Source organism: Onychomys torridus, chromosome 15 (genome assembly GCF_903995425.1).
Source record: "Onychomys torridus chromosome 15, mOncTor1.1, whole genome shotgun sequence".
NCBI classification, from domain to species: domain Eukaryota; kingdom Metazoa; phylum Chordata; class Mammalia; order Rodentia; family Cricetidae; genus Onychomys; species Onychomys torridus.
In genome coordinates, this window is record NC_050457.1 from 1,256,429 (window position 1) to 1,499,267 (window position 242,839).

The window sequence follows — 242,839 nt, forward strand, 5'->3', positions numbered from 1 at the left end:
CAATACAAACATAGGAAAACTTTACAGCCATATACTGATCACTGAAAGGTCCAATTGCATGCTGTACTGAACACTGAAAGACACAATATATATGTGACCATGTATAATATGCTCTCTTTAGTAAAAATAAGTTATTGCTTGTGATACAGATATGCAGGTATGCATGTACACTTTTTTTTACGTTTTTAAAAATTAATGATTTTAAGGGGAGACGGTGTATTTTCGCTTTCAATTTTTTAACTGCCTATTTCCCTTTTTGCATTTACTTATACTAAAAGCAACACAATAAGAATTCCTCATATTTATGCTCAGAGGTGGAAGCTAAATGGATGACAGGTTTTCAAAAGTTCTCTGTAAACCTGCCTGAGACAAGCACTTGTAGAGCCTGCTGCTGTGGGGCTGAGGTGGATCATTTGAACCTAAGTGTTGGGCAGTACAGAGACCCTGCTTTAAAAAAAAAAAGGAAAAAAAAAAAAAAAAAGCCAGCGAGATGATTCATGAAGTAAAGGCGTTTGCAAGCCTGTCAACCAGAGTTCTAGCACCAGAACCCGTGTAATGATCAAAGAACTGAGTCCACAGAGCTTTTCTCTGGCCTCCACACAGGCAGGCTGCCGAGTTCATGTGCCCACTCACAAAGAATAATAAAAGACTTTTAAAAATTAATGATCCTTTGATGCAATAGCCTTGGCTAAGCTTTAGATATATCTAGGAATTAAAAAAAAATTTTTTTGTACCCAGTCTGCACTCCAGATCAATGAAGTAAAATCTTAAGGGAAGGGATCCAATATATTTCCACTTCCAAAATGATTCTGCTGAAAAACCCAAGGGTGAACATGTTAACTTGTATTTATCAAACTAACATAGTGTCCCAAAGGATGGGGAACCTGAAACTTGGGAGTCTTGTTCATTCACCCCAGTGTATTGCATAGATTTTTTTCTTTTAAGACAAAGCTTTGCTATGTTGTCCAGATTGGTCTCAAAATTGTGAGTTCAAGTGATTCTTTCAAATCACATCACCTACAGGTGTGTCACCATATTTGGGTTATAAATATTTTGAAAATAGGTCTCAATAAGTGAAACACAGAGATGCCCAGATGAATAGCTCAATATTAATTCCCCTAATATTATTCTATTCACTATATAATTTTAGAATGACCAGTAATATTTTACAGATCAACGTTCCTTCTGACCATTTGGTTTACTGACCAAACACAGGGTAATTCTCTAGTTTTGATGTATCACTTGTAAAGTCATAATAAAAATTTAAATCATTATCTACTGTCTTGATTTTAAAAAATATTTCTTATGTGTATTGTGTCTATATGTGCATTACATGCATGTTGGAGCCCTCAGAAGTCAGAAGAGGGCCTTGGAGCCACTGAAACTGAAATTACAAGTGGTTGTAAGCCACCATGTGTGTGCTTGAAACTGAACCTGAGTCTTCTGCAAGAGCAGTAAGTTCTAACAGGTTTACAATCTCTCCAGCATGTGTCCCAAATTGTGTTTTTGAAACATGGAGCACATTAACAGTGTCTAGCTTGTGTCACCAAATGGTTAAATTGGGGTTTCAGTTAGAAATTAACTTTTCATTTGCTTAGCATAATCTGATATTTAATTTTTTGTTTATTTTTTGTGTATGAGTATTTTGCCTACATGTAGGTCTGGGCACCACAAATGTGTCTGCTACATGAGGAGGCCAGAGGAAGACATTATCACTTGGGACTGTAGTTACAGACAGTTGTGAGCTGCCATGTGGGTACTGGGAATTGAACCCAGGTCCTCTAGAAGAGCAATGAGCACTCTTAACCACTGAGCTTCAGCCCATAATCTGACACTTTTTAAAGGAATAAATATTTTATACCCTTAATCTGTTTCCAACTCAACACTCCAGTAAACACATATACAAAATGAAAGAGAATTTTTTATTTTATCTTTCTCAAAGTAGTAATGTAGTCAGTCATTTGATATTAAATGCTTGGAAAGCTGTAATGGATGGTGAATAAATCACCTCTCTCTATTTCCCAGGTGCACAAACATGAATAAACAAAATCATGTATGCCTCATCATATCTATTAGGTTGGAGTCCTTAATTCTATGTAGAAGTCTTTACAGCTGAGTAGAATCACGCCTATTGCTCTAAGTGCTGCCTGTGACCATCTTGGGACATTTTCTACTTTTCTTCTCAGAAATGGCTTACTTTTCCCCATCACCAGATTTTGTTGTTGCTCTTCTCCAGTGTTTCAAACTTTAGTCTACTAGTGACACCCAGTGGCACTTATGAAATCAGAACACACTAGCTTCTCCTCTGTATTCTTGGCTCTCAGGGACAATTTCAATCATCTCTTCTGATCTTACAGGAGTCCAAGGCCTCTGTAATGAGTAGCAAGCTGCTTTTAAACAGATTGTCCAGGTACCACACTCTTCCCCTTACAGAATTTAAAATTAGCTCATTAGTATATGAGCTAATAGAGGCTGAATGCTACTAGTTTTCACTACTGGGAGGTTTGAAGAATAATCACCAATCTGGATTTCCTATATCATCAAAACAGAAAATATTGATCCTAGTGCTCTTGTTAGGCCACTGTGTGATGAGGGTGTGCATCTGCCTTAGTTTTCTATTCCATGAAGAACACCATGACCAAGGTAGATTCTAAAGGAAAGCATTTAATTTTTCTTACAGTTTCAGAGGGTTAGAGTCCATGATGGCAGAGAAAATGTGTGGTGGCAGGAGGTTGAGAGCTCACATCTTGGTCTGAGAGGACAGGAGAGAGAGAGGAGAGAGAGAGGGGAGAGAGAGAGAGAGAGAGAGAGAGAGAGAGAGAGAGAGAGAGAGAGACTGGATTTTTGAAGCCTCAGTCTCCCCACCCAGTGACACAGCTCCAACAAGGCCATACCTTCTAAACCTTCCCAAGTAGTTCCAAAAACTGGGGACCAAGTATTCAAGTATATGAGTCTATGGGGGCCATTCTCCTTCAGATCACCACAGCCCCCCCCTCTCTCTCTCTGTATGTTTATTGATTTGTTTTACTAGGGCTCAAACCCAAGGCTTCACATACACTAGGCAACTGATCCTGCTACCTTTAAGATGATTTTAGGCCATCCACATAGCTTTCTAAAGAGGCCTCCACCAACTTTCCTTAGGGACTCAACAACCCTCAACAGTGAGGGAAGTAGTCTAACTGCCTCTGTACCTTTGATTGACCTGTTACTCGGGGTCTGGACACAGACACAGGCTTATAGGTCTCTCTGCCAGTGCTCATTCTTCTGTTGCTGTAAAGTTTGCCCTTGCAAGTCAATGTCAGTGGAATGCGAGAGAGGGACAGGGGCACCAGGTAACACAATGCACTCAGAACACATCTGCAGCTCTGACGGGTGCAGACAGCTCCACTGTCTAAATATTAATTGACTTGGGCTGTTTGGAAACAGTCTTTCCCACTTTCTGTTCAGACCAAGTAGAATGAAGTTCTCTTTATTCTGATATAGATTCATTTCTTCAATAATCTTCATTTGGAGAGGGACTAGCATTAGAACTAAATCAGAACTAAAACCACTTTTTATTTATTTGTTTGTTTGTTAATTTTTGGTTCAATTTTTATTAATTAAATTTATTCATTTATTTTACATCTCCATCAAAGTTTCTTCTTTCTCCTTCCCCAATTCCCTCCCCCCACTTACCCCAACCTCCTCTGTTGTACAATATTATTTTAAAGTGTGTTACTTTTGTTTATGTTGCATTTCTTTAACTCTGTGAAGCTGTGTTACTGTGCTTGTCTAAAACACCTGATGGCCTAATAAAGAGCTGAACAGCCAATAGTGAGGCAGGAGAAAGAAATAGGTGGGGCTGGCAGGCAGAGCACTGGGAATGTCTTTCTGTACACTGTGAATGTGTTGCTTTGATTGACTGATGATAAATAAAATGCTGATTGGCCAGTATCCAGGCAGGAAGTATAGTATAGATGGGATAAACAGAGAGGAGAATTCTGGGAAGTGGAAGGCTGAGTCAGGAGATGCTGCTAGTGGCCGCTGCCAGGAGAAGTAAGATGTAAAGAACCGGTAAGCCATAAGCCACATGGCAACTTATAGATTAATAGAATTAATAGGGTTAATTTAAGATATAAGAGCTAGATAGCAAGAAGCCTGCCACAGCCATACAGTTTATAAGTAATATAAGTCTCTGTGTGTTTACTTGGGTCTGAGTGGCAGCAGGCCTCAGCAGGACTGGAGAGAATAAATAGAAGAAGAAATCTGGGGGAAAAAATAAAGAGCCAGAGAAGGAAGAGGATTCCAGGGTCAGCCACCGAGCTGCCCAGCCAGCCACAAAGTAAGAGTAAGAGTTACAGGGCTGGAGAGACAGCTCAGAGGTTAAGAGCACTGACTGCTCTTCTAGAGGTTGTGAGTTCAATTCCCAGCAACCAGATGGTGGCTCACAACCATCTGTAATGAGATCTGGCACCCTCTTCTGTATATATAATAAATAAATAAATCTTTTTTAAAAAGTAAGATTTACAGAAGTAAGAGAACTGGAAAAGCCCAGCAGCAAAAGGTAGATGGGTTAATTCAAGTTAAGGAAAGCTGGCAAGAAACAAGCCATGATGAGGTCAGGCATTTATAATTAAGAATAAGCCTTCATGTGATTTATTTGGGAGCTGGGTGGCTAGCTCACCCAAAAGAGCAAAAACAACCAACAACACTCCCCACCCAATCCACTCTTCTGTTACTGGCTTTTTTATTACTCTTTTGGGGGGCCCACCACCCAGCTCCCAAATAAGTCACACATAGAGAGACTTATTCTTAATTGTAAATTCTCAGCCTTCACTTGGCTTGTTTCTTGCCAGCTTTCCTTAACTTTAAATAGTCCACACACCCTTTACCTCTGGGCTTTTCCTGTCTTCTTACTTCTGTAAATCTTTCTCTTACTCCATGGCTAGCTGGGTAGCTGGGTGCCTGACCCCTGGAATCCTCCGCCTTCTCTGGCTCTTTATTTTTCCCCCCAGATTTCTTCTTCTATTTATTTTCTCTGCCTGCCAGCCCCACCTATTTCTCTCTCTTGTTTCACTATTGGCTGTTCAGCGCTTTCTTAGATCATCAAGTGTTTTAGACAGGCACAGTAGCACAGCTTCACAGAGTTAAAGAAATGCAACATAAATTTAAAAGTAACACAACTTAAAACAATATTCTCTGTTTCTGTTCAGAAAGGGACAGGACTCCCATGGGTGTCAACAAAGCATGGCCTATCAAACTGAGGTAGGACTAAGCTCCTCCCTTTGTATTGAGGCTGGGCTAGGCAACCCAGTGTAGGAATAGGACATGAGCCAAAGCTTTAGGGACAGGCCTGCTCCCACCACTAGGAGTCCCACATGATCAAGCTACACAACTGTCACACCCACGTAGGAGGTCTGTGTCGGTCCCATGTAGCCTCCCTAGCTTTGGTCCAGAGTCTGTAAGCTCCTATGAACCCAGATTAGTTGTTTCTGTGAGTTCCCTTGTTGACCTTGACCCCCTGTCTTGTACAATCCTTCCTCCTCTTCAGTAGGTTTTCTTGAGCTCAGCCCAGTGCTTGGCTGTGGATCTCTGCACCTGTTTTCATCAGTCACTGGATGAAGGTTCTATGATAACATTGGGGTAGTCACCAATCTGATTACAGGAGAAGGTTAGTTCAGGCATCCTCTCCACCATTGCTAGGGATCTTAGCTGGAGTCATCCTTGTGGATACCTGGGAGTTTTCCTGGCACCAGGTTTCTACCTGGCCCCCCAAATGCCCCTACCATCAAGATGTCTCTTCTACTACTCTTCACCCACATCCCTTCAACTCAATCTCTTGTGTTTCCATCTGTGTTGGCCCCCAGTCTACCCAGGTAATCTCTTATATTTCCCCTTCCAAGGGAAATCCATGCATCCCCAACCCCTTCTGGGCCCTTCTTGTTACCTAGCCTCCCAGGGACTGTGGACTTCAGCATGGTTATCCTTTACTTAACAGCTAATACCCACTTGTAAGTGAGTACATATCATGTTTGTCTTTCTGGGTCTGGGTTACCTCACTCAGGATAATTTTTTCTAGTGCCTTCCACTTGCTTGCAAATGTCATGATGTCATTGCTTTTAACAGCTGAGTAATATCTCATTTTATAAATGTACCACATTTTTTTATTCATTCTTCATTTGAGGGGCATCTAGGTTATTTCCAGGTTCTTGCTATTATGAATAGCACTGCTATGAACAGTTGAGCAAGTGTCCTAATGTAGTGATCAAAGCCATGTGACAATGCATAGATTAATGGAAATGAGCTGAATTAAGAGCTAGCTAGCAAGAAACATGAGTGAGCGATAGGCCATACAGTTTGTAATACATTCAAGCCTTTATATGTTTACTTGGGACTGAGCAGCTGTGGGACCAGGTGGGACACAGAGAAACTTCAAGCTACAGACCTGAGTCTCCAAGTAACTATGGATAACAAAGATCACATTCTTCTCCATTTCCAACCCATGGAATTCACCAATTTTCACCAGACTTTGGTGAAAAGTGAACTTTTGTTGTACTGAGGTACCAAAATAGTTTTCTCACTTCTGTGACCAAATGCCTGACAGAACAATGTGAGTGAGACAGGAGGGATCTCACAGCTCATGATCTCAGAAGGTTCAGTCAATGCTTGTTTAGTTGCCAGGGATATGGACACTCAGCCAGTGTAACAGAGGTTGTTCCTTACTCTTTGGCAGATGGGAACCGGAGAGGAGGGGCATTCAGGGAGGAGTGAGGATATAGCACACATCCCTAGTGATATGCTGCCCTCAGCACTTGTGGGTACACAAGGGATTTGTCCATTTTTTAGGTCCTACTCATCATGATTCCATGCTCTCTGGACTCACTATCAGAGACATTCTTGTAGGTAGGTATACTTTACTAATCTTGTAGATGTTTCTCAGTCTAATCATGTTGACTATGGAGTAACCACCAAGGGCACTGAAAATTTGGAGTTGTTTTTCATTGTAATTTGACATAGTTTAACTTGATATATCATAATTATATCCAGTTCCATTATGTTCAAAATTAAAATATTATTTTTCAGCACTGGCAAAGGTTTGCTAGCCCACTTCCAAAACATCAGCGTAGGGTCAAGTTAGCAAGCTGAGCTTTTTAGGGAGAGAGCCATGTCTGGGTCACCTGTGTGAAGAAGGGATAAACTAAGAAGAGGACCTAGGGCTCTACCATAAGCCTGGAGAAGGTCAATATTGTTACATATGGAGATGGAAGGGTCAAAAAAGTGCAAATTGATGGATTCCAATAAAAATGCTGAGTGCCACACCTCTAACAGGCTTCCTTTAGCAGGAACACTGCACACATTTCTGCACTTTTGTTGCTAGAGGAAGAATACAATCTGACCACCCATGAGAAAGCTCTTTTGGTCCCTGACATTATCCTCACAGATAAGGTCTTGCTGGTCTAGAACCACTAGGATCTTATGGTGCCATATTGATCTTTATGTTGTTGACTGTATTTTTGCACTGACATCTACCCATCTCTTTCTCCACTAGGTGCAAACGGTGTCTGTGTCTAAGGGAGCTTCTCTTGGTCTGATCCATACTCTTGGTCCAATGGGAGCTCTTGGTCTAATTGGGGCTCTTGGTCCAATCAGTGCTCATGGACTCTGTGTCTCAGGTAGCAGCTCTTAGTCCAATCAATGCTGGAGGGCTCTGCCTCAGGAAGCAGCTGCTGTCTCAGAGGGTGGGTTTGGGAGAGGTGGGGCTTGTGCGTTATAGGGTCTGGTGGTGGTGGTGGTGGGTGTTCCGACCTGTCTGCAGGAGACCTGCCTGCCGGCCTGAAACTAGGACTGCAGTGGGTGGTGGTGTCGGGGCACAGGGTTGAGCCCCTGGGCCCAAAGCCTAGAGGCTGGGGTGTTTGGCTATGAGGACAAAGACTCACCTCTTAGTTCTTTGGCGCTTGCAGGCTCTGTCTCCCAGGTAAAATTTACGACCTAACATTCAGCAATTAATCCACAACTCCTAATAGGACATGGAGAAAGATGGGGCTCACCAGGGATTCTGCACTGGATCTGTACCAAGCCTAGCTTAGCAAGTCCACACACAACTAAGTGGTCCCAGTAAAGGGCCTTAGATACAGGCTGTTACTTCTTGACCTTGAACAGCACCCAGAATGCCTGCCATCTCGAGTCTCAGCAAAGGGGGTTACAAAGACAGACCTTACACACTAGGCTCAATTTATAGAGACTGTCTTTCAGTACACTGGACTTTTAGACAGTAGTGGGTAAAGTGTGCTATTTGAGTCAGATCTGCAGTGGAACAGAGAACCCCATATTTGTTTGTGGTCAGCTGACATTGTTTCCCTGGGAAAATGGTCTGCCTTTCTGTTTGAATGTCCTGCCTATGTGTAATTGTGTGAGAAATGTGGCCACAGGTATGCATGGGCTTGTGTGTGCATTGTGACTCCTTTGGAGAGCCTTTGGGGCTGGATGGCCAGCAGAAGGGACAGAGGGCTCCTTTGGTTGAACTGGGACAGATTAAGAGTGCTCCTGCCCCATTGCTTCCTTGCTCTCTGGCCAGCAACACAGGCAGCAGGCAAGGAAGCTCACTGATGTGGTGCAGCAAGACATGGATGACAGCCATGGGGACTCAGCATGGCCAGGCACTGTGGCAGGCCATGGGCACTGTGGCCTAGATGTTGCAGGTTCAAGTCTGGCCTCTGCATGGGGAGCTGTAGAGTGGAGACTTTGTGGTGTGGCAGGAGCTGGCAGTGGGGTGCTAAGTAGCTCAGAGTGTACCTGACCCAGGTACGCTGTGGAACTCCAGGCTGATGGAGAACTGCCCCTCTGAGATCACAGCCCCAGAGAGGCTTTGCTAAGACATGGAGTCCCTTTCAGTCTGCTGCTCTCATGCACTTGAGAATCTGGGGTTGGCTGTGATCTTTTGTCCCCATGCTGTACTCTGTCTCCCATGCTGATGGGTAGGGCTCCCAAGACCTGCCCTGGGGCTGCCTGCTGAATGTGACCAAGGTTTGGCTCCAAGGGCAGAATGGAATATCACTGTATATGGTTGCTAAGCTGTAGAAGCTATGTTATAATGCTGTAGCCAGAGCTGCCTTCCAATAGATTCTTCACACCAGTACGGTGAAATTTAGAGTTATTCTTGTTACAGTATATGCATCTATTTCTGTTCTTGTTTAAAATATTGTAGCTTTACAATATATTCTAGACTACTGAGGAGAATCACAAGAAAGACTTTGGAAAGAATTTCTGTGTTTAAAAAATAAGAGAGAAAGCAGGAGACTAAAATGATAAAAAAAAAAAGTAAGAGAAATTTGTCTGAAGTAAATGATGAATCAAAGGAATGGACTGAGTGTACATGGAAGGTTGTAGAAGATCAGATGAGGATGTGAACTATGTTTGTTGTGGTTTTTTTATACCTGCAAATATTGAATTTAAAAATTAATTCTGGATGGTTTTCATTTTAAAAATAGCTGATGATTCTTCACTGCAAACTGTTTATGTTAATGTGTGTGTGTGTGTGTGTGTGTGTATGTGTGTGTGTGTATGGATATGTATGTGACTTGAATTTAACTCTATGTGTAAATGTAAGCTAGCTTTAACTGTATGTATGTGTATGTAACTGGGATTCAACTGTACAAATGTATGCAAGTAAAACATGTGTTAGAAAAACATGTTTTAAACAGCAACCATGTGGCTTTTCTCCATCTTGGCTGGTGACCTCATAGATAGCCAGGTGGCTGACAACCATCTTTTACTAAAGGTTATAAGGCTCTGTTCAAGTTAACAAATGCTAACTTGGAGATTTACATCTAAGTACATATGTCTTTGCCAAGTGTTCAACAGCAAGCTTCTATAGAACTTAAATAGATGGTTATTTGTGTTTAATAAATAAGGTATTTGATAAATATTAAAGCTGAACTTCAGTGCTTTTATACACAAGAATGTACCTTGCTTTAGCAGCTAAACTTTGTAATTTAAGAGCCACCCAGGTGATAGTCACCAGGAATTGAGATATTCATTTCTTGTAATGCAGCAAAGCAATGGCCTAGGCAAAGGGCTTGGAACAGCTTCTGACTCCCTTTGGGGGTTGAAAAACCTTTTTATAGGGGTAGCCTAGGACCACCTGTATGTCAGATGTTTGTGTTGATATTCATAAAAATGGCAAAACTGCAGTTATGAAATAGCATTGGGAAAGTTGAGAACCAGTGACTTGGAGAATGTTTCTCCTTACTCAAGGTCTATTCAGGCTTAAGAATGTTGTCTAGCCTCCTTGTCTTTGCTAAATTTGTTAAGCTTAAGCTATTTAGATAAACTGGGTCATATAAATATTTTATATTGATATTTTGTTTTGTTTTCTTTACTGAACCTATATTTGATACTATAAGAGCTTCAATTTAAAATCATTGTTTGTAAGCCTACTTATAGTAGATTGTTAGGGAACATAAGTAAATAGTCAATCATCTTATAAATAATCAAGTTCTTTAATTGTAGTTATGCTAAGTACTGATATAATTAATTACAGGGATAAGCTTTTACTCAGTCCCTTGCATATGTTTTCAGGGTTGAACTTAAAACAAGTAACGAGAAATGAAATATGTCTACTCAGATATACCTGGGCAGTCCTCATACTTCAGAGATCTGTAGAATATGGCATTTAAAATGTTGATCTAAAAGCTTATTATATCAAACAGACTCCCAGATCCTACCAGTGACCCAAGGTCTCCAAAGAAGACACAACAATGTCTCTGACTAGATTATGGCAATGCTGACCTAAGGGCAAGATGCCCTTAATGCAATGCCTGCCACCAGGACCCGGCTTAGGCTGTGGCCAAGCAGCAAACTGATTGCATCCCTTTTTCCCAGACAAAGTAAAGTAAGTTTTCTCCATGTGTTTTTTCCACAGGAAAAACTCTCCCTTATGGGCCTTGATGGTGGAAGAATATTGATGCTGTTCTGATACTTGTGCCTCCAATGCTATGGAAACCTGGGTATGGACTGGTCCCTGTCATTTATAGAATTGGAAACTGCTTAGTCTGCACTCAAATTTATCCTTCTCTGATCTCTGATAATACTGACAGCTAGGCTAGCTATAACTTTGTCAGCTTGGCAGCATCAGACAACCAGATCCTTCTGCAAGGTTATACCTAGCTTGTTAGCTCATTTTTAAGAAATTTTTTAAAGATATATAAAGGTCTGAGGATATAAAAGCTTATAAGCTTTGAGGATCTCAGAAAATGATTTAAAATATAAATGCAAGTAGTAAAGAGATAAATAAATGATTTATATTATGAGAAATGTTTTGGATTGCTTTCCCCTTCTATGACATAACAGTTCAGAGCTTAATATTTAAGAGTTCTGATAAGCTGGTAGAGCAATGACTACCAGTCACAGGCTCGACATTTTAGAATGATTTTGGTTGTCATCTAAATATAAATATATACCTGACTCTCTAGACAGAAGGAAAATGCACATGCTTTTAACCCAAACCTGTAGTTCTTGCTAGGACTCAAAGTATAAGTCTACTTCTGCTGTTTTACAGATACCCATCACCTGCTTTGTCTATGATGTGGATTTCAGTACAGATTGGTAATACTAATGTATCTAAAGCATTTATGTCATTTTGTAAGATAGTTTGTGTAGGCCTCAGAGGATTAAAATAGTCATAAAAGCTGGGTCTGCTTCACAGGGTTGGAAGGACTTCAGATAAGTACAGCTTAAATTTTCCCCACTTGTCTATTCTTAAGGATGGTATTTTTTCTTTCTTGGTCTTGAGACTCTTGCTCTTCTCAACTACTAACAGTATGAACCTAAAAAATTCCCAATAAGTTCATAAATTTTAGCTTCTCTTCCTAGTTTAAATTTGTCTCAACAGGTTTCCACTTGGCTGGCAGACACCTCCAAGCTTCAGTTGCTGACTCCACTGCTCTGGAGGACTATGAGCTCTGGACTTGCTAAAAGCTGACATGGATCAGCCTAACCAATGTGATTGTTCCCTGTCTCTACAGCTGGATCAGATAACCACATACTTCTTACCGATGCTCAATTGCCCAGCCTTTGACTAGCCTTTCAGCCTTTGACTAGCCTTTCAGCATTTTGGGGCCCTGACAATGGTGCCCCAATGTCAGCTTGAAGCAGTTCTGGAAGAGACTATGTCATCCCATATTCCCAGGCCAAAATAGGTTGAAATGCTGGGTCAAAAGGAAACTCCCTGGCATAGGGGTAAGATGGCCAACTATAATGCCCACTGGCATACCAGGAAAATAGGCTCAGAATTGTCAATAGATAAATTTATTAACTGAAATGGCTATGCAGTAAGATAAGATACTTGACCTCCTTTGTGCAGAGCCTAAGAGGTAGTACATAAGATTATAATATGATTGTATTCAAAAATCAGAACTACAGAGGTTAAGAATGGCAATACATGTAGGTATCACTGCCCTAGAAAAATCTGTTACCTAATGTTTCTTAGGTCCCAACACCCTTGAACCCCTATGATTGAGTCTTGCCACTGGTACTTGTGAAGGGGGGAATGTGGAGGGGCACCACACAGTTGCTCTGACAGGCTTAGAGGCCCAGACACAGTTTCTGGCAGGTAACACCTGGACCCAGGAAAAGCCATAAGCTGAGTCCCACCCAGTGGGGCCTGCATATAAGAAGAAATACCTGACATTCCAAACACTCCCTGTACCCCTAGACAAATGTCAGCCAATCAAGGTCCTGAATCCTGGAAATTCATTACTCCAACCTCTGCTAGGATAAAAACCCCACCCTGCCTGGGCTCTGGGCTCTCTGCTCCCACCACTGTGTCAGACAGAGAGAGCAAGCTCTGAGCTTGAAAATAAAGTCTCTTTGCTTTTCATACAGGAGTCAGTCTCCATGGTGGTCTTTTAGGGGTCCTCATGATTTGGGCATAAGAGTGATATTAATGTAACTCAAACTTTGGTTCCCTCCATGCCTGAGCCTTTCCAGGATATGTTGCCAGGTTTAGTTTGCATTTCCTAAAAACAAGGATTTTTCTATATCCATAAAATCAGGAGGTTAACAAGGATTCCTTCCTATCATCTGATCTTCGCACCCAGTTCAGAACCAAGACTATATCTAGTTGCTGTGTTTCCTTAGCTACCTTAATCTAAACCAATGGACCAGTCAGGCAGGGGCAGGTTTTAGGGCAGGGACCTTGAAAACAAGCACTTCTCTTCTTGTCCTTACTCAGAGGCTAGAGTTGTCCTTTGTTCTGTCTTGGCTGGAGGCTGTAGTTCGTAGTCTGGTTTTTGTCTTTTCTCTGCTTTCACACAGCTCCCTGGGAGCTGAATGTAAAGGTGACCAAAACTCCAGTCCAGATGCCCATCCTGGTGGACAGCCTTGCACCATCTCTTGATTTTCACAGTGGGAAAGAGTTATAGCTAATAGTGACATTATCAGTGTTTGGACCTTGTGCATTCAACCACCACCTTAATTTTCTCTCCTTTTGTTCATTGTCAGTCCTACTCAAAGGGTCTTGCTGCAGTCTAATTCCAAATATCTGAGTTTCCATGGGTCTCCTTCCAAGGCCTGCCATCAACCCTAAACCCATTTCCTAAATCTTTTCCATCTCAACACCAGATGAAAGTGTTGCAGGGATTAACAGTCTTGGAGGCCACTGAAGATGAACTCTGTCTCTCAGTTTTAGACTGTTTCCCTGGTAACACTAGAAAAGAAATATCACAACTGCTCCTCCACATTTAAAATACCTCATGAAAGGGAAGCAATATTAGGACTGTATTGAGGCCCATCAAGGGAAAACTATTTCCTCATGGTCAAAAAATAGATTCTGAGTTCTACCCCCAGGCCTGGGTAGAGCATTAGATTCTGATCTGCTCTGAAAATGAGAACATTACTTGAGAGTGAATCCAGCTGCAACTGCCCGTCCATCACCTGTCCAGAAAGACACAAATCTGATTCACCCGAGGACATGCTAAGGCAGTGGGAGGAATAATTATGTACTTAATTAGAATGTACTTTTATTTCCCCGAAGTCCCTCCCCTACAAACCTGCTCAGCTGGCTCCTGCCACACAGCAAGCACTGATAGATAAGCTTGCTGCTTCCCGAGTCCTGACTCAAAAAACAGTAGCTTTTTCTTTTCCCTTCTTCCCATCTCTTTTTCAGATACTGTCACAGCCTAAGCATGCTTTCCTCTGGGCTTCCTCACTCTTTGTCTGACTTGTTCTCACTTCTGCCATGCATCTCTCATCTTCATAGCTAAACATGTTGACTTTCTTGGACTCTTAACTCGAAGTTATGATTTTCTCTCTGCTGATAGGATCTAGGGTTTTTGTGCCCTGTTGTTTTTCTCCCAAATTCCAATAAAATGGCTCTTGAGCTTCTTTCTGGGTCCATTTAAAAATTCTTTTATTAGTAAAACTAGTAACCTAGATTTCATAGCAACACAAATTTCTCAGTATTTTCCTGACGTTTATGATTTGAGTGAGTTTTTCTACCTTCTCCTCCTCCTCCTCTTTTTGAAGTAAGAACTGGTCTGTGTGCCTCTGCCTCTTTAAGTACTGCCTAAAATACCTGATTGATCTAAAGCTGAATGCCCAACAGCAAGGGAAGAGGTCTAGGCCAGACTTCCAAGACTAAGTAGGAGGAGGAATTTAGGCTCTGGGAAGAAAGAAAAAGAGTTGCCAGGGGCTGGACAGACAGACATGGAGGAAGCAGGACATACAGAATAAAAGAAAGATAAAAAGCCCCAAGGAAAAACATAGATGAAGAGAAACAGGTTAAATTTAGTTGAAAGAGTGAGTGGGACAAGCCTAAGCTAAGGTCAAGCATTCATAATTAATAATAAGTCTCTGTGTCTTTATTTGGGAGCTGGTTGGTAGCCCAAAGAAAATCCCAACTACATAATAGTAATAGAATATTTTTTAAATGTGTGAAAGTAATAATTTAATTTCAAGAGATCAGATTCATTGTCTCTTTTCCTTTTGCCATTCAATTTGGGTTCAGCCTGAGGGGCAGTTGAATTTGAAATAAATGTAGTTCTTAGTTGGTAGGATATATTTGTATGGTTTATAGATTATAAGAACGTGCCTACTGTTTACTAAAATTGCTTGTCCTGTATGTCCACACCAAGGTGAAAGACAATGTTTTACCAACACAAGTAGGCTAGAGAGAGAGATTCGTGGTAAAGTGTTTATTGCCAAGCCTGATGACCTGAATTCTGTACCATCAACTGACATGGTGAAAGGGGAGAGTCAACTCCTAAAAGTTGTCCTCTGCCCTCCACAAGTTGTCCATGGCACACTATGTAAGTGCTTATGTATGCACATATGCTCAGACACACACAGACACCTTCCCTAGTAGATCAATATAAAATAGAGAATAATAAAAACGTTTCAAGATAGCTAGTCACTTTAAAAACACAGTATCATTTTAAGAGGTCAAAAGACTGTTTTGTACTGAGAACAGAGAACATTTGACTGTGGACTGAGTATAAAAGTTATTAGGAAAAATTCTTGCTAATTTCCTTAAGTGAGGTCATGCTTTCGGAGTTATGTAAGCATGTCTTAGCAGCTGTGTGCTTAGAGGCAGAGGCAAAGTGTAATAAGATGAGATCACGATGCTGCAAGTAAGCTTCAGTTTATCCTTGCCACTGACATGCACACAAAAGCAAACAGTAAATGCTAACAACTGTTGAAGTTCAGTAGTGACTATGTGGGTGTTCTTTTGTATTATCCTTGTGGTGTTTTTTTATATTTTATAAAGAAAAATTTAAAAGGAGCAAAGTATCTTTAACCTAATGTTCCAAATGTGTGACTATGAAACTCTTTCTTTCTCCTCATAATAACATCAGTACCACAGTATCTCTGCTGTAGAGTGTACTTGCATGGGATGGGGTTTTGGTATCAACATTTTAAATATATAATAATGGTAGGTACACAATAAAGGAAATGCTCAGTAAAAATAAAAAGTTGTTTTAGAAATTTTAAAATGCATTTTTAAAGCCCATGGAGGAAAAGCCAGTGGAATACAGTTAACACAGTGGTCAGAATAATAAAATTAGAAGCTTGTACAGTGAATGTCTAGTATTCATACTCAGATTCTTTATTCTAGTATTACCCCAAGAACAATGACATGAACAAACCCTCCTCCTAGATGGTTCAGGAAGGCCAAATATTCAGCATTGCTCCCACCTGTCCTTAAAAAAAGACTGCACATAACCCATATTTTGTCGTGTGTCCAAGGGAGAAAGATTGAGCCTGTGACTTTTGTTTGTCTTAAGTAAAATGAGACAATGGCTTTTCATTGGTGGCATTAGACTGGTAGTATGTTGTTGGAAAGATCTTAGTTTTCATGGGGATAGTGAAACATGATCTTAATTAGTCTTATCAATAAAAACCAGGAATCAGAAATTGGGATAAAAGTTGAAAGATATGAGAAGCAAATGAGCAGCCACAGTCATTTCTTATCTTTCCAAGTCCTCAGGCCAAATGGGGCCAAGATCTTGTCTCCACTTACCTTTATTCCTGTCTCCACCTCCTGGTTGTGCTGGAATTAAAGGCATGAGCCTCCCAAGTGCTAGGATCAAAGGCATGAGCTCCCAAGTGCTGGGATTAAAGGTTTGCACCTCAACTCCTGGCTCTCTGGTTAACTAGTAGCTAGCTTCACCCTCTGATCTCCAGGGAAGCTTTATTTGTCAGAATACAAACAAAATATCACACAACAGGACAGAGTCTCAGAATGAGGCAACCTAGAGAAAGGGAGAGCTGAGAGCTGAGAGATGGAAGAACAGTTTCTGGTGACATATTTTGTGCAACTGAATCTAGCTCCTCCCCAAACTGTTTGTGTTCTTGGACTTCCCAATTTCAAGTACTTTTAGCTTAATTCAACTTCAGAGGGTTTCTGTTGTTTATAATTAAACAATTCCTGAATGATTATAAGGAATATAATAGGAATGCTTCCTATATTTTTCCTAAAATATAACTTTTAAGTAGAATTTTAGCTGAGGGTACATGTGGTTTGGAAAAAAATATGGCCTCTAAAGAGAGTGGCGCTATTAGGAGATGTGGCCTTGTTGGAGAAAGTATGTCACTGTGGAGTGGGCTTTGAGGTCTCATATATGCTCAAGTCATGCCCAGTGAGACAGATCACTTCCTGTTGCCTGCCTATGAAGAAGTAGGACTCTCAACTATAGTACCATGTCAGCTTGCACAAGACTGTGTCACACTAGGATACTAATGACTAAACCTCTGAACTGTAAGCCACCCCAATTAAATATTTTTCCTTTATAAGAGTTGCTGTGGTCATGGTGTCTCTTCACAGCAATAGAAACCCTAACTAAGAAAGGGTGATAACATATTCAAACAGAAATGGGATACATGAAGCTCTGAGAGACACACTCAAATCATATTTAGACCACAGCAATTGTGTTAGCATTTCCTTACTGGGACATAGCTCCTTTACCTGAGGGTTGGTGTGGCAGTTTAAAGACAGTACAGCAGCCTTTCCGACACTCCTTCCACCAGAAGGAGGGATTTATGTTCTCTTGCTTTTCATGTCAGTAGGACATAGAAACAATGCTGCCTGATTTCTGAGTCAAAGTGACACAAAGCTGTCTACCTTGTTCTTAAGATGCTAACTTTGCTTGTCTGCTAAGAAGTCTGGCTCTCTTGAGGCTACATGGAGGACACGTGTGTACACTAGTCAATAGATCCTGATGAGCCCAGCTTTTGAATATCCTAGGTTCTATTCATACAAGGTAAGAAACTTTGAGGTGATTCCAGGCATTTCCATTTCTGTCTTCCAGGATGAAACTCCAGTATCAGGTGCACAGACAAGCTGTTCTGTGTATTTGGTCTGAACTTCAGCTCTACAGAATCCATGAACATAAATCAAACAATGGTTTGTTTATGCCACAAGGTTTGAGGTATTTTGTTACTTAGCAACAGCTTATGAGCATGTTGATTCTGAATAAGACCTGGGATCTGCTGTCAAGGGAGGAAAGCATGTGGGTACCATAGCCTGCTGCATCTGACATCTGCTCTTGTGCTGTGCATGAGTTTTTCTAACATTCTCAGATTTTAGATGGATAGAGGGTCTCTTCTGACATTAAATGACATCCTTTAGGGCAAATAGAACACATACCCTGTAGATATGATTTGGCTGCAGCCACACATCAAGCTCTAGATCACCCTTTAATCCCCTAAGGAGTATCATATTTTAACTTGGCATCCATCTAATTCACACCAGTATGTCCTAGAAACTCAGAGAGGCCCTGGAGCAAGAAACTGAGGAATGAACCATATCCTTTTCTAATTTAATACAACCTTAGGGTATTATGCAAAGGAGAAGCCTATCCGTTATCAGAAAAACCCACCAAATGCAGAGGTTTAAGGAAGGCAGATGTGCAATCTCACATGATCTTTTGCCTACATTGGGCTGCTTCTGTACCACAAAATTCCAAAAGATCCAGATTGCATTCATGATTCTTTTAAACCTGAATTTGTGAGGAGTAAAACCAAATCGCTGATTGTCTAATTAAAACAAGCTTTATGTTAGAGGTCCCCCAGGGACTGACCAGCTGGCTATCACTCTAAATCAGGATTTCAGAGAGCACCCATGGATGTGAGAAAGGCAAAGTTTTTGTTCCTCAGGGTTAAAGAGTTTCCAATTGGCATGCTTGGCAGGAAAAATAGGTGGGGTTACAGGAGCAGAACATAAGCATTGAAGTTAGTCATAATGACCTCCTGAAACAAAGACATGACTGCCATTTCTGGAACAGGAACTGCAGAATCATTTTAGTTAAGATTACAGGTGGGGCAGGGCCCAATCCTTTAGAAACAGAGGTTTAACCATAAACAAATTGTCTTTACTATAAGATGGCCTTTAAGCCTGAGATGGAGGCAGGCTGGTTCTTCAGTTTTTCCATCTGCATGGCTGGACTTGAGTCTCTGTCTCTGTATCTGTCACGGATTGAATTGTGGCCAATAGGAAAAAGAAAGCACATGGCAGAGCTCATGTCTGGAAGGCACACATGTCACTACTATCACACACTCCACAGCTGAGAAATGAGTCACTTGCTAGGAGCAAAGGGGCTGTGAAATGCCGTCTGGTTGGGCAGGCGTATATGAGAAGAGGAGATTTGGTAGACTAAGTGGCATACTCCTTCCAGCAAATGAGTTCTTTACTTGAATTTTTTAGAGGCTGAAATGATGAAAAATAATGATGGTCATATGTTGTTTGTCCAAAATGTATTTTTGCTCTTTAGATAGTATGTTAGATTTTTTGTTGTTATTGTTGTTTTGGTTTTGTTTACCTAACACCCTCCTCTTCAGCTTCTTCTTACTAGCATGTATGGTTGCAAATTAAGATTTGTATCTTAAAGCAAGCAAACAAATAAAACCCCACAAACTTCTAGTCTATTATATTTTCAGAGGATAACAACAGCAAATAGGCAAGCCTTGCTACTTAAAAGCTGTTTGCACATGGGTAATTAATCTTTCTCTAGTTCCATAAGTAGAGGTGATTATGGGATATGCCTTCCAGGCTGTTGTGGGGTTCATGTGAGTTTATGATTGTGAAATGCCAAGCATAATGCCTACTTCATGGAAACCATTTAATAAATTGTAGCTATTACAATAATATTAAGAACTAAAGTTTGGATACATTAGCATTTTCAAGTTTAGCCACTTCCCTAAAGGTGTAATTTCTAGCTGCATTTTAAATACTTATGTTGATACCTATAGATAAATGTAGCTCTCACCCTTCATTAAAGAAATGTCTAAAAAGACATTGTAACATACAAAGACCACCACAGAAAGTTACAGCTGGTGAAAATACAGAGAACAGCTGACTGTGGTTGCCCAGCCCCAAGTGATACATATACAACACAACCCCTACACCTAATGCTCAGGGAGCATGACAAAAGAGGGGGTAGAAAGACTGTAAGGGCTGAAGGACCAGGCCATTGTGTTGTCTATATAGTTCAGGGAGGTCACACTCAATATTCAACAATATTTTTGCCTAAACATGACCTGAGCATTGACAACACCAATTGATATCCGAATTGGGGAACTCTCACAAGGCTCCACTCCTGGATGAAGAGCTAAAGACAATAAATGACTGCTGAGAGAGAATCCATCTTACCAAGGGTGAGCTCCCAACTGGTTATCCAATACCAAGTGGTCAGCCCTGAAAACATGCATACAAGCAAGAATAATGGATTCGGTTTGTATTTATGCATTAATTTGTTTATATATGTAACAATCATTAAAGAAAAAGAGGCCACACATTTGAGGGTACTGGGCAGGGGAGGAAGAAGGGAATGATGTAAATACAGTATATATACAAGGGATTGTAAAAAACTCAAGTTTTTTGGAGCAAACAGTGATACATGAATGGGGTGAATCAAAGGGAAAGTAATCCAGAGATCCATCAAAGGTGCCTGAGGAAAAAGCTTTTATAGGGTGAATGTTGAAGCAGAAAAGAAAATCATTTCAATGGGAGAAGTCTGCAAACCCTGATGGAATATTGCTCATGACAACACACTTGTGATGGTTTAGATTTGAAGTGTCTGTTAGAGCTCCCAGAACGTGTATGTCCTTGTCAGACTGAGCAGGGTTCAGTCCTCTGTCTCTGAGGGCAGGGCAGGCAGGTAGAAGCACCTAGACCTTGTCCCTTGGGGTACAAACTAGATCAGCTTTTGCTGTTGTTGTCGTTTTGGTTTCATTAACCCAATCTCCATTGTCTTAATATATTGTCACTTGGCTGGCCTGGAACTCACTATGTAGACCAGACTGGCCCCACACTCAGAGATCCACCTGTTTGCGCCACCACCGCCTGGCTCCAAACACTACACATTGTGATGCAGGTTGCCTAGCAACCAAGTAAACTTCCCCCACCATACTAGAAAGCAGTGCAGCCATAGAATTGCTGATTATATGTGTATATAAACTAGAGACTTCAGAGATAGAAGAAAGAACAAAGATGGAAAGAACTAAGATAGAACGATGAGAGAACAGCAGAAAAGGGACAGAGAGGAGCTAAGTATGAGACCAGAAAAGAAGCTGTGTTTAGGGCTGGAGAGATGGCTCAGAGGTTAAGAGCACTGGCTGCTCTTCCTGAGGACCTGAGTTCAAGTCCCAGCAACCACATGGTGGTTCACAAACCATCTATAATGAGATCTGGTGCCCTCTTCTGGTGAGTGTATAAATAAATAAAAAATATGTTAAAAAAAAGAAAAGAAGCTGTGTATACAGAATTGACATAGAAGAGTAAAGTGAATGGACTAAAGAGCTCGGTGTGCTTAGATTCTTTTGATATCCCTCTAATTCAGTTCTTTGCCACTGGTAGTGTCTATTCTGGACCCCGGGAGAAGTCTCCACTGGCATGTACCTGTGGGGGAATTCATTACTATCTGTGGTGTTAACAAGTCTCTTAATAAAGTTTATACCGTGTGTGTGTGTGTGTGTGTGTGTGTGTGTGTGTGTGTGTGTGTGTAGCATCATATAATATATGTTGCACCATGTGTGTATTTATATCCTAACTCTGCCTTCCTCTCAAACCTCTCTTTTTCTGTCCCAGAGCTAAAATGATCTTCCTCCATGCCCATGCATTCAAGGCTGGGTCCACAATATAAAGAGGCGATTGGATTACAGGAGGTGACTGGGGCACTAATTCAATTACCCATCAATTACCTAATCCACTGGTGAGTTCAAATTGAACAAATAGGAAGTAGGTCTGGTTGGAGGAGGAAGGGTATAGGGACTGTGTCTTGAAGGGCTTTTCTTGTCCCTAACCACTACTTGTCTCTCTGTGTGGAAGTAGCTCTGCCCCATAATTCTCTGCTGCCATGATAACTCTGTTTTACCACAAGCCTTGAAGCAACAAAGACAAGTTACTGTGGTTTGTAACCTGTAAAACTATACAAAATAAATCTTTCTTAAATTGTTTTCTAAGGCATTTTATCACAGTGATGAAAAATGACTAACAGAATACCAGATACCTAGTTTTTCTCTTGTAATTGATTGAATGTAAGATATATTTTCTATTTGGTTCTCCATTAGGTTTCAGTTTGCTTAAGTAGGAATGTAAGAGATAAATCAGTCTAATGGATTCTCACTTCTTATTTTAACAATTTGATTATGGTTTGTGTTATTCATGGGATGAGTATACTATAAGACAATAGAATCAGGCTTAGCAAAATGATATTCAGAACTTCCCAGTTTGTGAACATTGAACTTCACCATATGGAAAAGTGAATGGTCTTACTTAGAACCCGAGTCTATCTTCTCAATGTGGGTTCTTTCACATTGGTGTGATATCTCACCAAACTGTGTGATAATGAGTTAAATATTCCAATTCAACAAGCTGCTAGAGACTAGAATCCAAGCCTGGGGTTTCTACTCCCTCCTTCGAGATGGCTTTGAACTGCTTCTGCACTTTCTCCCATTGAGGTATTTATTCAGTGAAACAAATCATTCCAATATTTAAGGCTTAAATTACCACCGTTTATGGTTTCTTACAGTTCTGAGTTTAGCTCAGCAGTTCTTTTGCTTTTTCCTTGGTTCCCATGGATGGACACATACAGCTGAAAGGTCAACTGGAGTCACCAAGTGACTGAGCCTCTGCTACTATGTAATATTTTCTTCTGGATTTCTTCATAGACTGGTGATATCAGGATAACTTTTCTAAAAGAGCAAGAAACCATGTACAAATGTTATCAATCATCTGGTTTGTGAAACATCTGCTCCTGTCTCCTTGGCTAAAACAGATCACATGACGAAGTCTCAGTGTGAGTTAAGATTATACAGAGTGAAGATGGGTATGGGAGTGATCCTTTATGAGTCATTACTATAATATTCTATTCCAGCAAGTTTATCATTGCCGTTTTTTATCTGGATTTGGAAAAGGATAGCATAATAAGTTTATACCCAAAAGGATAATTTTAATGGAATTATGTAGGAGACTTTCTTTGTACATGACCCATCTTAAATAATAGCAAACAACTAGCTAATAAATTAATAAAATTCCTGTGGTAGCTTGAATGTCATTGGCCCTCATAGTCTCATAGGGAGTGGCACTATTAGGAGGTGTGGCTTTTGTTGTAGTGGGTAGGGCCTTGTTGGAGGAAGTGTGTCACTGTGGGGGTGGGCTTTGAGGTTTTCTAGGCTCAGGATACTGTTCAGTGTTTTGGTCAACTTCCTGTTTCATGCAAGCTAAGATGTGGCCAGTGCCATGTCTGCCTGTACACTGTCATGCTCCCCACCAAGATGACCATGGACTGAACCTCTGAAAATGTAAGTGAGCTCCCCAAATTAAATGTTTTCCTTATAAGAGATGCCATGGTCATGGTGTCTCTTCACAGTAATAGGGACTCTAACAAAGACAATTCCAATGGAAACTGTTTGCAAATAATGTTCTCTGTTGTAGTTTGAATGAGAAATATCCCTTATAGACCTATGTAAACAGACATTACAAAAGTTGGTGGTGTTGCTTGGGAAGGTTATGGAACCTTTTGGAGGTAGTGCCTTGCTGAAGAAACTCCATTGTTAGGGCCAGGCTTTGAGGTGTTAGAGCTTGCCTCCACTTCCTTTTCTTCCTTCCTCTTTCCTGTGTATTGATGAAATGGGATCACTCTGCTTCCTGACATCTGGCTGACCTCAGCCTCAGAGGACATGCCTTCCTGATATGATGGACATGAGCCAATATAAGATGATTCTTAAGATGATTTTGTCAGAATATTCTATCATAGCAGCAGAAAACTAACTCATACTTCTTCTAATTTTAGTAACTATAGACTGATGTTTCTTAGCAAGGATTTACCTTGAAAATTACGGTTCTTCATTTAATTTATATTTTTTAAGTGCACAGGTCACAATTTTGATGTTGACAGATTTGCTCTACAGTCAAATGTAGTGTCCCATACAGCTCCTTTGTATACGTTATACATATACATTAAAGTGCACTAAGAATTTTGTTTCTTTAATAAAGTGCATAAACAGACTAAAAAGGAACTTCACTTTTCCTGTCAAGCTTTTCCTTCAGTTAGAGACTGTTTGCTATTACAAATAGTAGAAAGTTCAACTCAATGTAAGTCATACTGAAGTGTATTTAGTTAGTTACCAGGAATTCCAAGAGCCTGGTCCCTACAACATTTGACCCAACTGTTCATTGAGGTTGTTGAAGACTTTAGGTCTTCTCACCCCTCACTCTTGCTATTAGGGCAGTGGTGTCTTCAACTGGCCCTTAGGGTCACAAGCTCACTCATTTATCTTTAGGGAGTGTGAGAGAGTGTGTAACTCTATTATCTTCCCAGGAAAGATAAGAACTTCCTTCCTATATACATACATCCTCATTCCCCTATGATATTCTCTTACTCTCATTCACCTTAATTGGATCATTCCATGCTGAGTAAGACATGGTGGTAGAAGCAGTGGAATTATATAGAAGGGTTTGTTAATCAAGCCCAGTCTGGAAAAAGAAATAGGTCAATTGTGGGGTTCTCTCAGAACATGTGACTATTCCTAAGGGTTGTATCTATCCTAAAATGAATCTGGGAGATGTTAGGAAAGCTTATGAATATTAGAAAAGCAGTCCACCATGGCCATAGCGTCTTACTATGAAGTACATTAAGAGGCATTCTTTTTCCCTCTTGATGTCCCCAACATCTTTGCTTCAATTAATTTGTTATCCCTCAGCCAGTATAAGAAAACAAGAATCTAAAAAGAGAAACCCAGCTTCCTACATAGTCCAGCACTTTACTTACATAAATCCTAAGGAGAAAATCATATAACTAACATTTTATTGAGAAACCACAAATTCAAAAATATCCAGAAAGAGCTGAAATGATGGTGGTGGAGGCCCCGTGTTCTATCTCATAGCACTTAAAAAAGAAAAAGAAAAGCAAGCCACCTAAGCTCTCTTTGCTACTATATGGATGAAAATCAGACCTGGCTCTTTAGACTTTGAGTGCTGGAATCCTTTCACTCAATCACACTGCTCCAAGTTTGCTTACTTTTACCAGAGCATTGTTTTTAATGTGAAAGTTTCCTGTGATGCAGTGAGAACATTTTTAGGAACAAACTGCAAAAACATATTTTCTAACTTCTTCCATGCTTTGTAGGAAGTGACTTAGAAAAAAAATAATTAAAATCTTTTTTCCTTCACAAATAAACCAAGTTTTTCTATTTTTACATGAGAGTTATAGCTAATCACTGGCTGTGCACTTTCTTACACACCTGTTTGTTTTTTACATTTTGTTTCAAATGACATCATAGGTTTGTGTTTGCTTATTTCAGTTTTATGTTGCTGTGTGGTTGGTTTCTTTTTTTTCACAGAAACAGACTTCTTCACACTCTTCTAATAAAATCAAGGCTGTCATATTTCTTGTCTCTGGTGGTGATATGAAATCATCTATGTGCACAGAATCCCTTGGAGTCCTGCAGCTCAGGCCTATGTGCGATGGCTTGGTGGAAGTCTAACTGTGGTTAGAAAGGATGATTTTGCTTTATTTCAGGGGGTCAACTTGATTGTTGTAAACTCCAAATATGTGAATCTAGTTTTGTCTCTAGTCATCCTTTTTGGGTGACCTTAAGAAGAAGACAATTTCAAGGTCAACTCACTTAACTTACCTTTGCTGTATGATGTGAATAATGTGTCTTATTTTAGCAAGTGTCTAAACATGAAGAGCAAAGTCTCCTTGACTAGGTGTCTAAGTCAGTGTTTTATGGTTATGAAGAGAAACCATTATCATGGCAATTTTTATAAAGGAAATCATTTAATTGGAGATAGCTTACAGTTTCAGAGGTTTAGTCCATTGTCACCATGGCAGAGATCATGGTGGTGTGCAGGCAGACATGGTGCTGGAGAAGGAGCTGGGAGTGCTACTTCTGGATCCACAGGCAGCAGGAAGACAGAGAGACACAGGGACTGGCTCGGGTTTTTGAAACCCCAACATCCAACCCCAGTGACACACTTCCTCCAACAAGGCAATACACCTAATCCTTTCAAATAGTGCCACTCCTTGGTGACCAACTATTCCATGAGCCTGTGAAGGCCATTTTTATTCAAACCACCACACTAGGACATAACCAAATCTCTAGGTTTTCAAAAGAATTTGAGTTCCTGGGTCCAACACTGACAGATGGCCATGCTAGCAGGATGCCTCAATTCTATTAACCTAATAATGGTTCCAGGAAGAGTAATTGAGTTGCCTAGATCTACACTAAAATTTCAGATTTAGTTAAAAATAGAGGAAACTCCTTACTTATAAGTGTTTCTGTATGAATTTGTCTTCATTAAATCTTCTACAAAATTTAGGGAACAGTTTAACATAAGGATGTTGAATTAACATTTTTAATTGGTATTCTGTATTTCGACCTTAGTTGGAGAATTCTCAAAGTTTGTTCCTGGCAATCAGGTAAAAGTCCCTCTCAGAATAGTAAGAATCAACTTTTTTTTAAACACCTTTATGATTTATGTAAAGAGTTTAGTTTTGTCTTCCTATCAAAGATTTCTTCTTCTCTGCTATAGAAACTTTTTTTCATCCTCTGTCCCATGAAGTTCTTCTCCACTGTCATTTACCTCAGCCAAATAATGATACCTTCATTTCTCTGGCAATTACAGGTCTAGGTTTAGACACATTGGAAAGGTTTTGTGGAGAAAGAGTATCTTGGTGATCAGGGGCCAAGGAATGCCACAAATATATCATGCAAACAGACCTCACAAGAAATTTATTGGGGGAGGGGACATAAAATGGCTGCTTCTGAGCGAAGATGGGGACAGAACAGTTTGTGATGATGGGTTTCATAGGAGGGATGGAGCATACACATAGGGAAAATACAGCAGAAACATTGGTTCTGAGTCATTGATGGGGTGGGGGATGGGAGAACTCCAAGGAACCTGGTTCCAAAATGTGGGCAAAGGAGTTTTGGTGGTTCTTAGAATGCCTAACACACATGGTACAGTTCTAATGAACTGTATAGGTGAGTCTGCTAGGTGACTTCTAAGCAATAACCCTTATGAAAAGGGAAAAAAAAGAGAGTCAACAACAGCCAGAGAACATGCTTACATTTGAATATGATGACTGATAATGCAGCAAGCATTTAGGGACCTCAAAAGGACCTGGCCTGAATGCCATGTCTACTGTATAGGATTGCTGAATGGAAAGATAGAAAAGATGAGTTGTGATATTAGATTTCTTCAGAGAAATAAAACTCAAAATATAGAGAGAGGCTCTGTTATGAAATTTGGTTTTACAGTTATGGAGGCTGACAATCCCATAATATGTGTGTGAAAACATTTCAAGCAAATGCCTGAGAATCAGATGTGTTTATGGGAGGGCTCTAAGACAGGAACTCTTCTATCCCAAAGTAGAGGAAGATGTTATCTCAATTCAAGAAGAGATAGTAGTTTAATTTGTTCTTTCACTTCTTTTTCTTTACTCAAATATATCCTTAATAGACTGGATAATATCTACTAACATTGGTGAGGAAAGATTATTTTAACTCAGTCTACTATTTTGAAGCCAGAAGTTTCTCTAGTCCCACCCAGCCCTGAGGTCTGTTTCTCTGGTCTGTCCAGCCCCACAGTCCCACAGCTTCTTATAAAATAATCATTAAGTGGCTTATCTTAATTACCAATTGTATGGCCTGTGGTAGGCCTATGGCAATCTTCTTGCTAGTTAGCTCTTATAACTGAATCTATTTCTATCTCTTTTTTCTTCTCCCTGTCTCTGCTTGGATTTCCCACCTGCCTCTAAGCTGCCTTGCCAGAGGCCAAAACAGCTTTATTTATTAGCCAATGGCAGCACCACATATTCAAGGCATACAGAAAGACATACCACAGCACTTCCCCTTTTCTATCTAATGAAAATGGAAGGTTTTAACTTTAACATAGTAAAGTTATATATAACAATTAACAAGCAAGAATTACAGTTACAATATTTAGTCTATTTGTAATTGGCAAAATTAAAGAAAATATTTTATCTAGCCTATATTTGTGAGTCTAAGGTTTCATATTTAATTTATTTTTTATCATAACCAAGGAAAATTATAACCATTAAGTCTTCAACTACATCAAAGGCCGTAGAAGGATATAATATTACCTAAGTAAACAGGAAGTGCATTGCAAGCAACTTCTAAAATTCTGGAAATGACAGAGACATCTGGCTGCCTGGACAGTCACCTAAAGTTCTTCTGCAATGTTGGAGCATCCATCTTCAGCCTATAGGCATAGAGTTTTTCAGTTGCTTCTCCCTGTGTCCTGTAGAATGTCTGGCAGTCTCCTCTGTGAAGCAGGAACCTGAAGGACTATCTCACCTTGTTTTGGCAAAATTTAGTGGGCATTTTTCTATGGGTCCAGTCCATACAACCTTTTGTCAAGCAGTTCAGGCAGGAACAGTTTCTTGCCCAAATGGCTAACTTTTGACATTCCTAAGGAAAGCAAACTCCATATGGAGTGTCTTCAATGCCCATCATCTTCTTTGAAGTGAATCAGTGCTGCCAGGGGCAGACATGTCTCACTGTCCAGAAAGTCTAAGTTTTTAAAAACATTTTAAATGCCATATTCTGTAGGTCTTTGAAGTATTTGAAGATTACCTACCTAAGTGAAATATATCTATGTATACCTACAAAACTTAACTAACATGACTATAAGTTTGATTATCATAGATGACTAATTTTTAATCTGTATTTCTTAATTATACATTACAATTTCAAATGAGCTACACAAACATACTTTAAACAAGAGTAGAAATATACATACAGCATAACAAAATTAACTTTAAATTTGTATCAATAAACTAAAATCCTTAGCAATATAAAGCATTTTAAACAAGTTGTTGCTATTTAAAAGTAGATTTAATAATTTACCCTTTTATCCTATCATATCTATACTAATCCCTTTTCTTTTTTAGAAAGAGATTGTATTTATAATCAATCCCATCTAAATAAAAATAAACATAAACAATATTTTGGGAGTTTGGGTGTAGCTTCTCATATTACTTATTGCTGGTTGGAGGTGCTGGCAATCTTATGGGTATCCTGAGAAAATTAAGAATTATGGTCAAGTCCTGACTGGAATAGTCTGTGCCAGTTGCCTCGAAGCTGTTCTGGATGTTGGAACATCTAGAGAACTCTCAGGGGGTCTTCCTTGAGCAAACCATATTAGCCTGGAAGCAATCCAAAAGGTTCTCATCTTCAGTGGAAATAAAAGCAGAACCTCTTTTCCAAAGCAATGTGTCCTTAGACACAAATTTTGAAGTCATGATACCTTTAAAATATGTATATTGGCTCAACTCAGCAGCCTTTATAATCAAATATTTCTCTCCAGTTAAAAACCCTAAAGACAAAGACTTAATTTTTAAAAACTATCTATTTCTTCATTTAACTGTCTATCCTTTAACTCACTCTTCAAAGCCTACATACATTTTTACATACAATGTAAACCATTTAGAGGTTCATTCCATCTGAATTTATCTTTTGTGTATCTATAATCCTTTTCTGACCAGGAGAGATGTTAAACTGTTGAACTGCATGGCTAGGATGAAAAGCAGCAGCCTTGGCTACTGATCCTGCCCACTTTAGCTTCCCAATATAGTGGAGCTAGCCAGGAGAGTCACACTCATGTGTAGATGAACAGTCTTATTAAACAAGAAACACAGATCCAGTTGCAGAGTTAAAAGCCCAAGAGGTCAGAGCAGTAGCTGAGAGCTGAGACTTAAAACCTCCTTCTTACCCTTCGCTGCCACTGTCGCTCTTCCCCTCAGAAAGAGACCTACTTCCTGTGTGTCTGTCCTTTTTATTGACTTTCTGGTCTGTCTTCTCATTGGTTGTAAACCCAACCGCATGACCTCCGCATCACTGTGTGTCTATACAGACCTCCAGGGCGTCTATGGTTGGTATTGAGATTAAAGGCGTGTGTCGCCATGCTGGCTGTATCCTTGAACACACAGAAATCCACCTAGCTCTGCCTCCCAAGTGCTGGGATTAAAGGTGTACACCACCACTGCCCAGCTTCTGCTGTGGCTTGCTATTAGCTCTGACCCCCAGGCAACTTTATTTATTAACATACAAATAAAATCACTTCTCAGTACAAATAAAATATCACCATACTCATGATGTAGAAATGTCACAATGGCAGGTTCACAGCATGTGCAGAACCTATGAATCAACTTTGATTATCTAGGTAGCAAGAGGCCTGCCATAGACCATTCAGTTTATAAATAATATTAAGTCTCTGAATGATTATTTTATAATCAGATCAACCAATATTCCTCTCCCTTCAGATGAACTGCCCTACCTCCAGGTGAGTTTTGACTGCTGAGATTCTCCTAAGCCTCTGTGCTGTTTTGGGAAGGTTGTGGCTCTCTTTGGTAGAAGCCTAGATAACCAAAGTTGGTTCATGGGTTCTGCATGGAACTATTTGCTTCTTCATATGAATAAGTCACACTCCTGCTTCAAGCTCCTACTGTCATGGGCCAAACAAATGAGGGCCTTTGAGGTCCAGGCTCAAGATCATCGTCAGGGCCTAGGAAGGCTACAGCTCTAGCTGCCTTATCAGCTCAATTATTTCCCTCAGAGATAATGGAGTTGTTGATCTGGTGAGACTGGCAGTGAATAACTCATACAGTTGTGGGGAAATGGGAGGCTTTTAGCATGGCCATCATTTGACCTGAATTAGTTATGGACCCACCTTTTGTTGGTAGCCCATGCTCTTTCCAGATGGCAACGTGGGACAGGAGTACATGAAAAGCATATTTGGAGTCTGTGAACCATTTAAGGACTGTTCTTGTGCCAATTGGAAGGCATGGGTGAGAGCTATTAGTTTAGCCTGTTAGTTAGTGGTGTGGGCAGAGTTAATGAGCTGGAGGTCTTGAACCAGGCAATAGGTACCTTGGGGTTCTTAACTGCAAGTATAGGAGTGTTAAAAGGAGAATAGGAGAGACAAAGTAGTTTCTTTCTTAGGAGGTCGGAGATGATGCATTTAAGGCCTCCGAGGCTCTAGAGTGGGAGTGAGTCCTGGGCTTGGGTGATATACCAGGCAGGGCCCTGTAATTGGGCAATAATGGGGGAATGGTGACTAGGAACAGAGAGGTGTTGGGTGTCCTAGACTTAGGGGTCCATATGGGAGGCTGGTAAAGGAAATGGCATATTGGACCCAGTAGGGTGAGTGACTAGAAGGAGGAGGAGAGGGATTGTTAGTGAGTCTGTGGTCAAGTGAATGGGAGGAGCAAAAGAAATAGAAGAACCCACTTTGGCTAAAAGATCTCCCAGTAAGGGGATGAGACAAGTTGGAACCACTATAAATGAATGAGTGAGAGGATTATCCTTGAAAATGCAATTGAGTCGTGGAGTCCCCCTTATCCTGACAATAGGGAGATTAGAAGGAGAGGTGAGTCCCTAAAACTCCCTCAGTCTCGAGTAGGTAGCCCCAGTGTCCAGGAAGAAGGGGATGGTCCACCTTGATACTGTGATGACTACCTGGGTCTCCCTGTTAGAGATGACAGTGGTTGGGTCCAGGGAGCATGGGTCCCTTCAGTGGTCCATGGCTGTTGCACAGAAATATGAAGTAGGAATTCAGCTGACTATGACAAACCTAATACCTGGAAGAAGCCAAGTGCCTTTCTAGAGGATACAGCCAAGACTTAAGGAGTCTTGGTGATATTGGCTTTTGAACATTAGCTGTTTCCTGCTATGAATTTCATGTGTGCTATCATAGCTTTCCCATTGGATTCTAAGAACTTCTAACAGTGTGATTTATCACTCATTGGGCACAGTTTTTCCCTATACAATTAAGGTATTTGGATACTTCCCCCAACTGTGTGACAAGCCACACAGGCAAGACTTCTTACCAGGCTTTTGTCTCCCCTTTTTAGCATTATGTATGCCTTCATTGAACAACCCTTGGACTAATTTTTGCCTCTGGTAGTAACTCTTCTGGAACCCTGGGAAAAGACTATAAGGGGCTGGACTCCAATAGTGTTTGTTACATGGCCATGCCTGAAACTTTGGCTATAGGGTGGTCTGTGTCTGATGTCCCCATGCCACAAGGAGAACATGGGCAGTCAACAGCCCAGTGTTCCTCTTGGTGGCACCTTGGACATGGCCCAAGTAGCCTGTGGGGATTAGGGCAAGCCCAGGCCAAGCGACCCTCCTGGCCACATTTGAAGCAGGGCCCCAGTTGTCCTCAAGCCCCAGAGCGCAAGGGAGCCCAGCAGTTGCTGAATCTGGTTGGATGGCCTTGGCCATCATTTAGTATTTCTGCTTATGGGCTTTTTCATCTCTCCCATGTTACACCTTAAAGGTCAGTGCTAAGACGTCTGCCTGTGGGGTTAGGGGCTTCTCCCCAGTCACTGAAGCTTGGCCTTAATGTCAGGAAAGCTCTGGGAAAAGAAATAAGTCATAAGGAGTTGTCTGCCCTCTGGGTTTTTGGGGTCTAAATTGGTGTACTGTAAGAGGGATTTTGTGATGTATTCTAGGAAATGAGATGGATTTTCCTATTTGTCCTGGACGATTTCTTGGAGTTTTGCATAGTTAACTGGCTTAAGGGCAGTCTTAAAGAGACTGGCCAGTAGGCAGGTTATAAACTGATATCTAGCTAGAATGTTCTCTGGGGCATTATAGTCCCATGGTGGGGGGGTCTTGATTGGGGACTGCCTCACCCAGGCCAGGCCAGGTATGCTGCATTAGTTTGGTGCATTTCATCTGCATGTGCTCTAGCCTTCTCTCAAATTTGCCTGTGTTCCTCAGGAAGTAGGTTATTAGCTAGGAATATATATATTAAGACTATACAGTTGGGTGATATACTAGAATTCTTTAATGAAAGAGGTAGAGTTAGACTTATGAGACCCCAACTTTTTCTCTGAGAGAGTTCATTTAATGAGAAGCAGACATATAACTTAACCAGTCCATCCACCCTGGCAACCTCTTGCTGTATTGGGTTGGGTAGAGAGGGATGGATGGGGTCTCATAACAGAGCAAGAGTTAATAATATGGGGAGTGAAAGTGGGTGTCAGAGTCAGAGGGTGAGAATGGCCTATTACTGGAGAGGAGGAGGGGCTGGGGGAGCTGAAGGAAGAGCACTTCCATGTGCTCAGAAGAGTGGGCGGAGGGCTCCTCTACTTCAGACTGCATGGCTAGGAAGATGTGAGCGAGTGAACAGGAAGAACAAAAAGAAGGTTTGGAGCTAAGGTAAGAGGAGGCTTGAAGATAAGATACCTCCTTTCACTTACCCAACCATTGGCAGAAGTTGGAAAGGTTCCGTATAATGTTGAGATCTAAGCTGCTAGTAGGCAGCCATTTTGATTGGTTATCTAAGGGTATTTGGTCCAGATCTGACTGCAAAGGCAGATAAGTTTAGAAGCCCTTAAGTTGAGTACTAAGTGTAGAAGTTTGAGGTTTTCTAAAAGACATCCCAGAGGGGAGGTTGGACTTGTGGTATTAGGTGCAATTCTCATGAGTGAGGCAGAAAAACAAGATTCAAAGGCCTGGAATGTCCAGTGTCCCAGAAATTCAGGGAGGATAGGATTGAGAAGGCACAGGCTGCCCAGTGAATCCGCACACAAAGGGCAGGGGCCAAGGACTGAGCAGGCACAGGCTGCCCCACATGTTGTCACACAGGAGCAGGACTAGGAGGCTCTGGGCCCAGAGAGACATGTAGTTCTTTGGTATCAGAGTTTGCTGGCAGGGCTGAGAGGCAAGAAACCATAGTCAAGAGATGAAGCTTCACTCATGGGAAATGGCCAGGGATGATTGTCAGCGATGGGGATCAATCATGGCCTTGAAGGTCATGATTGGGGGTTCTCCCACCTCCAAGTACACCAGAGGGGTGCCAGATGTTCAGCAATCATTCCCATAGGTCTAGGGAAGCATTTACTGGGCGAAGGGGAACTCACCAAACATGTTGGTGTTGGATGGAGGGGCCCAGCTATCGGCTAATTGGAAAGATGAGGCTGTCATAGGTGGATTGGGTTCCAGGGTCCCTACATGCCTCAGACTGCTGGCAGCAGGAGGAACTGCCAGGAAAGCCTGCCGAGTCACATGGTACCAATAGCATAAAACAAAAATCATGTAGGAGGTTTATTGGAGGGGAGGAGTGAGAAAGGGCACAGAGGTCTGCTTCTGGGAGAAATGGCAGAGAGAAGGGGCAAGGTGGGAGGCAGGCATTAAACACCTTATTTATTTGTTTGTTTGTTTATTAATCCAGGCGTGACAGGACACCTGGGAAGTGAACCCAGGTCCTCTGGAACATCAGTCAGTGCTCTTAACTGCTGAACCATCTCTTTCCTTTCTAGGGCCTGCCTTTTATAAGGAGATGTAGAGCATGCACACAGGGACTACGTAGCAATGTAGTGACCATTGGATCCTGAGCTGACCAGTGTACTGGCCTGAGTACTGAGGAGCACATGTGCACAGGAGGTACTCTGATTGGCTGTAGCTGAGGACCCTGGAGGCAGGCCAGCATAACGCCTGAATGCTAAGGGAACCCCCTATTAAAACATGTGGAGCCTGGCGGTGGTGGCTCACGCCTTTAATCCCAGCACTTGGGAGGCAGAGCCAGGCAGATCTCTGTGAGTTCGAGGCTAGCCTGGGCTACCAAGTGAGTTCCAGGAAAGGCGCAAAGCTACACTTGAGAAAACAAAACAAAAACAAACAAACAAACAAAAACCATGTGGAATTGCAGCATAATTGTCAGATCGTCTTCTACATCTGCCCATTTTGTCTCTTTGAGGCAAAAATGTGTTGTTTATTTTAGTTTTTCCAATGCTTTAGCATATCTTTTAGCATAAAATAATTAATCAATATTTATTAATAAGCATAAAGGGATCAAGGAATTCCTTCAGAGGAAGCCAAATTCCAAGGAGCTTTTGGTGTTATTTGGGTTGTTATATATCAGCTGTCTTCTGTATGAAAATCATGTGTGCCTTCATTGCTTTCCCAATTGAATTTTTCCTAAGAATTGCTAACAGTGTGTACTGATCCCTATTAGTACATAAATGTTCAAGGTATTTGGAGAACAACTTCAGGAAAGATTTCCTTCCCTCAGGCCCATCTGTTTCTTCTCCTTTTAGAGCTGGAATCAGATATCTCCCTTAGCCACTTTCAAGGACTAACAGAAATAACACTCTAGACCACCACATCCTAGTCTCCAGATTTAAGGTAAATTTCACAAGGAGATACCACCTAGGTCAGGTAGACCTTAAATAGTAGCTTCGCACAATTTAGCTCAGATCCTCCTTTCTTACAGCCTTACTAACTTTATAGACCCCTAACTTCTTACCTAACCACTCCTAGGAATGTAGATTGAGCACATAAATCCCCTTTTTGATAGACTAACTGATACTAGCTCTCAGCTGACCTCCTCCCTTAACCACTCCATTTTCAGGGTTTAAAAGAAAGCCTGACAACCACTGCCTGAGGAACTCTCACCTGCCTTTATGACCTTGCAGGAATTCAGGCCTGCTGACCTGGCTGCAGGGGAGGACTGTGATTGTTTACTGTATGACTGTAAAGCTAGAGACTGAGCTAGTGCTCAATCTACATTCCTAGGAGTGGTTAGGTAAGAAGTTAGGGGTCTATAAAGTTAGTAAGGCTGTAAGAAAGGAGGGTCTGAGCTAAACTGTGCGAAGCTATTACTTAAGGTCCACCTGACCTAGGAATTATCTCCTTGTGGAATTTACCTTAAATCTGGAGACTAGCATGTGGAGTTAAAGCAAGTGGACTAAAGAGCTGAGATTCTATTTCCTGAAAATAGTCCTCGCTGTTCATAGTTCTCTCTCCTGGACCCCTGGGAAGTATGGTATTAAGGCTGGTCCTTCTAATATTATACAAGAGTCTTTATGTCTACTGTCCACTCTCACCCCTTGAGAATGATTTCCTCCACAGCTATCTCTCTGTCCACTGTTCAGCCTCACCTCTTGAGAGCGTTGCGGGTCTTGACGGTCTCTCGGGCCCTTACTCACCCCACCCTTTGTTTTCTTCCACAGTGGTCTCTCTGTCTACTGTCCACTTTCACATCTTGAGAACAATCCACTTTCCCTTGTAATAAACTCGGTCTTCTACCCTACACCACGGGTCTCACTGAACTCTTTTGCATGGATCACAATGACTAGGAGACTGAGGGAGGACAGAGCAAGATTATAGTAACATTCTCACTTCCAGCATTCTGTAAAGAGCACTAAGGCTCAGAGCAGGCTTGAGAAATTGCTAAAGGGTTAATTTGGCCAAACTGCCACATGCTTTTCATCACTGGCTGCCAGTGGAAAAGAGTTGAAGATTAAAAATCAAACATTCAGAGCCAAATTCACCCCAAGTTTAGGTAGAAGAATCCATATCCTCATATGAGACAATGGTTGTCTGGTTATCAGCAGGTGCCTACCCAGGTCACCAAGAAGGTGAAGACAGCTTTGGGGCATTAGTTAGTCCAGATTTGTCTTGGACAGATTTCTTTTGGTTATAGCAAGGGCCCTCTGAGGACAAAAGGGTAGAGGAGATAATGTTGAATCCATGACGAGCTGATGCAAGGACACATTTTTGCTAGGTGAAGCCCTTACTAGATTCTCACAAAAAAATACCTTAGGATGTTTGTTGGGTTGAGCCAGTGAGATGGATACACCTTGAATAGCGTCCCATACCTGTCACTTCTTGATAACTCTCAGCTGGGTAGGTTAGCCTCTTTGGGGGAAGATATGCTAACCTCCAGTCTCCAAATGTCCAAGTGGTACAAAGGAGGACAGACCCGAAACTATTCAGTTAGAGCCTACTGTAGGCTAAACTGGTGTATCCACTAAGAAAAAGAATTCTGGAGAAATGCAAGCCACACTAAATGAGGATTTCCTTTGTTTATCTTTTATATAACCAACTATATCTGACTCATGATAAGCTATGCAACAAATCTGCATTGAGTGCCTCTGTGTATCACATGTTATAGAAGTATGTAGATCTAGCCAGGCATAAAACAGAATCCTCAGGAATCATTACTTGTATAAATAAGCATTAAACAGTTACTTCCCCTCTGCCTCTTTCTGGCACATTTGCTATTGACAAGAAACCATGCTGTGTGAAAGCTGTCAGCCCTCAAGTGAAGGCGTTGCTGAGTACATGGGTAAAGTGCTTATAAATGCTTCGACTTCCTCCAGAAGCAAGGACAGTTAAGAGGATGAGGTCACGGATCAACTCTGTTCCCTGATTTAGTTCTCTACAACCCACATGAATAAGCTAGGCATTGTTTTGTTTTGTTTGAGACAGTGTAGTCCAGACTACTCTAGAACTCATGACATAGTCCATGTTGGCCTCAAATTAGACAATGCTCCTGCTGGAGAGTGCTAGGATTGCAGGCAGGGCCCCCACACCCGGCTGGGTTTGTTTTCAAATAGTTCTACCTACACAGGCAGTTGGAGAGGCCTGCTGTAGATCTCCATAACGCTTCAACAGTGAATTCCACTCTCTCACGTTATTCGTCACCTGAGTATTTTCCTTATCTAGTTTGCTCAAGACTTTGTCTTTAGAAGCTCAATGTGGACAGGTTTAGAAGCTGGTCCTGGGCACAATAGCTGTGTCCTATGGGATAAGGGTTGCCTTGGAAAGGCCTTCCCAAGGGAAAGCCTTATGCTCTTCTCCTGTAGTCAGTTTTTATTGATGTAGAAGTTAAGACTGGAAACAAAAGCCAGACCGATTTTCCTCCCCAAAAACACATTACCATGTTAAAAAAAAAACAAAAAACAAAAAACAAACAAACAAACAAAAACATTCAAGCTGCTCCGTGGGAAATGTTATTTTTCAAATATTCTGTTTCTGCAGTGGCAGCGTGATTAACTTTTCTACAGCATTGCTAGGAAGAGCATTGTGGGGATTTTCGTCTTGGAAGGAACAGCAGATTTGCTGCTCCCCAAAGATGCACTTGACTTAAGCACAATTCAAAATAACTAAAAACATAACACAGCAACGAATGAAAATTTGGCAATTTAGTTAAAATAAATGGTCTTATCTAGAACACAATGGGAGTATAAAAGAGAATTGCAAAAATAATAACTCTGGAACTTGGGTGGATTTTTACAACTTTCCAAGTTTGGTCTCCTCTAAATGGGCAATATGAAAGGAACTGGAGAGAAGAAAACAAAGGGGAAGTGAAAGATATGTCCTCATTAGAAAAAAATACGATAGCATGGAGAAAGCAGACACGGCTTCAGAGGTTCCAGGAAACAGTTATATCCTTTGTGATTTAGGCAGCCCCCTACTCCCTGCCTGGTGTTGCCTGGAGGGTGTGCCACAATGACAAACCTGTCTGTGCAGCAGCTCCTAGAAGGCACTTTCACAGGAGCAGGACAGAGGTCTGGGGCGCGGCGGGGGCGGGCGCAGGTAGCCCTTGTCCCGCTCCTCCCTCCGGGCGTGGTGATAATGGGGGTGGGGCCAGCGGTGGCGGTGCAGCGCCTGATGGTCCCCAGCCCCCTCGTTGATCTCGGCTTCTCCCTCCCGCTTGCAGCATACAACTCCCAGGCGCCTCGGTAGCCGCCGCCAGAACCCGCAGTCGCCCGCCTGGAAGAAGAGGTAGACGAAAGGGTTGAGGGCGCTGTTGGCCACCTCTACGACTTGCATCGCCACCACCAGGCCCTCTCCCTCCCAGGCGGGCCCCGACGACCAGGCGGCTGCCAAGCGGGCAGCGAAGTAGGGTAGCTCGCAGCCCACGAAGAGCAGTGCCAGAGACAGGCTCATTTTCAGGCTCTGCACTTTGGCGCGGGGCAGTGCACTGGGCAAGGGGGCTCGGGCCGGACTGGCTGACCAGGGTGCCCTAGCCACCGGAGCCTGAGACCCGCGCTGCCACCACACACACAACAGGTGGCAGCAAGAGACACCCATGATAGCGACCGGCGCCGCGAAGCCCACGGTAGCTTCATAGAGAGCGTAGATCTGCAGGTGCCAGCGCGGCAGGGGCGCGAAGATGCCCCCGCAGCGATGTTCCCCCGGCCAGGCGCTGGCGGCTGGAGGTGGAGGAGCGCCCCAGCGCACCACGAAGGTCGGCGGTAGTGCCAGCAGCAGCGCCAGCAGCCAGCCCAGGGCAGCCAGGGCGCGCGCGGGCAGCTGCGGGCGCTGAGGACGGCGCACCGCGAGCTGGCGCTCGAGGGCGATGAGCGCCACCAGGTGGGCGGAGGCGCCCCGCCCGGATGCCTGCAGTAGCTGCGAGAAGCGGCACGCCAGGTCGCCCAGAGCCGGACGCGGGTCGCCTAGCAGCTCCCAAACCAGCTGCGACAACGCCGTGCCACCGCACGCGTACAGGTCGGCCGCTGCCAGCTGCACCAGCAGGAAGTCCATCTTGCGACGCTTGGGACCAGGCCAGGGCCGGCTCCCGCCGCCGCACAGGCGGCACAGCACCGTGGTGTTGCCCGCCACCGCGGTCACCAGGATGATTCCCATGAAGACCAGGTGAATCGGGTGGCTGGATGGCCCTCGTGGCGGCGGCTGCGGTCTCGGGACAGAGGTCGCCTGCCCCGAAGTCAGGTTGAGACTCCAGCTCGGCAGGATGGATAAGGAGAGGTTGGGCGCGAGAGGCAGAGCCGAGCGGCTGAAGGGATCCTCCATCCTTAGTCCGGAGGAAGGAGAGGAACCGCTGAGGGCGGTACTTGCTTGAAATGCCAAAGTGGAGGCGAGGCGAGGTGGCACAGGCCGCACCGCCGGGTCTCTGTGACTTCCCAAAGTTAGTTGAAAAAAAGCACACGCATCCGAGGCGAGATGGATTCGGGTGGATTTGTTGGTTTTATAGGTTGTCCTCGTCATTTGTCACTCAAATGTGGGCTGTACATTCGAGGAACACACATGATCCCTATTCTCCACCTTCTCAACATTTCGCCCCCTCCTCCAATTCCAGCAAAGCTTCTTCTAATCCATGGCTCCGCCTCCCTACCCCCCCCCCCCCACCCCGCAGGATCGGTGGACCACAGGGCTCTGGAAACCTTGCCCTGTAACGTACAGCCAGACAGAAAGTTGTGTATGTGACCTCTGCAAAGACTAATATTAACCCAGAAGCAATACATAAGCTTCTGACTGAGATTGTGCGCCCCCCACCAAAAATGTCGTAACTGCTAACAGGAAAAAAATACAAATACTATTATTGATTAAAAAACAAACAAAAACATTTTGTACTGCCACTCTACTCTCACTAGTTAGAGAAACACAGGGACACAAGAAACTCGGCAGGGTTCCCCATTTCCCCCACTCCCTATCCTGCAGGGCACCAGCGCCGAGTGTACACTGGACATGCAGTCTACCACAGAGCTACACCCAGCTCCCAACAGCACTAGCTTCTTGAGCAGAGTCACCAGGTGACTCTGATAGGATCTTATCTTTCTTGCCTGCAGTGAGAATGGTTTAACTGGAGAGAACTAAGGGCCGTACTGTTGCCTGGCATTAGGAACAGCAGAGGTCTGCAGACGCTTTCCAATACTCTCCTTACTAGAAGCAGGCATAACAGCTGTTCTCCTCTAGGGATGTACAGCTCGTTTTGTTAGCCTGGAGGACTCTAACAGGTTTTTGTACAAATGGTGGTTCGTGTATTGAGTCCCCCTAGTATTTCCATTAGTGAGGGATGTGTCAATGTTCTCTTTCTCTTGATTCTGCTTTCCAGCAGATGGGAGGTTGCTAGGAGGGACTACGCCTCCGATAAGCCTAGAGAAAAGGTGACTAAGAAAAATGATACGGCGGCCAATTTTTAAAAAAGAAATCCAGCTCACAGGAAATGGCTTAGATTTAAAAGCTGCCACTTTTAGCCCTGCTTCACAAACACATTTCAGTTTTCCCACTGGAAGCATCCAGGCGGTGCTAAGATGCACATCAGGAACTTGTGAATCTGGGGCCAGCCTGGACTACGGAGTGAGTTCCAGGCCAGCAAGAGCTATGCAGTGAGATCGTGTCTCAATGAAGAAAAAAAAGAAAGAAAAGGGAGGGCTCAACATTATTCTAGTTCAGCTTAGAATTACTGTTGATTCCTCTCAGATTCTGACATTAGATAATTGTCTTGATTCTAAAGTTGTTTTTTAAAAAAAGTTTTGTGCTAATTCCATTTTGAATTAAATTGTCCTGAAAATTCAATAGTGACAGAATGGGTAAAGGTGTTTACCATCGAGCCTGGTGACCTGAGTTTCATCTTTGGGGACCTTTGTGGTCAAAGTAGAGAACTGACTCCACAGGTTGTCCTCTGATCTCCACATGCCTCACACACACACACTCACTCACTCACTCACTCACTCACTCACTCACTCATTGTTGTTGTTTTGGGGCTTTTTTGGGGGCCCACCACCAAGCTTCCAAATAAATCACACCTGGAGGCTCATTCTTAATTAGGAATGCCCGGCTTTAGCTTTACTTATCTTGTCTACCTTTTCCCTCTGGGCTTTTCCTGTTCTCTCACTTCTGTAAACCTTACTCTTACTCCTTGGCTTGCTGTGTAGCTGGGTTGCTGGGTTGCTGGGTGGCTGGCCCCTGAAGTTCTCCTCCTTCTCTGGCTCCTAAATCTCTCCTCCCAGATTTCTCCTTCAATATATACTCCCTGCCTGCCAGCCCTGCCTATGCTTTCTCCTTCCTTGCTATTGACTGACCATCAGGTGTTTTAGACAGGCACAGTAACACAGCTTCACAGAGTTCAACAAAGGTAACATAAATGAAAGTAACACACCTTAAAATAATATTCTACAACAGTTCATAAATAAAATAAAAATATTAAAGTTAGCCCTTTGTGAGGGCTAGAGAGATGGCTTGGTAGTTAAGAACATTGACTATCTACTCTTCCAGAGGACCCAAGTTCAATTCCTTGAACTATAATTCAGTTAATATATGGCAGCTTACAACTGTCTGTAACTCCAGTTCCAGGGGATCTAAGGCTGACTTCTTGTCCAAGGGCACCAGGGATACAAGCAAGCTTAACACTATATGCATAAAGTTATGCCTAATTATTATGATCCTGTGTTTAATATGCTTAAATCACTGTGGGAACTTGGTAAATTTTCTTCTGCTTTCTTTCTTTCTTTCTTTCTTTCTTTCTTTCTTTCTTTCTTTCTTTCTTTCTTTCTTTCTTTCTTTTTTGAGACAGGGTTTCCCTGCGTAGAGCTGACTGTCCTGGAACTACCTCTGTAGAGAAGGATGGCTTCAAAGTTGGAGATCTGCCTGAGTTTGCCTACTAAATACTGGGGTCAAAGGTGTGAACCACCACACACAGCTGCTTGGTAAATTTTTAATGCTGTCTTGGAGGGTCTGAGGAGAATGAGGTGAATTGCACTTACAGGGAGGAGCTTAAGTCTCTAAGCCATTGTGCTATTGTTTTCATGTAATTAGTATGCACACCTACATATGAGTTAGTAGATACTTTTTAGTTTTAACCAGGAGACAATGGGAGGTAGAGTCTATGTGCTTTTATTGAACCTTAATGTCATATTAAGATATTTTTGAGATCATATTAAGGTATATTTTCATTTGAATTTGTGAATATAAAATAGACATGTATTAAGTGGAATGTCTCAGAAATTTATAAATGATTAACAATATAAGCTAATATAAACCCACTGAACAAGTAAAATGAAGGAGAGGGCTATGAAGAATGCTTTCATATATAGTTTGAAAATGTATTTATTATGTAAAAACATTGTTTGCAGATAAGCCCTTTACTTGGAAAACACAAGGTATCAAATGAAAAGATGCTATAAGTCTGGGGAGTGCTCAGTGGGTCGAGAAGTGTTTCCTGTGAAAGCCTTACAATGGAGATCCATCCCTAGACTCCATGTAAAAGTGAGGACAGAACCTACCATACAATAATACTGTGCTCTGGCCTCCACACATGTCTACAAATCTTAGACCCACCTGCAAAAATAATAATAAATAACAATAAAATTAAAAAAGGAAAAGCTATAGCAAAGAGTAAAGGGGTTCAATACACAACAAAGAGTCTGCATAGACAAAAAAAGCATAATACAGAGGAAGGTCCACTGCAGTAGAAATCGCAACAGGCTCAGACCTCGGCACACCTGACTCCATGCTGGGAGTGCCTGCAGTACCACCTTCCAAGATGAAGACAAGGACCTAATCCATCAAAGTCTGCAGTTCTGGGAAAGCCTCTAAAGGTGACTAACCTTGTTCTTTGGTTTAGGTAGTTCTGCTTCTGGATGACTGTTTTTGTTAAGTGAAGAATGTCACCCTAGGGTGTGGTTTTTGTGTTTAAAAGCTCACCCTGTGAAAGGCCCCGGGCTACACTGGGATCCTGAATACCCCAGGAGTCACTGGCCAGCTAATAAAGATTTTCTATTGCCTTAAACCCATGTCTGAGCAGTCTTCTCTGGTGAATACCCCACAACAAACAGAATAAATAATGTAACAACTAGGAATAAATTCATGTCAGCTTCACATTGGGATCGCTGACCTTAGGGCTTTACAAACATAACAATGAGGCAGTGCTCAGGTGTCTTTGTGAATGGGTGGTATTTTCCCTTTTTTAGACAGGGTCTCATGTAGCCCAGGCTGGCCTCTATGCAAATATGTAAACAGAGAAAAAGTAGACTATGTTCTTCAGAATGACTGTCTTCAAGAACTTAATTCTTTCTAAATGAGGCTACAAATTTAACGGCTTCTTTTAAAAGGACCTCAGGCTCTCCAAGACACAGTCAGTATTAAGAATTTACTAGGTAGCTGGCTGGGCAGGGTGGTTCACGCCTTTGGTCCTAGCACTTGGGAGGCAGAGCAGGAAGATCTCTGAGATAGAGGCCAGCGGTCTACAGAGTGAGTTCCAGGACAGCCGGGGCTACACAGAGAAACCCTATGTTGAAACCGCATCCCCTCTTAAAAAAATATGAAAGAAAAGAAAAAAGGAAAAAAAAAAAAGAATTCTCCATTCTGATAACTAGAAAATAGTCCAAATTTGAACAGAAAAATTAAGCAAGAGTACCTGGGGCAGAAAGAGACTAGTCCAGTGAGGCACAGGGCACCAGATTAATAGGACAGTCTGGCAGGAAGGGAGCACTCAGAAAGGACACAGTTGTGAATGGGACCTTGATACAATCAAATCAGTGGATGAAAAGATAATGCATTCAACCTAAGATGTTAAATAATGAAGTGGAGAAGATATAGTTCACACAACAAAAGGTCAATAGTTCAGCAATTAAACAAAATTGAAGAAAACAGCATCACTAACAAACTAAAATTAGATCTTTAATATGCAATATATTCTTACACGGATCAAAGATCTAAGGGTTAAAAATAAGAGTGTTTATGAACATCAGAGAGAAGAGCATTCTAAATAGGACACAAGTCCCAAAAGCCAAAAAACAAAGACTCTTAAACATTTTAAAGAATATTTTAATTTAAAAAATCATAGTATTTATTTGGTACAAAGATTGGTAAATATGTTACAAGAAAGTACAAATTTCTTCATGTAAAAAAATTCCAGGTCAATATCAAAAGACAAACTACAACGAAAGTATTATTTCCAGTATTTTAAAAATGTTTATTATTTTTAAAATTTTATGTGCATGGATGCTTGGCCTGCATTTATGTCTAGGCACTACATGTGTGGCTGGTGCCCCTGAAGGCCAGAAGAGGACACTGGCTTCCCTGAACTGGAGTTACAGGCAGTTGTGAGGCACGGTGTGGACACCAGTATTTGAATCTGAGGCCTCTAGCCGAGTAGCAAGTGCTCTCACCATTGAGCCATCTCTCCAGCCCCCTTTTCTCCTTTTATTTTTTAAAAGGCTAATATCTAAAGCATGCATGCAATGGAAAAGCAGGTTAACAACTAATAAAGAAAATGGCCAATAACATACATAGGGAAAGTCATCCTGATGCAAATTCTAATGGCTGTTGGATCTATGAAAAAATGTCAGTACTCAGCTGGGAGGTGGTGGGTGGCACACGCCTTTAATTCCACCATTCGGGAGGCAGAGGCAGATGGAAGTCTGTGAGTTCGAGGCCAGCCTGGGCTACAGAGTGAGTTCCAGGACAGCCCAGGCTACACAGAGAAACCCTGTCTCGAAAAACCAAAAAAAAGGTCAGTAATAATACAGTAAATAAAGGTAAAATATGTGCTATTTATTGGGCTGAGATGTCAGGCATGCATTTCTGATGAGAATGCCAATTACTAGAACTTCTTTAGAAACAATGGGAAAATCTATGCAAATTCTATAGATTCTTGACCCAGCAATTTCATTTCTCAGTGTCTATTTTATTTGCCAATAAAAAAATAAGTAAGCCAGAGCACAATATGCAAAAAGAAATGGTGTATATTTATAATATACACTAATAGCATATTACCAATTGTATGCCTTCATGTTGTATGTAAAGAGTATATTCATTTCAGTGGTACAGTGTACAGCTTGTCTACAAAAGGATACAAACAGCGTGGTTGGTTGTAGTTGTCTTTTGGAGGGACTTGACTAGGAAAGGAAGGAGTTTTATGTTCTGCCTTTTGAAGCTTTACCTTTTGCACATTTTTTTTTTAAACAAAAGAAACAAAACCAGCTATCTCCAGAGTCTGTGTCCCATTTAATAGTTCTAACACATCAAATACATTAAAAAATTACATCAAAAACAATTAAGTTATGAAACATCATGATTCATAAGTAATGACCAACAGTTGTTAAAATATTCCATATTCTATATTATCCAAAGAAACAAACAAGAATGTGTGCTCCTCTCCTTTAAATACTTCTGTGATTAAACCGTCAGAGGTCTGCAACAATAAGGTCTTAGTAGTAACCAGTTTTGAAAATATGTAGTTCTGTAATCATTGGCACTTAAGATATAATATGTATTTTAAAAGAAAGTAAAATTAGCAATTACTAAGGCTGTTTCAGTTTAATACTTATCAACACATTCATATGTATCTTGACAAAGTTTTGTTGTAGTCTACAGCTATTGGAGAAGAGTGGGCTGTGAGCCACTGATGGATGGCCTTTTCATACTTCCATGGTTCTTTCTGCCAGTCCTGATGCCACCTAAGGTGAGCTATAACAGCTGAGTAATTCTGTCCTACGCTCTGTTTCCACATGATAAACTGCTCTCTATTGTACTGATGGACAGAAGCAGACACTTTGGGGTAGTTTACAATAGAACGAAGCTTCTGGTCCAAAGAAGAAGTAATTTCTGGAAATTCTGTAGCAATATTTGTTAGCTCATCTGGATCTGAGGAAAGATCTGAAAGAAAAGAAATGAAATAGTTATGTGCTAAAATTGTTTTTTAGAATATCATTGTGACAGATAATGTACAGGATTTATTTTCATTTTCCATTCTTAGTGTAAGATGTGCATTCACATGGCACACAGTGACCTTTCAATCAGCAGCACACCACATACTTAACCGTGTTCCCCTAACATTACATCCCATAATGACTCATAGCCATCTTAGGTCAATGATCATGAAGCAAGGAATGGCTATGGATAATACACTAAAAGCAAAGCACTTGTGTTAATGAATGAACAAATATCTTCCTGTCACCATCCTACCATTCTGTTATTTTCCTTATGTGTTCTTTGATGTCAGAAACAGTCCAATCTAATTAGTAAGCTGACTTAGAATTTTTCCTGTTTCCCATTTCTTGATTTTGACTCATAGGCATGCTTATAAATGCCCCAATTATAACCATCTCACACTTCTCAGCTGTAACAATTCCTCATACAATAAACCATGTTCATTTTTGACTAAATCCTTTTTTCTTTCAGCATCTTATTGCTGGGGGTTCTGAAAATTATACTAACCAGTACTGTCCATTTGAGCAAACAACTATAGAAATAAGCACTTTTCTCAATCAGTAATAATGAGAAATAATGGCAAATACTTCAGATCTACATATGTTCTTTTTACATGAGATGGGAAGGCAGAGGATGCATCTTAGAATACCACTTTTACTGGAAAAACAGCAAGTCAAGGACTTACGGGCATTGACTTCAGAGAGTAAGGAAAACTCTACATACAGGAAAAATTTCTATGGGTCTATGTGGGTTCCCTGGCCAGGAGACGCCTGAGGCACATGTAACTTTGCCAGTGGACCTCCTGAGGAAAGAATGGCCCATGAAACGCCAGAGAGTACTGCCATGGTTGGCGCACCTACTGGCCCTTCAGTCACGTTTGCCTTTTGCAGAATGTGTTGTAAAGTTGTTTCAACAAATGTAAAGATGTAAATGGATTTTCCTTAGTAATTCATTAATTGTACAGTACCCACTTAAAAACAGACACAATGTTCTGATGAGCTGAGGGGGAGGAGGAAGAAATCAGAAACCAGGAACAGATAGCATATGCAATATCTCTTTGATGGTGAACATAGAAGGGGGTGCCTCATCACAGAGCTGCTAAAATGAGCCCCTCATATTGTTGTACATGACTGCTTGATTACATGGCAATGGGCTTTCTTCTGATTTGGTTAGGTCTGCTGGGCCTGGTGTAGGAGCTCTGTAGATTTCATTCAACAATGTCTATGAAGGTACGGGAGTTGCTCTGTTGGAAGTCAGGAATTCCTGTTCTTAAACTTAAGGAAGTTGGTCCTTTGGCCCCTAAATAATTATTTCTAGTTAATAAATCTGACATTTGTAACTAGGATGGAAACTTATGAATAAATATTAACAATGGCCTTGACACCTATTTTATGTACAACATGGGATAAAAGATAAGAAAAGCTCTAGCTGGGCGGGGGTGGCGCACGCCTTCAATCCCAGCACTGTGGAGGCAGAGGCAGGCAGATCTCTGTGAGTTTGAGGCCAGCCTAGTCTATAAAGTGAGTTCCAGCCTGAGTTATTACACAGAAAACCCTGTCTCAAAAAACCAGGGGCTGGAGAGATGGCTCAGAGGTTAAGAGCACCGACTGCTCTTCCAGAGGTCCTGAGTTCAATTCCCAGTCAACCACATGGTGACTCACAACCATCTGTAATGAGATCTGACTCCCTCTTCTGTATACATAATAAATACATAAATCTTTAAAAAAAACAAATAATAATAATAATGATAATGAAAATAAATAGACTAGGGGAAGAAAAACTCAAAATTAAAACACGCTGTTTAAAAATGAATTCACAGAGAGTGATGCTAGAAGGCATTTTCACCGGGTGGAAGGAGCAGTGTGTGGGGTTTGTCCTTAGACCCACGCTGAACATTTAGTTTTATGACTTCCTAGTTCTGAGACCCTGCATAGCTGTCACACTTTCTGGGGCCCCATTTCCTTCTCAGTAAAGCGAAGAGAATGATATGCTTTCACAGGGCCATGAGGAACATTAAAGAATGGAAGAGGAATGGATAGACTCCCTAAGAGTGAGGCATTAATCATAGAATCGATGAAAATCAGGTGTGATGAGAAGGTGTTGACTGAAGATGAAGAAACATAACAAACATGGAAGATCTTACCAGGAAACAATGGTTGGAGGAGATCTGGATACAGTGTGCTGCCTCCAGCTTCAGGTGCCGATGTGTGAGGAGCTGCTCCTCTTTCATTAGTGAACACTGATAACTCACACCATCATATGCCCTTCACCATCAGCAGTCAATAGAGAGGACATGTGGATTTTATAAATAGAAACTAGATCTAAACCCTAAACCATGAGACTGGGGTGACCTATTGCAGCTTGTCCCAGTATGAGAAGCAATAGGTATTCATTTATTTTAAAAACAACTCTCGTGAGCACGTGATGTAGCTCAGCTCACTCCACTTAGAATGTAGCAAGAAGCTTACCAAACAGTTGGGGCTGCACGGAAGCACCATCAGAGTAGGCTATATACTTCCACTGGCCGGTTCGTAGCATATAGGTGGAGGCGTTCACATTGCATCCATGGAATTCACTTAGAATCCAAGGCGGACGGTGGATTTTGAATGTGTGCTCATTTGCAGATGCCTCTGATGACAGCCCCAACAAAGAGTATCCACTGAGGGTCTGAGGCAGAGCAATCTCAGCAATATCTTTGGAACAAAAGTAAAATGCTTTTTTACTAATTCATTGGAATTATCTCAAAACATCATCTCTATTTTCCCATCACCAAGGGTTGCAGACTAGATATATATGGATTCTGTAACCTCACTGCCTAGACTGAAGTGCTCATGCTGTGAACCATGTTACCTTGAGTGAGTTAGTAAGTTCTCTGACTATTCCTCATTTCTTTCCTTTAAAAAAATTTATTTATTTATTTTTATCTCATGTGCATTGGTGTTTTGCCTGCACATTTGTTTGTGTGAGGGTGTTGGAGTAATAGACAGTTGTGAGCTATCATGTGGGTGCTGGGAATTGAACTTGGGTCCTCTGGAAAAGCAGCCAGTGATCTTAACCACTGAGTTATCTCTCCAGCCCCATGTTTCCTCATTTCTGAGAGAAGTATAATAAGAAAACTTCTATCTCAAATGTTCATTTTTGGTAAAAACTAGCTAACTTACTTAAATTTGAGAACAGTGACTGGCACATAAGGGCCCTCCAATTACTTGGTATCATCAGTCCTTTGTTTTCTGAAGAGTGGTTTCTCAAGGTTTATCTTAGAGGATAATAATAAGGCCTGCACAAAGAGGGGTTAGTAGTAACAAAAGATTACAGAAGTTAAATACAATCAGGTAATTTATTGTAGGCAAAATTTTATTGTTGATGTGTCTTATGAACTCAAAAGTAGTACATGATACATCCTGTGCTCTGAAGTGACTTGATGATTATTTTTCACCTGTCAAATACTCAGAATAAGAACACATGAAATAAATCAGTTTTAAAAAGGATGCATTTCAAACATGGATCTTAAAGAGAATGTTAGTAAAAAACAAAATTGTACTGACATGAAACAGACATATTGATCAATGAAAATGAATTGAAGACCCAGATGTAAATCCACACATCTATGGGCACCTGATTTTTGGTAAAGAAGCCAGAAATATACAATAGAAAAAAGAAAGCCTCTTCAACAAATAGTGCTGGTTTAACTGGATGTCAGAAGATTGCAAATAGATCTGTATCTGTCACGTTGTACAAAACTCAAGTTCAAGTGGATCAAAGACCTCAACATAAAACCAGATAAACTGAACTTCATAAGAAGAAAAAATGGGGAATAGCCTTGAATGTATTGGCATAGGAGACAACTTCCTGAAGAACAGAACACCAACAGCACAGGCACTAAGATCAACAATTAGCAAATGGACCTCACTGGGCGTTGGTAGCACATTCCTTTAATCCCAGCACTTGGGAAGCAGAACCAGGTGGATCTCTGTGAGTTCAAGGCCACCCTGATCTACAAAGCGAGTTCCAGGATAGCTTGGACTGTTAACACAGAGAAACCTTGTCTTGAAAAATTAAACAACAACAACAAAAAACAAAAAACAAAACAAAACAACCAAATGGGACCTTATGAAACTGAAAAACTTCTGTAAGGCAAAGGACACCATCAAGAGTCAACAGGACAAAACAGCAGCCTACAGAATGGGAAAAGATTTTCACCAACTGCACATATGACATAGGACTGATCTCCAAAATATATAAAAAACTCAAGAAACTAGACATCAAAAAACAAAGTAATCCAATTAAAAGTGAGGTATGGATATAAACAGAAAGCTCTCAACAGGAGAATCTCAAATGGCAGAGAAACACCCACAGAAATGTTCAACATCCTTAGCCATCAGGGAAATGCAAATCCAAACAACTCTGAGATTCCATTTTACATCTGTGAGAATGGCTAAGATTAAAAACACAAGCAACAGTTCATGCTGGAGATGATGTGGAGCAATCCTCAATTGCTGGTGGGAGTGCAAACTTGTTCAGCCATTTTGAAATCAATATGGCAATTTCTCAGAAAACTGGGAATTGATCCCCTCAAGACCCAGTTATACCACTCCTAGGCATATACCCAAAGGATAACCAAATTTGCTCAACTATGTTCATAGCAGCTTTATTTATCATAGCCAGAAACTGGAAACCAACCTAGATGGCCCTCAACTGAAGAATGGATGAAGAAAAAATGGCACATTTACACAATGGAGTACTACTCAGCTTAAAAAACAAAAACAAAAACAAAAACAAAACCCCAAAAACCAAAAAAACAATGACATGGCCAGGCGGTGGTGGTGTATACCTTTAATCCCAGCACTTGGGAGGCAGAGGCAGGCAGATCTCTGTGAGTTTGAGGCCAGCCTGGTCTCCAGAGCCAGGGCTGTCTCAAAAACCAAAAACACAAACACAAACAAACAAACAAAACCCAGTGACATCATCAAATTTGCAGGCAAATGGATGGAACTACAAAAAATAATCCTGAGTGAGGTAACCCAGACCCAGGAAGACAAACATGGTATGTACTCACTCTTACGTAGATATTAGCTATAAAGTAAAGGATAATCATGGAAGTCAACTGGCTGTTAACGGCAACAGCCCATTGTATTAGCTCTTTCTCTAGGTCATTCTGCTCCTGGAGTAAGAAAGTGAAGTCATGCTTGGCAAATAGGCTGTCCTAGCAATGCTTTAAGTAAACCACAATACAAATCAATAAATCAGTATCTAATAACTGGTCTTTTCTACCTTATTCTATTTTAAGACAAAAGAAAGTCAGGAAAGAGGCTGGATGGGGAGGTCCATGCCTTGGCCATCATTAGTGAGCCCCAAGGGGAGAACAGAACCCTGAAGATGAATGGGAAGCAGCGAGCAACTGGCATACACTCATAATCAGCATCTTAATAACATCTAATTTAGAAATACAATTCAGAAGTTTCTTGCTTAATATCCCTACATATGTATAGAAAACCATGAATCTTTCTCTTCATGTTTATGAGTGGCCAGCAGTTGAATGAGGAATGGGTCTACTCATGTGCTCACTGTTTATCACTCAGCACACCAGGCCCTGTTGCAGTTGTAGGAAGGTGGTAGTGGAAAGCTGATTTGCTCTTCAGAGGTGTCCTACAGCTGGGGAAAGGCTGGTGTGTCAGATGGCAACACAGGAGCAAGGAAGCATAAAGCAGGTCTGTAGGCAGTGAGGGCAGGCATGTGCGGGGCAGGGTCTGTGTGCTTGTAGATGATGCAGTCAGAACGGCTCTCTGTTAAGGTGAGAGGCCAGGTAATGAGTCTTATGTAGAGCTGCAGACAAGTTCTCCTTGCTATCTCCTATGGAACACCATGTATAAAGTCCCTGAGTAAGGCACATGATTGGTTCCCAAGAGAGGGTTGGATGGAGCAAAAATGGGCATGACTTTACAAGATGTTGGGGAGAGGGAAGAGGTCCTGTGAAAGTACTTGGACTTGTGTTTGGGTGACACGGGAAACTGAGAAAAGTATTGATCAGAGTAACAATGTGAAGTAAATGGATAAACTCTCAGACCAAAGGGAGAGGACAGCTGGGAAGCCATGGTAGGAGCCTAAGAAGAGATTACAGGGACTTGAGTTTCCAGTCTACTTCTACTATTGCTAGAGTAGAAGTCTTTGTAAATTGAAGTTGAGAATAAAATCAATAGCCAGGCATTGTGGCACATGTATGCCTTTTATTCCCAGCACTCAGGAAGCAGAAGCAGGATGTAAAAAAACAAAAATATAACAACAAAAACAAAACAAAAAAATAAAAAAACCAAGAATAAAACTGATGTTAGTTACCTATACTACTTATTTTATTTCAGACAGGATCTTAACTATGTATCCTTGGCTGGCCTAGCACTTGCTACTTAGACCAGGCTAGCCACAAACTGACAAACTGCCTCTACCATGCCCCCAGTAAGTACTTTAAATATCCATTTTTTGGACCTCATAAAACTGCATTTTTCTTTCTCATTTATTTAACAATTTCCTTAAAAACCCTTGAGCCTAAATTGCTTTCTTTTTGGAAATACTTTTTAGTATTTTGATAAGCCAGTGACATGGTCTAGTAAGTAAAGGTACTGGCCTTGCAGGCCTGACAATCTTAGTCTGATTCCTGGGACCCACATAGTGGAAGGGAAGACTCAACTCCCACAAGTTCTTCTCTGACATCCACATGTATACTGTGGCACATGTGTGTCCACACACATCCACAGGCTCCCATGAAATAAATAAACATAATAAAAAATTAAAGAAAGTTCTTAAACTTAAAACCCATATTTCATACTGACTTGTCCAGCAAATCTGTCATCCAATTCTATTTTAAGTCAAGTCTCACCTCTTTTTGAAGTATAAGCAAAGACTGAAATGGTAGAATTCTTGGGGTGGAGAGATAGCTCAGTGGTTAATAGTACAGGGTGCTCTTCTAGAGGCCCTGGTTTGATTCCCAGCACCCACATGGTAGCTCATAGCTGTCTGTAACTCCAGTTCCAGGGCATCCAACACCTCTTTCTGGCCTCTGAGGTGCTTGTGCACCACAAGTATGCATGTAGAAAAGCATTCTAGAGAGTAACTTACAAAGAATAATTAGGCGATAATCAACTTTAATATGAAGAATTCCCAGGCATTAAAGACAGCAGTGTTCTGTCAGTATGAGGCAATGATAAAATGATTACATACTATACAGACCAGCAAGGATGAACAAATTACAAATATTCTTTGTACTTTATCATAAAGTGGCTTTTTTTTTTTTAAGCTGAGGATCGAACCCAGGGCCCTGCGCTTGCTAGGCAAGTGCTTTACCACTGAGCTAAATCCCCAACCCCATAAAGTAGCTTTTTGGAAAAAGGCATTTTTTTCAAAGTCTCATTAAAAAACTGTGAATTTAGACTTTTAAGTAAAAGCAACCACAGTATCTTAAGTCTGAACAAACTATTAATAGGAAGGTAGGTGCAAGTAAATAAAGAAACCACAGAGGCTTTTCCTGTTTGAGTCTTCTAGTGAAGTTTTTCTCACTCACCATGTTTTTTATGGTACCACTTAGGAGAAGAGGGAACCTGGATTAAAACTGAGTTCAGCCTCGTACTCTTCACATGCAATTAATTTATGGAACATGATTCAGCAACAGTTGAACCACCAAGGAAAGGACTAGATTATCATTTATAATTGAACCTCTTAATTAAAAGGAAATTTCATCTCAGAACACAGTAAATCTACGATTTAGGTTTTTAGGTCAGACATTTACCAGGTTTCTAATTCTTTAATAGTATCCACAGATACACATCTGTGTACATCTACCTGAAGGTAGGCAGGTTTCCAAGAAATAGGGTCACATTTGCCTTGAGAAAATTTGTGCCAGTTTTTATTCTAGTAGCAAATGGGAAGGCCTATTTCTAACAGAAGATTTTCCAATTCTTAGTAAACTATGTATGTGAAAGAATATGTACATTCTTATTTAAATAGTTTTTTGTTTGTTTGTTTATTTGTTTTTGAGACAGGGTCTCATTATGTACCTGACTGGTCAGCAACTTGCTATGTAGACCAGGCTGGCCTCAAATTCACAAAGATCCATTTATTTACTTATGCCTCTAAAAACAAAAACACATACATCTTGGCTGCTTGTACATCTTCTGTTGTGAAGTGGTTTATGGCTTTTGGCTCAGTTGTTAATAAGGCATCTCTATGTCTTCTGAACAGATTTGTAAGAGCTTTATGGATATTAAGCTTTCATTATTTATAAAAATATGATTAACTTAAGTAGCTGTCACGGTGTTGTTACAACATGGTTCATATCTGACCACTGGCTGACTTCTGATGAACGGACACTTTAGTGTGTAACTGAAAGGCCCATGCACAGACACTTTCCTGCATTCTCTTCCGCTATCTAAATATTATATGTATCAGCAGCATTTGCTCTTCCGGCAATGAAAAGAATCTCTTATGTAACACACTGTAAACTGTGCTAACCTTGGCACTGTTAATTTAATTTTTACTTGAGAATTGGAGAGAAAATTACTTTTGGCTTTATTCCTTTTACTATTTCTGGACAGGCTTAACAAACACAGAATTCTGTTAACATATATTTTTGCAGTGAAATCTAACTGAGAAGCAGTCTATGATCAAAAATTTCATGGATGATCAAAATAAAGATCTATGTCAACTTTTAGCTCTAGAATAAAGGACAAATTACAGAGAAGAACCTACAACTGCCAAGAACTTTAATCATTTCAGAACAAGGATGGATTTAAAGATTTTTCTGGAAAATTCTTATTTTCAAGTACCATAAACCATGTAGTGATAGTCAGGTATCTTGCTTGACGGAAAAATAAAAATCCCTGTATCTCAGCTAGCTTTAACAGATAAAAAATATCATAAAATTCATGATGACAATTTATTTGCCACTTACTTAAGACATTTAAAACTATCTGTGGATACATTATGACATATGCAAATCTAGAAATTATCCTTAACTATTATAATGTATAAAGTGGCAAGTAGGGATAACTATATTGTGTACACTAGCTTTTTGCCACTGTGATAAATACTTGAGGAAAAACCTTAAGAAAGTGAAGATTTCTTTCAGCTATGGTTTCAGAGCCTGTGGCCGGTGTGTTCCTCTTTTGTGGTCTGTGGTAAGATGTAACATCATGGCAGCAAGAGTACACAGTGGAGCAGAAGGAAGAGGGGCTGGAAGGGGCTGGGCACAACACAGTTTTCAAAGGTACTCCAGTCAGGCTCCATGTGTTACAGATTCCAGCACCTCCCGAAACAGTGCCATCAGCTACGGCCAAGCCTTCAACACTTGAGCATGTGAGGTACATTTCATATTCAAACTGCAACTGGTACATTAGAAAACAAATAAACAAATTAAACAAAACAATTAAACAACCCAATCAATAAATGCACTAGTGAGATGAAAAAAGTTCTCAAAAGATAAACTGTAAATTTGCAATAAACATATGCATGTTCAACCTCACTGGCCATCAGAGAAATGCCAATCAAACCACATTGAGATTCCATCCCACTCCAGTCAGAATGGCAGCCCTCAAGAAAACAGCACCACTGAGGAAGTAGACACAGCAGAGGGGACCTGTGTCACTGCTGGTGGGAACCTAAGTAAGTCAACCACTACAGAAATCAGTAAGGAGGTTCCTCAAAAACACTAAAAACAGACCTTCCATAATGACTTAGCTGTACAACTTGTATGACAACTTAAAACAAACAAGAAAAGAATATAAATAATGAGATGTGCAAAGTAGAGGAATATAGAGCAATATTTAACTAAAAACAAGGGGAACCTTGCATATTAACCAGCTAGTGTACAGTGACAATGTAGGAAGAGACTAGAACCCACAGTGGATGACTCCTCAAAGATAACGGACTGCTTATTTGTTAAGTCAAAAAGCCAAGATGCAAAATATCACTAACATTGAGAGAAACACAAAAAGAGCCCAATTTTCTATAATTTCTCCAGTGCTTTCTGCACACTCAGTACTCTCCTCAGGAAAGCAGAACAATGTCAAAGTCAGGCAAATATGATGCAAAGATGCTGTTCTCCGGGAATGGAAGTTCTACATGAGGCAAAAATTGTAAAGAAAAGCCAACATTACCATGTTTATAAAACTTTATGGATGCTAATAAAAGAGAAATGTAGAAATAGAGAGTCACACATATGTAGAAGCAGAGAATCACATACATGTAGAAGTAGAGAATTACATACATGTAGAAGTAGAGAATCATATACATGTAGAAGCAGAGAATCATACACATGTAGAAGTAGAGAATCACACACATGTAGAGAATCACAGACATGTAGAAGTAGAGAATCACATACATACTCAACAAAACAGAATGAAGGTAAAAAAAGGAGGAATAGGGAAATATGAGAAAGAAAATGCTCAACATAGAATACATATGTTCAGGAAAGATTTAAAAAACCACGAGAGAAAGTAACAGGGACCTGGGCATTGAGTGAGATGTGGTCATTCTGGCTACACATGGTTGTTGCTCTGCAGTAAGGGGAAATCAAGTGATGAGTGAGCAACCAGAGACTGAAGCTCTAAGGGCTAGGAAGATGTCCAAGCACAAATAACAACAGGGGTAACAAAGGAGAGAGCTCTGATTTAAGTCACCTCTGAGGACACTGAGCAGAAGGAGGAAAATAAGAACTTGTACTGCTTTGATTTTTAAGGAATGGTTTCACATTTTACCATTTCCAAAGCCGAGAAATAAGTTATCTTTAACCAACATGGATAAGTGAATGGCAGTTTTTGCAATTTGTGATGCCACAGAGCAGGATTATAGTTTTAAACAGTGACTTTAAATTACTTCACTAAATTAAAAACCTGAAGTTTCACCTTACTTCCTCTGAGTTTGAAGATGTCCTTAGTCTATTATCTTCAATGCAGCTTGCTACTGCAGTCCAAATGCTACTACTATGGACCTTTGGCTATCCCTGCAGGCTTTAAAAATCAGGCAATAAAGTAAACAGTGTACAACTAGGAAAAGTGTTCGAGGGGAAATATGTTCACATGATTAGACAGAGAATGAGAGTGGCCCACATTGGCTCATATGTTTGAACACTTGGCCCCCAGCTGGTGGAACTGTTTGGGAAGGATTAGGAGGTGTGGCCCTGGAGGCAGGCTTTGCGGTTTCAGAAGACTCATGTGATTCCCAGTGCTCTTTCTCTGCCTCAAGGCTGTGGATCAAGATGTGAGGTCTGAGCTGCTATGGCCACCATCATAGACTCTCACCCTCGGAAAACATGAGCCAACTAAATTCTTTCTTTTCATAGTAGCCTTGGCCTTGGTGCTTTGTCTCAGCAATAGAAAAGTAATTAATACACCCTGTAAAAAGTGGATAGAAGATTCTATAGTGGAAATACTTTCATTCTAGGGAGGTGGTGGTAGGTAGAGAGTTGAATGTTGTATGTAAATAAATAAAATAAAGTTATGCGCCCAAAAATCTAATGTGTCTTATTTTGGAGCCATATCCTGATTGACTAACATGAGTGAAGGTCACTGGAACCAACAAAACATCATCCTTGCTCTTCAGAGTACAAAGTTGACTTAGAGAGAGTCACTCAAGTTAGTGGAATTCTGAGTACTTGGCTTGTCGTCCCCCCTCCCCCAGCATTACAAATAAATATGTTCGTAAACAGTACTTACCAAGCATTGTAGGGTAAATATCCACAAGAGAAACGAAATTCGGCACTTGCAGGTTGGCCTTAATTCCTGGTCCCATCATCAAAAGTGGAACATGGGCACTAGCTTCATACATACTCATTTTATAAAACTGGCGGTGTTCCATGGCCATCTCTCCATGGTCTGAAGTGTATATAACAACTGTTTTCTGAAGAAGATCTAACTTGCGAAGAGCCAAAATAATTTCACCTACCATAAAAATCAAGATAGTTCTTTAGATTAGCTTTAGTTCACATTTGATTTTGCCACACCCAGAGTTTGTTGCAATACTTCTTACCAGCCAAGTAAAACCTAATATTCTCATGGGCTTCCTCTTCAGCTGACAGACTGAAGAGAGGAAGGGAGGCAGTATCTATTGGATCACATCTTCAGCTTCTGTCAGAGAACACCTGAGGCCAGAGGAGCTTTTCCCTCTCAGCACCTCAAATGGGGACAGACAAGTCTGGATGTCACTCTAGACATGACTCAGATGTTAATGAAGATTGCCATCACTACTGACCCAAGCATTCTGCACAATAACAGGGATTTAGAACAAACCAAACTTCCTTGCTATCTCTTCTCCTAGTCCCTCTTGCAATGGCCATATTATGCTCTTAAACACGGCTTATGGTAACTAAGGATGTGTTATGAGCACACAAAGAGACTTGGGAGTAACCAAGCAGTACTGTTCTAAGAAGCCTTGTCTCTGACTTGAAAGTTTCTCCCCACTGGAATTATGAGAATCACAATAACGCATAGTGCAGAGAAAGGGGAAATTGTCTTTATTTTGCTAGATCTTGAATTTGGGGGGCAAAGGTCTATATTAAATACACATATTTACAGGTCCAGTCAGGAGGTCCAATGCTCTACAGAATTAAGACCTCATGATCTTTCAATTAGACAAAAGGGATTGCTTACTACTTTTTCCCCTCACTGCTACTCTTTCTTCTTGGTAGTATCCCTTGCACACTCTGATGGATGCTTGTTTCTAGAAGATCTGATAACCTGGTCTTGCCATACTGCTCTCCATACACACCCCCTCAACTACCTGCTAAAGCTTTGCCTTCCAGCAGCCCTAGACTACAAAGTACACTCTGGAGAGTGTATCAGTTTATGGTTTCTTTTCCTCTGTGTTGAATGTCCTTTCTCTTACCCTTCTCTCATGCTTTCACCCTTCTTCCATGAGCCAACTCGAGCATAGCTGGTGATGCCTTCTCTGCTCTTCCACACACACTGACTCGCTCTGTTCCCCAAGCTCCCTATGGTCTGTTCACGGCTGCAGTAATACATTGTAAACCCTAGTGTTTATCTCCATGTTTGTCTGTAGACATACATGAGCCATAGCACTAGGGTGGAGACCCAAGGGAGCTGTGGGAGTCAGTTCTTTTCTTCTCCTGGGTGCATGACAAGCACTTCACCCACTGCTCCCTCCTGCTGATCCAACTGCTTTTGTTTGACAAGCCTTTAGTGATCAGGTGCTGTGTTGGCATTGTGTTGAATACTATCAAGAAATAACACCTCAGCTCTTCTTTGTGGGGCTCACATCTATGCGCTGGGGTGTAACCTCCTTTCTGTGTACTTCTTTAGTGTTCACATATGGAAGAGTGTATATTGTGTACGTAAAGTAGAAATCATAAAGTATATTTTGAAATATATTATCCATCTCTCTAAAAAAGAAATTACATGTTAATTTAAGACATTACAATTATTTGTATTTTCCGCCTCATCTGCCTAGGGTGTCCCTGATTTTGCTTTCTCCATGTTGGCTTTTTCTCAAATCTCAGTTTACACACTACTTCCTCAGGAGCGCTGTCCCCAGATACTCTGTTAGTATCCTAGTCTCACTGTTCTGTTTCCTCTAGCCATCTACTGCTTACGTCACAACACTACGTCTGTTCACATGCTCAGCATCTGCTCATTTTTTCTTTTCTGCTGAAGACATTCAAAAGTTGTCTGTCCCACCTGATGCAGCAGAGCACACAGTGTTTCACATTAGAAGACATAATCGCAAACTTTTAAAGCAACTGGAGAGTACAGATGAGTAAACATTTCCCAGTGTCAGGAAATACCAATTAAATACGCTCAGTGGTCATATGTTATGTCTAAACTAACACAGTCATAGTTATGGCTAAAGAAACATTTAAAATCTTACTGTCATGAGGGAGAACCTGGTGCCAGGTGTGGTGGTGTGTACTAATCCTTATACTTGAGAGACAACAGCAGAAAAATCAGGGATTCAAGGTCAGCCTAAGCTACATAGTGGATAAGATTAGTCTCAAACACACACACAAACACACACACACACACACACACACACACACACACACACAGATGTAACCGTCTTGTTAAATAAGAAACACAGAGCCAATTGCAGAGTTAAAAGTCAAGAGGTCAGAGCAATAGCTGAGAGCTGAAAACCTTACCCTTCCCTGCTGCTCTGTCCTTCCTCTCCTCCAGAGAGCTACTTCCTGTGTCCTGTCTTTTATATAGACTTTCTGTTCTGCCTTCTCATCAGTTGTAAACCCAGCCACATGACCTCCTCGTCACTGCCTGTATACACAGACCTCCAGGTCTTCTATGGTTGGTATTGAGATTAAAGGTGTGTGTCGACATACTGGCTGTATCCTTGAACACACAGAGATCCTGCCTAGCTCTGCCTCCCAAGTGCTGGCATTAAAGGCGTGCACCACCACTGCCCAGCTTCTGCTATGGTTTCTGCTATGGCAACTTTATTAATATACAAATAAAATCACATTTCAGTACAAATAAAATATCACTACACACACACACATACACACACACACAGACAGAGAGAGAGAGAGAGAGAGAGAGAGAGAGAGAGAGAGAGAGAGAGGACTTGGAAAGGGAGAACTTGGAAAGTCCTATTACTTTTTCATATATACACTGATTATATAAATAATGTGTCCACATGGCTTCTTTTTTATTTCTGCTGTATTCCACTTACTCAGTGAATACTTCTAATAGCACTGGCTGTTCGTCCTCCAAGTTTTTTTTTGTACATAGAAAGAGGTGCTGTCCACACTTGACCAGTGAAGTTATGTTCTGTCCCAAAATGTAGCAAGTGAGTGACATTATGTTGTGAAAATAACTTGTCATCAAAACAGCTGCTGATTTTTAAAAACAAGGTTTCTTAATGCAGGAAGTGGGAACAGCACTCCCGTGATCATGGGGAAAAAGCTGACAGTCATGGAGGCAGGCTTGTCTGAGCTGACTTTGAGCCTGAATGTCAGGAAACCCAGTGATTGTGGTCATAAGAGGAAGTGGATCTGAGCTGTGGGTAAGCCTTCCTCTAAAGGGTCTAGAGAGAATGAATTTGTTTATAGGTTTTACAAGTGTGGAAACAGCTATAAATGTTAACAAAGAAGTCCCTCTCTTAAAAAAAATTATTAGAGACATTAAAATGAGACATATGCAGTAAACCAATAAAATGATAGTAAATATTGGGTGTTAAATATTTACACTGAAGGTATTTTTCACACAGTGAATGTTTACCTTTAAACTAGTAAGGAGATTAGCTAAAAAATTAACAGATCTCATAAATTAGTGGTGTTAGGGTTGGCGTACAAAACAGAGAGCTCCACTCCCATATCGGGACACAAATGAAGCTTTATTTTTAGGCACGAGCTCGTGGGACACCAGCGCGAGGAGTAGCTGGTGACCCCGAGTTTAAGGCTCACAGGCCTTTTATGAGGCAGTTCTACCAGGGCAGGGGAGTGGGGTCACCCAGAGTGTAGACACCTCGACGCCAGATGTCTCCACGGTCTTTTCTCACAGTCTGGGTAGGTAAACGAATTCCAAGCTTATCTAGCAAGGGGTTATTTGGAAAGCATTCTTCTCAAGCAATTTATCTTGCAAACACAACCCCAGGGGTTAATTGGCAAGCATCCTGTTAGCACAGCATGGTGGGCTAACTTTTCTGATATGGGGCGTGGGGGCAGAGTGCAGTATTTCCCACTGAATCTGCAATTAGCAGAGCTAGTGGGGGGGGGCCTTGTTTCCCTTACAATGGCCTTTCAGTGGGACCATGTTTAATCTGTTTATATCATTCTCACAGGCCCGCCTGTCATTAAAAACTAATGACAACTCCCAGCAATCCTAGAGAAGTGTCTTTTCCTCTCTCTTCTCCTCCTCCCAGTCTCTGAGGTGTTCAGTTCTAAACCCAAGCCACAGGGATGCTCTGGCAGAGCAAGGTCACCAGGCTTGAATTCTTACAGGGTCATAAAGGCAGGTAAGACTTTTCCTCAGGCAGTGGCCAGCAGGCTTTCTTTTACAACCCAAATGAGTGCTAATGATCGGTTAGTCAAGAAGGGAATTTATATGCTCAATCTACATTCCTAGAAGTGGTTGGGTAAGAAATTAGGAGTCTATTAGTAAGACTGTAAGGAAGGAGGGTCTCACCCTAAATTGCACAAGAAATAAAGCTATCCTCCTGACCTATGAGACAAGTGTTTTGTTTGGCCTTGGATGCTTGATAGGTAATTTATATAAATACAGTTAGGAGTTCTTGGAAGCATGCGTAGCATTACAAGAAAATCATTGTAAGAACCAGCTAAAATATATACATATATATAAAAGCTAAAACATCACCAAGACTTCTTAAGGCATGGCTTGACCTTTGGAGAAGTCCTTGACCTTTCCAAGTAGTAGCTTTTGTGATAGTAGCTGAATTACATTACATTTTCCTGCAGCTTGCAGCATATTATTTAACATTTTACAGACAATAACTTCCTAATTATGATTTATAAATTAGTGTTAATGAAGTTCTTGTCCTTTTGGCTGTGATTCTTAGCCTTCAAGAGCTAAGCTGTCTCCAGCCTGAGTGTTGATGTTTCTAAGACACTCTGTACATGCCAACTGTTGATTTTTCTGTGGGAGAGGAGTACGGGGAAGGGACATGGACCTATGTTTACCATGAGCTGAGGCTAAGAAGCAGAACATGTTGGAACAATAGATTGAACTATGGATCCTCTGTAAGAGCAGCAAGTACTCTTAATCACTCTAGAAGACATTTTCATTTTACTTTATTTTTCTCTAATATATTACATCCCGGCTATAGTTTCTCCCCCAGAATACATTTTAAGATGTTTAAAATGATACTGTGAAGCAACATGAGTGCTACGCTGTTTTCACAACCCCTTTACCTACATCTGCCCTCCCTAAGACTGACATTTCCAGTGATCATAAGATTCACATTGGAGTTTTCTCATTTTAATGTACATATGAGTGATTTTATAGGAATAATTTAATCTACAACTCTTATCAGAAAGTGACTTTTTCTATCTTTACATAAGAATATTACTTGATAACTGATGATAAGCATATGTAAGAAATTCACATCTATTTGAAAAAAAGTTAGAGATTTTCTAATCTTAATTCCTCTATGTCTCCATCTATTTAACTCCTGATGACCATTCTCCTGAGACTCCAAAGTTGTGTGCAGAACACCAAACTGATTCCTCTACATCAGTATTTGGAATGTGAAACTTCTCATCTCTAGGAAGCTAAGCTGCCTTACAGTTACATGCCTGTCGTGTTCAGCCAAGTGTTTGTTTCAAGCAGAAAACAGCTTTCTATGACTTTTTATGTATGAAACAACCTGAGAACTTATGAATAATTAAAACAGAAAGGGCCTTTTATTGTGTTGTTAATACATTTTTATGAGTCAAGATCCTCAAAGTCCTAAGTCTGAAGGATCTAAGCAGCCGCTTTAAGAAATATCTGAGGATGCTCCCGCAAGCTTCAACCAGCACAGTCACAATTTGTTGGAAAAATATTATCCCTTTCTTCCTGTAATAGCTTATTAATTATACCACCTACCTAGCATGGCATCTGTCTCAGCACACATAGCATAATAAAATGCTCTAATGTTCTTAATTTCCATTTCGGTAAAGTTCCCTGTGCAGTTTTTTGTATAGGAAGAGTAATAGTCCACAGGGTGCATTTCTGACAAAGCTGACCACTTTGGGATTTTGATGGCATCATAGGCTACCTGAAAAGAAAGAAGGAAAAGCTTTACATTAGCAAAGTCATGGTATCCTTTCTTCCCACAAGTATCTGTGGCAAACTTCACAACGTTTCATATATAAAGTGATTAAAAAGAACATGGAAATTCTCCAAGCAGGAATGGGCCGAGTACACAGCAGGAGTGTTTCAGGTTTTGATAAGCTTTCTTTGAAGGGACATAAAGAGAACAGATTTGTCTCCCAGTGATAAATCCATGAGACACTTCACAAAAATGGATAATGAAAGAAAAATCAGAAAGATGAACATTCAGTAAAGAAATGTGCTAAGAATGAAGTGAATTCAAATCACACATATACAAAATAATAGAAGAAAAGGATGGTCTTGGAATGCTCATAGTGCTGCTATCTCAAAGAATTCAGAGTCATGGTCAGAGGAACTTACAGGTTGTACACTTAACATAACCAGGAAGACCAGTTTGAAGAAAAGGATTGAGATTCACATACAGAAACCTGTAAAAAATATTCACATTGAAGGAACTCTATATTGGAAGCCAAAAAGTAAAACTGTAGAAAGTTGATCCAAACAGAGAAAGAAATATGACAATTTACAAAGCCAAGAGAAGATGCTTGCTGTAGATCAGCTGCACAGGAGAAGGCAGGCATGGCTCACACTGCAGGTCAGGAGCTACACAGGGGAAGGCAGGTATGCTCATACACTGCAGGTCAGGAGCTGCACAGGGAGGGGAAGGCAGGCATGCTCACACTGCAGGTCAGGAGCTGCACAGGGAGGGGAAGGCAGGCATAGTTCACACTGTACTTCATACACGTTTTACAACACTGATCCCAAAAATTTCTGTGTTTTTAGCAAAGTGTACTAAATAATACATTTTCCTATCTCTATTGACAAACCAAAGCAAAATTTTAAATATTTTGGCAGATGGTTTTAGAATTTTTAGAAAAAAATAGCAATTTCTTCCTTTGTTAATTAAGATATTTTTTCAGTTTCATTCTGTATGGTTATTTTTACCATTCTGAACTGGGGATGTGAGGCCTGCCCACACTGCAAAGATAATGTCTTTCAGTTTCTTTTTATAGACATATCGTATGTAAATCTATACAGTTAACAAGTTCTAATATTTTATTTCCAAAGTATCATACTTTTAACAAACTCATTATGGTTTCAGTTTTAAAGTGTAAGTTCCCAATTTTTCTATAAAAATAATAAAAGTAAAACTGAGCTAACACCAGGTGGCTTTGCATGTGACATCAATGTCTACTTTTGAGCACACAGAGAATACTTACCTTTTCAAGCCAATAAAGAGATGTGTGGAATGTAGAAGAGCCAAAGCTTTCTCCTGAAGAAGGTGAAGGGTACGGGTGCGGCAAGTTCAATCCCAGATAAAGGACAAATGGTTGGGTGCAGTTGATGGCTTCCTGTCTCAGCCAATTGATCGCCTTGTCTGTATTCTGCCAGTCATTTTCCATCACCCTCCTTCTGTTCTTATCAGGGATAAGAGTAACCACAGGCCTGCCTTCTTGTCTGAGCAAGAATGCAACATCCCTGGTCCAGGCTTCCACACGATTACTGAGGGTGTAAGAACAGAAGTGTATCAGAAAACACACACATAGTCTTAGAAACTGGCTAAACAAATGCTGGAAAGCACCAAGGGGAACAGTTTTTTAAGACTTACTAATGTAAATGTTTACATAACTGTTTCACATTACATCTCAGTTAAAAAGTTGTTGAGTATTACAGATTTAAAAACTATGAAAAAGTCCTGCCCCTAGGACCCAGGCCCTGGGACCCAGCCAGTCCCCAGGAACCCCTACCCAACTTTGCCGTAGTTTCCAGCCAGCAGGGAAAACTCCTGTGGGAAGGACCTACCCCCTCAAATCCCCCATCAGACCCTGCAATCTACATGTCCTGCTCCAATACCTATTCACCTGTGGCCCCAGTAACTTCCTGAGGCATGAAAACCAAACCGCCAGCTCTCATTGGACCAACAGGTGAGTGATTCCCCTGACACTCAGAGAGTCCTGCCACTAGGACCCAGGCCCTGGGACACAGCCAGTCCCTGGAAACCCCCACCCAGCTCTGCCCCAGTTGCTGACCAGCATACAGAGCTCCTGCAGGAAGCCACCCCCCCAGCCAACCTCCCCCCCATTGGACCGTGCAATCTAAACGCCTTATCCCAATACCCATCTGCCTGTGACCCCAGGAACTTCCTGAGGCACAGAAACCAAACTGCCAGCTCTCAGAGGACCAAGAGTAACTTCCTGAGATATAGAATCTGTCAGTTCTGACTGGACCAAGAGCCCTGATGAGACCAAGAGCAGATCCGTGAGTCACAGAATCAACTAACTTGGGTTGAGCCAAGAGCAGCTCCCCGAGATACAGAATCTGCCAGCTCCAATTAGACCAAGAGCTAAGATTGGACCCAGAGAGGCCCCCTAAGACACAGACACAACAAGCACAGAGTGGACCAATAGCAGCTTGCTCAGACACAGGCACCTCCTATACCTATTAGAGGAAGAAATGGGCAGACGTTAATGCAAAAATACATACAACAACATAAAGAGCAATATAGCATCACCAGAATCTAGCCCTCCTCCAACAGCAAGACCTGAATATCACAATGTAAAGAAGCAGAAGAAAGTGAACATAAAAATAGCTTCATGAAGATGGTAGAGGCCTTTCAAGAAAAAAATAAAAAATTCCCTTAAAGAAATTGAGGAAAAGACAAACAAAAATTTGGGATAAATCAATAAAAAAAATTGTGGAAAAGACAAAAAATTGGAAGAAATCAATAAATCCCTTAAAGAAAGCCAAGAAAACCATGAAAAAGCAATTAAACATGTGAGGGAAACAGTTCAAGATCTGAAAAGAGAAATAGAAACAATGAAGAAGACATAAACAGAGGGAATGCTGGAAATAGAAAATTTGAGTAAACAAACAGAAAACACAGATACAAGCAAAACCAACAGAATACAAGAGATGGAAGAGAGAATCTCAGGCGTAGACAATACAATAGAGGAAATAGATTCATCAGTCAAAGAAAATACCAAAGCCCAAAAAGTCATAACACAAAATGTGGAGGAAATCTGGGACACAATGAAAAGGCCAAACCTGTAATGGCATTCCTGCAGAGCTCCTGGCGTGGCTACAGAGAGCAGTGCCTTGCCCTAATCCTTCCATTGTTTAACCACACCTTTTGTTTCTCTTACCTTTTATTTCCCTTATCACCTATGTGAATCTTGTCTGAAAGTCAAGGATCAGAGAGTCCTGCAAGGATCAAAGGCCTATGCAAAACTTGGTCCAGGAAACCAGGAAAATCATGGTACCTGATAGATCAAGTAATTTGCATCTGGCATTTGGTCTCTGGGAGCTCCTTTTGGGTTGCTTTGAAGGTATGGAAATTAACTATCTAAACTGTAAAAAAGAGTAAATAAATATGCCCTAGGTGAAGGGAAGAGTGCTTCAGTCCTTCTAGGCTGGACCCCCCTGCAGCCATGATAGGCTAAATTCATTCTTAAGATACCTGTGTCTTCATTCCACCGACCCGGGTGAACCCACACACAGCAACACAAACCTAAGAACAATAGGGATAGAAGAAGGAGAATACCAACTCAAAGACACAGAAAATATATTCAACAAGATCATAGAAGAAAGCTTTCCCAACTTAAAGAAGGAAATACCTATGAAGATACAAAAAGCCTATAGAACTCCAAACAGACTAGACCCCCCCAAAAAAGTGCCTTTGCCACATAATAATCAAACAACTATATAGAATAAAGAAAGAATATTAAGAGCAGCAAAAGAAAAAGGCCAAGTGACTTATAGAGACAGACCCATCAGAATAACCGACTTCTCAAAGGAGACTTTGAAAGCCAGAAGGAACTGGACAGATGTAGTGCAGACACTAAGAGACTAATATACCCAGCAAAACTTTCAATTACCATAGATGGAGTGAACAAGACATTCCAAGACAAAGCCAGATTTAAACAATACCTATCCACAAAACCAGCCCTACAGAAAGCACTAGAAGGAAAATTTTAACCTAAGGAAGTCAGATACACCCACAAAAACACAGGCAATAGATAACTCCACAGCAGTAAATCCCAAAGAAGAGAAATACACACACACTACCATGAAAAGATAACAGGAATGAACAATCACTAGTCATTAATATCCCTTAATACCAATGGACTTAACTCACCTGTAAAAAAAGACACAGGCTAACAGAATGGATATGAAAGCAGGACCTATCTTTCTGCTGCATACAAGAAACACACCTCAAATTCAAAGATAGACACTACCTCAGAATAAAAGGCGAGAAAAGTAATTCCAATCAAATGGTCTTAAGAAAAAAGCTGGTGTAGCTATCCTAATATCCAGCAAAATAGACTTCAAACTAAAATCAACCAAAAGAGACCCAGAAGGACATTACATACTCATCTCAGGAAAGACCCACCAAGATGAAGTTTCAATTCTGAACATTTATGCCCCAAACACAAGGACACCCACATATGTAAAAGAAATATTACTAAAGCTTAAATCACATGTAAAACCTCATACATTAATAGTGGGAGACTTCAACACCCCACTCTCACCATTGGATAGATCTGCCAGATCGAAACTTAACGAAGAAATAAGGGGTCTAACTGATGTTATGACTCAAATGGACTTAATCGATGTCTATAGAACATTCCACCCTAACAAAAAAGAATACACCTTCTTCTCAGCACCCCATGGAACCTTCTCTAAAATCGACCACATACTTGGTCACAAAGCAAATCTCAACAGATACAAAACAATTGGAATAACCTCCTGTGTTCTATCAGACCACCATGGTTTAAAGTTAGATTTCAACAACAAAAATTACAGAAAGCCTACAATCTCATGGAAACTGAATAATGCCCAAATGAATCACCAATGGGTCAAGAAAGAAATAAAGAAATGAAAAATTTCCTAGAATTCAATGAAAATGAAAGTACAACATACCCAAACTTATGGGATACTATGAAAGCAGTGCGAAGAGGGAAATTCATAGCACTAAATGCCCACATAAAGAAGCTGGAGAAATCTCACACTAGTAATTTAACAGCACATCTGAAAGCTCTAGAACAAAAAGAAGCAAACTCACCCAGAAGGAATAGATGCCAGGAAATAATCAAATTGAGGGCTGAAATCAATAAATAAAAACAAAGAGAACAATACAAAGAATCAATGAAACAAAGAGTTGGTTCTTTGAGAAAATCAACAAGATAGACAAGCCCTTATCTAGACTAACCAAAAGGCAGAGAGAGAGCATCCAAATTAACAAAATCAGAAATGAAAAGGGAGACATAACAACTGACTATGAGGAAATCCAGAGAATCATCAGGTCATACTAAAAAACCTGTACTCCCCAAAATTGGAAAATCTACAAGAAATGGGCACATACCTAAGTTAAATCAAGACCAGATAAACTATTTAAATAGACCAATAACCCCTTAAAGAAATAGAAACAGTCATTAAAAGTCTCCTAACCAAAAAAAGCCCAGGACCTGTGGTCATATTGTGTTCCCCAAAATATTGTGCACCCTAATAAACTTCTCAGGGATCAAAGAACAGAACAGCCATTAGATACAGAGGCTAGAAAATGGTGGCACACACACCTTTAATCCTAGCATTCCAGAGGCAGAAACCCCCCTGGATCTCTCTAAATTCAAGGCCACATTGGAAACAGCCAAGCATGGTGACACATGCCTTTAATCCCAAGAAGTGAGCCTTTAATCCCAGGGAATGATGGCAGAAAGCAGAAAGATATATAAGACGTGAAAACCAGAAACTAGAAGCTTTTAGCTGATTAAGCTTTCAGGCTTTGGAGCAGCAGTTGAGTTGAGATTCATTTGGATAAGGACACAGAGGCTTCCAGTCTGAGGAAACAAGATCAGCTGAGGAACTGGCGAGGTGAGGTAGCTGTGGCTTGTTCTGCTTCTCTGATCTTCCAACATTCACCCCAATAACTGGCCTCAGGTTTGATTTTATTAATAAGAACTTTTAAGATTCATGCTACCCAGGACTAGATGGTTTCAGCGCAGAATTCTACCAGATCTTCAAAGAAGATCTTTAAATTGTTCCACACAATAGAAACAAAAAGAACCTTACCAAACTCCTTTTATGAGGCTACAGTTACTCTGATTCCTAAGCCAAACGAAGATGCAGCAAAGAAAAAGAATTACAGACCAAACTCCCTCGTGAACATTGATGCAAAAATACTCAATAAAATATTGGCGAACAGACTCCAAGAACACATCAAAACAATTATCCACCATGATCAAGCAGGCATCATCCCAGAGATGAAAGGTCGGTTCAACATATGAAAGTCTGTCAATGTAATACACCACATAAACAAACTGAAAGAAAAAAAACACATGATCATTTCATTAGATGCTGAAAAGGCCTTTGACAAAATCCAACACCTCTTCATAATAAAGGTCTTGGGGAGATCAGGAATTCAGTTAACATACCTAAACATAATAAAGGCAATTTACAACAAGCCAACAGCCAACATCAAATTAAGTGGACAGAAACTCAAAGTGATTCCACTTAAATCAGGAACAAGACAAGGCTGTCCGCTCTTCCCATATTTATTCAATATAGTACTTGAAGATCTAGCTAGAGCAATAAGACAACAAAAAGAGATTAAGGGGATACAAATTGGAAAGGAAGAAGTCAAGCTCTCCCTATTTGCAGATGACATGATAGTATACATAAGTGACCCCAAAAACTCAACCAAGGAACTCCTACAGCTGATAAACACCTTCAGTAATGAGGCAGGATACAAGATTAACTAAAAAAAAATTAGTAGCCCTCCTATATACAAATGATGAATGGGCTGAGAAAGAAATTGGAGACACATCACCCTTTACAATAGCCACTAATAATATAAAATACCTTGGGGATACTCTAACTAAGTATGTGAAGGACCTGTATGACAAGAACTTTAAGTCTCTGAAGAAAGAAATTGAAGAAGATATCAGAAAATGGAAAGATCTTCCATGCTCATGGATAGGTAGGATTAACATAGTAAAAATGGCGATCTTACCAAAAGCAATCTACAGATTCAATGCAATCCTCATCAAAATCCCAACACAATTCTTCACAGACCTGGAAAGAGTAACACTCAACTTCATATGGAAAAACAAAAAACCTAGGATAACTAAAAGAATCCTGTATAATAAAGCAACCTCTGGAGGCATCACGATCCTTGACCTCCAGCTCTACTATAGACCTACAGTAATAAGAACAGCTTGGTACTAGCATAAAAACCGACATGTGGACCAATGGAACCGAGCTGAAGACCCTGACATTAATGCACACACCTATGAACATATAATTTTTGACAAAGAACCCAAAACTGTACCATAGAAAAAAAGAAAGCATCTTCAACAAATGGTGCTAGCATAACTGGGTGTCAACATGTAGAAGATTGCAAATAGATCCATATCTGTTACCATACACAAAACTCAAGTCCAAGTGGATCAAAGACCTCAACATAAATCCAGTTACTCTGAACCTTATAGAAGAGAAAGGAGGAAGAATTCTTGAACACATTGGCACCGGAGATCACTTCCTAAATATAACACCAGTAGCACAGACACTGAGAACAACAATTAATAAATGGGACCTCTTGAAACTGAGAAGCTTTTGTAAGGCAAAGGACACAGTCAATAAGACAAAAAGACAGGCTACAGAATGGAAAAAGATCTTCACTAACCCCACATCTGACAGAGGGCTGATTGTAGTGGATAGTCATGCCAGCATTGGCCTGGAAGTTCCAACCCCCATTGAGGCTTCGGTAATGATCACGCCCACAAGGCGGGGCAGAGGAGGGAGCAGAAGACCGAGGATCAGGAGGAGGTCACTCTCTTGGTTCCGGGACGCTGGACGCTGGAGGTAGACCGAGCAGAGTTCTCCAGAGAACACCGCCGTACTGCGCTATACCTTTGCCAGACCCTGCAACCTACCCCTTCATTTGTAAGTTAGCCCACAAAATAAACCTCCCTTTTAACTATGTGGAGTGGCCTTAATAATTTCACCAATATCTGGTGCCCAATGTGGGGCACGAACCCACGACCCTGAGATTAAGAGTCTCATGCTCTACCGACTGAGCTAGCCGGGCTTTTTTTCCCCCCCCTTTAAAGATTTATTTATTTATTTATTTATTTATTTATTTATTTATTTATTTATTATATATACAGTGTTCTGTCTGCATGTATGCCTGCAGGCCAGAAGAGGGCACCAGATCCCATTACAGATGGTTGTGAGCCACCATGTGGATGCTGGGAATTGAACTCAGGACCTCTGGAAGACCAGCCAGTGCTCTTAACCGATGAGCCCTTGCACTGTTATGAATTCTTATATGTTGATACAAATATAAACTTTTTATATTCCTATTTAAGATAATTTGTATATTGATACAAATACAGAACTATGTTTGTTATATTGTACACATATTTTTACTCTTATTTGAAATATTTGTATATTGATACAAATGTGAATTTATGTCTGTCATACTGTATGTATGTTCTACTTCTGTTTAAGATATTCTGTATACTGATATATATTTAGGATTATTATCATATTGCATATTGCACTATACATTCCTACCTCTGTTAAAGATATTTTGTGTATTGTCACAATTTGAAGTCATTATCCTTTTACTGTACATTTGCTTACAGACTGTTTGCCTTATTTATAGGAAGCCTTAGTCCTTAGGTTGTTTAGGTAGATGAGACTTACAGAGTTATTGTCACCTATGCTTGTCATCTCTATAACTATGTTAGTTAGGTTATCCAGATTTAGATATACATAGGTCAGATGGACAGGTAATCTTCAAACACTTCATGGACCTAGAGAATATGGCATTTAAATAATTTAGAATTCTGTTGACGTGAGACACAATTACTCCTGGCAGCACCAATTTGATCCTGAGAGAATGTTGGGCTTCTAAGACATTTCCATTTGGAAGTTTGTCTTCTTGGCACAAAATGGCCTACTGGGCAAAGAACTGCCCTTGCCTCAACTGCTGACAGTACAAATGCTGTCCTTTCTGGACAAGCGGGACACAAGGAAAGCGACCACCATACTTTGCCAAGACAGGGTAAGATGGTCTTTCAGAATTCCTGCTTCTGAAAATGGTCTGTCAGATACTCTAGGCCTGTAGCCAATTTGAATGCACCAACGATGCTGAGAACCGTTAGGTGACTGTCCAGGCTGCCATCTGTCTCTGTCTACTCTTGCAAGACTCCCAAAAGTTGCTTGCATCCTTCTCCCATTTCTCAGGTATTATTATATTCCTTCTCGGGTCTTTGATGAGGTTGAAGATTAGCAGTTATAGTTACAACTTAGTATATATACATATATAATATCTTAGATAGAATATATTAAGTATTAGACTCAGGTTCTTTAGGATAGGACACCTTTTGGAATGATCCTTGTAACATGCCATCTACCCATGCCCTAGACTTCCCTGGATTTTACTATGTGTTTTTTGCTTGATATTGTTTGCACTTATTGTAATTTCAACTTATCTAAGTCATTATCCCTCATTACTCCTGGATAATATTTGACAACCCATCTCTTTGTATATAGTCTTGTATTAGGTTAGAACTTTCTTATTTAGACAAAAGGGGGAGATGTAGTGGATAGCCATCCCAGCATTGGCCTGGAAGTTCCAACCCCCATTGAGGCTTCGGTAATGATCATGCCCACAAGGCGGGGCAGAGGAGGGAGCAGAAGACCGAGGATCAGGAGGAGGTCACTCTCTTGGTTCCGGGACGCTGGATGCTGGAGGTAGACCGAGCAGAGTTCTCCAGAGAACACCGCCGTACTGCGCTATACCTTTGCCAGACCCTGCAACCTACCCCTTCATTTGTAAGTTAGCCCACAAAATAAACCTCCCTTTTAACTATGTGGAGTGGCCTTAATAATTTCACCAATAGCTGATCTCCAGAATATATAAAGAACTCAAGAAACTAGACATCAAAATACTTAACAGTCCAATTAAAAAAATGGGCTATAGAGCTAAACAGAGAATTCTCAACAGAAGCAGCTCAAATGGCTGAAAGACATTTAAGGAATTACTCAACATCCTTAGGCATCAGGGAAATGCAAACCAAAACGACTCTGAGATACCATCTTACACCTGTCAGAATGGTTAACATCAAAAACACAGAAGACAGCTTATGTTGAAGAGGATGTGGAGCACTGTTGGTGGGATGCAAAGTTGTACAGCCACTTTGGAATTCATTTTGGCAGTTTCTCAGAAAATTGGGAACCAATCTCCTCAAGACCCAGCTATACCACTCTTGGGCATATACCCAAGGAATGCTCAATCATACCACAAGGACACATGCTCAATTATGTGCATAGCAGCATTATTTATATTAACCAGAATCTGGAAACAACCTAGATGCCCCTCAACTGAAGAATGGATAAAGAAAATGTGGCACATATACACAATGGAGTACTACTCAGCAGAGAAAAACAATGACATCATGAAGTTTGCAGGCAAATGGATGGAACTAGAAAATATCATCCTGAGTGAGGTAACCCAGACTCCAAAAGACAAACATGGTATGTACTCACTCATTTGTGCATACTAGATGTGGAGCAAAGGATGGCCAGACTGCAGCTCACAGCTCCAAGGAAGCTAGCTGGTAAGGTGGACCCTAAGAAAGACAGGTATCACCCAGTGATGGAGAAATGGATGAGATCGATAGGAACAAACTGGGGGTAAGGGAGCATAATGGAGGGCAAGGGTAGGGGAAAAGAAGCATCAAGAAGTGAGAGGTTCGAGCTGGATCAGGAACAGAGTGGGAGAACAAGGAAAGAGATACATGATAAATGAAGACATCATGGGAATAGGGAGAAACAGAGTACTAGGGAGGTCCCCAGGAATCCACAAAGTTGATTCCACCATAGACTACTGGCAATGGTTGAGAGGGTGCCTGAGTTGACCTACTCTGGTGATCAGAAGGCCAAATACCCTGTCATGATAGAACCCTCATCCAGTGACTGATGGAGGCAGATGCAGAGATCCATGGCTGGGTCACAGGCAGTGCTCCAGGAGTCCAATCGATGAGAGAGAGGAGGGATTCTATGAGCAACAGATATCAAGACCATGATTGTAAAAAGTGAGGAGACAGCTAGCCAAACTGGTGGAAACACATAAACTGTGGACCAATAGCTGAGGAGCTCTCTCATGGTACTGGACTGGGTGGGCTCTCTGGATGGGTGGTACAGTTGTTCAACTTGAACTGTTTGGGGGGCCCTCAGGCAGTGGGACTGGGACCTGTCCCTAGTGTATGAGCCAGCTTTTTGGAGACTGGTGCCTATGGTGGGGACACTTTGTGTAGTGTTTATGCAGGGAGGAGGGGCCTTGGACCTGCCTCAACTGAGTGTGCCAGGCTCTGCTGACTCCCCATGGGAGACCTTGCCTTGGAGGAGGTGGGAATGGGGAATGGGTTTAGGGGGAGAGCTGAGGGTGGGAGGAGGGAGGACAGGGGAATCTGGGGTTGATATGTAGGATGAGTAGAAGATCTCTTAATTAAAAAAAGGAAAAAAATAAAAATTATGGAAAACAATTGAATATTCATTTGTGTTAAGACTGTGATAGATTGCTTAGACTAGTTAATTTTTTGTAGAGGAAGATATTTAGTTGTGCTGGCTGGTCTTAGGTCAGTTTGATACAAGCTAGAGTTATCTGAAAGGAGAGAATCTCAATTCCAAAAGATCAAGCCGTAGGGCATTTTCTTAATTAGCGATTGATGGGGGAGAACCAAACCATTGTGGGTGGTGCTGCCCTGGACTGGTGGTCCTGGGTGATAGAACAAAGCAGGCTGAGCAAGGCATGAGGAGCAGGCCAGTAAGCAGCACTCCTTCATGGCCTCTGCATCAGCTCCTGCCTCCAGGTTCCTGCCCTGCTTGAGTTCCTGCCCTGACTTCCTTCAATGATGAACAGTGATGTGGAAGCATAAGCTGAAGAAATCCTTTCCTTCCCACGTTACTTTGGTTACAGTGTATTATCACATCAATAGTAACCATAACTAAGACATTAGTTAAAGTATTTCATATTCCTAGCATTTTTCTTTTGCATTGAATTACCTAGCATTTTAGCATCTTTCTCTCAGAAAAGAATATTTCTAACCAGTTACTGTAATTTCTTTGCATCATGAAAGCATTTGTATTTAAAAAATCCTATCTCCCATTAGTACTTCTTGCATTTCTAAATTCTATGTTTTAATATGTTCCTTGTTCTAGTTTCTCTCACTAAAAAACAGTTTAGCCATGGTCTGAACTGCCACAATATTGATGCAACTTTCTTATTTGTTATAATGTAGTTACGTTTTTGTCTTTGTAGACTTACACATATTAATGATTTAATCAACTCAAGTTTTGGAAGTCTTTTGTCTGTGTCACATGCTATTTGATGTTTCCAAAAAATGTCCATGTTTATGAAGCTGTTGTTGCTTATGGAGCATACTCAACATTGCCAAGAAACTTGCTTTATAGTCTCTATTAATATAAGTACCTTTGAAGTGTTCTATCAGATTAGAAATATTTTTAAGAATCTAGATAACAACCCCAACAAAATCATATTTTATGTTAAAACATAATACTCAGAAGAATTTCAGTCCAGAAAATGACTTATGGCCCATGGGTAATGAGGCACACATCTTTAATCCCAGCACTCGGGAGGCAGAGTCAGGAGGACCTCTGTGAGTTTGAGGACAGCCTGATTTACAAAGTTAAGTTCTAGGACAGCCAGAGCAGTTACAAAGAGAAACTCTGTCTCAAAAGGGGGAAAAAATGCTTTCTTTTCACCTTCGTACTGAAGGCAGATAAAGAAATTGAAGCAGCTATAATAAAAATATTTTTTCATAGTACATAGTTAATATATTTCAATAAAAATATTGAAGAGTAGAATTTTAACAAAATTATACATAACAATGAATTCTAACAGATGGGAGAATCCAAAATAGGATTTTCTGGGTAAAATTCACATACTTTTAAAGCACATGACATTAGCTTCTCAGTCTTCTGTTTGCATCATTGCTAAACAATGTCATCATGTTAGAGGAAAAGTTTTAGGGGTCACAACACCCCTGGGACTCACAAAGAATGTGAGGAACTAAACTACTTCCTTGTTACCTTAGCAGTGTTCTGTGGGAAATATTACTAGGAAATTACTAAGAAGTAAACTGTAACACAACATAACTAGCTGCTTGTCTTTGGAATGATTCAGTGTAGACAAACTCAGGGTTCTGTTCATGCCAGTCCCACTTAACCCTATGATTCAGTCAGGAATGGATCCAGACCAAGGGAGGATCACTAGCCTTTCTGTTGATTAACTTTATTAACACTGATCTTTTTCTTTGGTCAAATTATAAAAACTGTTAATCCCAGCCGGCTGTATCTCAGAAACAGCAACAGGAATCTTACTAACATGGTCCTCTTATGGTACAACAACAATTCAAATTAAGTTAATTTTGGCCTAGCTTTATCATCACAGACAGCTTTAAAACTTGACCTTATTTTCATCCTTTACTAAACTGTGATTTATTCCTTGCTAATACAGATGAGAAATAAAACTACCTACCACATTGCCAATTAATTACTGCATAAATTTTTCTATGAGCCACTGCTGTGTGGGTTTTCTGCTCCAGCTCTCCTGCTGTAACACTGGGTACAATTCACAGGTAGCAAGGATTAATTTATATAGTAACAAGTACATCTGAAGAAAAATCACACATTAAAATCGATTATGAGAAATGAGTTTTCTTTCAACAGCAACAAAGGCAACCCTGCAGCTTCCTAAGTCTCCCACAGAGCCTATCAGCCTAGAATTCCAGTTCTGCTGTTCTCTCCCTCCACACTGTTTTTGTTGGAACTGTAGAAACAATAATTCTTTTGTATAGAAAAATGGTAGTTCTAAAAATTCCTTTGCAAATTTCTGAACCAATCTTATGAATCCTATATTAAAAAACGGAATCCACCATTCCATACTGAATGCTCTTTTCTCATTATGACTAAACTTCAAATTTGTTCTTTCTTTCATATTTTTATATTAGAGACTAAATCTCTATGTTCTTAACCTGATCAGCAATTATGAGAATTCTAGCATGAAGTGTGAGTTCGACTTATGATCCTTTACAGAACTTTAATTGAAAAAGAACAAAACAAAACAGAAAAACGCAGCTATGAGGTAGAGGGTCACAAAGGAAATGGAGCCTAAATCGAGTAGGTTCATGGTTGGAAGTGATGCAGTTAAACAAAAACCAAGGCCTAGAGTAGACGGGGAAAACAACTCATGATTCAGGTTGTTAAGATCAAAGTGCCATCAATGCTTAACATTGAGGCCATTCAATCTGTACTGGATTCAAAATTGTTCCCTAGTTCTATGTCTTGAGAGAAGTGTGTGACAGGCCTTGATCACAGACTTATAATCCAATTCCCCATCAATGCATGCAAGTCCTTATATTACAGTCATGTTCTCGTTACCCTGAACAACGCCCAATGTTGTGTAGGTGGGCTCAAAGGAATATTCTCCCAGTTTAAAGAAGTTCATGAGTGGTTTGCATAGAAAACACTTTCCTAGCATGCATGAGGATCCCCAATACTCACCAAAACCAAACCAAACCAAACCAAACCAAACCAAACCAAACCAAACCAAAGAACTTAATGAAAAATGATTGTCATATTCAGAACTATACTGAGTAAAAATCTCATTCAACTCTCAGAAAGGTTTCTAAAAGGTACCAAATGCTGTCTGTGACACTTGAAAGTAGTTAAGATTTCACTGCTAAGAATGCCTATGCTACTACATTTGCTAGTTTACCCACACACCTTTTAGATATTTCAACTTTACTATTAAATTATAAAAGTCTAAAACTTCTCATATTCATTATATGCCTTATTTTTGAAATTTTAATATTTCTAACTTCCTGTCAGAAAGAGGTTCTAAGAGAAAGCCAGATTCATGGTAATTCAGTGCAAGAAACAGAAAGACGCAGAGATTAATTAGGGTGCCCTTTTAAGGGCAGGGGTAAATCGATAAGCCAAGAAATGACACGTGGGAGGTAAAAAGGTTGGGCAGATAAAAGTGCTTGAAGACCCAGGTTCATTTTCTAGAACCTACAAGATGGAAGAAGAGAGCTGACTCTGGAGAGTTGTCCTTTGACCTCAACATGCACCACGGCATGTGAATATGTGAGTGTCCCCTCTTTAGTCCTCTCCCACCACACACACACACACACACACACACACACACACACACACACACACACACACACAGAATTTTTAAAAATAGAAATTAAACAGACTCTCAAGAAAATTCACTAGAGTGCCAGGCATAGTGGTGCATGCTTTTAATCCTGTTCTAGAGTGAGTTCCAGGACAGCCAGGGCTATACAGAGAAACCCTGTCTCAAAAAAACAAAAACAAAAACAAAAACAAACAAACAAAACAAAACAAAAACCAAAGAAACCAAAAACCAAAAAAATAAACTAAAAACAAACAAACCCAAAACACCCTAAAGCATTCACCCACCAGTGAGAAGACAAAGAAACTGTGGTATTTGTATGGTAGAAGACTGTTCAGCCACAGAAAAACAAGTTCTGTTGTATGTGCTAACACAGCTGGAACTGGGCACTGGGTTAAGGGAGACCAGTTAGGCACAGAAGACAAGTAGGGCACGGTCTCCCTTCCTGAAAAAGTAGATCTTCTGGAGGTTGAGACTAGACTAGTGGCTGAGGAGGGTGTGGCATGGCAGAAATGGAGAAACACACACTGAGGGCTGGGGAAACATTGATCATTATTATAACAATGTCCTAAACTCCAGTCGGAAGAAAGCTATCCTGTTTTTCTATTACGTGGTAGGGTAGGTATGTATCTACCAAGCATTTCAAAATATTAAGAAGGACTCTGAAAGTTTTTGCCATGAAAAGTGATGTCTGAAGAGACAGACAGTGATGGTCAATTCTGACAGTCAACTTGAGAGGATCTAGAAGCATCTAGGAGGCAAACCTCAGGGCATTTCTTAGGGGAAATGTCCAGATAGGTGAACTGAGGGGCAAGACCCTCCTAAATGTGGGCAGCGCCATTCCCGGGGCTAGGGTCCTATGAGCAACAGAAGGAACCGAGTTAAGGCCCAGCTTTTGCCTCTCTCTGCTCTCGACTCAAGGTCAGGGATATGAGCACTTCAAGCTCTTCCTGTCCCGACCTCCCTGATAGGGTTCATTGTCCCTTGAACTGTGAGCGTCAAGGAGGTAGGTCACTAATACAGAGACAAACCATGACTTGTGTATTACACAGTGTGCATGTTTTATAGAAACACTTCATGCACTTCATAAGTAAGAATATCATCTTAGTTACTTTCCCATTGCTGTGATAAAACTGTAACCAAGGTAACTTATAAAAGGAAGAATTTGGGGTTTACAGTTTCGGGTGTGTGTGTTAATACCATCATGGCAGACAGGAATGGTACTGGAGCAGTAGCTGAGAGATTACTTCTCAGTTCACAAGCAGGAGGCAGAGAAAGCTAACCAAGAATGGCATGGGCTTTTGAAACCTCAAAGTCCACCTTTAGTGACACAGCTCTTCCAAGGCCACACTTCTTAATCTTTCCCAAAAAGTTCCACCAAAAGGGACCACGTTTTAAAACATATGAGCCTATGGGGGCCATTCTCATTCAAACTACCACATTCTATTCCCTAACCCCAATAGGCTTGTCATCATATCATAATGCAAAATTCACTTAGTCCAACTTTAAAAAGTACTCATAATCTACCACAATCTCCACACCTCTTAAAAGGCCAAAAAACAGTCTCTTCTGAGACTTATGGCAATCTTTTAACTGTAACACCTTGTAAAAATCACAATCAACTTACATACTTTTAATATATAATGACACAGAATATACTTTACCATTCTGAAAGAGAGGAATGGGGGCATAGTGAGGAAATATTGGGCCCAAGCAAGACCAGAACCCAGCAGGGTACACTCTAAATCCTGAGGCTCCACGTCTGAAGTCAAAAGGCTCAGATGGCTCCACACTTCCAGCTTTGCAGACTGCAGCATACTCCCTGTATGCAGCTCTCCCTGGTAGATACCCCATGACTCTGGTTTCTCCAACACCTTCAAGGCTTCACTTTTATAGCTTCACCCAATGGCCCCGCAGGGCCTCCCCTGCCACACACCTGGCCTCAGCATGTTTCCTTAATCTCTGATGAAGATTCCACAGCCCTTTATTCCTGTATCCTTCAGGACTCTTAGTGCCAAAAACATGTGGCCTGATGCCACCAAGTTTGTGTGCTTGCTTGGGATAGAACTTGGCTCCTCCCTGAATGATATTTGCATATTTTCCTTGGTAGCTGCTTTTTAGAAGGCAACCCCTTCTTCCACAAATTGCAGGATTAGCTGGTGGTGCCTTGTTATTTCATTTCAGGCATCTCCATTCTCTCTCAGCATCTGCTCTGGCTCTAACGTTAAATTTGCTGCTGCTCTATTACTCTTCTAACTGTACATTTTGTATTTCCTTTTGCCTTGCTCACTCTCTTTTTATGTAGACCTGCATAAGAGTGATATGCATAAGTATGACAACAATCATACTACAGAGTTAACATTTGGTTGTCTTGAAATGTCCTGGACCTAGAAAATCAATCTATTATTTTTCAGATTAACCTCAGGCAAATTTTGGGGACAAGGACAGAAAGCAGCCACATTTTTGCTAAAATATCACAAGAACGGTCTCTAGCCCAGTTTCTAATATTGTTCCCCTCTGAAACCTTGAGCTGGGCCTCGAAAGGTCCACACTGCTTTCTGCTCCTATTAGGATTAAGCCCCATTTATAGCATTCAATGGCTTTCCCAATCCAAGGTCCCCACATCCTCCTTATTCCTTCCAAAAGCAGCATGATCAGATCTGTCTCTATAATAGCCTACTTGTGATTCCAGGTTCTGTCTTAGTTACCATTGATTGCTGTGATAAAACACCTCGACCAAGGCTACTTATAGAAAAGCACTTATGTGACTTACAGTTTCAGCGAGTTATGAATATCATGGCAGGGAACATCACGACAGCAGGCATGGTGTTAGAGCAGTAGCTAAGGGCTCACATTTCAATCCACAAACATGAGGTAGAGAGAACTGACTGGGAATTGTGTGAACTTTTGAAAGCTCGAAGCCCACCCACACCACAGTGATATACCTTCTCCAATTAGGCCACGCCTCCCAACCCTTCCCAAACAGTTCTACCAATTGCAGACCAAGTGTTTAAATATATGAGCCTATGGGGCGGTTCTCATTCAAACCACCACAAGTAAGTTTTCGCTTTAAAAATAAAGGGAAATATTTTCAGCAGAAATTTGTGCAATTCCATGAAATAATGAGGAATGTAAGTCACTCTAGAAAGGAGGAGTTGTAAGGCTTGTTGACTGGATCCAATCTTTTTCACTCCAATCTTTCCCAGCAGATGGATGTTTATTCTGTGCTCAGAACTGCCACACACTTCATTTATTCCTGTTACAGTTTCTTTAATGGTAACCCAGGTAAGACTCAGCTGTTAAATGAGTGATTAGATTCTGGTATAAATAGGAGCACCCAAACTTAAGAGCACTAACTTGCCCAAGGTGAGAAGATGGTAAACAGGGTAACACTGCTCCCCACACTGCGTGTTGGCTGCCCTCCTCTTTCTGCTATGTTCTCAAAGCAAAGCAGAATACATGGAGAGACGTTCACCCAGAGGCCCACCTTGTACAGCAGTCCCTGGGGAAAAGCACATTAAAGACATTTTAGTAAGATTAGGTGCAATCTGCAGCATGCATCACACTGTAAGCAGGCGGGGTCTTATAAACCATGCTGTAGATGTGGGAATCTAATGAAATCAGAGAAGAATACTCATGGATTCAGAGCAGGTAAGTCATGGGATTGATCAGGTGTATATCTAAAGATTACCATTAGGGATGAGTTCACCTGGAAGCCATTTTAATAACTCAGGTAAGAATGACAGGAGCCTGGAGGGGCAGTAAGTGAACAAGCTGAGGTGCTTTAGAGTAGAACTGCCAACACTTGGTGATGAGAGGCAGAGGTGGGTAGACATGTTAAGATGACATCTAAATCTGTAGTGTGGCTGTATTTTAGATTTCAAACACACACAGAAAAGGAGAGAAATTTAATGTTAGAAAGAAGAGCAAAAACAATACTCAGATTATTCTAGTATTCGTTTAACTGCAAATTCACTGCACTACCTCCTTATGGCTTACTTAATAAGTTACCACAGAATGAGTCACTTAGACCAACAATGTGCTCTCGCACACCTCTGGAGACTGTAAGTCTGAACCTGGTGTGTCAGTAGAGCTGTGTTCCTCCTGAAGGCTCTCTGCGGAACTGTTCACTGAAGGCTCTCTGCGGGACTGCTCAATGTGTCTGCCTGATTTATGGTGACTCCAGGGATCTGTCACATTCTCTGACTTGCTCTGGTGTCACTCCAGTCTCTGCTTCTGACCCTAACTGTCTCCCCTGCACATCTGTGCCTGTCCCCTTCTTCTGATAAGAGTGGAGGGCACTGCATTTAGCGTTTATCCTAAGTATAGCAGTTGTCATCTTGCGACATCTGTACAGTTACATCTGTAGTTAGGAACTATTTCCAAATAAGTCCCAGTGCTCATCAAGTTTGGGTGGAACACTGTTCAATTCATCACCCTGACTGCTATTTTTATGACATTTAGTTTTCAATTCTCTCGTTTACAATCTCTTATCACTATTATTATTGTCACTCTCGATTATCACTTACTAGGCACAAGGCGCTGCCTAGTTTTGTGTTTCTCTTGGGAGTCCCAAGTGTTAGGGAACTGAAGATCACACCCAGGTTTGCAGGAGGAACTGCAGGACCTGGGGTGTCTGTTTATATCAAAGTACACACAGCTAAATCAGCACAAAGAAATGCATAGAGTGCAGACCAACAGAATGAGGCACAAGCTTCCAATCAGAGAGCTCAGAGTATGCCAGATTCTTCCCGTATGGGGTTGTAACTATGGGGAAAGCGCTGTCTCTATTCAGTGCATGTGAAGTACTGCCCTGACTCGGAGCACTTATACTCTGGTTTTTATTGAAGGCTAGTCATGTGGGCACCTTGGACCTATCCCATACCAAAATTCTTGTCTCCAAAGAAAGCTGATTGTTTAACATAAATCACATTATACAAACACTCCAGGCCATGCTTATCAGTTACAGAACAGTGGAAAAATACCCTTGAGACCCAAGTTCCCAGACACCAGCCAGGGACAATCATATGGGTAGGCATTGTTAAGGTAAGTTTCAGATCTGCATGTTAGCAATTTCCTGCACTAATTATCTAGTTTAGTCATCATATTAAAGTTCAGAGGGCTTAGGTGTGTTCAAGTTTACACAACTACAGGTTTAGTAGTAATTAGAGAAGCTAGAATTCAAAATGAGGCAATCTGATATTAGATTTTTACTCTTCACCACAGTTCTTAGCTACTCATTTCTTTTTGTGGTGTTGTGGGTAGAACCCAGGGCCTTGTGCATGCTAAGCATATTCTCTACCACTGAGCCAAACCCCTAGCTAAGATAGATGCTTGCCTTTTGAAGGTTTACTAAAATGAAAGAGAAGTTACAATAACATCAAGTTCTAGAGAACTGTCAATGGTAAATAGCAAGAAGGCTACTGTTACAAAGATTGTAAAATGAAAAAAAATATTATATAACAGAAACTCACAAAATAATTCAGAGGCTAGAAATCTATTATTTACAGATATTAATGTTTTAGACAAAAAACCATCAGAATATTAACAATTTAAATATTTTAAGAAGATTAAAGAAATTTAAGCTTTGGCCAAATTGGTATAATTGAGGGAGTAAGAGAATTATTTTCAGCCTTATTGTAAAGTACGTATAAAAACAGCACATGAGGGTATGACAGCAGAGACCAGCGTTGGGTTAACTTTGTCGGTTTTAATTTTTACCTAATGGAATGATGTCCTGAAGTATAGTCCAGTTTTCCATATTTTTGAGTCTGATAGCCATGCTTCTCCATGACATCCATCCATGTTGTATAATTTGGATCGAGACCCTTAAAATTATTCCAAGATTCTGTCAAGTGAGTGAAGAGGCCACTCCACATTGCTGAAGGACAAAGAGAAATAACAGAAACTGATTAAGGTAAAGCTGGCTGGCTGTTTTATTAAATAATGTCTATGATATGGAATAAGAAATGCCATCAGCAGCAGCAGTTCCCAGACATTTCTCAATGCTACTCATTTTATTGGAAAGAAAGATTTATAAGGAGTTAGCATTTCTGTTCTTCAGAGGAGCCCACCAAGGCCTAGAGGGGAAGTTGATTAAGGTATTTGTTATATTTATGGCTGGGATTAAACAAAGCTTGCACATCATTAGTGTTTTTTTAATCATAAAAGGTATCTGTAAGTATTTTTTTTCCATTAGATTTTTAAACCATAAGTTAGTGGACTGACAGTTATAGACATTTTTTCCCTTACATCTTCAAGCACTTTCTTATTATTTTTTCACTAGGTTTTTCTAAGAAAAAGAAAGAAAAAAAAGATGCTATGTGTTCTTTCTCATTTTCTCAAACTTCAATAAATGATCCTTTTCCTTTTCTCATTTCTGTGTGCATACATAGTAGGTTGGATACACTTTCTGTCCTCGGTGTGTGCATGTTGAGGGTGTCTCCCTAAATAACAAAGTATTTCTCACTGAAATTTGGCTTGACTGACTAGGTGGCAGGCCCCATTGATCTTTCTATTTCTGTCTCCCAAGTGCTAGCTAGCTAGCATTACAGGCAGGCACTGTCACACCCAGTTTATTATTATATTTTAAATATATATGTACTGGATATTCAAACTCAGGTCTTATGCCTGTGGGCAAGCACTTTCTCAAGTGAGCCATCTCCCAAACCCCTTTTTTCTTTTTGGATATAAGAAAATACTTACTGAAAGGTGGGGTTTGAACCACAATAACCATAGTTCTGGTATGTTCTCCCATGTTATTGGACCTTTTTATTTTTGTTTTTTCTTCTGCAAACTGGGCTAATAATAGTAACCATGCTCATGGAAGTATGATTATATACAAAATATTAGAAGATATTTAGAATATTACCAAATATAGTAAGAATACATCACTTACTTTTATCATTATCACTCCTTGTCAAAATATGCTTCTTTTAGGAAAAACACCTTTGTGAAACCTTCAGAGTTTGCTAACCACTTTCTCATTTATTCTTCTGATTGATGCTATTTGCTGTGAGAGATATAGCACACTTAACATGTTCTGTACATGAGGAAATTGGGTTACTTTCTGTACAGTTCACTGAGATTTAGAACCACCTTACCCTAGGCCAGGCTCCTTCTAGTCAACACAGGACAGAAGTCAGCAAACTCACTTTTACATATGATATATCTTTCATCATTGAAATATCAGTTAGAATAACATAGGTTTCCTTAATCATTGGTGACCAGATAGCTCTAGAAATATAGTGAAGGTGGTTATAACTAAAATCATAAAGACTACCATCTTAGTGGCTCATAAAGATGGTTCCATGGCAGATAACCACAGACAACATGGACAGAGGCAAAGGAGAGTGAGGGGACCCACACAGACTCCATAGTGAGGCCTTATTCCATCTTGACTCAAGGTCAGAGAGTACAGGTTTGCTTTGCTCTACAAGTATGCATAATAGGACGTTTTGGCCAAAGGCATGGTTACTAGGTGTCTTATACTTCGTCTAATTACAAGATGCTTCAATGTAAGGTGTGGTTACAAGGTGTTTTGAAAATATACTTGTTTGTACTTTGTAGCTTGACCTTGAAAGGGGAAGGTCTTTTGCCTCTCCCCTTGCAGATGTATAAAAAGCCCATTAGGAATAAACTTGAGGCCACTGTGGTATTGACCCAGAGCCCTCCTGAAGCTAGCCTGTGTCTCTGTCTTTTTGTCTACATCTATATTTTTCATATCTATTATTTCTCAATTCACACTCCCCTATACCAAGGACTGTCCAAAGGTTGGGCCTGGCAAGAGAATAACTTTCAGACAAGATTCTTAAAAACAAATTTTCATTTTCTAAACTTATGGCTTATGATCACTGACATGCTTGCCATCAAAACTATGGCTATTTGTTAAATTATTACAATAAGGTGAGCCCTTAGATTTGTGATAGATATAAATTGGGACAGAAGAGAATGAGATGAAGTATATAGTCTGAAATAATTTGGAAAACTTCAGATAAACATGAATATGAGTTCTGTCTGGGAAGAATCTTCCAGAGAGCCTGCTGACTCCTTCCTAAGCCTTCACAGAAAGACTTCCTGGAAACAGAACTCTCTAAAGCAAGAGTACCCTCTCATCTGCTTTGACAGTAAAATGAAGAAATGAAACAGCAACACAGGAACTAGACAGCATCTCAGGCAAGAAAAAGCCCTTCTTCAGAAAATCAAGAAATTTAAATTCAATTCTAAAACAAAGAAATTCTTCAGAAAAATTAGAAAATCAAATGACCCCAACATTCATACCGTAGAACACACAGCAGTTACACTGAGGCATTTTATTAGGTATTAGATGTGATTTTACAATAGATTTTTGCACAGGATATTTTAAATCTGGATGTCCTTTTGGGCACATTCATACCTGCACGAGATGGACAGCAGATGGGAGAGTTAGTGTAGGCATTCAGGAAGGTGGTGCCATGCACCTTCATGAAGTTGATAAAGGGAAGTTTTACCACCTGACTTCCTGGTTGAATTGTTAGTCTTCCATCCTGAAATAAAGAAATTCAACCACTGCTGATCACCATGTACACACAGAGGACAGAGGACAAGTTTCAGTGTTCTTCCTCACCCTTCCACTTTAACTTTTATTGTGCAGATAGCAAACTCAGGCCATCAGACTTGTTCAGCCATCCATTTTGCCCTCTGAGCCACCCCATTCCCAACCTAGTCTCTCTTCTTTCATATAACCCTCATAGGCTTAAACAATTAGAGGTGATGGTAGTAATGTTCTTTTCATTTCTATCTCCAGATTGCACAGGACAGCATGCTAGTTTATGATGCTGTCTCATAGAGCTGTTTCTCAATATTGGGCATCAAAAACCAAAGGTAGAAAGCTAGAAAATTCAGGTTGTTAAATCAAGAACAAGATCATGAAATGCTAAGATTCAAGGATATATTTGAAGAAGAAGAAGAAGAAGAAGAAGAAGGAGGAGGAGGAGGAGGAGGAGGAGGAGGAGGAGGAGGAGGAGGAAGAGGAGGAGGAGGAGGAGGAGGAAGAGGAGGAGGAGGAGGAGGAGGAAGAGGAGAAGAAGAAGAAGAAATAATAATAATAATAATAATAATAATAATAATAATAATAAGAAAAAACCCAACTCATTGAATAAAAACTATTACTTCTTATCATTGCCTCAGATAAGAATATGTTTTGGGGCTGGAGAGATGGTTTAGCAGTTGGGAATATTGACTGCTCTTCTAGAGGACCTGGGTTTGGTTCCCAGTACCCACATGGCTCACACTTGTCTGTAACTCCAGTTCCATGACACCCTTGATTATGTTACCAAAAAAATTTTCCCCTTTAATTTTAAACACAAAATTTACTACCCCAAACACTTCAATATGTTTGCATAAAATCTCAAAAAGAATAAAAAGCAAAGGTATGTTATAAGGATCCAGTGCCCAAATAACATTCGAAAGAATGTTATGCTCAAATTCATTTGCATATATTAAGTTAAAGTGCTTCTTGGAAAGTTCATTTGGAGAATGAAGAAATAATTAAAAAATTATTTTAATAAAACTTAAATACCTGTGTATTTATATATCAGGCACCTTGCAAGGTCTGAGGACCCAATGGTGAGATAAAATAGAGTCCCATTCCCAGGAAACTCACACCCAATTGGGAGAGGTAAAAAGAACATTAGCAAATTAACTTTGAATACTTGTATGAATTATATGTGAAAATCTGCACAAATATATACTTTTTCCTTTGAAACAGGGTCTCATGTATCTCAGGCAACCTCCGACTTGTTATCATGACCTTGAACTTCTGATTCCCAGTCTCCTACCTGCTGACTGTTGGGATCAGAGGCATACATTACCTTGTCCTCGTTATGTGGTGCTGGTGATTGAATTCAGGGCTCTGTGCATGCTAGACAAGTACTGTACCAAATGAGCTACATCCCACCTGTGGCTATGAATTCTAATAAATTCTAATTGCTGCTTCTGAACCATGGCATGGTATTTAGTTCCTTATCATTTTGGACCAAGGAGGACCAAAGGAGAAGTTTAGATTTCAAGCATTGTTCTAGTTTTATTCAGTTGCTGTGACAAACATAACCATGACCCAAAGCAATTTACAGGAATAAAGACTTCTTAGTTCCAGGTTACAGTCCATAACTGAGAAGGCAGGAATTCAAGCAGGATCTTGAGAAGCAGAAACCATGCAGGAACACATTTGCTGACTTGGTTTCTGGCTAGCTCACTCAGTTTTATGCTTAGTTGGTGTTCTTTTCTCCCCCAGTTTTTTAGACACCATTTCTCTGTTTAGCCCTAGCTGTCCTGGAACTCAGAGATCTGCCTGCCTCTGCCTCCCAAGTGCTAGGACTAAAGGCATGTGCCACCACTACCTGGTCCTAGAGTAAGAGTTCTTACATAGCCCAGAACCACCTAGACAGGCCATGGGATGGTAGTGCCCTCAATGCTCTGGGCTCTCCTGTATCAATTAAGAATCAAGACAATCTCCCTGTCCCATTTTATTTTTTTAACTTGATAAAGCTGGAGTTATCTGGGAAGAGGAACCTCAGCTGAGAAAATGCTTTCTTCAGATTGCCAATGGGTAATTCTGTGGGAGTATTTCCTCGATTGACTGATGTGGGAGAGTCCATCTCACTTGGCCAAGGGTCCTGGGTTGTGTAAGAAAGCAGGCTGAGCAAGCCAAGAGGAGCAAAGCCAGTAAGCATTCTTCCTCCACGGCTTCTGCTTCAGTTCCTGCAGGATGGAGTATGAGACTTTTAAGATGAAACAAACCCTTTCTCCACCAAGTTTTGTTCAGTTACAGTGTTTTACCTCAGCAATAGAAATGCTAACTAAGGTATTCCCTCAGACATACTCATAGCCGGTGTGATCTAGGCAATTCTTCAATTGAGGCTTTCCCCTCAGATAATTTTAGGTTATGTCAAATTGACAATTAAAGCTCACTAGGAAAAGCATCATCCTAACCCAACAGTCAAACAATGCAGGTCTTATTCATTATGGCAAGTATACATTCATTATTGTATGCCTTTTAGACTTACTGACCATGACAAATGATATTCTTAAAAGAGTATGCAATATACATTCCCGCGCTACTACTAATTTCTGAAACCTCATCAAAGTGAAAACTACTTGTCTTAGTTAGGGTTTCTATTGCTGTGAAGACACCATGACCACAACAACTCTTACAAAGGGGACACTTAACTGAGGTGGCAGCTTACAGTGCCACTCCTTTGAGGGCCATTTTCTTACAATTCCACTCCCTGGCCCCCAAAGTCTTGAAGCCATATCATAAAGCAAAATGCATTCATTCCAAGTTCAAAAGTCCCCATAGTCTATCACAGTCTCAACAATGTTTAAAAGTCCAAAGTTCAAAGTCTCTTGTGAGATTCATGCAATCTCTTAACTGTAATCCCCTATAACATCAAAATAAAAAACAGATGATATACTTCCAACATATAAAGCACAGAATATATATTACCCTTCCAAAACACAGGGAAGGAAGCATAGTGAGGAAATACTGGAAAGCCAGACTGAAAACCAGCCAGGCAAACTCCAAACCCTGTATCTCCATGTCTGATGTCAAGACACTCTTCAGATCTCCAGCTCTTTTCAACTTTGTTGACTGCAACATGCCTCTTTCTCTTGAGCTGCTTCCACTCCTTGTTGGTAGCTCTCCTCAGCAGGTATCCCATGACTCTGGCATCTCCAACATCCTGGGGTCTCCAAGGCAATCCAGGCTTCAGTTTCACAGCTTCACACAATGGCTTCTCCTGGTGTCCATTCAGGGACACCCCTGACACATGCCTGGCCTCAGTGGCTTTCCTTACTCTTGGGGGCAAATTCCATAGCCCCTTTCTGCTATCCTTAACTCCAGAACCATGTGGCCGAAGCTGCCAAGTTCTGTTGCTTACTGGGGCTGGAACATGGCACTTCCATTCAATTCCATCTTCACCAGCTTTCTGTCCTTCTCTGTCTAAGCTTAGCTGTCCTGAAACTTGCTCTGTAGACCAGGCTGGCCTCAAACTCAGAGATCTGCCATCCTTTGCCTGCCATCCTTTGCCTTCTGAGTGCTGGTATTAAAGGTGTGTACCACTAGCCTGGCTCTAAGCTTTTCTTGAATTCCTTTTCACAAGTTAGAAATTTAGCTGGATCTTGCCCTGAGGTCACCACTCCCTTTATTTCATTTCTTAATCTGTTTATCTCCCTGAACACAGGATTTAACTCTATTCTACTTCTGGGTGTGCCTTTTTCTCCTCAAATTGTACATTTTGTATTGTTATCTGTTCAGTTTGCTCTTTTTCATTATAAATCTTCATTAGTGTTAACACTAATAACCACATGACAGAGTCTATACTAGGCTGTTTTGAGATTTCATCTGCTAATGGAATTAATCCAAAGCTCTTCACTTTAGCCTCAGGCTGACTCTTCAGACAAGGGCAAAAAGCAGTCACATCTTTCACCAAAATATCACAAGAACAATCTCTAGGCCACATACTAATATTTTTTTCCTCTGTAACCTCTTGAGCCATCCCCTAATAGTTCAAATCATTACCAATACTACTATCTTCCAAGATCCTACAAGCATGGCCCATTAAGCACTGCTTAAAGCATTCCACTGCTTTCTTAACACATAGTACCAAAGTCCAAATTTCTCCAAACAAATGCCAGTCCCTGGTACCAACTCCTGTGTTAGTTAGGGTTTCTATTACTGTGAAGTGTTGTAGAATATTATCTTAAGGTATATTACGTTTGTTTATGCTGTGGAACATGTTTAATGTTGCAAAGATGTGTTGCATTCTTTTATGTTGCATTTGTGAAGCTGTGTTACTTTGCCTATCTAAAACACCTCATTGGTCTAATAAAGAGCTGAACAGCCAATAGTGAGGCAGGAGAAAGGATAGGCAGGGTTAGCAGGCAGAGAGAATAAATGAGAGGAGAAATCTGAGAGTAGCCAAAGGAAGAGCAAGAAAAGGAGGAGGACACCAGGGGTCAGCCACCCAGCTACACAGTAAGCCATGAAGAAGTAAAGAAAGATACACAGAAATAGAGAAAGATAAAAGCTAGGAGGCAAAAGATAGATGGGATAATTTAAGAAAAGTTGGCTAGAAACAAGCCAAGCAAAGGCCGGGCATTCATAAGAAAGAATAAGCCTCCGTGAGTGATTTATTTGGGAGCTCGGTGGTGGGCCCCCAAAAGAGTAAAAAACACATGACCATGGCAACTTTTAAAAAGGAAAACATTTAATTGAGGTAGTGGCTTACAGTTAGGAGGTTCAGTCCATTATCATCATGGCGGGAGCATGGCAGTTTGCAGGCACACATGGTACTGGCTACATCTTGATCAGATGGCAACAGCAAGTGGACTGAGTGTCACACTGAGTGAACTTGAGCAAAAGAGACTTCAAATCCCACCCCAACAGTGACATACTTCTTCTAAAAAGGCCATCCTACTCTAACAAAGCCACACCTCCTAATAGTGCCACTTCCTTTGGGAACCATTTTCTTTCAAACCACCACACCACTGTAGCTGCAACAGAGAGGAAGTGCAATGTATGTGGACTCAGAAGTGCAAGAGGGTCCCTTGTTCTTAAAGGCCTGAGCAGAAGTGCTTTTTATCTTTTCTTAAAAACAAAACAAACTTTATCCAGATAGTATTTACACACAACTTACTTAAAGGGTGCAATTCAAAGGTTGTTTAGTATATTTAGAAAGTCATTTAGAATACTTTCATCATTCCCAATAGAACCCTTAGCCATCACTGTGCACTCATCCTAAACAGAGGCAACTACTAACATACTTCCTGTCTCTACACAGGTGCTTTCTCTAGACATTTCAGATACATGGATTCATATAAATTTTAGTCCATCATCATTTCTTTTACTGAGAACATATAGGTTTTTAGGTTCAAACACTTTGTAACATGCATGACTTTTGTATTTCTTTTTTGGCTGCTGAATAATACTATTAAATTTCATTTATACATTTACCAGTGGATGGATATTTAGGTTGCTTTCACTTTTCATCTTCTAGCATAATATTGCTATGAATAGTCATGTAGAAGCTTTTGTGTAGACCATGCTTTTATTTCTCTTGGACACAGACACAGACACACATACACTCCTAGGAATAGAATTGCTATAGTAACTCTATAGTTAATTACTGAAAAAACTGTCAAATGCTTTCCCAAAGTGGCTTCATCACTTTACAAAGCATTCTCAACAGCAGTGTATGAGGTTCTCAATGCCTCCATATTCTCACAAACTGTGGTTATTGTGTGTGTGTGTGCGCGCATGTATGTGTAATTAGTATAGGGAAGAACTTATCATGTATTAACTGTACAAAATAATGCACTTATTGCAACAGTTTCATACTTTGATCAATCATATTTACCTCCACATCACCTCCTCTGGCTCCTGTGGCTCCCTGTCTTCTCAAATACCCCTCTCACACTTTTATGCCTTTTTGATTCTGGCTGTCCTAATGGGAATGAACTGGTTTGATCTGCATAATGTCTCACTATGGTTTGATCTACAATTCCCTAATGATTATCAATGCTAAGCAACGTCTTATGTGCTTATTGGCCACCTGTGTATAATCTATGGGGAAATATCTTTTCAAATCTTTAGCTCATTTTAAAATGTCTAATCCAAGATTATGAAAATTTACACTTCCATTTTCTTGGAGGATCACAGAGATCACCCCCACTCCCCTTCCCCAGTGCTGGGATTAAAGGTGTGCAGCACCACTGCCCGGCAAAGGTAGATTAAATTATAACAACTAACATTTAAACCAGCACTAACACAATTATTAAATGTCTAGATCTGTGTTTCTCAACTTTTCTAATGATGCAAACCTTTAATGACTCACAACCCTAAAATTATTTTGTTGCTACTTCATAACTGTAATTTTGCTACTGTTATGAATTGCAATGTAAATATCTGATATTTCTGATGGTCTTTGGCAACTCCTGTGAAAAAGCCGTTTGACCCCTAGAAGATCGCGACCCATTGGTTGAGTACCACTGGTCTAGATAATTAATGGTCCTTCATTTCTCACCCAAACATTAATTTTTGCAAACGTAGGTGATTGGCTCGTCATTTTGGAAGAAGAATAAGCCTTAATGGAAGTGAACAATGCATTTCCCTTCATAGCTGAATTAAATCAGGATAGGATATAGGCTAAGCATTAATTAATAATGGCAAATGTTTTAGTGGACCTAGCCTGGCTTTGAAAAGTAAAAATCTGTGCCCGCGGCGCAAGAGTGTAGTCTCTCTAGAGAGTTTGAGGCACAAGGATCGCCAGAGCCCAGAAGTTCAAGACCGCCTTCTTACTATTTCTTTGCATATAGGCACAAACGTGTGCAGGTGTGCGCGTGCGGGACCTCTCAACCCCAGTGTCCCGCTCTCCCTGTCGTCTCTCCACAGGCTGTGGGCGGCGTCCGCTCGCAGTCCTCTGAGTACTTACGAAGGAGTCACTGGCAACAAGTACCACGTTGGGTGCCTGGGGCACTTGCAGCTTCTCCTCTGGTATTCCAGGGGCCGGCGCCGCCAGCGCTGACGCTGCGACCACCGACACCCACAGCAGCAGCATCGCGGGTAATGAGCAGCAAAGGGACCCTGAACTAGGACTTCGGGTGCCATACACTGAAGTCATGTGGGTAGCACCGCGAAACTACAACTCCCATCAGGCTCAGAGCAGGCGCATGCGCAACGATGGTGTCGCGGTCCCACTCTTAACACACGTAAAGACCATTTTAATCAAATTTCGAGTTATTGATTGCTCAGCTACTTCCCCTCACGCAAGCGATGCCTGGGGAAATGCGCATGCGCCTTCCAGATTTGTACTTTGCGGCAGTTCTGCATGCTCCAGGTGGGTTCTGGTTGCTTTCGCTTTGAGCAGAAGTTAAAATCTGAGGCAGTTGAAATGGTATTTAAGGGGAGAAAGGATTGGGCCTGGGGGTGGGGCCTGGGGTCGTCCTCCTTTTGCGCGGGATAGCGTGGCTGAATGTTTGCAGACATAGTGAACTTGGAGGTGATGAGGTGGCAGTGCTTCTGTCACTTAAGTAGGATGGGGCTGTGTCCCTGTGGTCTAGGGCCAGGCCACCTCAGGTGTGGTCTGCGTAGTGGTTTGGATCTCCTGTGGCTCTGGAACCCGGGTCACGCAGCCTGCCTTATCGGATTGCCTCTGTTGGCGGGGCAGTAAGGATTGTGCTGGTATGGGGTGAGGAGCGGGGCATACATAGTAAGTTTCAGGGTCCAGATATGAAGAAGTTTGACTGATCTTTGCCTTTAGAGTCGCAAAGGGGACGGGGCGGGGGGGGGGGGGGAGGGAGAAAGAAAGGAACAGGTTCTAAAAGGAAGAAATGTGGGTTGTGTGAAGTGTGCTGTTAATTGACAGAGGCTCAAAGTACCATGGTTGAGTGCGGAATAATGTTATTCCTTTTTTGATTGTTGGATTCTTTTGGAGAATTCCGGAAGAAGCAAGTTTCTATCCCAAAGTCAAAATGTTCACTAATTATACCTTCAGGTATATATCGTTGTGCATTAAACCAGTTGTTTTGATTTGCTGGCAAGAAAAGGAGGAGTTGTTCTATTTATTTAAAAACTTTAATGTCTTGTAGCATTTTGTACAGAATAATTGTAATGAAAATACCTTACCTGTCTAGTAGTACATAGCGTATGTGCTGAGTGGTCTGTTAAACCTTACTATGTATTTATTGTGCAACATGCTTTTTTGTTGGAATATCTTTTTGCATTAGTTTGCAGATGGTAAAACAGATGAGAAAGGTTAAATGACTTTTCCAGGGTTTTTGCAAGGAAACTATTTGAAGAGGAAACTGATTAGTCTGTGCCCTAACTCATAAATACTTTGCCTCGATTTGCAAATTTTTGAGTTTACTGAGTTTCATCTCTATTAGTGAAGCGAATTGTTAGTCGAGCATCACCCTACAGATGTGTGTGGATATGCAAAAAAACACACCCTTTGTCTCTGAGGAATTTACACTCTTGGGGAGAAAATACAGCATAAATAAAGTATCCAAGTAGATTGCCTCCTAAACAGGGTACACTCCCCAAAATTGTGTTGAGTTAATTTGGAATGTAGAACATATTTTACAGAAGAAATATAAACTGGCATTTAGATTTACAAAAATTATATTTAGCTTTCTTTTTGGCACGGTAATGGTTCTTTGAACACTAACATTTCTTGAAGGCTCTGTTCCTGCAGACCCTTGTTTTGATGACAGGATCACATCTTTTTCTTCCTCTTTCTACCCTTGCTGTGTCTGAGAGCAGGTGCTGCTGTGGGTTGATGCAACATAGGTATTTTAGGGACCCAGAGACAAAGTGCTGCTAGAATCTAAGAGACTTCTTATCCTACTTTCCATCTGATATGCAGTGGGACCTATAATGCTCCTGCCTGATGGACTGTCCAAACTATACTTCTTCATCTTCCCTGATGGTAAACCTTCCTCTGAGTAGCTCATTCTGCATTTGTGTAGGTTTAAGTATTATAAGTTCTGATTTTGAGCTGAAGTCTGTCTACTTTCAGCCACTCATTTTTTCATTCCTCTTTGATTTTACATGGATAAAAGCCTGTCTTCCCACTTCCTCTCCATTAGTAGTCTTTTTCAGTCTTCCCCAGTTCCTCAGCTAGTTATCATATTACTTCAGATTTCTTCATTATTTTAATGACTGTCTTCTGAACATAGAATGTTTTTGTTAATCACTGAGTTATTTAACACTTTTATGTGTGTAAAGGCACTTTTATGTGTGCATGTGTTTATGTAGTTAGGTAGCATTCAGGATAGGTGCTCTGATTTAGTCTGTAACAAAATACCGTAACAGAAATTTGTTTTCTCATAATTCTGGCGTTTAGAAGTTCCAAACTGAAGAGCTGTCAATTTGGTTTCTTCTGAGGCCATTGTTATTGTCTTGTCACCTTCTCAGTGTGTCTTCACCTGACCTGTCTTCTGTGCGTGTGCATCCTGGTATGTCTAAATTTCTTTTAAGAGTGACAGGTTGGATCAGGGTCTTCCCACATAACCTCATTTAGCCTTCATTGCCTTTGTACTTTGCAAATACGGCTGTATTTTGAAGTACTGGGGGGCTGGTACTATGATGTCTGAATTTTGGGGTGTTGTATGTCTTCCTGTGGAAACATGAACAAACACATCTATTCACTCCAGATAAGGCACCAATGATAGATCAAAATAACTACCATAATTCAACTTGCTGAACTAATGAGTTTTGGGGCTTACTTATAGAGCATGGGTGTGGGCTTAGAGGAACATGGATGACTCAAAGGTAGCTGCATGACTGAAAAGCCCATTGCAACATAGGTGATGATTCACGAAGGCTGTGTTCTTGAAGCTCCCTGTACAATCTGTAATACCTCAGCTACTTGGAGAGTATCCTGCCCCACATTTGTTACTGCTTAGTTTACCTTGTGGGAGGAGCCTTGCTAATCATGTAAGTGTCAGGTGATTTCTGAGACTTGTGAGTTGTTTATTTCTTGAGCTTTGTAAACTTTATTTACTTTCGGAGTCTTAAGAATCCTCCTTCCAGGATGGAATGTTTTAATTTGGAAGAAATTACTATTTAACACTGGGAGGATACAACAGGTTCAGATCTGTCTATCTATTTATCATGTTTACATCATCAGCTAATGATTTCCATGTTAGGGACAGGCTGCTTTAGTAAAAAACAATCTGCTCTTTAGATGTTAGAGAGGTCTTCAGTTGAACAGCTGGGATCTAGCTTCTGGTCTTCTACAGATCTTTAAATATCCGAAGTAACAACAGAATTTCCTAAAGAACTTCCAGTCAGTTTTGGGAAACAGAGATATACATACTTGTAATCAAGTAAGACTAGACAAGGTATTAAAAAGTATGGCTAATGCTTGAATTAAACACACACACACACACACACACACACACACACACACACACACAAGCAGTAGTATCCCAAGTTATGTTTGAGAGCATGCTAGTGTTTTCAAACTGTCAGCTGGTTGCTGCAGTCAGCTGTGTTGGGGTATTAGGATTTCCCAGAGCATTAAGATAGCAGTATACTTTGAGACTGAAGAGTGAGATCTGTGTGGTAGACACAAATTTCCTGCACCCTGGAGTAATGCCTTCAAGCATGTTCCTTGGAATATGTTTTTGGAAATGATGGTGTAGGTCATAAATGTTACAGGATTGGACTAGTGTGAATTTGGTATGGGGCAGGTTGACACTTCACCTTGGCTTTCAGTTATGAGTAACATGAGAATGGGCAGAAGTAAGAGTAAGTAGGATGAATGGTTAGGAGAAGCAATGATACACAGAAAACTGGAGGGCTATCCAAGAGTAATGTGAGTATAGAAATATGCCTTTTGGTGATCTAGACTTTGGAAGCTAGATCATCAGTGATGTGTTTTATATGTACTACTACTCAACAAGATTGTGTCAGAGTTAGAGTTACTACCAAAGCAAATTGGAGAGGAAAGTGTTTATTTGGCTTATGCTTCCATATCACAGCCCATCATTAAAGGAAGTCAGAACAGGAACTCAAACAGAGCAGGAACCTGGAGGCAAGAGCTGATGCAGAAGACATGGAGGGGTACTGCCTACTGGCTTGCTCTTCATGGCCTGCTCAGTCTGCTTTCTTATAGAACCCAGAACCATCAGCTCAGGTGTGGTCCCACCCACAATGGACTGGACCCGCCCCCAACAGTCAGTAATTAACAAAATGCTCAACCGGCTTGCCTGCAACCCAATCTTATGGAGGTGTTTGAGGTTCCCTCTTCTCAGATGACTTTAGATTGTGTCAAATTGACGTAAAACTAGTCAATACAGATTGATTATATAAGGGGCTCCAAACAATAGGGTGTTGTCATTACCCAGGTCTTATTTAGGTAACCATATTGTTTTGAGTTCATGGGGGCAGCTTTTGTGTCATACATAGGCAACACATGTTTGCAGCAGGTGTCCTGGTCCTCTGATTCTTATTATTTGATACCCTCTGGGTGTACCTTATGTGTAGGAGTTGTGCTGTAGATGTATCAATTGGGGCTGAGCAACCACAGTCAGTTTTCTGCGTTTTGACCAGTGTGGCTCTCTGTAGTGGTTTCCAGCTATTGTAAGAGAAGCTTCTTTGAGAAGGGTGAGAGTTACACTGTCTGTGAATGGAAGGATAAGTATTAGGAATGCAGTTAGAGGAAAGAGAAGGGCTGAACAAAAGTGCAGCTAGAGATTATTCTGGTAGGGAAAGTGGTAGTAGCAGGTTTTTCTCTAGTTCCATGGCCTCATCAGGCATGGGTAGTTGGCTAGGTTTATAGTACAGGAATGAATTCCCTCCTGTTGAGCTGATCTTACATCAAATTAGTCAGCGGTTGGCTATCACTCAAACATAAGTGCCAATGTTGCACCTATGGCGATCTTTGCTCTGCTGGTCATTGTGGTTTGTAGGTATCACAGCCGAGGAGGACTATTGAATACTTTTCTCCCATTTTAGCTTCCATGATACTGTCTAGTACTAGGAAAGCTAGTCCTCAGGGAGGAGAATTTTGGGTCACATCCAGCCTGATTCCTCCAAATCCTCTGTCTGAAGTGTTTTAATCAATAGGGACTTAACTTCAGTTCTGCTCTTACAGAAACGTAATAGTTTATGGAAAACAAAGACTTTTAAATCTTTCCTACCATCATTCCTTAGCATCTATGAATCATATTAATATATCTTAGTTGTCTTAGATTGTTTGATTTAAAAGATTGCTGTTTGAATTGTTGATTTGGGTTTCATAAAAAAAGTCGTAGAGTGAATTTTGGTTTGGGATGAGAACAGGATTCCCAACAGTTTCTGAAATGACCCTAATTGTCACTTATGCCGTTTTCTGTTATCTGTGTATGGGAAACAGTGTTCTCAGAATTGACAGTTCTAAAGTCAAAATAGTTACCAGTTTTCAAAGATTTTGAAGGTACTCTATATCTTGCAGTATCAAATATCCATCCAAAATTTAATTCTTTGTCTAGGAATAAACATTCATTTCAGTAGTATGCAAATTTTCTTTGTTATTTACTAAATTATGTGTATACCAAAGTATTGTTTTAACGTCAACTTCTTTAGTTTTACTCTCAATAAGTACTTGATTTGTATACCTTTGTTTATGTACCTCTATACTTGGGGTTGCATACAATTTTACAGGTGAAAAGGAGTCATGATTGAAAACAGCTTAAGAAGTCCAGGTGTAAACCAGTTCAGAAATTTGGAGATGTAGATTAGTGTTTTTCTGGGAAAGATGAAAGACTAAAATCATATAGAATTATTTCTCATATTTTAGCTTGTGATCATGGTGAATCTGATTTTAAAAAACTTTGGTAGGTTTTGGGTGTTTTATATTATTATCTCATGGTTGTTTTTACTTAATTTAGATGGAAAAATGGTAAGGAACAATTTGACATTCAGTTCAGGAAGAAGATGCAGGTGTGATAACAGGTAAGAGATGAGTGGCATGCTAAGTAACAAGCAGTCAGTCTGTCTTAATGATCTTTTCCAACTCCTTCAATAGAAGGACTAATGATAGATTTTTTTTTGTATCATACTACAAAATAAATATGTAGTAGTTTCAATGTAATTGGTCCTCATAATCTCATAGGATTGGCACTATTAGGAGGTGTGACTTGGTTGGAGTGGGTATGGTCTTGTTGGAGGAAGTGTGTCACTCTGAGGGTGGGCTTTGAGGTCTCTTTTGCTCAAGCTTCCCTCAGTGTGACAGTCAGTCGACTTCCTGTTGCCTGTAAGGTGTAGGACTCACAGCTCTTTCTCCAGCACCACATCTGCTTGCATGCTGCCGTGCTCCCACCATGGTAATGGACTGAGCCTCTGAAACTGTAAGCAAGCCACCCCAATTAGATGTTTTCTTTATAAGAGTTGCCCTGGTCATTGTGTCTCTTCACAGCAATAAGAACCCTAAGACAAAATATCTTTAGAATTTTGCTATTTATTTATTATTACTGTTTCCTCTTTTTTATAATTAACTTCCTATGCATGATCATTTCTGATTTTTAATTATTGTTTTCATTTTGTGGAATCTTTGGATGATCATTCTGATTATGCTTTTAAGTTCCCATGGCTTCAGCTGGAGAGGTCATATCAATTAATTTATCCCTTGTTGATAACCTTAAGGGTTATCATTGTTTTTTGTTGTGACTTACTTTTTACCCCTTTGAAAATATAGTTGTTGCTTCTTTTTAATCTTAATTTGAATAAAAATCTTTTAAGTTCATAGTAGGAAAGTTTTCATTGCATAAAAGCATGAAAAAGTAAATATACTTTCCCTTGATAACTGGTTATTGTATTCAGCATCTTTCCATAACTGTGTGAGGAATACTGCAATGTAGTCCTGTTCTTGTCCTGTCTTTCATTCAGCATCGTGTGCTAAATTTTAACTTGGGAGGAAGAAGAACACATGATGGGAGGAGAGGAATTAGAGAAGATATTAGTGGAGTTGTGGACGAGAATTGCAGCCTTTCTAAGAAGATCAAGTCTTGGAAATACTTTGACTTGAGGGAAATATCCAAAATAGAAGAGCTTTTGGGTACATGGAGTAATTTTGGATAATGAATTTTTTGTTTGTTTGTTTTTTGTTTTTTTTTGTTTTTCGAGACAGGGTTTCTCTGTGTAGCTTTGCGCCTTTCCTGCAACTCACTCGGTAGCCCAGGCTGGCCTCAAACTCACAGAGATCTGCCTGGCTCTGCCTCCCGAGTGCTGGGATTAAAGGCGTGCGCCACCACTGCCCGGCTGGATAATGAATTTTTTAATGAATGAAAATGTATTGAATGCTACTTAGTTGATGGTTAGTTTTCTAAGGTTTAGTTTAAAAAAAAAATGGTTAATGGGCCTCTTCTCTATTTTAAAAAAGTTATTTTCAGAGACATATTACTTTGTGTTTGAATCTGACATGTATACACGTATGTGCACTCATATATACATATGTGTTTGATGGATGGAGCCTGCATACTATGCTAAATGAGGAAGGAGTGGGAAGAGAATAGATGGTTACATGACTGAGTAAAGAATTCCGTGTACTGCACACAGCAGCTGTATCAAGAGCAAGTGTTTGTTATAGTGGGCTTTGTTTTCCTGCTGCTGCCCTTATCCGTGTCCACCTGACCCTCAAGGTCCACGCTCTAAGGCGGCTGTTCTTCAGTGTGATGTTCTGTCTTTCTCGATCCTCTTCCTGCTCTCCTCCTCCTGTCTCCCCTCTCCCACTGGAGTGCTTGTCCTTCTTCACTCCGTTGTTTCGTCTGGTCTTGTAGTCATTGACTGCTTTACCTGGCACACCTTCTCTGCATACTACGGTACCTTTCCTTTTCATCAGCCGCGTTTGGTTCCCTCGTGGTTCACATGCTGTCTTAGATGTTTCTCCTGACTCATATTGTATTCTGCAGAGCAGCAGGGCCTTGTGTGTTTCTTCAGAGTCAGCCTTGATGAGCCCACATGGAGACTGTCTGCTCTTTCTTCCTTGTGTATGCTCCCACATAAGGTCTTCTTTTTCTTCTCTTGTTTTTTTACTTGGAAAGCTCTCTTTATTTGTCTCAGTCAGTCATCCTCACTGACCTCTTCCTTTTATTCTACAGGTTATTTTGCAGAAGGAATGTGGCTTGAGAAAGTTAATATGAAATCAACACTGAACTTTGTTAACTGCTGCCATCAAGATTTGTAGACTAAAAACGTTCTTTGCCAGTTCACCTCTAAAATAATATCAGGATACTTTCAGGTAAGGTAGTTGTTTCACAGATGACAGAATGTGATGTGCTGTTTTAAGTAATTATTTCAACATCTTAAATTTTATTTGGGAAATCTGAATGTATCACAGATAAATTGATTTTATAGTGTCTTAATTTTTGTATTATTCTGAATGCCAGCTTACTTTAAGTTAAAAAAAACTTATCTTCAAATCTCTAACTTCATAGATTTCTTGTGCATTTCACTTTGGCTAGAATGTACTGGTAGTGTTATATTAGTGCACTGTGTTAATATACTATATTAGTGTACCATGTTAGTGTACTGCATTAGTGTATTACATGAGTGAATTGTGTTAGTGTATTAGTCTACTGTGTTGGTGTATTGCATGAGTGAATTGTGTTAGTGTATTAGTGTACTGTGTTGGTGTATTGCATGAGTGAATTGTGTTAGTGTATTAAATTAGTGTACTATTTATGTAAAGTGTTAGTGCACAGTGTTAGTGTACTACATTAGTGTACTGTTTGTGTACAGTGTGAGTGTGCTATGTTAATATACCATATTAGTGTACCATGTTAGTGTATTACATTAATGTAATGTGTTAGTGTACTACATTAGTGTATTGCATGAGTGAATTGTGTTAGTGTATTAAATTAGTGTGCTATGTTTCTGTAAAATGTTAGTGTACAGTGTTAGTGTACTACATTAGTGTGTGTTAGTGTACTGCATTAGTGTGCTGCATTAGTGTAGTGTGTTAGTGTATTACATTAGTGTGTTTGTTAGTGTACTACATCAATATGCTGCATTAGTGTGTTGTGTTAGTGTATTAGTGTACTGTGTTGGTGTATTGCATGAGTGAATTGTGTTAGTGTATTAAATTAGTGTACTGTGTTTGTGTAAAGTGTTAGTATACAGTGTTAGTGTACTGCATTAGTGTACTATTTATGTACAGTGTTAGTGTGCTGTGTCTGTGTACAGTGTTAGTGTACTGCATTAATGTATTGTGTTAGTGTACTGTGTTAATAGTTACTGTACTGTGTTAGTGTATTGCGATAGTGTATGTTAGTGTACTGTGTGAGTGAATTGTGTTAGGGTAATATTATTTCCGTCTTGGGTCTCTGAGGGAGTTGAAGATCAGTTAGTTATAGTTATAGTTTTCCTTGTTAAGAATTTCAGAAAAGAAACTCACTAACAGGTGTAAGTGTATAAATTTGAAAGACATCATAAGACAGTTCTGTTAGTAATATAAGTTAGGATAGAAAGTGAATCAGGTACATTTTGGACTTACCAAAATGGAATTATTTTCTCTGAATTTGTCAGATACAAATGAACTAGACATTGTTTAGGTATTTATTGCTTATAGTTATTGTACTTTTGTATATAGTTTTTCTTATATTAGTTACAACTTTTTCCTTTTTTCTTTTTTATTAGGATGTGGTGATATTTTATTTATACTGAAATGTGATTTTATTTGTATGTTAATAAAGTAGCCTGGGGGTCAGAGCTAATAGCAAGCATAGCAGAAGCCAGGCGGTGGTGGCATATACCTTTAATCCAGATCACATGACAGGCAGATCTCTGTGCGTTCAAGGATACAGCCAGCATGGAGACACACGCCTTTAATCTCAATACCAACCATAGAAGACCTGGAGGTCTGTACAGACAGGCAGTGATGAGGAGGATGTGGTTGGGTTTACAACCAATGAGAAGGCAGAACAGAAAGTCTATAAGAAAGACAGACACACAGGAAGTAGGTCTTGCTGAGGGAAGGACAGGAGTGGCAGTGAAGGGTAAGGTTTTTAACTCTTAGCTGTTACTCTGACCTCTTGGGCTTTCATCTCTGCATTGGCTCTGTGTTTCTTATTTAACATGACGGTTACATCTACATTTGGTATTGGTGTACTGTGTGTGTTTAAAGTGTTCATGTACTGTGTTCATGTATTGTGTCAATAGATTGTGTTCATGTATTATGTTAATAGATTGTGTTCATGCACTGTGTTGTGTAATGTTTTACTGTATTCCCTTACTGCATTTGAATTCTAAGACAGTGTACTGTGGCGGTTGCTTAGTTTGTTACTCTGAATATCTGGAATTTGTAACTATTGAGTATCTACCTAACTTTGCTTTATCTTTATGATGAGATTAGAAATAGGTTGAGGCAACAGAAAATACATACATACACACACACACACACACATATATATATATTTTAACATTGTATTGTGATTGTATTTGGTTTGGGTAAGTCAGTAATTTGTAAAATATTAACATGGGCTTAAATTAATGTATTTTAATATTAAATGAAGTACTTTTCCTATAAAGTAAAGTATCTTTAAAATTTTATTTAAAATAATAGTATACAGAGTATTAGTTTTCATGTAGGGAAGGTTGGTCTTGAGCTTGCCATGTAGCCGAGGATGGCCTTAAACTGATTCTCCTGCCTCCACCTCCCTAGTGATGGGATTTCAGGAATATGCTGCCATACCTGGACATGTGCAGTCTCTTCATGGCTGAGATGAGTGTATAATTTTTGCATAGTCACCATTCTTCTATTCATGTGTAAACATTTATTTCTCACTAGAGAAAGTAATGTGGTAGTCGTCAATATGAAGGTGGTATCCTGGTTTACATCTCACAGAATCTAGTGTTAAAATAACTTTATTAGCCTTTAAAAAATTCGCTCATCTTAGTTACTAAAGCTATTTATGTTTTTCTCTGTCTTGAGCTTATTCTACTGGATCTTGCTTATAAAGTTGGCTTGGAATTACTCTATATTGTAGGTCCTTGTTCACAAGATCATCTGTATTTTAGCTAAATGTGAGGAGAGTGAGTATAATTTTAACTCATTTAGCTCAATTTCAACATGCTTCTATTAGTCACCTGCCATTTGTCAGATACTAGTCCTAGAGATGGAAAACAGTAAGACTAAACCATATTTATACAGAACTTAGATTCTGCTGGGGTTATACACCTAGTAGACTAAAGACAGAATCTATGCTACAGGAGATGTGTTAAGTGCTTTGAAGTAAAATAAAGCAAGGGGAGGTGTGGTTTTGAGTAGATGGAAGGAGGAGAATCTCAAGTATCTTGTCCAGGGAGAGTTCCAATGAGGAGGAGACATTTGAGTAGAGATCTGAAGAGCTGAGGGGATGAACTGTGTAGAGTAGGGACAGACTGTTCCAGAGGGAAGGAATTAGGTGTCTCTTTATGAGAGGTTTAGTTTATTGTACTGTTATCATTAGGAGATATTATTGTGTATTCACTGTGGCTTCTTGTCTTGATAGAATGTCTAGCAAAGAAGTGAAGACTGCCCTAAAAAGTGCAAGAGATGCGATCAGGAACAAAGAGTACAAAGAAGCTCTGAGACACTGCAAGGTAAAGGACACTCGTTTCTTTGGCAGTCAAATACATTACCAATTTATGAGTTATTTTAAGGTGTGTCATTTATTGTCCACATTCAGTCAAGTGGTAGAATCTTAGAACAGTTAGATCCATCTCTCCCTATTAGTGAGGCAGGCTATTGCTGCACTCAGTTGTCTTTATTGCTAAATTACCAAAGCCATGTTCTCAAACCCAGACGAATCATAAACACCTTGCATTATAGAATGCGACTATACTTTAGCATTATTATTATTGTTGTATTACATTAAAAAATGTCTCTGTTATGTGTGTTGTGCTTGTGGAGGTCAGAGGACAAATTGTAGGAGTCAGTTCTTGTTGTGGATATCGCTCTGTGTAAATAAAGTTCTGATTGGCCAGTGGCCAGGCAGGAAGTATAGGCGGGACAAGAGAGAAGAGAATTCTGGGAAGTAGAAGGCTGGAGAGACACCGCCTACCGCCGCCATGAAAAGCAACGTGTAAAGACACTGGTAAGCCACAAGCCATGTGGCAAAGTATAGATAAACAGAAATGGGTTAATTTAAGATAGAAGAAGTAGATAACAAGCAGCCTGCCACGGTCATACAGTTTGTAAACAATGTAAGTTTCTATGTGCTTTCTTGGTTGGGTCTGAGTGACTGTGGGACTGGCGGGTAAGAGAGATTTGTCCTGACTGGGCCAGGCAGGAAAACTCTAACTACAAATGGCGCCCAACGTTAAGCAAACAGTCTGAGTACACAGCAGGATATCAATCCTAAGTCTTACATGACCTCGAGGCTTATTATTTACTTGGCTGTGAGGTTCAGCACAAGTGCCAGCCTCTATGAATGTAAGAGATGTATTCATAAAAGTATACTGATGACTGAGACTAGCAGGAATATGAAGCCATGATGGTACTGATCTGATACAGAAATTTTGTTCAAATGGAGGGTGGAATATATGTGGAGTGAGATGAGAGGGACTATTTCTTCCAGCACTGGGCTTATCTAAATTGTTATTGTATTACTATTACTATTAGTGTGTGTGTGTGTGTGTGTGTGTGTGTGTGTGTGTGTGTGTGTGTGTAATGTATATGTGCATGGTATGTGGCATACACATGTGAAGATCAGAGGACAACTTTATTTAACAAATTCTCTTTTCCACCTTTATGTGAGTTCCAGGGACTGAACTTATTTCCTTAATAATATTTATTTCCTGGGTGGCCCACTGAGCCATTTTATTGGCCCATATTTCTGTTACATTACTTAGCATGTTGAAAGACCCTCCAAGCAAGACCACCATAGAGCCAATATCTGATGCAAGCCCACAGAGGTTTTTAATAACAAAGCAAGCCCGGGGCTTGATCCACATTCAATATCCGACAGCTGGTGGAGGAGGATGGCGGAGCACACACTTGAAGGGGTTTATGTAGGAAAGGTTTATGTACAGTTTGGGATTGGACAAGGGGCCTGGCTAGGGGTGAGTTCTTTGAAGTTACTGGCAGATCTATAAGCATGAGGTTACGGATGGCTAACAGGATTCAGGGTATCTACAGAGACATAAATTTTTTACTCCCTGTATCCTGCTCCTGCTGAACCCAGGATATGCAGATTTATTGTTACAGCCGTATCTTCTCATGAGTTCAACTTCTGGTCAGTTCTAAAACTGCTGGTCAGCAAATACCTTTAGAGGAGGGTGGGGAGCGTCTCTCAAGATGGCTACTGAGTTTTCCCTTTCACATATATATCTTTCTGTGGACATTTTGAAAAATTTTGACATGAATTTCACCAAGTAGCTCATAATTTATAACAGCAACATCCAGCTGCAGCCTGTAAATGGAGAACAACTCTGTAGTAACCCAGAATTGGTAGAGAGTAAAGAAAAACTACCTGAGAGTATAGTTGCTGTTCTGTCCAGTGGAGCTCTACAGCATCAGATAAGCAGTTCGTTGGGGAAGCTGGCTCCAGTTTAGGTACATATAGTTAGGTACTTTTTTCTTTGTGTTCTCCTAGAATCTTCTCTCTATTTTCACCACATTTAGATTCTGAAACCTAGATCACTAGTCAGACAGTAATTACAGATTGGTGGTTGACATGGAGCTTGTGTCTTTGATAAGCAGCGATGTGCCAGCCATCGTAGCTGGTATTTGGAACATAAGCAGAACAAGCCCCTAGTATTGGAATTTAACTTTGGCAGGTACCTCATTGCTGAGTTTTGTAGCGGCATCCTTGTATTATATACTGGTAACAGATTGCTGGAAGCGTGTGTGGAGGCACATAAGCCTAATTAGTGGAGAGGTTCAACTCATGGAAATACGATTTTCCCTAGTAGATGCAGAACCTTGAGAGCCTGATTTTATTTTAGCTCCTATTTTTTCTTTCCCTAGAATATATTAATCTCGCTTTAAGTTATTTGCTTTACTTTAGTAAGTACTCTTATTTCTGAAAGAAATACCTCTGTGTATAATTTTGTTCTAGATGACAGGTATCATTGTTTGTTTGGTATAGTTACATTAGAATGAATTTACCTAGAAGTGCCACAAAGAATCCATCTTTAACATGGGAAAACATTATTGTGGAAAAGAAAATGTTGGAGTTGGATGAAATGATGTGGAGGCAGGAATGGGACTGGGGTTACTGTTCTTTTCTACCCAGCATTCTCATGGGGTGGGAGTGAGGAGGCATCTTACGTAGGCATCAAGATCCCTTGGACACTTTACTAAAAGGTATCTCATTTTCCAAACCCTTTATAGTCTTTCATTCGCTGTGCCTGGCTAGGTACCATTCTATAGGTCACTTTGTTGGTGGCAGATCTAGTGTCCTGATTATTGCTTTGTTGTTTGTTCAGTAGTTTCTAAAATGTAATAACTTACTCTTTTTTTTTTTTCCTTAATCAGACAGTGTTAAAACAAGAGAAAAATAACTATAATGCCTGGGTTTTCATTGGTGTGGCTGCAGCTGAATTAGAACAGCCTGATCAGGCCCAGGGTGCCTATAAGAAAGCTGCTGAACTAGAGCCAGAGCAGCTACTTGCTTGGCAGGTATGGAGAGATGTTTTATTTCTTATAATACGGGAAAAGCATTTGTTTTTCATTTTTCAATGTGTAGACTCTAATGTTAAAATAAGCATTTAAACTGTCTCATGAAAAAACTTAAATTTTCTAAATCTAAAAGTTAATTTTAGATGCCAAAAATACTGTTTATCATTATTTAACTTCCTACCCACATGGGATATTTTTAAGTAGAAGACTTCAAAGGTTCCCTCTTAACTTCACTTTACTTGGAGGGAAATTCCACATATACGTCATCTGTAAAGTCTGGTAATTTTTAGGTGTTAGTACACTTTTCACATAATAAATAAATGTGGAGACGAGAGATTTTGTTAAGAATAATCACCGCTGCTTCTTTTTTAGGGGCTAGCGAGTTTGTATGAGAAGTGCAATCATGAAAATGCTAAGGGGGATTTACCTGGTGTTTACCAAAAGCTGTTGGATCTCTATGAAAGGTAAGGAATATGGGGGAGGCTAGTTTCTTTACAAACCTGACTTGGAATTGAATGATTAGAAATAGAGCTGAGCAGTGGTGGTGCACGCCTTTAATCCCAGCACTTGGGAGGCAGAGGCAGGCGATGGATCTCTGTGAGTTTCAAGGTCAGTCCTGGTCTACCGTCCAGGACAGCCAGAACTACACAGAGAAATCCTGTGTCAAAAAACCAAAAAGAAAAAAAAAATGAAAGAAATCATGTAGAACTTGTGCTAGGATTCTCTAGAAACTGATAGGATGAATCTACATATATATAAATGGGATTTATTAGATTGGCTTACAGGATGTGGTTGGACTATTCCAACAGTAGAAGGTCCATGAATCCAATAATAGTTCTGTCCATGAGGCTGGATGTCCCAGATGGTCTTAGGTAAACTCAGGAATTCCAAAGAAGTAGGCTCTAATGCCAGTAAAGGAATGGGTTTGCCAGAGTGAGGACAAGCAGGCAAAGAGCTAGCTTCCTTTCTCATGTTCTCTACATAGGCTGCTAGCACAGATTTTAAGGTGGGTCTTCCTACCTCAAATGATTCAGTCAAGAAAAGCTTCCAGCTGTGCCTAGCAGGTGGTTTTAGTTAATTTCAGATGTAGTCAAGTTGACAACCAAGAATAACCATCACAGAGGTGGAAGGACTGGTAACATTTACTGAGAATATAGAAGCAATTTTCTTTCAGAAATTTATCATAAATTTCTTGTGATTGAATTAGACTGAAAAGACTATTTGATGATTGACTAAATTTGGAATTTTAAAATTTAAGGCCAAGGTAATGAAAGATGTTTGTGGCTTTTAAGTCTTTGGTTGTTTCTGCTATCAGATTAAATTTTTTTCCTTCTCTTTAACCTCAGTGTCGACAAACAGAAGTGGTGTGATGTCTGTAAGAAGCTTGTGGGTCTGCATCACCAGGAAAAGAGACAGCTAGAGGTTGGTCACTGACTTCTAAGGGACTCTTCGTGACAGTGTTATTAGAAAAAGGCTTTCACCTAGCTTAATACAAGTTAAAATTAAGATATTATGATAGCCAAAATTTTGACAAAGTGAATCACAGTGTTTTGGAAACTGAATTACAATTCAAATGTAGGATATCTGAAATTCTAAACTTTGAACTAGTTTAAGTTTACTAAATAGTGTGCCTGTGGAGCTTAGTGAGCCATTTTGTTACTTTCTAAATTGTGGGAGTTGAGGATGTAGTTATCTTTCTTATGTCTCAGCAGTATTTCTGATGGAAGGGCTCTGGAAATTTTGTTGGAGTTCCTCTGGAATGGGATATTGTACTTTTGCTATTATTACAAGTTAATGGGGGAAATAATTTTGGTTTTTAGATTAAACATTTTAAGTTTAAGTTAACATAGCTGTTTAAACCTCCTTTTCAATAGGTGGCTCGGACATGGTATAAATTGATAAAGACACGGCAAGAAGATGGCGCAGACAAGCAAGAGCTTTACGAGCTGTGGAGAAAACTGACTGAGTTACTAGCTGAGAATATAGAGGACCAGGATAATGAAACCCAGCAGATGGTATCAGTTTGTTTATTCCTCATGGTTTACGTCATGAAAATTGATACTTAATTGAATTAGAAAATGGAGGCATAATGAAGTAACACAGGAAATACCGTGTGTCAGTTCCGTGAGTGCTGTGTGTGCTCAATTTATATTCATAACAGGAGATAGCGTGTGTCTGTGCAATGAGCGCTGTGTGTGCTCAGTTTATATTCATAACAGGAGATACCGTGTGTCTGTGCAGTGAGCGCTGTGTGTGCTCAGTTTATATTCATAACAGGAGATAGCGTGTGTCTGCAGTGAGCGCTGTGTGTGCTCAGTTTATATTTATAACAGGAGATAGCGTGTGTCTGTGCAGTGAGCGCTGTGTGTGCTCAGTTTATATTCACAACAGGAGATAGCGTGTGTCTGTGCAGTGAGCGCTGTGTGTGCTCAGTTTATATTCATAACAGGAGATACCGTGTGTCTGTGCAGTGAGCGCTGTGTGTGCTCAGTTTATATTCATAACAGGAGATAGCGTGTGTCTGCAGTGAGCGCTGTGTGTGCTCAGTTTATATTCATAACAGGAGATAGCGGTGTGTCTGTGCAGTGAGCGCTGTGTGTGCTCAGTTTATATTCATAACAGGAGATAGCGTGTGTCTGCAGTGAGCGCTGAACCTTTCTCATTTCCTTCCCTTTGTCCTTCTCTTTCTTTAAGATGTCATCTTTCCTTTACCCCATCTCTACTTCCCCGTTTTTCTTTCTCTGCTGACGATTGAGTCTAGTGCCTTGCATGTTCTAGGACCATACTGAATACCGAGCCATTCCCAGCCCTCAGTTAACACACAGCATGCACACCCACACGCACACGCACATGCATACATTTTTGTTGTTTGCTTCTTTGTTTTGGTTTTGATTTTGAGAAAGGATCTTTTTATGCACCCCAGGCTGGCTTGGAATTCTTTTTCTTTCTTTCTTTCATTCATTCATTCATTCATTCATTCATTCATCTATTTATTTAATATCCCAACTGCATCCTCCCCTCCTTTCGCCTCCCCACCTGTCCCTTCCAGTCCACCCCTTCTCTGTATTCACTCTGAAAGGGGCAGGCCTCTCTTGGACATCAGTTCTTGATCCTACTTCCCCAGTCTCCTGCATACTAAGGATTACAGAAGTGTATTACAGTATCTAATAATTTTTTTTTTTTTTTTTCCGGAGCTGAGGAACGAACCCAGGGCCTTGTGCTTGCTAGGCAAGCTCTCTACCACTGAGCTAAATCCCCAACCCCCTAATAATTTTTAATAAACATGTATTAACCATGCTTATTTATGGCATTCGTGCATAAAACATTCATTGATCATATTCAGCCAATTTCTACCCTTTCTCTTTACTTTCTGTACTTTTCTTAGTTTTTGTTTTTTAAAATTAAAATATAATTTCATCATTTCCCTCCTTTTCCTTTCTTTCCCCTAGCTCCTTCATGGCACCCCACCCCACTTTCTCTGAAGTTTCTGGCCTCCTTTTCTTTAATTGTTATCATTATACATACATACATACATACATACATACATACATACATACATACATACATACATACATACATACATACATACATACACACACACACACACATGTATATATATATACATGTGTGTGTGTGCATGAATATAGTCATTCCTATAGATATCTGAGTCCATTCAGTGTTGCTTACATGTATAGGATTCCAGGGCTGACCACTTGGTATTGAATAACCGATTAGGGGCAACTCCCTGGGGGAGGAGCACCCCTGCTCTTGGTGTTCCTTCGCTGTCAGTAGCTGTTTGTCTAACTGGGGGCTCATGAGGTTCCCCACCCATGTTAACGTGTCCTTTGGTATGTCCTCCTTCAGGTGTGTTTTCAGCAGCCTTGTTATGGAGGTACCACAGATATGCTGCCCTGTAGTTTCTATAAGGCACAATTTCACAGCAATTTCCTAGTCCCCTGGCTCTTAAAATCTTTCTGTCTCCACTTCTGGAATGTTCTCTAAGCCTTGGGTGCAGGAGTTAAAAGATGTATCTGTCCAAGCTGGGTGCCCATGATTAGTTGTTCTCTGCATCTTGACTTGTTGTTTTCTGTAATGGTAAAGAGAAGCTTCTTCAGTGAGGGTTAGGTGCGACACTATTTATAGTAGGGTGCCGCTAGGAATTGTGCTGGTTTAGTAATGTGGTTTTCTCTAAGTGCCATGGATCACTGGCTTGAGGAATGGGCTGCTTTCTTTTCCCTCCAACTAGGTAAACGTTGGCTATCACCAGATATCAGTGCCACCATTGCATCTTCAGGATGTCTTGCCAGGCCTGTCATTGCTGTAGTTCCTAGCTTCATAGTTGGGTAGGGCTGGTGGTTGATTCTCTCCCTTGGCAGTTTCCAGTGCTATGAGAATTCCTATTCAGGGAAGATACTTTCAACTCAGAGCCAACTCTGATCTTCCATGTCCCCTGTCCAAAGTGAACGGTGTCTTCAGCAGTAGTGACTTACTTCAGCTTCCAGTACGTGACCAAGGACAGTAGCAACAGCCTGTATTGCCATCCTGAAAGGAAGTTTATCTTGCCGGTGTTGGGGTTTTTATCAGGTAGTCCATGGCTCTTGAGGGGAGCATTTTTAGCCCAAATGGCTTAACTTCATTTAAATTGTGTATGTGTGTGTATACAGTTATATGTACTATATGTAATTTTGGATAAAAAAAAAAAAATTGATTCCCCATTTCCTCCTCTGTATTTACCTCCCATTCCATTCGCTAATTGAAGCCTGCCCTGTTTTTTCCATCCCCCTTCATATCACCTGTATATTGCTGTTCCCCTCTCCACTGCTTCTTTTTCTTAGTTCTTAATAATATACTTTTAAGAATTTATTTCTAGGTATTAAACAAACGATAAGGGGTGAAGTTTAAATAATGAGTGTTCAGAAAAAAATTGTCACTTATTTTCCATTTAGAATACTTGACTTATTATTTGAAAAAGCTAATTATATTAAATTATTTTAGGTTAAATTTTCTTTATTATGAGTGAGATTTTACCTGAGTCAGAACAGTGAAATGTTACTTATTTTTATTGTCTTTATAATTACCAAAGAGATTTTAGTGATGAGATAGTAGGGTTGGTTGTGATGACTAATTTTGTCAACTTGATTGTATTAAGAAACACTGAGGGGTGTGACTGTGTTTTCTAGTAGATTTCCTGGGGGTGATTGGGGTTGGGAGACCTGGATGTATAATAGGTACTCACATACCTGTCAGTATGTGAGTGACACCATCCCATGAGCTGGGGTCTTGGACCAAATAAAAAGGAGAAAAAGAAATGTTGGCTTCCCTTGCTCACCGCATCCTGATCTGCCCAGATGTGTGCACATAGCTTCTTATTACTGCCACGACAGTTATTAACTGGGCTTCCTGGCACAATGGACTGTACCCTCAAACTGCGCCGTAATAAAACAGTCTCATCTCTTAAGTTGCTTCTTGTCACAGCAATAAGACAGGTGACTATATATAAGGGATTTTATCAGGTCATAAATGTACCCTTGAAAATGTAGAGGTTACATAATGAAATGGAGGGTATAATATGCTTTAAAGTGCTTGCCTCGTACTGTTCTTGCACAAGACATTTCTAAATTGTTCAAGATTTTCTTCAAAGTCGGTTAATACTATATTAAGAGAAGTGGTTTCATTATGCTTCTCTCTATTTTTTTTTTTTTTACCAAGTATAACCCAACTTCATAATTTTTTTTAAAGATTTCCTACTCCTGGAGATTTTCCAAAAAATGTGCTTGTGATATTATATTGCTGTATAAGATAATGGTCTAGCTGATTGCTTTGTAGCTGCCAGCAGCAAAGGGAAAAATGCTTTATTAAACGAATGTTTTTAATTTATAGTTGTCACTTCCTAGTCTAGCATAGTCTGTTGGCCAGTCCGAGTTAGAATGTATTTTAAAACTCACATAGACGTTTTGTTCCCTCACTCAAATTGTCAGGACCAAGCAGATTATGGTGGCTCCATCTGTAATGTCTGTAGTTGGGAGGCTGAGGCAAGAGGTTTTCCACAGAAATAAGGCTAGCTTGGGTTACAGAGTGAGAACCCCTGCCTTACAAATCTAACCAAACAAACAGGAGAATCATGAGCGCCAGGCATAAGTTGGAAGTTTAGTTTTTATAATGGAGTCTTTAGCCCTGGCTGCCCTAGAACTCACTTTGCAGACCAGGCTGGCTTTGAACTCACAGAGATCTACCTATCTCAGCCTCCTGAGTGCTGGGATTAAGGCACTACCACTGCCCAGCTTATAATGGAATCTTAATACAGTATAGCACTTGTCAGATTTTTTACTTAGCATACTACATAATAGCTTTTTGGTTTGTTTGTTTCAGCTTTTAACTGCATTTGAGAATGCGCTGGACTTAGCAGATAGTATTCCCAGTGAAGATCACCAAGTACTTTATAGGCATTTCATTCAATGCTTGTCTAAAGTAAGTGACATTTATGTATCTCTAGTTATGAGAATGTTCATCAGAATGTTTTATTGCTGTTTCAATTTACTTTATTGTGCTTTTATATTTTCAAGTTTCCTCATGAGACTACAAGGTTGAAGAAGGCTTGTGAAGGGATGATAAATATCTATCCCACCGTACAGTATCCACTAGAAGTGATTTGTTTGTACTTGATTGAGACAGGTAATTTTTTTCTTTCTTTCTTTCTTTTTTTTTTTTTTTTTTGAGCTGAGGATTGAACCCAGGGCCTTGCGCTTGCTAGGCAAGCACTCTACCACTGAGCTAAATCCCCAACGAGATAGGTAATTTTTTATATTGCTTCCCAGAGGTGTATGATTATATGAGAGTATTATTGCAATTAATTAAGCGCTACTTTAGTGCTTACTATGTATAAAATGTTATATTAGTGTTTCTAGACATCAAAGAAATACAGTTATGTAGTGTTGCTATTTATAGAAAGTCTGAGAAGTATAGGAGAGTAGAGTGATACAGGACTTATTGGTTCATCATTGAAATCTTTTATTTATTATTTATTTTTACTTTTAAAAATTCTGTGGAGTCCTTTTGGTGGCAGGACTTGAAGGCTGTCTTGAACTTTCTCTGACATTAGATGCAGCAGGTCTAGTCCAGGTGGCAAGTGTAGAGTTGCGGTGCTAGACACAGCCCCTCCTTCTTAATTGCAATAGCCAAATAGATTTGTTTGCTATAGTAGAAGGAATAATTGGACCCATTTGGCGAATAGGTTGGATTATATTACACAAGTCTTGAGTGCTATGAAAAGGAAACATTGAGCTTCATAGTGTTGATATTTATTAATGTCATAGTGATGGTCCATTTTTAAAAAATTTTGTAATATTATGAACTGTTAGTCTGTAAGTGAACTAGATTAAATTCAGGTTGGAGAGTGTGTCTTGGTGTATGTGACACACTCTTGTTTTTTTGTGTACTTTGATAGTACTTTGAAGAGAGATGGTTCATTAGGAGTTGGCACATCTGAAGTATGTAAGTCTGTGACCTAGGCAGGTATTGGTGCGGACTGACCACCGTGGTTTTTCGTGGCACCCTCTGTCCTTGCCAGTGTTTGTGCTGAATAGAGTGCTTTATGATAACTGGGATACACTTCCACATAGGCTTTTATTCATCGGAGATAAACAAGTTCATGGAACTCGGTGAGGAAACTGTGCTGGCAATAGTGCCTGTAGTAGTGTTCTGGGGACTGGATTGTCATGGAGCTTTCCCAGTACAGTGAACCTTTCTCACTTGGTTGCAAAATGGATAAATATGTGGAACATTTTGTGTGAGTGACTCACATTTGTCATAGTAGAAAAATACAGTTCTGGAGAACTGAGGGAGAATTCCTGGTAGGCTCTGAGCATTGCACCTATTTCCACTCTGCCCATCTCATCTCCTCCATCACTCCTTAAGGTTCCTGCTCTGCATGAGTCAGTGCTCTTACTGTTAGTCTCGCATTTCCACTAACAAGTAAGATCTTTTTCTTTTTTTCAAAGAGAATATTTTTAACTATCACGAAAAGTACCAAAAGTATCAGAGTGAATTACTTTATGAAATACAAGTGCTTAAACTAAATGTTTATGATGGGCTAAAGTAGATTAGGGTGATACTAAGAATGAGTAAATGAACTTGGAATATAGTGGTGGTGATAGGAAGGAGCAGATGAATGGGAAAAGTGCCTTCAGCTTCTTAAAAGGAAGGGCAAAATTATTTTCAAATTTTAGTTCTTCTGAAAAGTCAGCACAATATAGAAAAAAAAATGATGGTTTATGTGAAAAGTACATTTGAAAGGAACTATTAAATTAGCCAAAGCCCATCAATTGTAAATGGGATTCTGCAAACTGAAGCTAAGCATGTAGCTTGGAAATCGTTTGTATGGAAGTGAGGTGGCATCACAGAAGACCAGGGGGCGAAAGGCTGAGGATGGCTGCTTGTGGCGCTATGTGGCTTGAGTAGAGGAAGAAAAGAATGAGGGCCAGAAAAGGGATAGGTGTGGACCCCGATGTGAAGACAGGAAAGAGTATTTCAGAAAGAAGTCTGTTGGGGACTGTCACGATAGACTGAGTAACTGATTTTATAATTAAGAAAACTAATATTAAGGCTTTTTATTTAAAAAAAAAAATAAAAGTAATTGAACTGAAATACTGATGGAGGAAGTGGAGGAAGTTTAGAAGCTTAAGAAGAAAAGTAATCTAGGGGCTTTACTGTTTATGGGAAAAGCAGAGGAAACAAGTCACGTGATGGGGGCAGCAAGAGAAGCAGGAGAAGGATTACAGTGATGTTTCCTGTTTGGACCATTTCAAGACAGAAGGCAGAGGAAGTGAGTCACGTGATGGGAGCAGCACTGGACTTTCAGAGGGGCAGGAGAAGGATTGTTGTGGTGTCTCTGGACCACTTGAAGAAAGGGTCGACTGGACATAACAAACGCTTGGAAAATAAGGTCTACAAGGAGACCGTCGGCACAAGGAGATATATGTTTTTGTTTTTCATCTGATAGGAAGCCTTATTTCAAAATCATCTAGTTTCTTCAGATTTTATTGTAAGACCCAGTGTGTGATTAAAGATGTGATTGATATAGGCTTTGTGGCTGTTAAAGTTGCAGTTGAGAATTAGTGACTGGTGGTTACTCTCTGTCCAGTTCTGTTTAGCTGTTAGTGGATTGCACCATTTCCTCCTTAGTCTGTCATATACTAAATGGTGTAGGTGGGTATTTGGACATTTCTTTTGGAAAACTGACTGAATGCTTTCTCATAAGTGTGAATTTGCCTTTAATCTATTTTTTTTGTTTGTTTGTTCATTTGTCTTGGAATAAACATGACCTTGGTATTCCAGAATAAAACTCCATCTGCAGAGTTTTGTGCATAAATTTAGTGGTCTCTCCAATAAAGAGACCCTTCCTCAATCAGTGTGAAAAACAAGATGCTTTCCAACATAGCATAATGTATCTAGCATTCCTTGAGGTTTGCAATAAAATGGATTTGAGATCTTACCTTGATTCTGCTCTAGAGAAAGTTGGAGGGAACAGAAACATAATGAAATGTTGCAAAAAACTGACTGTTAAAGAAAACCCAGTATCATCCTGTGGGCATTAAGAAACAATACATAAAAGTTGGACTGGGATATAGCAGATGAGAGCAGAAGGCCCTGGATTTATCTTACAGTGTGTGTGGTGTGTGTATGGTGTGTATTTGCATGTGGTGTATGTATGTGTGCAGTGTATGTGTTGTGTGTGTGTGTGTGTGTGTGTATGTGTTGTGTGTGTGTATAGAGTGGTGTGTGTGTGTGGTGTGGTGTGTGTGTGTGTTGTGTGGGTGTGTGTGTGAAGGATAATAATGACATAGTGAAGGGATTATACTGACTGCTAAGAAAACACACTGGTTTAAAAGTTGAGGGTAGTGGTACACACCTGCAATCTCAGCACTTGGAAGGGAGAGGCAGAAGGATCAGGAATTCAGACAGCTTCAGGGGCATATCAAGTTTGAGGCCAGCCTGGGCTACATGACATTCAGTCTCAGCAAAACAAAACAAAGTATTCTTGGAGAGCCTTTGGGGATGGGTATTGTGTAGAACTGATTGGGAGGTAGGTCTGTACCATGGTGAGTAGGAGTGGATGTGTGGTTAAACTCAGAGAGTTCTTGTTCTAGGACAGTGAAAAGCTCTGCATGATTTCTCTTTTAGTCATTCTAAGGCAAACTTTATGTATCCTGAAGATTAAGAACTTCTAGAAACCTTGAAGGTCTTTAAAGGCCAGCACACCCTTCCTCCCCCAAAGTACTTTAGTGTCCATGTGATCTGCTACTTTACAGCAGTGAATCACTCTCACCACGAGGGACAAATGTATTCCATCCTTCTGGGTCTTGCTTTGTGTGTCCAGGCTCAAGGTAGAACACTTGCTTAGCATGAGTGAGCGAAACTCTGGGTTTGGTTACCAGCAATGAAAAATAACAAGGTTTTTTTTTTTTTTTTTTTTTTTTTTTTTTTTTTTTTTTTTTATTTCTATTTTTTTTTCCAGAGCTGAGGACCAAACCCAGGGCCTTGCTCTTGCTAGGCAAGCACTCAACCACTGAGCTAAATCCCCAACCCCAATAATAAGGTTTTATATCTTAGAAATATTTGAAAATGCAGATGAATATGAAGAAATGAGTTGTAGCATGAATCTTAAATGTTCTTATTAATAAAATCAAACCTGAGGCCAGTTATTGAGGATCAGAGAGACAGAACAAGCCACAGCTTCCTCACCTCACCAGTTCCTCAGCTGGTCTTGTTTCCTCAGACTGCAAGCTTCTCAGCTGAACTGTGCTGCTCAAAGCCTAAAAGCTTAACCAGCCAAATGCTGAACCAGCCAAATGCTGCTAGTTTCTTGTCTTCACACCTTATATATATCTTTCTCTTTCTGCAGTCACTCCCTGGGATTAAAGGCTCACTTTCTGGGATTGGCGTGTGTCTCCATGCTGGCTGTGTCCTTGAACACACAGAGATCCTCCTAGCTCTGCCTCCCAAGTGCTGGGATTAAAGGCGTGCACCACCACCGCCCAGCTTCTGCTATGGCTTGCTCTGACCCATTTTCTAGCCACCATTTTTGGCTCTGTATCTAATGACTGTCTGTTCTCTGACCCCAGATAAATTTATTAGGGTGCACAATATTTTGGGGAACACAATACCACCACAATGAGTGCCATCAAATTCTATTTTTTTTTCTCCCTCCAAAACTAGCTTTATTTAAAAGTGAAAATTTGTAGTGTTCATTCGTTTCTTTGGTATATCAGAAATGATTTTAAAAACAAAATATTTTCTTATGCTATAATTTAGGAAACTGAATTCCATGGAGTTATTTTGTATCCATCACTTTGATATTTCTAATTTTAATATTTAGCAACCTTAGATCTGGACTGCCTTTTTGAGAAGTAAAAATTATATTTTAAACTGTTTTTTATAACTGTTTACTATACTTATTTTTTCTCTCTTTTTTAAGGATTATAATATAATTAAATCATTTCCCCTCTTCTCTCTCCTCCCTCCAATCCTCCCATAAACCCCACCTTGGTCTCTTTCCAATTCATGGCCTCTTTTTCCATTAATTGTTGTTATAATTAACTGATATGATTTCTGTTACTACTTTTAGAGAATGCTACAGAGTTTCTCAAAGTTCCTCCTGGGCATATGTGAAGAAAGTGCTGCGTGGGGCTTTTCCCCCTCTTCTTGAGACAGGGTCTCGTGTATTCTGGGCTGGCCTTGAACTCCTGAACCTCTGACCTCGTGTCTTAACTGCTGAAGTTACAGGCATGTGCCAATTGTCTTTTATCTTTATAATTGTGCTTCCAGATATTAGCAAAGGGGATATGTTAGGACGGTACCTTAAAAATATCTCCTGTCCATTGTGGCCTTTGGGAAGCTACCTGTATATCCTGTGTTTACCCCTGTGTAGTTTGGGTACTTTAACTGTGGATTATCTTGGAGAGATTCCTGACTACCTTTCCTTTTGTCATCCTAGGCATGTTTGTGATAAAGGCAGTTTGTGTTGCAAAAACTAGTCTGTCATTAATTATGTTTTCAGATTCAACATACTATTAATATTTAATAACTGCTATACTCTCTGTCATCTCACCTCTCTAGAAGTTGTCATTGAGTTACAGAGGCAGTAGAGGACTATACATCTGTTACACTAACAGTAGAGCTAGCATGTGGTATTAGCAAATCTGTGGTTCTACCTGTCTGAACAAGTAGCGTCAACATGACCCGAGAATACATCAGAAATGCAAACTCTCAAACCTTGCCTCAGAGCTACTGAGGCAGATACTGGAAGTGAGCTCAGCATACTGTTGAACAAATTGGATCCTTCAGTGGTTGTGGTGGCTAGTGTTGATGTGCAATGTAGACAAAGGAGGATATTGAGGCTATGGAACTATCTGTTCTTGGAATTCATATTTGTAGAGACAATAATGAGGTGGTCTTGGCAGGAAGAAAAGTCATATCTGGGAACATAACAACTAACTAAAGTTATATTTCTTCAGTTTGGGTTCATATTTTACCATACAGTGCTGAAGTTTTAATTTTTTAACTATTACGAATTCATTTATTTTTTGGTGCCAATTTAGAGTTCTAAATCAGTATATAACATTACTTATAGATTATTCATTGGTATGCATCTTATATGTGTTATATTGAAATATAATGGCTTTATGGAAATAATTTACTTTTAGTATCTGTGATTGAATCAGTAATTCCATATATGGTTTGGGGATATATATTTTACAATAGATGTTAAAACAGCAAGACTTTTAAAATATTAATTATGTTTATTCCCCACGCTTATTATTTCAAGTTGTCTGTCTTAATTACTTCTTCAGAGCTTTCCTATATGATTAAACAATTTATTAAAGTGTTGAATGCTCCTCACTAATTATAAAAAATAACATTTTTCACTTTTTGGGGGGCATATGAATTTCTAGAAGTTGGAAAATTTGATTGATTTGAGGTTGGAGAAAATGGAACTGTACCAAAATAGATGTTTTTCTAACCTAAATTATTTTATTGAAATAAATTAAAATATATTGCAACACTGGATAATTAATGCATAAGCCCAATTATTATATAAGCAAGAATAGTTTGATAAAAATGTATGCAGTGTATTCAGAACTTGTAAACCTAAGAAGCGTGTAACGAAGTCTTCATTCAGTGTCCTGATTCCAACCCAGCATCCTTTGAACTGAGATGGTGGGGGTCCATCAGCGTTGACTGCTATGCCTCTAGCCGTGCATTGTTGCCCTCAGGGAACCAATGAGATACTGTTTCTTTCATGTGAATACTGAAGTTGATATGGCTGACTAGATAATGCTGCTGAGAGTTGACTAGGAGGAAGAAGACATGGTGAGCCATGGCTCTGCGATAGCTCATGCACTAGGAGCAATAGGTCTCTCCTTTGAACCTTTGAGCATGAATTCAGTTTCAGGGTATTTATGTATGGAAAACGATTTTACTTCCAGTGTTTAAACATATCAATGAAATAATAATATCTTGTATATTTGCTGCTTTATTTAAGTTTTTATTTCCTTAAATCAGGACTTAGTAAATTATGTATGAAGCAGCTTTTGAAATTTATGTATATAGGTATGATGTTAAGAATTCAGTGTCCTTGTATAAATATATATATAAATGCATATGCATATGTATGTGTATATGAATGCTAATAATGTTTTCTTTTAATTTTAGGGAGTCTGACAGATGAGGGACAGCAATATTGTTGTAAGCTAGTGGAAATGAATTCAAAAAGTGGTCCAGGCCTCATTGGCTTAGGCATTAAAGCTTTACAAGACAAGAAGTATGAAGATGCTGTTAGTCACCTAACAGAAGGTAATATGCAGAGTGTAGTGTTTAATATGAGGGGTAGTTGCTCAGTCAATACGGACTACTATTTTAGCCTTCCTGTCAGGAGATAAACTAAAGTAAAAGGGAAAATGAATATACATGCTCTGGAGTCTGCTTCTAGATTTGAATTTAAACTCAAGACCATGGAAAAGTTCAACTTTATGTGTCCCATTGATTCCTTTTGTACACAGTAGGGATACTTTGAGGAAGCCTTAGAAACAGAGTTTTTGTTTTGTTTTGTTTTGTTTTGTTTTGTTTTATAAACCTGTGTTCAAGCTGAAGTGTGACTAATACAGTGAGGAAGGTAGATGGGGCAAGTGGGAGGAACATTATAGGTCAAGGAATGCATTTGTGGAGTAGCAGGGCTAAGAAACCTGTTGTTCAGGGTAGTGTGAGGATGGAGAGCATGGGTACTGGAAGGGCAGGAATTGAGGCTGCACATGGCCTTGCAAACATTGTTAACAGGCATCAAGTACAGTGCATCCCAAGGACGGCAGGAGCCTATGAAAGGCTCTAAGCCTGGAAGCACTGTAATCTAATTTGCCTGTTTAGAATTTCTGGGGCAGCATGGGGCTAGGGAAGTAGATTAGCCAGTAAAGTGCTTGTCATGTGAGCATGAGGACCTATGGTCGACTCCTAGAACCCATGGTATTTATGATTACTTCATCCTAGGCTTGAAAGAAAGCCCTCTTTGCATAGCTGGCTGGTGTCATCTAGCAGAAGCCCAAACCAAAATGCACAGACCCAAGGAAGCTATTCTTTCTTGCAACCAAGGTATCCTTGATGTACTTTGTGTTTGTAATAACGGGACCAATGCTGTTTGTTTTTGCCTAACTTGAGAAAGATATTGTTTTAAAAATGATGGACTTTTGTTTTCAGTTTAAATTTGTGGTTGATTTAAATTGCACCCAGGAAGATAAATAAATGCCCAATCTGTGTGCATGTCTGCTGTTATATGTATCTTTAAGGTGAGGGCTTAGGGATAGATGTTCTGCCATTCCAACAAGGAACTTTCTGGTATGTTTAAGACCTTCATGAATTCTTAATGTCATGGATATGGATGAGAGATAATTCTTTCTTCCTGACCCAGTTACTTGCCAAATGTCTGTATTTGACAGTCCATTCTAATTAAGCTTTTTTCCCCTTCCAGTGTCCTTAGACAGTCTATCTTAGGGTTTCTGTTGCTGTGAAGAGACACCATGACCACAGCAACTCTTATAAAGAAAAACATTTAATTCGGGTAGCTCACTTAAAATTTAGAGATTTAGTCCATTATCATCATGATGAGTCATGGCGGTGTGCAGGCAGACATGGTACTGGAGAAGAAGCTGAGAGTCCTACATCTTGCAGGAAACAGGAAGTGGTCTGTCTCACTGGGCGTGGCTTGAACATATATGAGATCTCAAAGCCTACCTCCAGAGTGACAAACTTTCTCTAACAAGACCACACCTACTCCAACAAGGTCACACTTCCCATTAGTGCCATCCCCTTTGGGGTCATTTTCTTTCAAACAGCCACATAGTCCATTCTAAGTCAACTTCTTTCCCCTTCTAGTGCCCTTAAATTTTGAGATGCTGAGGGAGGGCTAGTAGCCGTTGTTCTTAAGCACCTTCAATTTTATTCATACCATGTGAAGATAGAGGTCTTAAATTCATGTGTTTGACTTTTAATTCAGATCTTCCTAGAAGTATTTGGGAGAACTTTTATTTATGTTTGAATTATTCATCTCTCTCTCTCTCTCTCTCTCTCTCTCTCTCTCTATATATATATATATATATATATATATATATATAAAACATTATATACATACTAGAAATTTTGCTCACTGTATCTGTGGTGTATTATGTTATTCTTTTTAAAAGAAAATCTTAAATTTTTAAGATTGACTTCATGTTATGTGTATGGGAATGCCCACATGTATATCTGTGCATCATGTTCATGCCTTTCTGTGGAGGCCAGAAGAAGGGGACCCCGAGCCAGGTGGTGGTGTCATATGCCTTTAATCCCAGTACTCGGGAGGCTAAGCCAGGTGGATCTCTGTGAGTTCGAGGCCAGCCTGGTCTACAGAGCGAGATCCAGGACAGACACCAAAACTACACAGAGAAACCCTGTCTTGAAAAACCAAAAAAAACCAAAACAGAAAACAAACAAAAAAACAAAAACCCAAAAAACAAAACAAAAGAAGAGGATCCCCTGGTTGTGAGCTGCTGGAATCAAACCTGGGCCTTTTGGAAGGGCAGCCAGTGTTCTTAACTACAGAGCCATCTCCCTATTCCCATGTCATTCTTTAAAAGTTTTTTTTAAAAAAAAAACTTTTATATTATTTATTTATATATGTATGTGTGCATGCACACATGTGCACATGCCATGCCATGAATTTAGAAGTCAGAAGACAATTTGCAGAATTTGGTTCTCTTGTATTATGTAGTTCTTGGGCACTGAAGTCAGGTTGTCAGGCCAAGCAAGCACCATTATCTTATAAGCCGTCTTACTGACTGTATGTCATTCATAAAAAGCAAGCAAAATGAAATGCTGGAGGTTGATTCCCATGTCCTTAATCTTGTCAGCACTGAAGAACATAGATAATCATGGTGTGGCAGGTGGCAGCCATCATCAGAAGAATCTTTGTCTTCTGAAAGCAGAGGCTTTGCTTAAACTCTCGGATTGTGCATCTTCAGAGGAAGCAGTTTGCATTCTTGATCAGGTAGGTGGTCTGAGCTTTTCTGTTCAGCTTCAGTTCCAGTCACTAGCTACCAGCTGTCTCTCCCTGCTAAGTGCTTACCTTCATAAACTTTGAGTTACTGATACAAATCAGTATCTATACTCTGATAATTCTTCCACACTCTTGAAACTGCTTGTCTTAGTTAGGGTTTCTGTTGCTGTGAAGAGACACCATGATCACAACTTTTATAAAGGAAAACATTTAATTGAGGTGGCTGCTTACAGTTTCAGAGATCTGGTCCATTAACATCATGGCAGTGTGCAGGCAGACATGGTGCTGGAGGAGCTGAGAGTCCTACATCTTGATCCTTAGGCAGTGTTGTATGTGAAGAATTTGTTTTGTTTTTATGCCTATTCTCCCATCTAGATTTTGTCCTGTTATAGTTAGCACTACCTGATTATTAGCCATTTAGGGCTTTAACTTTTCCCTTCAGAAAATGGTTTACAGATTATTAGTCAATTGGTGACATAATAGCTTCATGTTCAAGAATGTAAGGTTTGCTTCTTCCACAGTTGTTAATTTTGTTTTTAAAGGAAACTGTTTTCTTAAGGCTTTTGGTTTAATTTGAAATTCCTTAGTGAGGAAACATAGGGGCAGATCATGAATTTTAGCCACACTGTTTCTTAAAGAGTTTTGTCAGATGTGTTAGTCATTGCAGGTCTTGGTTATCATTGCTTCGTGGACTTCAAAGGGTTTTGCATTTTTTGTTTTCTTTAAAGCAACAGCAGCAGTTGGGCTCCTTTAAGAACTCTTATGTAGCTGGATGTGGTGGTTCATGCCTGTAATCCCAGCACAGAAGCTCAGGCAGAAAGATGACCGTGAGTTCAAGGCCAACCTGTGATACATTATGAATTCCAGGTCAGCCTGAGCTGCACTGTGACCCAGTCACCAAAAACAAAAACCCCCAAAATCCAATGCCTTATTTTCTACTTATCTGTCCTCAGTATATATCTTGTACAGATACTTTTTAGATATCTTGTAGAGATGCTTTTTAGATATCTTATAGAGACCCTTCCATACCTTTTTTCACACACACAAAAACCATAATGAAAAAATTTCTTTAAAATCTGTATGAGTCCATATCTGAAACAGAAAATTTGTAAGTTGAGCCAAAACATCATGTTATGCTAGAAAGCAAAGAAATTATAAAAGAACCACACTAAACAGACACAGCAGCTGGGCAATGAGAGCAACAGTACATGTACTGAAGAGAAACACTGTATTTAAAGATGTTTAAATTCATGTGTGTGTGATGCTACCACAAAGAAAAAGATCACAGCAAGCTTACGAAAGTATGTCACAGGCTGATTGATGCTGAGGAACAAACTGGAAAGAGTGAAAGCATTTATTGTGCCTCTCTTACAAATTGCTTGTCGAGTAGCTGAACAGGTGATGAGAGAGGAGAAGTTTCTCTTGGTTTAAGTATTCTAGGTGATAAGGAAAAGAGCAATGGTAGCCTAGAAGTCATTTTGCAATCCTTAGTGAATGAATAGGTGTAGGCGTTGAGGATCAATGGCTTCCATAGAAAAAAGATAGCCCGACACGACCATGACAAATACACACAGCACATTGTTTCTAGATCAGGCCAAATGGCTAGCCGTACCTGTTGACACAGGGACCATAAGAACACATTCATTCAAATGCTGACTTTGTGAAGCAGTGACAAATGTCCTGTGTTTTCACAGTCAAATTATAAGGGAGAAAGCAGAGATAGAAGGGGATCTGTCATCTTATTGAGATATATGTACCTTAGTTGAATTTTAACTCAAAGAAGTCGCTCAGATTCTTCATGGGGCAACTAGGAAATCTGATGATATGGAAGCTATATGTTTGGCTTTGGGTCTGAGGTTGGCAGTGTGTTTGCCATTTACAAAAGACTTTATCTTAAATGTGTATGCTGAAATAGCACAGATGAGAAGTTACAGTGCCTGCCATTTGTTTTAAATTCATCTGAAGGGTATGGCAAAAGGGTGGAGATACACACACACACACACACACACACACACACACACATATACATGGACAAACATAGCCTTTGAGTTTATAATTCTGTAGCTGGATAATGAGTACATGCAAGGTTGTTACACTGGTCTTTAATTTTCTCGTGTATTTGAAGTTTGCCCAATTAAATGATTAAAGAATGAATATCTGGATCATAATGGAATTCTGACTACACCCTGTTGGATCCTGCTCCTCTGTGTCCATTCTTTAAGCAAAATAGACACCTCTACAGCTGTCTGGAAAGACTTGTAGCAGCTGTCTATCATTTTCTAGGTTTCAGATGCAGATAATACCCCAGGACTGCTGGTTCTTCGAGGCCTGGCCCGTCTGAACACAGGTGCTGTAGACGAGGCTACAAAGGTTGGTGCTTTTCTTTCAGGTGCAGCAGTATTTGAAGGCTAAAGAAATGGTCTGGGGACTTAGTTCAATGTTATGGTGCTTGCCTACAAATTGGAAGGCCCTGGATTTGGTCCCAAGAACCAAATTTTAGAATAAAATAAAATGTAAAATAAAAACTAAACAAAAAACTCAACTAAGAAATAAAAGTCAAAAGCCATTAATTTTTTTTTTTTTTTTTTTTTTTTAATTTTATGTGAATGAGTGTTTTCGTTCATGTGTGTCTGTGCACCATGTGCATGCCTGGGGCCCTTAGAGATTAGGGAAGAGTGTTGGATCCTCTGGAATTAGAGTTATAGATGGTTGTCATCCGCCATGTGGGTGCTGGGAATCGAACCTGGGTCCTCTGGAACAGCAGCCAGAGCTCTTAACCGCTGAGCCATCTCTCCAGCTCCCCATTTGTTTTTAATGGGATACGGAATTGATAAATGTCTCCTTGACAGATTATGGAAGACCTTCAAGCTTCTTACCCTGACCTGGCCGAAGTCCACGCGCTTGAGGCTCTGATACATTTTACTAAGAAGGATTATCTGCAAGCAGAAGCATGGTGAGGGTGCACAGCTCACCTGCGGCTCCAGTCATATCTCACTTATTTCTTAAAAATTCGACATGGGCTTGATGAAGTTACACTTTTAGATTTATGGTGTGTGTGTGTGTGTGTGTGTGTGTGTGTGTGTGTTTAATTTCACTTGTAGTTCATAGGAACTATAAGTTTTTCTGTGATAGATTTCTAATCTAAGTTCATAATGTTTGGTTAGCCAGTGTAATATTTGGTATATGTTCTGAACACGTATAGTGCTAAAAGGTCACTATGCTTAAAGCTCTTCTTCAGTAACATCACTTTTTGTTTATTATAGTCTAAATGCTGAAGCAGTGAAACATTTTAGGTGTGGGAAATATTTTAGGTTCATTTTATTATATATGTATGGCTGTTTTGCTTGCATTTATGTATGTGTACATGTGTACCTAGTACCTACAGAGTTCAGAATATGGTGTCAAATTCCCTGAAATTGGAGTTAACAGCTTTGGGCCTTCTTGTTGGTTGATGTGCTTCACCCTGAGCTGTCTCTTCAGCTCTTAGATTTAGGGTTCTTGAATCATCAAGCTTGATTGTTCTGTCTTGGAGTCTCTTATGTTTTATACACAATACACACACACTTAATACTTCTTTTTACTCCCATTTGGTGATTCAGTTTCCAGAGAGCACTTGAGAAAGATGCTGAAGTTGCTGAATATCATTACCAGCTTGGGTTGACATACTGGTTCATGGGTGAAGAGACAAGAAAAGATAAAGCAAAGGCTCTTACCCACTTTCTGAAGGTAAGGCACTGCTACTCCTAAAGTCTTTGTTAAAGTGGATTTCTTATAAAATCAAATAGACAACAGAACAGGCATTTAAAATTACTGTTTAATGCAGTATTCTTTTCCATTTCATCTCGCATAGAAGAGGTTTGTGAGAATATTCTATGGGTTTTTCTAGGTAAAAATTTAAATCATGAACATATAAAAGTGTCTGTTTCAGAAATATGTGTTATAGAAGTTGAGACATGTTGTCTGGAAGCTGTTTTAACTGATGGCCTCTAGTTTTATGGGTACACAAGTCTGGGTTTTTAGCTTCCTGTTTTTAATAGATGTTTAACATCTATGTCTTAAGTTCTTATCCTCTCAGGGAGCATATTAATTTAATAATGGATTTAATTTCATGTTTGTTTTACCTAAGACATGCTAGTTTTACCTTGTGTTTATTTTCTATAGGCAGAGTAGACCAGCTTTTGCATCTGTTTTAAATATCACACTAAAGCATTTTTTTTTGGCATAATTCTATACTTTTAATAAAATAGTTTCTTTTCTTTAATCAGTGTACTATATCCTTAATATGCACTGAAATAAACTTTTAATATTCCATTGTCAACATTTATTTCCAAGGCTGCAAGACTGGACACATATATGGGTAAAGTTTTCTGCTATTTAGGTCATTATTACCGCGATGTAGCTGGAGATAAGAGCAGAGCCCGCGGATGTTACAGGAAAGCTTTTGAATTAGATGACACCGATGCTGAGTCTGGAGCAGCAGCCGTTGACCTAAGTGTGGAACTTGAAGACACGGTCTGTCTCATGTCCACTCTGTCTTTTACCCCAGTATATAAATGAGAATGTTTTTATAATATATTTACTTGAAAGTTATTTTCATTATTATTTGTAGGCAAATTAGAAATATCTTTGCACTCATTTATAAATTACATTTTCTTCTCATTTGGTAGATACTAAATACCTGTCATTTTTTTGTGTATATGTGTATGTTATATGGCTATGTACCTGTTTGCCTGGCATTCATGTGGGTCCCTGTGTGTGGTTGTATAGGCCTGAGGTCAGCCTCAGGTGTCTTTCCTTAATAGCTTACCACTTGTACTCTTTGAGAGAGGTTCTCACTGAAGCTTAAGCTCATGCGTGTGTCCAGGCTAACTGGCCAGTGAACTTCAGGCTCCTGTCTGTCTTTCCACCCCAGTCCCCAGACTGGGGTCACGGGAATATTCTCCACCCCATCTTTTTCCATGAGTTCTGGAGGGCTGGGTATCAGGCCTTGGACCCTTGTGCTTGTATGTCAGGTCTTTACCAATTGACTTTTTGTTTATTATTAAAATTAGTTTTATGTGTTTCATTGTAAATTTTAAACAATAAAAAGTGGGAACTGGAAGTATGTTTGCATCCTTTGCATGTTTGTTCTGTATTTTTATATTTGGTGTCCCTAACACTGATATTTTCTCATTAGGAAACTGCTTTAGCTATCTTAACAGCAGTAACTCAAAAGGCAAGTGCTGGAGCAGCCAAATGGGCCTGGCTTAGGCGAGGGCTATACTATTTGAAAGCTGGTCAACATTCTCAAGCAGTGGCTGAGTAAGATATCTTATTACATTTACATTTAAACAGTATGGTGCTTCTTTAAATTTCTTCATAAGTGGCCTCTAACCAAGATGCATTTTGAGAGAACCATAACAAAATTTATTGTTTGGGTGCTTATTGCCTGCAAGGCAATAGAATTTAAAGTGGACTAAGTCATGTTCTGTTGTTGAGGAGTTAGCCAGTTAAGTCTTGGTTGGCATTGTGATGCAATAGGTCCCCTCCAGAGACATTTCAGTAATAAAAAGGAGATCTTTGCTGTTACACTGACTTTTGTTGGCTTAGGCGAGGGAGACCTTGTCAGTTTGAAGGCAGTTTTGGAGAGGTTCATGTGTGATTGATTTTAGACATTTTGTTTGAATTGTATTTCAGGGTAAAAATATAATTGAATCGTGTCTGGTGTATGTTAATTTCTAGAATGTAAACATTCTGATTTTTTTCATAAAAATGCAATGTGATCAGAAGTATAAGTATCCCTCTTGCTCCTATATTTCATATGTTTAGAGGAGGATTGAGAGGTTGATAGGCTGAGGGGCAAACTGAGATGTCTACCTGTCCAGGAGGCATAGAAAACTGGAGTTCTGACAAATAATAAAGAAAAAGAAACTGGTCAATATTTCCCCCAAAGAGCATTTTGTTCTTAATTAAAAAAAAAAAAAAAAATCACTTCACAAAATCTTCTTACTGTTAATAACATTCAAATTGTAAAAGAAACATGGAAGATTGCTTTAAGTGTCATTTTTACAAATCAAAGGATTTGTGGATGATTTAATTGAATTAATTATTTTAGATGTGGATGCAGTTCTATTACTGTTAATTTTCTCACTGTTTCTTAAAATGTTAAGTTTACAGGCAGCACTGAGGGCAGACCCAAAGGACTGTAATTGTTGGGAATCCTTGGGAGAGGCGTACTTAAGCAGGGGTGGCTATACAACAGCCTTGAAGTCTTTCACGAGAGCCAGTGAGCTGAACCCAGACTCCACCTACAGTGTGTTTAAGGTAGCAGCAATTCAGCAGATCCTTGGCAGGTATGCAGAAGCCGTTGCTCAGTATCAGCTCATCGTTAAAAAGGAAGAGGATTATGTGCCAGCCTTGAAAGGTAATTCCAGGAGTTCCTTTTTCAATTTTAATAATACTGAACTTTATAGTAAATTTTCTACCTACCTATATTAAATAGCTCGAGAAGCATGTGGTCAATAGTAAGTATCTGACAGGAATTTCTTATTGTACAACTTGATATAGATTTGATTATAAAAGGATCAAATTTTGTTTCCTAGCAGTTCGTAAATAATACTATGGTAGAGATTTAACTCTTAGACAAATAGAGCAAATGCTGGTGGGCCCCAAATCCAAGCAAATTTCTATGGTGCTATGTTTCGGTAATTTTATATTCCCAGAGTAGCTTAATAATTTGTTATTTAATAATTTTATTATTGTATGTTATAGAAGCTTACTTAAATTATTTTTAGATGCAGTTTTCTTTGTTTTGTAATTAAACTGATTTCAGTTCCTCTTTCAGTAGTCCTTCCTAACCCTGTTTTTAAATTATATAGCGAATAACACTATGATTTAAGTTTTTGAGGTTATATCTTACCCTTCATAATATATATACTACTATATATGCTCTTCTATTTCTTTCTTCTTATAAAACATACCATCGAGGTTTCAGTTCTTAATGTTGTAGGTTTTGAGTAACATGCAGCTTAGAACTTGGAATCATTTTCTTTTCTCTCTCTTCTCCCCCTTTCTTCTTTTATAAAATTTTCCTCAAGAGAAAAAAGAACTCACTTTTATGAATATTTCCTGGCACTTGAACAATTTACTACTTCATTTAATTTTTACTGTATAACTACACAGATTTTAACGTAAAAGATTAAATACTGTTTTGATTATGGTTAAATCCGTATGATAGAGAGTAATAGTGTCCCTAGTTTGGAAGCTGACATCTGAAGACAAATTAAATTAGCCTATAGTCAAGAGAAGTCTGTGTAGATGATTTTCTGTGAGTTTTAGTGCATGTTGATTGCAAGAGAACCTTGACATGGAGATCTTTTCTAAATATTTCAAGATTGTATTTAGAAATAATTTTATAAAATAACGGTATTGTTTTCTGGGAAGCTTTCTTAAAAGATGAGCCAGTTTGCTTTGTATATTTGAATGATTACACAAGCTCACTTCACTGCAGGTTTGGGTGAGTGCTACCTAATGATGGCAAAAGCAGCTTTAGTGGATTTTCTGGATGGAAAAGCTGTGGACTATGTGGAAAAAGCACTGGAATGTTTTACTTGGTTAGTATCACCTTTATTTAGCACTCTTACTTTCTGGGTAGTATAATAAAGCTAAATTTAGAATATAATTTTATGTCTATGCTGTTAGATATAGCAGTTATTCAGAGTATCACATATAAGAATAACAGACTAGCTGATTAATTCTGTAGCATACAAACTATTAATTTTACCCCTGAGACTGGGAAAGAGACTTTTTTGGTGCCCTTTGTAATGGCTGCCACACTGCAGAGAGGAGGGAACCATGGCCACTTGTGGGGCAGCAACTCTGATAAAGTGTCTTAGGGTTCTGACCTTGACCTGGGAGCCTCTCTGCTAGAATTGATTGAGAAGTGGAGCTTCAGATAGCAGTATGCTTTTCATTCATTAGTAGGACCTGTTTCAGGCTTTTGAATGGGCTGAAGTGAGGGAAAACGAGCCTTCAAATTATTCCTGGAGAGAAGCTGTAAGGCAGTTGCTGGAAAAGCTTGAGGACCTGAATTTCAATCCCCAGTACTCGTGTTGTATGTGGCTGCACATGTGCCTGGAACTGGTGTTTTGAGAGGCAGAGGCCAGAAAATTACTGAGTCTTACTGGCTGCCAGCCTACCTTTAGTTTCAGTGAGACATCTGCCATGTTTCAAAGAAATGTGACGGAGAGGGGTAGAGCAGGATGGTTGACGGCCTCTGTACTCACATCCTCCCTCTCCCCGTGCCCCAACACACACCCCAGTGGCAACAGTAAGTCTACAGATTGTCTTGGGCACAGTGGTGCATGCCTGTAATCCCAGCCACTTGGGAAGCCAAGACAAGATGATAGCAACTTCAAAGACAGTACCATTTCCACAGCAACTATACCACTGAGCTAAATTCCCAGCCCTGATAAAAAAAATTAAAGTTGGAAAGACTTGAGTTTGGACAGTTAAGATTGCTACTGTTTTCTTTTTTCTACTTTCAGGTGTCAATTTTAGAAATCTTACTAAGATATTTAAAGGAACTTAGGAATAATGTCCTTCCTTCTGATTCTCAACAGGGGTGGGTTTTCAGCGATGACAGCAATAATTAGTGTTTCTCAGGAAGACACTGGGACATGGATTTTGGCTGGGCTCCTATAGTAGAAAAGGCTCTGAAGATGTCCCATTTCGTCTCTCTGTGACATAGCAGTTTGTAGTGGCAGATTATTGAGTCTTGGCCTAAACTGAGATGCTCTGAGAAAGGTGGAAAGAGATGTTCAGCTCTGATTTTTCTCATTCTAAAAGGAACTAGCCCTTCACATATCTCCTCATATCCATGTACTGTCTGAGTTGTTTATCCAGGGTGCTCTTACTTGCTCCTGATGGGAGATCTTTATATTTTCTTGTCTAGAGTTTTTATTTATTTTTGCCCTCAGTGAAAATCCTGTGCTCCACCAAATAGAGTTGATACATTATTTAGTCTTTTGAGGGGAAGTCCAAAGACATAAGCTATTATAACAGAAAGTCACTGCCTTGATTATTGACTAACCAAACAAAAAGACACCCCTTTAGAGCCCTGGTATTAACCTAAGCTGAACGACAGTAACAGAACCCCCCAGACTAGTCCTCAAGTGTCTTCTTTTTATTTGGTTTCTGCTACTTCTAACAGTTATGGTGAAGATATCTGAAAAAAAATGAAAATTTTCCTGCCACATAAAATAATCAGTTCTTCCCTCTTCTCTTTTTTCTAGATCTTTTTTCCTCCTAGTAAAGAGGTGGTAGAGTAGAGTTCTGTGAAGTGACCAGTGCAACATGCACAGAATCTGACTAAAGTCATCGCTCTCAGCCAGGACTGCATACACAGTCCTTCTGTTCTAAGAATGTGTGGTCCTGAGAGGCATACACCCGAGCTGTTTGGACATAATTTTGAAAGCCTCATTTCTCCTTACAGGGCACTGCAGCATCGAGCTGATGTGTCCTGCCTTTGGAAGCTTGCTGGGGATGCCTGCACCAGCCTGCATGTTGTTTCACCGTCGAAAGTGAATGTTCATGTCTTAGGAGTCCTTCTCGGTCAGCAAGAAGGAAGAGAAGTATTAAAGAAAGACGAGCTCCTGCATCTTGGAGGAAGGTGATTTGCAGAGAATACCAGCCATTGCATTAGAGTTGAATTGGAACATTATATTTTAAAAGCATCCATACCATCCATTTTTATTTTTCTGCAGATGCTATGGTCGTGCATTAAAGTTGATGTCTACATCTAATACATGGTGTGATCTTGGAATTAATTATTACCACCAAGCACAACATCTGGCAGAGACAGGGAGCAGCATGGATGGCCTTACAGAGCTCCTGGAGAAATCTGTGCATGTAGGAGAAATTTATGAACTTAAAAACACAGTGATTTTATGAAAGATGCTACTGAAAAATATTTTAACATTAAACCATGTTTTATTTATATAAATGCTGATAAATAAATTTAATCTACTTTAACTTTTTTCAGTGTCTGAAGAAGGCAGTGAGACTGGACAGTAATAATCACTTATACTGGAATGCTCTTGGTGTGGTTGCATGTTACCGTGGTAAGAATTGAGTAATACTTTATTTTGAAAGATTGTTTGTTTTCAGGCAATAAAGTTTAGTTACTTTAAATTCTGTATATTTCAGGTATTAGAAATTATGCCCTTGCTCAGCACTGTTTCATCAAATCAATTCAAGCAGAACAAATTGTAAGTGTTCCATGTGTCTACAAAAAGAACTGCAAAATTCAGTGTATTCATTTTCTTTTAAAATTAGTTAATTTGTGTATGTATGGATGTGTGAGTGAGTGAAGATGTCATGTGCCATAGAGTACCTGTAGACCGCAGAGATGTGCATGTACCATAGAGTGCCTGTGGACTGCAGAGATGTGCATGTGCCATAGAGTGCCTGTAGATATCAGAGATGTGCATGTACCATAGAGTGCCTGTGGACTGCAGAGATGTGCATGTGCCATAGAGTGCCTGTAGATATCAGAGATGTGCATGTGCCATAGAGTGCCTGTAGATATCAGAGATGTGCATGTGCCATAGAGTGCCTGTGGACTGCAGAGATGTGCATGTGCCATAGAGTGCCTGTAGATATCAGAGATGTGCATGTGCCATAGAGTGCCTGTAGACATCAGAGAATTACTTTAAGGAGTTGGCTCTCACCTTCCACTGTGTTGGGGCAGGCTCTCTCTTACTTTAAAAATATATTTATTTATCGAGAGAGAGAGCACATGCATGTGTGCTTGTGTGTGTGTAGTTGTCGAGATTACTTTGAGTTTAGTTTATTCTTTGCCAATTTCACACATGTATATAATGTGCTTAGATCATATACAACTCTCTCTGCTCTTCCTCCCACTCGCTGTGATCCCTTCATCTCCCTAACAGGTTCCCTTCCCACTTCATGTCTTGTTTTTTTAAGTGGACTACTGAGTTTAATTTGGATTGCTTGCATGGATATGTGGTTGTTTGCTGGAGTATGGACAAGTTACCAGTATCTACACCATTGAAAAAAAGGACTCCTCATTCTCCATTAGCCCCTTAGCTAGGTGTGGAGCCTGGGGAGCTCCTCCCTGAGCCTCGGTAGGATGTTGATAGTTCACTCTTGTGCAGCTCTGTGCAGGTAACTGTACCCACTGTTAGTTCATGAGTGCAGTGGCTAACAGTGTCATGTTCAGAAGACTGAGCACTGCTCTCCATCCTCCAGCTCTTACCTTCTTTCTGCTCTGCCCTCTGAGGTATCTCCTTAGCCTTGAGGGCTTGATACTGATGTCCTATGTAGGGCTGGGCACTTTGACCAGCTATGAGTCTTTGTATTAACTGCTTCACACTGCAAAAAGAAGCTTCTCTGAATGAGGCCTGATTTTTTTTAATATATCTTTTTAGAATGCTGCTGCATGGACCAATTTAGGAGTGCTGTACCTTGCAACTGAAAACATCGAGGTATCATTATCAGTTTCAGTGTGTTAAAAATGAAGGATATTTTCTACATGTGACTTTGTGGAGAAATATTTAATGTAATGTATTATCTATCCAATATGTCAAATATGCTAGTTAATTGATGACATTTGTTTTATTATGTTAAGTAATGAATATGTAATGTTGACTTTTCCTTCCATGGAATTTCTGGTTTTATATTTATGTGTACTTTTTTTTCTTCTCCAAGACAGTATTTTTCTGTGTAGTCCACACTAGCCTTGAACTTACTCTTTAGTAGCCATCTTCTTACTTCAGCTTCTTTGCATAGTTTTTATAGGTGAAAGCAATTCTCTTATTAATGAATTTGGCAACAGTATCAAGATAAGTTCTTTGTGTGCAGTGTTTAGTCTGGATGAGTGAAGGTAAAAGAGACAATTCGTATTTTTTAATATCTTAAATTTAACTTTTGGCTTTGTGATTTAGATTTTGGCTTCAGCAATATTATTACCTTTAAATATCCTAGTGGAATTCCTCCCAGTTGAGCAGCTGGAACCTAGTACCTGGGATCATGTTAGGCCATATTTGGGAAGTTTCCACAAGTCTAGACATAGTGACACATCTTTATTGTTTCTTGATTTAGTCAGTGTGCTGAATCTTATCCTCTGACAAAGAAACTTCCATAATATTCTTGACAATACATTAATTAATCACTCACTGCAAAAATGATCAGCTCTGGGAGATTGTAAATAGACTGGAAGAAATTCTTAAACTAGATCTGAAGATATGTGAAAGTGTATACACTGTGTGGACAAGGCCCTAGGTTGAGTCTCAGGAGCACTAGACACAAGTGTTGTTCATGAGCTTTCTTCTTCCTAAAAGTATGTCTTTCCTCACACCACATGGGTTGTCCTGAAACAGTAGAAAGCAGTGTGGAGTAAGTGCTTTTGTTGCTGTTGTCTCTTTTCCAGCGGAGAGCATATGAGCTTATGATTCAGGAGAGGTCTCTTTAACTGCTATTGTAGACTTGTGATGTTAACCTCTTTTTCCAGCAGCAGGTCCATAGCTCCAGCTTCATTGCTTGTGAGTCTCTCAAAAAAGGGGAATAGATTCAGCCTTATTGAATCATTTCTTTCCCACGTAGTTAGCATATAGTATGTGATTATTTAAAAGTTCTGCAGACTAGGTGATAGAGACTTACAGTATTATTTTGCAGGGGACCAGAACTCTTAATTTGTAGGGAAATCTGTTACACACAGCATTATTCTAAGATTGAAATTAAAACATTGTATCCAGGTTGAACAATGAAATTTTTATTTATGTATATTCATGACATGTTTGACTTCTCTTATTTAAAATAGTGCATAATGCTTTTTAAACAGTTGAAGTTTATGAGATTGCTTGATGTGATATTTTTTGCTTTTTTGCCTAGCAAGCTCATGAAGCTTTCAAAATGGCTCAGTCCCTTGATCCGTCTTATTTATTGTGCTGGATTGGACAAGTAAGATAACACTTATTAATAAACATCAATATAAATAACCTCATGCAGTGATAATGATAGCATTACATGTATCATTTGAAAACTTACTGCATGCTAGTCATTGTGCTTAGGTCTTTGCAAGAAATATTTTAGTTAATCTGTTATCAATCCTTTGAGGTGTGACTATTGTTAACACTCTTTTTAAAGATGTAGAAATGTAAACTCAAGCATACTAAATATTGTGTCACAGTTGGCAGGGATTAAACTTTGAATCCCATGAATCTGATTATTACTTTCGCCTAAAAAAAATAAACCTAGAACTCTTACTAAACTTACATTTGCGGGCTGGAGAGATGGCTCAGTGGTTAAGAGCACCGACTGCTCTTCCAGAGGTCCTGAGTTCAATTCCCAGCAACCACATGGTACCCTCTTCTGGCCTGCAAACATCCTGTACATGTAATAAATCAATCAATTTCAATCAATCAATCAATCTAAAAAAAAATTAAAAAGCAAAACAAAAAAAACCCGTACATTTGCAAAGACAATGTACATTTGCAAAGATCATTTTGTCTGTTGTTTTGTAATTTTCTATAATGTCTTCATACTGGTTATGCACCACTTATGAGTATTTTCTCTTTGACCATATTTAGATTTTTGTACTGCTAGATAGAATCAGGTTAATTGTTCCTAATCTGAGTTGATCACTGATTATTTTACCTTAGTCATATCCCCTGAAGTACTGAATGCCTTGTCTAGTTGAGAATATTAGTGGCTTGCTAAGTGGTTCAGCAACAGTAGGAGCATGCATCAGAAAGATTAGGTACCATGTCAAAGATTGGGTATGTCTCACTGCTTCTGTATCTTAGTGTAATTCCAGTTGGCTGTGGGGCAAGCAGAGGTAGCACAGCAGGTTCCTGACCTTGTTGGGTCGAGTGGCACATGGGAGCAGGGCATTTCTGTGCTGTCCTCTGTGTCAGTTATTAGACAGGGAGCACTGAAGTTTGCATTTCTGTCTGATGTCAGAATCCTGTGATGAGAATTTCCAGGGTACTTTGTGTTGCTCTAGTTAGGAAATATCATAGTGTAAAATGCTTTCTGTTTGAAAGTATTTTGTTCTTAAAAATAATTATCTCGGGACACAACTCACAGGCACAGTTGAAAATGGCGGCACTGAAAGTTAAACCTAACTGTGAAGCATGGCTAGTAAACCTCTGGTCATTCTAGAGCAAGTCATCATTATTTTTATTTCTTTTAAATTAATTTAAAACCTTTTAAAAATCCTTTCAATAGGCTCTTATTGCAGAGACAGTTGGAAGTTATGATACCATGGATCTCTTCAGGCACACTACAGAGCTAAGTATGCATGTAAGAATCTGAATGTTCTTCTTGAGAATTCATTAATCTGCAAAATACCATCCTCGTTAAGAAAGTGAGTAGAGACTGGGAGTGGTGGCACTCAGTGAGGCAGGAGAGTCAGGAGTTCAAGGTCATCTTCAGATACAGAGCAAGTGTGAGATCAGCCTAAATTACATTAAATCCTGTCTTAAAAAACCAAAACCAGAAATAAAAAGTAAAAAGAAACAAACAGTGGCATAGTTGTATAAAGTGGTGTAAAATGTTAATGATAGCTATTGTTTCTACTCTGTCTTAGAAGCAGATAAATTATTTTTACCTAGAACTTCTTGTTTTCATCTTCAGTGTTCAAGCTGATGAAAAATAACAATGAGATTACAAATTTTATGTATTTATTTTTATGTGTATGGGCGTTTTCTGTGCACCAAGTATGTGTCTGATGTCCATGGTGCCAGAATGTGGCATGGGAGCTCTTGGGACTGAAGTTACAGACAGGTGTGAGCTGTCATGTGGATGATGGGGATTGGGTCTGGGTCTTCTGGAAGAGTAGCCAGAATTTTTAACCATTGAGCTGTCTCTCCATCTCTCCAGTCTTCCACATTGAGATTTAGTACATGTAATAAGAGTATTGTGGAAGAGAAATTGAGAATATAAGAAAGAATAGACAATGAGTTGAAGAATGGCTTTAGTTGATAATCTAGACTCTGAAAGCCATTGAATTAGTTTGGTTTAACCTGTGGAAATGGTCTGAGAAGGGGGAAACCAGCTCATCTGGCAAGTCTCTGTTTTCTACTCTTCATTGTATTCTACTCAGGATTAGAGAACTTAAATTTTAAATTGATCTAAACAGGCTTTTGTTGTTGTTTTTAATCATGGCTGCCTTTTGTTAAAGGCACTTTAAAGAAGATTAAGCTATGATACTATTGTTATTGAAATATTTTATTTCTTAGTTTTATTGAAATACTTCTTATCATACATTTACATTGTTTTTTTTCAAGACTGAAGGAGCCATAGGTTATGCATATTGGGTTTGTACAACATTACAAGACAAAAGCAACAGAGAAACAGAGCTATACAAGTACAACATCCTCCAGATGAATGCTGTCCCTGCAGCACAGAGTGTTCTGTGTAAATATGTGGGTAAGAGACTTACTGTATGAACTGTGTAAATACTTTGTAGTTAAGATACCTATCAGATGTGGTGCAATATCAGACTGCTGAAGTGGTTTAATTTTTAATTTACCCATCTCATGGTAAATATCAGTTCTTTCAGATGCTAATTTGCCTTTTGTTGCTACTTGGAAGGAGTACGATTTTTACATCAGAATAATGTCTCTGGAAGAGTGATGAAACTCACTTTATTACCTAGAGTCAAGATCTCCTTGTAGTAATGTAGGCGTGTCAAAGGTGGATGGTTCTGAGGTGCTGCTGCGATTGCTCCTCTGTATACTTCCATTTCAGTTTGTGGACCAGATATTTTATTTCCCTTAACTTGTGTTTCATTTCTGGGGAGAGAAGATCTCAATTCCCAGATTATATAGTTAGGAGAATTAGATAAGATAATATATAGGAGATGCCAAATGTATACCCAGTGGCTCTAACTTCTCCTGTTAACTCCTGATTATCTTGTAAGATACTGCAAAAAAAATTATACACACACACACACACACACACACACACACACATACACTTAGGAAACTGTCAGAATGCTGAAGTTTATTAGCTTTCCCTGGTAATAATTTCCTGTCTTTTAAAATAAACCACCACTGAGTCTTTGTCATTATTGAGTCCTTGGCATACTGTACAAGTGGATTTTAGGTTCTGACCTGTGATATAAGAGGGAAAGTGCCTGCTACTTAGGATTGTAGTGGTTGGAATTGTACTAAGTATTAAGATGAGTTCTTGGCAGAGGTAGTCATAAAAGAAGCCAGCAGCTGAATAATATGAAGTAAAAATGGTTCAGCCTAAGTATTGAGAAGTCAGTTCTCTTGTGCATTTAGTCTGAGTCACGCAGGAAGAAGGTAATAAGTTTACTGCATCAGCATCCTGGGACATTGTCATCCATTGAGTATGCTGATGTGAAGGACACTGATGTATCCCCAGAGATGAGGAGGTGTCTACTTAGAAACATTATTCATGAGTTTCCTTACTTTATAAGTAACTTAGAGTTTGTACATAAAGAGGTAAATCTTTTAATAAAATGCAGATATCTAAAATGATGAACACATTTTTTTTTAACAAATGTGATAGCTGTTTTTTAAATGGTGGGACCATTTTCATAGACTCATGTAAATGCCGTTTGTTTGGCCAGAAATACTAACAAAGCAGAAAACAGGGAGGCTGATGAGAGGATATAGACCACCCCTGTCTGTCCTACTGGTTTGCATTGATATACCATGGCAGATGGAACTTCTAACTCTGTTGATGGTTTTCTGATCTTGTATAGTGACCTTTGGGATTTAGAGACTGACTTTGACCACAGTGTTAGTCACATACCCTATACTTATACTCTGGTGTTAGAATCCCAGCCATGACATAAGATTTGTATTTGTTAAACATCATAGGGGATATGAAAGCCTGCTCTTTAATACTAGCTTTAAGTAACTAGGTAAGGTATGTTTTTCTTTGTTCAGTGTAGATACATAATGTACTTTCAACATAAAAAATTAGAAAATTATATATTGAAAGTGCCCAGATCCATTTCTCTGTTTCTGGTGTGAAGTACTGGATTTTTTTTTTTTTTTAAGAACATATCATTTTGAATAGAAGCACCATGAGAAAATTGTTGCTAAATTAAATCACAGGATTATCCAGAAAATTATATGAAATTCTTTAGGAACTAATAAAAAATTATAAAAACCTGGATTTATTTATAAATGTCAGAACTAGCTTTACTGAGTTAAAATTTCAAATAATTTTACTTAAAAGAAAACATGGTGGTTTTTTTTTTTTTTTTTTTGGTTTATTTATTTTAAACCAAACATGAAAAAAAATAAAATTTATTAAGATAATGCAAAAACTGTCATATCAAGGCTGGACAAGGCAACCCAACAGAAGGAAAAGAGTCCCAAGAAAAGTCACGAGAATCAGAGACCCAATCATTTATACACTCTGGAGTCCCATCAGAACACTAATTTGAAAGCTATAATGTGTATATCGAGGACCTGTTGCAGACCCTGTGCTTGCTGCTCCAGTCTCTGTGAGTTCACAGGAGCTTTGCTTAGTTGACTCAGAGGGCCGTGTTCTCCTGGTGTCCCCATCTCCTCTGACTCTTAATCTTCTTCTGTAGGGTTCCCCGAGCTCTGAGGGAGGCATTTGATGCAGACATCCTATTTAGAAATGTGTGTCCAAGGACTTAAAGAAAACATGCTTAAACTGTAAGATATAACTAGAAACCACATACAATTCTTTAATATTATTTGGTGACTTAGAAGAATTATCAAATATTCACTGGTATATTCAAGATAATTAGGCTATCATTCTTAATACCATTAATCTCAATAGGTAATTTCCTGCTTTGAGATGCTAAACAAAAATAAATTAACTGTTATTTGTGTGTGTATAGACATACAAATTAAAGATATTTGTGAATTTTCAGAAAGAATTCAGAATGACGCTCCAGCTTTCACAATGTTGGGCTATTTAAACGAACTTCTGCAGCTGAGAAGGGAAGCCGCAGAGGCATACCAAAGGTAGGTGTCTCAGTGGATTTCACTCACTGTGTCATCAGTATTGAAGTTTGGTCTCGTGACAGGAGAGCTAATGTGATGTCTTACTCCTTTCCCAGTCCTCATTGTATCACCTTGTAGAAGGTGAAAAGATGAAGTTCCACGTTTTGAACTGTATTTTGAGTTCCATTGGCTAGAGTGTGGAGAACAGAAAAGGCACAAACATAAAACTTCAAAGATCCTGTTTTAGAAAAAGCTATCCCTATAGTCAGACAAGAAACAACATGAATATCTGCTTGACTTACCTTGTTATCTATTATTCATGTCAGTACATGTTGGATACTATGTGCCAAGCAGTGTCCGTGGCATGAGAAATTTATCAAGGAATTACAACAGACAGAGGCCCTGTTCTCATGGAATTCCTCAATGCAAAATACTCAATAAGCTAATAATACCTGGTTACTGGCAGTAGCTAAGGAAGAGTTAGAGTAGTGTTTAGGGTCAGAGAATATGAGAAGATGCATTTCAGACAGAGTGAGAGAAGTCCTCCCAAACAAGTAGTTTGCCATATTTAACAAACAAAACCCCAGTGTACTAGAGTGGAGTGATAGACTGGAGACTGGTAAGAAATGAAAGCAGCTAGTTTTCTCTCCATACAGTAATGGTGGGTGGATATGAGAATAACTACTGATGTCATGAGTAACTTACTTGTAACGCTGAAAGAGCTGATTGCCTAACTTTCAGTCACACTACTGCTTCAAATGTAAGTGAATCGTCAGAAGATGGCAGGTGTAAAAAAGTGGTAAGTTAAACACTTAACTACATCCCTCTGTGGATTGCCATGTAGTTCCAAGGAATAATCACTAGATGGTACTGGAGGCTATATAATGAAGTTCTTTTTCCAGGTCATGGAAGAAGGTTTATAAAAAAGCACAATTTTCTTCTTAGAGTGTCAGTAAACTTAGAGTAAATAAAATGCAGAATATAATAGTTAACACATAAAGCAAGAGAGCTTCAGGTGTTTGCTACCTTTGTGTGTATTGTTGTTATTGCAGACATGCTGAACTGGATATCACTGTACCTCAGGCTTAAAGTGGCAACTCTACAGCCACAAAAAAATACGTACTGACCACAGCAGCTGTGTTATGTGTTGTGATATTTTCTGCTTGAGACACAAATACTGCATAAATTCAACCAGAAGGGTAGTTTTTAATCTCTGTAATATTTTTACACTTTTTATTTATTCTTTGTGGATTTCACATCATGCACCCCAATCCCACTCATCTCCCTGTCCCTTTATATCTACCCTCTGCCTTTGTAACTTCCCCCATGAAATAAAATTTAAAAAGTAAAGACAAAACCAACCAACCAAACAAACAAACAACAAAAAAAACTCAGCATGGAAGCTGTAATGTGTCACAGTGAGTTACACAGTGTACCTTTTAGTTCATACATCTTTTCTCTCAAGTGTTCATTGCAATGAGTCATTGCTCTGGTTCAAGGCCTCCTGCTTCTGCTACACTATCAATACTGGATCCTCACTGGTACTCCTCTTGGATATCCTGTTGCTGCCCACCTGCAGCTTTGGATCTGCAGGACTGGCCTCTGCACATGTTCCAACGGTTCATAGATGAGGTAGATGTTGGGGTGGGCTAACTCATAGCCATGGTTCTGGGCCTGGGTGATAGCTGGGTTGGTCAGGCTGTCAGCTCTCCCTCATCCTCACCACCAGGGTGAACTCTCCACCATTGCCCCAGCTAGCTCACCCAATGCCCCAGGCAGCAAGGAGCAGGGCCATTTCTGCTCTCAAACCCTCCAGGTCACCTCTAGCATTTTTATACTTCCTGAGGAAAAAAAAATTTTTTTTTTTTTTATGCAACACAAGTAGATAAAAAGCCTTTCTTGGATATTTCTCCTGGCAGATGTCTTTAAAGAGAAAAGAAAGAAACCATTAAAAAAGCTCTTAGCTTTTAGGATATTTCCCTCCTTGCCTATAGAGAACACAGTGGGAGGAAAAAATGGTGGCTTTAGTTCTTGGTAAATGTATTCTAAACCTAAGGATCTTTTCCCTTAATGCATTGTCTTTTAGTGTTTCTGTGTGGACAGTCTCAAAGCACATGAAAACATTCAATTTTCTGCCTTCCTACATAAATATTTTCAGGAGTGTCTTCTGAAAACTTTGGTGTGTCAAAATATAACATTGATATGGTCATTGTCTATGTTTAGATTACAAATGTTAGAATATTTACAACTTACGTGCAATAATAAATGGCTTTATTTATGAAAAATATTTTTTTCTTACTGACAACTTAAAATTTACATATATTTAAGTGCCTTTGTGGTATCAACTTACTGGAATATAAATAAGCTGCCTAAACAACATTAAGGAATTCATAGAATTGAAAGAAAGGACTGTTAAGTCCATGGATTTGGCTGAGGAGGAATGAGCAAAACAAAACGTTGCACATAGAGAATCTAAAATACTTTGTTTTTTTTTTTTTTTTAAAGGGCAACTACACTGTTACAGTCCACAGAAGACCAACATACTTACAATGTTACAGTGAGAAACTGGGGCAGATTGTTATGGTAAGGCTATTTTTTTCTCATTCTGTGAATCTATTTCTCAGGGAAAATTGTGACCCCATAGGTGTGAAGACTAGTGTCCAGAGCACTGGAATATATTATTCCTGTACCCTGAAAACCTAGCCTGACTGTGCCTTGTGAAGAGCGAAGTTGGAGCCTATGGTTCAGGGACGGGTAGAGGAGCGTTTGAGAGAGAGATGGTAGTTTGATCTAATAGGAGCCTTCTTAACTAGTTGGGGAGTTGGGTTTATTCTGATTGGCTGTGGAATATTATGGTCTAGGAGCTCCTTTGAAACAGTACTAAAAATTTCAGGACAATGGAGCTGAGATCTTCCTCTTTTGGCCTAGAAAGACAGATAGACTTATTGCTTTAGAGGGTAGAAGTAAAACCAGAGTATGGATACATAGCAATGTTGGTGGTTGGTCTTTGGTCTATTGGGAGGCCTGCCACCCAGCTCCCAAATAAATAACACATGGAGGCTTATTCTTACTTATGAATGTCCAGCCTTAGCTTGGCTTAGTTTCTAGCCAGCTTTCCTTATCTTAGCTTATCGCTACTACCTTTTACATCTGGGCTTTCCCTTTTCTCTAACTTCTGTAAATCTTACTCTTACTCCATGGCTTGTTGGTTGTGTAGCTGGGTAACTGGGCCCTGGAGTTGTCCTCCTCCTGTCGCAGGAATCTTAAAAGTTTTTATTAATAAGAACAAACCTGAGTCCAGTTATTGGCGTGAAAGCTGGAAGATCAGAGAGACAGAACAAGCCACAGCTACATCACCTCGACAGTTCCTCAGCTGGTCATATTTCCTCAGACTGGAAGCTTCTGAGTCTTCATCCACAAGAATCTCAGCTGAACTGTGCTGCTTCAAAGCCTAAAAGCTTAACCAGCCAAATGCTTCTAGTTTCTGGTCTTCACGCCTTATATATCTTTCTACTTTCTGCCTGTCACTCCCTGGGATTAAAGGCTGGATTTCTGGGATTAAAGGCATTTGGCACTGTGCCTGGCTCTTTCTAATGTGGCCTTGAACTCAGAGATCCAGAGGTATTTCTGTCTCTGGAATGCTAGGATTAAAGGCGTGTTCTACCACTGCCTATCCTCACGTTTAATATTGTGGCCGTCCTGTTCTCTGACCCCAGATAAGTTTATTAGCCTGCACACTATTTTGGCGAACACAGTACCACCACATCCTCCTCTGGCTGCTAGATCTTCCTTTAGCTCCTCCCAGATTTCTCCTTCTATATCTTCTCTCTGCCTGCTGCCCGCCTGTCCTTTCTCCTGCCTTGCTACTAGCCAGTTCTTTATTAGACCATCAGGTGTTTTAGAGAGGCACAGTAACACAGCTTCACAGAGTTAAACAAATGCAACATAAATGAAAGTAACACACCTTAAAATATTCTACTACATAGGAAGAAGGGTTTTGACTAACAGGGTGATTCCTTAGTTTTAGAGTTGCCCTAAAATTGAATGGTTAGTTTGGACATGGAACTGCAGCTGGGTCTTTAGGGTCAGTCTGGACATCTTTTAAGGAACTGTACATGGAGGCATGAGGTAGCCAGTTCCTTCTTGTCATCACTGTCATTTAATCAGGTCCATTGATGGGGAAATATTACACCTCTGATTGCCTATGAATTCTTTTAAACTTACATTTTAGAAGTTGGTAGAACTCTGTAGGTTTTGTTGAAGCAGAGAATACCTAGAGTAAGACACTGCAGTTTATGTTCTTAGGTTTGACATTTCATATAGAGTAAATATTTATGATGAAAATCTTACTTTCTATAGAAAATTGCCATCTATATTCTTTCTTTTAAAAGAAGTTTTATTTTTATTTCATGTGTATGTGTCTTTATGTATGTGCAACATGTGTGTGCCTGATGCTCACAGATGCCAGAAAGAGTGTTGGAGCCCCTGCAAAGGGTAGTCCTGAGTCACCTAGTTTAGGTAGGCACTGACTTGGGTCCTCTGTAAGAGCAGTATATGCTTTTAACCACTTTTTTGTTTTTATTATACAATGTCTTGAACACAGAAGCATATGGTAAATAATAAACTATCGTGTGTAAATCAGCGAATAGTCACCACTCAAATATTACACATTAAAATTGCTTCAGGTTTCCACTTCAAAGAAAAAGCCGTATAGCTGAAGTCCCTTACTCCTTTTCCTTCATTGTTCCTCTACACGTTTCTGTAAAGAGTTTTCATTTAAAGAAATAAATATGCACATATTTATAAACTTGCATCAAAGCCTAGCCTTCTTTCAAAACTAGAGCTTAATTTTATATTTTTTCACCTTTATAAAACTAGTATTAAGAGCAAAGGTTGCTTGTGTTTTTAACTTATAGCTTCAAAGATTAAAGTACTTTTATAAAAAATATTTCAATAACATTTATAAAAACCTTTTAGATTATAGTGATAAATACTAGAAACAAGAATCTCAGACATATTTATGTCTGTATATCTTCACAAAACCAAGATTAGTGTTTTTATCTTAAACGTAAGTTGTGCTTACTCCTTAGTTCCCTTGGTGACTATGACAGAGCTGTCCAGGCCTTTAAGTCAACGCCCCTTGAGGAACTGGAGGACATCATAGGTTTCGCATTGGCGTTGTTTATGAAGGGCCTGTATAAGGAGAGCAACAAAGGCAAGTGATCATATTGCTCGAAGCTTTTTCAGAAAAATGCAGTATTAGAATTATGATGGAGATGCAGTATTTAAAAAATGTTATTTGTATGGATGCATATATGTCAGTTGAAGATTGTGTACCTGATGTCCTTGGAGGCCAGAAGAGGGAACTGGAGTTACAGACAGTTGTGAGCTGTGTGGGGGTGCTGGAGATGGAACCTAGAGCCTCTGGAAGAGCAGCCAGTGCTCTTAGCTACTAAGCCATTCTCTAGCCCTGGAGTTGCGGTATTTACTAAACTATGACTAGGAGTCAGGAGCTGTAGTAGGCTTTGTTTATGTGTTATCTCAGTAGTATGCTGTGATGATGAGTACTCCTTATAAACAATTTGAACTGAACATCCACTGTACATTTGAGGAGACTAAGGTGCAGGCTTAGTGGTGGATATATATACTTGCTATTCTATACACTCAATGAAAATTTTTGGTAAGTGAAAACTTCAACATTTGTTAGTAATAGATTTTTATTTCTTCAGAAATTTTACTTGAGGAAATTCTGATACAAATGAGCTCCACCATTGAGTACAGTGCACTCAAATATTATCTGCTTGGTGAAGGTGATGATCTGCAGTTAGAATGTGATTATACATCACTATTTCCAAGTTCCTTTGCTACTTAAGGTGACTTAGACCTCACAGTATATTCTGCAGGCCTAACAGTCATAAAGGTGCCCACAGAGTCCCTTTGGAATAGCTAAACCATGGTAGGGTTTATTCTGTGCTTGGAAAGAAGAGAATAAGGAAGGTAGAATTTTAGCTAGATCTTTTTTGAAAAATGGGATTAGGAAGGGGAAAGTGGCCCATTTTGTTAATAGAATTGCTTTTGTGTTTTGCTTGCTTTTCCCTTCTTCTATGCAACAGCCTATGAGAGAGCCTTGACTGTTGTTAAATCAGAGCAAGACAAAGCTCATGTATTGACAGCTCTGGCAATAACAGAATATAAACAAGGACAGATGGATGCAGCCAAGTCACTGCTTTTCAAATGGTATGTATAGCTGACTTATACATCAGATCCTTAAGTTTGAGATAAGATTTGAAAAGGAACTTTTAAGTAATTGGAAGGAATTGGACCTACTTTGTTCTAAATTGACAGTCATGGGTGGAGTTAAATGCCATGGCTTAATTCATAGCTTTGTATCTCTGTCTAATACTGCTTATTTGTTTTCAAGAATAAGTGACTATGTGGACCACAGACAATAAACAGAATTGTAACTGACTTGGTGTTTGGTTGCTCAGATCCTCAAGTCTTCTTCCTCAGAAAAAGTTTATTTAAAGACGTCTTTAAAGATACCTATAGAACATATATACTTGTGGTTTCAGAACAAGTTAAAATGAGAACCTGTGATAATTGAGTTATTTAGATAGTACTAGTTGAGTTCTTAAAGCCTGTTTGCTTTGTTTTAAAAGTTGGCTGTAATTCCTCCAAGAACAGTAGATGATTAATACAGGCTATTGGACAGTGCTTGCCAGTGAGGTTTATTGACCTTTTGAATGGTGCAGATCCTCATAGGACAGACAACAACCCTCCAGCCCCCCACCCCCCTGATGTACAGGAAGTATAGTCCCACCATCTTGTAGGAATAGTAGACTTGTCAGTTACTGTGACAAGGAAAACATTGCCTTGTTAACTGTCCTTGACTGTTTGATGAGCCATGATGAGAAGAGGGCCTTGGACACAAAAATGGAAAAGTTTCCGATCCTCTAAGCTGTGAGGGAAAATAATAGGACCCTTCTGAAAATGGCTTCCATTTACAGCCCTCTGACTTTGCTGGGAAGGCTGGAGAAGCCTTTCTCCAAATGCCAGCCAGCCCTTGTGGGAGCTAGGTCTCCTTTCATCTTGAACTGTAAGTGTGCAAGGTCAGGTTCTGGGGACCCCTCTGGTAGGGAGAGCCTCCCTACCAGCTACCCAGCATGCCTTTGGTGGTACTCTACTGAAAGCTGGTGCTTCTAGCCTTTGCCTGGTCCTGCCAGGACTGTGTTGCTGACGTGCTGTCCGGCAACACTGTCCCACAATGCAGCAGCCTCAGTTCAGTGTGAGGAGACAAGGGAGAGGGCTGCAGTCTCTAATCTGCCATCTTCTGTTTTCCTTTAACAAACAGAATTTTATTTCAACTAAACATTTTCTAAAATTAGTCCTAAAACTGAGAATCAAAGAGGCCAATCTATATTTGTTTCTAAAATTTAGACATGACTTGAGATAAGATTTGTCAATTTATGCTGTGAAAGGCTGATATTATTTTTTCTCCAGTCAGATAATTGTCTTTAAATGTTAAAAAAAAATATTTTTATATTTATGCACAAAATTGACTTATTTTGATGAATCTTTAAGTATCTTTTTTTATTAAATAAAACCTCTTAATAGATATAAGACCACTGTACTAATGGCTAACAGACTACTTAAATATTTATTTACAGCTCTATTTTAAAGGAACCAACCACAGAAAGCCTTCGAGCCCTGTGCGCTCTGGGCTTGGCAATGCAGGATGCTACCCTGTCAAAGGCAGCACTTAACGAGTTACTGAAGCATCTTCAACACAAAGAGGGTTACCACAGATGCCTTCTGACTGCAGCAGTGTGTGCCCTGCAGGGCCGCAGTGGGGCAGCTCACAGACAGGTATCCAGGGCTGTCCACAGGTGAGCCCTCATTTTGGGGACAATTGTATTTGATAGGATTCTGTTCAACATCTGGGCTTTGTTGTGACTTAGAATAAACTATAAGACTCTATTTGGAAATCGTACTGTCAGTTATTTTGATGAGTTGATGAATTTTTCCTTTATTCAGGTGAAGCTCCACATATTTTGATACAAAAGTCTGTAATTCCTACATTTATAATATTTTTAAAGATTTATTTATTTATTATGTATACAGAAGAGGGTGCCAGATCTCATTACAGATGGCTGTGAGCCACCATGTGGTTGCTGGGAATTGAACTCAGGACCTCTGGAAGAGCAGCCATCTCTCCAGTCCCTACATTTATAATATTATCACTTCATTATCTGCTATGTGTCATTACAGACCATGTTGATGGATTTAGGAATTCTTAGTCACTTAAATGTTGATCAGTGCCTTTAAAATTTGGAAATTAAGATATCATTTAACAGAGGCAGACAGATCTCTCTGAGTTCAAGGCCAGCCTGGTCTACAGAGCAAGTTCCAGAACAGCCAGGGCTCCACAGAGAAGTGCTGTCTGAGGAGAGATAAAAAGATGTCATGTAACAGCAGCTTTCTCTGTTTGCATATGCTGTAGCTTTAATTTCTTTTTCTTACATCACTTATTAATAACCTTTGTTGATTAGATACATTAAATTTTTATTACATTTATTTTTGTGTGGGTAAGTACACATGTACTATAGCCTGTACTTGTGAGATAGGAGGACAATGTTTGGAAGTCGTTTCTCTCCTAACCGTACGGTTCCCATATGGTTATGAGTTCGCAGAGATCAGCAGTTCTCCACCTGTAGGTTGTGGCCCCTTTGGCAAACCTCTAACTCCAAAATATTTATAATACAATTCCTAACAGTAGCAAAATTATAGTTATGGAGTGGCAGCAAAAATAATTGTATGGTTTGGGGTCACTATGACATGAGGAACTGTATTAAAGGTTGAAGCTTCAGGAAGCACAAATTCTGGTCAGAGTTAAGTACCTTAACCCACTGAGCCATCTTTCTTGTGAAATTTTAAAAATTAATATGATGTTTATTCCATGTGAATTATTTCTCTTAGTTATATCCTCCTGCTGCATAATAGAGTGCCTTTAAATATCTTTGTAGTTCCATTAAACACACATGCTACATTTTAACTATTTTTCTCATAATTTTGTGATCATGAAATTGTTTTTCTTCAGGTTTTAAGAACGTAAGAACTCTTGGTGTTTGTAGAAGATAGTGTAGTATGTTTCCTAAAATTTAAGATATTTTCAGTTAAATGTGAGCAATTAATATGAGCTTGCTTAGGTGTCTAAGGATTTTAAACTTCAAATATTTGCTGTGATTGTTAATGGTTAAAGTAACCCCCATATATATATATATTAACAAAATGTCTGGCAGCCTGCATTTTATTAATCCAAACTAATTATGTACCATCTGGCTCTATCCGGCATTCTTTAAATAGCATATTGAGTGAGGACTAACAGACATTCAAATCAGTATAGTGTTCTGTCAGATGAGAGAAAAGAACACAGTAGTCCCATTTACTTCTTTTTTTTTTTTTTCTAATTTAACTTTTTATTGATTCTTTGAGGATTTCACATCATACATCTCAATCCCATTCATCTCCCTGTCCCTTCATATCTGTCCTCTGCCCTTGCAATCCCCCACCCCCAAGATAAAACAAAATAAAATTTAAAAGAAAAATCTCATCATGGAAGCTGTAGTGTGACACAGTGAACCCTTTAGTCCATACATCTTTACTTGCAAGTGTTCATTGCAATGAGTCATTGGTCTGGTTTGAGGCCTCTGGTTCCTGCTACATTGTTGGTACTGGTCCCTCACAGGGGTTCCTCTTGGATATCCTGTTGTTGCCCTGTGCCATGGAGATCCTTCAGTTTTGGGTCTGTGGGTCAGGCTCTTCACTTGCCCCAGCAGATCATAAATGAGGTGGATGTTGGGGTGGGCCAACTCATAGGCCTGGTTCTGGACCTGGATGGTTGCAGGTTTGGTCAGCCTGCCAGCTCTCCCTCATCCTCACCATCCTCTCCAGCACTGCCCCAGCTAGCTCACCCAATGCCATAAGCAGCAAGGGGCGGTCGGTTGTCCTGCTCTTATGCCCTTGGTGCCAGCTCACCCACACCAGCAACAACAGAGCCAGCTCTGCTGTGTTGCCCAGGCAAGATACAGGGACCACTTAGCAGCTGGTGAGAGGCAGGCCAGCTCTCCCATCTGCCTCAGGCTGAGAGGGGTGGGGTGAGGGATTGGAGAGGGGATTTTCTTTCCCTGCCCACACCATCATATGGCAGATTGAAGAGGAGGGCCAGATCTCTCTGATCTCTCATGCTCGTGTTCTCAGGGAGGCTCACCCGCCCACACCCCTGTCAACAGAGTTAGCAGTAACTCCAGACTTTAAGACTAGTTTTTTGTTGTTCTCTCTAGTAACCCTGCTGACCCTGCTCTTTGGTCTTTGCTGTCTCGAGTTGTTGCTCAGTACACTCAACGGAATGCAAAGGTGAGTAATGGCTAAAGTCCTGCCAAGTGAGTAGCCTGTGGTGTTAAATACATATATACAATTGTATATCTATACAAATGTATATATATTTACACAAACACACACACACACACACACACACACACACACACACACACACACAGGTAGAGAGAGCCAGAGAATGCTCTGTGGCTCTGGTTGGCCTGCAGTTTTGTGTGTAGACCAGGCAGGACTCACAGACGTAGAGAATCTGCCTGCCTTTGCCTTTTGAGTGCTGGGATTAACAGCATCAGCCATCATACCCACCTTAAATATATATTTAAAATATAGCATTTTTCTAAAAATATAGTAAGTATGATGAAGAGAATGTTATCATTTAATCAAATTCCTATTTACACAAATACTATACTGAGCACCCTCCATGTGTTTATGAAACAGTTCTGAGCATTGTGGACACTGCAAAGAAGGAGGACCCTTTTGTTCTGAAAATGAACAGATTATCTCAATCTCTATGTGAATAAGTAATAAATAAGTATTAGTGATTGTGGTTTTTAAATTTCAAAAGATAATTTTATTTAAAAATTGTTTAAAGATAAGATAATACAAACACTGCTAATGTCTAAAAATCTCATTATAAGCATGAATTTATTGACTTTTCGTAAAGAATTCTTATTTTAGTCATAAGAACAATATATTCTCAGGTATCTATATTTTATTAGTTTCTGCTATGAATACTCTCTCTCTGTCCACGTAAGTGCGTGGCAAACAGTAGCATCAGAAATTTGCCTTGAGCACTTACTTAGTAGTGATTCTTGTGTCAGTCTTTGTAGGTGTTTTCATTGTTCATTGTTCTCACTGATTTCACTTGAGGTGGTTTTATTTCTTTGTTTTCCTGACTGTATCTTCTAGAACATTATTTGTAGACCCAACTTGAACCTGAGGATTAAAATAATTTCATATGAAAGAATTTCTATTGTTTTTGTGAGCTGTGTTGGCAGCTGCATTTATAACTTGGGATTCTGTATTAACCATGCTGCTCTGTGTCTGGGTCTCAAGTCACTTGAGTATGGTGCACCAGTGCTATCCCTGAAAGGTTCTGCATATTCATTCTGAGGTTTCCTATATGCACCCTCCTTGTGTGAGTCTCGGCTTGTCCCACTGGCTTATGAGCCCCATATTGGGATCTACAAGTGACATAAATGATCTCCCAGCTCCTTCTGCCTTTTTAACTCTCAGTTTGAGCCTGAAAAACCTTCATTGCTTGACAGTTATTCCATACTAAAGCTTTAGGAATATGTTTTTAAAATATTTTATCCCAGTGCTGTTCAAATGTTAATGTGCTATTTGTTGACATCACCTAATAACACCATGAAATGCAGGTGATAATTAGCAGGGCTGATTATCTAATAGCCCAGGGCATGTCCAGCTCCTGATTCAGAGGCCATTCGAGTAGTAGAGTTTAAGCTATTTCAGTGGATGTATTGGCTCAAAAGCTGTTAACTGTTGGACACAGAGTGAAGTACTCAGTATGCGTGAGTTACTCGTGTGTATTTTAATTAACAATAGTCTGAAGTTTCTGTAGTTATTGTTTAATTTCTAGAAGGAAGCTTGAGGCATTAAGTAACTTGTGCAAATCACAGTTGTTGATGGGTGATGGTATTCAATTCCATTCTAACTCTGGAATCATCCCACTCTGCTATCCTGCCTTTCCTTTTAATCAACCTTTATTTTATATTGACATACTTCTAAAGCTTTGTTTTAGCATTTGTATTTTACAATTTGAAGTGAAATGCAAGGTGTAAAATACCTGTGATGAAAAACCTTTGTGTTTGCTGCTGTTATTTTTGAGACAGTCTCACACAGCCCAAGGTGACCTGGAATTCACTATATAGTCCAAAGTAGCTATGAACTCATGGCAATCCTCCTGCCTCAGGATTCTAAGTGCTGAGATTATAAGAATGAACTACCATGCCTGGCAAAAATCATTCTTATAATTTCACTTTTTTCTTAGGTAAAATGTTTAATAGTTGAATTTAAAATTTTTAGATTTCAAATTGACCCTCTTAAAACTCTGGTGCTGCAAGTTTTTCTTATTTTTAGGATTGATTTGCTTATTGAAACAAAAGCTTCATGGCGTGCAGACATTTAGTATTAGGGATTATGGGGGTCTTAAGCAGCCTGTTGTCTTTATTTGTTTTTAACCATTAGAGGAAGTCAGGACAGGAACTCAAATGGAAAGGAACCTGGAGGCCGAAGCAGATGCAGAGGCCATGTGCTATGTGCTGGCTTGCTCCATAAGGCTTGCTCAGTCAGTTTTCTTAAAGAACCCAAGGATGGGACCACCAACAGTGGACTGGGCCCTCCCCATCAATAACTAATTAAAATGCCCCACAGGCTTGCTTGGTCTTGTGGTGACATTTTCTAGCTGAGTCTCCCTCCTCCCAGATGACTCTACTTGTGTTGGTCATGTGACCAGCTGGCCAGCACACACACTTTCACTATCCATTACATTTCTGTGCACTCATCTACCACAGAAAAACCTGGAAATTCCATGACAGTTCAAACTATAAAAATAATTAGCTTTATACTCTTTTTCATGACTCTCATGTCCTCATCCTGTATTCTGTCCTTTCTCATCACCTGATAGCATCCTTTCTAGCTGTTACACTAACCTACACGTATATTTGTTTACACAGACGTTTACATTACAGGCTAGGCTCTGTAGACAGATTTCTGAAAGGTCTTATTAATAAAAACAAACCTGGAGGCAGATATTGGGGTAAATTCTGAAAAGTCAGAGAATCAAAACAAACCACAGCCCACCTCACCTGGCCAACTCCTCATCAGATCCTGTTTCCTCAAACTGGGAACCTCTGAGTCCTCACCCGAATGGATCTCAGCTGAACTGCTGCTAAAAGCCTAACAAACTTAGTTCCTGGTCTTCACGACTTATATACCTTTCTGATTCCTCCCATCACTTCCTGGGATTAAAGGTGTGTGTCATCATGCCTGGTGGTTTCCAGTGTGGCCTTGAACTCACAGAGATCTGGATGGATCTCTGCCTTCCAAGTGATAGTATTAAAGGCGTGTGTGCCACCATTTTCTGGCCTCTATGTCTGTCTACTGGCTGGCTGTTCTGTTCTCTGACCCCAGATAAGTTTATTAGGGTACACAATATGTTGGGGGAACACAATATTACCACAAGGATCCATATATAAGGGAGAACGTAGGGTTTTGTTTTGTTTTTTCTTTCTGAGATAGGATGACATTCTAAGTAAATCCATTTTCCTGTAAAATTTGTGATTCCATTTTTCTTTAGAGCTGAACAGTATTCCATTATATCTATTGTCTGTATATCTATCTGTCTGCCTTTTATTATCAGTTCATCTGTTGATAGACAGTTAGATATTTTCCAAGAATAAGCAATATTTGTTTTTTATATCCTTCACTCTCCTTTCTGCTGTTCTCTCTGCACTTTTTAAAAATTTATTATTATTATTATTATTATTATTATTATTATTATTATTATTTTGGTTTTTCGAGACAGGGTTTCTCTGTGTAGCTTTGTGCCTTTCCTGGAACTCACTTGGTAGCCCAGGCTGACCTTGAACTCACAGAGATCTGCCTGCCTCTGCCTCCCAAGTGCTGGGATTAAAGGCGTGTGCCGCCACCGCCGCCGGGCTTCTCTCTGCATTTTTAAAAAGTTGTTTTTAAGATTTATTTTATGTGCATTGGTGTTTTGCCTGTGTGTGTATATCTATGTGAGGGTGTCAGATCCTCTGGAACTGGAATTACAGACAGTTGAGCTGCCTTGTGGGTGCTGGGTATTGATCCTGGATTCTTTGAAACAGCAACCATTGCTCTTAACCACTAAGCCATCTCTCTAGCCCTTTTTCAGCATTTTTATATTGTTGGCGATACATACATTTACTTGGTGCCCCTACAAAATCATCTTACTTTTGAACTTTGAGTATTTTAACAGCAAACGTTAAATGACCAAAGTAGACAGGTTTTCTATCTTAAAGCTGTAATAATAAGTTGATATTTGGAGTGTATAAGATACATATTTGCTAAAAATTGAGCTCCCCAAATGATTTAAAGGAAAGATTTTGTTAGTCTTACGGTTTGATGGAAAGTTTGGCATTTGTCTAAATAATATGTTTTATTATAGGGAGGTGCTGTTGCTGGCATTGTGGCTCATATTCTGGATTCAAATCATGGAAAGGTTAGTTCTTGCTCTTATACAAAGGAAATATTTAACTTTTAATAGCATTAATGAGTCAGAATAATATCCTCATTGCTTTACAGTTTATATCATATTAAATACAGGCCCTTTAGTCAGTTTTAAAAAGTGGGAACTGTGAAGAGAACTGATAAACATTACCTTTTGTCTTCTTTTATAGAAGGCATTATTATATACTGCAGTAAACCAACTGGCCATGGGAAGCAGTACAGCTGAAGATGGAAAAAATACTGCTTTGAGGACCATTCAGAAGGCAGCTTTCCTTTCTCCAGGTGAATATATTTCACTTCCTTAATCCAAATGTCATCAATTTTGCATTTGTGGGTTAAAAGAACAAGGTTTGTATTTTTATGATACAAGAAGTTTTAAGAATGCACATATAATTGTGTAAACAGACTGATGAGAACATTTTCTTAGAGATACTTTGTTATCTGTTACCAAACATCTGACTGACTTAGGATTTCCAGACTATTTTGTTTCAGTTCTTCTTCATTCTGGGTTAGTGTGGTCTGTCTGTAGCTACTAATTCTCCCTGTGGTGTCCTTAGGTGCGGTCAGCTCTGGAAGGCTGGGGTCCTTGTGTATGCTGTGTCACTTCCTCGTTCTTCCACAAAGCAACTTAAAGAAGGCAGTTTACTGTGGGTCATGATTTGAGAGCCAGAGCGCTCTGACATGAGGAGGAGGGCAGCTCTGTTTAAGTCAGGAAGGAGAACTTGGAAGACACAAGTTGCTGCTCAGCCTGCTCTCTCTTTCTGTTGGACTGCCACCTTAGCCCTCACAGTGGTGCTGCCACATTCAGTGTAGGTCTTTTCTCAAGTAGACTTGTCTGGAAACACCCTCATAGACACACCCAAAGGAGTGTTTCCACGATGACTCTGAATTGCATCAAGCTAACAAGATTAACGATAGGTGTGGTAACTGCTGGAAATGTAGAGTCTCACTTCAGCTAGCTGTTGATAATCCTAGCAGGCTGTGTCATATTGATGCTGTTGACTTTATAGTTAAGGAGGTGTGCAGATTACCACCCCACTGTGTTTCCATTGTTACTACTGGAAAATGTTAGTGGGTTGAAGGTCAAGCTCTGTAAGGTTACAAAGCGACATTTTACAGTTCTGTCTTAAATATGAACTATAGCATCAACAGTTGCCTTGCCCAGGAATACATAATCATAAATGTATCATCCACATGGCATCATAAGATATCTTTTATACTTTCTTCTTAGAACATAAATTCAGTGTTGTTTTTCCTTCAGTTCTTATTTTTTGTAAGCATCAAAATCAAAGTGTGTTCACTTATTTCTCCTTAAACTAGCCTTTCAACAGGAATAGAGTAATGAAGATACGTGTCTGCTAAGGACTTGTCCTCCATGTCTAGGGAAGGGGAATGCAATTGCACTCCCCATAGCACAGCACTTCAGGAACTGAGCCAGACTGGGGTAGCCAGAGCTTAGTAGACCACCCTTTTATGAGATGTTTAGGAATTTTACAAGTCTTGGAGGTTAAATATACCAGTTTATTTTGGGGGAACAAATTAGCTTTCCTTTAAGGAAATGGGTTTTTTTTCCTTAAGATATAATTAATTTTTATTGGAAAAGACATAAACTTTTATTTATGGTAGTTTTGCAGCAGCATATTGTGATGAACAAGCCTTCAAATGGTATTTCTTGTTTAGATGACCCTGCTGTCTGGGCTGGGCTGATGGCAGCCTGCCATGCTGATGATAAACTGGCTTTGGTCAGCAACACTCAGCCAAAGAGGGTGGATTTGCACTTAGCATTGCTGTCTGCTGTTTCTGCCTCACGTAAGTTTTATTTTTATTTATTTATATTTTTAAATTATTGTTTTAAAATGCACACAATGTAGTTTGATCATATTCTTTCCCCTCCCCCAAGTCCTCACAGATCCTCCCTCCCTACCCACCCATGTTCTTTCTCTCTCAAAAAATCAAGAAAAGAAAACAAAATCCAAAAAGACAAAACCACCAAGCTATAAAAACAACAAAAAAGAAAAGTGAAAAACATGGAGTCCATTTTATCTTGGTCAACTACTCCTGAACATGAGGCCTACCCAGGATTGTGGTCGATATACTCAGTCTCACTGCACTAGAGAAAGCTGCCTTCCCAGCAAATATCAATGCAAATAGCTTTTTAGTTAGAGATGGGGCTTTGCGCCCACTTTCCCTATCTGTGCTGTGACTTTTGTCTGACTTGAGTTTGTGTTGGTCCTCTGCATGCTGTCACAGTCCTTGTGAATTCATATTTCCAGCTGCCCTGATGTATCTGGAAGACACTTTTCCTTGGCACCATCCACTACCTCTGGTCCTTAGAATTCTTTTTGTGTCACCTTCTGCAATGAACCCCAAGCCTCAAGGGTAGGGGTTTGGTAAGGACAGTTCATTAAAAGCTGAGTGTTCCAAGGTCTCTTACTGTCTGCACATTGTCCAGTTGTAGGTCTCTCTGTTAAGAACTATCTACTGCAAGAAAAAAGCTTCTCTGATGAGAGCTGAGTGATACACTGATCTATGGATATAGCAATAAGTCATCAGGAGTTACTTTATTGAATTGGGCATTTAGCAATAAATAAAGTAGTAGGTTTTCCCTAGGACACATTACTTATCTAGTCTTAGATTTTTGGCCTTGTTAACTGTCAGGTGTGAGTTTTATGGAGTGGAATCGGCTTTAAATCCATTTATTAAAAAATGGTTAGTTGCTCCCCTAACATTTATGCCAGTATTACATCAGTATATCTTGTAGGCAAGTTGCTGTTGTAGGTCACAGGGTTTGTAGCTTGGTGTGATTGATGGCTACTTTTCTCCTCTAGTAGTGTAAGTAGTACTTTCCGGCACTATGAATGCTGGCCAGTAGAGGTAAAGCTTCTAATTGGGAAACAGCTCCATTTCTCCATGTTTGATAATGTAGGTGAGTGGTGTCTTCAGCAATAGGGGCCTTGCTGTTATGTGCTGGAGGGTAACCAATAGTATTGGCACCCTGTAATATTTGAGGGGTTGGTCTATGAGACTGTTGGCCAGTGACTCAATAAAATGTAACCTCTTCCTGGTACTGGGGGTTTTACTTGGTAGCACTTGATGCCTGATTGGGGCATTCTATTCTCCATTATATGGTAACTCCATTTAAATTTCCTTTATATTAGCAATCTTCTAGAATAGTAGGTATCCATGTGGCTTTTCAAAAGACCTTTAGTGTTAGTTATCCCCATATTCCCTCCTTTACCCTGCCTGCCCATTCTCCTTTCTGAAGTAGAATAGGTAGAAAATAGGTCCTGATTCACTGATTTATTTAGTGATTCACTTAAAGCACTGTTTGTATTGCCTATTGTAGCCAGAAGTTTTCCTGTGTCCCACAGCCGTTTGGTCCCAAATAAACACACAGAGGCTTATATTATTAACAAGCTGCTTGGTCTATGGCTCAGGCTTACCACTAGCTAGCTCTGACATCTTAAATTAACCAATTTCTATTAATCTATATTTTACCATGTGGCCATGGTGTTACTGGTCTGCTGGCATCTTGTTCCTTGGGCAGCTGGATGACTTCTGCTCTGACCCCACCTTTCTTTTCTCTCTATCTCTCTTGGATTTCCTGCCTGACTATAACCTGCCTTGCCATAGGTCAGAAAAGCTTCTTCATTAACCAATGGTAGCAACATATATTCACAACATACAAAAAGACCATCCCATAGAATTTCACCTTTTCTGTCTAATCAAAAAGGAAGGTTTTAACTTTAACATATTAAAATTACATATATCAAAACAACTATCAAGCAACAATTGTAGTTACAATATCCAGTCTATTTGTTTTTGGCAAAATTAAAGAAAACACTATCATCTCTCCTATATTTGTGAGTTTAAAGTTTCATATCTTAATTTACCTTTTATCATAACCAAGGAAAACTATAACTATCTAGTCTTCAACTCCATCAAAGACCCCAGAAGGATATAATATTACCTGAGTAAACAGGAAGCACATTGTAAGCAACTTCCAAAATTCTAGAAATGACAGAGACATCTGGCTGCCTGGACAGTCACCCAAAGTTCCTCTGTGGCATTGGGGCATCTATCTTCAGCCTACAGGCCTAGAGTCTCTGGCATACTTTTCAGTGAAGTAGGAAATTTGAAGGACTGTTCTGCTTAGTGGAAAAGTTCATCAGTCACATTTCTCTGTGTCCTGCAGAATGTCTGGCAGTTTCTTCTGTGAGGCAGGAACTGAAGGGCCATCTCGCCCTGTTTTGGCAAAGTTCAGTGGTCATTTTCCATGGGTCCTGCGTGTCCAGTTCATACAGCATACTGTCAAGCAGTCCAGGAAAGAGCAGTTTCTTGTCCAAATGCCTAGCCTTTTCTATATTGTAAGCAAACGCCATAACAAGTTTCTTTGATGCCCATCATCCTCTCTGAAGTAATTGGTGCTGCCAGGAGCAGACATGTCTCACTGTCCAGAAATGTCTAAGTTCTTAAAATATTTTAAATGCCATATTCTGTAGGCCTTTGAAGTATTTGAAGATTATCTAATTGAAATATATCTTTGTATCCCTAAAAACTTAACTAATATGACTATAGGTATGATTATCGTAGATGACTAACTATTAATCTGTATTTCTTATGATATATTACAATTTTAAATGAGTTGCATAAACATAATACCTTAAACAAGAGTAGAAATAGATATACAGTATAACAAAATTAGCCTTAAATTTGTATTGATAAACCAAATCCATATCAATGTAAAGTATATTGAAATTAACAGTTGTTTTTTGGATCAAAGTAGATTCAGTAACCTATCTTTTTTTATCATTTGTATATCATCCCACTTTCTTCTTTTAGAAAGAGATTTGTAGTTAGAGTTTTCCTGCCTGGCCCAGTCAGGACAAATCTCTCTTACCCGCCAGTCCCACAGTAGCTCAGACCCAACCAAGAAAGCACACAGAAACTTACATTGTTTACAAACTGTATGGCTGTGGCAGGCTTCTTGTTATCTACTTTTTCTATCTTAAATTAACCCATTTCTGCTTATCTATACTTTGCCACATGGCTTGTGGCTTACCAGTGTCTTTACATGTTGCTTTTCATGGCGGCGGCTGGCGGTGTCTCCCCAGCCTTCTACTTCCCAGAATTCTCTTCTCTCTTGTCCCGCCTATACTTCCTGCCTGGCCACTGGCCAATCAGAACTTTATTTACACAGAGCGATATCCACAGCAGAGATTTACTATGACCAATAACAGTTTTTAACCAAACCCCCTAAACAAAGACAAACATCCATAATCTATTTTTTGGGAATATGGATGTAGTTTTCTAGACTATTTCCTGCTGATTGAGGGCACTGGTAATCTTTAGGGACCCTGAGAAAATTTAGGACTGTGGTCAAGTCCTGACTATAGTAGTCTGTGAGGGTGAATCATGTCAGCCAGCAGCCTTGAAGCCTTTCTGGATGCAGAACTGAGAGGAAACTGCAACTGAGGTGTTCTGAACTGTTGGATCATCTGGGCCATCTGTTTCCATTAGAGATTTTTTTAGGGGGTCTTGGTAAATCAAACCATATTAACGTGGAAGCAGTCTATAGGTTCTCATCTTCTGTGGAAAGAAAAGCAGAACCTCTTTTCCAAAGCAACATATCCTTAGACCCAAATTTGAAGTCAAGATACCTTTCAGATGTATATGTTGGTTTATCTTAGCAGACCCTATAATCAAATGTCTCTCTGCAATTAAAAATCCCAAAGACAACACAATAATATACAGTATCCAGACTCTCTGCATATTTTCCATCTTTATGTGGCTTTTTTTAAAATTACTCTTTCTTTTTTAAGGACTTTCTTTACCTTTTTCCTTTTCTCTCTCAAGCCTATGTATATTTTTAAACATCTTGCAACTTGTTTAGAGTGTTTTTTCCCCATCTGAATCTGTTTTATTGTGTATCTTTAATCTTTTCCTGATCAGGAGAATTTTTAAAATAAGCTGTGTACCTTGGACTGAAGCACAACTTTGGTGGCTGGCTCTGCTCCACTCAGCTTCCCAACATGGCACAGGAACTAATGAGTCACAAGTCACACTTACCTCCCCAGTTCTGGGAAGTAGCGTGGAGCTGTGTTTTCAAGCCCACAGGCAATGTCTGGGAGAAGCCTGTCTGTATCACAGCCTGTTTGAGACCACGGGGGTCTGCCATGCTGCTGCTGAAGCCTGCTGCAACCAGAGGTTGCATCTCTGTACCATGGCCTGAAGGAGGAAGCTGTTCTTACTTTTCTTAGTTCCTAAAGTGAATCTTTTTTTTAAGCTCTCAGGTTTTATATGGACATTCTTGCCCCTTTATTGGGTGCCAGATGTAGCCAGAAGTTTTCCTGTGTCTGCAGCCGTTTGGACCCAAATAAACACACAGGCTTATGTTAATTATAAGCTGTTTGATCTATGGCTCTACTTATTGCTAGCTAGCTCTGATATTTTAAATTAACCCATTTCTATTAATCTGTATTTTGCCATGTGGCTGTAGCGTTACCAGTCTGCTAGCATCTTGTTTTTTGGGCAGTTGGATGGTGTCTGCCTTGACTCCACCCTTCCCTCTCTGCTTGGATTCCTCCCCTGGCTATAACCTGTCTTGCCATAGGCGATAGCCACTTCTTTATTAACATATGCATAGCATACAGAAAGATCATCCCATAGCTTAAATTGCTAACTGAAACAGAATGGCCTGGAGAAATAGCTGAAATAATGGGTTATTGCCCTTAACAACCTGCTGACTGCCATATATGTTTATGCAAAATCTTGCTTCATTGCCTACCTCACCTTGTGGTTTTAGACGATAAAATGAGACTGTTAACTGGATGCAGGATTGAAACCTTTCGGGAGCTGTCCTGGTTCGGTCCACTAGTGACCCTCCTCTCTTCCACTCTAAATGGTGTCAGGGTGCTTAGTCTAGGAGTCCCACAAAGTCCCCTTTCACGTAACCTGCAGAAAGCTTCTGTGTACATGGATTAATTCAGATTCTACCAATGACCAAATCGAGAACATATAGCTTCAGTATTCATGGTTATAAAACATGTTCTTATTTACCTACACATTCCATTTTTCTAAACATGATTGAATGACATTGTTGCTATCAATTTTGAATTAACTGTTACTTGTTAGTAAATCAATTAAGAATACAAATCTTCTCTGATACTCTTTATGAAATTCTGAGTTTTGATAAATGACTTATCTCATCCTTTTTCTAAAAGATTTTCATTTCACATTCTTGCAGGGTAGGTTCACTGGCAACATAGTCATTCAATTTTTGTTTGAGAAAACATTTATTTTTTACTTTTTAAAGTATAATTTTGCAGGGTACAGAATTCTAATCCTTCCCCCCTTTTAAGTTCAAATATTTTATTTCATTCTCTTCTTCTATAGTTTCTGAAGAGACGCTGGATATGGTCTTATCTTTCTTTCCTGCTCTGGCTTTTTGCTGTAGTTCTGCCTTATCTTTAATTTTCTGTGGTTAGAGGACAACATATCTGGACAAAGTTCTGGGGTTTTGGTTTTGTCTGGTGTTCATCTTTCTTGTGTTCTCTGAGCTTCCTGGCTGGTGGCTGTGTCTGACATTGATTTGGGGACGTTCTCCGTCATCGTGGCTCCAAATGTGTCCCTTTCTCTTGCTCCTCCTTGCGTCCAATCAGGTTTACTTACACTTTTGCACTGTCCCATAGCTTACATTCTGTTACATTCAGTATTTTTTCTCTCTGCTTTTCTGTTTGAATGATTTCAATTGAGATATCTGCAGTTCAGGATTCTTTTTTCAGCATTCTCTGGTCTGTCAATAAGCCGATCATGAACACTCTGTTCTGTTAGATTTTGGGTTTCTATCTTTTGTTGGTTCTGAGTTTTTCAGAATTTACATTGCTCATCTCTTGTTGCATGTTGTCTGCTTAATTAGTAAAAGCGTTTTCCATAATCATTGTTGTTCAGTTCTAACAACTCTAGCATCCCTACCATAGTCCAGCATTCCTACAGTACTGACTGCCATCCCAATGCTTGCTCTGTTGTACAAAATACGTCTTTTTGCACTTGAATCTTTTTTCTTCCTTTATAGCTTTGTCATGGTTAAAGTAGCTGCTGTAAGCCTTTGGTAGTGTAGTGGTGAGGTGGAGTGTGTTATGCATTTTGAGGTCCTGTGAGTAGGTTGTTTCTGTGACTCTGATCTGTGAATACACAGTGCTTCTCAGTGTATCCCTTTGCCCTAACTTGGGCAGAATAGGTCGCCTACCGTGGGCTTGAACTGGCTATTGCTTTTCTTCCTCCTAGGAAGCCTTTAGTGGAAAACTAATTAATTTCCCCATCTTTGCCAATAAGCAACAGAAAATTAACTGGGAAATTCCAACTAACCCAGACCAAATAAGCAAGTCCAAATGAAAATTGGGAAATATTTTTAAGTGAGTTAATCATTCCACAGTGTGTCAAAACTTTATAACATGGCAAAAAGCACAGCTTAGAGGAAATTTATAATATTGAATGATTACATTAGGAAAGGAAAAGGGCTCCCCTCAAATTAATGATGACAGCTCTGTCTTCAGAATCTGAAAAAGCAATAATAAATTAAGTCCAGAGTAAGACCAAGAAAGAAATGATGAAGATAAGATAGAAATCTGTTAAATAAAACAGAGAAAAATCAATAAAATAAAAAAGTGGGTTTTTTAAATTTATTTTTTGAGAAGAGCAATTGTTGTCCTTATTTTAGTTGTTGCTGCCTTTAAGCCACAGCTGTCTGAATCAGCAACTGCAACTCCTCCACTACCTACTGGTTAAACCACGAGGGCCATAGTCAGAGGAAATTAGGTTCCCTCCAGTTCCAATTCTTACAAAGCTATGAAGGGAACTTAACTAAACCTCTGTCCCTCCTAAAGAACTGAAGATTCAAAGGTTAAGGTGGAATTCTTCTCTTCAGAGGGGCTGAATAGCAAGTAGCTTATCTCCTTTCCTTGCTCGCATTGTCCAAAAAGCCCTCATACTTCTCCTCACTCCTCCTTATCACCTTTTCACCTGGCTCCTTCCTACTACTTCCTGTTAGCTAGTTGCTGACTCAGCCTCCTGACCACAAGTGAATTTTAGTTAATCAAACACATCTTTAACTCTAACATAATAAGACTGTACAGTAAGAACCATTAGCAAGTAAAGATTACATTCACAATATAATGAATTCCAGTTCATTTGTGTTTGGTAACTTAAAAGAAAATGCTCCATTATCCATCCTATCTTGATGAGTCTAAAGTGTTACACCTAATTTACTCCTTGTCATAACTAAGGAAACTGCAACTATATCTAGTCCATCAAAGACCCCAGAAGGATGTAATATTATTTGAGTATACAAAAAGTACAGTACAAACAACTTCCAAAACTGTAGCAATGACAGAGACATTTGACTGCCTGGACAGTCACTCAGAGTTTCTTCTGTAACACTGGGGCATCCATCTTCAACCTACAGGCCCATAGTATCTGGCACACTTCTCAGTGAAGCAAGAATGTTGAAGGACTGTCCTGCCTTGTTCTGGCAAAGTTCAACAGTCACTTCCCTCTGTGTCCTGCATGTCCAGTCAACGTAGCACATTGTCAGCAGTCAAAGGCAAGGGCAGTTTCTTTCCCCAGTGACTAACCTTACCACAATGAAAGCAAACACCATAAGGAGTTGCTTCAATACCCATCAACTTCTCTGAAGTAAATTGGTGCTGCCAGGAGCAGATGTGTCTCATTGTCATGAAAAACCAAATTAACAGAACATTTTAAATGCCATATTCTATAGGTCTTTGAAGTATTTAAAGACCATCTATCTAAAATATATCTATTGTAATGAAATCTCCCCAGGTACCTGTCTTGAGGATATTTCTACCAGGGTCAAGAACAAAAGCTATAAGCAGCTAAGGATTCTAATCTGAGGGATATAAAATGAATCTAAGTACACTGAGTTTATTAGTCCATTTTACTTTATTCTTCTAAGTAAATTTTGTCTACACAGTTTCTTTTCTGTTCTCATACTTAGCTCATCTTCGTCCCTCCTGCTCTCAGTCCCTTCTGCTGTTCTCTCATGTCTAGCTAGTTCTTTCCATCTCTGTCCTCATCCTGTTCTTCTCAATCAATTCCCCCAGTGCTGTGTGGGAACCAGTGTATATACACACGCAGTAATTCTTTGGCAAAGTAATGTGAGGCTTAAAGTTTTCAGGGTCTCAGAGGGAGGTGATAAGGATCCACACATAAAGCAATAATTGTCAGCTTCCAATTATAAACCAAAAGGGGAGTGACTAAAGGGGAGTTCTCTGGTAGGGTCAACTAAAGGCTAAGATCAATTAGGGGATTCTAAAAGTTTTGTGTAAATAATCTAGGGTGAAGGTAAGGAGTTGAGAATTTAATTGCTAGTGGTTATTTTCTCTGTCTATGGGTGAGATGAGCTAATGTTTATCTATCTGCATTTGTCCTTGGAAAAAGGTACCTTAGCTGAAATACTTTTGTCTGGAGAATGGCCCTGGCTAGATTAATGAAAGATTAACACAGCTGGGGACAGTTACCCAATTACCCCAATGTATAGGGAAAGTTGTGCCCAAGATTGAGATGCAATCATGAGATTATGTATACACATAACATGGAAATGCACAGTAAATGGGGAAAATCATGGCTGTTATTGCACAAGAAGTTTACAAGAGACAGCCAGTTCATTCAAAAGGCAGTAATTCCATAACAGCTTGTGTGATGGTTTCCTCTAACAGAACCCTTAGTTCTGATAGGTTGACTCTCTGAACTCTAGTAGTCACCTGCTGTATACTCCCATGGTCTTTAGCTACCAGCAGCTCTCAATACCTAGGAAACATACCTAACATATCTACAAATTTGATTGTTAGGAATGACTAACTACTGACCTATGTCTTTTGATTGTCTTATATAGTTTATAATTTGCTTTCAAAAACTAGAATTCTACCTTATACTCCAAATGAACTGCATAGATACAATACCTCAAACAAAAATAGAAACATACATACAATATGTTGTAACAAAAATAACTGTAAATTTTTATCAATATACAAAAATCATTTAAACAAGAGTAGAAACATATATACAGTGTGACAAAAAATAACTTTAAATTTGTATCAATATTCTATATTCTCCTAAATGATAACAAACATCCATAACCCTCCAAATAGACAAAACAACCCATACCCCACAACTCTTGGGAATGTGGGTGTAGGTTTCTCCATACTTCTTCCTGCTGTCTGTGGATGAAGTATCTTTAGGGTCCCAGAGAGAAAATTTTTAAATAATGACCTGGGAAGACCGGCAGTAACTTTTGGTCAAGTCTCAGGAGCTCTCTTGATCAAACCTGATCCATATTAACCCTGAAGGAATCTACAGCCTCTCATCTCCTTTGGGAGCAAAACTCCAAAGTATTTTTGATTTCCATTTGACAAATATATTTTTTGACTTTTTAAAAGTTAAGGTATTCTTAAAATATCTAGGCTGGATTATTTCAGCAGCTCTTTCAATCCCACGTGTCCCAGCAGCTCTCCTTTGCTTTTCATTATCAAAAAAATTGAAAATCAACATAATACTATATAGGATCCAGACTGCCTGTGTATTTCCCATCCTAAGTGGCCTTTTTCTTTTCTCTCTCTTTGAAGACATTATTTTATAAACTATTCATTTTTTTAATGACTTTTCCTTTTCTTAAGCCTACGTACATTTTTAAACACACTGTAACCTGTTTAGAGGTTTTTCTGTCTGGACCTCTTTTATTGTGTCTCTTCAGCCTTTTTTGACTGAATGAGCAAACCTTTAAACTGCTATCCTACACTGGATTCTCCATGAGCAGCTCTCAGCTGGCTCCACTAACTTCTCAGGTTGTGGAAACCAGGCGTGAAACTCAAGGCCAGCTGGAGATTTGTCTGACCAAGAACTGCAGTCAACCTTCCTAGAGCTCTAGAACGCCAATGCTTATACTATGGCAGGCATTTTTACTTACTTTTTTGTTCCTACTTATAACATACTCAAGGGTGGCAGAAACTGTTCATCTGAAACTCTTAAAGGAGCCGTACCCTGTTTTGTTGTTGTTGTTGAGCTTTCTCAGGCTCTGAATGGATATTTAAGCTCCAAGTTGGTATACCAAAATGTTGTATTTTGTTTTTAATCTTTACTCTTTTGGGGGTCCTCCACCCAGCTCCCAAATAAATCACACCTGAAGGCTTAGTCTTAATTATGAACGCCCGGCCTTAACTTGGCTTAATTTCTAGCCAGTTTTCTTTAACTTAACTTACTCCATCTACCTTTTGCATCTGGGCTTTTCCCATTCTCTTACTTCTGTAAATCTTACTCTTACTCTGTGGTTTGCTGTGTAGCTGGGTAGCTGGCCCCTGGAGTTCTCCTCCTTTTCTGGCTCCTTCTTTCTTTCCTCTCCCAGATTTCTTCTTCTATATATACTCTTTCTCCTGGCCCTTCAGATCTTTATTAGACCATCAGGTGTTTATACAGGCACAGTAACACAGCTTCACAGAATTAAACAAATGCAAAATAAACAAAAGAAACACACCTTAAAATAATATTCTGCAACAAGCAATACAATTCATACATCTGTAATAAAATAATAAAATTCCATAAGACACAAAGTTTACTTAAGCAGAAATAAATAAATTCAATAGCTACATGTCTATTAAGGATATTCAGATTGAAACCTCACACAAAGAAAACTGTAAGACCAAATGATGTCACTGATGAATTCTGCCAGATATTTAAGGAAGAAGTAATACTTGTCTGTTCTATACTAAATTTTCTAGAAATTCACAGAGATGGAAATGCTTTTGAATATCTTCAGTGAAGCCAGCTTTTTTCCAGGACCCAAACCAAAGACATTGAAAGATCACAACAGGACTGAGCAGTGTCTGAGAGAGAACAGAACTGAGCTCTAGCATGCATGATGAAATTCATAACAGAACCATAGCATTTATATCCAACAACACATAAGAAAGACAGTGTATCACATTCAGGTGTTGTTTGTACCAGGAATTTGAAAATGGGTGCAGTTTACATTAATATTTGTAAAAGTTGCCATTCCTGTGAAGTTATAGAAAGTAAATCTGATTAGGAATTTCCCAGCAACAGAGGATAAGGGGTTGGGGTGAGTTGGAAACAGGAGTGATTACACAAGGCAGGAGGTATCTTTTGCTGATGATAAGTTTATGTTTTACCTCAGCTGTAGCATCCATCCATCAGTGCATGAGTGTGTGGAGCTCCAGAGTAGACATCCGTCCATCAGTGCATGAGTGTGTGGAGCTCCATAGTGACATCCATCCATCAGTGCATGAGTGTGTAGAACTCCAGAGTAGACATCCATCCATCAGTGCATGAGGGTGTGGAGCTCCATAGTGACATCTGTCCATCAGTGCATGAGGGTGTAGAGCTCCATAGTGACATCTGTCCATCAGTACATGAGTGTGAGGAGCTCCAGAGTAGACATCCGTCCATCAGTGCATGAGTGTGTGGAGCTCCAGAGTAGACATCTGTCTATCAGTGATTGAGTGTGAGGAGCTCCAGAGTGACATCTGTCCATCAGTGCATGAGTGTGAGGAGCTCCAGAGTAGACATCCGTCCATCAGTGCATGAGGGTGTGGAGCTCCAGAGTAGACATCTGTCCATCAGTGCATGAGTGTGTGGAGCTCCAGAGTAGACATCCGTCCATCAGTGCATGAGTGTGTAGAACTCCAGAGTAGACATCCGTCCATCAGTGCATGAGGGTGTGGAGCTCCAGAGAAGGCATCCATCCATCAGTGCATGAGGGTGTGGAGCTCCAGAGTAGACATCCATCCATCAGTGCATGAGTGTGTAGAACTCCAGAGCAGGCATCTGTCCATCAGTGCATGAGTGTATGGAGCTCCAGAGCAGGCGCAGCTTATTTTACTTCAGTTACAGTGTAGAAATTGCTCATTGTTTTCCAGTGAATTTTCATTACTATACAGGATATATATTTAAAATCCCAGTCAGAAGTATTTATGGTAAGTCTATGGTGTTCTGGTGGTACATGTATGTTTTAACATATGTGAATCCAGGCACTGGGTGTGGTGGTGTACTCTAGTAATTATGAGATTCCAGAGATGTGAGTTTAAAGTCAGCCTGGGCTGTATAGACTCTATCTCAAAAAGAAAAAGTGTGTAAAGTTTCGTTGTGATAATTGTTAGCAAATATTCCCCCCATACCACCTTGAGAGCACATTATATACAGCACACGACAGTAGCATTCATCTTTTTTGTTTGTTTGTTTACAGTTAAGGACAAAGAACGTTTGCAAAATTACAACCAGTCACTTGAAAAGTGGTCTCTCTCACAAGCCGTCACTGGTCTAATTGACACAGGAAGAATATCTGAAGCTGAATCTCTGTGCACAAAGGTACTATTATGGAATTATACATTGAAATGTGTGTGTTTTGTCCTACCTAAAAAAGTGAGAAGGGGTACTTAATGAGTGCATGGCAGTGGTGATAACAAGCAACATTTATTGGTTACTTGCTCCATGTCAGTCATTCTAGTTAACATTATTATCTCTGAGCTTTACAACAGTCTGTGATGTACACATTTATGATTGTTGACCTTTTTACAAGTGAGAAAGTCCATATTTGGAGAAGGTTAAGAGTTTGCCCAGAAGTTCACAGCAACTAGGATTAGATTGCTAGTACTGTGCTCCAGCTTTAACCCTCATGGCCTGTCTCTCTCTCTCTCTCTCTCTCTCTCTCTCTCTCTCTCTCTCTCTCTCTCTCTCTCAAAGAAATGCTTTTATTTATTTATTTACTCACTTATTTATGTGTATGCATGTATATCTGTATATGAGGAGGTCATCAGGGTATCCTGGTGCTGGAAGTATAGCCAGTTGTGAGCTGCATTATATGGGTGCTGGGAATCAAACTCTGGTCCTCTGCAAGATCAATATGCTCTCTTAATCACTGAGCCATCTTCGCAGCCCCTCCTGGACTCTGAATAGACATTTTAATTTTGTCTAGGGTGTTCATTTCCTTAGTTTTTGGTTGCTCCTTTTAGAATACAGCGTTTCAAGGATCTGTTCCCTTTTCCAATTCTGAAGCAATAGAGTGACTGGAGATTGTTGACTGGAACTATTCATTCATCACCATACACTAGCATTGTGGGGCTCTCTTCTTACAAGTTCTGTGGATACATTCTTAGCATCTTTCATGCCACATGGTCGGGACTCAAGAAATATTTATTCGGTCAGCAAATCGGTTTCATGGACCTACTAAAAAGGAGAGAGTTTTAAATATGGATTTTTCTTTGAATGCTTGTGTTTCATAAATACCAGAAAGAGTGTGTTGTTCTCTTAGAAATGGTCTTTGGGAGAGAAACAAATTTTACAGAGAGATATAAATGGTCTTTCGTGATCCCTTTGGTCCTTGAATTCTTTGAAAAGCAGAATAATGTATTTTCTCTTTCATCTAAAGAATTCTATCTGCTCTAAGTCCAGGATAATATATTAATTATATTGTGGGTGTTGAGTAGACATCAATTAGCAATTGTAATGTCTTTGTTTGCTAAATGAGGAATGCTTTATGAGCCTTTCCTTTTCATTTTACTGTTTCAGTATCTCTTAGAAGAACACCGTCAAATACACTTTAGATATATGTTGGACTGTGATCTAATGAGAAAACAACATTCTCTTAAGAGAAAGCAATACACAGTATTTTGACTACAGAAGAGTTGGAAGTTTGCCAGCCTGCAGAGCTGACATTTTAGAAGAAAATTCTAATGATTCTGATTTGATCATAATATATGTTATATGTATTGATTTATGGTGCTGTACTCCATAAATAAATACAAATTTTATGTTAGTCATAGAGTGTGGTATGTCCACTGAAACAGTGATAACCTTTACTTTTTATGTTTCTTGGGTCAGTTTTATATTCAGAACCTAAGTTTTTTAGTATAACAGCTGAGAATAAACTAACCTAACAGGGCATATTAAATCTAAACTAAATGACTCAAACACTATATCACTTAGTTATATGAAAGATTATTTAATTGTAGGCTTTGGTATCCCAGGCTGTGCAGCCTTTTGTTTATTTAACTTTTGTGCCTGTTTTCACTATAGCCAAAAAAAGGTTTAAATTAAGGAAACAACATCTCTTAGAATGGAGTAAACTTTAATTACCTTTTACTTATTTCAGTTTAGAGCCTTATTTGATATGTTTCTGTTTGGGGTTTAATTTTTAGAATTTAAAAAGTAACCCTGATCAGCCAGCTGTTATCTTACTGCTGAGACAAGTTCAGTGTAAATCACTCCTGGAATCACAGAAGCCCCTCCCAGATGCTGTACTTGAAGAACTGCAAAAAACAGTCATGTCCAATTCCACCTCCGTTCCAGCGTGGCAGGTAAGTTCTCTACTTTCTTATGTGAGTCCGAAATTAAAATATGCTGGGATACTAGTTGAGGAATACACTCCATCTCTGTTTAAGTTTTGCTTTTAGGCTTATCATATTTGTCAGTTTCCAAATGTGAAGAATATTGTGGAAATTTAACATGAATTTAGGATCTGCTTCTTTAGTCTTTAAGTCATTCGGTGTTGATGCTTATGATGATGAGGACGCTGTCTTATGATGAGGATGCTGTCTTATGATGAGGACGCTGTCTTAGTCACTTCTCTTGCTTCTGTGATAAAATACTTGATGGAAGCAGCGTAAGGGAAGAGGCTCCTGGGTCTGGGATAGTTTGAGTGAAAACATCTCCCATAGGCTCAGACATTTGAACACCTGGTTTCTTGTTGATAGCACTCTCTGGAGGTGTTTAAAGACATATGTCTCAGGGGTGGGGCTTGAGAATGTGTAGCCTCAGCTTGTGTCTGTCTTGCTCTCTGCCTCCTGAGTGATCTCTCAGTTTCCTGTTCCTGTTGCCATGCCCGGCCACTGTTGCCATCATCCCTGCCATGCTGGAGTCCTTTACTCTGGAACTGGAAGCCAAAATAAACTATTCCTTCCACGAGTCACTTTTGGTCATGGTGTTTTATCACAGCAACAGAAAAAATAACTAAAATTGGTACCAGCATATGAGCACTTTCTTAAAATTTGACAATATTTTTTTAAAGGAGTATGGAAGACTTTGGGATTCTGGACTAGAAAAGTGGTCGAATGCTGTAAGTAGGCATAAAAGGCCGTTGTATTAGGAGCCTGGAAGACAGTAGTAATGCAGACTGTGGAGGCTCAAGAGGTTTCAGATGGGAACAGTCCTAGCAACTGGGCTAGAGAACATTTGGGTTATAATTTTGCAAAGTATCCAGCTACTTTCTGCCCCTGTCTTGAGAACTTTCCTGAGGCAAATGGAAAAGTAGTGGACTAATTTCTTTAATGGATAGCAATTATATTATATAATATTGAGTCAGTAGACTGCTTATTATTATTTACTCCTTTGAGGGCTACAAAGACAAAAAGTAAGTGGGCAGAAAGAAATATCAAATGAGCAACTCGGAGAAAAAATGAGCACCAGAAAGCTTAATGTTTCAGCTTTGTGCTAGAAGAGAGACTCCTGCTTACACTAAACAAAGGACAGCGTGCCAGGCCCAGACCTCACTCACCCAGCTAAGCTTCCATCTTGTAGAAAGAGAACCTAAGGTGTTATCTAATCCTAGAGAACAGCTGAATGTAAGTGTTCCTGCTAATGTGATTCGAGGGGGTTATCGTCCATTCCAAGCTTGCAGTGGTGCTGGTGTTAGAGGCACAAAGAATGCAAGAGTGAAGGGGTTATCCGTTTTCTCGTGTAGTCTCAGAGATCTGCTGAGCTCAGGCAGCATGTCTTAGCGGTGTCCCTGACTGAAGGTCCTGAGAGGGCAAGAGGCTGTGGAGGCCGTTCGTGTGAAGTGTGAACTGTTGTACCAGAATCGACAGAGACCCCCAAAAGATCACCACAGAGACCAAGTTCCATATGTAAAAGCAAAGAGCCTTTATTTCGAGCTCGAGCTTGGTCTCTCTGACTGTCTGACTCAGCGGTGAGAGCAGAGAGCACCGAACCCAGGTGGGGTAGAGGTTTTTTACCATAGTAGAGGTTGTGGGTGAGCAGATTTTCAGGGTTCAGGACCTCATTGGCTGATATTTGTCTAGGAGTGTCTTGACAAAAGGGGAATAGGTGTGTGCTAGCTCAGGGACTCTGGGAATCTTAATTTAATCTTATTTATTGATTAGAATGTTTGAAATGTCAGGTACTTTCCTTTAGATGTTGGCCCTCCCTGGGTGGTATCAGTTTACAGATCTGCATGCTGCCTGCCAGTAAACTGAAACTCAGGCCTCCTTTTTAGCTGTTTTCTGGAGCCTGTCATGGCAGCAGTGTGGCCAAGCTGCTGCTTGGGTCCCATATGAGTGTGAAGGCTTTGTTGCAGTGGAGATCCCAAGATAGTAAAAGATAGCTGTCTAGGAGAGCTGCAGATAGGGAGTGAAACCAGCCTAAGAGGGAGTTGTATGTTACAGGCAACAGAGCTAAAGGGGCTGAGCCATCTAAGCCCTTTAAAATCTTAAGTCCCAGATGCCAGACATGGAGCTAAAGTATTTGTTGTTTCCCTGCTGTGTTTCAGTCTTGCTTTGGTCCAGTATTTCCCTCTATACCCCTTTCCTCCTGTTTGGAATGGGAATGTATATGCTGTGCCATTATATATTGGAAGAATGTAATAATGTAATCTGCTTTATTTTACAGTGGTTTACAATTAAGAGATTACCTGGAGTCTCAGAAGAGACTTTGGACTTTTAAACAGTATTAAAAATGAAAGGCTATGGGAACTTTTGGAGTTAGACTAAATGCATTTTGCATTATAATGGTCAGGAGCCTTTAGAAGCCAGGGAATGGGATGTGGTTGTTTAGATGAGAAATCCCCCCCACCATAGGCTCAGGCTTTTGAAAACAAGTCTCTAGTTGATGGGAGTTTGGGGACATACAGGAAATAAGCTTTGCTGGAAGGAGTCTGTTACTGTGGGTGGGCTTTGAGAGAACACAGTCACTTGTGGTTTGCTGTCTCTGCTTCCTGATGTAACCTTGGTTTCTGGCTTCTGCTTCCATGCTCACCACTTGTTGCCATGCCTCTTAGCCACAATGAACTCTTATCTTTCAGAAATTGTAAGCCTTCCATAAAAGAACACTCTTCCTTCTATACTTTGACTTAATTGTGGTATTTTATCTCAGTAACAGAGAAGAAACTACCAGTCTACATGGTGGAAGGAGCTGGAGGCAGCTGGTCACCTTGTATGTAGGAAGCAGAGAACAATAATTCCACTGCTCAATTAAGCTTATTTTCTCTCTTTTTTAAATTCAGTCTAGGACTTCAGTAATAGAAGCTGTCAATAGTTAGTGTGCTGGCTGGTCTTACGTCAATTTGACACGAAATAGAGTCATCTGAGAGGAAGGAACCTCAATTATGACAATACCTTCATAAGTCTGGGTTGTAGGTGCCAGGTCGTGGTGGTGCACTCCTTTAATCCCAGCACTCAGGAGGCAGAGGCAGTTGGATCTCTGAGTTCGAGGCTAGCCTGGTCTACAGAGTGAGTTCCAGGACAGCCAGGGCTATTCTACAGAGAAACCTTGTGTTGGAAAAACAAAAACAAACAAAAAGATTGGGTTGTAGGCAGTCCTGTAAGGCATTTTCTTAATTAGTGATTGATGGGAAAGGGAAGGCCTAGCCCTGTTGTTGGATCCTGACAGCTCCCTCAGGGGTGCAGGTGAAAAGCTGTGGTGTCAATGACACAGCCACTGGGAATCAGTTGAAGGCAAACAGCTGACTCCTCTATTCAATAACAAGGAAGGCCTCCTCCCAGCACCCAAGCTGTGTCCCAATCTGGTGGCATTGCGTGGTCTTCTCTCATTGTCAGGAGCTCTGACAGCTCCTGTTGCTGGGCCCTCAGACAGACCCCAGTTTAGCTCATAAGAAAGTATGTTATGTAGTGCTTTGGCAAATGGTTTGAGCCAGTTTCCTCAACCCTGTGGGCCTGTCTTCACAGCCCACTGTGGGTGGTGCCGTCCCTGTACTGGTGGTCATGGGTTCTATATGAAAGCAGGCTGAGCAAGCCAGTAAGCAGCACCCCTCCATAGCCTCTGTATCAGCTTCCTTCAATGATGAACAATGATATAGAAGTGTAAACAAAATAAATCCTTTCCTCCCCAACTTGCCTTTTGGTCATGATGTCTCATCACAGCAGTAGAAACCCTAAGGCACTTAGGTTGAATATACCCATCTCAATTAACTTAGTCTAGATACTCCCTCACAGAAATGTCCCAAAGTTTATTTATATGGTAATTTTAAATTTCAAATTGACAATCAAGATTAACCATTATATGCCTAAGTTGGGGTTTCTCTTGTGAAGAGAAACCATGACCATAGCAACTATTATAAAGGAAAACACTTAACTGGGGCTACCTTACAGTTTCAGAGGTTTAGTCCATTATCATCATCATGGAGAAGTGCATGGTGGTGTGCAGGGAGCTGAGAGTCCTACATCCTTATTGGCAGACAACAGGAAGTGAACTGGGATACTAGGTGTGGCTTGAGCATATATGAAACCTCAAAGCCCACCCCCACAGTGACACACTTCCTCCTACAAGATCATACCTGTTGCAAGAAAGCCACACCTCCTGATAGTGCCAGTCTATGAGTTTATGGGGCAATTACATTCAAACTACAACTTATGTCATAATTTTGTGTGTGTGTGTGTGTGTGTGTGTGTGTGTGTGTGTGTGTGTGTGCATGCATGTGTGTGCATGTTAACTTTGCCTATAGAAGGAATGTGTCCTCAGCTACTTTATGGGTATGAATATCTAAGATATTAATGGATATTCTATGATAATCGAAGATTAAAATGGCTATTTTAGAGCTAGAGATTTTCATTAGCAGCTTATCTGCTCCTTTAATTCACTTTGATACATGCTACAAAAAGTACACGGTGATCACTGTACCCCTAATTTTCCTAATAAAACACAGAGAAGTACATATTAACTGTATTCATATTGTTACTTCTTCCATGGCCCAGGAAGGTGTTACCAAAGTGATTGTATTCAGATTGTTACTTCTTCCATGACCCAGGAAAGTGTTAAAAAAAAAGAATTTGAGTATAGATTTCCTAAACATTTATTTTACTATTGTACATCCTTCATTCTTAACTTTCTTTACATCAAGCTTTTTATATCCCTACTCTAAGTAACTAAGAAAATTAAATAATGACATAAAATATTTGGAGTATGCAGGCTTAAATAAGTCTCTAATTCTTGAAGAAAGACATTGTTTTCCCCCTCTTATAGAAGTTTTCATTTGAGATGTAGACACTTAAATCTTAAGGTGCATTAGATAACCTTGTCAAATTAAAATGGGAAAATCCAAGGTTAAATTGTATAACAAGTAAAGTGTTAAGAAATTGTGTGTGTATATGCATAGGTATTTTTTCATATGGTCTCATGGAATAAAAAGTACTAGTTGTATGTGTGTATGCCTGTATTTCCTTGGTGCCTTTTAAGTTAATTTCCTCCCCCAAACTCCCCTAAAAGAAAAGCTGCAGTTCTGATTTCTGCCATTTCTATCTAACTTTTCGTAGTTTTGAACTTCATATAAATGGAATCTTTGTTTGCATCTGTCTGTTTTGACTAAATAATATGTATGGGAGATTCATTTGGTTTTGTGTGGCTAGAATGTTTCTTCCATCTCATATTATTGCTATTTTGTGGTACTGTGCATAATGGAGCTATGAGTGTCTATGTGTGTACCAGTTTACACTCACTTAAACATCCTATATGCTGGTGTTGCTAGATTGTTGCTTCTCTCAAATTTTCTTAGACACGTAAGTAATAGTATCTTTTGGTGTTTAATTTTAATTTACCTGATGACTAATGATGTTGAGCAACTTCTCAAGTGCTACTGACCTTTCAGATACTCTTTTTGAAGCACCTTTTTATACATTTTAAATTGGCACTTAAATGAGGTTAATGAGATACATGAATCATTATAAATGATTCATTAGAATTCATCAAATTTTGTGAATTTAAAGACATTGTATATATTATTATATACATTTCCCATTAGCATTCTCTTAATGCTATTTTTATGCCAGCTTTTAATATTGTTGGTTGAATCGTAATCTGATTAAGCAGATTCTGAATTTAGTGAGAGTTTTGTTTGTTTTTTCCCCTTACAATCAGTGAATCTTGAACTGGGGCGATGGCTTAGTGGGTACAGTGCTTGCCTTGCAAGCATGAGGACTTGAGCCAGGATCCCCAGCACACACATAAAGAGAGGAGGTGGAGACAGGAGGCTCTTTGGGGCTCCCTAGCCAGCCAGTTCAGGCAATCATTGCACTCAAGATTCAGTAATAGGCCCTGGCTCAGCAGAGAAGGTAGAGACTGATAGAGGGGGACACCTGACATCAGTCTCAGGTTCTTGTGTGTGCACCCAACCCCATGAGCACATGTATGCACATACTATCAGTCTCAGCTTCTCATGCGTGCACCCACCCCCATGAACACATGCAGGCACACACCATCAGTCTCAGCTTGCTGTGTGTGTTGTACCCACCCCCATGAGCACATGCAGGCACACACCACCAGTCTCAGTTTCTCATGTGTGTACCCTCCCCCATGAACACATGCATGCACACACCACCAGTCTCAGCTTCTCATGTGTGTACCCATCCCCATGAACACATGCAGGCAAAATGCATACACATAGGAAAGGTAAAAATAAATCTTTTAATTCCCACTTGGCCATGATATAATAATGTAATATAATGATGATGTCATTTTGCAAATAATATGTTTAGAATTTTTTTTTTTTTACATCCCAGACTTTGATTTATTATAAAAAAGCAGGTAGATGGGAATAGGGGCATCATTCCTCTCAAAAACTGCTTCAGGCTGAATGGTGGGTATCAGTTGGCTCTTGGGGGAATAGAGAAGGGGAGTCTTCCAAGGAAGACAGGCATTGTGGGATGCTGTCTGTCGTCCATTCGTTCTGAAGGCATGTATCCCTCTTGGCTGTGGCTGGGAACCTTGTCGGACAAGATGCTTGTGACCTAGAAAAAAGCTTAGAGAGTAAACAATCATTGTTATTTTATGTTGGTAGATCGGGCCTGTCCAGATGGATTTTGAAACATGTTAAGCTTTATCAGAGACAGATTATTTTAAAGCATCTCATAGTAATAGATGTTTACATTAAAGTCTTTTTGTAGCGCCCAGACACTTTTGGGTCTAGGGGTGTAAATACCTTTTAGCTGTTACAGTTTCTTATTTGATGATCTTTGGACTCCAGTTCTGTAATGGTCCTGTATCATTGGCTGAACAGTAACTTAGAACAGGGAACTGGGAAGAGAAAAGCTTATGGTGCATGAGAACTTATTGTTTTGGAATTAGGGACAAGGCAAAGATCATGGCCCTGTCTGTATGCACATGAGAAACACAGGCGGTAACTTTGAGGTGAGACAATGAGCTCTTATATTAGTTGGAAATCTTTCTCATTAAGTAACTCTGAAAGTGCAATTAAATCTGGTGAGGTAGGTAAGGCTGTCCTCTGTACCCAACAATAGAAAGGAGTAGTGACATCCTAAAACTCCCACGACTGAGTCAGTGGCTCTGGTGTCCAGAAGGAAAGAAACGGATTGCTTCCCTGCTGCATTCTGGGTTCCCTGCCATGTCTGTAGCCAAGCCTAGGTTTGCTGGAGGTCTTAGCTTGTTGTACCCATGTTTCTTGGTGCCTGGGGACAGTCAGCTGACTGGTTGTCTTTCTAGGCAGCACAAGGACAAGGCTGTTGATGGCCTGGCAGGGCATTTGCTAGCCTGTGGCCTTTTTCACTTAAAACAGGGACCCAACAGCTTTTGGGAGTCAGGGAGTGCCAGCACTTGGCAATTTTGTTTTCAGGTTTTTATCTCTTCCCTGGCACACCTTAAATGCCACAGATGACTCTTGCCCATGGGGTCAGGAGCCTAGCTCTCCAGATGTTTAAGTTTTAGCCGGGAGGTCTGGGGAACAAGAGATGGATTTTACTCCGTGTCCTGATTTTTTTTGGGGGGGGGGGGGCTTAGGAGCCATCCTGACTACTGTAAACTTACTTGTTTAGATATCAGCCACTTTCAGACCCATCTGTGCTTCTTAAGGCAGTTTGAGAATGAGGGGGTGGAGTTAAGGTGAGTTAGGGCAAAAGTCATAGAAGCCGCCCAAGCCTGCACATTTGAGCCTGCCCACTGCCGGCGTGGAACCGAGGTTGCATGTGGCCAACGCAGAAGTGGGGAAGAAGGGTTTACAGCTTTAGCAGAAAGCTTGGAGATAAAGCAACTCTTATTTTCCCATTCTCTGGCAGAAGTTCCCAAGACACTGTTATGCAGTCAGGTTTGGTTAAACTCCAAATGTTGGTTGAAGCGGCGCTGCTGGTGGCTGGCCACCGCCTGTGGCGGCCAGCCAGAGGTGTGTGCTGGCGGAAGAATCACGAGCCATGGTTACCTTTCTAGAGCTTTATTGGGAGAGAGAGAGGGAGAGAGAGAGAGACAGAGAGACCGCGTGGAGGGAAGAGAGAAGGGAGAAGGGGGGAAGGGAGAAGGGGGAGTGAAAGTTGGAGCCAGAGCAGGGCCTTTGGAAACGGCTGCTGCCGAGAAAGAAGAATCCGGAAGAGGAGCTGAAGGAACAGACGCCCTAGGAGTAGGGGTGGGAGCTGGAGGTCGGATAGGTGGAGGTTCGTTAGCAGGATCTAGAGTCAGGGATTCTGGAGTCAGAGAATCTTCTGGTTTAGGCATAGCTAGGAGCACATGAGCAGGAGAGAAGGAATCCAGAAGAGATGGTTTAGCACTGAGAAAGAAGGAAGCAATGATATGGAGCCACTCTTTCCATTTCACTGGCCGAAATTAGATAACTTCCGTAAAATATCGGGATTTTTTGTTATCTTCTAAAGCATATTTGGGCCATTTCTTATTACAGAGATGGATACGTTTAGGAATCTTTAAGTAAGACATTAAGCTAAGAGGTTTTAAAGCCTAAAGAAGACAGCCTTAGGGAGAGGAAGGACTGATTGGGTTGGAAGCCTTATTTCCCATGTCTGCAGCGGAGAGGCAGAAAAATAAAAAAATAAAAATGTGATCCGGAGCCAAGGCCCCAGGCGTCCCCAAGGCCAAGGACCTATCCCAGGCACAGGCTCCGTCAAGTGTGGAAAAAAACATGCCGTATCCACAAAGCCCGGATGCACCCGACAGTGGTGGTCCAATTGCGAGGAATATCTCAAGCTGCAGATGTGGGAGATGGCTAGAAATTTAGGCCTGCAATACAAACGGCAGACTCACTGTGAAGAATCATGGCTGTAGCTGTATAGGGGTCCAGCGGAGGCGAGGGAAACTCGCACTTGCTGGACAGGGGAGGAGGCGGCAAGCAGCAGCAGTCAGCAGGTCCCTCAGTTGGCGTATCGAGTCTGAGTGGCACCAAATGTTGGTTAAAGCAAAGAGCCATGGTTACCTTTCTAGAGTTTTATTGGGGGGGGGGGCAGACAGAGACTGTGTGGATGGGAGAGGGGAGAGAGAAGGGGGAGGTCTTTGCTAAATATTTTTATCTATGTTCTTATTTCTTTATTTGCTAGAAACTAATTTCTTCTTTTTGCTGTTTCTTTGCCATTTGTTTTATCCTAATTTTTGTTTCCTGCCATAGCTTCTTAAGACAGAATTTTGTTATTCTAATATGTGGTGTGTTTTGGTGTTTTTTGTTTGTTTGGTTGGTTTTTTTTGGTGTGTGTGTGTGGTAGTTTTACATGTGTGTACAGATGCACATGTATGTATACATGAATGTAGAGCCCTGAGGTTAGTATTGGTCATCTTTCTCAGTTGCTCAGTGTCTCTCATTGAATCCAGAGCTCACTATTTTGGCTTCTCTGGCATGCCAGCTTGCTTTGAATGTTTCTTGTCTCATTTCTTGGACACTCGGATTACAAGTGGACGTTGTGCCCACCTGGCTCTTACATGGATTCTCAGGATCCGAACTCTAGTCTTGTATCACGAGTGCTTTGCCTGCTGATCCAGCATCCCTGCTGTCTAATGTACATTCTAGTGTAGCTTTTCTATCATCACTTGTTTCAAAATGCTCTTTGTCATTGGGACTTCTTTGTCTTTTTTTATTTTTTTTATTTGATGCATCTTGGAAATTTTCTAATATGAGAGTATTGTAGGTATTTCCCTGTTAATGATTTCAAGCATAATTCCATTTAGTTAGAATATAACTTTATGATTTCAGGCCAGTGGTTGATGAAATATAGTCTCTGTTAGTTTTTGAGACAGGGGATCGGTAGTAGCTTAGGGTGTCCTGGAACTTGTGATCCTTTTATGAGGCCTTCAGAATGCTGGGATAAGCTAACATGTCTGGCTTAAGATTTGTTAGCATAAAGTCAAATGTGTTTTGTGGTTGTTGATTACATCTTTGAAGTAGGTAGTATAAACCAAGCTTGGCATTGTTTCTATCTTTTGTCTCCTTACCGAATTTTATTTTTTCTGGTTCTTAATATGATTACTGATATAGGCATGCTAAAATCGCCTGTCACTCTGAACTTGTCTACTGTTGGGGTCTATCAGCCTTTTCTCGTAAATTCTATATTGTTGGGTATTGTCATTTGTTTTTTGCTCTTTTTTTTGGGGGGGGGGGCTGCCACCCAGCTTCCAAATAAATCACACACGGAATCTTTTATTGTTACTTATAAATATCCTGCCTTGGCTTGGCCGTAAAGTTTCTAGCCAGCTTTACTTATCTTAAATTATCCCATCTACCTTTTACCTCTGGGCATTTCCCATTCTCATGCCCTTACTCTGTGACTTGCTGGGTGGCTGCTCCCTGGAGTCCTCCTCCTTCTCTGACTCCTAGCCCTCATCTCCCACATTTCTCCTTCTATTTATCCTCTCTGCCTGCCAGCCCCACCTATTTCTCTCTCCTGCCTCACTATTGGCTGTTCAGTTCTTTATTGGACAATCAGGTGTTTTAGACAGGCACAGCAACACAGCTTCACAGAGTTAAAGAAATGCAACATAAACAAAAGTAACACGCCTCAAAATAATGTTCTACAACAGTTAGGGATTTGCACATGTAGAAATACTTTTGCAGAAGGAGTGCTGTTACAGTATCAACTTCATGCCTGACTGTTTCTGGCTTAAAGACTACATTGTTGCATAGCAGTACAACTGCACAACTTGCTTTTGATTAGTATTTTCATAGTTTATCAGTTTTTGCATTGTAATTTGATATTCTTCATTTGTCATCTTCCAGGCTCTTTAGACTTCAGCTTCATATGGCTAGGAAATTGTTGTTGACAAAATAAACAGTGTGATTACCCTCATTCTTTTGGGGGACACAGAACATACCAATAATTGGGTTAAAAGATTAAGTTTATTAGATTAGTTCAAAGATTAAGTTGATTGAATGTGTTTGGGAGTGGGGAACCAGACTGTGTACTAAACTCAAATGCTCTGCGTCTGTCTTCCTTTCTGTTCCTTAGTGGTTGGCACAGGTCTATCAGTCCCAAGGAATGATGGGTGCTGCCGAGATGTGTTACAGAAAGAGTCTACAAGTGGCATCCCAACAGGGCAATTGGAGTGGGAAGCTCTCCAGTCTGTTGAAGCTAGCACTGCTAGCATTGGAAGTCTGTATGGTAAGCATGTTATCATTGTGATCATGAAAACGTGACTCCTTCAAAAATTTTTTTCCTTTTTAAATTTCGAATCTTTTAGATAGTGATACTCTGTATCGTTTTCCCCATTGTTTCATTAGCTTTTGCTGTGGTCCCTTGTGGACTTTGTACCTTAAGCTCTGGAGGAACATAATGCAAAAGCAACCTACAGCTACACCAGAATTTCTTAACTGTTTAGGGACAATCTAAGAATGTAATTTTAAAAGTTGAGTTATACTGATGGAAGCAGGTGCAGAGATCTACAGCCAGGTGCAGGCCAAGCTCTAGGAGTCCAATCAATGAGAAAGAGCAGGGATTCTATGAGCAAGGGACATCGAGATCATGATGGGAAAGCATACAGAGACGAACAGCCAAACTAGTGGAAAAGCATGAACTGTGGACCAACGGCTTTGGAGCCCCCATGGAACTGGACTAGGCCCTCTGGATAGGCGAGACAGTTGTTTAGTTTGAACTGGTTAGGGGGCCCCCAGACAGTGGGATTGGGATCTGTCCCTGGTGCATTAACTGGCTTTTTGGAGCCCAGTACTTACAGTAGGACACCTTGCACATCCTTGGTGCAAGAAGGGGCTTGGACCTGCCTCAGCTGAATGTACCAGGCTCTGCTGACTCCCCATGGGAGGACTTACCTTTTTGGAGGAGGGAATGGGGGATGGGTTGGGGAGAAAGGCTGGGGAGTGGGAGGAGGGAGGAGAGGGGGATCTGTATATAAAATGAATAGAAGATTTCTTAATAATAAAAATAATAAAATATAAGAAAAAACAAAAAAACTTAAAAAAAAAGTTGGGTTATAACAAGTGTATTCTTGGTAACTTAAGAATTCAAAGTCTGCTGCTTATTGTGACAAAGATGCCATGATATAACTTTTTTTCTCAATTTAATTTGACATTCCTCAAGGTATTTCTAGAGAACTCTGTGACTTGATATCCTGTTTTCTGATGCCAATACATAGATTAACCTAAACAGTATTATGTGGCAGTAGGGAAAATCTTTAAATATATAACGTGAGAGTGAAGTCAATCAGCAGAACAATTTACCTGATATCCTATTTGAGCTCCTGTATATTTGGTATATATGTTTAAGAATCAGGATATTGTGTGTTTGTAGCTATACAAACACAGAAATGCATAGGTACCATGGAAAGTATATGATGGAACGATACTTGAAAACTATAATGATACTGACTTTGAATAGGGATAAGGAAGAAATTTTAAATCATGTCTTTTGATAGTATTTGATTTTTTTAATCATATTCATATAGCTTATGGTTAGAAGAAACTGACCTGTGCAGTCCTGAAATAATTTGTTTTTACCTAAGTATTCCATGCAAATATGTTTATGTATCTTGATTAAGAAACAAAAGAGTTAAGAGCTGTTGGGGTTGAATGCTGTTGGTGGTGATGTAGACCCATGGGCCATGTTTTGTTTTCCTTTGTGGCTTTACCAGTGCGTTATGCATAGGTGGTTCTGGAGCAAGTGAACAAGAAAGAGCAGATGACTGAGGTGTAAAGAAACAGTGGAAACAGTCAATACAGGTTATCTAACTGTGGTAATCTGAATGTAATTGTCCCCTGTAAGCTCATAGGGAGTGGCACTGTTAGGAGGTGTGGCCTTGTTGGAGGAAGTATGTCATTGTGGAGGTGGGCTTTAAGGTCTCCTGTGCTCAAGCTATGCCTAGTTCAGACCACTTCCTGTTGCCTGTGAGTCAAGATGTAAGAACTCTCAGCTCCTTCTCCACCACCATGTCTGCCTGCATGCTGCTTTGCTTCCTGTCGTGATGATAATGACGAAGCCTCTGAACTGTGAGTCACCCCAATTAAATGCTTTCCTTTATAAGAGTCACCGTGGTCCTGGTGTCTCTTCATAGCAATAGAAACCATAAGACATTGACATATTGTTTTACATGTTCCAGCTTTGGGTTTCACCAGGGTCTTTACACCCTTGGGAGTGGTTGAGCTACAGAAGCTACATAGTTTCTAATGTACTCTTGAAATAAAAACAAGGACAGTAGGTACTTTTTAGCCTGAATTAATATGTGTGACTTATAAATATCATTCTGGATTTTGAAATTTTAAGATATTAGAACCACTTGGAATGAAATGAATGATAATTACAGGAATACCAAATGCACAGAGCACTAGGCTAAGTGCTTTGTACAATTACTGTTTAGTAGTTACAGCAACCCTCTTAGAAATGCATAAATCAGAATGGTGTTTAGTAATAACCACATGTGTTTTCCCCTGCCCCCAACCACTGCACCCTAAGATTATTTTCTCCGAGAGCCTGTGTTCTGGTTCTGTCAGTTACTTCCTGGGACCTTTTCAGCTCTTCAAACACTTCAGCGCCGTTTTTTTCCTGTTTTTCTGCTGACACCTACTTTGCCTTCTTGTGGATTTATTATGTTAAGTGAAGTAACATTTATAAATGTATAAATGTTTGCAAATATAAACCATAAAGCACTAACTAATTTAGTTTGTTATAAGATTGGGTATCAATATTTACTATGAAGAAATAAAATTGATGCCATATATAAAGTAAAACATTGATAGGGGCATGTGGGTTATTTTAAAATTGGATTGTATGTGTGATAATGTGTGAAGAGATATTAAACTAATAATTTAGTAAAGCTGTTAGACTCAGATGCCACAGTGAGAAATCAGATCAGGAAAGATGTTTTTCAGGCAGAAGATTGTTAGCCCATAAGGAAGTAGAAACGCGTTAGAAGAGCTGCATTGAAGAGGTGAAACATTTCTGCACTGCAGATGTTGCCTCCCCGCTTTTACCATAGGGCATCTCAAAAAGACACATGAAAAGAAAGAGTTCCTCAGATGCTTGGTGTGTTTCTTTTTGTCCTTTGGGCACATGTTTAAAGGTAACTGGCTTGTTTCAGAGGCTGTTGGCTCTCCAGTGTAAGGTTTTAATATGGAGCAGGAACTTGCTGGTGTTTTTGGAAGTGACTTCCTGTTTCTAGGAGAAAGTGGGCAATGGTTGTTGAATTTCAAGGTGGGTAGGAATGCCTGCCTAGAGTGACATTGAACTTATGTTCACATTCTGTTGGCTCTTTCCTGGGCTAGTGATGGAGGCTGTAAGTCTCCTGAGTGTGCACAGTAGTAGCAAGCCATAACTACCATTTCTGCTGTGTGCTAGTGAGGGTGAACAGCCAGTGCTATGCTGTGTTGCTAAGCTATAGTGTGTGGTAGGTTAAATGCATTTTGACTTTATGATATTGTCAACTTGCAATGGGTTTGTTGGGATTTAACCCTATCACAAGGGAGAAGCATCTGCAGGGGTGTGCTAATGGACATGTGTCCTGTGTCACCACACAGGGTTCCACACTGGATTTAATGCTTTGCCTCTACAAATTTTTAATAATTTGTGAATACTTTCATTTTTGTGCTGAGAGCTGTGGGTTGTGTGGCTAGATTGGCATCTACTCCTGAAGTTGAAAGTCTGAGAAAGCTAGCTGAGGAAAACAGCTTTAAAATCTCTGAGGCCTGGAGAGCCTCATGTCATTTCTTGCTAGAGTACTCGCCAGATGTAAACTTCTAAAAACTTACCAAGGGCCTGGATATTGCAGAATATTTGTTTAGCTATGTAAAGATGTGTTGCTGATTTACCTTGCCTGCCTGTGAGACCTGATTGGTCTCACAAAAATCAGGGAGAAGGTATAGGTGGAACTTCCAGGCAGGGAGAGGAGGAGGAGGAATTTAGGCTTGAAAAATAAAGAAAAGGAGATGCCAGGGGCTGGCCAGCCAGCCAGACAAGGAGGAAGCTGGAAAGTTGGGCATACAGAATGAAAGAAAGGTAAAAAGCCCCAAGGCAAAGTGTAGATGACTAGAAATAAGTTAAATTAAGTTAAAAGAGCTAGTGGGGCAAGCCTAAGTTAAGGCTGAACATTCATAATTAGTAATAAGTCTTGGTGTCTTTATTTGGGAGCTGGTTGATTGTTGACTACACCTAGAGATACAGTTAGCATGAAAGTACAGGAGTACAGTGGAGGGACAGCATGCCATCATGGCTTTGCTGAACCTCAATGAGAGGGTTTTGAGAGACTGTGGATAATGTCCTTGCATAGTAATTGAAGTATTTGAGAAATAGAATGTACTTTATTTAGATAGTTAATGAATGTGTACAAGATGATGTGAGTCATGAGTCCTACTATAACTTATATACAGAAACAGAAAAAGTCAAAAATTTTATTATTATTATAGTTTTTAGTAATGTTTTCATACAGTATATTCTGAGTACAATTCCCCTCCCCGAGCTCCTTCTAGATCTTCCGCACCTCCTCGTCCAACCACCTGCCCAATTCCATGACTTTCTCTCTCTCTTTAGAAAATAGATAAGTAAAGCAAAACAGAATTAAAAGAAAAGGCACAAGGAACACATACACACAAACACATACAAATAAAACCCATAAAAACACAAAATTGGAAACATAATATGCAAGCAAAAGATCAGTTAAGACAAAAAATGCCCAAACAGCAATATGAGACAAAAAGTCTATGAAAACATCATTGAATTCATGTTGTGTTAGCCATTCTATTGCTGGGCTGGAGGCCTACCCTGAAGTATGATTAATATACCCAGTGAATTTTATCTATTGGAGGAAACTATAAAGTTTCCTTAGCAAGCAGGTGTCAGTTGGAGATAGCTTCTGGGTTAGGGAGGGGAGCTCATGTCTACTTTCCTTTCTCAGTATTGGGACCCCATTTAGCTTGATCCTATGCAATCCCTGTGCCACACAGTCTGTGAGTTCATATGTGAGTCAGTCCTATTGTATATGGAAGACACTGTTTTCTTGGAGTCATCCATCCCCTCTGGCTCTCAGAATCTTTTGGTTTCTTCTACATATTTCCTGAACCCTGAAGGGAGGAGGTTGATAAAAAATACCCTGTTTAGGACTGAGTGTTCCAAAGTCTCTCACTCTATGCACATTGTCTCTATATTTGTTCCCATCTGCTGCAAAAGGAAGCTTCTCTGATAATGGCCGGTTGAGGCACTGATCTATGAGTGTATCAAAATAATGTCATTAGGAGTCATTTTATTGCTGTTATCTAAGAAAAAAATAGTATTTGCTTTCCCCTAAGCCCATGGCCTATCTAGTCTTGAGTCCTTGACCACCTGAGCAGTGATCCATCTTATAGAGTAGACCATAAATTCAGTCAGATGGTGGTTGGTTACTCACATATTTGTGCCATTATTGAATCAGCATATCATTCAGGCAGGTTACCATTGTAGATCTCAGGACTTGTAGCTGGCTTGGTATTTACTTTTCAGCACCAGGAACACTAGCCAATAGGGGTGAAGGCTCTAGTTAGGCACCAGCTCAACTTCTCTGTGTTCAGTGAGATTGATAAGTATTATCTTCCACAATAGAGCTTTACTGAGTCTATGGAGAGCAACTAATAGCTTGTCAATAGCCTGAGATGTTTGAGGGTTCCCATCGGGCCCATTTGGCTAACAACTAGATGTAACCCATTCCTAGCAGTAGAGATTTTCACTTGGTGGCAAAAACATATGTCTAGTTGAGTCATTGTCTCACCTATTACTTGGTGATCCCATTTGGATTTCTTTTATATGTGTACATTTTTAGGATGGTCTTACAGTAGTAGGTTTCTTTATAACCCTCTAATGATGTGTTAGCTGTCCCTTCCTTATTCCCTTCCTTGCTCCTCTCTTCCATCTCTTTCATCCTCCTGCCCCAGTGCCCCCTTGTTTCTCCTATTTATCTATTCTATTTCCCCTCCCTTGGTAGGTCTTCTCTTCCTCCATATTACTTACATACAGAAAAGAGAGAAAAAGTATTATTATTGTCATTATTATTATTTTGTTTGTTTGTTTGGACAGGGTTTCACGATGTATCCCTGGCTGGCCTGGAACTTGCTGTGTAAACCAGGCCGGCCTTGAATTCAAAGATCCACTAGCTTTGGCTTCTCAAGTGCTGGGATTAAAGGCGTGAAACACTACTCTCAGCTCAACAATTAATTTTAAAGAGCTGAAGAGATGAAACCAAAAGTACGCTCTGATTATGTTGTTGAGTATGTGTAAACAGAAGATTTGATTTCTTAGAATTTAGAGAGTATATTTTTGAAAGTACTGGTGAGAGGTAGGTGTGTGTGTGTGTGTGTGTGTGTGTGTGTGTGTGTGTGTGTGGTGTGTCTTCACATGTGTGGGTGTGGAGGTGTGCACACATATGTAGAGGTCAGAAGTCAGTGTTGAGTTTCTTTCCACCTTACCTACTGAGATAATTATAATCAGGAAGCACCAGTCCATTAGTCTAGCTACCCAGCTTGCTTTCCCCATCCTTTCTCTGCCTCCCCAGTGCTGAGGTTACAGATGTGCCATCATGCTCCATCACACCTCAACCCCAGCCTTAACGTAAGTGCCAGATAGGTAAGCTCAGGTCCTCATACTTGCACAAGAAGTACCTTATCCACAGAATCATCTCTCTGTTTCTAGTTTGTGAAAGGACATGAGTTATTGTTTTATAGATGCATCGGTTGGGGTTGGGCACCACACAGTCTCTTGTTCTCTGCAGTTAGATCTGTTGGGATTTTCTGCAGTGGGATCCGTCTGCTGTAAGGAGAATTTTATTTGATGAAGGGGTAAGAACTAAACTTCTCTGTGAGTGTAAGCAAAAATGTTTACGATTTAGGGATTGTGCTGGTTTAGCCAAGTGGCTGGCACCTTACTAGTCTCAAGTAATTGGCTAAATTTCCAGTACCAGCTATAGGTTTGCCTCTTGTTGAGCAGGCCTTAAGTCCAATTAGAGAGGTACTAGATACTGCCAAGGTGTGTGGGCCACTACTGCACTGTCAGAGTTGTCTTGCTATGCTGGTAGTTGGGATTCATATGAATATACGTAACAACAATTAAAAACAAGAGGCTGTGAATTTGAGAGAGCAAGAGGGTGTGTGAGTGGGAGAGAGGGAAGGAGAGTAGGAAAATGATGTAATTTTGTATAGTATATAACACATAATTATATCACACACACACACACACACACATAGTGCTTTATTTCTGCTCTCATATGTACAAAAGGTGTCTAACAACCTCCATTATCCTTTTGTATATTCATTAAGCATTGGTCTTCTTCCTTGATTGCACAAACTACTCTTGCTTACACTATACTTAGAGGCTATTGCTCTAATATTTTTTGTTACAATTAAGTGAAAAGTACTAAGTATTTGTTATACTTATTATATGTATTTGTTTTAATATGGTTATATTAAAATGTGAAATAAAATATTTTGACTTTTAAAATGCATATTCTGGATACTTGAAATTAAGAAATGGTACAATTTAAGAATTTTTATTTTGTTTTCTCTTTTAGTATGTTTATTTTTTGAGGTTATAATTGTATAATTCCTTCCTTCCCTTTCTTTTAATTATCCTTTGTGTGCCCCACCTCCCACCCTGTAGTGTTGATTCATCTAAAACACAATTCTTACACATAGGGTTCAGGGATTATTTCAGAAAGGTGGGGCAAAAAGATTCTAAGAGCCAGAGGAACAGGGGTTTTGCTGAGATTGGTGGGATCTCATTGAGGATGACTTTGAACTTTTACACTCCCTGCATCCACCTGCTAGGTAGCAGGCATGTGCCACACATCTCATTTATGTGGTGTTGGGCATGAATCACAGTGCTTCATGCCTGCTAGTCAAACACGCTACCAAGTGGGTTACCACCCCAAAGTGGGTTACCACCCCAGACCCAGGAAAGCTTTAGTAACTTTTTCTTCTTACCTAGTTTTGTTACTGCTTATTTTCAGTTACTGTTTCCTAGGAAGTTCAGGGTATTTCTAAATCAGTACTTTTTATAAAACTTGTTTGTGACAGGGAATAGACATGCATGTTCCTCCCATGCAATGGCAGTTCTTTGCTTTCTGTATTAATGACTTCGGTTCAATTCTTCTCTCATCTGCTTTGCATATTCTGTGTTGTGATTATTAAATTTCAGGTTTTCTTTTCTGATGATTTTTGAAGAGCAGTACCTTAAATTTACCACTGTCCTAGTCACTGTTCTATTGCTGTGAATAGATGCCATCCATGACCACGGCAACTCTTATACACGAAAGCATTTAATTGGGGCTGGCTTACAGTTTCAGTGGTTTGGCTTGTTGTCAGGATGGGGAGCATGGCAGCATACAGGCAGACACGGTACTGGAGAAGTAGCTGAGAGTTCTACATCCAGATCAGCAGGCAGCAGGAAGGGCAAGAGACACTGGGCGTGCTTGGACATTTGAAACCTCAAAGCCCACCCTCAATGACATACTTCCTCCAACAACACTACACCTCCTAATAGTGCCACTCCGTGGTGACCAAACATTCGAATCTATGAGCCTATGGTGGACATTCCTATTCAAACCACCACAACCATTATTAAAAAGTTTGGTCGTGTTAAATTTGGTAGACTAAAGAAAAGATTACTAGTTAATAGGGCTGTTATCTACAATGTGTATTTTTCTTTGAGCAGTGCTTTCCTGTTATAAAATGATACCTTCTTTTTGAGTCTTCCCTTATCTCAGTGTACCCTGTTTTGTTGATCCTTAAGGGCAGGGCACAGATCCTAGATAATTTTTAGTAATTATAATTTTGTTCTTTATAGTATTTGTATGATGATAGACAAGAAGGGGATCCATAGTGAGAGCTGAGCTATGTGCTTTTTTTTTTTAAAGTGAACATGTCAAAACTTTGAGTTAATGTTAACTTTTCACTTTTTAGGCTAATATTTCAGGTGATCACTGGTCGTCCTTGCTTCAAGAGGCCACAAGCGAGGCCTTGAAAGTTTGCTTTTGTCCTCTGGCTGTCTTCTTGCAAGCTATGCTACAGTTCAACCGCAAGATGGGAGCAAGGTATAAGAAATCTGTGTTTTTTTCTTGGCTTATAAATCCTGCTTCACTGTACAGCCTCCTAGGAAATGATCAAGGGAGGATTTATAATGAGATAAACTAGTGTAACAAGCCTTGGGATATTCTTATATTTCTACTTTCGGAACATTTTATTCTGTATTGCAGTGAGGAAGAAAACATTTCATGTTTATTTAACAAAAATTGATGCATGGATATGAATATGACAAGTTTGGCATGGTAGCATTTCTCACATGAAGATGCCCTTGAGGTTTTTTTTATTTTCTTCTATTTTAGGATAAGCCATCAGTGTAATGTGGATTCTATAAGTAGATGAAATCAGAGGGACCCTGACTGAAGGGTATATTAATAGAAGTTTTGCTAATTTAACAAACTGGAAAAATTAACAAATGTTGGAAAAACAGAGCTATTTGTAAATATGTGCTTTCATGTTTAGGAAAGTTAAAGGTTATTTGTATTAAAACAAAATTTTGGAAATATTATTAGAGGTTGGGGTGGAAGGTCTCAAATATGAAGAACATTACTTAGAAGTCATATATATGAGTGGAAAGTATTTAAAATTTTTAAAAATAACATGGTTCTAGTACATCAACCCTATTAAAGCAATGAGCATTACTGACACTGAGTACAGAACAGCAGCTAGTCAGCAGTTCTGGCATTTATAATATTTATCTAGCCAGAGGTGAGGTGGGGTGGGGGAGCTCTATGCATTCATGCATGTGGACAGTCTCACTGAGAAATGTCTGTAAACTACCTAATGAGCCCTTCCTATTGGTGTACATAGTGAGCTACATAAGAATGTAGAACCTACACTTTCTTACCATTGTTATCATTTTCAAAAATTAGCCCCTAAATATGCAGTCTTGGAAGAAACTGTGATTATGATGTAACCCTGTGTGTGGACTTCTTCAAGACAGATTCTTCAGTTCTGCTCAGTCTAATTGCTATTTATAGAATCCTTCTATTTAGCAGTCTTGAAGTTAGTTGTTTTATGTTATTTCTACCACTAAGTTGTTTTGATGGTCATCAATGTTAGTTAGTTAGGAGAGAAACAAAATCAGAACATAACTGTAAATCATTTTGTATTTATATGAGTTGAGTTCACATATTGTACATGTCCTTGAAAAGACTAAAAACTTGATTTTACACCTGTAAAATCTATTTTACATTATACAGTAATATATTTCTTGTTCCTTTATATCATGGCTGTGTTATTGGTTATTTATTTGTTTGTTTGTTTGGTTGGTTAGTTGGTTACTTAAGTATTTTTTTCTCCCTGTGAATTTTCTAAATTTTTGAGATAGGGTCTTACTGTGTACCCCAAGTTGCATTGGACCTTATGAGCATTTTGCCTTCACTATCTCAGAACTAAGCTACAGGCATTCACCACCATGCCTGGCTGATTTTTCTGCAACTGTCAAAAAAAGATACAGGGTAAACACCCATAAATGTTCATACAATTTAGAATCTTCTCCTCACTGTATGTTAAATGAGCTTTAATTTGCATGTCTGCCATAGGAATAACAACAGCAATAAGGTTGTGAATATAAAGTATGACTAAATGTCATAGAGCTTTGTGTATGCAAACATTTAATAAATAATAACTATTTTCTTATCGATAAAAATCATAAAGTAATCAGATAAGATTTTCAAATGAATGTGTGAGACTAATATATAAAATCCATCATAATAGCTTAAATGCTCTGCAGTAATTGTAAATGTCTTTCTTCTAGAGAGACAAGGCGACTCTTGGAGAGAGTGGTGTATCAGCCTGGTTATCCCACCTCAATTGTATCAACTGCACGCTGGTACCTCTTAAGACACCTCTATGCGAAAAATGACTATGAGCTCATTGACGTAAGCTGTTAACTTTATCTAAAATACTAGAGTTATCTTTTCAAACTTACCCTACTCTTAGTGAAATTTTAAAAGATAAATATCAAATTCTTTGGCCAAAATGCAACGATTAATGTTGATGAAAGCAGATAAATTGTTATGTGTATGGTTTGAAGGTTTAATGTAGTTAGTGTTTTACATACATTTGTGATAAAATTCTCACCTTGGTGTTATAATATGAAAGCTAAGATTCTTTGGCATGAAAAACCAAGGCATAGTTAAATAGTTAAATGTATATTCAGCAGGAAGACATACTAAGTTTTCTTTGAGTAACCATTTAGAGTTCAAAATCCAAATTAATGCCTAGTACTGAGGGTAGAAGACATTGGTTTAAAACTATCAGGGCCAGTTGTGAGCTAAGTTCTAAAGAAGTGCATAGGAGAGGCTAGTGAGATAATGTCAGGTATTGTGCTTGTTGTGAAGGCCTGACTTGGATCCCTACAGCCCACTGTGGAAGGAAAAGTGACTACTGAGTTTCTTGTGACATCCACATGTATCCACATTCACCCCACCCCTGCATATAATAGTGAATAGAATTTATACTTCCATCAATGTGTTTTAAGTGCTTTGATTTATGACTTTCTTATAAAACTAGCTTGAAATTGTTAGCTATGTTGGGGCATGGAATTTAAGGTAACCAAAATCTGAGTACTTGGGCATGCTCACTCATATTTGGCTCCAGAATAAACTTTCTCTTAGCCATTTAAATAAAACAAATAATTGCATATTAACCATAGATGGCAAGTTTAGATTAAAAGCTATTCTCATGTACATGTCTATTTATCAGTGTAGTTTTACAAGCTTTCTTAAGTGGAAGAAAGGGGGTAAATGTTAAGGAGCTTGTCTAAAAGGTAGTATTTTTTCTGTTACCTGTGTCTTCACAGCATGAAAGATATGAAAGTCATTTACAAGGTATACCGAGGTTTATAACTGAGAGGTACAAATTCAAAACCCTTACCTAGCAAATGTGTAGGTGCTTTATCAAGTGTTCGTTGCATTTCTGAACATCTCATGAATAGGGTCCCAACTGCTTTCTTCCAGATAATCTTTTCATGGTGTTTGTGCAGTGAGCAGCCTTGGGGACAGGTAGTGTCTCTAGAATAAGTTCCCCTCATAATGCACCTCACTGCACAGGTGGGAACTGTATATATCCATCCATATCACCCCCGAGAGGCTTAGAGGACAAAGGGCGTGGAGGCAAGTGTCTGTGCCCCTGGCTGAACCATTAGCAATGCATCCAGTTGTCTGACCAGAGTCTGTGTTATCAGGCAGAAACTTGAAATTTCCAGGCTCTGTCTTGTTAGTTTGCAAGAAGAGCAAGTCCCACACTTTCCACAGTACTTGAAGCCTGACAAGCAGAAAACAGCCAAGTGATTGGATGGAATTGCCCCTTCCAGCTTGGGGCATTTGTGAAAAGTATAAAAAGCTTCTTGACAAAACCAAAGCCTAGAGCTTAGACAGTACTCATGGCTTTAAACAGGGTGCTGTCATCGGACAGTTCTGTATGGAGCCATCTCATGTGGGGTCAGGGTTTACAGGTGACAGGAATGCAAACAGAACCCTTCATTTTATGCACAACTGATAATCAGCAATCAAGATACTGACATTTTTACTAATGAACAATCGTTAACTTTAGATAGTAATTTATGACAGCAAAAGTGAACAGCTGCATCGCTGTAGATGGTGTCCCTTTGAATATTGCTTCTCGAACTGTCTGTGATTTCTCACAGGTGTTGGTGAAGAATGCTGAAACTCATGGTGATAAAAGAACATTGGATCTGAACGAGAAGCTATCGTCACAGTAATCTCAGGCTGTGAGACTATGTAAGAACTGAGAAAGTAGGACAGGCAGTGAGGAAGGAGTTCACCAGTCTAGGACTAGAGTTGTATCAGCTGGGCATGGTGGTGCACACCTTTAATCCCAGCACTCAGGAGGCAGAGGTGGGTGGATCTATGTGAGTTCCAGACCAGCCAGCAGTACACAGTGAGATCCATCTTGAAAAAAATTTTAAATAATAAAGCAAATAAGTTAAAAAGCTACAGTTTTAATCATCTCTTGCTTTTCCTGGTTTTTTTTTTTTTTTTTTTTTTTTTTGAGCTGAGGATTGAACCCAGGGCCTTGCGCTTGCTAGGCAAGGGTTTTACCACTGAGCTAAATCCCCAATCCTGTTTTTCCTTTTTTAATCTAGAGAAGTTGAAGTTCTTACATTAGGGTTGTAACTTTCCAGTAACCCTTGATCTGCTTTTAACCTGAAAGACATCTCTGACTTGGTCCTTAAGGAAGTGAGAACCCTCATTCCCTTACTTGTTTTTGTTTGTTTGCTAGTGTTCTTTCCTAGACAGGGTTTCTCTGTGTAGCCCTGGCTGCCCTGGAACTCAGAGATCCGCCTGCCTCTGCCTCCTGAGTGCTGGGATTAAAGGTGTGTGCCACCACCGCCCAGCACTAACGTTACTTCTTACATTTGCACAGAGTATAATATGGTGCCTTTTGGAGGTTGCCTTTTACAATTAAGCCTTTGTATGCATTTTACAAATAATATGAAAAAGTAAATTTTCATTTTTTTTTTAAATTTCAGAGTTCTTCAGACCAAGTCTTGGTGAAATATACATGTGTTCTCTTGTAGTCTGTCTGGCTAGTTCCATCTCAGATCCTAGTGAAGAAGCCTTACATGAATGCTTGTAAGATTTTGACTGCTAATGAATATGTATGTAAAGTTTAAAATGCTCAGTTACCTAGTTGCATTTAAAAACAAATATTAATGAAAAATATGTTGAAAATGACGCTGATAATATTTAATTATTCGTGCAATTTATTCATGATGAAAAGACATGAACTACCTGAAATAAAACAAAAATCAGTGTCTTCTTTTTTTATATTACCAATATGAGACATGGTTTTTAAGTTGGGATTTAAGACTTAAAAGCAGAGTTACCTATTTTTTTCAAAAAGTAATTTATATATTTAAATAACCTGTATGTCATTTACTTTGGATTGTGGTTTTAAATATTCCAGTGGGCATGGTGTTAAATGCCTTTAATACCTGCCCTTCAGAGGCAGAGGCAGGCAGATCTCTGAATTTCAGATTAGTCTGGTCTACATAGAGAGTTCCAGGACAGCCCAAATTGCATAATGAGATCTTGTCTCAACAATTTTTTTCAGATGTAAACATTTATTGTACAGAGGTATGTGGCAATATAATTTAGAATATATTTTTTCTAAGCCAGCAGGCTCATTGTATTATTTTCTGAAATCATATGAATTGATAATATCTTTTAATTAAATTGTACTTCAGAGGTTATTTTCTTAGACAGAACTGTAACCTGGTATTTCCAATTGTGGTAGAACATTGTAATCACAGTCAGAAACCTTGGGATGGGAGGGATCAGAACTCAGCCTTCGGATGGAGCCTGAGGCAGTCTAAGGCTTGTACAGACCGGAACACACATGGTCCTCTGCTTACTTCTTCCTTGTCTTCCTCCTAAGCCATCCAGTGTTTATAGCCTGACCCCGGGCAGCTGGAGATGTTGGGCAGGAGGCAGCTGTTACAGCCTGGTGCCCATGTCCTACTGTTTTCTCCTGCTGACTGGGCTGCTGCCATCTGCCTGTGTTAGATACAGCCGCTGCCGTCCACCTGCTCTCTGGAGGTGCCATGAGTTTCACAAGGTTACCTCCTTCCCCTTTAGATTATGTGACCAATTTTTGGTTTAGAAAATGCATTCACTTAGGATTTGTATACTGAAGATCACTCCTCATGGTGTGTTTGGCCTTTGCTCCAGCCCTCATTCAAGTGGTGACCTTTGGATTCTTTTGCCAAATCTGGAACCTGAGTCTTTTGGAAATTGGGGCAGTAAAAATGTCTTAAATATCGATTCAGATCTTTTTATTATTATTATTAAAATGTACACATGCAGGTTATTTTCTGCCAAAATTTTTTTACCTTCTCCTTTAATATTAATGTTAAACAATATTCTTAAAACAAAGTCAATTTGAAACAAATAAATACTATAAAACTGTAGAAAATTGAGTTAAATTAAAACTAATTTCTCCAAGGACTGGTATTTCATTGTTATTGCTACATTTGATTCTAGAATTACAATGTGTTTTCTCTCTCTCTGTTATTTTTTTTTAACCCACCATTTAGCTACCATTAATTAACTAGATATTTACAGTATTATTTGGCTCCCAACGGTAACCTCCTGTGGAAACACATATCAGCTCATAAGTGGATTCTGAACCACTGTTTATTTGCTTGGAATCACTTGTCATGTTTTTTGCAGTGTCTGCTATTTTTGAACAGAAAAAAAGTTTTCTTTAATTTGGGATTCAGCACAAAGTAGGACTGGGTGGGAAAACTCAGTAGATCAGGAGCATTAAAAATGTATTAGTTGTTTGTTTGTTTGACTTGCTGATAATAAACAAAGTGAAAGGACCTGTCTGTGGCTATCCATAAGACAGCGTGGTTTCTACTGGGACATAACTATAGTAGCAGAAATGAGGCAGTGTAGATTACAAATCTGTTTTCACATGGAAAGATGTGGACTTTGTGTCTTCGTCAAGTTCACTCTTGCTCCTTTCCAGTCCTTCCTTCCTCTTGCTGGAGTTGCTGACAGAAGGAAAGGAACTCAGATTCCTTCTCTGACATTTGTTCTAAAAGGTAACACCAGGTTTTATAAATGGACCCTCACTATAGAGGGGCTCTTCTGTTTTTGCTACATACTTAAAAATATGTATTTATATATTATAGACTTTATATGGGAGAAATAAGTCAGAACACTCCATCATTTATAATATGTGAGCCATTTCTAGTTTAGAAATAGTCATGGGAGGTCTGTCGTGCCTCAGAGACCACTCATGGTGTCTGTCATGTGTGTTGTTGTTTCCTATTGCTGATTAGGGAGTTTTTCATAGCAGTGTTTTAAATTCTAGTCTACCCAAATACCCTGCACTACTATTTATATTTTCACAAATGCTATCTTTTTTACTTTAAAATATTTTGAAGTAAGAGATTTACTCAAGAAATAACCATTGTTGCTCATTCATAACAACCAGGAAATTTGGGATCAGCCTAGATATCCATAAGCAAGTAAAAGGATAGGACAGTGTGGTGGGTGTGTGTGTGTGTGTGTGTGTGTGTGTGTGTGTGTGTATGGATCAATTCACATGAGTCTATTAAATGGGTAACAGAATTTATTAAGATGTAAATTGAGGAAATACACTCATGAATACAGAATGGAGTAGACTGCAGAAGTCATCCTCTGATCTGACCGGGAGTGAATCCACCTTGCAGGCAGGAACAGGGAGAAGGGGCATGTGACCCTTCTCCAGCTCTTTTTAAGAGGTCACATATAATGGCAGGAAGCACCACCTCCTTTGGGCCATATAGCCCACTATCATGGGTGGAGCAAACACTACTAAATATATAAGTGTTTTATTTGGCTGTAAGGAAAAATGAAATTTGCAGAAGAACAAATGAGTCAGGAAATTAGCAAATTAACTGAAGTAATCCAGACTCAGAAAGACAAAACTGTTCTCTCTCATATGTGGATCCTAATTCTAAGTTGTAAACATGGATACATATATTGGCATAAGTAAAGGTATATAGGTCATAAAGGTAGAAAGGGCCATGCTGAGAGGAATTTTTAAGGAGACAGGGAGAGGCTAATAGAATGTATGTGACATGAAACTGGTAAGGAGGCTGCCAGTGATGGGAGGGTACAGAGAGCAGGGTGCAGGCCCTGGGAAAGAAGAGGGAGAGAGGAGGTTCAGCCAAAGCAAAGTATGTCTGAAAAAAAAAAAAGCCATAAAGCAGCAGATGGCTGCCGGCTGAAAGTCATTTTTCAAGAGTGTGACCAGTGGTAGGTTGCCCTGTTCCAGTGGATGTTGCTACACCTGTGTGCATATGACCACTAATTGGGCTTGGAGAGTTATAGAGGGAGGAGGAGGAGGAGGAGGAGGAGGAGGAGGAGGAGGAGGAGGAGGAGGAGGAGGAGGAGGAGGAGAGGAGAAGGAAGAAGAAGAAGAAGAAGAAGAAGAAGAAGAAGAAGAAGAAGAAGAAGAAGAAGAAGAAGAGGAAGAGGAAGAGGAAGAGGAAGTGGAAGTAGAAGTAGAAGTAGAAGTAGTAATGAAGTTGGTAAGGGGATGTATTGAGGAATTTGGAGAGGACAATGGTGAGTGGTTATGATCAAAATACCTTATGTTTATGGGTGAAATTCTCAAATAAACATTTTTTAATGCCATAATGAAATCCATTACTTTGTATGGATTAACAAGCAAGGGACAGGGTTGCTTAGTAGTTAGGAACATATGATGCTCTTCCAGAAGACCTACATTCAGTACTCAACACTTTTGTTGGGCAGTTTACAGGTACCTGTAACTTTAGCTCCAGGGGATCCAAAACCTTCTAGCCTCCACAGGCACCCACACAGGATTGAGGTCCTGAGAGCTTTTTCTTTTTCTGTGTTAGCATGTCATCATTGTTTAAGGCAGACCTGTCAAATAGTCATCCCTGAGATCGTATACATACAGGTAACATTATATGAAGTTTATTATATCTATGTAGGAATAAATGTGCATGCACACACACACTTGTATGTAATAAGGAAAAAAATAGACCATAAATTTGAGAGAGAGCAAGGGAGTGCATGGGAGGAATTGGAGGGAGAAAAGGGAAGAGGTAAATGATAGAGTTTTATAGATAAAATTATTATACAAATAAAATGCATTTTTCATAAAACCTCATCAATAATTATTTGTACCTAATTCTCTTTTTAAATGCATTAAATACCACTCACATTGAAGACACATGTTTCAGCAGATAAAGGTACCTACCTGGCAACCTGAGTTCCATTTGTAAAATTTGTATTGGATAGAAAGAACCAACTCCTCAAAGGTTCCTCTGACCTCCACAGGTATACTACAGCATGTACACTCACATATGCACATCACTGTGCACACACAAGTATTGTTTTAAAGCTTCTCAAACACACACATTCGTATAAAGGAATCTGATTGGAGTTACCCTACATAGGGTACCTCTCCTCTCAGCTACCAGGTGCAAAAATCCTCCCTTCAAGGTGTTGATCAGAGGGTCCTGGATATTCCTTAACAGTGCAGTCTATTGCCATTGCTCCTGGCTTCCCACCAGAACTAGATGGTGAGATGCTGTTGCTGAAGACACCACACAATCAAAGCATGTGGAGAATGCAAGGTGATATTGCACAGGAGGTTGCCTGCCTATTTTTCATGTACTGGAAGGTACTAGGCAGGCTGCTGAGGGGAAAACATCAGTAATCTTACCCAGCTGTGATCCCTGTGACGTATAACAGGTATGGCAAGATACAGTTGTGGGTGCAATACTACCACAAATATTGCGGTAACCAACCACTTTCTGATTGGACTTCAAAAGCAGGAGGTGCTGTAAATTTGGCCAAAAGTTAGCCCATGGATTGAAACCAAAGAGATGAACCTACTGCTAGTATTTTGCTAAATGAACAGTGTCAAACTGCCCTCAAAATTCTTATTTCTGTACCTATAGGTTAGTGCAGATCTCAGACCTTACCAGAGAAATTTCAGTGGACAGGATTTATGCAGAAACTCATAACTGGTCAAAATACAAAGAATAAGTGTCTGGAGTGCTTAGCCACATCACATTCCCTCCCTAAAGATCAGGAACCATTTTGTAAGAGAGAACTGAAAGATTCTAAGCTGGAGAGATTGAGGAAGACCTGATCAACAGCATGTGCTAGACATGGCAGGACTGCTGCACTCAGGAACTCAATAGCCTAGTCAGTCAACAGTCCAGGAAGGAGCAGGAAGGGGCTCACAAGCCTCCACCCTAGCTCAGTTGCTATTGATTGCATGTGCTGGACATGGTAGGACCATTGCACTCATGAACTCAACAGCCTAGTCAGTCAACAGTTGGCTCAGGTGCTATTGACAGCTGATGGTCTCTGGGGAGGGGTGAAGACTATGTATCTGGGAGGATTTAGGGGAAACTTGGAGGAGAATATGATCAAAATGCACTATGTGCACATATAGAATCATTTTTAAAAGCTTGTTTTAAGTATTTACTAAATTTGTGACTGTGTATGTCTTGTCTTTTGGCCTTTGTCTATGAATTGATAAATTCAGGGTCTTAGCTAGATTTCTAATGGTGACATTCTGTTGCTCTGAGATCACCAAAGTTTTCCAAACCAGAAATGAATGAAACAAAGTACTAGAACAAACTGTTGCTGCAACCCCTGTGCATATAAACCTTAGGATAGAAACCCTTTGTAACAAGGCTCATATGGTAAAGAAGGGTAGGGAATGTTCTTAGATATAATGGTCTAGAAAGGAAAGTGGTCTTTCTCAAAGGATGCTTTGCAGGAGCCACCATCTGTGAACGGTTGAATGTAATTACATGCTCCTGCAATATGCCAAATAAGTGGTGCTTTTTACAAGGCCACATACATTAAATAGACCATTCACATTATTTTGTAAATCTTAAATAACTTGAGTCCCTAAGTTCCTGCCTTTTTAATGTCATTCCCTCCCTTTGATCATACAAAATATGTTCATTGTTTAATATCTATATGGAAAAAAACCCTGTATAATAAATAGTAGGCAGTGTTAACATTTTTTGGAAAAAGATTGAATTGATCTGCACTATTTGATGCTTTTAGGAAGCAAGTAGAGACAGCTTTTGTAAACACATTAGCTCAGAGGTCTGGAAAGTTAGGAAGAAGGCAGGTGGTGCCGAGACAAAGACAACCATTCTTATCTTATAGACTGAGCTGGGTGTTTTCCTGAGGATGGACATTTCTGGAAGTGTTAATTTCTCTTAAGTTTATGACACAAATATGTCTGGGCACAAGGAAGAAGCCAGATGGTGTAGTTAGAGTTTTCCTGCCTGGCCCAGTCGGGACAAATCTCTCTCACCCACCAGTCCCACAGTCTCTCAGACCCAACCAAGAAAGCACACAGAAACTTACATTGTTTAGAAACTGTATGGCCATGGCAGGCTGCTTGCTATCTGCTTCTTCTATCTTAAATTAACCCATTTTTGTTAGTCTATACTTTGCCACATGGCTTGTGGCTTACCGGTGTCTTTACATGTTGCTTTTCATGGCGGCGGCTGGCGGTGTCTCTCCCCAACCTTCTACTTCCCAGAATTCTCTTCTCTCTTGTCCTGCCTATACTTCCTGCCTGGCCACTGGCCAATCAGAACTTTATTTACACAGAGCGCTATCCACAGCAAGATGGAACAGATGGATTTTCATGGAGAAAGAAGAAGAGGAAGTTAGAGAGAAAGTAAAAACACTGGCTGGGAGAGAAATTTGCATTGATACGTGTAAGCAAGGTGCAATGAAACCACCCAACAGACCATTCTGTGGGTAGAAAGAAAGGTTTATTGTGGATCCAAGCTTCCAAGCTGTCTCTCAGGAGCAGAGAACAGCAAATTGGGGGAAGAGCCTTGCCAGTTAAGGGGACAGTGGTGGGGGGAGGAATGTGAGCCAGAACAGCCTGGGAGTTAAGAGTATTAGAAGTGGAGTACAAACCAGAATGGCCTAGGAACTAGCACCAGAGCTTGTTTAATTGGAAACCAGATGCCTTTGCTGGAGGCAGTTGGCTGTAGGGGCATCTGGATAAGGAAGTAATGGCTTTTCCTGACAAACAGAAACTGGATTCATAAGGTTTCTGAGGAACACTGAGTTTACATATTGCTTACCACCTAACCATCCTGTTTATTGGGTCAGAGTCCAGCCTGAGCTAAGTCTATATTGTCATTAGGACAATGTTAGCAGGGCTGCCATTTTGGGGGTCCACATTGGACATAACAATAAGCAGCTTCTGTAAGATGGAGGTAATTACACTCCTGAATCTCTTGAGATTCCCTGTGCTATGCATGTGATTGAAAGGCTATTCTAAAGCAAACTTCTGGACTCCAGTTCACGAAAAATGATGAATAATATGTAAATATTAAGAAATGGCCAGTAATAAGACTGTGATAGTCAAGTAGATTCTAGGGAAACCCAAATTAAGATACAGTATCTTGACATGACAGCAGCCAATCATTTGCATCAGTCATGAATGCTTATACTATTGCACCCTTTTTATAGTAGCCATTTCCCATCAGCCCTTCAGTATCCAAGGACTCACATGCAGAGATAGATTGAATACCTACTGTGTGCCAAACTCATTATTCCTTTAATCTCACATAATTTTGTACAGTAAATTTTCCTGCTTTTGAGGGGGAACAAGGATCAGAGTTCACTTCTAAATTTGTACTTTTAGTCAAATAGAATCTACCTAAGCAATCATGGTGTCTGTTTCTCATAATTGCTATAATGCAAAGAAATGTAGAAGAGCTGTGTGTGTGCCTTAGTTGTTTTAACAAACTGGATTAAGAATGTACCACAGCTATTTAGCATAATCTGAGTTCTAGAGAGGAGCCTGAAGAGGAAAGCAGTGCCCTCCAAAAAAACCACTTAGTGTGAATCATTGCAGTGATTGAGAATACAGACTCAGTTCTGAACTTTATAGAAAACCAAGGGCAAAGTGAGCTAATTGTTTCATTTAATCCTTGGTTACCTCTTAGCCCTTATTTTTCTCTTTGTGTTTCTCTAGCTTCTTCCTAAAGCCTGTCAGCTTACTGTTGAGCCTCATATCGTAGGAACCTGAACACTGTGCTGGTTTTGGTGATCTTTGCACTACATTGTCAACTAAACCTTCAAAAGAGGTAGTTGATAAAAACTCATGTGTGTGTTCCTTTTTTCATTACTCATCTATTTGCCTATCCTACATTTCTTGAAGATATTGGGTTGGTGTCATGAATATGTGCCAGCCTCTTATTTAAAAGACTTAAAGTGGTCGACTATAGAACAGAGAATCGAAAAAAGTTCACGATGCAGGGTGGTTGGGTTGCAGAAGTGTGGATTTGTCTAGTACCAGCTAAGCATTACCTACTTGTAGTGGGTAGTTGTTCCAGCTTTGACCTGGAAGTACTACCCCCATTGAGGCTTTGGTAACTGTCACGCCTACAAGATGGGGCCGAGACAGGAGCCCTTAAGACTTGAGATCCAGATGTGCCGGCTCTCTTGGTTTCTGGATCCTGGACGCTGGAGGTAGATTGAGCAGAGTTCTCCAGAGAACACCACTGGACTGCACTACACCTTTCCCGGACCCTGTAACCTATCCCTTTACTTGTAAGTTACCCCACAAAATAAACCTCCCTTTTAACTACATGGAGTTACCTTAATACTACAACCAATAACTACTTGAAGTCTGTCTCTGGATACTTGTCTTATGAGCACAATGTATAACTTTCCTGGAGAAGCATCCGCCAATTGGATGCTAATGGATTCTACTTGGCATAAGGGCTGTTGTATTTGCTTTGATGGCTCAATTTAATGGAGGAAATAGGATGTGTTGCAAATTGGTATTGGCACCTTATGGAACATGCAATGTCCATAATGTCTCTTCAGCTGTTACCCTTCCTCCCAAGATAGTAGAAGAAAGTGTTTTTCCAATTAGGAAATAGTTTCATTATCAGAGGTCACCCAGAAGAAATCTCTATTTTGCATTCTATCTACTTCTCTTCTTTGCTAGAATTAGTACAATCAGAAGTATTTTCCTTATGCATACTAAATATCTTTTAAGCACAAATATTTTTAGATATGATCTAAATTAGAGTTTTGTGAAAAAGAACCATGAAACTTGTCTTTCCTCTGGAAAATCAAATACTCTATTTATAGTAAATGTTTATATTTATATTATTTTATAGTAAATGTTAAGTATAGCCTCCACTAGGTCAGACACTAATGTGAGATAATCTGCTTGTATTTAAAGACAAAGGTCAAACTCTTGTTTAAAGCAAGTTCTCTGGACTAGTGGCTTCAAATGGTAGCTCCAACTAGTGACCTAACCTTATGTAAGTTAGTTAACCTCTCTGTGGTTGTAAGTATCTGGTAGTTTGAATGGCTTAATCAATTTAGACTGCCTTGAGAAGCCTTTAGTATCTGGTAATACCTCAATAAATGCTCCTTCTAGTCTTTCAGCAACTTTCAAAGCAACTGCAGTATTATTGTCCCATTTTAAGGTGAGGAAGCAGAAATGACAGAACAAATCTAAAGCCACACAGATGGTGATTGTGGTACAGAATTAAATTCAGGTTTTGTAGCCTTCAACACCCCTCAAATTCTCTGAAAATTAGTAGTTTTTCTCCCCACTTGTTTCTGAGGCTGTTAAAGTGGATGTGGCTCATGACATATCAGTCATTTCAGGTTCATATTTGTCACATGTGTATACCTTCAGAAAATGAAGTAGCTACAATCTACCAGGAGGTAGGGTGTGAAATGCAGCCCATGGAGTCAGAAAATAACATGCCTATAGAATAAGAAAGATCTGAAATCATAGTAAACCTTTCTACAAGTGTGTGTGGCTCTGATCTCCCAGAGGGAGAGAGAGAGAGATGCCTTGTGGGATCACATCCAGGAGTCATCTATTTCCTTGTAGCAGTCCTGCCTCTGAAGGGGTGCTCATCACCCACTGTGTTTGAAAGGACAATTTATCTATGAAATAGACGAGCAGTCAAGAAAGCATTTAAGTCTATCTGTTTACATTAGAAGGCAGGGCCATCTTCAGTAGGTGGGATCTAAAAATTCTTGAAGCAGTACCAATAGAATGCTAATGAGTCACCAAAACCCTAGAAGACAACAAGAGGACACTGCCTCTTGTCTATACCACCTCTTCTACTACATCATTGTTTACATTCTTATCAGGCCATGCTGTCCCTTCAGCACTTGGTTCTTCCCCTCCCAGTACTCACTCCCCCACACCCATGGTCCTCACCCACAGGCAAGTCTTCCCCACTCCTAACCAGTAGCCTTTCCTGTGCTAGTGACTTCCAAAGCTAAATTCCCTGTCTTGATTTTTATCCAGGCTCCATTTTTCTCATTAACCACAGGACATACAGCTTTGACTGTCTCCAGATAAACCTGAGTGCACAGTCCCTGCTCTGCTACATAATTTCCTTTCAGCCCAAACATGCTACTTCAACCCGGTCTGTACTGCACACTCCAGGAAAAGGAATATCAAGTGCAAATCTAGCAATGTTACTCTTCTATTTAAGTGGCTTGGGACCTATCTTGAATCCTTAGGATAAAGCCTGATTTCTCAACATTAATTACAAGGGCTTTTGTGATTGGGACTCCCACATACCCTACATTCTCCAGCTTTCTCTCTACCCATTTCCTGCACTTTCCTCCTATCCCCATATCCCATGACACACTTTAGGCTCTGACTATTGAATTTCTTGCACTTCACAGATCCATTTTCTTGTCCTCTAGACCTGTGCTCACTCCATTCCACTTACTTTAGCCCTCATCACACCTTTGTCCATGTATTTCAAATGTAATTATTGGCCTTTTCCATAGATCATAACTTCCTTAAGACGAAGATATTAGGCTCCTATCAAATATATGGTATAGGAGGAGCACAGCCAGCTAGCCTGATAAAACCACAGCTGTCCTGTTTCAGTTAGTGCACATAGACATACGTGTTAGCTACTTCCTGCTGAGCCAACTTGGAGTCGGCCTCTACACCTGGTGATTGGTAATGTACAACCACCAGAATGCTGGGGGTCAATGAAAAAGAGAAAACACAGCTAAGAGAGTCTCTGGCTGCCAATGGAAAATCAGGAGGGGGTATATAGGTTCATCTCATATCCACAATAAACAAGTCTGCTTGCCTCTCACCCGACTCCCAGTGTCTGTGTCATTGATGCTGCACCTTCTCACCACCTCTCCAAAGGAGTGTCTAGATAGGTCAACCCTCAATATGGTTTAAACGTGAAGTCTGCCCTCCATATCTGCAGGTTACTCATCTGTGGATTCAACCACAGGTAAAAAGCACTTCCAGAGGTCCTGAGTTCAATTCCCAGCACCCACATGGTGGCTCACAACCATCTATAATGAGTTCTGGCACCCTCTTCTGTATTTGTAATAAATAATCTTTTTTTTTTTTTAAAGAAAAAAAGCATTTTAAAAGTTGAACCTATGTGGAGACTCATAGAGGCTTCCTAGTGAGAAATTACTCAAGGTCAGAGAATCTGAACTTGCTTTACCCAGCAGGACTGCATAATGGGATGACTTGGCCAGGGGTGTGTTTACCAGGTGTTTGGAAGGGTCTACCCTTGCCTGTATGGTGTGATTTGATCTTGCAAGGGGAAGGTCTTCTGCCTCTTTTGGCATATTATAAAAAGCCATTTTGAAAAGGACTGGACATCTAGGTATTGACCCAGGGCCCTCCCGAATCTATCTTGTGTCTCTGTCTTTCTTATCATCTTTATCTTTCTACCTAGTATTTCCTCTTTCCTCTTTCTTCCACTTAAGAACTCTTCATAAGGTCAGAACTGGACTCTGACAGACTCCCACAAACCTATATTGAACATGTACTTCTTTTTATTATTCCCCTCACACCCCCCCCCAAAAAAAAACAGTTCAGCAAAACTATGTAACACTGGTTTTGTATTAGATATTATAAGTAATCTAGTGAGGTTTTTAAGAACATACCTAGGTATGTGACTGAATTGTAGAGTATATGTATAGTATACTTGAAACTCTGGAGTCACTCCAACACCAGAACAACAACAAAAAAATATGCAGGTTTTCAGCAAATGCTACATGATTTTACATGGGAGTTTAACTTGTATGGATCATCACGCCCTGCTGATGCTGAAGGACAATCAGATTTTCATATTCTGCAGTCTTTTCCCTCTTTCTCTCCCTCCCTCCCCCCCCTCTCGCTCACTCGTGTGTGTGTGTGTGTGTGTGTGTGTGTATACTTGTGCATACAGTCAAGTCTAGAGGAGAACATCAAGTATACTATCATTCATTGCTTCACCCCATTCACTTGAGACACAGTCTTTCACTGAACGTGGGGTTATACTGGCCTCAATAAGTTCTAGTGATCCCTGCATGTGTAGGTGTGGACATGCCAGCTTTTTATGTGGGTGCTGGGATCTCAACTTAGGTCTTCATAATTGTGCAGCAAATGCTATAATCCACTGAGCCATCTCTGTGCCAGCCCCCCATATTGTCTTTTCATGTTTTTTTTTATGTGCAAACCTTTTCATTTGATGTATTTACATACACACACACACACACACACACACACACACACACACACACACACACACCCTGTGCTTTAGTCACTGCTACAACTAACATCAAGAGATTTTTTTCCAGGAGCAAGTTCTAATAAAAGGAAGGTAAATGCTGGAAGACATCAGGACCCTTACACTATCCAAGACTGTGTAAGTGATATTAGTGTACAAAAAGCATATGAGCTACTTTATCATATATTCTGCATATGATTACAGAGTTACAGCGTTCTAGCATTAGCCTGTGTTTGTGGGCAGAGTAGCCCAACACTTCCTAAATGATTAAGCAAAAGCATTTAACATAGATTAAGTGCCATGCCTCTGTCTTGAACTTCTCTCAGAAAAGCAGTTGTGAGCCAAGCCCTTTCTTCCCTAGCATTCTTTTTGTTAAGGCTTTTCATCACAAGAACAGAAAGGAAACCATAACAGCTCTATACTTCAGCTGTGTGTCTTGAGTTGATAAGAAATCAATGGTTTTGAGGTACTTCTGAATTTAGCACATAGGCTAAATGTTGTAGGGGTATTTTAAAATGGAAATTAGTATATTATTTTGTTTTGTAGGGGTTATTACTGATACATATTGAGTGCAATGACAATATATTTTAAAACTGCATAAGTTAGACTTGCTATAGACATTGGTTTTATTAGAAAAGAGAATTTTCTGGGTCAGAAGTTGTAAATTAGCTTTCTCATGTATACATCCCACAGATGTTTCCCTTATAGTTATGAAGTATTTTGATCATAAATGTGTAAACTATTTTGGTTTCAAATGGCAGTGCTAAAAATAGAGATGTTTCTTTTGAAAACGAGAAGTTTTGTGATAATGGACAAAATTCATGTTAATAACAAATTGTAACCGCATAGTGGCTGTTATTTGCAGGCAGAGTCAGTTGTCTGCAGTTCATTGCTGGTCTGCCATGTGTGTGAATTTACTTTACCCATCTGAGTTCACAATGTAGATTGGTCTTCCCCTATTTGTGGGCAAATAAAAATATAACAATGTGCATGTAAAGAAATTTCTTAATTTTTCATTAGTAAATTAAAGGCATCATGAAGCTTTTTGATTTATTGTGGGTTTTTTCCCCCTGGTACATCAATTTCCTTAAGAGGTGATAGGAAACACTAGAAGTAGTCAACATCCTAAAAATGTTAATTTTCTTCATAACTGATCCCACTAGTTGGTGGAAAAGAAAGTAACTTCAAAGTTAGACTTCCTGGAGTTCCACTATTTTACGCTGTAATTTCTTTAGGTCTTTCTGTACTTTATATTTCTCTAAATCCATTTTTGTTTTTTGTATTTTTTGGAGAGAGCTGAGGGAGTCATGAATTGATTTAAATCCTAGAAGAAGAAAAGAGAATAAATATACTGTAACAATGCATTGGATCTTTCCCACCCCCAAATTAGCTCTTCCACAGTCCATAATTGATCATCATTTAATTCAAAGCACATTAAGTTCTATTAAGACAAATATAAAAATATACAAAGATAAATGAGTTCATAGCAGCCTAACTGGAATCTGGACTTCTTGTGAAAACTGTTTTCCCCTCTCTGTAAACATACTGGGGCAGGAGGTATCTAAAATATTTTCTTCTCTCTGTAGGCTTTGAGAAAAGATTTGTGGGCTTTAAAAATTCCTCTTAACCCCTTGACATGTAACCTGCTTGAAGGAGCAAAAGAGTGCTGCCTGCTGCCCTCTTCCCACCCCTACCCCCTTATCCCCCTACCGCCCCCCACCCCGCTTCTATCTGTATTCCTCATGTCTAGTCCCTCAGGACCATAGGCCTGTCAGACCGTGTCCTACCCTGAGGTCTTCCACATAGTTGCTTCTCAACACCTTTTTATTAAAAGCACAATGGAGTAAAACACTCATTTGTACTCTAAAATAGAACTCCCACTTAGTAAAATAAAGACAAAGTTTGAAAAATTCTCCTCAACTCATCCTAAGCAGCTAGCATAATTAAACCTCTGAAAATGAAGCAAAGGCCCATTGAGTTTGGGATATGACTCCTGGCTACATAAGTCACTATTTTAACTTGGTGGAAGGAGGCGGGGCTTGTGAGGGTTAGCTTTCTAGGCAGCACATTCTACTTACATGCTGGGAACACTGGGTGGACCAAGACTCTGATGCCTTCTCAAGGCACCTCCATTGTGCCTCTGTAGGGCCACAATTTTGTGGAATTTACATGTGTATTTTTCCTATAAGTACCATGCGCTAACTGACTGTGCCACTGGAACTCCAACATGTGTATTTTTCTAAGACCTATAGGATACAACACGTACTAGAGCTTTCTTTAATAAAAGAACTTGTGTTCCTCAGAATTGTGACTCCAGGCAGATGGCTGCTCCACAGCCCCTATTCCTTGGCCTTCTCTTTGACAGATTAGAAGAGCCTTTCAAATCAATCCTTTGAAGTCAGCTCAGCTTGACACGGCTGCCTTTAGCCTCTTAAGAAGAAAAGCAGTCATTACAAGGACTCAGCTAATGCATCTCTCTTCCTCACTTGGAAAGGTCAAGTTGCCATCTGACATCTGTCTAATTACCTGCAGTTCAATGAGAAGGCCATTTGACTTAGTCTTTTAAGTTCATAATGGAGCCATAAGTCAGGTCTTTGTGAGCCCAAGAACTTGTCTCATAAGTCCTACGATCCAAAGATCTTAGAAAGTAAAACTACTCACAGCAATGGCAGGCGTGTGACATCGCCAAGAGGAAATGAAGAATGCCTACTCATTTACTTACCTTTCAGTATTCTGCTGACCTCCTGGAAGATGTTTAGGGAAGCCAGATTAAATGCATGATGATGTCACTAATGACAAGACTGGCTAAAAGCAGAAACCTGGGAGAAATTGAGACAGGAAGTGAAGACCAGCTATTCTCTGCTCACCTGATTGATAGTCACTTTGCATTTTCTCTAATTCACTCCAGATCCGCTTTTCCATTTGGTTCATCTTCTTGGACAGTTTATTTTCTATGAGTTTTATTTTGTTTAGTTCTGCTTCCTGTTTCTGGGAGTTAATGTAATTCTCCAAGTTGCTTGAAAGTTGTAGTATTTTTTCTTCCATTTTCGTCTCAGACTTTTCCTAAAAGAGATCAAAAAGAAAAGCAGATTGGGTTTATGCTTCAGCTTAGAGAAAGTGCTGTTTTCTTCATGGAAAACACCAACTTTTATGTCTCAAACTGTAGTCATAAGTGTGAGAGTTAACTCCTTTGTTTAACTTGGTCCCTTCCGGGCTCTTGTGACTCTATACATAGAGGGGCTGGAATTGCTGAAGTGCCTGGAAGGTTTGGAAGTGTAGTCTGGTGTTTAAAGTATCACAAAGGAAGATAATAGATAGTGTTTTCTCTAGGCTCCTTGGAAATGCTTCTAAGTGTTAGAACTAATCCTTACTCCATAGAAGTTTACATCTCCATGTGGACCCCAATCAGTGAGAAGGGTGACTCTCCACGCCAGCTGTTCATTTTTTTTCTACAAGCCCCTAGGTCATACCCCACCCCAGAAGTTCTGACTTAATTGGTCTATGATGGAGCTCAGGAGTTAGTACATTAGGAAAGTTCAGCAGGTGATTCTAAGGTGTTGGGGGTGGCCACAGTGTGGGGTTGCAGCGGCAGCTTATGATAATCAGGGAGCAGAGACTGAGCACAAATGGCATGGCTCCTTTGAGTCTGTTTCCTGGTGTTTGCTTTGGGAATAGTGGCTTCAGTCTTTCTTTTCCTCACAGGATGACCCAGGGGCACCTCCTACTGCAGAGTGCTTGGAGTGATTGTGGAGTTGGGGAAGGAGCCGGCTCATTAGCAGACGGGGAAATCTGACTACACCATAGACTTTGTGTTGCCCTTCTCTGTGGAAGTGGGGCGCCAGCTGGACAGCAAGAAAGAAGCCCATAGGAATATTTCTCATATGCCTTGTCAGCCTCACTCCAAAGACTGGGACTTTCTTCTCATGGTCTGTTCTGGAAAAGAGTTCTTAAAACTTTCGGTCTATGCCAGGCATGGTCCCAGCAGTCAGGAGGTAGAGACAAGCAGATTTCTGTGAACTCCAGGTCAGCCTGTTCTACACAGAGAGTTCCATGCCAACCAGAGCTACATAGTAAGATCCTGTCTCAAAAACAAAAACAAACAAAACTTTGCATCTACTAATAGATCTCCAGATAGGGTAAATTTCTTGTCTCTCCAGAAACTTTCAAACTGTCATGAGCCCAAATTTCACCTAGGAAACTTGCCTACAGCCACAGATTCCTAGTGGAGGACCCCAGAAAATTGATTCTTAGGTTTGGACTGAGAATGTCTTTTTAAATTTTTTGTTCTTTAAAAAGACGATTTCTTCAAATTGTTTTGGTGCAGGGAGAGTATGATCTGGGAAATGTAGGCTCACACATCTGCAGGGGAGCTTCCTGGAGCAGAGGCAGGCACTGGACTCCTGTAGAGATTTTAAAATACAAATAAGCTCCTATGCAGCAAAGATTACTGTCAAGGCTGGAACAGCTACACAGACTACCCAGAGGACAGTGGCTGTGTGAACCTTATGAAATAGCAGAGCTCCTTACCAGCTTTTCCTGCACAACCTTCAGACATTCATTTATGTGACCCAGGTGGTCTTTTCTGTACTTGATAAACTGGCTTTCTGTCCATTTTTGATTGCTTTCAACTTCTTCATACATGTTTGTAGAAAGTGAGTTAAATCTAAGAAAATAATTAATGCATGAACTTAAACATTTAGCATTAAAAAAGATGCAGTAAGATAATGGCCCCAATGCCTGGGCGAATACTTATAGTCTAACTTGGGAGGTGGGGTCCTTCCCAGCACTGTCAGCAGCCCTCAGTATACCACAGATGTAAACCTGCATGGTGACAGCTAGATTGTAAGCTCACTGGTAACATTCTCATACAGAAATGCATTTTATTATCGATGTGAAAGCCCCTCAAGGCTTGAGGTTCACTGTGTGAGAGAGAGAAATACTCAAGTCATTTCATGTAAAGAGCTAGATTGTGTGTATTTCAGGCCCTGTAGCCTTCTGGTTTTTGTCAAACAATGCTGCCACTGTGATAGGAGAGTAGCTATAAACAACACAAACAAATAGCATAGCTGTGCTCTGATCAAACTGTGTTTGTATATACCCAGAGTCAAAGTCCAAGAAATATTTTCAGATCATGCAGTATAATTCTTCAAAACTTATTCAAAGGTATAAACTGCACCACCTCTGGGCAGTTTGGCTGCCTGAGTCTGCTGACCCTTGCTTTACAAGCTCCACTATAAGGCAAGGAGATAAAAAGGACCTGCAATGTTCAGTAGAGGAAGGTGGGGGAGAAGGTTGGAGAGAAGTGTCTAAAGTTTTGCTTGAGTAGTGTGTGCCCTGGGGAATCAGCATTACCATCTCCTCTGCCCAGTGGATCAAGTGTGGGTGGTTTTGGAGCTTCTGGTGGCATCATGTGTGCTGAGTTAGTCTTGTGGCAAAACAAAGACCCCAAAAAAACAAATAGCAGTCACTAAAGCAGCAGTTACAGAAAGGGCCTGCTAGCATGGAGAACTGTAAGAGCCTTAAATAGCAAAGAACAGAAGATTTTAGCAAATGGAAGTGAATGTTGTTTCAGAGGTCCAAAGCATTGTAAATAGGTAGAATTTATATAAAATGTCACTGTAGAGTGGCTGAGGGGCATACAGGAGAATCATCTGAAATTACAGAGATGTGTACCTGAGAAGGAAGGAGAGGAAGCATGGAAGTTGTTCCTAAGATGGCAATTTCCGATTCCCTTTAGGAACAGGCCTAAGTATCAGGCTGACAGGAATAATGCATGATGGTTGTCATGGATGAGAAAATACTTCAGAGTGTGAAGTATTGGCAAAGTAATAATTGTTCTGATATTTTTTCTGATGAAATTAGGTACAGATTAGTTTATGGTATTAATCATTAGAAATCAAAAGATGTGAGGGCCATATGTTTATATCTTTCTGGCTGCCAAAAAAAAGTATTTGGATTCATACTTAAAAAATAGAAGTGGCATACAACTACAATGCCAGCACTTGGGGGACAGAGGCTGGAGGCTTTTTCACAATTTCAAGGCAAGCCCGGTCTACTTATTAAATTGTAGAATAGATAGGGCTAATAGATAGTGAGACACTCTCTAAACACAGGAGAGGAGGGGGTAGATGGAAAGGAAGAGAGAAAAATAACAACCAAAAACAGGTGCTACAAGACAATTCCTATTTAGACCAGTGGCCGTCAACTGCAGGAGGTGAAGTAATATCCGGAGACATTTTCATTGCCAGCACTGGGAGGTGCTGTTGGCATTTAGTGGGCAGAGACTAGGGCTGTTCCGAAGCATCCACCAGTGGCATACAGCCAAGAATCACATAACTGAGCCATCATCAGCAATGCTAAAGGCTGGAGTCCCTGACTTGTATTCCCAAGCAAGGGATGGGGAAAGGAAGTTCATTAAATTCTCATCTTCATCACATCTAAATTTTCTAACATTAATTTCTGAAACACATAAAAAATATATCTTGATTCAGCTGAGTCCCTCAACAATGAAGAACATGAAATCAGTTTCTCTTCTTAACAGTGTCATGATTCCCAATCACCTGTGTAGCCAGCTAATTGTTGTTAGATATAAGACCAATATGTGTTACATGGACAATACCATTTGGTCCAACATTCTTCTTTGTGGAATGCTTCCTTAGTCTCTCCTGCTCTCATTCATTCAAACTTGTCTGTCGGCAAACACCATTTTAATAGAAGTCTCTTTTCTGACCACCCTGAGAAAGAGGACCCTTTACCTCCTGTGACATTCACTTACCCCATGTCTTAACTATTCTACTGCCGTGAAGAGACATCATGACTGTTACATAAGAAGACATTTAATTGGGGGATTGCTTACAGTTTCAGAGGATTAGTCCATTATCATCATGGCAGAGGGCATGGTGGTACACATGGCTCTGGAGCAGTAGCTGAGAGGCACATTCTGATCCATAGGCAGAGAGAGAGAGAGAGAGAGAGAGAGAGAGAGAGAGAGAGAGAGAGAGAGATCTTGGGCCTAGGGTGGGCTTTTAAAACCTCAAAATCTACCCCTAATGACACACCTCCTCCACCAAGGCCACACCTCCTAGTCCTTCTCAAACAGTTCCACTAACTGGAGTCTAAGTACTCAAACGCCTGAGCTTCGGGGGGGCATTCTCATTCAAACCACCAGACCCCATTTACCGAAAATTAAGTAGGCATGGCCTTGTCACTTCATTTCTAGGTCTTCTATTCTGTTACAATGGTCCCTCTGTGTGTGTGGCCATCCCACCCCCACATTCCCCAGGGTACTCTTGAGCAAGAACAGTAGGAAATAGAAAGATAGCCGGGGAGAGAGAGAGAGAGAGAGACAAGATAGCCTTGGGAGGGTGTGGTGGTATGTGTTCCTCAAAATACTGTGCACTCTAATAAGCTTACCTGGGGTCAGAGAGCAGACAGCCACAGTATTAAACATAGAGGTCAGGCACTGATAGCACAGGCCTTTAATCCTAGCGTTCCAGAGGCAGAGATCCATCCAGATCTCTGTGAGTTCAAAGCCACACTGCAAACAGCCAGGTGTGGTAATAAGAGCCTTTGATCCCAGGAAGTGATGGCAGGAAGCAGGAAGGTATGTAAGGCATGAGGACCAGGAACTAGAGCTGGTTAAGCTTCTAGACTTCTAGCAGCAGTTCAGCTGAGATTGATTCTGGATGAGGACTCAGAGGCTCCAGTCTGAGGAAACAGGACCAGCTGAGGAACTGGCGAGGTGAGGAAGCTGTGGCTTGTTCTGTCTCTCTGATCTTCCAGCATTCACCCCAGTACCTGGCCCTGGATTTGTTTTTATTAATAAGACCTTTTAAGATTCGTGCTACAGGAGGGCCTTTATCTTTATCCATCAGGCCCCAACTGTCTCTGCCAAAGGGCTTTTAAAGGAATGCCAAGAGGTAGAGCAAAATAGGAAACCTCTGTGGACCCCAACATATCTGTCTATTTTTATCCCAGAATCAAACTATCTTTATTACTGTAACTCTACATAGTATTAATTGAGGTCAGATAATACCTCCAGCATTGTTTTTATTCCTTAGGATTGCATTGGCTATTTGTGTTCTTTTGTGGTTTTGTATGAATTCTTGTATTGATTTTCCTATATCTGTGAAATGTGACATGGGAATTTTGATAAATTTTGCATTTATTCTGTTTAATATTGATTTGATAGTATAGACATTTTCACAATATATTAATTCTACCCACCCAGAAGCATGAAATAATTTTTCACCACTTACTATCTTCTGTGATTTCCTTTTTCAACATCTTGAAATCTTTGTTGTAAAAGTTTTTTTATTTCTTTAATTAGACATTTTCTTAAATACTTAATTTTGGAGAGAAATATTTTTAATTGAAAAATGTTTCCATGCAATATAGCCTGATCATGGTTTTCCATCCCCCAACTCCTCCCAGATCCTCTCCACTTTTCCACCCACCCAACTCCATGCACTTTCTTCCTCTCTTTAGAAAACAGGTACCTAAAAAAAAACCCAACCTTGTCTTTCTGGGATGAAATCCACTTGGTCACAAGGTGTAACCTTTTTGATGTGTTTCTGAATTCTGTTTACAAATGTTTTGTTAAGAACTTTTGCATCTATATTAATAAAAAAAAAAAATGGTCTGGGTTCCCTGCTAAGCTAAGGGCTGTTCCTGTCAGGGAAACAAATAGGTTTGCTGTGGATGATTGATTGATAAATAAAACACTGATTGGCCAGTAGCCAGGCAGGAAGTATAGGCAGGACTAGCAGAGAGGAGAATTGAGAGAACAGGAAGGTAGAGAGGAGGAGATATCAGCCTGCCATCCAGGAAGCGTCATGTAAAGGCAGCAGGTAAAGCCACGGACCATGTGGCGACATATAGATGAACAGAAATGGGCCAAGAATAAGAGTAAGAGCTAAACAATGGCAGGCCTAAGCTAATGGCTGAGCAGTTTAAATAATATAAGAGTCTTTATGTTTATTTTATAAGTGGGCTATGGGACTGCTGGGGCTTGGCAGGACCCAGAGAGAAAAACTCTAGCTACATAGGCTGATGGTGGATCTGCACTTCTTCTTCAGATCCAATCCCCCAGTTTTATCCTCAGCTTTATAGCAACAAACCTGATGTGGTCTCTCTTTCCTCTCTGACTCCACCCCCCAGCAGATCACAAAGATCTTTTCCCCAACCTCCCTTCTATCAACTCATTCCATTATCCCAGCCTCCTACACCAGCAGGCATTCATAGGGAATATATCTGCCAAGCAGGTTAGGGAAACAGGTAAGTCAACTGAAGACCTTCACCACTCCCTCCTCCCCTCCAAACCCAACCCCCTAGTCTCATTCCTAGCTCTGCAACAGTACACCAGGTGCACCTTCTTATCTCCTTCCCCACATCTCCTGTGGATCCTACAGACAATCCCCTTCTAACCTCTCTACCCTGACTCACTGCTTTGTCCCAGACCCCAATCCAAAACCTCCAGCTCTCCCAAGGGCTTCTCCTTCTTCTAGGGAGGAAGTAGGATGATAGTGGATTCACTCTGCTCCTTCTGCTCCTCCAAATCTAATCCCCCCAGTCTCATCCTCAACTCTGTAGCAAAAGACCTGCTTTGGTCTCCCTTCCCTCTCTGACCCCATCTCCAATGGATCAAAAAGACATTTTTCTCCAACCTTGCTTCCCACAGTTCATCCCTCTATCCCCGCCTCAAACAACAAAGGTACTATGTTTGAACACATCCATTGAACAGGCCAGGAAAACAGACAACACACAGGCATTCCAGGGAGGAAGCAGAAACCAAGAAACACCCATAAAACAAAGACGAATCCAGAAATCGGCAACTATACCTTGAATCATCTCAAACCCAGCTGCCTAACTACAAGCATAAAAACACAATAACAGTTAGGGCAGTTTTTCTCCACTAGAGCCCAGCTATCCTACCAAAGCAGGACCTGAATACTCCAGCACAGCTGAAGCACAAGAAAAAGGCCTTAAAACCAACCATATGAAGATGATAGAGGTCCTTAAAGAGGAAATAAATATACTCCTTTAAAAAAAAATTACATGAAAACTTAACAAATAATTGGAGGAAATCCAAGAAAACACAAACATTAAAAAGAATAAAGCCATTCAAGACCTAAAAATGAGAATAGAATTAATAAAACACAAGCTGAGGGATTTTTGGAAATGAAAATTTAGGAATTTGAACAGGAAACAGAGAAGCAAGTTTCACCAACGAAAACAAGAGATGGAAGAGAGAGTCTCAAGCATTAAAGATATGATAAAAGAAATGGATACATTGGTCAAAGAAAATATTAAAGAACACATCAAAAATATCATCCACCATTATCAACTAGTCTTCATCCTAGAGATGCTGGCATGGTTCAATATATGAAAATCAATACATGTAATCCATCAGATAAACAAAGTGAAAGAAAAAAAAAACCACATGATCACGTCATTAGATGCAGAAAGGCCTTTCACCAATGCCCCTTCATGACAAAAGTACTGGAAACATTAAGGATACAGGGGGCATACTTGAACATAATAAAGATAGTTTACAGCAACTCAATTGCCTATATGAAATTAAATAGAAACTTATAGCAATTCTACTAAAATCAGGAACAAGACAAGGTTGTTCACTCTCTCCATATCTATTCAATATAGTACTTAAAGTTTTAGCTAGAGCAAAAAAGACAACTGAAGGAGATCAATGGGATATAAATGGGAAAAGAAGAAGTCAAAGTACTTTTATTTGCAGATGATATGATCCATAAGTGTCTCTAAAAATTCCACTGGGAAACTCCTACAGCTGATTAAACACTTTCAGCAAAGTGGCTGGATACAAGACTAACTCACAAAAATCAGTTTCCTTCCCATATACAAATGACAAAGGGACTAAGAAAGAAATCAAGGAAACAACACCTTTCACAATAGCCTCAAAGAATATAAAATATCTCGGAGTCAGTAAAATGACATCCTTTTGATCTCTAATTTTACTAATTTGTATTTTCTACTTTGTCAGATTTACTAAGGGTTTGTCTATTTTACTAAATTTTCAAAGAACCAACTCCTTGGTTGAGTTTGTGTATTGTTTACTTAATGTGGTTGATGTATTGTGTACCCCAATAAACTTATCTGGGGTCAGAGAACAGAACAGCCACTATATTAAACATAGATTTAGGCAGTGGTGGCACATGCCTTTAATCCTAGCATTCCAGAGGCAGAGATCCGTCTGGATCTCTGTGAGTTCAAAGCCACACTGAAAACAGCCAGGCATGGTGACACATGCCTTGAATCCCAGGAAGTGATGGCAGGAAGCAGAAAGGTGTATAAGGCATGAGGACCAGGAAGTAAAGCCTTTTTAAGCTTTTAGCTTTTAGCAGCAGTTCAGCTTAGGTCCATTTGGATCAGGATTCAGAGGCTTTCAGTCTGAGGAAACAAGATCAGCTGAGGAATTGCCAAGGTGAGGTTGAATGTGGTTTGTTCTGTTTCTCTGGTCATTCAGCATTCACCCCAATACCTGGCTCCAGGTTTGTTTTTATTAATGAGACCTTTTGGAAATTCATGCTACATCTTAATCTTGATTTCATTAATTTCTTCTCTAATTTTTATTATTTCTTGCTTTCTACTGTGTTTGGGACTAGCTGCATGATTTTTAAGAGTTTTGAGGTTAGGGTATGTGATTCTTTAATATGAACACATAGTGCTTTACACTTTCTGTTTGGGACTGCTTTGGCTGCATCCTAGGGCTTCTGATAGCATGCATTTTCTGTTTATTTGTCTCTGGAATTTTTAAATTTCCTCTCTGACTTCTTGGATTACCCAAAGTATGTTGTTTATTCTCCAAATATTTTTGTGGTTTCGGTAATTTTTCTTGTTGCTCACTTCTAGTTTTATTGTATTATGGTCTGGTAGGAAACAAGGAATCATTTCAGGTTTTTTTGTTTTTTGATTTTTTTTTTTGTAAATTTATTTTGAAACTAAAAATTTCTGTGTAGCAAAGGGAACAATAAACAGAGTTAACAGATGGCCCAGAGAATAGGAGGAAATCTTTACCAGCTACATTTCAGACAAGGGGCTAATATTTAGGTTTTAAAATGAATGGCAGGAATTAAATACTAAGGAAATGAAACTGTCAAACAAGTAGGCAAATTAGCTAAATAAAGTTTTTAAAAAAGAAATACAAATGGTTGGTAGCTATTTTTAATATATTCAATATCCCTAGCCATTAAGGATGGCTATCAGCAATAAATCTGACAACAAATATTAGAGAGGACGTGGAGAGAAAAGAACCTTTATTTGCTGTTGGTGGAGGGTACAAATTAATACAGCCATTGTGGAAATCAGTTTGGCAATTTCTGAAAAAAATTAAAAACAGGACTACCATATGACCAAGTCCTGGGTATATCCAGAGAATGCCATACTCTGTCATAAGACATCTGCATCCTCTTGTTTATGGCTGCTTTATTCATTATAGCAAAGACTTGGAATCAATCAACTTATCTTCAACAGATAAATGGATAATGAAAACTTGGTATTGATGTAAAATGGAATGCTACTGAGCTCTAAAAAAATGAAGTTAAAATTTTGTAGGAAGATTAATGGACTTAGAATGTATGTTATTAAGCAAGGTCACATGATCTCAGAAAGAAACTGCATGTTCTCTCTCATATGCAAAATTTAACCAATATTATATGCATATATGTAAACAAATGTACATATGGGTGCAGTGTAATAGAAAGAAAGAAGAACAAGAATGTAAATATAAGGAGATGATGAAGAAGGACAAGATGCAAGTAATGGACACAAGTTATGAAAGAGTGTATAAAGCTCATTGTTTTTCTAGTTTTGATTCTGCCATGGAATTTTTGGTTTTGGTAGTAGATAAATGCATAAAGTATATTCAACAGTGAAAGTACAAAATTTAATGTGAAGTTCTACAGTGTCTGTTCCCAATGCCTATTCTAACCATTTAAAAGTCCACTGAGATGTATAGACTTTGGGTCTGGTTAATTTGGCTGTGTAACATTTTTATTTATTTGCAAAGCTTTTTAATAAGGTTTATAAAATACAAATGGACAGAAAAAAAACTTGTCAAGCTATTTAGAAACCTAATGTGCTTTGACTTTCATCTTCTTTTCTCTGTCTGGGGGAAGTAATTAATTGTTATGGTTTACAGGGACAGTAAGTCCCAGGTAATCAATAATCTTACAACTGAGAACTGAGACTTTAGGCTTACTTTTGCTTGTAATGAATGTTAGCATTTGTTTCCTTATCACAAATACAGTAGGAATGTCTCTCTGAACAAGAAAACAAAAACTACGCCCAAGTAGCATTTTCTAGAAAGGTGTGTTGCTAGTTGAAATTCTGAAATTAAAATAAAGCCAAAAACACAATTACTATTGTGACCTCTTTATTAAAAAGCCAGCCTTCAACTGGAGAATGACTTTCCTGTTAATAGTGGAAATCAGACTCCATCTGCTGGTAATATATTAAAACAGAACAACATTTTAAAAAGCATTATCCTTCAAAGATAAAGTAAAACAAGTTTGTGTAAATTTTTGCTTAGAGTTTTCTCTAACATCGTGAATATGATTTGCCTTAACTCTGTAGATTATAAAACTAATAGTTAAAAATTGCAATATCATTAATTCATGTGTATGACATTTAAAATTTAATTACCATATCATCTAGACTACTGGATGTGGGAGCAGTTCAACCATAAGTAGATAGATAGATAGATAGATAGATAGATAGATAGATAGATAGATACATACATACATACATACATACATACATACATACATAGATGATAGATTATAGACAGACAGACAGACATACAGACAATAGGTAGGTTGGTAGGTAGACGGCCCTTTTAAAATTTTTCTTAAAAGACAAAAGTCAGACTTTTAAATAAAGCCAGAGTCCTCACAAGGACAATGCAAGCTACTCATTTTGTTCTTGTTTATTTTTTATATACATGAAACAAATACTAACTCTCACCCCCAGGGTAATTCTAGGAAGATTTAAGTGGAAACTGAAGGTACAGCAGTGGCTGGCCAGAGCTGTGGTGAGGTCAGTGGTGCAGATGCCTTGGTTATGGTTGCCATATTTAAACCACATAGCTCTGTTGTGAGCCAGTGTTACCAGGGCCACTAACACCCCAAACAATTCACTGAATGAACATTTGTAGAAGATTTTAAGGTTTTGTTTTTGTTTTAAACTCAGACTGTGGCTTGACAAATTGAATTTAAAAAGTTAAAAAGAAAGAAAAGAGAAGAAAAAAAAAGCAATGGATTGTTGTGAACTTATAAACATACTTTCACTTTTTGTAATTATATTTTTTACATGTGTCTGGTAGACTATGTGCTATTTCTTTGAAGATTGAGTCAGTTTTGCACCTCATGTCAGAAGTGAGAAATTAATTCTAACAAATATATTTTTCTCCTCAGATCTCCAGCACTGGACCAAATAAACAAACAAAAAACTAAATAAATGTCTTAGAGGCATCATGTACTGATAGTAACTTTGGAGTTAGACACTACTTGTGTGATTTGGGCTTGCCACTTCATCACAATAATTCAAAATGTCCTGTCTTTTGAGTATGATAAGACTTGCCATGAAGGGCTGGGTGCAGTGCGAGTCTTGAGGGCCTGATAGGTTTCTGTAAAGAAGACTATGTTTTTATGTCTGTCTGTGTCATTCGACACTGTTCGACTCTTGTTTTACCTCTGTTTAGCTTTTCACTTACCTAGCCTTTCGTCCCACCTGTATGTGTCTAGGATAAGTTACACATATAATTCTCAAAGCTCCCCCATTCATTCATTGGCTTCCTTTTGTGTTTGAATATGTGGTGTGCTAAGTAAACAAAGATGGGTGTCACACAGTCCTGTTTTGGAAACTCTTCAATTTTCTACCACGACACAACTTTTGAAGTTTGGTGATGAGATTGGACTTCATGCTTTTACATCACTGACCTAATGGCCATTTCTTTTCTCACAAATGGCTGTCCGTTAAGCAGTGAGAACTACTCAGTGAGTGACTGCCCCTGACAAACTGTATTAAAAGATGGCTGCTTCTCATGATGGGTATAGTTTTGCCATATGAGCATTAAATTGTTCACTAGGGACATTTCTTAGCTGAGTAAGCTTCCTTAGGAAGGAAGTGGCTCCGAGGGGAACTCCCATGCCTATGTCTACTGTTAGATCTAGTAATAGGTGGTAACATGGTAGGCATCACTATGAAGCCTGCATACAACATGGAGGCTTCTAAGTTCAATTAAAATATGTTCAACTGACAGAAAAATTTGTTACAGTCTCTAAATGTGAAGTTACTTATCTAAAGTTAGCCTTAAAGTCATCAAAATATTTTTTTGAAAGCCACGTCCTTTGTTCAGAGACATTGCTTCTTTTAAAGAGAGAAAAGCAAAATCCACACATAATTCACTCAAAATGTAAATGTATATGTCTCAGCATTCTAACATCAGCATTGAACTGTATGCTTTTGGAAAGCTGCAGAAGTACTTACTGTTGTTTAAAAGCAGCTTTGACAGGTGCTGAAATCTGACACGCCAGGGTAAAGCAGAGATGCTGTAAACAGCCAGCCAATCTTACTTTGCATATATTCAAAAGCGTTTGTAACACACACCTCAGTCAAAAATGATAACAGCCCTAATGGGAGGAACCCTGTGAGTTGCTAAGAAAATGATTTTAAAATTTTGATGCAAAATTTGACAGTTAAGAATAGTCAAATCACAGAAGAGGAAACTCAAACACTGAAGAGGATGCACATTGAAAGCACACACTTTTTTTTGTCTGGTAACCTGCAAACATTACAAGGGAAGCATGTCTGGTTCTGATGAGAGCATATGCAAAGACCTCTGTGTACACTGCTCATAAAATACTATGTAAGAGAGAAACTTATAACCAGTTACCTGTGTACACGTTCACTGAGATGTATAGCCTTTGGGTCTGTTTACCTTCACTGTATGCTGTTTTTTCATTTGCAAGTTCCTTATAATAAAGTTTTTTTTAATACATTTTTGACCTAGAAAGTATTATTTTACCATGCTAATTAAATCTTAGTTAATATGCAAAGTAATAGGCTTTACTATGGCATTTTTGTCCTTAAATGTCATTATATTTTGGGTTTTTGTTTTTGTTTTTGTTTTCCAAGACAGGGTTTCTCTGTGTAAGCCTGGCTGTCCTGGAACTTGCTCTGTAGACCAGGCTGGCCTCAAACTCAAGAAATCTGTCTGCCTCTGCCTTCCGAGTGCTGGGATTAAAGGTGTGCTCTTCTTACTTATGCCTGTCCTTCACTCTTGTCTCCTTGTCTTCATGGTCTCTTTCCTCCATCCAAACAGTCTTCCTTCTGCTGTCACAGCACCATATTCCATTATCTCCTCTCTCTTTCCACACCTGAACATCTTTTCCTCTTTATCATTGTTCCCTTCCTATTTCCTGACCTGAACAGCACACACACACACACACACACACACACACACACTCACACATGCACATATACTCTCACACACACTCACACACACACATTCACACATGCACACACTTACACACACAGTCTCACACACACACTAACACACGCACACATACACTCACACACATACACACACACACACACACACACACACACACACACACCATACACAGACACACTCTCACACACATGTGCGCACACACATATTTTGCATACGACATAAAATATGCAAAGTTTGTCTTTCTGAGTGTGGCTTATTGCATAATCATCTCCCATTCCACTTCCCCATAAATTTCATGATTTCATTTTTCTTTATGACTAGAAGAAATTCTACTGTGCATGTACTATATTTTCTTTATCCTTCATGTATTGATGGACATCTAGTCTCATTCCATTTTTTAACTGTTGTGAAGAGAGCAGTGATAACCATGAGCATGTAAGCATTTCTGTGTATCTTGACTGAGTACCCTTTAGGTGTATCTACTCAAGAGTGGTATAGCAGGTTCATATGGTACTTCTATTTTTAGTGTTTTCAGGTACCTCCATGCTAAATTCCATAGTGGCTACAAAAGTTCACAGTTTAAATTGTATATATAGAAGTGTTTGTACTTTTCCTTTTCCTTTGAATATTTTTCTTTTCCTTAATCTGAAAGTAAAGTGATTAGATCAACCACATAGCTGCTTACTGAGTAGTCTCATTGGACAGGAGCTTCCGTATCTGAAAACATCATAAATTTGAAGAAATGGATATTCTCCCTTTACTTGAGAAATCTATGTCTCCAAGTTTTAGCAATAACTCAATTATCATCATTTTTAGGATACATACATTTCCATTTTAACATGGTGAAAATAAAGTGCATTCACATTATACACATTATAGTTTCCTAGTTTTGATTTGGAGGTACAAAATACCATGGTGTCTCTTATGGTCAGTGGGAATACAGAAGAGATACGGAGAATGGAGAAACATGGTATTTGCAGGTAGTTTGGGACAGAGAGGGAAAAGAACAAGGTACAAAGAATAGTAAGATCAGAGTAACCATGTAACTAGAATTTTCTTTGTGCTATATTCTTGGGACACAATGGTCATTTAAAAAAGAAAGGAAGCCTTGAGAATGATGGCAGTCATTCAAACATTTGTTTAATCCTCTTTATTACTTTCTCAATCAAGTAGGGGAAAATTCAGTTTGGAAAAAGTAATGACCAGTTTCAGAAAGGGCAATGTAAAGTAGCAACTGCAAGGCCATGGAAGAAGCATAAATAAACCAAAATTGTTCCAAAGCACATCAGATAATCTTTCATAATCAATTTGTGTCCAGTAGAACCTTACATTGATATATTTTAATATAATGTTGGTAGAAAATTAAAATTAAGCTCTAGGAAGTGTTAGAGTGAGCTTTGCATTTCAGCCAGTATGCAAAGAAAACAGAAAAATTAATATTCATGGGCTGTTGAGATGACTCAGTTGATAAAGGTGTTTGGCACCAAGCCTGATGACCCAAGTTGACCCATGGGACCCATATGATGGAAAGAGAGAATCAATCCTATGATTGCCATGGACACATTCATAGATAAATAAATGTAATAATTTGAAATTTAAATAATTTAATTATGTTAAAATTAAAATTCACATTTATTCTCTTATGAACATTGTATAAATTACCTTAGTGTGGAATGTCTGCTGAGTTGATTTGCTACTTTATTTCTTGTCCAGGCTCAAATTCCTGGAATAGGTTTTATTTATTGCCAGTAATTTTATTATACAAAACTTTTTGAAATTCACTGAACAGAATTAAAAATCATGTATTTGCTTACTTGAATTCCAAGAGGTTCATTTCATGTCGATAATCTCCCTGGATCATCTTTAAGTTTGAGGTGTGCTCTGAAGTAGATGCCTCTATCTTTCCTAAGAGTTGAGTTACCTAAGGGAAGAACAAGATGTCTGTGTGTGAGAGCAAAGCCGCCACCAGTCTGCATGCACACATGCACACACACACACACACACACACACACACACACACACACACACCATTTCTTTCTAAATAAGCCTAGAGCTCATCTGGAGTAGAAAATGATTCACTTGCCAGGAGACCAAGTCAGTCACCCTCAGACCTTCTACACTCCTGTTACCCCAGATCCAATTCTCAGGGTAGTTCTTAGCACTGCAATAGAACAACAGCTGTAGCTCCCCACCACCACCACCCATGCCTTATGTGGGTCCCACAAACCATCTCTCCCTGCCCTTCCCACCACTAACCCCCAACTCTGGCAGACACTCCCTGCTCAACCACAAGCCACGCCTGCCAGAAGACCAAGTAGGCTGCCCTTGTACCTTCCCTACTCCTTTGTTATCCAAGACCCAATTCCCAGGGTTGCCCCTTATACTGGAACAGAACACCACTGGCAGCTTCTCCTTTCCTCTGTCCATGCCCCACATAGATCCCTTGGACCATCTCTCCACAGCCTCTCCTTCCCACAGCTTCCAACACCACCAAACAGCCCTGCTGTCCCATAGAATATTATTTTAAGATGTGTTACAATTGTTTATGCTGTGGAACATTTGTTTTAATGATGCAAAGATGTGTTGCATTCTTTTATGTTGCATTTGTTTAACTCTGTAAAGCTGTGTTACTGTGCCTGTCTAAAATACTTGATAGTCTAATAAAGAGCTGAATGGTCAATAGCAAGGCAGGAGAAAGGATAAGTAGGGCTGGCAGAGAGAGAATAAATAGGAGGAGAAACTTGGGAAAAAAGAAGATCAAGAAAGAAGGGGAAGAGAACATCAGGGACCAGCCACCCAGCTACATAGCCAGCCATGGGATAAGAGTGAAAGTAAGATATACTGAAGTAAGAGAAAGTAAAAAACCCAGAGGCAAAATATAGATGGGATAATTTAAAGTTAAGAAAAGCTCACTAGAAACAAGCCAAGCTAAGGCTGGGTATTTATAAGTAAGAATAAGCCTTTGTGTGCAATTTATTTGGGAGCTGGGTGGTGAGACCCTCAAAAGAGTAAAAGAGAAAAAACAACTACACCCCCACCCCATGAACACACCAACAGAGAGCCAAGAAAAACAGGCACAACACTCATTCAATACACTCTCTGAAAATCCAGAGGAAACAGAAGCCAAGGAATAAAACTCTCACTCAACCAAGACAAACCTAGAAGTCAGCACCAGACCTATAACCACCCCAAACCCAGATGCCTGGACACTACTAGCATTCAGCTCCACCCCTTGGGGACCTGGCTAATATGCAGACAATACTCAGGCCCACTCAGGGTCCTAACAATGTCAAGAGCTCATTTCTATGTGGTCTCTCTGCACGTTTGTGAAGACCCCTCATATTAGGTGAGGCCCCGCCACCCACCTTCTCTCTCTTCTCTCCTCAGCACCCTCTGCTCTCTCTCTCTCCACCCCCTCAGGGTGGCTGTCTATCTAGCTAGAAAGTAAGTCTTTGTCACTTTCAATCACTAACTCAGATAAAATTTATCCTTCCCAGAGCTCTGATGCTGTTTGACAATGCTTCTGCTCATTCACTTATCCTTCTCAGATCTGATGATGTCTGATGACCAGAGACCTTTAGATTTTCCAGGTAACAGCTCTCTCCCTCCTCCACATTAGAGAGGGTATGGAATCTTCCCAGCCTCTTTCTATGACACCAAGATATAAATCTCTTCCAGTTGTTTTACAAACTTGCAGATTCCCACACAGGTCCACCTCCCCACCAGACTCATGTCAAGACAAACCTGCAGGGGGTCCTCCAGATACACCAGCCCCTGTACAAGCTCCAACTGGATGAATATTGGCAGGTTAACTTCACCCACATGCCTACTTATAAAAATCTCCATTATCTCCTAACTTGTTGACACTTTTACAGGATGCATAGAGGCATTTTCCACCTCCAGGGAAACAGCATATGTGATGACTCAGGTACTCCTGAAGAATACATCATCCCTCAATTTGGTGTGCCATCTCCCCAAACTCCTGGGACTTCATTGCTGATACCACCTTTCCAGGCTCAAGTGGGCACCTATTCAGCAACCATAACCTGGTTTTTCAAGATGTTCCAATGAATATTAAAAGCTGTAAAGGAAAAAGACCAAGTAACATATAAAGGCAGACCTATTAGAATTACATCTGGTTTTTAAATGTAGACTCTAAAAGTCAGAAGGGCTTAGGAAGACATGCTACAGACTCTGAGAGACAATAGATGCTAGCCCAGACTACTATACCCAGTAAAACATTAAATCACAAGATATTTCATATCTGTCTACAAATCCACTCCTATAGAAGGTGTTATAAGGAAAAAATCCAAATCAAGGAGATTAACTACATATGTGAAAACACAGGAAATCGTCTCACATCACAAAACCAAAAGACGGGAAGCATACACAAACACACACACACACACACACACACACACACACGCACGCACGCACGCACTCATACATACACACAACCACTACCACCTCTAACAACAACAACAACAACAACAACAACAACAACGAGAATAACAAGAATCAACAATCATTGTTCATTAATATCTCTCAACACCAATGGCCTCAATTCCCAAATAAAAATACAAAGATTAACAGAATGGATTTGAAAACAGGACCCATCCATTTGCTTCATACAAGAAACACACTTCAACATTAAGGATAAACATTACCTCAAGTGAAGGGTTGTAAAAAGATATATTCCAAGCATATGGACCTAAGAAGCAAGTCGGTATACATTTGAATATCTAACAAAATAGACTTCACACCAAAATTAATCAAAAGAGATGGGGAATGACAATATGTATTCATCAAAGGAAACATCCACCAAGATAATATTTCAATTGTTAACATCTATGCCTCAAATAAAAAGTCATGGCAGTTTGTAAAAGAAACACTGATCCTCACACACAGATAGCAGTAGACTTTAACACCCCACTCTCACCAATGGACAAGTCATCCAGACACAAACTAGTCAGAGAAATGTTGTAGCTAACTGATGTTATAAACCAAATGAACCTAACAGATATTTACAGAACATTAAACTCAAACACAAAAGAACTTACTTTCTTCTCAGCACCTCACAGAACTTTCCCCCCAAATTGACAACATACAAAGCAAGTCTCATAGCCACAAGACAACTGAAATAACACCCTGCATCCTATCAGACTACCTGGATTAAAGCTGAATATCAACAGCAACAGAAACAACATAAAGCTTACAAATTCATAGAAACTGGATGATTCACTACTGAATGATAAATGAGTTAAGACAGAAATAATCACTTTCTAGAATTCAATGAAAATGAACATACAACATACCCAAACTTATGAAACACAATAAAAGTGGTGCTAAGAGGTAAGTTACTAGCACTAAGTGCCTACATAAGAAAACTGGAGAGTTCATACTAGCAACTCAACAGCACATGCAAAAGCTCTAAAACAAACAAACAAAAAAGTAAGCATACTCAAGAAGAGTGAATGGAATGAAAGTATCAAATTGAAAGCTGAAATCAATAAAATAGGAACAAAGAGAACAGTACAAAGAATCAATGAAACACTGGGTTGGTTCTTTGAGAAAATCAACAAGTTAGACAACCCTTATCCAAACTAATGAAAGGACACAAAAGAATATCCAAATTAATAAAATCAGAAATGAAAAGGGTATATAACAACAAACACTGAGGGAATCCAGAGAATCACAAGGACATACTTTAAAAAGCTGCACTCCACCAAAATCAAAAGAAATGGGTAATTTTCTCAATCAGTACCACTTATCAAAGTTAAATCAAGATCAGATAAATAATTTAAATAGACCTATAGCCCCTAGTAAAATAGAAGCAGTCATTAAAAGTCTTCTATCCCCAAAATGCCTGGGGTTAGATTGTTTTAGCACAGAATTCTAGCCCTTTCAAAGAAAAGTTAACACTTGTACTCTTCAAATTATTCTACAAAATAGAAATAGAAGGAACATTGATTGCCCAATTCATTTTATAAGGCCACAGTTACCCTGATACCCAGACCACATAATGACCCAACAAAGAAAGAGGATTAGAGACAAATTTCCCTTATGAACATAGATACAAAAAATACTCAATAAAATACTTGCAAACCAAATCCAAGAACACACCCAAAATCATCTACCATGATACAGTGGGCATCTTTCCAGAGATTCAGGGATGGTTCAACATACAAAAATCTGTCAATGTAGCCTACAATATAAACAAACTGAAAGACAAAAACCACATGATCATCCCACAAGATGCTGAAAAAGCCATTGACAAAATCCAACACTCCTTCATGATAAGCATCCTGGAGAGACTAGGGATAAAGGGACATACCTAAATACAATAATAATAATAATAATAATAATAATAATAATAATAATAATAAACCCTTTTACAGCAAGTCAATAGCCAACATCAACTTAAATGGAAATTCAAAGGAATTCCACTAAAATCAGGAACAAGACAAGTTTGTCCACTCTCTCCTTATCTATTTCAATATAGTACTTGAAGTTTTAATTACAGCAATAAGACTATTGAAGGAAACCAAAGGGATACAAATTGGAAAGAAGTCAAAGTGTCGTTATTTGTAGATGATATGATATTTTATATAAGTGACCCTTAAAAATTCTATCAGGGAACTTCTACAGCTGATAAACACCTGTGAAATGGCTGGATACAAGATTAACTCACAAATCAGTTGCCCTCCTATATATATGTAGTGGATAGCCATCCCAGCATTGGCCTGGAGGTTCCAACCCCCATTGAGGCTTCAGTAATGATCACGCCCACAAGGCGGGGCAGAGGAGGGAGTGGAAGACCGAGGATCAAGAGGAGGTCGCTCTCTTGGTTCCAGGACGCTGGACGCTGGAGGTAGACCGAGCAGAGTTCTCCAGAGAACACTGCCGTACTGCGCTATACCTTTGCCAGACCCTGCAACCTACCCCTTCATTTGTAAGTTAGTCCACAAAATAAACCTCCCTTTTAACTACGTGGAGTGACCTTAATAATTTCACCAATATATATAAATGACAAAGGGACTGAGAAAGAAATCAGGGAAACAACACCCTTCACAACAGCCTCAAATAATATAATATAATATCTTGGGGAGATGCCAGCCAAGCAAGTGAAAGACTCATAGGACAAAATTATTATGTTAGGGCTGGAGAGATGGCTTAGAGGTTAAGAGCACTGACTGCTCTTCCAGAGGTCCTGAGTTCAATTCCCAGCAACCACATGGTGGCTCACAACCATCTGTAATGAGATCTGGTGCCCTCTTCTGTATACATAATAAATAAATAAATCTTTAAAAAAAATTATTATGTTAATCATACAGATCCATGAGCATGGGAGATCTTCCTTCAAAGTCTTGAAGTTTTTGTCCTACAAGTCTTTGAAGGAAGAAAGATCTCTCATGCTCATGGATCTGTATGATTAACATAATAAAAATGACCACCTTACCAAAAGCAATCTAGAGATTCAATGCAATTCCCATCAAAATTCCAACACAATTCATTACAGACCTCAAAAACACAATTCTCAACTTCATATGGAAACAGAAAAAACCCAGGATAGTTAAGACAATCTTGAAATATAAAAGAATTTTCAGAGATAGCACCATCCTTGATTTCAAGCTCTACTACAGAGCTGTAGTACTAAAAACTACATGGCATAAAAATAGATAAGTTGATCAATGCAACAAGTTGAAGACCCAAGCAGAAATTACAGACCTATGGACACCTCATTATATATATATATATAATGAAGCCAGAAACACACACTAGAAAAAGAAAACATCTTCAATAAATGCTGCTGGTCAAACTGGATGTCTACATGTAGGAGTACAAATAGATTCATATCTATCACCATGCACAAAACTCAGGCCCAGATGAATCAAAAACTTCAACATAAAACCAGATACATTGAACCTGATAGAGGAGAAAGTGGGGAGTAGACTCAAATTCATCAGCACAGGAGAAGACTTCCTAAATAGAACACTGTTAGCACAGCCACTAAGATCAACAATTAATAAATGGGACCCCATGAAACTGAAAAGCTTCTGTAAAGCAAAGAATGCCATCAAAAGGACCAAACAGCTGCCCGAAGAATGGGAAAAGATTTTTACCAACTCTGTATCTAATAAAGGGCTAATATCCAAAATATATAAAGAGCTCAAGAAACTAGATATAAAAAATACAAATAATCCAGTTTAAAATGTGGTAGAGATCTAAACAGAATTCTCAATACAGGAAGCTCAAATGGCTGAACGTGCTTAATGAAATGTACGACATTCTTAACCCATCAGGGAAATGCAAAGCAAAACTACTTGAGATTCCATCTTACACCTCTCAGAATGACTAAGATTAAAAATACAAGTGATAGCTCATGTTGGCAAGGATGTGGAGCAAGGAGTGCTGGCAGGAGTGCAAACTTGTATAGCCACTTTGAAAATAAATATTGTGGTTCTTCAGAAAATTGGGAACTACACTAGTATCAGTGAGAAAGCCCACTTTGCAACTACCGTTTACCTAGGGAACGAGAATGAACATGTCTTCTACCGAGTGTACACGAACAAGTCGACAGTCAACTAGCAATTTGCAGATAGCTCAGTAATTGTGGACATAAAGAGTGAGTCAGGAAGCCCAGGCAACAGGAAGATCCACTGAAGAAACAGTGTCTATGATCCAGGTCCAAAGGTGTTTATGCTTTTTTTTAAAAGCTCTAGCTCACCTCAGGGTTTAAATAGATATGTAACATTATCAACACTACTAATGTTGGACCTTTAATAATACCAGTTTCCATGGGAATGTCTTTTGTGTATAAATCCTGAGCTCCACAGTGTTGAAGGAAGCCAGGAAATGAGCAGATATCAGCAATGATGGAAACAGCCTGTGCTCACAGTGGAAGCATGTCCTGGGGCGCAGAAGGCACTTGTTAATTGTTTGCTGGTTCAATTGACTGAATTCATATTGTATATGAATGCGCTTCATATGAAATCCCTTGGAAGTAAAGGGTTCTCTTTTCTGACTGATGAGCTATCACCTTACTGCTAGTAGTAACTGATGGGAGAAGGTCTTTCTGTATGCTGCGAATATGTGTTGCTCTGATTGGTTGATAAATAAAGTTTTGGTCTATGGCAAGGCAGCATAGAGGCAGGTAGGAAATTCAAAGAGAAAGACAGGAAGAAGGCTGAGGGAGATGCCAGTGAGCCACCCAAGGAACAACATGTAATGGGACTCAGGTAAAGCCATAGAACATGTGGTGATAAATAGATTAATAGTTGTGGGCTAATTTAAGATCTAAGAGCTAGCTAGCCAAAGGCTTGAGCCATGGCCATGCAGTTACAATTAATATAAGCCTCTGTGTGTTTATTTGGGGGACACAAGTGGCAGGCTGGGACATAGGAAATCTTCCTACTACAAGTAACTTACAGTGTCCTACAAATCCCATCTCTTTCCAGTTACCTTCACATCCAAGTTCTTGGAAACAGTTTCTAGGGCAGAAAAGAGTTCTTGAAATGATTTCTCAACTTGTCGGCACTCATGCCTGATGAGCTGGATGTCTCCGGAAAGCTTCACAATGCTTGAATCACATCTAGTGTCAAGATGAAAATCTGTGAGATCAGCAAGCTCACAAAACTGTGAAATGTAAGCAAGATCTAGGCATTCACTTGACATTCAAATTTCTCCATGCTGGCAGATTTGGGGGGCATGTAGAGACCAAGAGAAGCTAGTGGTCACAACACTGAGGTACTGTGGGAGCACTGTGGTGAGTGGAAGGAAATGTTATATTTCAGCTGTAGGGATTTTTCTTTTCTTTTTTTAAGGCAAGGTCTCACTGTGTACCTTTGATGGCCTGCTATATAGACAAGGCTGGCCCTGAAATCACAGACATACAGCTGCCTTCCCTCCTCAGTGCTAGAATTAAAGGCATGCATTAACATGCCTGGCTAAAGCTGAGTGTTTTTTGTTTTTGTTTTTGTTTTTTACAGATTCTGATGTTTGGGCAATATACTTGGTTGCCTTGGGTTAGTCAGTTCTGTCAACTTTTCCTCTTCTTTATCATGCTCTGAATCCACTTTTCTCTCTAGATGTCAGTTTTTCTTTGGCTAGAGAAAATATCTGAATAAACTAAAATGTTCTACTCTATCTTCAAAAACATTGTCCAATTCTCTTAGCTTCTAACAAAATGTCTCTTCCTGGACTGGTCTCAAATTGGTGTTGGTAGGACAAAGGCAATTCACACTGACACCTGAATGAAACTTTCGGTCCTTAGGCAGCTCTGGGTGTTTCAGGGAAGGAAGTCTGGTGAGAGAGTATGGCAGGGAAGAGCAGGCAGAACTGTGGCCCTCTATTGCCTACGCCTCTCCGGGAGATTCTGCCCACTGCCTTAAGGACCAGTTTCAGCTGTTGCTCATGTGTGAGTGAATGGTAGGACACAGCACTGAAGAACTGGTTACTTGCCATTCTCTAAAACAACTGTTTTTGATTGTCATAAAATAATAGTTGCAGGAAATCACAATTTCATTTTGTCATGCCAAGTAACATAAATATCTTAGGACTACTAATATTTTGTAAACTCCACAACTGAAATTTTTCTCTAAGACTTTGGAACCAACAGTGAATTAAGATAGTAATCTTATCTAGCACTCTGTGAAGGGAGGCTATGCTGTGGGGAGACAAAATAGGAGTCAGTCTGATTGAATGAGAACAGCATGCTATGCACTCATGTTATGAATGAGAACAGTACACTATGCACTCATGTCATGGTCAAAAACTGTTATACACATTTTTGCATAGGAACTGTAATTATTGGAATGGCAACTCAGCTGTTGACTTGTTAGAATGCCCTTATGTGAATCCATGTTGAGACCATACCTCCCCAAGATGAGACAGGAGCTGCTGCCACTTGCTGTCCCCCTGCCATCCTCTCCTTTCTCTCCACTCTCTGGGACAGCAGGTGGTGTGCACAATGGAGGCTCTCACTAAGAAGCTGGTGTCAAACAGACCAGGCTTCAAGTCCTAGCTCTGCTGCTTCTTAGGTTTGTGATCTGGGATGAATTTCTTAATGCTTATGAGTTTGGATTTTCTACATTGGAAAAGAAGTAGTTCAGGGGCCAATGATGCTAAAGTCATTGTATACAGAGTTGCATAATTTTTACACCACATTATTCTATTGGCAAATGTGTGCATATGTCTTCTGAAATGCTGCCAGCTCAACCTTCAGGAATCTTAGGTGGCTCTCCTAATAGTATTACTTCCCAAATTTAAGGCCAGGAGGGGCAATGGGTATGAATTATTTAGACAGTGCTTGGCACTGTGGGATCATATATATGAAGTTGGCAGCCATTTATTTATCGGAAAGTTGCCCTTGATGTATTCTTACCCTACAAAGCTAACGCCATGTATGCTGAAGTCCAAGATCGATCAACAGCTCTTTATTCCCAGGGACTGTTTTTTGTGTCTACCCTTCTCTAGGATAATTTTGCTTCTGATAAAACATGCCCATTATAAACCATGTTTTCTGAGGCAAGTTGACTTTATAGACATAGAGCCCACAGGTATGAAGGCTGAATGTGTACTTCTCTACTACAGGAAGTATTTATTTCTGATATAAATTACTTCAAAAGAAAGATAGACTGGGATTGCTGGCTTTTTACATCTACCATCTCAACTATAGACAGTTTCTGTTGCCCACACATCACTCCCCCCACAAAAAAATCTCAATGAAATAAATGTGCATAGCTGCTCCTTCAGCACTGTTGTAAAATTTTTGTTCTTTTTAAATGTCAAATTGTACGATGCCTGACTTGTGTTCTATAACTGAAAATTCATAGTTCTTGGGTTTTCATTCTATATTCCTTAGCAGATATTTTATGCTCCTTCCAATTCTTCTTTTAATTAATTTATTTCTTGGTTGGCCAGACTTTGTTTTTCTGATTTCAATAGAAGAGCTTAGGCATATTCAAATACTTAAGTGTTAAAGGAGGCTGTTTGCTCTCACATTTGTGGGAGAATTGACTTAAGACAATATTTTCCTTTCATTCGTGATCTGATTAGAAGGGTGCAGGTGCATTTCATTCTTCTGATGGCACCTGTCTCTTTGTCACTTTGTGGAAAGGTGACTTGGTTAAGATAGTTTTTATTTCATTCAAATATGATAGGCACTGTGCCTATTCTTTTCAGGAATATTCCAATGTAACTTTGTTATAGTACATTGCTATAATTTAAATTTTTAAAAAATCTCTCCCTGGGCTTAACTTATTAAGTCAAACTTTACTGTTGAGCAAATAACTAATAAAAATTACAGTTACTATAGGGTGAACACTGGCTGTTTTGGATGTTAATGAGGTATCTCTCATAGACAAGGGTGATCACTGTACAGTGTGACTGGCTTTGCTCCTCCCTGCCTGTCCCAGTTCTCTCTAGGGACAAAGCTGGATATCGTTAGAGAACTCTGTGGTATCACCCTTTGCTTTTGATGTAGAAATCCAGTGGTGTAATTAAGGTTCCTAAGGTCGTTTCCACATGCTTTTCTGATTTACAACTCCAAGACTTCTTGATATGCCTCATCCTAATGGGTTCATCTTTTAAGGAGAAAAATAACTTCATTGTAGATTTAATGCTGCCTTTAGACAGAGCTAACATAGAAGTTCATGCAGCTTTCTGTGAAACTGGGAGATTTTCAATTTGAACTCTTGCCTTCTATTTCTGGGCAATTCCCCTCAGTAGGTACATTCTCCAATATTTTTGTCTATCATCTCTCTCTCTCTCTCTCTCTCTCTCTCTCTCTCTCTCTCTCTCTTCTCTCTCTCTCTCTCTCTCTCTTTCTCTCTCTCTCTCTCTCTCTCTCTCTCTCTCTCTCTCTCTCTTCTCTCTCTCTCTCTCTCTCTCTCTCTCTCTCTCTCTCTCTCTCTCATTCATTTATTTATCATCTTGTTGGAATTTTGCCCCTACTCCAGCTGCTCAGTTCAGCAGCTAAGCAAGGGGTCTTGTGACCTACGTCATCAGTGCACACTGATGACTATGTGTGTGCGGCGTGGTCACAAAATCAGTACATGATTGGCGTAGTGCCCTAAGCCCGCTTGCCCACGTTCACAGGAACCCTTAAAAACCCGGACACAGACCCCTCCCCCCTCTTCTTTATTCTCTCTCCCCGACTATCTCTCTTTCTCTCTCTCACTCTCTGATCTCTGCATGTGTCCCCCAGGCCTGTTTTTTCTGTCACCCCTCCTCCTAATAAAGCTCTGATACTGGATTGTGTTATGGCTCATGACCTTCTCCGCAAGGTAACCAGCACTGGTAACCAGCACTGCTTATCATTCTTAACATTGGTGCTGCCTCTTCTGACACTCTGCTTCTGGGGCTGTGTCTGGAATCCTGTTCCACAGATTATTGTACCTGCAACTTCCCGCTCCACTTTTTCATTTGCCCAGCTGCTGGACCACTCTGCACACCTCACTCTCTGACCAGATTGGTGAGTTTTTCCCTTTCCAATCCCCTGCCATTTCTCCTGACTATAGCCTGAGACATAGTCCTCGAGCCAGAACCTAGGGGGTCCTCGGCTGCACACCACACCACATTCTCTCTTGACAAAAAGTATTGAATGCAGTCTGGACTCCTGGGAGTCCTCTGGTATGTAGGCCCGACCCTTACCCTTATTGTGATGGTGATTCAGGTAATTTGTGATGTTATTGCTAGTCCATAGACTGTCTATTCTCAAGGACACTTGAAATAGGAGCCTGGAGATCCTGTTTGTTATTTTAATTTTTTATTTTTCTCTCTTGGCTGCAGCTATGGGACACAGGGGCTTCCTCCTCGCTGTTCCAGTCCTCCTCTGAAATTTGGCCACATAACGGCTGCTTTAACCCCGATATTTAATGGGAATTATCTGACTTCTGCCAGTGTACTGACAAATGAAAAGAATAACTTTATTCCCATGTTTTTACCTAAGCTGCAAACTCTCTCTTTCTGATTCTTTTTCCTGACTACATGCATTCCTGAACCTCTGACTCCAAAGAACCTCTGACTTAAAGAACATTATCTTATCTGTTCTCCATTCTGTTCTCTGGTACCAGGCAGGCTGCTAATCACAGACAGGTCTGGAAGCATGCAAATAAGTTTATGATCAGGACCCACGTGGGGATCACAATAATCCGGATGGCTCTTTAGCTAGAGATCAGTTTAAAGCCTACCTCCTGGTAGGTCTTCCTAAAGCTGTCCTCAAACCATTGGGATCATAATAATCCAGATGGCTCTCTAGCCAT

The 242,839-nt window shown here is 39.8% G+C and overlaps 4 protein-coding genes and 1 non-coding gene across 11 annotated transcripts in view; 1 reads left to right on the plus strand and 4 right to left on the minus strand.

The window, feature by feature from the left end:
• Window positions 1–37,922: 37,922 nt before the first annotated feature.
• Gpr150 (G protein-coupled receptor 150) lies at window positions 37,923–39,787 on the minus strand. Its single transcript, XM_036207291.1, has 2 exons — window positions 38,257–39,787; window positions 37,923–38,077 (listed from the first exon to the last, which is right to left on the minus strand). Exon 1 carries the CDS (start codon window positions 39,745–39,747, stop codon window positions 38,275–38,277), a length of 1,473 nt encoding a protein of 490 aa, XP_036063184.1. The 5' UTR covers window positions 39,748–39,787; the 3' UTR covers window positions 37,923–38,077; window positions 38,257–38,274.
• A 5,685-nt stretch (window positions 39,788–45,472) lies between these two features.
• Arsk (arylsulfatase family member K) lies at window positions 45,473–94,875 on the minus strand. 3 transcript variants are annotated; one of them, XM_036207379.1, is made up of 8 exons: window positions 94,674–94,875; window positions 87,599–87,728; window positions 84,925–85,084; window positions 65,195–65,477; window positions 63,747–63,918; window positions 57,894–58,118; window positions 48,663–48,887; window positions 45,473–46,140 (listed from the first exon to the last, which is right to left on the minus strand). In XM_036207379.1, exons 1-8 carry the CDS (start codon window positions 94,860–94,862, stop codon window positions 45,821–45,823), a joined length of 1,704 nt encoding a protein of 567 aa, XP_036063272.1. In that variant the 5' UTR covers window positions 94,863–94,875; the 3' UTR covers window positions 45,473–45,820. The 3 variants fall into 3 exon arrangements, with proteins under 3 accessions (XP_036063272.1, XP_036063274.1, XP_036063273.1); XM_036207381.1 differs by lacking the exon at window positions 87,599–87,728 and having other exon boundaries at window positions 94,674–94,736; XM_036207380.1 differs by lacking the exons at window positions 84,925–85,084; window positions 87,599–87,728.
• Trnak-cuu lies at window positions 71,988–72,060 on the minus strand. The gene has a single exon. It is a non-coding gene; the product is annotated as a tRNA-Lys (tRNA).
• A 154-nt stretch (window positions 94,876–95,029) lies between the features above and the next one.
• Window positions 95,030–200,024, plus strand: Ttc37 (tetratricopeptide repeat domain 37). 5 transcript variants are annotated; one of them, XM_036207180.1, is made up of 44 exons: window positions 95,034–95,078; window positions 100,618–100,681; window positions 102,826–102,965; window positions 106,216–106,306; window positions 109,185–109,328; window positions 109,701–109,792; window positions 110,675–110,750; window positions 111,203–111,343; window positions 115,698–115,796; window positions 115,892–116,000; window positions 123,039–123,179; window positions 123,867–123,968; window positions 125,762–125,898; window positions 128,191–128,277; window positions 128,757–128,860; window positions 129,507–129,633; window positions 130,240–130,419; window positions 131,084–131,208; window positions 132,057–132,310; window positions 133,397–133,499; window positions 135,380–135,556; window positions 135,651–135,795; window positions 135,929–136,007; window positions 136,093–136,154; window positions 137,337–137,393; window positions 138,799–138,867; window positions 140,137–140,211; window positions 141,198–141,339; window positions 143,798–143,891; window positions 146,376–146,453; window positions 148,961–149,085; window positions 149,984–150,107; window positions 151,538–151,756; window positions 154,211–154,283; window positions 158,434–158,487; window positions 158,666–158,777; window positions 160,176–160,304; window positions 172,771–172,892; window positions 174,722–174,880; window positions 185,972–186,124; window positions 194,887–195,017; window positions 196,766–196,889; window positions 198,659–198,752; window positions 199,505–200,024. In XM_036207180.1, exons 4-43 carry the CDS (start codon window positions 106,217–106,219, stop codon window positions 198,731–198,733), a joined length of 4,689 nt encoding a protein of 1,562 aa, XP_036063073.1. In that variant the 5' UTR covers window positions 95,034–95,078; window positions 100,618–100,681; window positions 102,826–102,965; window position 106,216; the 3' UTR covers window positions 198,734–198,752; window positions 199,505–200,024. The 5 variants fall into 5 exon arrangements, with proteins under 5 accessions (XP_036063074.1, XP_036063073.1, XP_036063071.1 ...); XM_036207178.1 differs by lacking the exon at window positions 199,505–200,024 and having other exon boundaries at window positions 198,659–198,868; XM_036207181.1 differs by lacking the exons at window positions 100,618–100,681; window positions 199,505–200,024 and having other exon boundaries at window positions 95,030–95,078; window positions 198,659–198,868.
• Window positions 200,025–212,952: 12,928 nt separating this feature from the next.
• Fam81b (family with sequence similarity 81 member B) overlaps window positions 212,953–242,839 on the minus strand; it is a 63,928-nt gene continuing 34,041 nt past the window's right edge. Inside the window, exons 5-9 of the mRNA XM_036206710.1 lie at window positions 238,038–238,167; window positions 230,390–230,496; window positions 216,614–216,749; window positions 214,954–215,149; window positions 212,953–213,410 (exon numbers count right to left, since the gene is read on the minus strand). Coding sequence (XP_036062603.1) covers window positions 213,277–213,410; window positions 214,954–215,149; window positions 216,614–216,749; window positions 230,390–230,496; window positions 238,038–238,167 — 703 coding nt within the window. The 3' untranslated portion in view covers window positions 212,953–213,276. The remainder of the gene's footprint in view (window positions 213,411–214,953; window positions 215,150–216,613; window positions 216,750–230,389; window positions 230,497–238,037; window positions 238,168–242,839) is intronic.

Bases quoted from the DNA above. Each gene is read 5' to 3' on its own strand.
- Gpr150 (XM_036207291.1), bottom strand. From the start codon at position 39,747: ATGACGAGGACAACCTATAAAACCAACAAATCCACCCGAATCCATCTC.
- Arsk (XM_036207379.1), bottom strand. From the start codon at position 94,862: ATGACTTCAGTGTATGGCACCCGAAGTCCTAGTTCAGGGTCCCTTTGC. The intron at 87,729-94,673 runs GTAAGTACTCAG...TCTTTATTTCAG, and splicing joins TTGTTGCCAGTGACTCCTTC to GATGGAAGACTAACAATTCA. The intron at 85,085-87,598 runs GTATGAATGTGC...TTTGTCCTTCAG, and splicing joins CTGCTGTCCATCTCGTGCAG to CAATGTGGAGTGGCCTCTTC.
- Ttc37 (XM_036207181.1), top strand. From the start codon at position 106,217: ATGTCTAGCAAAGAAGTGAAGACTGCCCTAAAAAGTGCAAGAGATGCG. The intron at 109,329-109,700 runs GTATGGAGAGAT...CTTCTTTTTTAG, and splicing joins AGCAGCTACTTGCTTGGCAG to GGGCTAGCGAGTTTGTATGA. The intron at 150,108-151,537 runs GTATGTATAGCT...ATTTATTTACAG, and splicing joins AAGTCACTGCTTTTCAAATG to CTCTATTTTAAAGGAACCAA.